Below are 222,417 nucleotides of genomic sequence, written 5' to 3'. Positions count from 1 at the left end.
ATTTCAGTGCAAATGCAAACCATTCCTGCCGCGACAATGCGTAAGAAGTAATTACGGTAAATACAAACACTTGAATTACATAAAACGGTATTCCGATTCTGAACTTGGCATGAATGGTCGATGGGGATGGGACTGTCACGTGCTTCACGTGTAAATGGAAGTGACGTCAGTGAGCAAACCACCGTTTTCGATCTGCAGGCCCTCTAGCGTCAACACTTCTCAGGCGAGGAATTTCTCATTTATTTACGCTTTGCTTGCCAGTTGCGTTCAGATGCAGAGAAGCTGGCACGGGCATGTATGTCTCCCTTCCATCCACAAAAGTGCTCATGAATGTAGGTGGGCTAATGGCCTTCTGCACTTTTGAGAATGGTAAAGGATATTCCAAGACCTAGGGAGTCCATCTAAAACACTGAAATACACTTCCAATAAATATGCTGTTCATCAAGAAATCAGACAATTAGAAGCAAAAAAATTAATAATAATAATGTTGAGAATTTAAAAAAAACAAGAGATGCACAGACAAGCTCACCATGTTAGCACTTTTTATTTAACTCACTGTGTATATGGATGTAGCCGAATTTTGTAATCAATTTTTCGCCCACTTCCCTTCGTTCTAGAGGTCTGAAATGTTCCCAGTTACTCATTTCTGGTGACAATGCAATATTAAATCATTTTCAGCAATCTGCAAGTAGTCAAAAAAATTGTTTAAATTTAATTTTGTATGAGAACATTGGCCAAATTAGGAGAGATGGGTAACTGCTGCTCTAGGACTAGAAAATTATTTTTATTTCCCCTAATTCGGCCGATAAGAAGGGAATCAAGTCACAAAGTAAAAGCCAAAACAAAATTGATAGCAAAATTGAAAAAGACTATAAAGTTTAAAATAAAAATGTATTTTAAAAAACATTAAACGCACTTTTATTTGAAATGCACTAGAAAGGTAAAATTTGATTAGGTTTCCGTGATTGCATAAAATATAAAAGATAAAATTGCATAAAATAAAAAAAGATGTGAGGGATACTCTTGGAACTAGAACACTACCTAGCCCCTCACTCTTTTATATGTAGAAAATATACCTAAGACCTAAGAAAAAATTATTTAACCCTTTTTAGTGTGTTTTAAATAAAAGTGTTATAACTTTTTAATTTTATTTTACATTATATTATGAATATAATGTCACTGTAGCATCTTATTTCAGCGTTATACTATATTGTTATGTTTTATTGTAGTGTCGCGTTACAGTGTTATATTTCAGATTTGCCTTCTTTCGAGTCTTGAAAAGAAAAACACCAGTCGCTAATTTTTTTACCCCTCAGCTACTTTTTCAATTACACGAGAAAGAAAGAAAAAAAACTGAAGACTGAAAATAGGATTTTTCAAAGTCTCTGAGCAAGCCGAAGGCTCTTGTTAAAGACTCGTTGCTTCTGGTTGTTCTGGCAAGTGGATAGAATTCTTCAGTTCCAGCTGCTTGATACGATTATTGGGTGAAGACGGTGACGCTGCTGGAAAGTGCAGACAGGTTAGTATCATCGTCACCCAAAGTTCTGGTGTGCTGCAAGTCTCATAAATCTCAATCTTGCTGCATTCGTGAAACAACAGTTCTTTGTTGGCAATCATCATCATTCATCCTCATCCTCATCCTCATCATCATCATAACAATGTTCGGGCGTTCATCGCCCACATGCCCTGTGCTCTTAGGGAGTAAATGTATAAACCCCCAAAAAATAGGGAAAAGGAAAAGATGCGTGGTGCGGTAAGTGATTGGTGGGTTTTACAGTTCAGTTGATATAAAATAAAAAGTTTGCAGAGCTCAGCATCCCACTCCTGTGTGAGCGCCCTCGCATCAATGAAACGGTTTGTACAGTGACATTATCATTATCGGTCACACAGTCACACACACACACAGAGGGCGCATCGATCTTGAGTCTCACTTCACAGAGCAAAGAGCACACAACCTGCAACATCCGGAAAGCACTTCGACCAAATCTCCGGCACGAACAACATTTACCGATCACAAAAGCTTTCTCGTCCCCTGTCGGAACCTTTTGTTCAGAGAGGGGTGAGAAGGGAGGGAAGAAGAAAATCTACAAATGGGTGCAAAGAAGTCCCGTGGTTATTGACCAACATCACCAGGGGTGGTGTCTGCTTTATGTACACGAGAACCACTAACATCAAAACCATTGACTCCCAGTGAACCCCCGATTCCCTTTGTAATCTTTAGACCAGTGGATTACTGTTCTGTATTTACGTTTACATTTATTTGTATGTCGGTCTCTCGTGTGTTGATGAAAAGTGTGAAGAAAGGGTTGTAAACAGAGAAGCAAAATGAGATTACCAACTTTTCCCCTAACTCCTCCTCACCCTTAATCCACTACTATCTTCTTCTATCTCAGATATGATTTATTTGCTAGCGTCTTCCATGAGTTTTTATATTTACAAACACCCTCCATCCGCCGTCTTTGAGGCGCCAACTGCTGCGTGGACTGCTTCAAGCGTGTAACGTACTGTGGAGCCGTTAGTTCTTGTGTCGCCAAACCTTACCTCGCCTTTTCCTCTGTGGAAGAGCTTCTGAAATAATACAATTCACATGAAAACAGAAAAAACAATTAGAAATCTTGGGAGGTACCAACAGGTGTAGTGTTACGAACAATCTTCTTTCTGCAAGCAGCAGAACCTGAAAAAGTCCATATTTTAGGAAGGATGGCATCGAGTGCCTGGGGGAATGTCTAGATTGGGTGTTTCTGACACAATACATTCAGCTCTCAAGAATGGATGCATAGCTGGTCTGAGATGAAATCAGTGTTCAGAATAAGATTTGCATCTGCCGTTCAATGAGGCCAAGGAAAACCGCTGGGGCTTTACATCTATCGGAAGGCGATGTCGCTGACTTTTCAAGTGTACACTTCACGCGTGCTTACGGCCGCGATGGCAGGAGTTGTTGAAAAAAAAGTGTTAGGCGAGAGCTGTGAGGGCTGGAATGTTCCGAATGACATTCACCAGGTTCAATGCCTTTGGAAACTTCTTGGTGTCAAAGCCAGGAAGTTCTCCTATTTAGTGTCTGATCCAGTCTTCTTAGTATGACACTAATTTGGATTCTTTGCCGTGGCTTCCTCAAGTCTTGCACACTTCTTCTTTAAGGGAGTGTAACCGAAAGAGAGATTTTGTTTGTGATAGAGAAAGGGAGAGGGCGGGTGAAGAGTGAGAAAAAAGAGAAAGAAAAATCAATGACGATTTGCTTTCTATTCAAATTATTTCTGTACTGGCATCTTCACCTCCAGTTTCTCTACTGTCGAGTATGTCAATTAATGAAGTGTTTTCTAAGTTCATTCCTGACAGTACTTCTCTTCTTGCCTCTCTATCCGACATCCTGGCTGTGGTCTAGCTGCGCACCTGCCCGAATGCGAAGCTGTTTCTGCTTTCGCGGAGCCCGGAGGGCTGGAAGTCGTTCGTTTTGATGAGGGAGTAGCACCCGGTGAGGCCATGTTTGCTGGGATATATTCAGCTGCCACGCAGCTCGAAAGCAGCCAGCGCGCGCCGGCACGTGCGCGCCGGACCGGCAGTTCTTCAATCTGTCCTCCCTGTCTTTGATCATGCCAAGTAGCCCCATCATCACCATCATCATCCGTTGAGTAGCCAGGCAGCCACCGCTTAGAGTTTAGTCGCAGTGGCCGAGAATTGGCCTTGATCAGCGGATTCTCTTGCTGGAACAATCACTACACCTGGCTGTAAAAGTTTCAGTGTTTAAGGCGCAGAGAATACATGATCGATTCGAGAGATAAAAGTTTGACCAATGTCGTCTAACTTTCACAGACTCCAAGAATTCCAGATGAAAACAACGAGGCCTCTGCTTGGTCGGCAACGCTTTGTCTTACAAATGTTTCTGTGTGGTGTGGTGTAGAATTACTCTTGCATTACAATGCAACGTGCACATTACGTCAGGTGAGTGTCACTGTACGTCGTGCACATTACATGAATTCTTTACAAACCGTAAGCTGCGCGTTACTGGCCACCCAACTTCCATGCCTGGTAACTTCAATTGACTTACTAACACACTGGGATTTATTTCTGGATTGGTTGTCTTCGCGTGAGCAGATTAAACTTCGACTGTGCGCTGGGTTTAAATACACCTTAGTGTAGGTGAGCACACGAGACAAAGTTGACCTAAGAGTTTACACAGGCGTTTTGTTCAGCTAGGACACACCTTCCGGAGCTTCTGTGGTCATGCAATGGGCACTCTGTCCAGTTCCCTCTTGTCCTGCGTGGACTCCAAGCGCTGCCGGGAGGACCAGCTGGGACGCTACTTGTCACCCGCAGAGGTGCAGATGGTGCAGCAGACCTGGAGGGTGTTGAGCAAGGACCTGGCGGGGCTGGGGGTCGCCGTCTTCATCAAGTAAGACTCGATGAAGCATATAAAGAGAGACAGAAGAAAGACAGATCGGACGTGCCTTACGGCGAATCGGCGGACTGACGAACAAACCATTCTATAAGACAGTTTGTTAAGACATCAGAGGGTAATTTGCAGACTGGTGTCGCTTGCTTATTATTTTACCATCAGTTTACCAAAGCAACAAAGCTTAACGGTAGGAGATAGGTAGGAACACAAACTGACGTATGCCTTTTTCTTTTTTGAGAACTCACACTTCAAAAGCTTCTTAGCACAACACCTTCACAGGCGTTGTGTTAAACGGGATAAGACGAACCAGTCGTCTAAAAACAACGTAAAGATTTAGCCGTTTAGCTGACTAGTTGAGAGGTGGCCACCCAAATAATGTCTGTAGCAACGTGTCGTGCATGTGACCCCCGATCTCTCGAAGTTCGGTCGCGAGTAGGAACTGCGGCGGAGGGTGTTAGCAGGTCTAAGACGGAAGGCAGGAACCTTTCCACAAAAGCCTGAGGGCAGAGTAAGTCTCCCCTACCGTTGCCGACCGATGCCCACACATATGCTCCAGGGTAAATTAAGGACAGGAATAGGATGGAGGAAGGGGGATAATCGTTAGCATGCAAGCACTTGCAAGGGAAATAAACCAAGACGTTAGCTTTAGCCTGCCTTGGAGTAGTGTGTGTAACAAAATTACAAAGAGAATGCCTCTATCGAGAATGGTTTGCATCACTTTGAGAAAATTGTGATCAAATTATTGGCTGAGAAAAGTTTTTTAAAAGTGGGGGGAGGAGGGAAGAGAAAGAGTTTGGTGGCGTTCGCTGAGGGCAATACAGGCCGTGGTAGGGAAAAGGAAAGAGAGACATAAGAACATGTGCCCAAGGTCACTTTGACAGTATGAAGAGCGTGAGTGACAGTCCTGAAGTCAGCACTGTTTCCAGGATTGACTGGCGAGAGAACGATGGAGAGGATGGTTCTAGAGAGTCGGTGAGATGTTCAGCTAACTGGTTTATTTATATCAAAGTCGTTCCAACTAGCACCACTGGAGAAAAGAATGATGAAGGAAGGGATAGACATAAACCCAGGACGAATATCACTGTCTTCGTCCATGTTTGAGCTGTTATCATTTATGTAACTTTTTTATATAAATTCAGTGTGTGACCGTGAGCGGCCATGCGACGCCCTGCTGGAAAGAGGGATGTCGAAAACGGTACAAACAGTCATGATCTACGCTGTTGTTGTTTATGTTTGTAAGTTTCAACATCGTTAGGTCACTTAGGTCATAAAAGAGTGTGTGAGTCCAGTGGTTTTGAAAGAATACTAAACGTAAGTTGATGTTTCAAATCAGTCATCCAAACAGTCGTTCTGCCAATCCAAGCAGCCTGTAGTACCAGGAGTAAAATGGGAAATCAGGAACAAACTACTTGTCTCCGCAGTTCTTAAGCGATACTCAGACACATTGCTTATGTTACTTTACCTCAGGGAATCGTTGTCACTAATGTCCCAAAGGCAAAGCATCAGGAGAGGGATACAAGAGTCGTGCCCTTGATCTTCCCTGGGTCAGGGACTTAAACCCTCGCTTTGTGAATTTGGTGCCTGGGCGATTGTCGAATGAAACTTCAGTTATTTTCATCATGTGAAGTAGTTTTGTCAACTGTGAAACATAAAATATCCCGAATTAATCGCTTGACGTAAGCAATGATTAAAGAACTACCGGCAGTACAAACTGTTTTCTAATGTTTGGAAAGATGAGAGTACAAACTATTTTATAATGGTTGGAAAGAAAATCAGTGCGAAATATTATTTTCTAAAATAAAGCCTTCCATTCTCAAGACACACGACTACAAACATCATTGAGCACAAAAAAGACAGACTGGTGAGATTTTGTATACAAAGTCCAAGCTCTTCCACTGGTTTCAGAGCATAAAAATATCTATGTACAATCCTGATGTTTGCTGTTGACTTCCTTCTAGGCATGATATTCTCCCAGACCTTGTACTGAGATTTACCGAGGGAAAAAAACTGCACCAACTAGTCCTTTAAAAGGAGGGTGGTTGTGGGGACGGGGTAACATGCGTGATAGGCACTGAATCAATAATGTCAGGTTTGGAATTTTTTTTTTTTTTTTTTTCGCTCTTTCGTGACCCTCATGTGCGCATGCATGCGTGAGGGCTCGCGTGTATATGTGTGTGCGCGCTCGCGTGCTATTTTGGGGCGTCTAATGACACATGTTGTCGGCTCCAATAATGATTCTGATATCGATCTGCAGACATTTATTTTGAAAGACATGAGACCAACAAGCAGATCGATGTTTCTCTCAGTGAGCGACTATCACTAAAACACAGGCAATTTTTCTTCCGCAGTGTACACTTCTTTAGGCGTCCTGCTCACATTTCATTTGCTAACACTTTGAAACAAGGCAAACAGAAATTTACAATGCAAAGATCGCATCTCTGTGTGCAGGAATTTTGTGCTGATCAAAAGCAAATAGCTTCTCAAGAATCGAACGAATGATTTTCTGGCCCCATTTTCCTTTCGATGCACCATTTCCTGGAGACAGAATGACGTGTTTGAAGAAATTATCTCTTCCACTTATTATTCTAACTATTACTCTGTCATATGTCTGAATTCAACCGTGCTTGTGGAAAGATCACGCGGTAACTGTCAATCAATAAAAACAAAATTTGCCACTTGCCTGTGGCTTAGTTGACCTATGCTCTCCTAATATTAACAAAAATATCTGGTCTATTGGACTACACATTTTAATACAGATTATTTTTCTTTTTTGCTTAAATTCAGTAATTGTAGGGTAATGAGATAAGTACCTCTCTCACAAAAATGCTGGCACCAAGAAAAGTGTGGTCTCTAACACCTCATCCCCAATGACCTAAAAGGTTATGAGGCCAAGACTTTTAACCAGTGATTACAGTAAGTAGGTTGCTGGCGTCGGTTTACAAATGGTAGATCAATATCACCACCGAAATAGTTACTAACCCAGTTAACAGCAGTTTATTTTTCAAACGCAATTCTTCCTCAGATCGGAAATTCTGGTTGAGTCTGTAACGCTCTACAGAATGGTCAGGCAGAGAACCCGCGCTCTACGGACAGCGGTACGTACATCCGTCATTGTGTCACGTGATGTGTGTGCCTCGCGGGAGGGAGACTTGACAGCCCTGCACGGGGACTACAGACTTAATTTCGACAGGAGTTTCAGTCCGGACTAAACGAGTGAACTCTCTCTAAAATGACCAGAAATGTAATGCTTGACAGATAGACTGTTTTTTCCCCTTTTCATATGTGGAAAAGATTTGTCCATGCAAGATAAAGCATCTTGTAATATACATGCGAGGAATTGCGTGATGGACTAAGGTTCTTTTCGTTTTCTTGTCCGTTCTGCGAGCTTTAGTTGACAACTGTAAGACATCAAAGGAACGCCTTGTCAGACTGAAATTGAATGTGTCGACTTCGTCAATAAATCATGTTTAAAAAAATAATAACTGCATGGCCTGGCAGTTCGTTGGCCTCTGTTTCTCGACGATTTATGTTTATTTATTTGTACACGAAAAATGATAAAAGGAAACAAGGATACATTTATCATAAATAAATTTTGTAGACAAGATAACACAGCGGCATGTCAACATCCTTGTGAACTGTTAGTAATTATTTTCAGAGCAAATCTACATTTTTTTCAGTAGATAGTTGGAAGATCTGATAGATGGTACACAATTCCGTATACAACTTCGATATCAACACTATATACTTTTTAACAAAAACTCAGCCATTTTAATAGATTGGACGAAACAATGCTTATGCCAATGTAAATTTAAAAACATTGACTTAATGAAAATGTCCAACAACACCCAGTTACGACAGATGTTTAATCTATATTTTCATGAAAATAAACCTAAAATATTTTATAGCGGAGGGCAATTATGCTGTCTGACTTGGTGTGACAGAATATCCGTAACCCACTTATCTGGCATCGTATTCTTGTCGCGATGGCAGAAGCCCACAGAAAGGGGAGAAATCTGTCAGACAGAGTGTAAACTCCAGACAGACGGAGTTTGTGGTATTGTGTTACTGTCACACAACACAATCGTTTGCTCTCTGTCAGCCTTCATCCTGGGGTAAGGAAACCATAGAAGTCGTGCAGAGCAGGTTCATCAGACGTCTCAGCAGGAGGAGCTTCCTGGTTAGGTCGCTAATGACAGACATGACTTAGACTTCTCACAAAGTTACGGAAGTTTGTGTAAGGAAGGCCATCGACGGCGATAAGACAAACGCATGAATACATGGCCACGTGGGTGCGCGCTGGGTGATACTTTAGGTGTTGTAAAGGGAGGACAAAATAGTTGACATCAGCGATATCTTGAGGAAAACTAGCATCCAATAATTCCACCTAAATGTCTCTAGTTTTCACAAAATGGTTTTTCCAATGCATACAAGCTTAAGTCCAGAAACACAAGATTCAGTCAATGATTTGGTCAGGGTGGCTTGATTGTAATCGATATGTATCGTAACTTGGGAAGCAAAAGCAACCTTGACGTTCTTGTACAATCATCACCCTTGAAAAAAGTCTTTTTAGTTTTTGTGTCATGTAAAAACCAACTAGGAAAAGGTGCAAAGTATCCAAACTATATCCCACGCTTAGTAGTCATCCCACGTCCTCTCTGCTCTGGTCGTCTGATAATTGGTTGGTCGTTTCACATGTCTGTGTACACGTCTCTAAATTTCTGTTTATCGCTTTATTTTTTCCTTTGCAAAACAGTTAACTTAAAGCGCTTATGTTAATATTTTGATGACAGAATTTCCAGGGGGTTTTTCTTTCTTATACAAATGCTAAACGTTAGTGTATTAAAATCAGCTTTCTAATCATAGTTAATGTTCTTTTTTTAAACCATTTAAAATCTGTTAACATTGATAAACTGACACTTTTCTAATTCAGCGAGTCTTAAAGTTAAATTAATTAAAACGCCTAGAAACTATTTGCGCAACCAAAAAGGAAAAAAAAGGCCGAAACCTAGCCATCATTGATTTAGAGGAACGGGGAAGGGGGAAGAAAGAGAGCGAGAGAGGAAAGCAAGCCCTGCGGACAAGGGAATTAATTAGGCCACGCAAACCAAGCTTCTAGCGAGCACAGATTACTTTAGCCAGGAGCAAACAGTTCTGAGCGACAGAGTCGTTCCAACGGTCGACAGTGGCCACTTCCTCCTCCAGAGGGTTTCAGTCAGAATTTGAAGAGCATTCACAGCTGCAAGTCCTTGCGCAAGCGTGGTTATGTGTGACGCACGTCAGAGGGCGACTACACCATTTAAATACACGTGACCGCAGGGCCAAACAATGTCTTTGTTCCGGCGGATGTAATTCCGACCGGCTTGTCTCCACGTGTCAGATGAGTGCTACCCTCGCGCGACTGTCTTTCTGAACGGGTCTCGTTTTTATGAGACCATTATAATCATGGCAACGACTGACTATCATAAAACTGCCAGCGTAGTCGTCTGCGTACTGTTTAGAATTTACACGGTTCACCCAAGCGACCAGTAAGTACTACTGGATGACTGCATCTTCGTGTACGCACCTGGAATGTTTATCAACACTCAGGAAGTGGGACTGCGTGTGGTCGTGTCACTTACGTGCACCTTTTTCTCTCTATCTAGATAAATTATATAAGTGCAGCTGTTAATGTCTTATTAAAGATATAATATAACTTACTAACAACTGGCCATGTTAGAATGCACTCATCACGAACAAGTCAATCCACTCTCCTTTCCTGCTTTTCTTCTGTTTACCATCCATTGTTAATGGTAAGCGGTTTCTTTCAGGAAAGTTTTACTTTATGTGTGTCTTTGTGTAGGTGTGCCTGAGAGTGCGTATGAAGTTGTGTGTGTGCCAGCATAGAGCATAGAGCATACGCACCAGCACCAGCATAGAGAAAACGATAGCATGGGGTAGAGCGCGTTGCCCAAGAAAGTGATTTAAGAAATGTCTGCATGAACTATGATATAGGACGTAACCGTCATTTGATAGAAATTTAATAAAGTCGACATCACTCGTTTATGGCACATACCCATGACACTAGGACCGGCCGCTCACTGGTGTGGTCCGCGTATTGCGAAAGATGGATATATTTATCTGTTGCTACCACCTATCGTGTGAGAAAAGAGGGAGGGGGAAATGAGTTTGACATTACTCTACCACCCACAGCTGCTTCCAACGTCCACTCCATCGCTTATTGCAACACCATGGAAGGGTGGGGGCAGACGCAATGAAAATGTGTCAATCACAGATCTCTGTGTTTGCAACTGCTGTCGCTGCTAAAGGGATGCCGCAGGGTTCAGAACCAGAAACGTGAAAGAAGCAAGAGAAGAAACGCTTTGACAGTCTCCAGGCAAGCGCAAGATGAAAACGGTCATTTTCTGGGGGACCATTCGGCATGAGAAGAGGGCCTGAGACAAGTTCGATGAAGTACGCTTAAGAGATAATGGTGTCTGTCCGGGTTTCTCATGGGGGACGGTCAAGAACTAGGAAAACCCTTTTATACGGAGTACGACAGTTTTCAAGACAGTCTGTGTAATGTGGTCCTCATGAAATAGAGAAATGTGTGTCACTCACTCTCACTCTCACTCACTCACATACACACAGATGTAAGCAAAATGTTCTCTCGTGTGTGTGTGCTTGCGGGAACCTGTTTATATGCTATGCAAGGGAAAGGTTTATACGGCGGGTACAAAGTAAATTTCTGCATTTCATCGCGTCGCCTTCTATTCATGACTTGCTATGCCTCTAACTGCCTATTCTTGCCTTCCATTGCCTTGCAGTGCTTGCCATATTGTCCTTTACCATGTAAATGTTCTATCAAGAACGTTAAAAAAAAATCAGCTTTTCTTGAACGAAGTAGAATAAGCTGAAACAGAAAGAACTACCTGGTAGAAAATTACCGGAAAGCCACCATCATCTTCTGCGCGATCTGATCATTTATGGCGATGTGTTTTGTCCAAGACGGAAGTTTTATGATGTATATAATTCCCACAACTATGCAAGAAAAACATCAGTTCAGGCGTTCACAACTGATTGCAGCAGAATCTTCCGTTTGGTTCTGTTATTGACGATTGTTATGAATGGCAGACATCGGAAAAAAGTAGTAGCTCCTGCAGCTAATAATGCGGTCTTCTTCCAGCTAGGAACGTAAGAACGAGATTATAGTTCCCGCATCCTGTCTGCGGATTGCTTACCCTTTGAAGCCGACGACGTGATCGAGACGTACACTAGGGATCGGTCAGCTAAAGCACGCATATACAAGCATGCATACGCACTCGCCCCTTTCATAGTGTGGTGTGTACAACCTAAAATGACCACAAAACAAATGTGATGACAGACTGCTGAGAGTCTGACAAAAAAAAAAATCACTGACTTTTAGGGTCAGATGTGGGATGAGCAATTAAGTTGTGATTTGCATTTTTGGATAGTCATAATAACATCTGGTGGAAAATGGAGATAACAATCCATTACAACTTTTACAAAGATCACTAAATATTGTCATTGTCATTGTCATTCTGGAAATGTGCCTAGCTCTATAATTTTCTGCACCGATAGACCGATTGAAATTCTGTTCGTACAAAATTAAAGTAATAACGCATGGCAAAAGAAGTCTTTGAGAGCGGTTTCTGCTTTCTAAGCCCCATCCCCTGCTTAAGATCTGACTGGAGCTGTAAGACCAAATCAAAGGAAATTTAAATGGATGCCCAAGGTAAAACTGACAGCCTTCCGTGGTCAAGCATCAGTCCAGGTTGTCGGAAACCGTACGTCGTCCTTCACAGACTGACAAAAGAAATATTATCGCAGAAAGAATCAATCAAACTATTACAAGCAGAAGCTTTCAGGTGCATGGGCGGTTTATTTTGTTCAGAGGGTCAGACCTATGAAGTAATTAGAAAATCAAGTGAAAAAAAACTTAGGTTGGATCTGTCTGTCTGTCTGTCTGTCTAGGTGTCTGTCTGTCTGTCTTTGATAGAACTGATACCCGGATGTGCTCGTTAAATCGTGACTTGTGGACTTCCCATTTCCTCAGCTTCAAGTCTTTGCGAAACCCATCGCCTCCACAACTGTTTTTATGGTTGTGGTAACCGTGTTGGCGACGGATGTCCGATATCTGACCTGAGAGCGTTTCGCTGGCTTATGCAGATAGTGTCCTTCACTCACGTGGCAAAAGGAAATCGTAAGAATATAACGGGGATGTGCAAAGGGAGAGTGCATGCAGCTCTTGCATTAATGACCTTGTATAGCAAATGAAACCAAAATTATCTTTTTTTTAAAGGTGTAAAACAGAACACTCACCCAGCTGGTATCGAAAGTCTTTCCTCTGATAAGAAGAATGGTCTCACGAAGCTTGATCGGGTTACATTATACTGGTAGGTTTGGTTGATCGTCTCTTTCATTTGGACAGCAAAGTGATAATTGCATGTCGATTGAATAGAGTGGACGTAAGGACAAAATAAAATAAAACAAAACAAAATAAAATAAAGAAAGTAGAAGGCCTACAAATAGATCGGTGTTTGGAAGCAAACACACTGAATCCATTTCTCCATTCACTCTCTAATAGTCGCGATGTTAGTTAAACTGGGCCATATATGTATATGTTGCTATGTACCACAGTCGGTTTAGAGAGAGAGGGGAGATAACCACTTAGATGCGATCTCTTCTGCAACATTTTAAACTTTCATAACTCAGCACTGTTACATAAATACGCATCAGCTCTGTTACAGCACTAGTTTCAAACTTGTTTTGAAAATACCTGTACTAACTAGATGAATAACTTACTGACAGAAGCACACGGAATCGTCATTCAACAATCACACCGCACTCCTCCCTTGACCAGCGAGATAAAGCACGTTTCACCATTTCTCTCCTTCTCCGCATAAAATTCTCGTCAAAGACAGTTGAAGCTAGCATGTCAACGATTCTTCTGTGTAAAATGTAGAATTCAAAGAAATATCATCAATATTCAGACAGTCACTGTACTTGTGGCGACGAACCCCTAACGATGAAAGACGCAGACGACATTCAAATGTTGATCAAGGGGCAGACAAAAGCCACGAGAGTGATGTCCCTTGTCTCTCCTCTTGTCGGCTGCTACCGGAAGCCACAAACAGCGTTAACGATGTGCATCGAATGTTTATTAGAAAGTCTTGAGAGACTGAACTTGTCGCTCTCAGCTCTGACTAGGTGATTGCTGCCTTCAGATACCAGCGTCTAGACGGAGCACCTGTTAACCTTTTGCATTCGTGACTTCATGTAGAAACGTGTTCGGTGATCCAGTCAGGGCACGAACCCGAGACATTTACGTTGAACGCTCGAGTGCGATGGGAGGACGAATGGCTGGTTAATTCTCCAGTCAATTTAAATATCACATATCTCCTCGGCAAAACGAATGTCAATGAGAGGTTATGACTTTTTCGACAGGAGTGTCCAGTTTTACATCCTGTACACGTATATATATATATTCTTTCTATCTCTCTCTTTCGCTCGCTCGCACGCACGCACGCACGCACGCACGCACACAAACACACTCGTAGAGAGAGAGTCTATCGAACGCTTTGGCATGGCGGGTGAGCAAAAGAACAAACGAATTCCTTTTTTCTAGTTATTTTATCGGCACAGCGCATCACTTTTTCCACAATGCTGATGAAACCTTATAACGGTCGAAAGAGCACTTAAAGTGTTCTCGAGCGTGTGCTAGGCAGGCCTCTCTGTTAATGGATTTTAATGTTTAGATTATTCGGATAGAATTATTTGACACTGCCATGTCAGTCCAACAATAAAACATACAGAGCTGCACGCACACTGATCTTGTTTTAATCGGATTTTTTTGTGTTCATGGGAAGGACTGTTCTGAGGCTATTCTCTTGGAACACTGCTGCATGCAGATTAAATCCGTTTTATTATATTTGTTAAATCTAGTCGGAAAATTATATCTTTGCATTTCTTTCTTTTCTTCCTTCTTTCATTCCTTTCTTTCTTTAATGCTCTTATTTTATAGCCGTCAGAGCGTTCTAATAGTTCTGTTTATTCTTGACATGGCGATGAGGCTCTATTTTCCATGTACGTGCGATTCAGTCTAAAAAATAGATTAGGCCAGATCACGTAATCACAATCGTATCTGGAACTACTTTTCGTGGTAACGTCACGCTTTGGTGCGCGGTTCAGGCGCCGGAGGTCAAAGGGTCACGAACTTTATTCGCGCAGGCCAGCATTTCCGGTTAAATTTAAGAGATGAGTAAATCATTTTTGACAAATGTGTTTTAAGCATAATATTCTTCCATTTCTTGATGACCATCTTAAAAAGGTTTGTCCTCGTGAATCTGTAACTGAAGTACTTTGAGCGCGGCTTGTGCTAGAGAAAATGCGCCTATTAAATTAAATTAATTGCAATGTCTGACGACAATTAGAAATCTTATGTGCGCACCTAACCGATTTTAATTATTTGTAAAAGTTTGGGTGAATTTTGGTTGAATGAGTACGGTGTCAAAGCTTGATATTCTTCTGGTTGCCATTCTTTCGGGGTAAGGGTTGTCTGGTGGTGCGGAAAGAAGGGATTGATTCTCGCGTGTTCAGTACATCTCTCGGTGATTTCCAGCATTTACCCACCCACACTGTTTGTCGTTCACCTGTTTTGAATTACTAATATCGTTGAACGTTAGACGAAGTCAGGAAAGCATGAAGGTCACAGGAAACTAATGGTCGTGGGGATAACTTCCGGGACATTCGAGCTTTGGTAAACTTCTAAGTCCAGACGACTTGACACAGGTTTTGCTATTTCGATTTCGCTACCTGGATGCTCAAAATACCAGGGCTTTCATTGCGTGCCACAGATGTTTCTCTGCCGCTATTTACGCTCAATGGTTCTAATTAAACTCGATCTCCACCTGCTCCTGTCCCTGCAGAGCCATCTTGCTGACACGTAGAACGATCACCTTACACAAAGCCGGGTGTGCGAGCAGGGTGGCCTGACAGCTCACTAAAGCCAGATGAAATCAGTCATGGACTGAATGTTTGGTGAAGCAGGGAAACTGTTTACAGTACAGCTCAGTGGACAAGTATTCTGCTCACTATTCTTGAGTTGCAGCATCACACAATAAAGTAGCTGTTCAGATAACAGAGAGAGAGAGAAAAGAGAGAGAAGGAGGAAGCAAGATGACACTGTTTGTTGGCTACTTGCAGGCTCCACCATGGCAAAAAGTTTTGTTTCTGGTGTCGGTGTACTGTGACAAAACATGTTTTAACATCTTGGCATAGTAAAAAGACATCGTCAGTTAAACCGTGGTGTGTGTGTGGTTTTTTTTAATCGTCATCTCATGACACTCAGCAAAGAGTTAGGATCCATGGAAATCAGAAAACCATTAATTCGCATGCGTCGAGGAAAGTGCAGAATAAAAACACTCTTGATATTATTACTCAAGGGAAGCAATCTTTACGCTGTGCATCTTATGCTTCCGACGGGTGGTGAGGTGCTGGGGCAAAAACATCTTTTTCGATCGAACATTTTGGAAATGTTTTTTCGCCTTGATTACCAGAGAGGGAAGTTCTGACATTTGGTCTTGTTTCTTTATGCCAAAGCCGAGCAGAGCATCAGGTTTTCAAATGTCCTGCTATTATTTAACTACAAGAAGAACTACTCTCCAATGGACGAAATAGTAATTATTTTGTAATAATTCTAGCGGATGTAATTTTTTTCTTTAATGACTAGGTAAAGCTAAGAGCAAGATACTATTTTAGTCGCCCACACTTTTGGTTCTCGAGATACAACCCCTAGAACATCTCAGTCCAGAAAGAGATAAAGACCGCCTGACATCAGGATTGTGTATGAAGATCTTACTCTGTGAATGAAGCCAGTGAAGGTGCAGGACCAAATGCTCATTAGGGGTATATGTAGACAGTAATTTCACGAATCCTCTTTCTGCTTATGATCATGTTTGTATGGAGGGGTGAATCACCCAGGTATTGCGAAATAACCTATTGTACTGAAATAGTATTTTTATTCCGGCATTAGAAAACGGTGAAATCTGCTGGACCTTTATTGCCGCAAATGAACACCGCAGCATCTGCAGTCCTATACTAGGGCATGCTTGGATCACGAGATTAAAATATTAGCACACGCCCGCACAAACATGCACGAATACAGCAACACGCACACACAAAAACGATTTTCGCAGGCGCACGCAGTTGAAAAACACGGAGCCGACGTAATATAAAGCCATTATTTGGATGCGTGCGCTACTTTGACCCTCTCGGGTATTATGGGTCACGTGATGACAGAGGTCGAGACGAGGAAGAGAGCAGGGCTATGCTTAGAGCGAAATGTGAACGGCTTGTGAACTCATTTTTGGTTTTTCGAATAGGCATTCTGCAAGCAACTCAATGAGAGGCAAAAAAAAATATATATATAATATAAAAAGGCTTCTACCTACTAGGTCCGTTCTATTACTGGACTTGTGTGGAAAGGAGCGGCAGCCTGGATTACAGTTTTTCTAATAAATTGGAAGAAGCTTCTAGCTACACATCTTTCCTCTCACATGGAATTGTATGGTTGTTATGTTTGTCCGTGTACGTTTATCTGTGTGTCTTTTTTCTGTAGAGCACCACGAGCCATAGGACTGGGATATGGCGCTGTTGTTGTTGTTGTTGTTGTTGTTGTTGTTGTTGTTGTTGTTGTTGTTGTTGTTGTTGTTGTTGTTTGACACCTATCCGTTGGGGGGTTTCTCGAGGTATTCCGGTTTCCTCCCACCCCACTCTCGCTTCATAGTACGAAATCGCCTTAAGGTGGAGGGAGGCACTTTCCAGTCAAAGCAAGCAAGTAACCAACCAGCTTTGACATGCAAACTGCGGCCAAGCAAACCTCTGAACACAATCAGCAGTAAAATAAAATAAAGAGAAATTATTTTTAAGGGCGGTTCAGAAGCTACGTGGCAAGGCATAAACAGTCGATAAAAACAGAGAGAGAAGCTAGAGGGGGAGGTATAAATTTAGCTCAAAATGGAGCGGATGTTTAGCCAAGGCTTAGCACTTGTGTAGGACAGTTCATGTAGAGCACTCTGGAGAGAAAAAAACGTACGCAACTTTTTTTATTTCAAGAAGAATGTTCTGACAAGGGAAACGATGATAGATGAGCGTTTGTGGAGTTCTGCGAACGTGTGTATTTTGCATATATGTATATAGTACTAAACATATTGATTTATATTGGTAGTACATGTACATGAAGGTACAGATTAGCAAACATACTAATTTTTATTACAGGTATTTTATGTTTCATTGTCTGTCGGTCCTTTCTTGCACGTGTGGCCTTGCCTTTTCTCGTGAAGCAATGCGATGTGACAAGGTTAATGACGGAAAAACACAAGGACCTCGGTGACATTTTCCTGACATTCCTAAAAGACCGGCCATTTCGCCCTCAGCTCCATCTCTCTTAAAATGTAAAAAAAAAAAAGGATCCTAACCAAAAAAATGTAGGACATTTTGTGACTACGGTTCAAGCCAGTCAACGGCTGACAAAATCTTCTGGCACTGCTTGCTGCTGATCGGGTAAGAAAAGTTGGTAGTTATGGGTGATGGGTGGGTGGAGGGGCGGGGAGGAAGTCTAAAAAGTGAGAGCAAAGGTCGTTACCAAGACAGCTGGGAGGACAGGCGTCCTGACGCTCCCGTGCTGACCTCCACCAAAATGATGCTGACGCTCGCCAGATAATGGCTGAACATCGCAGACCCTATCGCTGACGATCGATTCCCTCTGAGGATACCTCTTGAAGTCTTTGCTGTAACTTCAAAAGCAGGTGATTTAAACCTCAAAATATCCCATTTCAAAAAGCAACCTCTGAGTCTTCTGCTTTCTGCATTTCTGTTATCACCAAATACGAAAGCCAAGACTTCTGGCAGCAAGAAACGGAGGAGAAATTCTTCCGGTCCGCTGCCTCCATCCTCTTATCTGATCAGGTCTGACAAAAGCCTGGCCGAGGCTCTGGCTAGTGAAACTTGCTACACGGACCTTCTTCAGACCATCACACAAGCCTTCCTTTGTTCATCTGGGCTGGGTTTCATGTGAAGTCTTTAGTCACACTTTACATTAAGACCAAGTTTTTCTTAACTTTCAGCGTTTACTGGTGTACATGTAAAATCTTGAAACTGAACTGACAAATTAATTGTTCATACCAATATTACCGAGGGCGACATGCAGCTGAGACCGAAAACTTAAGACACTCTCAAGACCCTACCCTGCCCACATGGTACCCGAGGACTGAGCTCTACTCATCACCAGCCATACTTGCATAAAAAGGCTTCTGGTTAAAATAAACCAAATATAAATTAGTTATTTTATTTGACTTCATTTGTTCTTGATATTTTATGGCATAGACACTAGCACCAGACTTAATCAATCATCCTAAAGCTGGGTCAAGGGTCATCCTGTATGTACAAACATTGTTGTGGATGAAAAGACAGATTTTTAAGGTTACATGGAGAATGTTAAACGTATTTATTTTCTTTGAGATGAATCATTTCATATTTGCTCAGCTTGCTGGAGTGTTTCTCGGACGTATGCAAACAGAGAAGAATAAACAAGAGAATACACGTACGCATGAATAAAAACGAATAGACGATATGTGCAGTAAAAGTTTCTAAAATTATAAAATATCCTATCTTGAAAATCTGCTCTAAAAGACATGATGGGATACATCCTTATCGAAAGAATGTCTAAATAAACCCTTCTAAAATTGTTTTTTAAATAAACAAATAGAAGAAGGGAAGGGCACTCCCTGCCAGCTAGGATTTCACACTCAGTGTTTGGGAAAATGAAGATGGCAGGTTCTTTAGTTAAAATCTCGGGGGAAGGGAGTTTTCCATTTCTGTGTCGCATCAGAAACACTTTAAATCGATGAGAGGTTGAAAGCGCTGACAACTCAATCAGTTGTGGTCAGAAAAAAAATCATGTTTGTAAATTCTATTCTTTTGGCGAGAACTTTGTCCCATCGAGCTCCAACTAAAATTTCTGGTGCAAAATTTTGTTAACAATCTTATTTTTTAAACAATAGGAAATCGTGTTCTCGAAGCCCTTTTCACTCTTATTTATTATGCCCTGGGGCTGCTTTGAAGAGAGGCTGAAGTATTGACAGAGCTGTCGTGGTACTCTTGTCAAGTAACGCGCGTGAACTTGAATTGCTCCTCCTGAGAGCTGACGTCAGTATCGAGGTTACCAAGACCGTTAATGACAACACAACACACACACACGCACGCACACACACACACACACATCAGAATGAGGGAATAGGAAATATTAGCACTCACACCAAAGAGGGATAGGTATGTTAAATAACACAATAATACATCCATTTATCACCATTAATTATTATTAATGTAAAAGACGTAGATAGGTGGGTTCAGACAGAGAGCTTTTACTTTCAAATGTCGTAAAAACAGATACTGCACTTAACCAAGGCAAATATTATACCTTATAATCTTAAAAATTGTTTACATCTTCCCAATACACACCATCATCAGTCTTGGCATGGTAATGATAGCTTGTTGCCTCTTCCACAGTTTCTTTGAGACTGAGCCGGACTTGAAGATGATGTTCCCGAAGATCGTGCGGCTGAACGAGGTGTCGCAGCTGGAGTGGTACGTGGACCGCGACATGCTGCAGCGCCACGCCGTGACGGTGATGGAGGGCCTGGGCGCCGCCGTGGAGAGTCTGGAGGACTCGCAGTTCCTCAACAGCGTCCTCATGGCGCTGGGACAAACGCATGCCAAGCGGAACATGAAGCCCACGATGCTTAAGGTACAGCCATGTTGGCCAGAAATCTGATGGTATGATGTGATTGGATAAAGGTCTGGGTTCGTCCAAAGTCTGTTAGTATTTGCCTGAAGTTTTCTGGTATGAAAGAAGTCACCAGAACTCTGCTCGTATGATCAGTCGTTTAATATTGCAGATATGATAGGATTCGTTGGAAGTCTTCTGTATGATAGAATTTCCAGAAATCTGCTTGCTTATTAGTATTTGCCGAAAGTCTTTGGATGTTGTAGAATTTGCCGACAGTCTCTTGGCATAGTAAGAGTTGCCAGATATCTATTGCTATACTACGATTTTTCTGAAGTCTGTTGGTACATCTGGACGCAGAGTTAAATGAAGGAATGGACAGCCATACTGAGAGGACAGGCTTGACACTCTATTCCAGGCTAATAACTTTGCAAACATTCCGTGCTAATAACTTAATAAACATTCAGGCTATTAACTTGCGAGGAGAAAGTAATTGAGACAGCTCTTGATGCGTCTAGCTGATTGTTGACAGATTTATTGATTAAAAACAAGGATTCCCTGGCAGTGATGGCGCTAGACTGAGACGAAGCTTAAACGTCTGTCGAAAAAACATGAACCATACATTCTTTAGAAAAAAATAGCAAGAAAAGCTTCAGAATCATTGCAAGTATAGCAATATAGAATCAATGGTAAATGTTGGAGTAGAACATCATATCTATACCAGTATTGAAAAGAATATAAATGTAAAAGTTTATATATTAATATACACATGTAATAAAAAGTACAGATTCGCAGAAGGATATTAATATTTATTTATTAAATTAAAGAATAAGAGACATGACACCTTATTTCATTCATAATGATGACATTATCACAGTCACATACTATTATGTAATCCCGGCTGTCAGCACAGTATTAACAGTATTCAAATGTATTCTCTGTGACAGAGGCTGTGGCCTTCTCTAGACGTCGGCCTGAAGACGATGCTTGGGGAGCGCTACACACCGGAAGTGACCGAAGCCTGGAGGAAGTTGTACAACTACATTTGCTTGCAGATGCGCAGAGGCATGGAGAACCCTGACCTTCCGGTCAACATCAGCGACGAATGCCTGGCTTCGTGATGACCTCACTGTACTCGCACTGGGTTCCAGAATGGTCGCGCTCTTAAAGTAACGGAAATAATTTTCATTGGCCGCTTCTGTCTGAATGGGAAACATTGTTGTCTGCTGTTTGACTGTGTGTGTGTGTGATTGCTTGTCTATTATTCGGCAAGGGACGAATTAAACAGCCGAAATTCTGATGCTGCAGTCGTCACGATTCAATCTGTTCGTCGTGTGACTACCAGTCTGAAGTACTCCTGCACTACCCCGCAATGTTTCACTCAGCATTGTACTCGGTTATTTGCTTCCATTGTCTGCAGTTACCATAGAGTGCACACAGCAGACGTAGCAGCACCAATGGTGGGGACACTGTCTAGTGTTAGTAGCTAGGGGCCTTCTTAACTGGACAAATGTCTGCGAGTATTTAACCAAGTTGGGCAAAGATGTAGGTAAAAGCCATAGGAAACTAATGGTCAGAGAACAGGTTCCGGACATTGGACTGGTCTAGAAACTGAACTAATGCTTGCTAGTACATTTACCAATACAAAAGCACTTTGGGGTATTAGGAGGTCGTGTGCTTCGGCACTTTGCCCTGTTAAGAACGGCTTTTGGGGAAACGACAGGCAGTTCTGTTGTAACGATGTAGTGGGAGTCTGTCAAAGTAAGTAATTTTTTTTTCAAGAGGGGAAATTGACGTGTGAAACAAATGGTTGCCGGATCGACCCCTGTCTTAGTTTAATTTAACCATTTATTTGAGAATGGGGTGTAAATGAAGATACTAAGGGTTAGGTTACGGAATGCCCTAGAGTGAGTACTGTGTTCATCCAAAGGAGCGCGAAAATAGGAGTATTGTCAGGACTTCGAAGTTTCCATCGCCGAATCAGGAAGTTGTATTACCGGACTGCTTGCAGACGCTTTTTTTCCAGTTAACTACTAATATGAGGCTGGTGTATACAAAACTTCCGGTTTAGTCACATTCATTGTTTAAATTCTCCGAGAACTTCACAAGAAGCTAAGCTTTGGTCTCGGCAGACAGACAGCAGTCCACCATACATGACCGTGGTCGAACGAGAAGCACTCTTGAGCTGAGGACTCTGAATCGAGCCTTGTTAAATGTGTACAATGTTTTGACAATAATTATAAGAATGTATCAATGTATTTATAGGTAAAAACTTTTGATAACTTTGATGGTGCACGTACATATTTCTTATTGTGTAAATTGTTGAGTGTAACTCCCATGCTTGTTTAATTATTGTAATAAGTAAGGAATGAGGGTAGAAAAGTTTTGAACACCGGAAGAAAAATATATATTTAAAAGTTACGCACAGGTTACAGGTTTCAAACAGGAGAGAACTTGAACTGCTTTCATACGACTCCTTGAGGAGTATACTCAATGTGTTTTCACTGGTCCGAGCGTCCCACGTGTCGGGCATTGAAACTACGAAGTCTGCCCGGCCACTACGTTTGTTGCGGCTTCAACCATCAACCATCACTTGTTTCCCTGGACAATCTAGAGCTGGAGACTTTGCTTGTGGTAACCTTGTTCATTGGTCTATTGAATTTTAAAGGGATCTCGCTGTCTCGTGTTGGCTCCCGAATTATATCTACAATGGGAGTTGCTCACCATCCATAACCTTATTTACCGACTGTCAGCTGTGTAGTTGTCCTAGTTGTCCTCGCACTTCATTGTATTGAAGTCTTCTGCCTGCTGGCTCTCTACAACTATGAAGTGTGGTGTTAGAGGCTGTGCCATGTGTTCTACACCTTCGACTCTATTAGTAACCAAGGGAAGTCACAGACAGAAGTACTGTGAGTATATCTCTAACTCATTTGTTGACTTACACTCAGTCCAGGACCTGGCCCACGCATGTTCTGTATTACCTGACCAAAGACTCAAAGAAGATGTCACAAGAACTGTTTAGGAGTGACTTAATTAATGACAGGTGGTACTTTGATGCATTGGATGGTTATTAGCGGAACAGGTCTGATTGGATTCAGCTTGGTATGTGGTTTAAGGATTTTGGGTTGCTTGTGGGTAATAAATTCATTAGATTATCAGTAACCTCTGTTTTACCCTGTGAGTATAAACCACGTCAGATTTATATTTATGTTAAATGTTTATCACCCACCTATTCCACACCTGGCTGTGATCATTTTGTTGGTTCATCTACGGCATTGGCTCATAGCTAAAAGTTGTTATTTGTTGTCTCGTGAAAACCCTTTGATCAGGCCGCCAATACAAGGACCTGGGCAGCCAAAGTCAATTGTTGTTTTATTTGTTGAAAGAGTGCGCATTTGTCTCGAGTGGTTCAGTTTAGGGGAACTTTTGTCCACGACGATGATAGATGTTAAGGTAAATGAAACAAGATGGATGGTGTAGTTCTTGCATAAGTTACCGCTCACCTCTGTCTCTGTGCGCTAATGTATGTATCGCACATTTCGATATACTTGCTGCTGACGCAAAGGCTGCTTTTAGTTCTAGCCCGGGATGCATGCTGCACATTAGCATGCTTAATTTGCAATTTTTTTGTTACCTCATTCCCATGTAAATGAAGGCACAAACAGATGAATTCACTCATCTTTACAAACCGCCTTAACTTTCACGGCCTACATCTACATATCTCATGTCCTCGTCATCTTCACAGCCGTACTAAAGCATCAGCTGAAACTAGATCCGAAAAAAGCTCTAGAAGTCACATGAGATATCGAAAACCAAATGATGTTTTTATCTAGATAGGACTGCATTTTAAAAGTGTTCTGTCATGATCAACCTTATCATATTTATTTATCTTTATCTTGTAACTAGCTCTTGTTTTGTTTTTTTTTTTTATGTGAAGACATTTACCAAATATAATTTCCTACTGGGATTAATGTTGGTCATTGTCATTGTCATTGTCATCGTCAATCCCTTCAGCTGTTCTTATACCTTTCATCTTTGCTTATTTGCCTAATGGATGTCTTCTTTTCTTGCTAACCACTTCAGCTGCTCTTACACTTTGAATGGTTCATCTTTGAGCTCATTTTCCTAATATTTGCATCCTCATCCCTTCCAGTCTTCCTCCCTGGAAAGACCGCACAAGATGTGTGACTGGCTGCTCAGTTCTATGCCCAGCCATGTGTCGTGCACCGAGGACTAAGATGCTAATGAACGAGAGGTCGATGAGGCGGTGGAGGAAGGAAGGATGATGACGAGGTGCTGCCGAGGGTGAGGTCACGCAACTATGTCGCGTGTAGTGTCCTGTAACAAGAGCTTCCTTTGCTCCGATTATTCCACAACTTTAAGGCTCTTTGCATCATTCACCTGACAGCACAAGAAGATCAAAGCCCACGTTTATTAACTGACACTTATCTGTATGTTGGAATGCAAGATTAGTTCTTTGAAAATGCAGGGATCTTCTTGTCCGGATGAACAGGGACTAAGCATGAGCTATTTGACAGTAACAGGGCATAAAGAAAAAGAAATGCTTGATCAAAATTCAGTTTTCTTAACAACGACCTTTAGAAACGGAAAGGGACGGTGGTTGAGATTCATTTCTGTGGATGTGACCCATGGAAAGGTTGTAGTGTGATCAAAGTGTGCTTCTGGAGAAAACAACACATCCTGTGGGAATGAAAGATGTACTGCAAAACAAAAAATAGTTTTCTTCACCCATTTTCATTGGCCTTTCTGTCCGTTCTGTTTAGTATCACCTCCCACCGCCACAAAAAGTGCTAAGGTCTCACAATGGCTTTGGCCACCAACGTGACTACCGGAGAAACGTCTTGCCGAAGAAATTGCTGACCATGAAATATCATATATCTCACAACATGCGTTTACTTGTATACCACTGATATATTCAATTACATATCTGTATGAGCTTGCAAGAGAGAGAGTGTGGTCATCACGAGATCCGGTCGGCTGGAAGTATTTTTTCAGGAGAGATAGCAGAATTGTGAAAGAAACAGAGCTGGGAGAGGAGACAGACAAATGTCCTATGCTATTTTTCTTTAATGACACGACGCATAATCTAATTCGTAGATTTTTTTTTCTTTTTTCTCGACTTGTTTTTTTTTAAGAACCACTGCTATAAAGAGATTGTCAGTTCACAGGAACTGTGAGTTCGGCAAGGTGATTCGTAGAATTACAGACAGAACGAAAGAAAGAAAAACTAGTAAATAGACAAATGCATCCAAGAAAGAAAAAAGAGAAACGAAGGACCGAAAAATGAAATAAATAATAAAAAATGAATGAACTAACAAACAAAAAGTTAGCAGGGAGATGGAGTGAAGGCTGTGATAATAGCAGAAGGATGATGCTACCGGAAGCGTCAATTATTCTAGCTATTTACCCAACTCCCAGCACAACTCTTAATGATGCTACACTAATACGGGTACTTATTGATAATTATGGTGTCATTTTGAAAATGTCCAACAGAGTTGGTCCTGGTTCCACTAATTACTTTCAATACTTTTTAGCTCTTAATTGCCGGACCTCGAGTTACAAGGATTTTCTCTCGTAAATTGAGTGAGAGTGAGCACCTCTCAATGCTTAACAATGTCATCATTTATTTTTTCTTAAAGATATTTCTGGAGCTGAAAATCACTTGAAAAACTAGACCAAGGCGATGGTCTTAAGAGAAAGTTCTCTGGGACAGTCTGCTGACATTATCCGAATTTCCTGTCAATCCCGACAGCACTAGCGGCATGGCCAGGGGGGAATAACCTCAGGTCAGCACTGACCATCGCGAAATGTCGAGCATCTGAGCGATGAAGATATCGGAGCTACCAGAGAGGTGGTAATAGGGAGGGGTAGGGAGGGGCGGGGGAAGAAGTAATCTCCAAAGAGACGCAACTATTATGAACATCCTACGTCATCACATATTATCTCCCCTTTCAGCCGGTGGTTGACGTCCCTTAGCATCTCCATTAACCTGCGCTCTCTGCACACAATGGAGCAAGTCGATTACACCTACAGAAGAGTCTGTCGAAGCAAACTTCCGGCGCTTCTGCGCCTGTCTGAGCTGATGATAATCAACAGTCTCTCGGTGTCTGAGGTCAGTTGGTCGAAGGTCTGCCCGCTGGGGTCTAGGGTCTGTCTTCTTGCGATGAGGAAGTTACTCATATCGGGTGGCAGTTTGTCATCTTCGATGTTATATCTTTGACATGTCCTTGCTGGCATGTGCTAGCTGGTCTTGCACGTCAGCTGTTTATAGATTTCCTTAATGTTGAGGACCTACCCAAGGGCTTCCCCCTCCCCTTTAATGATTGGGTTTGCTTCATGAAACGAGACATTAATTTTCAAAATGTGATGGCCCACTTCCCTTACGATCCCAAAGTACATGCTTCAAGCATATAATACTTTTTTGCGCCTACAGCTGTGATGCCATCTAATGAACTCGCCTAAATGAAGCTATTTTGTGGCTTAATCACTGAATTCTGATGTAGCCTCGACCACAGAAACATTTCTATGCGCGGCATTTGCCTCATACTGCGGACATTTCTGTGAATAACTATATTCGAAAGTTTATATATTGAAAAACGAAAGAAAAATTTCAATTTCTTAAAAGCTTATAATTATTAGCTTATGATGAACTAAAAGCAGTCAGATTTACAGAAAGCAGTTTACACTCCTTGACCACCTCAAAGTCCAATTGCCAGTTATCATTACTTTAAGTCAGCGTTCTTCATAATTTCATATTGAGCATGAAGTTGTTTCTCTCCATTCTAAACACAACCACCGAAACAAGGCTCGTGCATACACATGCACTGAGTCGATCGCCCATCTGATGTGACTGTAAAGAGATGTTCCCATGAAATGTTTCTTCACTATGATACTGTGAACAGTATAGGTGATGATTTGTTGATACTTTCATTTCCTAGACACACTCTGGGCTGGCTACCTCGCCGTTAACTAACCTTAGTGGCTAACTCGGTATTAAAAAAAAGTCTCCCCCTTCCCTCACTTCCACTCGCCCCACTCTCTTCTCACTTTAATCGTCTGCATCTGTAAATTTATTATCATCAAGCAATAATGGCGCCTTGTTCCGGAGTTTCTATCGCAGTTTTTAAACGTGTAATTATATCAATTTTTTCTAGAAATAATAACATCTAAACTGGCAAAAATCTGCGATATCCCCTCAGCAAGTCGATCACTGCAATACCGGGTACGCACAGAGGAAAACGGGAGGTACTGCGAGGTGTAAGAAGTTGACAAAGGGAGAAAACGCTTGGCAGCATCCACACACTCTTTGTTGTGTCCCTTGGATCATAATAAATTTATCTTTTTCCCTTCGCCTTTATTGCTTCATAGTGCATCATCGATTAATTGTAAATAACTTTTGGATTAATTAGAGATTTAAGTGAATTTTGTGTTTTCTCTTTATTTTTGATTTTATTTACTGTATTTATAGCTAGGGGAATTCTCCAGAAATCATACCTGTGCAAACGACTAATAGTCTTCGCCATAACATCGCGATAATATTCCCCGAACTCCATTGCTCCAAAACATCGCAGTTTGGTACAACTCATGCCATAGTTTGTCGGTATGGGGTAAGAGTATACGGGTATGGCAAGTATGTCTTTCAAGAACAGATCGGACTGGGTGTAAAACACGATGGAAGGAATAGAAAGGGTGTGTAAACGAGACATGCTGCCGACTTCGATTCCTTGAATGTTAGCATGAACCTCGCGGACTTAACAGCCAAAGACGAAGCCACAGAAAAAGGTCAGCCTGTCCAGCCCCAAGAGGCTTCTGATCCCTGAACTCTATTAACTTTTTTTTAAATTTCAACACTAGGCACACATCTCTATTTTTGGCTTTTTTCACTTTAACGACAAAAAGCCAAAAAAATCAACGGTTGTGTCCAACTTTCTCTTAACTTTGTTCATCCCTCCATTACCAGCCGCTCCCTTTTCCCTCGCATGGGACCTATTCCTTTTCTACCCCCAAAAAAAGGTGTCCGTGTGCAAAATCCGAATAAGAATGTGTCATCATCATTCACCTTTTGATGCCAACTGACGATCGTCGGTCGTCTGCAAAAAGAGGAATGACTGCATAAACGCAGCTACTCAGACTTTCAGGTTTCAATGGTGGTGAGTACTGAATGGAGAGACCAGTCTATTTCTAAGTTTCTCAGCTTATTCTTCCTTTCGTAGGACTCCACAAGCCCTACTTTCAACAGTCAAGTGGGGTAATCTGATCTGGTTTGGTCATGTGACCAGACACAACATTCGAAAACTGTCCTCTAAGGCACCTTGGAGGGAGGCTGAAGAAGCGGTGACCAGAGGAAGAACTGAGGAGTGGACTGGTAGTCACGTGCAGGACCTGCTTACTCTCACCAAAGACAGGGCTGAATGGTGGACTCTGTCAGCTGCCCCTGCTCTCCCCACCCACCCAACGACTGGAACCAGTCAATGGACGAATGACTAACTGATGTCAGCAGCGAACCAGAAAGCTGGAAGCGATGAGCGGCGCCCAAAATAATTTCTTTTTATCATTGTTTTAGTGTGCATAAGAAGGTTAATAAAACATAATTATTAAATACTTGTGTTGTTTCAAGTGTCACACTCTCGCTCTCAATATGACTTTAACATGTTTTAATTAACAGCTCACCTTTTAATGTCTCCCATTAGCCAAGAGCATTGTAAATGATGGTGACAACGCGTTTATACTGTGTTTTTATGTGTCTTAATGTATGTTTGTGAATAAAGTTAATTATTTTGTTTGTTGAATATAAACATTTTCCTCATATTTATTTCCGATATTTATAGTTTGTTGGTGTTTTATATCTAGATGGAAAGAAATTGCAGAGTTGCACATGACAGTCAAAGTGACATGGTGGTCAAGGTTTAGAGTGTCAAACATTGCCCTATAGTCGCCATTATGCACAGTGACCAACGAATGTTTTATCAGCACTTAAAGAAGGTCACTGTCACCTCCGTTATCTGCTGCCTCTCCTCGTGCTGAGTCCCAGAGATGGACACTAATGAGATGGAAACACAAACATGCAGGCACCCAGACCTCGTGCATGTGAATGGCGCCCAGACTCACTTGGCAACAGAAAGGACCCAGTCATCAGGTCGGGTTTGAAGAGTGTCTTCGAGTGTCTTCGCTGTCTTGGAGGCGTCCGAAGAGTGACTGGTCAGCGAAGGAGTTGTCTGGCACCCGAGCAAATGAATCCGATTGTCGCTCTTGTGGAATGAAGAGAGGCAATCGGAACACCGCTAGTCGAGTATTGGAGGACAATTTCCAGCCAAACCTGAAATGATGAGCATGTGGTAATGTGTTCGCTGGTAGACCAGTGACAACACTTTCTCGTTGCCATGACGATGACTTCCAGGTGTGGCATGTGTGTGCATGTTTGTAAAAATTATGGCAATGATATTAATAATATTAATACAATGTAAATACTGCTTAAACCAGTAAATGATCAAAACAAATAATTTTTATTTTTATAAATTGGATAAGTTTTCTCTGTACACGTTTTGTGGAATAGAATGTGTTGTCAATTTGAATTACGTTATAATTTTTAAAATAATTTTTGGGATTAGTCCCTTTTCAGCCTTGAAATAATTGCAGACAGCAATATAGTAAAATTTATCTTCAATATCAATAAGTTTTACATTTAATACATTGTCTTTGGGCTCTTGGTGTATCGCAAAACCGCTTACCCTGAACTGGAAGGTTGTTCTAAACTTAAAGTAAATAACACAATCCTTTGGTATAATAAATTAGTAGATTGTTTCGTAAGAGAAAGATAAAGTATACATTTTATAACTCATATATGTATATATATATATCCCTATAATGTTGTCAAATAAATTCTTGAGTATATCTGTCACATAAACTTATTCTGACCTTATTTGTAAACCAGTTGGGAGAAACGCCAATTCCCCCGCCGATACCAGATCCATGACAGACCTAAGCTATTCAATAAATCTCTAATTACAGTAACACAATCCGAGTGGACTCCATTATTCAATTTGGGGACTAGTCGGCTTCCAACAGGTTTCTGTACACGAGAGCACATCAGTGGCGGAAGCTGACGACGGTCGATGCACGCACGTGACCTCGCGGGTCTCACAAGCTCCTCTGCCATCAGAAACCCTAAGTGGTCTGTCCGGAAAGTATTTCTGTCTCAGTAGTGACCTACTCATTGGCGGCTCCATACTGTCTGTTCTATTTATTTCATCCACTCTTTGGTATTTCCTGCACGTCTGATTATGTCTCACTGCATCGCATTTCGTCGCGATGACTCATTGGTCCGAAAACGCACGTGCACCCTGTCGTCAATCACTCACAAGTGCACGAATTTTTTTTTCTTTGAAAATACCTTTGGTTTTGAAACGAATGTTAACATTACAGCGGTCCACTGTGTGAAGCCGATGGACCTAAACAAATTCCAGCTGAATACAGACCAAAACCTCTTCCAATGGAAAACAAAATGTTAGACATGTATAAATAGGTCTTAGCTCAAACAGGGAGGTAACAAGGCTGATACCATGATACTATCGCAGGTATTTGAGACTCAATGTCTAAAAGAAAACTCCTCCGAATCTCATGGATGGAACACACAAGACAAACGACTTCTTAGGGAGCGCAGACGCCATCCTCATGGGACACGAGAAAACAAACCTTCTTGTAACAGTCATAAAATGAATGATGAAAAGAGAGTTCTACAGCTGTTCCCCCAACGTCCAATTAGATAAAAACAAATTATAACAATGTCCTTCACCGTCATGTAATTTCAGAATGGAAATGGGTTTAAAAAATTTTAGAAACCGCTCAGCAATATGTCCTCCCTCTGTAATTTACTGACCTTCTCAATACTAGAAGGGCAGTAAATGTCACTCACTTAAGATATCAATTTTTTTCGAACATTCAAATTGCTCATTTTTCTCATGTCCTTGTTTCGGAGATTTGCTCATCGGCAAATGGCGCAGGAGTGAGCCAAAAATCTTATCTTTAACTTCATTCCTCTGAGTTTTTTCTTCTTTTGATTCTTCTGTCTTTTCCACCCGTTCATTGGAAGAATGTCATTCTTCAGGCCCATTCGCCAGAAGCAATGTGGTTGCAGAAGCGAGGAGAAGGCTCACAAAACTCAAGAGCTCTTTCAGGTTTGTTCATCAGAAGAGATACAATTGCAGAAACTAAACGAAAGGTACAAGACGCAAATAAAATATTCTTCGGGCTTGTTCACCAGAAGAGATACAGTGATGAATGAGAAAAATGGTGACACAGCAGACCAGATTAAAACAAACAGAAACTAGACGAAGACACAAGCTTAAGCAATCCTTCGGACTTGTTTGCCAGAAAAGACTCAGTGGGGAATGAGAAAGCTGGAAACAGACCATGCTAGAACAAACAGAAGAAAACCAAATCAGAAAGAAAAGCGGGCTTGGAAGCTTTTTTTTTTCTTCTTCTTCCTCTACAGATTTTTTTGTTTACTTTTTTCGTCTCATTCAAAATAACAAAACTTCCTTCGTCATTTGCATGTCATATCCGTTTTAGTTCCACTTTGCCTTGTCCAACCACTCCCTTGTCACCTGCTGTTTCCTCCTCCCTTCCTGTCTCTACAGCCCTCACTACATCCCTTCCTCCGATCCCCTCACCCCCAGCTGTTCCTTTGTCTCTGTCCACACAGGCAGCATCTATTGACCAAACAGTTTCATACCGTCACTGTCAATACCTCTCACCGCTCGTTTGAACCCAAAAGGAAACTTCTGGAAATTTTCGTTTTTCTTTCTTTTATTTTCCTTCTTATTCCAGTTCAAAGACCGCGGTCGGAATGATGTGTCGAATGAAACCACGAGCGGCAGTCGATGGAGATTCCTCGATGCAGATGACTGACAGTGCAGGGTGCCTGTCACTCGGTCGTCGCTGCTGAAGAGGAATTGACGAACAGAAGCTGAGGGTAAGAGCATCACCGGTCCTTAACGACCTGCTGTCGGCGAGAGAAGAAAGGATTTATTTGGACTCACAGTGCCAATGATGTTCAAGAATAAGTTCAGAAGAAAGCTTTTCATTTAGATATTTTCTTTTTATCTTTACAACCCTGCTTGTCGTATAAAAAGTTATGCCCCTATTGCTGATTCTACACCACAGTTCAGGCCCCTGAGAAACGTACAGCGTTTTATGGAAGAGAGACTCAATGAGTTCTTCTCTTCTTTCTGCCAAACAGGAACACATTTTACTGCTCTACTTTCCTCTATTTTCCCCCAGTTATTGTGTCTGAAGACTAGGGCTGCGCTTAGATGCAAACTAGCCCTATAACCCACACCTGTCAGTCTGTAACCATGACGACACTAACAAATCCGCAGCGAGGAGTAGAATCTTTCGGTTTCCCAAATACATTTTACGAACAACATTCCGCGTGGTCCTGCTTCTCTTCTCCAAGACCACCAAGAAGGTTTTTCCCCGACTCCACCCTCCCTTGCGATAACAATTAAATAAGGGGAGACAACGCAGCAGGCGTGCAGGCGCCAGCTGTGGAAACAAGTTGTCTGCCCACTAAGACGAGTCCAGGGGTCAGGTGCACGACACGCGCTTACATTGTTGATGCTGCATTAACTGCCCCTCCTTGCGAACTACCCAACCATGACCTACGCGAGGTGTCGTTTACCTGGTCCCAGACGCTCCGTAGAAATTTCGCGAAACTAATGAGCCCATCGTTTCCTGGAAGGAAGGAAGAAATTGCAAGGAAATCCACTAGCGTATCTGTGGTCTGTCTGCGGAGTCGATTTACATCTGTTCTTCTCAGCAGCTCTGGGGAAGTGGGAGGAACACGAGTAAGTCCGCAAATTTGATTGTGCGTACGTGGCAGTAATGAGATCGCACCAACTGATCGTCCGTGGGACGCATGCGTGTATCAAGGCTCGGCAGACCCTGGCTCTGTGCCACGACTACACCACCAGGGTTCTAGAGGACGTCTGTTTGTCTGTCTGCTGTTTTTTTTCTTCAAGAATCCATAAAACCCTTTTATGTGCGGATGGTCGTTGAGAAAGCGACAGACATGAAGGACTGCAAGTGTACACAATCTGAAACTAATGACAGCCCCACAGGATCTTAAAAACATTCACGATCCTATCACGTGCGACATTCATCAAGTTTTACATTCCATTGATTCGCTTTTTATGTTTGATTATTTTTAATACTATAAAATCTTTTGCGATAAGAAATCAATGTTTAAAATTATTCACATTATTTCCGGAATGGTGGGTTTCTTTGGTGCGTTTTTAGTGTGTCTATGTTCAATTTTAGACAGAAACATATTCTGATTTTTGAAACTACCTCACACACACTTACAAATTATCGCTCACCTTTTCTACGAATTTTAGTATCCACAAAATCAGTTTTATGCGAAATGGAAAGAGAAGAGGGGACTTATTTATTAATTAAAAAATTTATTTGAAATGCACAAAAAGAAAAAAATAATTTTCACATCCGGTCTCCGGATTTTATACGTGTAACTTAAAATACAAAAGTGTGACGGGAACTGATGATAAGATTTTTAATATCCCCTGACATTTTTATAAAACAACGTAAAACAAGGATCAACTATAAGTATAGTATTTGTGTTTAATGTGAAGTTGGCGACTTCCCACATGCTATAGAAGGCTCTCCTACACCTTCCCTCTCTAACTACACTCTACAGAAACACAAACAGCTCCCTTCACAGCAGATAAGGAAAGAGTGCAAAATAATTTCAGGAAGATAACTCTGAAACAGGTAAGTATTCAGAAGCTTCGATGTATTTCTTCAATTGTAAAGGACAGAGATAGAAAAGAAAGAACAGCGAGAGACTGAGAGATTATCAGGACAGAAGGGAGCAAACAAGCAATGAAGGGGAGATAACCTTAGGTGGAGCTGTATTACGGCAAAGCTCCTGCTTGTAAATAGGAATCATATACAGAGAGGACAAAAACCAGCTTTCCCAGGCTATGAACCCAGAACAGCAAGCTCTCGTTGTATTTGATGGCAAGGGTTTAGCTGTTGCACCATGGGAAAAAGGGGAGAGAAGGAATGGAAATATTTGTTTTTGTTTGAAAAGAGATTCAAGGAATGACGAAAGTCGCATTCCAGCAATAACTGTGCAGCGTTCTGCTTGGCAAAGTCTCAGTAAACTTTGGGGCACATGTACGCAAAGAAAGTGAACAGAACATCCGGGACACTTGCCGCCTAGCCTCCCCTGACTGATGAAATTTGTTGCTTCCTCGAGAATTCGAATCGTCAGGTGGTGACTGTCGTGGCCCTCAACCACTGCAGGTCCATTAAATTGATTCTTCATTTCTTTTCTTTTCTTTTTTTTTTTTTTTTTTTTTTTTTTTTAAGAAACACACACTTTTACTAACAGCTCTTTTTTCGGAAGGAAACTCCTAAACAGAGGTTTAAAGCTTGTCGTGTGCGTGACAAAGTGTGGAATAATATACCCCAGCTCGAGATACCGGCAGGGATGGGGAGTAGCTGTAGCCTAGCTACAGCTACTGTAGCCGGCTACAAATTTTGTAGCTTGTAGCTTAGCCGGCTACAAATTAAAAAAAAGTAGCTTGTAGCCGTAGCTACATTTTAGAAAGTAGCTGTAGCTTGGCTACATGTTGGCTACTTTCACGACTGTAGCACTCTAGTAGTGTACAAAGTATAATGTCTTTGGGTTGTAGATTTGCATCTATATTCCAGAATGTTCAGCACGGCAGCAATGTAAAAGATAGAATGTCTTTGTGCGAGGGCGGAAATGATGTTCAACAATGTAGCAATGTTCAAAGTAAAAATGTCTTGTCTTTGCGCGAGGGAGGAAATGATGTTCAACAATGTAGCGATGTTAAAAATGTCTTTATTGCGACGAAATAGAATGTCTGTGCTAGAATGTTCGAGGGGAGGGAGAATAAATAGCAGGGCTGACAGTGGTGGAGATATAAAAAATCAGACATGGTACCCCCCGACTCAGTGTGAATGTGGCAATTAAATATTTAGAAAATATTTAGAAAAATGTTCATTTTATCAAAAGTAATGTTTATACCATATTCTCAAATGCATCACTTTGTAGCTTATGCATTTCTAAAAAAAAAATTGCAAAATTTTACTGCTGTAGCACAAGCCAATCTTGAGAAAATATGTTCTTATAGTTTAGGACTGGATGTCAAAACGACAAACAGAGAAATTCAAGCTTAAAGATTTAAAATAAATATATCTTGTATCAGATCATTTTTGAAAAATATATTTCAGTGTTTATATGCTACATTTGACATCCTACTATATAATTAAAGTCTATTCTAGTATGCCAGGACTATACTTTTCACCCTATCAGCTTTTGGAAACAATTAGTTTGTGTTCCTTTCTTTGTTTTCAGTGTCAGTGTTAGAAAAAAATGCCTTATGATCTGCTTGCCTAAATTAGATTAAGCAGTGTTTTACTTAAATTCCATGCAGACTCATTTATTTCAATGGTCTGTTGTTCATTTGTCACAGTATTGATAAGAGGTTGACATTTTTCATCACCACATAACCTAACTTATTGAAAATTCCACCAGGTACCTGATACTTAAGCATCTGTTTAGTTTTCATTTCTAAGTAATAGGGAACAAATAGTTATAGAAAACAAATGTTTATCGGAAAACTTATATAATTTCTTTTGTCACTAAAACAGGATGAGGAAAAATATCCAGAAATGTTTAATATAATCGTAAAATACGTGTACTTATTGTGTGAAAAAGGCCGGGGGAGGAAGGGGGCAAGGAATGAATGAAAGCATTTATGGATTCACTAAATAAAATTGTCGGTATATCGCAGTTCTCCGTTTCATTATTATAATAAAAACTTTGTAAAGCAAGTAATAGTGTTTTGTGTGTATGTTTGATGTTTGTGTATGTTGCTACAGCCAGCTGGCTACAGCTAACTTGTTATAACATCACGCTTTTAAAAGTAGCCAAAAGAAGCTGGCTACATTTTAAAAGTAGCCCAAAGTAGCTGGCTACTTTTTGGAAAATTGTAGCTGTAGTGTAGCCGGCTACATTTTGAAAAAAAGTAGCTGTAGCCTAGCCGGCTACAAATTAAAAGTAGCTTGCCCATCCCTGGATACCGGGCACAGTCGTAACCGCTGCTCTCATCTTTCAATGTCATCGCTGTATGTGTCATCCTGAGGTAGCAATAAGGCTAGCAGTCAGCCAAGATTTCTTGGTGAAATCAAGACTCCATAGTTTGTCATCACTGTAATCATTGTTGCTGCGATAGCAGTGGTAGTATTTCTTATTCTCTACAAATGAAATGTCTGCTCTAAATTACAGATGATGATGGCACTATGTGATGACTGTTTGCTTTGCTGCACGCGATGACATTTGTACCGCTCTTCACACAAAGGGTAGGAAATTGTATCAAAAACTAAATAAATATTTACTGACGGAAGTTCTGCCTCAGTCTTATTGGAATGTCTGCTGTAGTCATTCACTGGGCTCGCTGGTTTTACAAGCAGAATGTCTCCGGGCTGCATTTAGTAATGGTTTATTTGAAAAACATCTTGTGGGCGTGTTCCCTAAAGAAAAAAGTCCTTTGGGCTTAATGCCATTCAGTCTGTGTCCATAAACTCATTCAGGGTTTAGAGCTCATGCTCTTGTCATCAGAGCTTTGCTGAACAAAGACTTCAGACAAACGTTCTCAGGTATAGACTGCTCGTCCGTTTGTTCTCAGTAGCAGACAGAAATACTGAACAAAGATCATTCAACCATTCTGCCCCTTCGACGGTCCATGCCACATGATAAAAATAAATTTTTAAACTCAAGAGGTATTCTGCTTGCTGCTATCAAATATTCAAGAAGAATCTGTTGAAAAAAATTTTTTTTTTAATTACTACAAAACATGCCGGGTAGACTACCCGAACCAAACAGATGAATAGAAGAACAGAAAACGGGCCACTTGTGAGTATTACAGAATATGTTGTAATCTACTCGTAGGAAAAGAACCGAATGAACTCGCCACAACAAAGTAGGCTGTCTCCTCCACTGACCCCAAAAGGTCAGACACCATCAGATCACGTGACCTATTCCCTCCGTTTTTCCGCCCATCCCATCCATTACCAAACAGGATTTCCTTCAGAGCGCGATTCTTCTTGGAGAAAGTTTCCAGGCAGAAATGTTATCAGCTGTGAATCGAGAAGACATAATTTTACTCGGTGTGATTTATAATAAGAGAACATTAATTTTCATCATCCTGTGACAAGTTAACATCTAAAAATAGCAGCTGTGGACATGGAACAGATGACTCGTCAGGCTCCAAAGTTAAGACCCGTGGGCGTTTCATAGTTTTGTCTTTGTGTAAACAGCTTCTTTGAATCACTTTCGAGCCATTTGAAGCTGAAACTTTTTGTCTTGCGAGATTTCAACATCTTCTCCTGCTTTTGTTTGCGCATCAAAGGATTTACTCAGACAAATCGCATTTGTTGCCGGGTCTCCGGGTACACAGTTGGTTCTCTCCTCATCAGCTCGTCGCTGACGGAGCATCCAAAAGCAGAAAAGGTGTAAAGAGATGATAATGAGATGGCGTAGGAAGATTTAAAGAGGGGAACAAGAAACTGGGGGGAAGGGGAAAAGGAGAGAAAGAAAGATGGAAAGCGTGGAAGAAAAAAAAAAGGAAAGACACAAAGCCAGAAATAAACAAAAAACGAAAGTTAGCAAATAAATCACCAAGAACTTTATATCAACTTTATATCTTTATACTGTCTGAACAGTATTATGTCACTTTCTACGTAGTATCTACATCAAGATCACGGACATACAAAGGCGGCACTCAGTCTCCAACACGCGCGCACGTGCACGAACACATGGCAGGCGCGGAATGTCGCCGTCCGTCAGCTTTATGCTCTGTAAACACCCTGAGCCTGCTGCCCACGTATCCTCAGAAAGTCTTATTTATGTCATATGAAGAGCTCGACGATTTTAAACAATCGATATTCGATTTTTTCCCTCCCATCCCTGTTCTCGCTCCTCGCCTTTTGTCTCATCGTCTTTAGTTGTCAGTCGAGACATCAACGACATGTTCAAGTGCCTGTCTGGGTTAGGGTTAGGACCAACACCGTAATCAGCTTCTGTAGATGATGATGATGAGGAGGAGGAGGAGGAGGAGGAGGACGGCGGCGGTGGCGGCAGTGGTGGTGGTGGTTACGTCTAAAGCGCTTTACCCAACTACCATAGGCAGAATCAAACATAAAACTATAAATCAAACATAAATAATTACAAGATATCATTCCACGGCTATAAATAAAAACAAAAAAAATAATTCATCCCTCTCTCTTTCCTGCAATAAAATATCAAGCTCTACATCACAACACTCAGACACAAACCTGCCGACTGTTCTACAGAGCGAAAAACCAGAATCGTAATTCAGCAATATTTCACTGTCTTCACAAACTGAAAGGTTTATGACTTTATAGTTTATATCTACAGCTCACTACTTCATCCTCAAGAAAAGATATAATCTACTCAGAAGGATCTTAACCGGAGATCAGCTCGCTGGGTAACATCGCCATCATCTAGAGAGGAAAGACCACACCTCGGACGGGAGGTATACTAGGTACAGAAAAACCTTCATACCACACAGTTGCTTGTGGTAACAATGTCCTGCTATGTTTACTAGACATCGATGTCTTGTAGATAACTGAATTTTGTCCGAGCTCTCTATACATTTTTTCTTCTTTTTAACATAATAAAAGAAAGTTAAAAGGAACCTCGGTCCAATATTCTTTTGAGAGTTTGCCGAGTCGACACCTGCCTGTAATTGCAGGCTCCTGTCAAGATCAAGACAAACACGATTTCATTTTTTAAAGGTCAGCTTTACATTTATTTGGGTGACTGGAATTATCTTAATTGTTCGCCCCAACCTGCTAAACAAACTGAATCCTTTACATGTCTCGAATAACTCCATCATCTGAACATGGCTGCCGTAACCGTTTCCAGGTGCTTGACACCTTTGACTCCCAGTCGAGGGAATTCAAAAGCAACAGCAAATAAAGAACATTCCGAAGAATTAGGAGAAGCAAACAAGAGGAGCCGAAAGTGTCTTGAGCTTGAATTTATTTTGTAGAATAGCTTTTATTTTTATTTCCCCTTACATCCCTGGAAGTGGTGGAAAACAAATATCTGACATAGTACACAGTGACCGGGATCTGTCACAATGAGCATGTATCGTGTATCATGAGCATTCTCTGTATAAGTGTGCAATAAAGCGAATTTCGATCATAGGACAGAAATAATTTTCGGAAATTCTATACTGTTTTGATATTACAATGGATCAGACATGGTTTATAACATTATTAAAATTTTTTTAATCAATACAGATGATAATATAATTATAACCCGGACCTTACTCATTTGAAGGTACATTACCAGCCCAGAGCATTTCATGGTGTGGGGCCTTATAAACCAGAGGTAAAGTTAACCCCAGGGGTGGTAGCTATGTTTATAAACACGGCTCCAGAAAAATGCTGAGGAACACTTGTTATTTGGCCATCGAAGGAAGCTAAATATTTTCACAATGTGCGATAAGTCTGGCAGCGGCTCTGCACTCAGAGAAATATACAGAAAGCAACAAAAAAGAGGTCGACAGTTTGTTCGAAGGAAACACGAAACACGTGTGATTCATGGGCTTTAGTTCCTTGACGGAGAGAAGATGGGAGGAGAGCTGAGCTGAGAGGCGACTTTTTTTTTTTTTTGCCCTGATCTGGGTGAACAGCCAAACACGCTTTGCCATCTTGACAACCCTTCAGTCATTCTGATCAAAATAAAAACCTACATTCCAACTTTGACCTTAACCCTCACCTATCACTAAACCTAACCCACGCCCCAAAGCTTCTAGTGAGTGAAACATGTACACAAACTCTCTGGAACAAACAAGTGTTTGTATATATATATAGAGCAAAGAAAAAAAGCTCCATCAAATAAAGAACCTACAACATTTTTAATTGAAATGCGTTACCCGCAATGCAACAGCTGCTTCGACAAAAGAAGTCAGAGTTAAGTTATTTGGAGTACTGCCCATTGCACCATCAAAGGATAAATAAAAGATGATGTTGGCATGCCCGGCAAACCTCCTTCCAAAAACAAAAAGTCGCTGCATGAAGAGGTATGGACAATTCGCCCTCATACAGCAGCTATACCGGGTATTTACGACTAATTACAGCTAAATTACCGTGTACCTATGATGAGTTGGCAACTTGTTCCACCAAGTACCCGTATTTTGCACAAAGTTGTGGCTTTCCTCAAGAAGCTTCAATTTATTTTTATTTTTAAAGAATACAGATCTTTACCATTACCCAGCAACTTATAGCATTGCGTGTATTGTTTTTCTTTAGTTTATGGTTCCTTAAAAAAAAATATAAATGAGGATTTGCGTGGGAGGAACTTCACTGCGTGTTGTGGCTGATGAATGATCGTGTTATCTACCCACGCACGCGCTTTCTCGCAGAGAGTCGACATGGTCGGGGATGGAGGCAGAGAAAAGTGTGTGTGAGAGAGAGAGAGAGAAAGAGTGTGTGTGCAAGGGTGATCGTGTCCTACCTGTGCTCACAAACTGCTAGATATCACAGGATGTACGATTCCCTGACAACAGACAAAACAAGACGCTGACCTTCCTGTGTCTTTTGCTTCTAAGACAACAATTCTCGATGATCATTGGCTGGTCCATAGATTGGTTGATTCCTCCCCACACACACTTCGTCTTTCCACTCCATCCTCTTCTTTGCCGCTGTCATTTCCCCCCCCTCCCTCTTAAAAAAAAAACCGTTTGTTCGTTTAATCGCAGCCGTTCTCTGTTTCTCCGCATATCTTCCCATCTTCCATCCCAAATGACCAATCAGATGGAGAGAGCGATACCGTCAAACTTGCAATTCTGTTTTCTCAACTCTCATCAAACAGCGATAATGTGGAGCGGTGTCTTTGTCAATGTTTACAAAGTGTGTTTGTGTTTACGTATCCGATATTGAGAACACAGATGCCTACAAAGTCAGGGCTGAGATTGTCCTCTGGTTGGCACTCTGTTGTGTGCGTGCTTCGCTCCTGTCTTGAGGAGTTCAGCAATCTACCTTCAAGCCTTGTCACGGACGGGTGGCAGGCAGGGCGGGTGAATGAGTCAGCACGTGCTGAACGAGTGAGGATGGAAGCGATTAGCCCCTGTAGAAGATTCTAGAAGGCGATGGATGGATACATACAGTATGATCAACAGTCACCGGCCAGCGCTTCACCTTTCATCGAGACCAGGAGACCAGGAGATGCCAAGATACTAGGGCGGCAAATGGAGGCTGTGTTTTCCAATCATTTTTATATCCCGGATTCGTACAATACATTCGGAATTGTATACTATTTTTAAGTAATTCCCTTTTAAATTCCTTTTATAAATTGTTAGTAGGCACAACTGAGCCTAGGAAGATGTGCAAATCGTGAAGGCTTCCAATTGACACAGACGACACAGCTGTGGACAGAGCTGGGAGAGGTTTGTGTTGTCATTTTAAACAATGTCCTGCACAATCATTTCGACAAAGTTTGTCGAAGCAGTTAAAACGCTTTTCCCCTCATCAAAGCCATAACTTGTCTGCTACAGTGTGGTGGTTGCCATAGAAGTCGGCAGGTCACGAAGTCCCAGACTGTGCTGGTTCTATAAACATTTTGATAAAAGAAAACTTTTAATGCAAATAAACTACAGCGATGTCTACTGCAGATTATGAGAAAACTGGAAGAGAAAAGAAAGAAAACAAAACAAAGTGCTCACAAAGCACGGTACGAATTCCCTTTGTTTACAGTTTCGCAATGCAACGTGTTTCGTTAAAAAAAATTAGGCTAGAATGGTATGAGAGATCAGTCCAAGTGCAATATACAACTGCCAGAAAAGCTCTTTCCTGGAAAAGGAAAAAGGAAAAAGGAAAGTGCGATCTAATAGCGAGAGGAAACAGATGATTAGAAATGATTATGTTTGTGTTCAGAATGAAGACAACGAATCAATGAAATGTATGTGTGTGCGCGCGTGTGTGTGTGTGAGAGAGAGAAAGCGGGAGGTATGATTGCGTGCGTGCATTTGTAGTTGTGTACATAGGTGCCTGGAAGTGAGTGCACCTGCTATTCTATTGCAGTTTATAGTTAAAATAATGAATTCACTGGGCACTTGTCCTTGTGTATTGCTGTCTCTGTGTGTTTTCTTGTTTTGCTTCACACACACACACACGCGCGCACACACACTAAAAGGAAGCTTGCATATGACTAAATGCCCCTTCACATGCCAGATATTTGCATGCTGAAGAACTCAGTATATAACCACGATTATTTTTCGTCTGTGTGAGTGTAGATGCTCGACGGGGGTTGAAATTACTCAGCCTAGAGCAGAAGTTTATCTTAAAACTCCTGCAGGATATACCGCCTGTTATTCTTACCGGTGGCAAAATGCATTTTAAGTTTTTTCCAGAATTTCATTTCGCGTTTTTTAACCACATCAGTAAAACGTCTTCTTAATTTATTTTTCATCATAACTGAAGGTAGATGACTAGTTAGCAGAATTACATTTTTTAATCATTTACATATCTGAGGAAACGGTTGCCAGTAAAGTGGCGCCATTGAAACCACTCCACCTTGCGGATTATCTCCCCTCGTAAGGGTCTGGGGCGGCCTAGCAAGGAGCGTTTGATGTTATCACACTTTCAAACAGCTACTTGATTCTCAACAACCGACAACCTGCATTAACTGTTGAATTGCCTGTACCTCTAGATGTGCTGCACCCTCAACATGCTCCCTCACTTTTACAACAACGTCTCCGCCTGTTAGAATTATCGCCCCCTTGTTGCATAAACATTTAGACAGGCCTTTAGACCGCTCTCAGTGCTGTATGGGCGCCAGCAAAGCAGAGATTACAACGAAAAAAAGATTAGAGTGCAGTAAAATTATATTTTGTTTTGCTGTGCATTTTAGTTGAAAGCCTAGGACAAGGGATTGTAATAATAAAAACAGATCATGTCGATAACCGATTGGAAAGGAGGAGTCAGAGTATCATGATATCTTGTGTGTAATTTTATGTTAGGAAAGCACAAGAGATTTTATTTTTAATATGTCGAAAGACTTTCATCTCTGCAGCAGATTTATCAAAATTCCCAGGCGTTTAAGTTTTGTTTTCACATTTTTATCACTTTTCCAGTTTTCATAAAGATATAAAATGATAATTTGGGGGCTGTCGTAAAAGGGAGGCAGAAAACCTTTAGGGATATCGGAAGTTTTGTTTGATATGAGCTATCGCTGCTACGACAGCTTACGTAACCACGTGATCTGCAGAAATTAAAAACTTTTTATACTTCAAAGAGCAAAAGTATGTAGCCGAGCGCTGTAATCTTGCAGTTTACATGCGCCAACACAACAACATAAAAAATAGTGAGAAGTCTAGAGATGGTCCGTCTGAACTGAGAGGAGAACCTGACTAGTTCCATCCAGCATGGACTGCGACGATCAAAGTCTCGAGCTCAAGAGTCTGAAGTCCGTAATTTAGGATGTCATGTATACATTTATTATACAGTCCGCACCCTTTGCCCTCTAAGACCTCTGACCTATGACGTCAGCGCAGATCGCTATGTCCGCGATGTGGGAAAATGTTGCGAGCTGCTAAATTATCCGAAAGGGAACTTTACAATAACTGTAAAAAGTTTTGACAGTTCGCGGAACACTCCGCAGAGAAAGTAAGTCTGGCCTTCTGTCTTACCTCCTGGACCCGAACCCACCACCCTCCAGCCCTCCCGTCATAAGTACACGCTCTAGCGGCCGTCAGATGCCACTCGCCAGATCATATTGCTGGCGTGACCCGTCTGACCGCCGACATAAACAAATCTGATTGCCTGGCCAGTCTGTCGGTTGCTGAAGTCGAACCCGCTCAATCCCCTCCACAGAACATTTTCTGGAGATTCACATGTCGCGGGCCGTCCCTGAGCTTCTTACGTTTGTGCAGACCCTGAGGTCTTCTTGCACGAGAACGGAGAAGACAGAGGGATCAGTGAGTGATAGGTAAGTAAGAGTATCAAGTCAGCGAAGTTCCTGCGAGATGGAACCACTTCCTGGAAACACAAACCGAGCGTCCGTGAGTGCTTGCGTGCGTCTGTGTGTGTGTGTGTGCGTACGGGTGTATGCTTATTTGTACATGTGTGTTATTTGTATGTATAAGTGTTTGTGTGTGTGTGTGTGTGTGTGAAACTAACCAACATAGTTTCTAATTTTGGTTAACAATAAAAATGTAAGCAATACCATGTTAGGTATAATAACGCGGATTATTATCTACTAATATATTTATTGCCGTTACTTTACTTCAAATGCATGACAAATAAAATAGAACAAAACACAGCAAATTAAAATCACGTGTAATCTTTATATCCACACATATACACAACACATCAAAGTCAAGTATTCTTATTGCTTTATTACCTATACGGCTATGGAAACAAAAGATGTGTGTGATAGAAGCAAGCTCGCGCGTGAAAAGCCTGAAATGTTCAGCGATGGTCTTTCATTTCAATCATGTAAAGCTAATATGACATTCGCCTGACAATTAACACCAACAAAACAATTAATACCAACCGTGTGTGTCATCACTTGTCATGTCTATAAATTGTCACTGTTCACAAACACTGGTTTACATGAAGAAACTCGGGTTTTCCGTGCCCTCACTACGAATTTTGTGGAGAATGTCTTCTGTAAAAGCTGTGTTACCTGGGCAACTTGCTGTATGTCAGTTTTTTGTTTTCTTGAAAATTCTTCTTGAGTTGTGTTGTCTCATTCATGCAGTCAGCCTCGTTATTGGTATAGTTATTGATGTCAGATGAGGCAAAAGCAATAGCAGTAGTTGAAGAACATTCTGGAAAGGAAACCAGTCACATACACAGCTGATGACAAGCTTTCTTCTCTTCCCACTGTCATGTTCTCTGTGACAGTAACTTAAAATATTGTCTGGTGCCGGCTAAATGTCAAGGAAAAGTAGCTTTGGGGATTACACTGACCTCAGGGAAATGTTCTCGATGGCCTCTCATCTGTAGGAGCTAAATGTGTGTGTGAGAGTGAGTGAGAGAGAGAGTGAAAGAGAGAGACTTCTCTGACCTTTTCATCGAAAACACCTGATGATACATAAAGGTCAGCTTTGAGGACATGCCGCAAACACCTGAGGCCTCTTTGTGTCTTCTGGTTTGTCCACCCAAGCTTTCCCTGCGAGAGGTGTGGAGGATTGAACGATAGAAAGTTAGAACGACTCTAAACGTGTTTAGTTCAAACATTCCTTACTTGAGCACCGGTCCTGTAGTCAGGTGGAATGGAGGCAACAAGCGATCTTTGGTGTTAGAGACTTCCACGACACAAGGGAAGATAAATCTGCTGAGGACAACATTAGCAAGTGAGAGTGCGACTTTCATTGTATGAAAAAAACTGCATGGCATGCTTAGCAGGTGTGAAAAAGGTAACGATAAATAATCCCATAACTTAGTATCCGTTGGTGCACTGTGAGTGGCTAAAAGTCTCTAAGCACGGCCCCAGTGCTCTCTGCCGCCTTTACCTCCCTGATACATCAAGTACTCATTTCTGGTAAGTATTTACTGCATGGGCAGGCATGTTCGAGGGATGCTTCAGCCGCAGGCCTCAGCAGGTATCGAACCAGGGACCTTCGCAGTGGAGCGACACAATATCATGAAAATGTTTCAGCAACCTTCAAGTTCGTTATAAAAGCAAATGTGAGCGTCGACCTACAGGTGTGCACTAATCTGAAAGCGGAAAGAAAGAAAAAATATGGATATGAGCGGAATAAAGCGAGAAATTAACTGCCTGAGGGTTGGCTCAGGTTGTCTCAGTTGATACATTTATAGACAAAAGAGTTAACGGCATTCATACAGTCAACCAATCCAGTGTTGGCAATAGGGAAAAGTTATTGTAAGGAAAATCTTTTTCATATCTTTCTTCTTTTTCTTTTTCTTTTTTTCTCTATCTCTCCATATCTCTCACACACACACACAGAATGTAGCAGCGCAATGACGTCATCCAGACTGATGCCAGCAGACGACGGAGAGCCGCTATGACGTCATCTAACGGTCCTGTCGAGCGACATCTGAAAGTCAGAGTTGGTGGTGGAGTCCGGTGAATGTCATCCCAGGTGGTCTGGGCCGTCCTCCAGTGTCTCGATGTCCGGGTTCTCCATGCCTTTCTTCATCTGCAGGCTGATGTAGGAGTACAGGCGGCGCCACGCCTCGGCGGTGCTGGAGTCGTACCGCGCGCCCAGCATCTTGATGAAGCCGTAGTTGAGCGACGGCCACAGGCGCTGTGACGACATCAACACGACAGCACAACTTTCAGACAAATAATCGTCTTGGAAAAAATAACATTGATCTAAAGTGTGGTGATGGTGATGGTGATGGTGGTGGTGATGGTGATGGGGATGAAAATGTGCCTCGGACCTTACATTCTACAATCTAGAATAATTCTAATTCTCCTCAACCTTCCTGCGGTGATGGCGGATAAAGGTTGAAAGTAGCCTGCAGGACCAATTTATCCAAAGCTGGTTCAAAGAAGCAGATAAGAAGGTCATGTAAAAACTTACAAAAAATTTAAATGTTAATTCGGAGAGTGATTCCCCTCGCCGAACAGGCTTACTGGGGTAGCTCTCGCCGCTTTTTCTGTTTTGTCTGTCCTGGTTTTATAGTTATCAACTTGCGGATCTACATCTTCTTTTAGTTCCTCTGTGTGATGGATCGTCTTTACTTTTTGTGCATTTTCCTGTATAGAATATACAGATATGATTGAAGTTTTTGTTGACTGACGGTCTCTGTATCCTGCAGCTTTCTTCGCGGTCTGTGATCACCTCTACCTTTGTACTTTGTAAACACTTTGTTTACATGATGTAATGGTTCAGTTCTTCTTCAACCTCATTCATTAGATGTTTTAGTGAACCAACGATTGAACAACAAACGGTTGTATTTAGATTATATTTAAGTATAATGTCGTTGATTGGGTTCGTCTCCATTTTGCGAACTGGTTGAAGATGACTTTTTTCTATACCTCATTCTTCACCTGCCTTGATCTCCTTCCTGCATCCTTTGAAGAGAAACTGTCCACCGCCACATACTGTGCTGTTGTGTCACATCGCCGCTTCATCTCCGTGTTTTGTTTTTCATTGACTGTTATTGTCTCTTCCTGTGCAGTTCACTGAGTTTGTCTTTTTGGCAGTGAAGCAAGCTATGCATGAAGTCTACGCGAAACCCTATTTATATTACACCTTTCATCTTCTTGTATTTATACAATTTTGTTTCAGCAGTTTTTAGAACTTACGGATCATGTAGTATGGTCATCGACTTCCTAAGACTCCTTGGGGTTAGAAAGAATGAAGCATAACGGAACAAAAGAAAGAAAAAGACATTCAACAGCTAAAATAACCCCATGCAACCATATGGTTCTTACTCATCAACATCAAAAAGATTAAACGAAAACTTTTCTACCGTGATCAGTCACTTACTCCTTCTGCGTCTGTCTCTTCTTTTTCTTCTCCTTCTCTTCTCTCTGTTCTCACCCGCAAACATTATGGATGGTGGTCTTGTTTATTCTTCATGGTATCGGCTACTTCGCCATCCTCTATTATCTTCTCTTTCACCAAACTTTTTTTTTTCTTTAGTTTCCCAGACCCCATGATGCTGCAAACGCTAAGTAGGTTTCTTAGCAAGAAAAATGTAGTCGAAACTAATCTCTCTTTTCAACTCCTCGCTACGCAGGTCGCAAGGAAACCATTTCCTACGAACGTGACTGCCGACTGAGATGTCTTCTCCCCCATTGACGACCTCCTCGACAGCCGTTGTTGGTCCTTCACCGTCCAGAACACCGTACTTCCGGTGCTCGCAGAGGACCAAGGAGACGGAAACAAGACTGAACTTCAGTCTGCACCTTGCTGGGTGTCTCTGTGGGTGCATGCCTTGCTTTGGCATCGAACCGACAAGCCTACAACTTTTGGGAAGTTCAAAGACATTCTAGACTGTTCTATTTTCAGACGAAGAATATGACATTTTTCTGTCGACATTCAGATTATTCACAGCCGGAGTGTTCGCAGCTTTCATGATTAATCCTTCACGTCGATCGGCACAATAATTGTTTTTATGTACTTCCCAATTCCCTGGCAGAACAAAATGGGCGATTTATCTTTTCTCGTCTTTTCCAAGATCCTTCGAGTATAAACTGAATTTAGGAAATAAGTGAACGAATTTGTCTTGTGTGTCAAGCAAGTGAAAGAAGAATGAACTTAGTGAAATAGATGAATCATAGGAGTGATAAAACACACACAGTCATCCGCCTCTGAGGCTCTAACCTTTAACATTTGCGGCTTGACGCTGCGGCGCACGTGCGTCTGTCCGATGGAGATGAGGACGCTGTTGAGGAAGTCCGAGTCCTCCAGACTCTCCACGGCGGCGCCCAGGCCCTCCATCACCGTCACGGCGTGGCGCTGCAGCATGTCGCGGTCCACGTCCATCTCCAGCTGCGACACCTCGTTCAGCCGTACGATCTTCGGGAACAGGCGCTTCAGGTCCGGCTCAGTCTCAAACAGCCTGCACAAAGGGTAGGTAGGGGTCAGAGGTGAGAATGAATACCTGCTTCTTTATGCTGAAGACGCGAAATGAAGTTGTATGTTGAAATATAAAATATAGATGTGTTCTTCATCCTTAATTGTTGATGTACTATGTATATTTTCTGTAATATATTGTATAGCAATCCCTTGGAATGAGCACAATGGGCTTCAGTTGGCTTCCAAATAGGTATTTAATTCTTATAGCGCATCTACCAGTCTTTTCGTGTTTGATTGTCCATCTTGAGACTAAGTCAGTGAAGTTATTGTGAACCTCACACGGTATCTAATCTGCTGTAGTAACTGCGCTAGAATTTATTGTGGACTATTTAATTAAATGTCTCGAAAGAAAGAAAGAAAGAAAGAAACAAACAAACAAACAAACAAACAAAAAAAGAGAGTGTAGGAAGGGAGGCAGGGAAGAAGTAACAAACAACTGAATGAAAGAGTTGATGACAGAAAAGAAAAATTAAAGACGAGCAGAAGGCTAGAGATCCGGAGGAGAGATTGCTGGCCTGACACCAGTGCCACCAGACCACTCTGCGTGCCAAAGAAAAACTCCGCGTCCGACACATCGATGCAAGGGAAATTACTGCTTATGGAAAGCCACCTGAGACGCCTGGACCACCACACGGCCTAAAAGCAAATCCCGATAAATAAAGCAGCCGATAAAACCCCCAGCCTCCCACTCGCTGATTGAAACTTGAACTCACCCACCCAAGTCATTGTAATCAGAAAGCCCAGACATAACACCCAACCCTAGGAGTTCTTGCCCTTGATTTTTCGAGTGCTCTCAGCTGTACATTTACTGTGCCAACCTTGTTTGAGGGGTTTGTCTACCAATCGACACGTTCTTGAGGCCATGTTGACTTGTCATTTGTCCACCCAGCTTGAATTCGTGAAAATATTTTGGGTGGGTGGGGGAGTAGTTTTTTCGGCACCTTTAAAGCTCAGCAGACATAATATCTATCTATCTGTCTATCTACTGAATCTCGCATCAATGCAGTCTAAGTTTATCTTGCTTAGGCTTCGCAGGATAGGTCACATCCAACCCTTCCTTTCTGTTTCTGTCTTCAACAAGTTCATGGCTGCTTTTGTGTTGTCCTGGCTGGATCTTCTTGACCACCTGCTGGACAAATTCTATAGGAATGATGTAGCTAACATTATTTTTCGTCTCCCCAGCATACTTGTCGGAGATATTACCAAACGCCTAACTATCCGAGTTGGTCTTCGCTCTGCTTGTGCTGTCTCTCATTCAGACTGTCGGCTTGTTTGTAGTCTTTGAGCACTGAGCTCTCATCCACATAGGAAAATTCTTTAGAAATTCAAGTATTCTTGGTTTTTTTTATTTGTAAAACATCCGTTGATGATTAGTGGCAAGCAACATCGTGTGGCCCCTGGTTGTACAGAAAAGTCAACAAAATATTTCTTTAAAAAAGCTATTTCTTTTGTCTAGCATTTTTTTCAAACCAAATGTGGACCTCTGTCAATGTTCTTAAGAATTCCTCAAATGAGGATAATTGATCGACTGTCACCACCTCATTAAGATGTTAGCCAAAAGGATAAAAAAAAAAGTTTAATGACTTGCAGAAGCTCGGAGACTAGGTCAATACTAGACTTGCGGCGAGCAGATCCTCCATCCTCGTCCATACTTCTGACGAGCTTTCACCATGCCCGAAGATCAAACGAAGGGGGATAATTACGAAGTCTTTCACTCGGTAGTGTCCCCCACCACGGCGTACTGGAGGCTTTTAGCTATTCATACACCATACTGAGATGGGAAAAGGGAGTGTATCTGCGGAATTTGCTGAATTCTTGTCGATTCTACGAACTCCTGACAGCAAGCTGTGGGCGCGAGTTCTCTCCCTTTTTTGTAGGCCAAATTTCGCCAGGCAATGGCCTGACGGGTAGTGACCTCAACAATGCCTCAGCACGGTTAACATTTGCTGGAAAGGTTTCGCGGGATGGCAAAGAAATCGGAACTGCAGTTGCAATCAGCCAAACTGGTTCTTTTTTTTTTTTTTAATCTACCTGCAACAGCAGCTACAATTTATTTCTTTTTTTCTTCCTTCCTTCCATTCTTTCTTTCTTCACTGTCATTTTCTTCTTCGCTGGATTAGATTATGACATGCAACATCCATCATCGGATGCAGGATTGCGGTTCACAGCAGGCAACACGCATGAAAATTCTTTTATTTTATTTACAAAAGTTATTTATTTAAGTCCTCCTGAAAGTAGCAAAACTTCAGACTACCGATGGTCGATGTTGTGGTAGTGCTAGCGACCAGTTTAATCTCTGGAGGGGCTGTTACCAATCAAGATCGCCGCCCCCGATCGCTGCTGTGGAAAACCTTTGAATCTTTGACCCACTGGCCTCCCCAAAATGGCTGTAACCGGATGTTCCCCTGCGAAGGGCAAGGAAATGACAACTTTCAAGAGGCTGGAACGGGGGATGGGGGTCAAAGGTGATTGAAAAATGATCTTCTAAGGCGAAAATGATAGCGCCCTCTAACGGCAACAAACGGGAAACAGCTGGCGAAATGGGAATTGTGGACAGTCCCGGCTTCAAGTCCGCTATTTTTGGATAATGTTCTAATAAGTCTGGAGTTGCGGTGATATACTATCTGCCACAAATACCGAAATCTTGCTTATCCTCTCCTTCCTCTTGTGTTATTTCTCAGAACAGAAATACTGTTTTATTTTTGTGCTGTGTAGCTAGGTTTAGCAATCATGTTTGGTCACCACTTGACATCAGACACATTATTACTGCCTTCATCAACACTGACTGTCAAAAGAGAGATCTTGTTTTCAGTGGCAAGACGAAGTGAAGAACAGCACATGAACTATTATCTACACACAATCCAGAAACTGGGTTAAGAAAAAAGTCAGAAAGTAGTTTTTATTTGTAAACTTTTCTGAAAGAAAGTAAAAGTGCTAACATAGATGCTTCTGCCAGCTGCTAGTTGCTATCTAGTGTTTACATCGTCTTATTGAAACAAGACCGAATGCTAGAATGATGTAAGCCTTGCTTACTACTCTTTAAATCCTGCTGCTGAACAGTAATCATCGCGCGGTGAGCATTTTTCCTTGATAAGATGAGAAAGTTACCAGAAAAGAAAATGGAATTAAACGGTTAGACATTAAGTTAAAAAATGAAAACATATACACACACAAAGCGCAGAAGGAGAGAAGAGATAACTAGGATGCACGCGCACGCAAAGCTCAAAGGATTTCCGGTATGACTTCTGTGACTGAGAGCATGAAGTGCAGAAGCGTTTCAGAAAGAATGAAAAGAAGCTATCGGACTCTTCTGCCGGGACTGCACCCACAAATATTAAAAACTGCGCCCAGCCCCCAGCCTCCAGCCCCCAGCCCCCAGCCCCCAGCCTCCAGCCCCCAGCCCAGCTCCCAGCCCCTAGCCCCTAGCCCCCACGTGATATAGGGCTTTGCGGCTGGAGAGGCGACAAGTTGGTACACACTGATTTTCCACCATCCTGACTGAAACAAAGATTACACCTGTCTAATTTTGTTGCCACGGAAACGCTGGTTAGCAAGTGCACAGAGATAGATTTGCTCCCCTCCCACAACAAATCCTTTGTTATTTTTATTTTGGTTACAATTGTAAAGTCTCAACATGGGTGATTTTGAGTGCTTGTGATGGTACACACAGACAAACACGTCAGACGTATTCAACACTAACAATGTAAAGATCGTGAAATCTGAGGCACGCGGACTAATCCAAGTTAATCGCCGAGGGGAAAAAAAAGCTCATTCACATAATCTATAAGCATATCCTCACTTCTAATGTTTGTAAATAAAATAAGCAATGAGAAGTGTAATTAGCTCCTACAACATTGGGCCGGAAGCCAGAATCATTAAACAATATCGCATCGTAGAAGCCGATCCACGAACTTTATTCCGCCGCGAACTTTTAAACCAGAAACTGAGAGATGCAGCTATAAAACTTTGTTTAAATGTATTTCTGTTTGTGTGAGGTGGTCGTATTTCAAAGAATTAGCCCTCGTCTCTTGATCACGTTCCATGTCCGTCCACAAATCTTGAGAGATCAGAAACTTCCCAAAATTCTGTCTCACACCAAATCACTCGGGACAAAGAGCTTTGTGCCGGAGATGCTCTGAAGCGTTGATGGGATTTCCCCAAGATTTTGCTTCCTAGGCGAATCACATTTTCGACATTTCTTGATGTATTTCGTGCTCAACGACTCCTCCAACAGAGTCACTGAAGAGATTGGGAGGGGTGGGGTGGAAGGGAATGCAACTCTTCTTCATTGGGAAGTCACGATTCGATGATTTCCCACTTCCACCATCATTAACAATCTGCCATGCTGTATTCTCTGTGTCAAAGTATGTTCAAAAAAGTTTTTCTTTATCTCGTTATTTCTTAGTGTATAGTTTTGTAATCTTGTTTAGGATGTGAGCTTGATATAATGTTGTTGTTGCGATGGTAATGGTTGTCAATGATACTGGCATTGGTAAAGAAAGATGGTGGTGTTATTGTTGTGACAACAAGTTCACAACAAAGGTCAAGATGAGAGTTTGGAATTAACGGAACTGAGTGAATGTGGCTCTGGTTGTGCGGAAATTTCAGTCTTCTAATTTGTTTATGTATACAAATGCCAGGCACTGGGACCGATTTCCAAGTATCTGGTATTGACACAAGTGACAGTCTCAAAACGCAGACACTTCAACATGTAAACGTATTCCCGCGAGGAAATGTAGATTATATAAGCAAGGTGGCACCCAAAGACCCCGAGAGTGAAGTGGACTGCACGAGAGAACAGAGTTGGGTGTAAACCTTCCCGTCGTTGTGTCAAACCCGTTTTTTTTTCTCTTCTCTCTCTCACAAATAGAATTCAAATAAAGTGTTTTCTCTCTTTCTCTTGCTCGTTACCAAGGGGAAGGCGAGCTGAAATGTTAATGATTTATCATTTAAACTTTCTGTAAGAAACTTTCCAGGATAGTTAATATCTTATTTCTCATAAATGGATCTAATCTGAAAAGTTCAACTTGAGTATTTTTTCTCTGATAATCTTGCTGTTTCAAAGACAGAAAATATAAGCTTTGGAATCATAGCAAACAATCGGATGGAAATGATGAGCTTGCAGGAAAACATTTTAAAAACTCCGTCCGTAACTTGGAAATAGAATGTAAGGACTGAGCAGCGATGGAAGTCTCGCTCATGTCCTCGTGACTTGAAAGAATGAACTAAGGAATGTCTCGTCGACTTTCTATCTCCCTCCCCGCCTTCTCTATCACACGCTTTCTCACTTTCACTCTCTCTCTCTCTCTCTCTCACACACACTCTCAAAGATTTATATGATCGCTTGCTAAGCCTTCTGGTGAGATGGTCAGTTGACCTACAGACATGAATACAGTACTGTCCCGACTTTCAAGCTGCTTTCTCTTAGAAAGTGGTATCTGATTTTCGAAGTTCACAGAGGACAGTGATCAGAAACATATTTCTAACAAATCAACCCAATGGGTTTCCTTGGTGTTTTTTTCGCGAAAAGCAGAAAGCGGCTCTGCAATTTGAACCGAGCTATTAAATAAATCAAAGTTGATAGCAAATTTACTAAAACATAAAACGGATATCAGTTTGTTAAGTTGATAAAACTTGTCCACCATACTGAACCCATGAAGAGAGTTCATGGCTCTATTAGTGACAAAAATTCGTTGTAGAGTTTCATTTTTTTTTTTACGAAAATACAAAATGGATTGACCGTTATTCTAGTTATTGATGTTACTGAGAAGCACACAAGAGCTTGGAGCATACGATGAGCCCACGCCCACTCGGTCACTCTACTTTTTGATAACGAAAATGTCGGGCCTTTACAAAACTCAATGAGAACTGTGATGTTCAAAAGTAATGATGGCTTTCACTCAGTAGTTAGGACTACTTAAACTTACTCATCGTGGAAAAATGCTTGAACACAAAATAGTTTTTTTAGCTCTCGCATCTACCATGAGTGAATCGCATTAGCGGCAAAAACCAAGGAGTTAAAATTAGAGAAAGTTGCGTTGACAAGATTTCAGCAAAAAATTCAGCTCCAGTTTAATTTGCCTAAAATTCGTCTTTCTAAGGCAGCATAATTTGCTAAATACGAACCTCTTCGTGGTGGGCTTATGACTGGCAAGTGAAATCTCGCCACGCAAGGCCCCCCACAGGGAACAGATTACAAGGCATCTTGTGTTTAAGCTGGCTTATCAAATCTTGACAAAAAGCGACTGATTCTCATCACGTTTAGCGAATTCTTTATGACATACGTGCTGCGAATGTAATTAGTTTAAAGCATGTTTTAATACAAAGCTCAAGAAAAAGCAGATCCTGTTGTTTCTAGGATTCGGTGCCGCGATGAAAGACATGGTCAAGGAACGACAGAGTTTTTACCCGTCCTCTCCTCTTTACTAGGACAAGATGGAAGGTCTCGGTGACCAGAGGCTCTAAGAAAAACCCTCCCTGGAAATTAATTAAAACGAACGCGCAAACAACAAAGATGTAAAAGATTTCATAAAATTCCCATGACAGCAGCATTAATAACATTTGTAAGATCAAATGAGCACAGGGGAAGGAAGCAAAGTTGTTTATTTAATCTCAATTAATCACTTGCACGCTTCTCATTGGTCGTAGTTTACAGGTACAGGTGTAAGAGATGTAACGATCACGAATGACCTCTTGCTGGTGGTAGTACAAAGGGGGACAACTTAATGCAAGCCTATAAAGATTTCTGTAGTAAAAGTTTGGAGGAAAGGGAGACAATTTCTCCCACCCTTGAATACCGAAGCTAGCGTTCATTTTTCGGGACAGAAATCCAGTGACACACAAGCCAAGAGGCTGCTCACCGACTGCTATTGTATCGATGCCACAGGCGAGGACTCGCAAAGAATAACCAGCTAAATGGCAAACGGAACAACTTTTATTTTTTAGCGGCTCATCAATCGACGAAACAAAATCTTTTAACGTGTTCCTGTTTACGAGAACATCCATTTTATGAATTCAATTCGCGGATATTCGGTGAAATGTGACTCAGAGATATTTAAGCCAAACTCACAAAATCAATTCTTATCTTCTTTATTAGCTCTTGCCTACAATTATGATCTCGAAAACTGGAAGAAAAAAAAGCTGTTTATGCCGAGTTCTGGCTTATATAAAAAATAGTTTATGATGATTATATTTTTCCAGTTACAAAACTTACGAACTTCTTCACAATCAGCCGGGCTGTTGTTCGCAATAAAGATAAATGACCAACATCTACTTTGTCGTTCTAAAGAGCCAAACCTTAAGAAACTGTAAGAGAGTTCATATTAATATTGATTATAACTTTCTACACCGACACAACAAGTATAGGAGGAGGAGGAGGGGGAGGAGAAATGAATTCGCAAAGCACATTTCCCAGTGTGGATGCGAGCTGAATGCGCTGCACACGAAAGACAGTACATTATATACTATACACCAGGCTGTTCCCAAACAGTGGAGCCTGAGCAGATGAAGTGTCTGCAGTTCTCCCGTGTGATGCTGGACACAAAGAGCACAAACGGACCGACGACACCGACTCTGGTGGTAAGGCGCCAATGCCACATCCAGTTCCTGGAGCGAGATTTCAAGCCATAAACCACGAGCACTTCGCATTACACTACTGGACAGCCCTGTCTGATGTCCTGGCTGATGGGCAAACTGATAGCCAGACAAAAAAAAAAATCCAAAACCCTCACATACAATATGCAAATAGAGAAGATGCCAATCTTTAAATGGACACTGCTATCAACTTTAACAGATCTCTCGTATTTAAGATTCATGCTTCATAAATCTTCGCATGATATCCCTGCATCAACACTGATCTTCGTTTCTATAGGCCAGTTCCAGACTTTATACTTGGTAATCAAACTGCACGGCTGCCACGATGTCAGCTTAAAGAGTTATTAAGCCAGTGTTCGTTAATTTTAAGCGTGGCGCTGTCGTCACGTTGCACGTCCCCATCCCCCACATGACCCTTCATTGCCCTCTGCAGGCACAATAAGTCGTCAGCTTAGCCGAGCTGGCTGCTTCTTGTTAACCAGCCTGCTAGCACATAGCAGCTCGTCATGCAGCCGGCCCCAGGATTTCTGGCAACAGTGAGGCCTGGCGAGCTGACACGGACTTTTCTTTCGGTGACCTGAACAGCCAGTCGCCTGCAAACACGTCAGTCTGACGTCACTATTACTCATAAAGTCATGTGATGGCTCAGCTCCGAAACTAGACTTACTGGTTTATGTCTGTACCATGAATTTATTTATTTTGTTTTTTTTATACTCTGGTCACGCATGACCACTTCAAGGGTTCTTCTTTGTTCGCGATTTGCTTTAACGTCATTCGATTTGCCTGGAGGACAATGATACATGTGACCGTTAAGCCCCTACTGTCTCCTGACCTAGTTTTCTAATATCGTGGTTACTTTTGTCGATCAAACCGTCGAAATGTACTTATTACTCACGCAATTCTTTGTCGGATCGTACTATGGAATGAATCATGTAGTTAAAAAGAACATAGGTACTTAGGTCTGACTTAGGGTGAGCAAAGTAAGTCAGATAAATCGATGCACCAAACTTCAGACTTCATTAGGACCAAAGAGGATTGTCTCGCGGACCCAGAGAACAGTACCGTACCCCCGAGGCCAGCTCTGATCGTCCAGAGCATGCTAGGGCCAGGCTAATCCTCTCGGTGGAATTAAACTCGATGGGAGGTCTTATGGATGTGCAGTACCACCCAACAGTGGACGTACCACCAGAAGACTGTTGGTATAGTGAGAAATATCCTTTTCTTCGCCACCTGTCACCTCGCCAAACCTCACTACCTTTCACCTTATCTTGAAGAATTACTCTTCTGACGCCATATTTAGAGCTTTTCTCTTTCTCTCTCTCCCCCGTTACCTTTACCCCGAAAGGAAGCAGAATGAATCCAATAATTTTAACTGCTTTCCAGGCCAGTCTGACCTTTATTTCACTGACACTTCATAACTTTTAATGACCGACCTTGAGAAGTTCATTCTTTGTCAACTAGGCGAGAAGAAAATTGTCAAACGTCTGCTTGTGGGATCTGGAATATATCTGTGCTCGACAACCTGTCAGAATAAAGATAATGTCTGTGCAAAGAAACTCCTTTAAAAAGAAGGCAGTTGATCAGTCTGAAAACATTCAGGACACGTAACATGTGGCCCTGTACTCCTCGAGGAGTAACAAGGTGTAAACTAAACTAATTAACATGTCGGAACGTTGATAAACTTTATTTACGACTTTACTTCCGTTCGATGCGAATAGTCTAAACACAAATAATAATCTCAGAGTTGTTTTTAATTCTTTTCTATGACTTGCTCCAAGATGTGCCATTACCCTGTTATTTTAGCCACAACAAATAAAATGTTTAGTCTAGAATCAAACTTTCTGTTTGTTGTTAAGAAGGTGTCACAACGGAAATCTATTCGTTTTAGAAAAAATATTTTAGTGAGAAATGTGTGTGATTACCACGAAGTTGTAAAGCTACACTGGAGGTGAACATCTTTTAACCTGGCTGTTACCTACATAGTCACGTGATCATGGATCGACACAAGAAAAATACTAAATTGTTTGACCTCTTGACATCTATATATATAGATAACACATTCACGGTGTGCAGACACGCTTTTACTATGAGTATTAGTGTGAAACGAGCCTTCAGAGTACGTGCGTGCGTGTATGTAAGAGAGAGAGAAAGAAAGAAAGAAAGAGAGAGAGAGAAGTCCCATTAGGTTCAGAACTCAACATCCATGCCAAATGAGATGAGCAGTTTAAGCAAATGTGCTAATGGAAATTGTCTGTACTCAATCTCCACATTTTCTGGAAGGGGCTGACCCTTTTCAGAGACGCTAACACAGCTAGAAATTAATACATATGAAACTTGCATCAGGAAAAGTCATCAAATGGGGAAACATTCCCGCGTCACTTCTAGATTCCAGAGACATCATCAAGCTGATGACAAGCCTACAAGCAAGCTTCACTCTTGATGGAGGCATGACACAACCACAAGAACTCAAGTGTTAGTCGAGAGAATTAGATTTTCCCCTCTTCTTTCAGTTTCGTGGGAATTCTCATTTATTTCTGATGAGGTGATTATCGTGCTTCTGAGTAATAAGGCAAGTAACTGTTCTGTTACACGGCGAGGGAGGGAAAAAGGTGAAATGAACGAAAACGTTAACGAGAACAGAAAAGATATTTTGTGTGCACTTGCCTGAGGAAGACTGTGACACCCAGGGTGGGCAGGTCTTCTTTCATGATGTCCCACGTCTCCTGCACGGCGTGGATCTGCTGTGGTGTCAGGTACTTGTTCAGGTAGTCCTTGTCCCCGCGGTCAATGCAGGCAACCGTCGGTGTGTTGCCCATGCTGCACGTGACAGTGGCTGGAGACTCCTTTGTTTTTATTTGTGGGAGGTTTTTGTTTACTTACACAGTGCCCTGTGTAATCTGTTCGAGGGCGACTTATGAAGTCTTTGTCTCCGTAATTTTAGAGCGACAATGAAGAACTTAGTCCTTTCCTGGGCAACTTATACAACACCTGGCGACTGTTCTCTTGGGCAACTTATACAACACCTGGCGACTGTTCTCTTGGGCAACTTATACAACACCTGGACGACTGTTCTCTTGGGCAACTTATACAACACCTGACGAAGCCTTGCCGTTTAACGCTCCTCAAAAAGACGAATGTAAACGTAAAAGTGTTTAGGATGAAACTATGATAATATGAAAAAGTGAAAATAAACACTGTATATCAAAATACAGTAGTTGTGTTGTATTGCTGATTAACACGATATATTCTTTATTACAACAACAACAACAAAACTTTCAGGATGTCCAAATCACTCAGAAACGACGTATCTGCAAACAAGCAGACATGAAAAATTGCAATATGGTCTTTCGTAGGAAACGATAATCAAAATTTTCTCAACTGAAGAAAAAATATCCATGCATTTTTCATCCACCCAGTCTTGCACTTGACGGCAGGGGGATGCTGTCAGTGGAAAGTGGAAGTTAGCAGGTTCAAATATTGTGTGTTCACGTGTTCTTTGCTGAACCAGTTTCCTCCACATTACATCTTGGAAGAAATGCCAAGAAGTGATCCTGAGTGTTAAATGGAACCAGATATCTATTTCTCTTAGGAAGCTCGCAGGAGGGCGAAACGACTTATCTAGAGCACAGTGAACTGGTCTCTGCTCTTGTTGTTGCGTCACTTCCAGGATACGAAATAACGTTCTCTGTCGCTTGGGAATCTTTTCTACTTGTCTTTGTTGCTGTCAGGTGAGTCGCACCTCTACTCACACTTTTTGCAGGTGTGTTTTGCCTGCCTTCCCTGATGCCCGGGTAGGGGATGGTTTGTACCCGACGCGCCTCGACCAGAAAGTAAACCTTGCTTTGAAGATTCGGAAAGACAAGATAATGAGGAAAATCGTGGGAATATCATCAAAGAAGTTGATTAACACTGTCTTGATTTTACATTGAACAGATGTCAGTTGACTGGATTTGAGAACACCATTCTGTATCAGTCGTTTTGGTCTAAGTTTCTGTGATAAGAGGTTTCGAAAATTGGCTGCTGGTAATTAAAAGCTTGGGGGGAAAAATTCTCACTAAACTCTTGTGAGTTTTCACCGTTAATCGAGATATATATATATCTTATTCCCAGCTAAATCTGGTATGTGTCAAATACCAGACTGTTAAGCTTGCTTCTCATATCCTGACCTCGACATGTAAAGTTGTTGTCGTTGTGTTGTTTGTATTCTGCCTCTACACCGGTATCTCCATGGGGGATCTTGTTCCCCTGACAGTTGCCGCCACGTGCAGCAGGACAGTCACTCCGACACCACGAGCAGCAGCAGCAGCCGCTGCGCAGCACACATTCTGAGGATGAAACACTCACAGCGTCTGTCGGTTGTGGAGTTTTAGCTTAGGACTGTGACCAGAGCATACATCTGCTCCGTTTAACGCCTCCATGGCTTGCTGCATCTGAAGACATTAGTCTTGACGCGTGCCGTCTTCCACTTGAGCACGCCACTGGCGCGCGCGCTGAATGCCGAGGAGGAAGGTGGGAGGGATGTGGGGTGCGATGACAAGAACGGCCAACTTCTCGCGAGATCTCACGCGCTCGCCAACGTCAACATTTTTATAAGACGGGGGTAGACTGTGTTGGTGGGGGAGGGGAGGGGAAGGGAGGGATTGAGAGCTGTTGGTACGAATCCGCATGACGAATCACCAGAGGAGGAGAGAGAGGCGAAGGATGATCTGTCTTGAGTGAAAGCTTGACGTTTTACCGTTTTCATTTCTGGTAACTAAGATTTCACATCCGGTTGAAGGAAATACAAGTGTGTGTAATAAACTAGTTTGTATCCTCCGCTCTGTCTGTCGAAGACTTGGTTAGCAGAAAACTGGTGTTTTCACTGAAAAAAAATCTCCCAGCTTACTCAGCAAAGCCCTGATACTGTAAACAAATTCCAAATGTTAGCCGTCTTCTCTCCATCTATCGATTGTAGTAACCCCCAGATATTGCACGTGTAGCGCCCCTTACCCCTACCCTCGTGGTTCAGATATTATGAGATATAATTTTCTAAAATACATTTAGTAGTAATCGGAAACAAAGAGTCTTTAATCTATTAGACAATGAAAAAGGTGTACTGTGAGTAAAAACAAAATCGACTTCACACAGTTTTTATTCGACTGACAACTGTTTACATTATTAATTAATCAATCAGCCTATCTAGTTGTTAGGACCACAAGATTAAAACTAATTTTTATTACCTAATGGGCGATGTTGGTTGTGAATGTAGTAGTTGTACATTATAAATTATACGACCTTTAGTGAAAAAATTTGCTCTCGAATGATTGAATCAAATTTCATCCTGAAAGTTTCCGCGTTTTGAACTGTTCACAGAAAAAACACATGACTTCTCAGAATCAACTCAGAATAAGCACCATAATGCTCATCGAGTAATGCAAGTATTTCCAGCTCGGAGCAACTGCATTTATTTCATTTGCAGAAAAATCTCTGGAACCAGTTCACTGCTGGAGGGCGTTTTTAAGGTTCTTCTCTTGCAGTGCGTTTCTTTTTATTCACAAATATTCATACAGCGGAAAAAGCGAACGTCTGGTAGCAAAAGACATGGAAATATGGTCGATAAAGTATTAAAAAAAATAATTCCACTTTAACGATTTGGGCAAAGTTGTTCTTGCAGAATGCAGTCTCTTAGAAAGATAGGACTTTATCTTCAGCTTGTCGTTGTTGTGTGCGGTTTCCACTTTCCAGTGAACCGCTTTCGTTACCGTCAAACTCAATAACCATTGCATCAGGTCTGAGGGTGTTTGTAGGACACCACACGTTGACCATAACCCATGGGGTCGTTTGTGGTGTCAATGGATGCGGTTCATCTTACTCCCTCCACTACGCCGCCATTTTTGTTGTTATTTTGCAAACTCACATTTAAACACGTGACCATTGCTACCCCAAAAAGGTCGTTTTTGTTTTGTAAAAACATTTGCGAACACAGCTGCAGTCTTCAATCCGTTGGCGGAGAAAATATCCGCTGATCTAGCTTTTTCCTTCTCCCCATTGCACACGGGTGACTCTTGCAAGACTCGTCGCGAGCTTCCTCCCTCGTTCGGTGCCCTTGTTTAAACTCGTAAAGAGCCAGGAGCATAAATCCCTTTTTGTTTTTTCATTTTTACTTAGAGGGACTGAAAAAAATATGCGGATGACTTTGCATCTAAATCACTGATTAAAAAAAAACCACGAGAACGGGAATTTGTGGCGAATGTAACGGTATTTAGCATGTCAACAAATTTGTTTATATATATATACACACACACGACTTCAATTCATTTACTACGAAACTTCGAGAGATGTTTAAATGACCCAGCAATAACAAAGACTTTGTCATCCATTTGTTGTCTCTTGACACACACACACATATGCATGCACGCACGTGTAGTTCATCCATGAGTAGGCATCACATTATGGGAGTTTTCAACAATTTCACACGATGAACCAATATGCAAATTTCGCCCTGAATTTTGATCGGAAGCTCTGAACGGTCGACCAAAGCCCACAGCTATTCTATAGATACATGTCAGCTGAGCCTGCACGTGGTCTGCGTTTCAAAGACCTCATTTATCAACAGCCGCTTGAAAAGCCTTCAATAGCTTTTCGAAAAATCTCGCCAACACGTGCTGGCCTGCACTGCCAAGGATCGCAGCATCAACTCAGGCGTGAACCTCCCATGGCCGTTATACGGAAGAGTAAATTTAAAGGTTTTAACTTCAGCGGCCACGCCAGTGGCAAGACGACAAAGGTCAGCACCCTGAACGCAACTCACGCATCAACTAGGCTCAGAGAAATTAGTTGTGTGGCAGGCGAAACTGCAAACACCCAAAAGGATCTCCCTCGTCGAATGTTTGACCAAAGTTGGGGAAGTTGTGTGTGAAGACCACAAAAAAAAAAAAAACGACAAAACTGATGGTCTGGGAGCGAACGTTCGAGACATTGGAACTTATTTACACGCTGAACTAAGTTCAGACTTGTTTGTCAATACATTTGACAGCTCGATGAGACTCTGGGGTACTTCGGAAGTTTAGATGTTTCGGTACTTTGGCCATTTATGAACAGCCTTTAGTGTACATTTTGCCAGGGGATCACCTGGTAGTGAAGTGGTTAAAACATACGCTTCTCTAAATTAGTGAGGCTCTGGATTCTAGTATGACAGTACAAGCCGCTGGAAGTTTCCCCCTGTTTCTCCTTCCTCCTCTCTAAGTGCAAAAACACTTCCCGCCAAACCAACTAGTTAACCAAACCACGATAAGCCAGCCCTTGTATGCGGTTTGATTTTCGTTTTGTTTTGTTTTTTTTTTGTTTTTTTTTTTTCTTTCTTTTTGTTTTTGTTTTTTTTTTTTTTTTTTTTGAAGGCTGTTACGAAAGAAAAATTAAGTGGAGCGAAGATCGAATTTCATCTGTATTAACTGTAATTACCTGTCACATTTGTTTCATTTGACCCGAGATGAATTCGTGGAAATACCGACCTTTTCTGAACCGGTATAATTTTGTCGGACAAATAATTAGAGGTCCTTAACTATACAAAAATTGACGGACGTTTGACTAAGAAAGATTTTAGAAATCACATTGTCAACGACTTTTACACATTTGAAAATCATGGTACACTAACTGCAACTATACTTGATGATTGCAAAGAACATTTGCAAGCGATGTCAAGTACGTCGCTTCTTTTATTCAACCTTCACATAAAAGTACATCTTTGAAGACACACGAAAGAGAAAAACAGAAGACTGATTATTACTAGATGAGCTTCTCGATTGCATATGTAACTTCTACCCTGGCGTTTCGATCTGACCATGCAAAGAATTAACCGCACCCTGAGCTGGTGTCTTGCATATAATATTATACTTTCTCTCTGTGCACACACCAAGTCACTTTCCTTGTTTTCGTTTATTCTGCGAGTTGCCTTTAGACACACCAGTGGCATTCCTGCAAATTACTTGCGCTCCGCGGATTTTTGTTCATAACTATTTCGCCAAAAGGCGAAAAGGGAAAGAGCAGCTGGTGATGACTGTTCGCCACACAGTCTCATTTGCGTGTGTGATGACTTTCGTTCAATAAAATGAGAGTTTCGGATCAAGCAGAATGCTTCACATGATCAAAGAAGATTCCAATCTAATTATATTTCTATGACAATTTTGATTTAAAAAAAAAAAAAAAAAGAAACGAACAATGATAATTTTAATAACATCAATATGAAACAAGATCGAGATAATGGAATGAAGAAAGAAGGAAAGCAAACAATAATCAAGAACAATTGATTTTAAGATGCATAATTATAAATTAAGATAAAGCTGAATCGACGTGAGTGAAATAACTGTGTAAAGACATTCTCACGGTAGTCTCACGTGACCATGCACAGCGTAAACCCCTGAACCCTGTAAGCACCTATCTACGTCCGTTATCTGTTTTCCTCTGTCTTTCACTTACATTCCATTGAAAAATCACGCATGGCAAACTTCAGACTGGAGATATGTGCGGAAAGTAAATTTCCTGCAACAGTTACAACAGTGTCAGCTGCTGCCCCTTGTGACCTTCACCTGTGGGTCACGCAGAGTGCGCTCCCTTACAGCACATGTTTGCTGTATATCTGATAATTAATAGTCTTAAGATCTGTAGATCAATTAATAAGATGTCATTGTGTTGACAACAGGTTACCTAGCCCTTGACGTTCGTGAATATAACATCACCAATACAACTCAGCTTGGTACTTTTTGAGTCAATGTCTAGTTCAAAGCGAACTCGATGAAATCTGTGCATTTTCATTACGAAGTTATTCGATCACAGTTGTTTTGGTTATCGTCTGTTACTCAGAAATGTTTCGAGCGTTCGCCAGTCAGCGAATCTGTCAGTGGTGCTGTAGTTTTCATCAGCATCTAATCCGAATGCACTTCGTGAGTGTCAGTTTGTCCTCTGTAAATTAAATTTGTCAATAAAATTTAAGAGACAAATGTGTGTAATGGTGCCTCACTCTGCCACTAAATATTTTGGAGCCGCGTAGAGAACATTATGTTTATGTAGATTTTGCCATGTTACAAATAAAATATGATAATTGTATGTCTAATTAAACCACTCCTGTAATAAGAGTGCCAGTTAGTTCACTCAATCGTATATAATTTCCGGAGCTATCTGATCAAATGAATGTTATCATTGCAGACGAATGGTGTGGCTACTGAACTTCCAAGAATCACCATTCCAGTTAAAATGCAGAAACAGCTGATAAAACTGCGTGAACGGAAGCAGCACAAACAGCACCAGTCAAAGAAACCATCATTCAAGTCACCTCTTGTTATATCTTGCAAGCGCAGTAATTACAACCACCACAGAGGACAGACTTACAGTGATTTTGGGCCATCAACATTGGCATCATATGGCTGGAAAAATCGCAAAGCAGCTGGGGATTATATGACAATCATGTGTCATGACAAGGTGTGTTTAGTTTCGTAGTTACTATTTATTTTGTACACCAGTCAACTTAGTTGTCAACAGTCTATTGACTTGTCTGCCTTTTTGTCTTCCACTGCAGATTTATGGCATTCTCCGTCCTTTCTCCTTCAGTCCTTCATATGCTGTCCATGTCTCCTACTTGTGTCAAGGACTGAGAGCATGCTCCTGTGCAAGTGTGATTATATATTATAATTTATTTCAAAGCAGTTGCTGAAGTTTGCTTTGATGATAGAATTGACTGAGATAGATCAGTATTTGTTGTTTTCAGAATCCAGCACTGCTGTCAGAAGAGTCAGAAATAACATTTACTGATTTAAAACTTGATGATGACATAAAGAAGGCAGTACTTGCACTTGGCTACCAAAAACCTACCGCTATACAGGTATGCTTTAAATGTTCTAGATTACTTTTGAAAAGAAAGTTATTTGTGAATGTTATGTATGTTTTTTATATTTAGTATTACACTTTAAATCTATCTTTGCATATTTTTATTAAACTAAAGACATTCTGATTTGAGCTGTGGGCTAGATTAATAATAACAATTTTCCTTTTAAGTAATCGTTTTAAAGACATTTTCAGTGGATATTCATATTATATTATATATGATGTTTTTTAACAGATTTTTTTATGTTGCCTTTAGCAAGCTGCTTTGTCATCTATTCTGAGTGGAACACACACACTGTGTGCTGCTGAAACTGGTGAGTAGCATTGCTGCCATATTGTTTGTGTGTGTGTGTGTGTGTGGTTTTTTGTTGGTTTTTTTTTTTTTTTTTTTTTTTTTTTGGCAGAAATCATTTCACTGCAGCTTTGATAAACTTTTTCAACTTCTTTATGTCCCAGGCTCAGGAAAGACTCTGGCATACTTGCTGCCAGCCCTTGACATGCTGCTGAGACGAAAGAGATGCGACATAATGACACAGACAGAGAACTCTCCTTCAGTCATAATTTTAGCCCCATCCAGAGAACTAGCAGATCAGATTACAGTAATCTTGGCATTTTAAAGCTACTTTCCCTCCTTATTAACATCTGCACACATAGGTGGCTTAGATTATATCTCGAATATGATTTGAACTAACTGTGAACTGTAAAATGTAAGTTAAAGCTAAATCTAGACATCTAATCACTGGCATTGATTTTTTTTTATCTTCTACTTTAGTGAAACCCCTAAAGACATGTCCTTTTATACTTGCATGTGGACTTGTTTATTGTAGTGCCTTTTTCTTACAGTCCACAGAAGTAAGTTTTTTGGTTTTAATTTTTTTGCAATACTTGTGTAAAGTTTATCACGATTTACAGTTTGTTAGGATAATTCCATTAACGCTCCAAGTGAGAGATTCCTTAGAATGAATGTGAACATATCTTTGTTATTGCCTATGAAGACAATGACAGAACTATATGTTAAATACCATGGCTCATGCATGTTAAAATTTAACAAGTGTGTTTGTAAAAACCTTCTGTTCTGGATCCTTCTTTCAGGGAGTAGCAAGGAGTCTACAAGAGCATCTTGATTTTGTTCCTTACTCAGTTTGTGGAGGAAGAGGGACAAAGGTAAAAATGTCTTCTTATACTTAATACCTAACATTAATTTTAATATTTTTATAGTGCAACACATAGTCTGAACAATGGGATACTATTTCAGAATAATTGAATATTTCGGTTTTCATTTTTATATCTTACATGAACAGGGTCGATTGGCATGGCCAGTGAGGAAGCCTATGGACATTCTTATTTCTACACCTGGTGTATTACGAAAATTTCTTATTGCAGGTTTGTCTTGACTCTATTTTTTCTTCCTTTTTTGTATTTTAGCTTGTAAAATAGTTTCCCTTGTATTTGCTTTAGTCCTAAGGCTATAGCTGCATAAGGTTATAGAGTATATCTTAACCCTACATATTATTTTTAAGGACACATTAAACGGTCAGCCCTGCAGCAGATTATTCTGGATGAAGCAGACACTCTGCTTGATGACAGCTTCATTGGCACTTTGGACAGTATTCTGCAAAGACTGAGGGTAATGCCTTCCTTTTGTGTCAATTGTTATAGCATGAAGTGTGGCCTATGTTCACATCAGTTTTCCTAATGCTTGCTTATTTAACATGTATTCATTATGATTCTTCTTGAAAGGGGGTAAAATCCTTCTTTTTTTTTTTATTCCAGCTTTCACTCACCCTGGTTCCCTCTGAAAAGTTTATGCAGCTTCATTCTTATATTTTTCACTTCTTGTTTAAAACAAATCATCTTAATTCTTAACATTAAATAAAGTAGTATGCACTAATATTTTTAAAAATCGCAAATTTTGCTGACTGGAAAAATGTATGTTTAAAGCAAGCATTTTAAAAAGAATTAGTATTTTTAAAGATTTTATTAGTATATCGGTTTTAAAAAACATTCTGCCCATCCTACCAAGTTAGGTGTGATCATTGTGGGTTGTTTTATATATATAGGTGTGTTCCTCATGTTCTAGGTCCAGGCACAGACAGGAATCGACCCTGTTACAACTGACAACAAAGAGAAATCTTCTCCATTCGTGTCTGGTGTTCAGTTTGTGTTGGTCAGTGCCACAATGCCACGAGATTTGCAAAACAGCATTGGCACCTACCTACCAGTGAGTTAAAAGAAATGAAAACTGTTTAACTACAGTACTCTTTAATAATACCTTTCTCTTGGCAATTATTTCTATACCTGTTTATTCCCATTAATAACGGACTCATAAGAAAAATAATGTTGCATGCGTTTGAAATAAAGAAATAGTGTAGACAAAGGTAAATTGTTTAAAATAGGAGTGAAGATTCAGCATATTTTTTTTTTGTTGCCACATTGTTCATTTTGTTTAATTCTCCGTAAAGATAATGAGGTAGGGGAAAATATGAACCTTAGTACTTTAGACTTAATGTGAATTTGTATGAGAACCTGTTTATAGAAGAGAGATGGAGACAGTTTACTCTATGTAATGTGGTATCTCTGACAATGTACATGGGGGTGTGTGGTGTGTCTGCTTTGACTCTTGTTGTTTATTTAAGTGGTAGTTTTATTTGTGATATTGCTGTAACATATTGTGATATTGTTTTCGTATGGTATACTGTATTTTATGTGTTATGTATTGTATGAAACAAAATAAATGTATATATATTTTTAAAAAAAAAATGCAGGAAAAAAAATCTCCATAGCTTCTCCGCTGTATAAAGTTATATTTCTGTTGAACTGTCATATAGCTGGCATTCAATGTATGAAAAAACAGCAGTGCTTTAAGACCAGATGTTCACATTTCTCCTGTTAGCAAGAATACAAGACATCGAGGTGTGAATGATGGAAAAACTGCACATTTTATGTGCATGTAGACCTATTAATACGTAGTCTTTTTTTTTTTTTGAGTGAGAAAATCAGCTAATTAAAAAACTGTCTATGTAGATGATCATCATTAACCGCCAAATGACTGTGCAGGTGGACTCTATTAAGAAAGTGACCACTGCTGGTTTAAATCGACTGATGCCTCACGTTCCCCAGAAATTTTTAAGAGTGCTGCCATCACGGAAACCAGGTTTGTTACGAAAATTGCATTCAATATGAAAAGGCCATCAACAGGATTTTGAAAATTGCTTTGTAACATTAACAAATAAAGCAAAATTGTGTTCTGTTAATATTTCTCCCCACAGTTATTTCTACCTTTACCCATTCATAATGATTTAAGTTCTTTACCGTCTTTTTGTTTTTTAAATCTATATGACATTGCAGTGAGATTTTTTTTTTTTTAATTATGTTAACCATTCTAAGCCTGTTGCTTGAAACTTTATTTTATACAGAAATAATTCTAAAGCTAGCAAAGCAGCAAATTGAAAGAAGTATGCCATCCATGATATTCTGTAATGACAGCCCCACAAGTTTCTTCTTAAAGCATCTTTTGGAGGAAAATGGTATCACTTCTGCAATTATAAATGGGAAGATGCAGGAAAAGGTAAGAGAACAGGCAGTTTATGTTTAGCCTTGTAAATGATGATGTTGTACTATATATATATAAATTTTGTTTGCTTTTGTTATGTAAGGTTTTTTTTTTATGTGCTTGCAGTAAAGTTTGGACAGCTGAGAAACCTTTTCTGATTTTAAGAATGTGTGCAGATTTTGTTTGTTTTCTTTAGGATTGTTTTAATTTTCTTTAGAGTAACAGGAAGAAACCCAAATCCTATTTTACTGTCATAGATTATGAAGTTAATAGAAAGGAAATCTATAAATAAGTTTATGTTTATTCTTTTCTCATCTCAGTACCGCCGTGGTGTGTTTGACAAGTTCAAAGATGGGCATTTCAACATCATGGTAGCCACAGATGTGGCATCTCGCGGCTAGACACCCTTCATGTAAGCTTGATAGAAGAATATATACTTGCACTGTTTTTGAACATGCAAGCAGGTCATTTCAAATTGAGACTACCATGACATCAGAATAAAGCAAAGAACAGCTGTTCCTATGTTCCAGACAAACAACTTTCGGACATTTTCTAAAATTAGGGGCGACATGCTCATTCTTTTTATTCAGCAAGACTTTATAGTTGTACTCAAAATAATGTTGTAGAATGGTAAATTCATGTAATTTATTTTTGTGTGATTTGTATTTTCAGGTACAACATGTCATAAACTACGATTTTCCCTTGTTTGTGTCTGATTACATTCATCGAGCAGGCCGTGTTGGTCGTGTAGGGGCCAAGCACAATGGTCAAGTGACCAGCCTTGTATCACACAGTTGGGAGGTGGATGTTTTATGGCAGATAGAGGTGAGTGTGGTCACATACTTCATAATCAGTCTTTAAAAAGCAGAGAGCTGTCAGTGAGGTGTATAACTTATTCATCTATTCTTTGCGTAACTTGTTTGAGCTTATGTGCATGCATGCACCACTTATACCATATGCATAGCCTGGTCAGTCACAACTAAATTAAGAACATTTAGATTTGTACAGTTAGATTTTCCAAAGTAGTCTAGGCACAGTTAACAAATTTATAAAATACACTTTATTTATAAGCTTGCTTACTCTATACTTGCTCTTGTTTATAAGCATGCTATATCTACCATTCTATATGAATTCCACCGGACATACCGAGCTGCAGATCTAAGAATACCCCAGCCATGAGCAAATTTATTTTTGGTTTGGAATGTCTATGTAGGTGAGCCAAAAGTTCCATAAAATAAAACAGAAAATAAGAGAGCAAATTTGATTTTTCTGTATGGTCACAAAATTAAGTTGTGCTTATAAGCATACAAGGCAGAGGCACAGGCTTGACACTATAGATCATACACAGCATTCTTTTTTCTAGTAAATGGTTGATGAAATAGTGAAATAGCTGAGTCAGGTAAAATGAAGAAATAACATGTAAAGATATCTTTTAAATCACATTACAGATTGCTGCCAGAAAAGTATCCGAAATACACAATGTCAATGCCAACATCAAACGAAAGGTGGAGGCCGATTTTTCCAGGAGACATGGCAAACCCTCCGACATTATTTGATTTGGTGTTTTCGCGTGAAGCAATACTTTGCTGTTGTGAAAAATAGAGTAACATTCATGTGAGATGCGTAGACATGCCACAGATCACATGACCTCATGCATCTTGTGTTGGTAATCATGTGAGGTGTGGAGGCATCTGGTGATAGACAAATTGGCTTCAGCCGGGCTGCCTTTTCTGATGTTGTCTGAGGTGTTGTAGAGATCTATCCTTGTACAGTTGAAAAACATGGAAGCCTGCATCAGCCTGTGCTTGTTTGAACATTGACATTTATTCTTTAGGTGTAGTAAACTGGTTAATTCGTAGTCTGGATACTCAGGAGATTGCTTTTCATAATCAGTAAGATGCCTTTATTCAAGTGATTACAGGCTGTGTTATAATGAGTAAAAGACTAATGAAGAGTTTTTTCCTGTCCAGTAATGGTTCTGTTTTAAACATTTTTAATTGATCATATAAATGATCCTGATTTGCAGTCATGTAAAGCAACAAAGGCTTAAAATTTCCTTGTTGTTAGAATTTACATTAGATGAATGCAGTTTAACTCCTGTCGCGATAAGTTTTACTCGAGTGGAAAATACACTTACTGGAAATAAGAATACCATGATATTGTGTAATCTTTTGATGTTATGCATGTGTGCAACAAGTGGACATAGGAGCAGTGATCTGTAGCTGGTACACCATGCACACAGTACAGCCTGTTGTAATCCATAACTGACATGGCGTTAAGCATCCATAACCAACCAATCCCCATCCATAATGAGTTTGTAGTGACTATGCAACCTTCATCTTTAAAATCAAACACACCAACAAGATGACCACAAAACTTACCAAACAATATAAGATTTTGATTTTCACACTCTTCACTTAAAATCATATCTGTGCATAACTCCCAAGAATAAAGATCCAAGAAAAGCATATTTTTTACAACACTACAAAAATGTAAATTAATAAACAATTTTTGTCTTTGAAAAATTGATTTTTTTTTTCCACAGAACCTTGAAGGCATCCAGGTGCTATGTTCTTAAATGCACATTTTGCCTATAAAATATGTTTTGTATTTTATATCATATATTAAGTGGATAACCTAATTATTATATTATTTAATCATGTCATTCTTAATGTGTTCTAAATGCCCCATTAGGGTGGTGAAAGCATAAAATATCTTTACTCATGGTAAATCGACGGCATCCAAAGCCTATGGTGCACAGAGTAACACTTCCTTCTCCCCGGTTGATCCAGCGATGATCAGTAAAGAGGGTTAGAGAAGGTAAAGGGAGAGGAAATGAGCATCGCCCTTGTACAAAGCAGTTGCCTTGGTATGTGCATGAGAATTTTAACCTCACCTTCCCTACCTCCCTAAGATGGTAACTACCTTGAACTTATACTATGCCATCTCATGGCAAACATATATGGGATGGAAAACAAATCTGTGATTTGAGAAAATTAATTGTTTTTAACATTTATACACATAACTATTCGCATGCAGTTGTTTTGACACACTCTTCTCATATGGATGATGATATGGTCGACTGCATAAAAGTCGAGATTGAATCCGTGTCTGGAGTCATGCAAGAGTGGCTTTGTCTCCCTGTATGATGTAATAAATGTACATAGCACTTACAATCACCACACCAACCCCTGACATGGCATTTTATGCTTTCTAATTAGCTGTGACACAAATTAATTGAAAAATATAAATTCCGATGCCACAAAAGCCGAATGCAACTCGTTCGTGTTTTTTTGTTTTTGTTTTTTTTTTTTTTTTGTTTCGTTGGTTTTTTGGGGTTTTTTACGAGTATTTCTTGACCATTATGCTTATGACTTTTGTACATAGTCATCGTGCAAAACTGTGTCAGACTCTAGCTGTTCATAGCACGAACTTGTGTTCATATCTTTTCGCCGTATTTATTATTTCGCTCACCCCATCTCCGGGTCGCTTATTGGTGCTGTTAATAACAAAACGTATGTTTTAATCACAAACATACACTGATATGTTAATAATGAATAAAAATAAATAAGATAACCGTGTTGTCACGGCTGTGAATAACAGTTAATTCGTGGTGTTGTCTTCATTCAACATAAACTGACGTTAGTAATGAATAAACATACAGATCAGAAAGTGTGATTTTGATAGGCATGTTTACATTCTTTTTAACTACATGTACAGTTTCTTTTAAAGAGGTTTATCAAACAACATTAGTGTAAAAGCTCTTCCCTCTCGAAGTGTGAACTACAAGCTAGACCGCGATCCGAAACTCGTTGACACGGAAGTGCATGAATAACTTTTGACCCCGAAAGTTCAAAGTGTACTCTGCATATAAGCGAGTCTTGACGAACGTAATGACGAAGCAAAGTGCATCATCGATTCCATGCACATGATCTCCAACTGGTGCAAGTCCTTTAGTATATCGTGTAAGTATTTTGAATACTTATTGTAAATGAGTAAAGTTGCGCAAGGTGTATACTTACTGATAACTTTTCTAAGGTGTATATAACAGAAGCGTGTTTATGTTTACTTTATAATATATATACACGCCCATCAGCTGAGCACGTTGAACATTTCGAGCAGCAGAGAATTTATCTATTTCAAATGTATGACATGAGCAATACAACTTTCAAAAAAAAAATCAGACATCGTGTACTTAATATATATCGTACAGTTGTAAGTTGTAAGTTGAAAACTCCGGAACTTTGCATTATATTGGTGTACAGGCTGTTTACAATAAGTTATAATGCAAAAAAGTTTGCAGGTCATTCTTCAAAGACGTTTCATTAATGAACACAAATACATTAGCACTGAAACGCATTATACTTGTGATGGTTAGTCAATATTAAGGTGCATCAAATATCTATTTATGCAATTCAATTATAGTATGATGCAGCATTAAAAAAGTATATATAGATTCAGGCTGACTTAATTAATTATTGATTCAGGAAAATTTGACGCGGATTTGGTGAAACGTTAGTAGACAAATATGCACATCTCCAGATAGAGTGATTGTGTTAAGAACAGTCCTGTTTTATGGATACTCTGAAAACTAATTTAAAATGAGTAGCCAACGTGCTTATAAAAACTGTATAGCAGAAACAGTATGAAAGATTTCATAAAGATAATTCACAAAAATCACAGCTTGTTCTTTTACTTGGTGATGACTACAAAAGAAAATGACTAAATAAAAATAAAAATATAAGAGTTTTCAACAAATATTTCTTTTTTGTTTCACTTATACATTGTTAAGACATAGAGAGATCTTTGACACATCACCAAATATAGAATACAATAGCTATTATCTTCAGGCAATCGCTCCGCTGTCCTAACCTCGATTATACAGTACACACACAATATTTTGGTGAGCTGACATACTGATTCAAATGGCTTTGTTCAGAGGCTATATATTTACTTTCAAGATGAAACTGTAACTGTGCATGGTCTTTGGATTACACTATTAGCCCTAGCATGTAAAGTACTGTTTGCCTTTTTTTTGTTCTCATTCTAATAGCAAATTATATCATAGCGGCACTTCTTTGAAGAAAATGTTAGAATAAAATAATAGTATAAATCAGGTAAGGTAAAAGTGGTCCCCTAAATGTTTGGTCATTTGTAAATGAAATGTCAGAGACTACATTTTTGTTAGGGTCAATTTTTTGTGAAAGAATTGCCTATCTCCTCTCTCTCTCCTGAAGCATTACGTACTTCCTAAAGGTAGATGGTAGATGTTGAATAGTCATCAGGGTGAGTTTGTAAGTGTAGGATATCCTTTTTTGGGTACAGCCTTTATTGTATAGTTGTCAAGCAAACAGAGAAATGACTTTTGTACATTCCTGAGCAGGAAAAGGTACAATGAAACTTGCAGCTTAGATTCTGAAGTTATGTTCCTGCAGTCTGGAACTGACAAAAGTTGTCACTGCTTATTCTCTGCACATCTGTTGATATTGAAACAAGTAAAAAGACTTGTGGGAAGCAGCTTGGTGAGACAGATATTCATGTTCATATTTCACCACCCTGCCATTCTGGAAACATCTGAGATAGGTGTGACTGTCTAGCCTCCCATCACCTTTAACATAACAGCAACACAGACACACGTGTGCATTTTCTCTCACAGTACCTTTAGGCACATGTTCATGCATGTGCACACACTCTCTCTCTCACATACACTCTCTTTGTTTTCTCTTGTGTTTCTCAGACTGGCAAGATAGCCCCTTTAGAAGATGTCAACTGCTGAAACACCAAAAGAAAACAGGCCAGCCATCTTATCAGAAGAACATGAGGAGACAGATGAGGATGAACAGCTTGCTGTGGAGCTCTCAGAAATAAATAAGAAGAGGCCTCTGATCCTTATAGAGGTGGTGATTTTTCTGTATTTTTTCAGTCTAGCCATATCTTCTCCTGTCTTGCAGTTCTACCTGTATCAAAGATTCTCAAAGGAGCTTGGATGGAATGGAGGGGACAGTGAAAACTACTGCAGTAACTCAAGCCAAACAACCAACTCACTTGAGGACAAAGTACAGCTTAAAACAAATGACTTTATCATGTATTTTTACTTTATCTGTAACTTTCTGTCCTTTATTCCTGGACTTCTGTTTGGAAATTTGACTGACAGGTTTGGGAGAAAATTTGTGATCGTACTTTCTTTAATAGGCCTTTTTCTAACTCAGTTATCATTTGCATCCATTTTTTACTGGAAACTGCAACCAGAGTTGCTTTTCGTAAGCAGTATCTTTCAAGGTCTGAGTGGTTACTATGGTCTCTTTCTTGCTGCAGCGTTTGGTATGGTTGCAGACTTCACACATGATGGAAAGAACCGTTTATTGCGAGTTACAACCTGTGAGGGAAGCATAGCCATATCAGTATCTTTAGCAACAGTTCTGTCAGGAATATCGATAAAAACCTTTGGTTTCATCTGGCCAACAATCTTTTCAGCAGGAATGACAACTCTTTCCATTATTTTTGCGTGCTTTTTCTTACCCGAAACACACCATCCTTCCAGCAGTGTTCCTGTGACATGTGCACTCTTCATCAGATGCTTTCAATTTTATGTGAAAGACACCCCAACAAAACGCCGATTCAAGCTGATTGTCTGCCTCATTTGTTTTTTGACTACACAGGCAGCAGTAATTGGAGACAGTAATATCAACATCCTCTATCTGCTAAATAGCCCATTTTGTTGGGCTGAAGTTAAGATCACTATTTTTGGTGGAGTTTTTGTCCTGGCTAAATGGATTATTGTTTTGACATTGGTACATTTTGGCAAAGGCTGGATTTCAGAGACAAGCTTTGTATTGATTGGTGTTTTCTCTGCAGCAGCTGGTTATTTATGCAAAGGAATCGCATGGGGAGATCTTCTCATTTATATTGGTATGTACCTTCAGGAAATTTGAAATAAGATAGCAACAACAAAAAGAACCATTCTTAATTTAAACTAGTGAAGTGGTGAAGTTGTGCTGATGAAGCCCACAATAATTTATGGATATCTGCAATTTTAGAAAAGAGACTAATTTAAATTACCATTTTGTAATCTATTTTTAAATTTATAATTTGTCAATTTAAATTTATAATAGGCTACATATGATGCCTTCTTTGATAACTTTCACCTATTTGTGTCATCTGATTTGTTCAGTTGTCTTTTTTATGTACCAATACATTCTTTATTGACATTCTTGCCAAGCCATTTACCAGTATATTTCTGGCTGACATTCTCTTAACTGTCTATTTTAATACCTATCTGTAGATATTTATCTCTTTTGGCTTATTCTAATGTGTTGTAGGTGCTGCTGCTGGATTACTGACAGACATTGTATCACCTATGTGCAGGACTTAATGTCTAAGGCAGTGGCTCCTGATGAGCAGGGTAATTTTCTTTTTCTTTTTTAAAAATATTTCTTGATGATAAACACTGAAAATCCTTTTCCATTCTTTCTTTTCGCTTGTTTATGCCTTACACATATGCAAAATAAACAACCTATTCAAATTCCCATCTACAAGTTACAGTCAGAGTAGCTAATCTTCAAGAGCTTAATTATTTTCAACAGCTAGTGTGAACGAATGACTCCTCATTTTCAGGTGCAATATTTGCTGGAATTGGAGTGCTACAAATGATAATTTCCTCACTGGCAGGTGTTTTATTTTCATCCATCTACAAAGCAGCACTGGGTGTTTATGAGGGTCTGCCATTTATCACTATGTCTGGTTTGGCCATCACTAATACAATATTTCTTATGTAAGTATACGTAAGAAAAAAATAAGCAAAACTCACAGATAATTTTCTAAATTTGTTTAAGGAATAATCGGAGTCAAAAAGATGGTATTCATTCAAACAAAGACACTTTTCATTGTTAAAAATAAAGGTACTTAAAGGCCAGGTATCGGTACAGGAACAGTTTCAGGACATAATCGTCCATGCAAATTGTTAACATGCAGTAAAGAACAACTGTTACTGAAATGAATAATGAAAGAAAATAATAGTGTAAGTACAATACACAGCAAACTCTTTACAAATTGGAATTGTTTGCCATATTCTTCAAGTAAATGATTTTTTTCTTTACTTTTTGACTGTCCATATTTGACCAAACTGAATTAGGTGGCTTAGATTCAGAAGGGAGCTAAGCATGTTAAGAGATGACAAAGATTAGGGTGTCCAGCTTGTCACTGGGACAAAGCAAGGAAAATGTTGCTCTAGAACAGTGGTTCTCAAAGTATTTCGGACCGCGGACCACTGTACTTAAGTAAAAAATATGGCGGACCACCAAGGCCTGAAAATCACTCTGTACAGAATTCAAATTTAAATTGCCGCGTTTGATTACAATTCAAAACTAAATGTACTTCTGTGACAGTAGTAGTAAGTTGACATAAAACACCTACCCCGTTCTTTGTTATTAAAATGTTAATGCGAGGAATGAATCACTTTAAATATCACTTTGCTGCCATATGATGACTGTCAGCCGCGGACCACCTGACCTATGCCCGCGGACCACACTTTGAGAACCACTGCTCTAGAAAATATCGAAGAGTGTACAGCATGGATATTTGATAGAGGATTTGTTCTGGCCTTTCAATTTAACAACCAGGTACTAGGCATGGCCAAGGTTGGTTTTTATGTAATGAAGATGGACAAAGGAGAATGCTTTGTGATATGTCACAGAGCATTATAAAAAGAAGAGAAGATACAGTTTGTGAGCTTCATGACTTTTGAGGCTAGCTGAATTTCAGATGAAACAAAGTGTGGAGACCAGTAATATATAATCAAGTCACAGGGTTATTACCTGCTTAAACTAATGACTTTGCTGTGTGCATATGTGTGTTTATGTGTGTGAGAAAGAGAGAGTGCCTGAGTGTGTATGTATGTGTGTGTGATCATATGAAAAGGTACATGATAGCTTATATTACAAGTCTGAATAAAATGATTAGATGTGAACAAACTGAAGAGAAAATATTGCAACAAATATTCTATATAAGCTTTGAAAAAAAAAAACCACATACGTGTTATCTAAATACTCTAAATTTTTTTTATAAAATAAAGAATTATTAGTGGCTTTGTAAACAAACATTTTCCTGTTGATAAAAGCATTTGTTTGCCTTTGCAGACCTCTAATCATCAGAATACGGCGACACCCAGAACAGGGGGAGGCAGTTGGCTACACTCAAGCCATCGATACCTGACCTTCTACAGCTTTTTTTTTTTTGTTTTGTGATCTATACATGATCTATACATGGTATCTATACATGGTATCTATACATGGTTGTGCACATGGAATTGTGTGTATGTGTAATGTGGGTAAATAGGTAAGTGGAGGTATGGGCATAATAAGACAATAGTTTATGCTGATTTTTTTATCACTTCAATGCTAAATATACAATTACGTGCCTCTTAATGACAAAATACTTTTTTGTTTTGTTAAGCAATTTCATGGTTATTATAGTGTTCGTACACAGACTTTTTTATTACCATTATCAATTATCATTCCTCAGTTTGTCATCCATGCACTTGGTTCATGTGTTTTATTATGGCGTCACCTGTGTGCATGATGATGCTTTGTGTGTGGTTGGCTGTTAGTTCGTTTGTAGTCTTTCATGTGCATTGCATTGAGCTTCCACACAGGAAAATGTGCTTTACATTCATTATTTCAGTAAAACCATCCTATTAAGACTTGCTAAAATCCACCAAAATCAGGTCATAACTAGAGGGGTTGTCATAGGGAGATCAACCAGTCTGGTTTGATTCCAGGACCAATGGCTTCAGGCACCTATAAATTTAAATTCATTTATTAAAATGGTGATAATAGAGCTCTTAAAAACTATATAATCCTTTTTTTATGTTGTTGTTTTGCATTTACTTGGTCATGTTTATTCTTCCAGTGTTGAGCTTGATTAAAATTTACAGGGAAACTAAGTTTCCAAGTATATGAGCAATCAGTCAATACACATATATACTGCTGTAAACAAAGATGTTCATTTAAAGTGCACAATTTATATTTTTTAATGTGATTTCAGCAAATCGCAATAATGCACAAATAGGCAGTCATAAGAATTTTATTTCAAATATGACTTCTGCAAAAGTTCGTTTATTAACTTATGAAGCACAATTACTGATGTGTCTATAAGAAGACAACCACAGACTTCTGACTATAATTATTAAACAGGGACCGGCCATTTTGACCAAAAATCATATCGCTCCAATTTTTTTAAAAAAATTTAAGAGAAAATGTTATGCTCACTTGTATGGATTTTTTCCTCTTAATGTGTGCTGCCAGTTGCCATTTTTTAGCAAAATATTGGTTGAACTTACTTGAACAACGTAAAGTCATCGGACATCAATTTGTCTTTGCAGCATATATAGGATTGTTAAACCCCAGCAGGTGCACATAGCGTTATGGGAGATGATGTAATTATGTAAGTATATTCTTGATAAATGATCATGATAATACGAAAAATAGTTTTAGATGCTAATAAAAGTCATAACTGAAAGGAGAACAATTGAAAGAAATCAAAACCAAAATGAACAGGGATGCTTAAACCATTCCATCTATAGGCATACAAGATGCATATAGAATGCCTGGTGTAATGGTTTACCAAGGCTGAACTTTAATGAAATGTTCTTTTCTAGTCTTTCATGTACAGTTATTTAACTTTTTTACTGAGATGTTAATTATTCCTCCTGCATCGATTTTGCACCATTTGTGATACTCTTCACATACAATTTAATCTGGTTTGGGGAGAATTCCCTCATGTTTACATTTTAGCCTGTTGTATTTTTTTCTTCCATTAATCTTCCTTTTTTTCCCTCAGATATAGGACCCACTCTTTTTTTCATTTGTTTCTGGATGTGTGCTCCTATGGTCTTGGTTATGTTTGCATAATTTTTTGAAAATAGCCGTTTTATATCTGCAATCTTTGACTCTAATGGAAAAGATGCTAAAAGATAAATATCCAACCATGATAAAATATTTGATAAACAACTAATCAGACTGATTTTGTTTGATGCCTCATTGTGGTTGCAATTATCAGAAGTGAGCAAGGTGTTATCTATCAGTTTGTCTTCTTGTAATTGCAAACACTCTTTTATGCCAGAAACAAGTTCATTATTTATTATGCTTTATTAAAATGACTTATGTGTTCTCATTGTTGTTTTAAGGAGACTTGTTATTTTGTCTATTTTTATTCCTTGTTACTTGTTGAGGAACGTAGGGTCGCAACAGCACCTTGCCAGCAGATCCAGTTTTGGGCAGACCCCCTCAGTTGGGCCATATTTGGTTCTGGCATCCTTTGCCTCCCTGTCTGCTGTATTTTTCGGTCTGCTTTGGTCTTCCAATTCTCCTCTTTCCCTGAGGGTTCCAGTCAAATGCCTGCCTGGCAATGGTGTCAGCTGGTTTGCGCAGAGTTTGTCCTATCCAGCCCCATTTGCGCTCTTTGATGTCTTGGACTAGTGGCATTCTGGCTGGTTCTTTTCCACAGGCTGCTGTTGGAGCTATTTTCAGGCCATCTTATTCCCAGAATATAGCGTAGTCATCGGGTGGTAAAGGTCTGGAGCTTGTTGTTGATGTTTTTTGCCACTGTTCAGGTTTCAGAACCATACAGTAGGACTGCCTTCACATTGGTGTTGAAGATGTGGGTCTTACTGTGAAAGGATAATGCTTGGGGGTTCCAGATGGGACGTAGGCTGTTAAAAGCATGCCTGGCCTTGTTGATGCGGCTTTTGATGTCATCCTCCACTTCACCGTTCTTGTTCACAATTCTGCCCAGATATGTGAATTCATCTGTTTCCAGCATGTTCTCTCCTTGAAGTTGGATTGAGAGTTACTGCTTGTTGTTGATTCTCATCACTTTTGTCTTCTGTTGACCTTTAAGCCAGTCTTCTGTTAGCTTACTCAGTTTGGTTTGCACGTTGCTACAGATGAGATAAGAGACTAATGTCATCTGCAAAGTCAAGGTCCTCTAGCTGTTTGGTGAAGGTCCACTGGATACGGGTGTTGTCTTGCGCATAATCCAGTCTATCACCATCAGGAAGATTGTTGGTGATAGTATGCAACCTTATCTTATGCTGGTCTTTATTACAAAAGGTATTTTGTCTATTGATAATATTTTGTTGTGTGACAGATCTACAAATAACTAATGTGACTGCCACATTTTTATTTTATACCTGTACATGTTTTAGGATCCATAAACCACATTCTCTGCATAGTTCTTTACATTTTTTAAAATCAAGCTACTTCTTTTGAAAGTTTATGCAAATAAACATACTTTACTGCCATATTTATTGTTAAAAATGTTGTTCCATGGGAACTACCACTTTTAACAGCATCTCATTAGAAACATAACCATTTTAGTAATATTCTGGGTTACCTTTTGTCGTTGGATGTATTGTACTTTTCTGCTCACCTTTTTTTCTTAATTTACTTAGCATTTTTACCAGGATATCATACTCCACCACCTACATGCATGTATATACCAAAATAAATACTTTTTATCATAGTAGGTGTGTATTTTAGTATATTTGAGTGAACTGCTTATGAATATTACGTATATGTGTGATGAATTGAAGGTCTTGTTTTAATTTAAATTTATATTTTGTACATTAAGTTTTTAACATTATGCCAGCTGCACATACTCCTTGTACATTTGAGCTCAAGCTATGGGAAATCTTTTGAATAGCTGGGAAGATCAGACTTGCCTTTCAGATTTGATTGTTAGGAACTAAAACTTGAGATGATGCTTCATGCTTTTAAATGTATTTACCCTTTACTAAAAGCATTCATATATCTGCTGAATTTTTACAACTCAATGTTTGTTCTAAGAATACATCACTCTATATGTGTCTGGTCACCTCCTGAATCAAGACATATATGAGTATAATGCAGCAGACATTAAAAATGTATGTAAAATGGTGTAAAAGTCTTATCTAACGTACTGTTTACTAAGAGAATTAAAATTGACAAACTGGGGGAACTAGGATTTTTACCTTTCATCCTGAAGACAGCCAAAAGAAAAAAAATAATTCTTTTAATCAGAAACGAAGTGTGCTCACAAGCTAACTTAATTGTACGTGTTGGTAAATATCCGACCTTATTATAGCTACTTGTGTAATCGGTGGTCGATTCGTCTTTTGGGCTTGGGACAATTCGGTATTACTCGGCATAAAATTTTATTTATCCCAGAGAGCAGATATATATGAAACTAAAACAAAAATACCACAACACATTATAATCTGTTTGTCTATAGATACCCAGAATCGGAAACTCGATGGAAGTTGAAACTGTCTCGACAGGACACGCGTCGTGTCATCACATATAACAGTATAACACTTTCAGAAGAGTCTGAAGGTCACTGGGCTGTGCCAATGACTTTGAAGCAGGTGTATATAACACGATTCAAGTTGCACTTTAACAACATGGTCAAAGTGTAGTGGGACGATATTTGACTCGAGCCGCGATCGAGGCGATATATTTCGCTGTGGGGCTAAATGACCGGTAACTGCATGTATGCGCACAGGTGAAACAAAATCAAATGTAAAGATTGAAAGTGGGAGGCAGCGCAGCTGTCCCATTTACTACTATTGATAGTAGAGGAAATGGCTTCTGCTTCCTTGATAAATCAGAAAAACGTTCATGGTAGTTTCGGGGGCAGAGCTTTCTACGTCACATCACTCTAGTCACCTTGGAGTCTCGCCGTCAAAGTAGCGTCCCTTCGAAGATGGATCCCCAAATGTGATGCCATGTGCGTTTAGTTTCTTTTGCCTTGTTAGTAAATATAAAGAAATTCAATCAGTAATTACATACAATAATAGAAATATTGAAATATTTATCAAAGTGCATTTGAACTGCTTCCATATGTAAAAACCCGTGATTTAACAAAGCCACGGATAGGCTGAGATCGTCTGCTAGCGAACACGACAACAGCACAAGTATTGATCCATATACTTAAAATGAAGTTTGCAAAGATCACCAAGCCCCTTACAATAAAACTAAAAAAAGTTATTGAGCTGAAACTTTAAATGTTTCAAAAACACATCTGTCAAATAATCCCACTGATCCTACTACTACAGTGAGGTCATTGAGGACAAAATTAATGCCTGATAGTCACAAAGTGAAGATCAGCATTACAGTTGAACTTCATATATATTGAAATAATTGTTTTGAGCACTGAAATTAAGGCTTTCAAAAAGCCGAGTAATATTTTAGAGGGTTGTATTCCACACTTAGTAGTAGGAGCGAAGTAGGATGCAAGGTTACAAATATTACTCTAATATTTTGCTTCGCAGTGGTGCTATAAAGCTGCTGACTTTCCTTTTAAACATACACCGATATTTTCATCTCAGAAAATTATGTACAACCATACTTTAGTTTCCTGTTCTGTATATAATTAACTTTGGTACATTCTCTTTTCTGCTTCCAGCAGTCCTACTGTTAGCTGGATAAAGATCGAGACAGCGTTGCCATGACTGTCTCAGAATTTCTGGCGTCACTCAGCACCAATCCTTACTTCAGTGCTGGAGCAGGATTGTTTGGTGTTGGAATGGCAGCAGCAGTAGCAAAGACGAGCAAGTCAGGTGATTTAATATGGTGGAGAAGCTACAGCATTTGTGTTTCACAAATTTTATTGAAATAGTCACTTCATAATTTGTCTATTTGTCAAAAAAAGAAAATAGGAATACATTTAAAGTTTGATGAGTAGAAGAGTAAGAGATAAGTTATTACAAAAAAGATGTGTGGATTCTTGCTGCTCTGCTTTTGAGAGAGAAAAGTGGCTAGAAAGTGACTAGATTAATGATGGAAAAAATGCTGTACAACTACTCAATTAATGATCTAAAGCTTGAAAGGCAATGTATTAGGTTATTTGGTATGGGAAAAGATAAGAACTGGAGCTATTATAATAATAATAGTAAATACTATGTTGATCAACATTTCACTTATTTTACACACAATTTTTTTTTACACCATAGATAAGTTTCTTCTTCCAATGTGTAAATAATTTTATGTTCTGTATTACAATGACAGCTTGGAGCAGTACTTTTTCGACGACATTGCATGATTACTTTGGAAGTGACCAGTCAAGACAAGAGTTACCACTGGCTGCTTCAATGGATCTCACGCTATGGCACTCGCACACAGCATCTCAGTGTGCAGACAGCTTTCAGTCAAACTGACACTGGAAAGGTATGGTAATGCATTTTTTTCAAAGAAATCCCCAAGTGATTTAATTCCTATATCCATGTAGTTAGTTTTCTTTGAATAAATCAAGGGACATTATTTTGTGAAACATAAAGCTTAATATGCCGATAGTTTTCTTTCCCACTCAGAGTCTTCTTATTTTTTAAAAAAACAATGCAGCTTTTGATTCTTTGATACATGAAGTGATAAGGACAATTACTTGTACCTTATAACCACTTTAGATTTAGATGCTATAATTAAACTAATATGAATAATCCCTAATTCACTGTGATGTTCCCTCACCAGGTGAATGCACAGTTTGATTTTGTACCAAGCCCAGGTGCACACTTTTTTCGGTATCGTGGTTACTGGATCAGGGTGGAACGCAACCGAGAAAAACAGATGGTAAATTTTCAAGCAGGCCTTCCTTTTGAAACTGTTACAATGACAACTTTAGGTACAAACCGTAACATTTTCTTTGAAATATTGGAGGAGTCCAGAAAATTAGCTTTGCAAAGTCAAGAAGGAAAAACAGTAATGTACACGGCCATGGGAGCAGAGTGGCGCCCATTTGGATACCCTCGACGAAAGCGACCACTGAGTTCAGTAATCCTTGACAGAGGGCTGTCAGAAAAAATTTTAGATGATGTTCGTGAGTTCATCAACAGCCCAAGTGGTACATGGATCGAGGCATTCCTTATCGCAGGGGTTACTTATTGTATGGACCGCCAGGCTGCGGGAAAAGTAGCTACATCATGGCGCTTGCAGGTATGATTATTTGATCAGTTGAGAAACCATGATACCTGAAAAGTTGAATTCTCTCCTTTCGGCAGGTGTTTTTTTTTTTTTAATGCCTTCAGGGCTCTTATCCATGGTGTTCTTACAGGAACTTTAGACTACAACATATGTGTGATGAATCTAAGCGAAAAAGGACTGTCCGATGACCGCCTCAACCATCTGTTAACTGTAGCTCCAGAACAAAGCATCATCCTGCTGGAAGATATTGATGCTGCTTTCATCAGCCGTGACTTAAGCAAAGAAAGTAAGCCATGCTTTTGTACTAATGAGCAATGGGTTAAAAATCTGTTTCTATGTTTTTGAGTACCTGTTTGATTAATGTGCAGAGCATGCTTTCGGCTTGCATGTGGTGTACCTAATTTTTCGTACTTTTCGCTGGTTCATTAACCTTTCATCACATTGCAGAGATGTTACAAAGTTTGCATATTAATTATAGTCATCATCTGGAGCTGTTATGCATTAAAGTACACATTTTCTTTTGTTGCTGTGCTTCAAATCTTTAATCTGCGGTAAATTGTGATAGGTCTTGCATTGTTTTCTGTATGAATAATGTTTTTTATATTACGTCTTAAAGGGTTGTGGCCTTGATAGGACATTTCAAATAAGGCAAGAAATAAGACGTTAATAGAAATGAATGCATCTGAAAGAAGTTCCAGTGGGAACCCTTGAAGCAAAAAAATGGTGTTATCTGTATAAAAAAAAAACAACATAAAACACCCGTATAGATTCTGCCTCTATGTGACTGGTGACATGTTCTACCCTGGCTTGCCCGCTGATCTATCATGGTATGCCAGTGAACCTAGCCAGCTCAGATAGTCTTTTTACAGGATTTGTGCAGTTTGCACCTTTCAGAAACTTGCAACATCCAGTGGATGGACTATAACTACTGCTTTTTCTTTTTTATTCGGGGGATTTTAAGGATCCATGCATCTCACACCCAAAAAGGGAATGCCAACTGTCTGGAAGGATTTGGGATAATAGTACTGTTGGCCCTCAGGTACCTTTAATGTGCCTTTCATGTCAACAGCCTGCAGCATTCATCTTTGGGGCCTCATTAAGGTTGTGTTGTACCTTGCTGTATGCATGCATGAGTTGGTGTGTAGCTGACACGTTTGTAAGTGCACCATGACGACATAATGATTTCAGATCCCGCTATGTATCAAGGCATGGGACGTCTAACCTTCAGTGGACTGCTGAATGCTCTGGATGGTGTGGCATCAGCTGAAGCCCGCATTATATTCATGACAACAAACTATTTAGAAAGGTAATTTCCTAAGATGCTGTTGTGTTTCTAGTACAAATTATTTTTCTTTCAGAAAGCTTGCTTTAAAAACCTTTCTGAAGGTTTGCTCCATTACACATGACCATTGTTGCTTATTTATATGCTATAAAAATAAGATGTCAACTCGTTCTGAGGACTTTCTTTGTTTCTTTGCAGACTGGACCCAGCTTTGATCAGACCAGGAAGAGTAGACATGAAAGAACTCGTCAATTATGCATCTGCATTCCAGATGGCACAAATGTTCCTGCGGTTCTACCCTGACCAACCAGAATCTCGAGCAGAAGAGTTTGCTAGGATTGTTGTTGCATCAGGAAATCATTCCATTAGTGCTGCCCAGATCCAGGGATTTTTTATGATGCATAAAAATGATCCAGATACTGTCTTAAAGAAAGCTCATCGGTTCTCAGCAGTGTGACAAGGGTTTGTGGGGAATGAGCTCCATATTTTATAGGTCAAATCAGTACGTTATAGAAAACGGTGCCTAGTATAGCTGCCTGATTCCTATGTGACAGCCCCAGTTATCAAATCCATGCTGCAATAGAAACCTCAGTTTCGGAACGTATTTGAGTGAACAAAAGAGACCAGACTGGAGTATAATGTTGATTGTACATGCTTGGTGGGCCTTCACCAACAGATCTGAGGATCAAACTGTGAATCAAAAACCCCTCTCTCCCCAAGATCAGGACATTGTGTTACACAGCTTTTAAAAAGTAGAAGCCAGAATGTATGCATCGTTGACAAGACTATAAGGAGACTGCACTTCAATAAAGTTTTTTTTTTGAGAAATAATTTTGTAACTTTCTGCTGACTACTGTAGCCCTCATTGTGAAAACAAAGCACGAGGATACATGGATGATGCATTTTATGCAGATACAAATGTAATATAGTTTCTGATGTGAGTGTATCGGAGAGTGGTGTCCCTTATATAATGGGACTGCAGGTCCCAGTTCTGATGGGGTGCCTGGTAGGGTAGTGGTTAAAACACTCATTTGTCACCACCACAGTGAGCTGCTCAGGGTTCAGATCTCATCTTGGGACACTCTCTGTATGTGACACCTGTACGAAGGACTAGGGGTTGGGGGTTTTCTCCGAATCCTCCCACTAATTTACCTACTAATTTCAAGTTTTCTTCAGCAAGTCTTTAACAAGCGCCATGACAGTTGTCTTCACTGCAACAGATTTACATCAAGCCAGTCAAGTTTTAATATTTTAGTGTGTTGTCTCTCAGCTTGGTGATCATGTGGATATCAACAGTCTCCTGATGATTTTTAATCAGATTGATTCCACTTTTGACAAATGACTGCATGATCTGTGACCCATCAACATTGTGGTATAAGAACAGGATGTCATCTTCAGAACAATAACACTGGTATTCTAATAACTTACTAGGATGTCATTCTTTGTAAAACACCACGAGCTTGTGCATATGTCCGGGATATGGCGATATACAAGATAACATTAACTCTGATGCATTTCTGGTTCATTTGCAAATGACAGCAGCTCACCAGGATTATGCCACGTGTTTCTATATTTTCATCAATGTAAAATACTATATGCAAGATTAAAACAAACTTAGTTGATTTAAATAAGTATGATGAATCATTAAAAAAAAATGTAGATAATAGAAAGTGTAAAATAATAATCATGAATAATAAAAATATGAATAAATATTGACTGCCATCACAAAATTATAACTAAGTAAAAAAAAAAACAAACCAACCAACTCCAATATTTTGTTACTCACAACTGTGAAAGTTAGTTAATTACTCTTCTTCCATGTGTATGTTAAAGGTGGTAAACATCCCATTTCCAACCAGTATAACATGCTATACTGAGGCCATACAACCCTCAGAGCTGATACACTCATAAGCTGGAAAACTAACCTTCAACATATCTGTCCATTTTAATGCCACACCATGCAATATGATTCACCTAAAAGTTTAAGGATACAACATAATTTTAGATATGCTGTTTCTCACGTTCATGAAACCACATACAGTCTTACATGTAGACCCCTTTTTCTTTTCTTTTACATAAAAACCAAATAACTTTTATGGTCCAAAATTTCTTAGTCATGATGCTGGAGCTGGGCATTTTCCAGATGTAAAATATCTCTTTCTGATTTAAAGAATGATACATATTAAATGTTAATTATGAGTATACTTGCTCAGAAAATACTGATAAATCTAATAAAATAACTTTTCTACACACAAAATAACATGAATTAAACAAGTTTAAAAAAAAACTTTATTTTACAATGAGACATGAAAGTGTATGGTATCAAGCAAAAAACTAGTGGGAAAAAAAAAAGACTTATTTTACAATGCTTAAAAGCAAAGTTTGTCACTTTTCATACTTAGAATTCACCCCTTTCTCCATCACCATCCTCCTCTGCCAATGCATCTTATAGACTTCTTGAAACTGAAAGCTGCTAATCTGTAAAGTCTTATACAGCTCTATTGCTCTACAGCTTTCATACATGAACCTGTTATTTTCCACATTTTTAAAAATCCTTGCAACAGCTCCACCATCGTGCAGTTGACAGATAAAAAGAGAAAGTTAACAAATCTAGATTAATGGTAGACTCTTCTTACAACTAAAGCTCATGATTTTTTTATCACTAAAACAAATCCACAGAATATGCACGTACAAAACATCATTCATGCATAAAGGTATGTAACTTTATTCGTTCAGTCACAGTGACATACCCTTTTAATCACTGTTGAAAGCTGGAAAGTATTTAGTTTAAACAATGACTATACAGGCTTTGGCAGTTATAAAAAATATATACATATCTGTTTACACATTAGCTGTGCATGGCATTTTATTTGACAGCAGTTATATTTGGTATAGCAGTTTATTTACTGCCTGCTAGCCAAAGCCAAAGAAAACATAAAAACTGCCTGGGATCCATCTCAAGTCACGATAAACTGATCTCTTCCAAAAATCCAAGACACTTTAGCAGATTCCAGCAAATCCAGATTGCTGCCAACATGATAGATGTCATCCAGTAAGAACTCATCAGCCATCATTTGTCATCAAGGAAGGTGAAGTCTGCACTCCTGAGTCCAAAGAGTTGACATTTCCGAGTCTCTTTCGCTTCAATGTCACTCTCTTTGTAATGCTGCTGCTGGAAGCTAAAAAAACCAAACAAACCCAAAAGACCAATTAGGAAACTACTGGTGAAAGGCAGCAGTAGCAGCATAAAGCATCATAAAAAACATACCATGTTGGTTTCTACTGCCAATTATTTCCCAATTCCTACCCACCTTTCACCTTTGCTCCACCAAGTGTTTGTGTGGAACCATTCTGAGTCTTTGAAGGTGTTTTTCTGGCTCTCGGGGTAGTGACAGAAGCGGCAGGTGAGGAGAAAGTCTTTCTTAATATAGTTATTTTTAATTTTGCACCTGAAGGCCCAGAGCCTTCACTGGAAGCATTGTGCAATTTTGCAGAGGCTCTTTTGCCATTGGCCACCGGTGCTCTGCCTTTCCTGGATGACAATTTAGGAGTGGTGACATCAGCCTTAGAGTTTGTTTTGGCAACTTTTGCTTGTAATGGTTCATAAGAATCACTCTTCCTTTTGGTTCCCTTTGGAAGAAAAAAGATGCACGAAGGTATTAAAAGTGCATGTTTCAGTGCGCATCCAGCATTGTTTAGAAAGGTCAGTTACATGCTACTATGTTTAGCAGAAAAGATTGAAATTAAGAGCCCAGACCTTTTGAGGTGAAACAGTTTCCCCTGTGGGTAGAGCCAAGGACCATTCATTACCAGCACCTGGTTTGAGAAGCTGCCGTAACTGGCCGTAGTCTGGTTTCTCATCATAGGCAAGCTTACTGACTACTGCAAGGTACTTTCTCAGCCCCTCTGATTCAACAAAACCAATGTATTATAATTTACTTCTCATCCTTTTTTATTATTTGGTACATTTTGAGAGGTTAATCTACCATTAACTTTTAACAAATCTTTTCTTTGATCTGTATAAAAGTGGAAAGAAGAGAAAAGAAAATACAGGACAACGCAAATCATATGTACAAACTATTTGTATCTATAATAACTACGCTTGATGTCCAGTATATATACCTGGCTTATTTTGTGACCCAAAACAAGTTTGCATCAAATCTTGGAGATCATTCATATATCTGTAAAACAAGATTTTCATATAGATGTTACTTCTCCCTCTCATGCACATCTCTAAATTCATTACAGACACAAGGATGATATAAAACTAAACACTTTTAAATGCATAAAATTACCATACTTCTAAAAAATATTAAAAATAGAATGAGAAGGACAAAACAATGTACAAAATAAGCAGAAATCAAATGTACTGTTCCTACCTCAGTCCATGCGGCATATTAATAATAATAAAAAAAATTTCTAGGCCCCTTAATTTTGTTTTTGTTGCTGTCTGTCATCATTCTCCACCCTACAACCACCTGAGCCAAGGAAAAATGGTCCCACTGCCTTTCAGGCATTTCTAAGAAAGATAAGGGTGGGAGGGTTTCACAATGGCACCCAGACAGATGCGGATCTCATGATGATGAATAGGATCAAGAACATTAAGATATGACTCTCAAGCAGAGCCATTTTTTGGACTGGACCAGGGCACAGTACAGATAAAGTAGGACTGTGTGATCTGCTCACTCACCCCCAGTTGACATGGCCAGCTACTTAAAAAATGTCCAAGACTTTCTGACATGAGAGGCATGGAGATTTAATAAGGGGAGGAAAGAGCTTACGGTCAAAAATGACCCCAAGAAATTTTACTTCCTGAACTATTTGAGTACCATGTCATTTACAAAATAGGTGGGTCTGGAAACATGCCTCTCAGTTTACAAAAGTGAATGCATACTGACTTCATTGGGGAGAATTCGCAGGACCTGCTCACTATCGCCCAAGACAGTGATCAGTACCAATCAAGGGACTAATGACCAAGTCCTTCCTGAAGGTATACTTTATTTGTAAATCCAAAAGCACTAAATCATGACTAACATAATTTATAAAAATCTTTTACAAACAAGGTAATATAAATCATGTCATCCTTGGACAGTGTAGTACTTCAAGCAGTAGACTAAAACCAGTTACACATCCCCTGAAAATAAATGAACAGTATTTACAGTGATGGATAAAAGCTGTAATACATTTATAAGGTCCCAGGCTCTAATGTGAAATGCTCGAGCTTTGAACTGCTGGATATCAGTTTTGACATAGAAAAGGTGTTAATCGGAAATTTCAATACTTCATTGTTGCTTCCTTTATGACTTCAGTGAGATATTTGAACTTTGTATGTTTCAGCTCACATAATTATTGAGTTCTGTTCTATTTCACACATGTAACCCTTGTGTAAAATAATAGTCTGTCACACAAGTCCAGAGTGCAGCTTGAGAATGTAGCCCATATATAGCCAAAGGGGGAATGAGATTAAAAAAGAAAAGAATTCATACAAATGAAGATCACCTAAAAAAAAAAAATTATACATCAACAAACATGGCAAATAACATGTTAAAGAATTTTAATATGGAGCTGAGACAAATATCTAACATGGATCTATAAAAGTTTTCAAAACTTTACTTTATCTTGAGCTCTTTAATCTTTTCTTTGTCATTTATAAACTTTTCCCAGGGTAGATGGCCAGACAGCCACTCCAGCATGCAATAGCCAAGAATCTCAAGATCACCCCGCCGGGATGGACCTGCACACATAAGACATGTACTGACACCTAAGATGGTCTAATAATTTTAATGCTCAATTTTCAGAACAAATTTTCACTCTTCTTTCCTAAGCTTCTATCCAATCCACCATTTTGGTCACTTGCTAGATATAAGAAATCTGATGTGCACAGAGAATCCCTATTAGAAAGGTTAATTACATGCCAAACATGAAATTTTCCTAAAAAAAAAAAAATTCCATCACTCACTAAAAATGTCAAGAAACCATTATTTCAAAACGGAAAACTGCTTGTATGGCATCTTAAAAAATGTCTCAAAGTGACAGAACTCCTTAAAACATTTTGAGAATGAAAATCTAGAAACATACAGACTCCTTTGTGTGCATCTCTGCTGGCATATTCTGCTGTTCCATCATGTGCACGCTTGGGATCCTCTTTGTAAGGTTTATGAGTGCTGTCAACCATGTACCTGTAGGCCAGGCCATAGTCAACTAGATATACCTGTCAGATAACAAAAACTTTAGTGAATATGCATATTGTAACCTGGTTGTTAATGTGCTCCACATGATAGGTTTTCACCCAGGATAGCATAAATGGAAAGCTCCGTTTCCACTCAGCAGTTAAGGCTGCCTGATTTGGCAGGATGAAAAGATGAGTGGAAAGATGGACAGGTGGAGAAGATTGGACTCCACTTTACCCTTCCATGTTCTGGACATGGTAAATGACTTCCAGTTCATAGCCACTTCAGTCAACAAGCTATGGAACACTTTCCTTTCCACCTATCCCTTTTGAAAAATAAAACATCAGTGAACACACAAGATGCACTGATCTCTAAGTAAAGGTCAGTTTACACAGCAAGTTTGTGGTCTATGCACAAACACGCAACAGCCTCACACATAAACACAGTAAGACAAAAATAACACACTTTTCCATCAATTAAGCTGCAACAAAATGCATATTAGTACTGCCAGTTAAGACAAAATTAACACTCTTCCATTAAGGCACATCAAAATGCACATTGGTACTGATAATTATTAGTCAAGGATAATCTAACAATTCTACTGAAATAATGAAAAGCAATCCAACCTGATTGTAATCAATGTTCCCATTTTTGTAACCAAGCAGGATGTTGGAGGCTTTAATGTCTGCATGAGCATAGCCCTTGTCATGGATGTACTCCAGTGCATCAAGCTGAAAGGTCATCCAGCAGTTACCTATTAACGTTTGATTCATGCATGGATGTGTTCTCTTTCTTGGAAACATTTTTAGTGTTCTTTAAATGTCTTTCCCAAATTTGTAAGAACATGAATAAGACAACTTAATTAAATAATGGAAACCATAAATATGAATTTACACAAATAAAGTGAATGTTTATTTTCATAACTCTTCAGATGAGATCTACTGAACATGAACTGACAGCCATGTGCAAGACAATTTACTTTCACCAATAACAGTTAAGGTGCAGATACCATTCTGAGACCAATGCTATATGTTGTTTTCTCCAAGAATGATCTTCCAGCATTGACAAACACTTTCTGCAAGTCTGTGCTGAATCTAGGCATTACTAGATATCGATAATGTTTGCCTCCTTTGGTGTGCTGACCAGCTCCCAAAAGTGGAGGGATTCCAAGGTATCTCAGTTTTCTCAACTGTGTCCACTCTGCAACTAAAAAAAAAAATACAAACCGAACATTAGATAGACAGAAGATTAACATAATGGAAGTGACTGTATTATAATCACTACTGTGGTGGTGTACAACACACAGACACTCACTAGATCTTCACACATGACAGAATAATTGCCTAAAGCAGGGGATGGGTACCCTTTTCTGCCAAGGGTCATTTGGATATTTATAACACTATTCGCAAGCAATACAAAATTAACAACTTATAATTCAGCTTGCTATATTTGGCCAAGCTGTAGCATTGCCAGTGTGTTAAGACTTTCACATGTACACTCCCAACATGCATGGTGCTGACTGTCGTCAGAGTCACCAAAACACAGGCAGAAGAACTGCATACAGCCAAGAACACATGTCTGTCCCATAATGGAAATTCATTGCATGTCCCTTAAAATTTGTCATTATTATGATTCATTTAATATATATTTATGTTGCTACAAAAAAACTCATAGATTTATTAAATTCTGAGTCCCACCTTCAGGTACCTTGGCAAGGCCAAACCAAATAATTTTGTGGACCTTATACAACCCACAGGCAGACGTTCCCAACCCTGGCCTAAAGGCTGCCCCAATACGTGCATTATTACTAGGTCTAAAACAATAACCACCATGAATGTATTATACAAAGGTTTATGTATTATACATTGAGTTTACAGCCACCTACAAAGCACATGAACACCTTGGTTGTGGTAGAGCAACTAAGGCTATATCACAGCAAAGAAGCCAAAAAAGATGACACATGCAGAGAATAAACAGCGTGTCCGAGACGATTCTGAACCCAGAACAGCCAATCCTCATCGTTCTCTCAATCCTACTTGAATTCCCATGTTGCCACATAAACCTTGGCACATAAACCTCAGTTGTCATGTATTTCTCAAAATGAAAATGCTTGTCAAAATCTAAACTAAATAAAAAAAAATGAAAGCCAAATCTAAACACAAAAAAGGAGCTTACTGAATTCTGGTTTGGCAGCTCTCTGGTAAAAATGGAATTCACAGAAGAGAGGTCCATTATCTAAAGGTTCCTGGAAATGTTTTAAAAAATGACTAGGATATTAATAAAAAAAAATCCACCAATAAAGAAAAAAGAAGACTCAAGAAAATGAACACATATAACAACAATATCCAAGTTTTGTGAGGATGTGCAGTTTTGATCTTGCAACTTACCTTATTAAACAGTCAAAGAATAAAGGTTAAAGAATACAAAGTCCACTAAGAATCCACAGAACATGAACTATGGTAAAAGTTCTTAAAAACCAGAGACTTTATAATGGTGAGAAATATGGATGATATAGTGACTTACAATTTTGATGACATAGGGAGGATCAGAAGAGGGTTCTGAGTCTGTTACATCAGAAGCTGCAATCCAGAAAAAAGCAACTCCAGTATTTTATTAATCAAACACAATAGGATGACCTTTTGGATTAGACAGGAACTGAGTAATTATTTGAAATTTGTTTAATTACACTCAATCCTCAGAAATAAATAAGAAAAATGATACCATAACTAAGCTATCATTAACATGATCTTTGTCAAGTAAAATATTTTCAACAATTGAGACTGACATCCCTTACCTAGCTGGCTGGAAGGGGCTGTGTTCTGTAAAGCATCTTGAGCTTGCCAGACAGGCAGGGATAGGGCTCTATATCTGTCAACCTTTACTTCACTTTCATAAAAACGAGAACCCACGCTTCTCGGACTTGATGTGTGGGTTTTTATCTTGTTTTTATCTTTTGATCTGCCTCTCTCTGTTTGCAGACTGTGTCAGTGTCACTTGCATCTTGTATCTGTCTTACTTTGTGCATTAGCCTTTCTCTTGTTAACCACATTCACACTTCTGCTAACTAAAAATATGCTACATAAATACACTTTATTAAATCACCTTTATAAATGAGCCCAAATCCACCCTGACCAATAACATCACCAAGCTGCCATTTCTTCTTCTGCGGCTGAGTCTGACTCAGGATCTCACCACTTTTAAACTGCTCAGGGAGCTTGTAGGCAGCGGGTGCTTGGCTCTTCTTTTGTCCTGCACATTTTTTAAATACCCAGCATTTGAAAATTACAAAAATATTAAATGAGAACGAGAAACATTGCTCCCAAGTTTTGATAACTATTTAGTAAGATCAACTTCTAATAAGATCTGCATCTCGCTTCATACGAACAAGTTTGGACTCTCAATAGATATTTTAGCATTTATACCAAATTTTGTACATACTTGAAATATCTACAATAAAAAAATGCATACCTGCACCTTTTGCACCTGAACGTGGCATCTTAGTGTTCTGGAACAAAAATGGTAATCTTACTGGTTTTTAATTTGTCTTTGTAACAACCAAACACACATGCATATGTGTGATAAATACATCTGCAATACAAAATATATAATAAATAAAATCAAGATAATTTGAAAAGAAAACTATGATTTATGAATGACAGGCAGTATAAAACAAATGGCTAGAAATTTAGCCTTTGTGTCAAGTTGTCTTCAGATAAAAGGAATGCAATGAGAAAATATAAATCTCATCAAGTATTACACTTCAAAAAAATTTTGCTATAGTAGCATTTCCCTTTCTTGACTCATTTATACAATTTTAATGAAATTTTTAGCTCACATATTGTGAACCTGCTTTTTTTTTCAGTGTTGAGATTCCAAACGTTTCCAGAGCAGTTACTACTGTTACTACCTAGAGCTATGCATTATGTTTATCCATGTTAAATACCTAAAAACACCTGTGGCAGTAATGATTAGTACACGTTTTCATGGCTTATATATCTTGACATTTCGTGGATCAAGCCTATGTCTCACAACAAGTAAAAACAAGACTACAAACTTGTCTCCAAATATCCATTGTTATGACAGTCTTTTCATACAACTAAATTTTTTATAAATACTTGGCCTTCTGTTTATGCGACTATGGTTAAGAATTACATAGTTACAAAATGAAAAATTTCTATAGATTAGATAGCGATAAAAAAAATTAAAATGCACGGTCGCATTAATCATTGCATTTAAAACTGTTGTTTCCTACCCACCTGAGCTGCAAATTATAACTTGTTTTAGTAAACACAGTTGTTAAGTCTTTCCAGTTTATAGATCGTCTGGATTCATCCAGTTTGCGTCGACACTACAACAGCTTCACTAATAAGCTCTAACATCAAGTTTCATTTTCCCACTTGACCAATTTTTATTTCAAATTAAATCAGTTACGGCAATGAATCTAGTTACCGGTTACTCTATATGCCCACATTTAAATTCGATTTAAATATCATACAATAACTAACTTTTCTCACAAAAGGACACAATGAAATTTTTCATAGATGTGCAGCACGTCTTTTTGATGCCCAAACTCGAAATATCCGCCAAAGCAGACATAAAGAGAACCGACATTTTCTTGGTTTGCGGCAATATTGCAACCAATCATTTTTGAGGTTAGAAAATCATTCACGGAAGTTGTGTGACGCAGGCAGAGAATGGCGGCTAGTTGGCAGGGGGAGTCCTCATGAAAGAATAGGAAACATTTTATGAACAGTGTAAAGCTGGGTTTGTTTGAAAATGTTGAAGACAGCAAAAACATGATAATGTCGGAAATTGTGGGTCAGCTGTCAATGTCAAATAAGACAAGCGCCTGTTCCTCGGCTGAAAACGGGCTTTTAGAAGGACAGGAAGTAAACAAAGTGAAAGATGCAGCTGACAGCGGGGGAGGGTCGTTAACCATCGGAGCAGACAGCAGCAGCTTCAGTGACGAATATCTTAGCGAGAAACAGAAAAGTTCTCCGTTGAAGATGAAGAGTCGAAATAAAATAACATTTCCTACCGGTGATTTGGTATCTACGTACCACGACCCGCCTGATCCGTGGAAAAATGGTAACCTGCAATTGTATTCTCTAATTTTAGTGCGAGATTTAGAGGACTCCACATTATTTCACAAACCATCTTTAAAAAAAAACTTCTTTGGTCTTCATCCTAATCATTTTACTTACTACACACCATACAAACACAATTTTTCGTGTGAACTTCAGAATTTTACAGTTAAATGTACCTTGGTATATTTTTATAAGTGAGGCCAGATTTCCAAAACTGTGCACTTGCACACATTTTGTTGCAATGTAATTAATAATGAAAATAAGATAAAAACGTTTCAGTTTTCAAAATATCCGCATAATTATGAATTCTATATTTTATTAATTCATGACTCATTAATTAATATTTTCATTTATGCAATGTACAAAGCATTACATTTGTATGCAAACATAGAACACCATTAATTGATACACAGTGTTGGGTATATATGTAAAGGCATTGAAAGTATTATCTGCTAAATAGTTTTAGTAAACAGAATGAGTAAAATGGTATATATATATATATGAAATTTTATCCAAAAGTCACACACATTTCCTGTTTGTATTCTAATACCCTTTTAAATCAGCTTTTAAATTTACATTTTATTAACAGTATCTGTTCAGGTTAAGATCTTATTTTAATATAATGTAGGTAACTAAACATGAAGGAAATTTAACCTGTCTTTTAAAGTTGACTCAGATGTGATAAAATATTTTTCTCTGTCTGAATGGTTAATAAAACCTTCGTTTTTCTTATTTTTAAATGTTGAGAGTATATGATTAGCAGAAGTTTGCAAAACATGCTAATAGGATTAATTTAAAAAAAATGTAATAATGTGTCCAGTGATATTCCATTATTTGTAATGCCAAAAGTGGGATTTGGGAATGGGTTTTTTGTGTTTTCGTTGTTTTAGTTTAATATATTTACAGATGAGATATGTAAAGAATGACAGTATGTATATATTTTAAATAAAATTCATTTGAAATTAATCTGTTTATTGTTTGCTTACAATTTTATGTAAAAATAATTTTTTTCTTACATTTTGATGTCTTGGATGACTATTGGGATGATGATGTAAATTGTGGAACCAATGCACTGCTTTACCTGTATAGCTATACAGGCAGACCTTATTTCCCAAGCATTAGTAAAGTATCTGTATTTATAAACTTCTGAAAAAAAAAAAAGTTAAATTCCACCGAAAAAGAAGCTAGAGACGCCTAAACTGGCCACAATGTCTGTACTTTAATGCTTATTACTTATTTGATGCATTCAGGCCTATCCCAGTCATTAAATCTGTGAAAGTATTTTTAGAAAGCTAGCTTTTAAACTTTAAATTGTATTCCAATTCACATTATTTAGATATTTCATGTATAATTTTCCTACATAGTACTTAAGTTAAGACCAATGTGCCACCTACTTTTTAGTGGGTGTTGGGTGGAGGGTAAGTAAGGGTAGATTTGATGTGAAATTTCCATATTAATTTAAAGAATTTTTAAATGAAAATGTGCATACTCTTTGCAGTTAGAAATTACACCACCCATGAAGTTATATCAGCATACAGAAAAAGTTGTGAAAAATATAATACCAAGCCAATGTATAAAATAATTCAGCAGATTGAGGTGAGTAGACAGTACTATTATACATTTAAGCTTTTAAAATGCCATTCTAGAGTCTTAATCTAGTGATTGAATGCATTAATCTGCATATATACCTTATTCATATATAATTATGAGATTATAAATGTTTGAATTGAAAAAACAGAGAGGGAGCACAACATATCTTGTTACACACCTGGTTAAATATCTTGGCTTCTAACAGCTTTGAGTGTTCTAGCATCAGGTATGTGGCTGTTTATATAAAAGTTTGGGATATGTTTGTCACACTTTGTTGCCCATGTTCATTAGATTGATTATACATTTAGCTTCTTACCATAATTTTTTTTTTTTTACATGTGACTTAGGTAACACTGTTGTTGACTATTGTTTGTAGTATGTAAATTAGACTGTTGCTAGATTTGGTCAAACAGAAACGATAGAAATTATATTTTTATTTTAATATTTATCATTTTCTTTATAAGATTTCAGTATTGTTCAGTATTATTATATTGTGCAGTGTATGGTGTAGTTTAACTTTACTACTGTATTCTCACTAGTATGCATGAGAGTAAAATGGAGAGAATGGAGTTTTATCACTGGCCTGTATACTAGCCAAAACATTTTCACATGCATCATAACACCAAAGTTGTACCTGTCCAGACCTTTTTAAAATTGTTATTCAGGGTTTAAAAAAAATGTTTCTTGTACAATACTTTGAAGTAGAGGGTAAAAGGATTGTTTTTCCTAAGAATCTTTATGTTGCCTGTGTCAAAATTCATGTCTTACTGAACAGCCTTGGAAAATTCTTGTTTATAATTTCAGCAATGCTTATATTTCACCTTATGCAAGAGACAAAAAGAACAAAAAATGTGATTACAAGGATTATATTTTCTGTAAAGAGTAAATACATTTGTTACTGATGACTATTAAGACTAAAATATATTTTTGACAATGAGAGCATTAGGACTATAAATCACTAAGGAACCAGAAGCTGATACTAGATCAACATTTACTAAGAATAGCTGGATCTTATTGTTTTATAAGAATAAATATATCGAGTATATTTTGAATTTTCAGAAAACGAGAATCAGAAGAAAAGCAAGAAATTGCATAAAAGTTTTGGTTTAGTAAAAGGAACAAGCATTAGTTTTAATGCATAAATGCTTATCATTGTTGGAAATGAAAGTTTCATTTTTAATAATGAGTGTTTTTTTATGTCTGGTTGCAAAGAATAAAAATTTCTGTTTTAGATATCTATCTTTTTACATTATCACCAAACTCTGTATTCTAGGCATTCTCCTGCAGTGGAAAAAGGGAGGAAAAACTAGTAGTTAAAGGTAAGTGTTTGTTTCTTTTTTGATGCATCATATGCATTTGCATAATAACCATGTGTGATGTTCATTTTTACCTCGAAATTTGGCAGTGATTGCTAATTATGAGACAGTTAATCTTCAATAATTCTATTCTTTTATGTATAATGCAATGGTGTTAAACTGTTGATAGGAGACAAGATTGAACCCAGGCACTGCGAAGCACTGGAGGAGATCTTCCGCCGTGTCCAGTTCAAAACCCTTGAGTTTGAAGCAAGTCATCTGGATGATGAGGTGATTAACTGTGCATGTGGGTGTGTGAGAGAGGTTCATTGGCTCTGGTACTAGAATTCAGGAAAATATTAATATTACTTGTTGCTAATGGTAGATTAGTCTCTCAAAATCAAGAATGAAATGGCAGAAACAGTTTTTAGCCTGATTTTTTTTTTTTGATGAAGGGACAAAGTTGCTATTATTTTCTTTTGTTGTTGTAGTGTGCAGTGGCATTATTTGATATGATCGAGTACTACGACTCCACTTGTCATCTAAATATATCCTTCAATAAGAATATTGGACTCCGAGGATGGCAAGCATGTTCTCGACTTATCAGAAGGGCAAGTACCCAGCATGTTTATCATTTTTAATGTGGTTGGTTGTGATGTGATCATTTAACAGTAGCATGAATACAGTCTTAGCTTTGTCACAGCAGAAGTCACTGTTTACTGATTATTATTATTTGATCACCAGGCAGTATATATTAAAAAAAAAAACAGTGTGTACCTGCCTAATTCCTGAAACTGGTGTAAGTGTACCTGCTAACTCTTTACAATTCAGGGCTCATTGCATAGCACAGTTAGGTGGGTTTTTTTTTTATTAAACTTCACATCTTCAAGTAAACTTTAAACAAAATAAAAGAAGAAGAAAAAGCTAAGATGTGTGTGGTTTTTTGTTTTTTTTTTTACAGCTCACTTCAGCAGCAGTCATTCCTAAAGATTTCTTTAGCTAATGAAAATCATGTAATATTTTATATAAATTTTAAAAAGGATGCCTACATTGGAACTAGCTAGAAAGAAATGACATGACAGAAAGGTCTGTCCACAACACCTCATTCTGACAGCAGCTGCATGTTTTGCAGACGCCAAGCCTGACAGCCCTGGATGTAAGGAGTTGTGACCTCAATGACCGATCTATTCCCGTGTTTGGCCGTGCTTTAAAGCTAGGAAGCCATCTAACAATCTTACACATGGAGAACATGTACCTTTCTGGACGTGCTCTGATCATTCTAGGTGAGCAGTACATGTCACACTGTACAGACATAGATTGGTTGTTATGGTGCTTGTGTTGTGTTAATAGATGCAAGTGTTTTCATTGTTTGACTGGATGGTACTACAGTTGGATCACTTTAAGCATTTGTGTACATATATATATTTAATGTAGCTTTTTGTGCGTTCGTGGAATGTCCTTGGATATTTGTTAATAATGTCCGATTGCTTCTTGCTAGGATGTTCATACATGAATGTTATCCATTTTTATTTGGTTTCTATCAATCTTAAAAAAAGAACTTAACACTGTGCTTTTTTCACTCCTTTACACACACACACCCTCCATGGTTTGCAGTGGCTGCCCTCAAGATGAACGAGACATTGCAAGAACTTTTCCTGGCTGATAATCGACTGATGCCCAGTGATGGCATTCAGCTTGGAAACCTCCTAAAGTACAACCATTCACTTACTCTATTGGACCTCCGCAACAATCATTTACAGGTTGTTTTGCAATTGCTACACTACATTTTCATATACTTCCCTTACTTCTGCTATGCTATCAGTTTCATTGACAGTTTATGCCTTCAAACAAAAAGTTTGTAGAGTAACCCTGGAGTAATTATTTAGATGAGTTAAAAATAGGAATGACTGATTTACAAATAATCTTACTTTAAACCAAGGGAGTGCTGTAATTTTATACTTTATGTTCACATTTTCATCATTCATGTATGCATCATGGACTTAGCTTTTGTAAGATACTAACAATTTTGAACTAAATACTGAATGCAAAAGCATCATATCTTTTGTTTATTATACCATATCCACTGTTTCACTTGTGAATGCATGCATGCCTTGTTCTGCAGGATGTAGGGGTGGGACATGTATGTGAAGGATTATATGAACAAAACCTTGACCATGGTTTAAAGACCCTTGTACTGTGGAACAACCAAATCACGTATCAATCTATGGCTGCCATTGGCCGAGCGCTGGTAAGTTTTTGTTTTTTTTAATAAAGTCCTTATGCTATGGAACTATGTTAATAATAAGCTCATAGTTTGTTTTATTTGTTTGTTTTTTTTCTTTGTTTTTTAAAGGTTTAAACTAGGGCCAGTTGGAAGTAGAGCTTGTTTTGCATAAGTCGTGCATCCATTAAGATTAATGTGTGATTTAAAAATGATAATTAGCCCAGAATGCCAGTAAAAATCTTCTTAGATTTAATCTTTGCACAGGAGTGGCAAGGCTATAGTAACTGAATTAAATTACAGTTTCACATTTTTAATAACTGTGCTATAAGAGAGCTCACATAATATGTACTGACCAGCTTTCTTGTGAGCACAATAATATGAAAAATGATTCTGTTACTTCAGAGTTGCATCATGCTCTCTGATTCATTCTGTTACTTCAGAGTTTCATCATGCTCTCTTCATGCCTCTTCTTTCTGTGTAGGGTTCTACTAAGTGTCTAGAGACGCTCAATCTTGGCCACAACAATGTGACCAATGAGGGCATACATATTCTCAAGGAAGGCCTGCTAAAAAGCAAGTCTTTGCTACGTCTCGGTCTTCAGTCAACACGCCTGACATGTGAAGGTGCTATATCTTTACATCTAGCATTCTGGAAATTTCATTTTTTTTTGTTGTAACATATGCTTACATGCTTCAGCATTTCCTTCACATAAGACGCTGCAGGAAATTTAAATTAATGAAAAATTTTAAATTCATAATTAAATTTACTGTTCTCATTTGTAACAAAATTATTTTGCCATAGCTCTTTTGACAATTTTCTTGCCTATGAAGTTTTCATTTTATAAATGTCATTTTTTTATGTATTAAAATGAGAGGAAAGTACTTGTATAAAGATCAAGTATATAACAGCTTAACACATCCAAATTTTTGGGCTTTTTCTATATAGCTTTGCTATTTAAAATAAGACAATTTTGGAGTCTTATCTTTGGCTGTTTGTTTAGGAGCTGTTGCACTGGCTGAGTATGTTGCTGATAGTGCTCACCTCCTGCGCCTGGACCTCCGAGAAAATGACATTAAGACAGCTGGGCTAATGGCTCTATCATTATCTCTCAAGGTCAATGACAGCGTTACTCGCATAGACCTTGATAAAGAAACCAAGAAGGAACCAGTAAGTCACTGAAGGTTTCCTTCTTTCAGGTCATTTAAGTCTTGCAGTCACAAGCATATATTTGAAAGCCATCTCCCAATGGTGAATAATTCTTCATAATTATGTGCAGTACGCAATATTTCTAGTGATATCATCTTGTGTATTGTAAAAGTCTGATATAGTTTTTCCCATTCTGTCGAAACATACATAGACTTTATCTAGTAGGCTTGCACTTATGACGGAAGGGAAGTAAACATGTCCCATGCAAACATTTACATTTTATACTTGCACAAAAAGAAATAGCTATCTAAGAGTAAAGTAGAATAAAGGGAAGTAAACCCTAGGAACAGCATACAAACACGGTGCTGGATATAACTTGATGAAAGGGCTGGATTTTGCAGTTTAACAAAAACTAGGTGTGTTTGTATGGCTAAATGGCGATAATGTAAGCAGCCTACAAAAACCAAGTAATTAGCTTTGGTTGCTTATGTATACCAACACAGCACTGACATGTTAATAGCTAAATTATGCCTCTTAAAATAAGGAAATTACTAAGATTGTGAGTTAACATACATTCATAAATACACAGATAATAATATTACAAAATGAATAAATGTAAACCATTTAACAACAGGTATTCTAAATCAAGAATATATTTGTACATCTTGCATATAATTGTGCTTGACATTCAAACAAATGTGTCCCAAGAATAAATAGAGTGAAGTCAAATCTTTAAAAGTTTTTCTCTCAAATCTAATAATGCTCTGTAGATATGTGGCTAAACTGGTTGTCTGACATCAAAAGGCATAGTCGAAAATGGGAAATTACTCTGTAAAATTTTCTGGGAATGTATTCTTGTAGATCAAAATATTTGGGACAGCTAAATAAGAAATGTATTTCTCTTCTACAAAAAGGACACTTAGTGTTTCTACTGTTTTCACATATGTAGCGATTAGAAATCCCTAGCCTAAATTTTGTAAATACATCTCTTATCCCCATATGTTCTATGTGTGTAAGAAAGATAGCCTGGGATAAGGTAGATTTAAAGGATTTGTATGTTTCAAATCTGGAGAAGTCATAGAAAAGTGCTCAAAATCACATAAAGAAAATTTGGCAAATGTGTCTGAAAATGTAAGCAATTTGGCACCAGTGGTATGAAAACTTAAAAAAAAAAAAAGGTGTGAGACATTGCATTATAAGCCAAGCTTGAAAGTTGGTATGCTTTATTGCTGACTGACTTCAAACAATTTTACATGCATTTAAACATGCCACTCATAATTACAACAATTTCTTGACTCCAAAGATCAAAATCAAGGTAAGATTAATACAAGGACATTGATGTGTATTTTTTTTCTACAAGTGCTCTATAAAGGCAGCCCCAATATATTTACAAAAGGTCTAAAAACCTCCAACAATTTAAACTGAGGGTTAGAAACCCCCAACAGATTTAACTGGGGATCTGACAACCCCTTGCATTTAATGAATAAAAATCACTGGTCCCATATCCGTCATTGATAAGGGAGGTATCCATTGTGAATTAGCCTTCAACTGGTGAACTTGTGCTAAGTTAACTAGACCACACAGGCCACAAGGCAGTGGAGCCTCTCCATTGCTAGACACAACTTATAAATATATCTTTAAATGTAATACTCCACTGAACTGAAATTTAGCTTTGTCCGGATCATAATTATACCTGCAGGGCATGAAGGACTATGCTGAGCAGCAGAAGCGGCTACTGCAAGACATCCAGCTGTTGCTAGAACGCAATCAGCAGAGGGCACTGCAGCGAGAGGAGGAAGAGAGGCGTCAGCTGGAAGAGAGGGCCCACCAGGAAGTGGCAAGGATTTCTGTTGAATCTGCACTAGCTCTGGCCCAGGAAGCTGTTCAGGCTCATCCAGAGGTGAGGTTTGCCTTTGTAGAGAGCATTCTCCTTAGGAGTGTGAGTATGCGCTTTACAAATTTTCCATTTATTATTATTATTGTAGAGGAAAATAGTTTTGCTGTTAGCAATGATTAATATGATTAACAAGAGATTCTGCACAGATTATGTTCATTAGAAACTCTTAAACCATGCAAAGTCAGATACAAGCACTCCTGAGATCCCTAGACATAATAGTTTAGAATGACAGTGTATCAGTTTCTTTTGCATGATCCTTAAGGTTTAGTGCATTTCAAAAGTTCTTTGATCCTGCTGCTTTTCAGTTGCTATGTCTGACGGAGCAGAATTCAAGGCGACGACCTAGTTTATTATTTGATGCTACTCAGCTGACACCACAGGAGTCTCTGGAGTCACCCCATCCCTCAGATGTTCACCCTCTCTTCCCTGGCCAGCAAGAATCAGGCTTGGCAGGTGCGACTGTTATACCTGAAGTGTCTGTGTCAGCATCCTCACCTCCAATGACGTTGGAGCTGCAGCACCCGTTGACAGCAGTGACAGTGACACCATCACCAGGAACTGTGACAGAAGGTAGCATGATATTGCCGTTGCCTCAGAGCCTGACTGGGGCCACGGTATTGCCATCTCCTCCTGTCGAGCTCTTGCTTTCACCTCAGTACTACCCTCGCCCAACAGCCCGCAAGATTTTCTCTGTCAGTCGGGTCAAAGAACCTCTGCCTGTCATGTCCCCTACTGTGTCGCAGACTGGTGCACTGGGGACCACACCAAATGTGGTAAGCCCTACTGGAGCAAGTTCTTTGCTTCCAGGAACCCCTGCACCTACGATAGGGATCAGTCCTACTCTTCTTTGTCAAGACCTGGCTGTGGAAACTGTCAGAGAGTATATTGAGCAGATTGTTTCAGACTCTTCCTTGGTTCATCAGCCTGGCAGTGTCAAAGCCGGTGGGGATGGTAAGTTGAGCGAGGTTGATTCTTATGGAGAAGGCATCAGGGCTAGCCATAGCAGAGAGTGACAAGGAAGAGCAAAAGATGTCTGAAGAGGATTCTGAGCTGGATCCTTTAGGAGTTCTTAGGGCTGCAAGGTCTCTGCCTCGCAAGGTGGATGTTGTTGACTGTGATAGTGATGATTTGACGGACATTAGCGTAGGAACCCCAGACTCAGATTCTGTGTTTGATGACTCCTCAGCTTTTTCTTCAACCAATGATTCATTGTGCCAAGAGGGAAAGAGCCACGATGGAGAAGAAGAAGAAGAGACGAGTGTCGCTTGCGTAAATGCTGATGGTGGAGCCTTTGGTGGTGCGAAGACCAGGGACACAATGCAAAGCTCTTACATTCCACAGACTTTAAGCCCAGAAGATGATGACGATTTGTTTGTAGAATTCAGCCGTTTAGGAAAAGTAAAACCAGAGGCATCGAGCCAAAGTGTTGCTTCACATCTTCACGCTACCAGAAATTCTTTCACACAAAGTGCAGCAGAGAGTGACTGTACATCCACAATGGATGCAAGTCATTTAAGTCAAGGTGAAGACCTAGCTAGTATACACAAGAGAAGTAATGCTCGTGGAGAATCTGCTTTCTCTCAGCAGGCAGCAGACGAGAATCTTCCTAACGATCAGCAAAGCACAGCTGCTTCCCTCTCGACTCACTTGCCGTACAGAAGCTTGGATTTGTTTGACCTCAGCATGGATGATGAGGATCTCAGCATATTCACTTCAGCTCTTCATGCCCCAAGTCAGCACTCAGAAAGCCTGCATGAAGAGGGAAGTTCAGCCGAGGTAGTGCTGGAGAAAGATGAGGGAGAAGTAGGTGTGGACTTGAAGTTGGCTCCAAGTGAGACCTGGCTGGCAGTGGATGCATCCAGCATAGCAGAGCAGCAGAGTGAAGCTGATGAGGATCAGGGCAGCAAGCCAGATTTCTTCACCTCTCTAACTCTAAATGGTCTGACACAAGAGCTGGCAAGTGCACTCATCGATGAAAGCAAAGGATCTGGTGAGTTGTGCATTTCAGTGTGACTCAGCTGCAGTTGCATGCAAGTGCCTAGTTTAGATATTATCTGATGACTTCCCTTTCCGCTTCTGTTTGCGTGCTATCTGTGCGATTGTAATTGCATGGATGTGGGATGAGGCATTGTATGATGATGAGTAATAATTTATTGTTTAGGAAAAGAACAAATAGGTACTGTCATTTCAGGAATTTTGTTGTTCCATTTCTTTAAAAGAAGAAGTGCTAGAAAGAATAGAAAAATCTTTCATTAATCTTTTTTGTAAAGTAAATCATCTGCAGAAAAGGTAAGGCAGTCAGAGGGTGCAACGGTTAAGACCTGTCACCATGACAGGGAGGATTGGCAGTCCTGGGTTCAGATCTCATCTCGGGCACACTGTTCTTTATCTATGTGTAGCATCTGTTTATAGGGCTGACTTCTTTACCATGACATAGCCTTGGCTGCTTGCTCATTCAGAAAGACCAATCCCCACCCCTTCACAAAAGATCAAGGCTCGCAATCTGATGCTTCCAGATGGGTTGATCCAATAACCAGATCAACTTTTCTTGCTGCCAACACACTTTAAATCAAGCATCAACAAGTCGAAGACACCGTGACCACAATCTCTTCTTAACAAGCTTACATCACATCTAGCACAGCAAAGGATTGCTGCCATAATTTTATAAACTTTAAGAAAACTTTCCATAGAGTATAATAATAATAAAGTTGATTTGTATAGCGCTTTCCCCCACCATTAAAGGCAGGCTCAAAGTGCTTTACTAAAAAGAAAAACACACAAACATAATAATAATGGATGCTGTATGGCACAAAGGGCTGTGGCACTTGATGTGGAAATTCAACATTGAGGCTAATCTCATCCAAACCATTAAAACATTGTACAACAGCTCCAGGAGTGCAGTAATCCTAAACAACCCAGTGGGCCTTCGCCAAGGTTGCTCTGTCTCTAATCCTGTTAACAAGAATACACTCCAGAACCATCATACCTCCATGTCAGAGGGAGACTGCTCTGTAATCTACGTTTTTCAAACATCAGTCTGATTGCAGGCATTCTTTGCTATCATTTTCATTATGATTTCTCACAGCAGCATGCATGGAATGCATCTGATTTTTTTTGAAACCTGATAATGATAAACAATGATAAACACTTGAAAAAAATTATCTTAAATGTATTGTTAACCAAAATTTACCTAGGACAGTTTAGGTTGTTCTGGTTGCCAATGGCTAGTGCTTGTGATGTATGTAGTAGTAGACTTTCTTAATTATAACAGCGCAAATCACTAAAGCAGTTTTACAATAGTTATAGGACAATGAGTTGTCTGAAAGAGTGGTGTTAAGGTTATTCAAAGTTGACAACTAAGAACAAAAATGGCCTTAAAGTATAAGCTACCTGTTTTACTTGGGGGAGTAAGAAAAATTAGCATTTTGTTGTATGACTGTGGATGTTAAAATAAAATTTCCCAAATTTCGTCATATACCAAAAGAGTGCATTCTGCTAACTGACAAGAGCTTGATTTTTAATAAATTAAACAGATATCCTGCATGCCCCTGTTTGTTCTGTACCTCTGCATTGTATTTTCCAGTGTGCATATTATCCATCATTGCATAATCTGTTGATCTCTGCCACAGCACCATGCTTTGCTTTTTTGTGATATGTTTTTTCCTTTGTGATAAATATAAAATCATACGCTGGAAAGAAAAGTGTTTTTTGGGACAAGAATGTTAATCAGGAATATGTTGTTTTGCATGTCTGTGGATGTGTGTGCATGTTGAAACAGCAGTATCTAGGTATTAGTTATTGGCTAACTTTATTGAAAGAGTTAAATAGCAAGGTTCAACCATACATCTAGTTGCTTCTTTGCATGCTTACCATTTGCTTCACGTGATATTTGTGAGCACTGCTCCTCTTCAATGTCGCCCAACAGATGAATGTGATGAGTTTGAGCGTGACCTAGACGCTATGCTGGCAAGCATAAGAAGTGAACTTTCCTGGCCGCTTTGCCGTAAGTAGTATTTTGGTTCACAGAGCCAGCTGATCCAACAACCACACTTCCCCACGTGCATGCAATATGTCTTATCATAGACCATGCATGGTTGTATATTTTATATGTGCTGACAGTTATTTTTATCCTGTTTTATTTACTGTCCTATGACAATCTTGTCTTTGAATATGATCATGACTTTCAATGTCACACCACTTGTAATGTTTGATTTGAAGTTTTACATTATATCTATATTTCAGTGATATTTATTTTCAATGTGCTAAACTAGAGAATTGTCCTAAAATAAAACTTTTATAAGGTTTTCAAGGAAAGGGACTTGGAGGGGTTAATTTTGTTTTTTTGGTGTGCAGTTAGATTACATTCTGAAATTTAGTTTAATAATTGTCATTGATAGCAGTGATAATAATGAAGTAGCATATTGCTATAAAGCAGCTTGTCAAAATAAATACTGACAGCTTACAGTGCTTTTTTAAATGTGAATTGTGCTTTCAATCAATCAGAGTGACTTTTTTTAAAAGATGCAGTGAGGATTGTTTTCTTTGTCTCATTTTCATGACAAAAGGTTTGTCGTGTATTTTTATCACTCATTAGTCTGACACTTTTCCTCTCTTTATTTCTCTTTCTCTCTTTGACTGATGTGTACACAGTTACAAATGCATGTATACACACACACATGCACATATTTTGAGAGTCTGTAACAGCAGCATTAATAACAGCAGAAATTATTCTAGGAATAATAATATCTTGACATGGTGGTTTAGAGCTCCATGGCTTTTCACCCCATGCTTCAACCAAAAAGTATAAACAAAAGAGGGGATCTCTCTCTTGTTAGGATTGGCATATATGTTCCTAAGACTGTTGGTCTGTGCAAAGATATATGTCTGCACCTTTTCATCTTCTCTTTTTAAAATACAACTAACCCTAACCCTTTGATTTCTGCTTTCCCCCCGCACCCACACACACACTTACAATTTATCATTTTTGTTCATTTCCTTCATACTGAATATTCATTTTCAATTATAGCTTGTCCAACAGCATTCTCCTTTTTTGCAGAGAAAAAAATAAACACAACTTACTCCAACTGTTATGTTTAAAACTTAAATATTGTTGGTTTTAAAGTTTGTACACAATTTATAGAAAAATTCTAGAAAGATGGCAAATTAAAGTAACTGTTGACATCATTTAGTATAATACTGATAAACAATCATGGCAGCCATAAACTTATTTTTATACTTGAAAATGGTAAGTTAAATAAGATTACTACTGACACATTTGTTCATGAAGTTTTGAATATCATTACTGACAAATTTATATAGACTGACCTGTGTTTATGTATTCACATTCATTTACTGTAGTTCATCCTGCTGTTACGAAAATGTTTGTTTTCTTGGGAAAGGGTTCTAATTTGCTTTGCTTGATAATTATTTTTGATCTGTTGCAGAAGGCACAGAAGTGACAGAAGTGAACAGTGCTCAGACTAATGATACAGTGTCCAACAATCAGCACACACTGCCTCATGAATTAGCTTAAGTTATCTGTTATAGTCCTGATTTAGAAGGGCAAGGAAGGGAGGTTGGAGGATTTTTGTTTGCAGCTAAAGATAGGTAATGTTTCATTTGTAATGAGAGTTTTACAATGAAGTTCATCAGCTGCTAGGAAATATCTGTGTTGTGGTGTAGGTAACTTTGTACAAGGGTAGTTTGTACAGAGAAAAGAAGGTAAATGGGAAAATACCGCTGGCAAAGAAACCACTCATTATGTGATCCTTTCTGCTATTTGTGGTCCAAAAATCATCAGTGATCATCCAGAAATTCCTCTGCAAATCAACACAAAATTCCGTTTATTCATCTTCATTAACTAGAGAATTTCTGAGAGAGACAAGCAGGCTTTTTTTTTTCCCCCCTTTTCTCATGGTTAAAGATGGTGGCAATGTTGAACTACCTGCAGTCTTTTGCTTTTCACAATGCAATAATGTGGTTATCAGTCATATCAGTTTTGTCAAAAAGTGTGTTGGGGGAGGCTATTAAATCGGTGAACTGCTTGTCTTTGTAAATCGTTTTAGAGCAGCACCTGTTTGACTTATGGACTGAGTCACTCTGGACTATCAACAGCCACTGAAGCAACAGAAGGGAAATTTTGAGATTTCTGTCTCATGCAGGGAATAATCCCTACTTTTTCCTTCTTTAGGGAACTTTTTAAATATTCAACAAGTAGGAAATTGGAGTTGTGATATTATTGGTGGTGATGACATCAGTCATGACATCGTGTTCTTGTTCATTCATATGTGATTGAAAGGAAGAGCATATTCTTCATATCCAAACATTTACTGATGCAAATGCTTATTTCACTTTGCTCAAACTGGCAGTCTTTGAAAGTAGGAGAATGTGAAATCCTCCACAAAAATTGCTAATTGTATATTAGCTTGCTTCTGTGCTCCCCAAAATGCAGCATCAGATTTTGTTTGCTTTTATTTATGCAATGAAAACTGTTTTACCAACAAAATGAAGGTAATTACTTCAGATGTTATGAGATGCAGATTAAGTAGTGGTTCAGGCATGACCTAACATATGAGAAGGAGAAGAATGCACAAGTGATGTGACTGTCAAAGCACTTTGCAACAGATTTAGTAGGGCAATTTTACATCTCCTTTAAAGATGAAAGAAAATTTGTGTGATTAGCACATGTTGACAAAGGTAGCATAGGTTGTGATTTGCTTGGATTCTTATTAGGTCACGTAAAGCATAGAGAGATCGGATATTGCAATTTCTTTTCTCTCTCCCTCTCTCTTTTTTTTTTTTTTTGTTCGAGGCAAAATTCACTGGATCTTTACTATAACACAGTAATGTATGTATTGCACTGTTTAAACATACCTGCACATTTTGTGTTGATATATTAATTGGCTAAGCCCTATAGCCAGACTAGCACAGGTATTATGTATGTGCTTCAAACATTTTTTGTTAAAAAAATTTCTTTGGTTGTTCTGGCCTAGACTGGATGTTGAAAGGGCAGTTGTGTAGTAGTACTTTACCAAATTTATTATAGTTTTCATTCAAACTGTCTAAATTTACCACTATCGTAACTGGGTTTTTCACCACTGTGAGACTTGAATCATTTCCTGTTTTATTTATAACTTATAAGATGCATATTCCTTATAGTATTTTTTTTCTCCAGTGTTTTTAAATACATATGCTCTTTCCATTGAAAGCATCAAAATCTACTATAGCCATTACATTTATTCACAGTAAAGTGAGTGACTGAATAAAGGAAATGTTGATGTTTCACAATAGCCATGCACTTTGATAACCTCTCACACCACACTTAAATTCATTTGCAAAGTGCACTTACATTCGTGAAAACTGCTGCTAACACGACGAGCCGATTCAGACATATTAAGTTGGTTTCACCTGTTTATTGTCAGGCCAGGTAATGCTTGTAGGCTTAGCTAGTTGAAGCATTTAAAAGGCAGGCAGTCCTCACAGGCATTTATGTTTGAAAGATAGAAGTTCATGCATTTAATTTTATATAATCTTTCTACATAAAAATAAATCACAAGAGATAATTAGAAAACCATTTTCATCATCTCTTGTATGGACACCATTGTGACATAATCATGTTCTCACAGAAATCAAGTAAGAAATCTGATGAAAGTTCATGGAAGATACATTACATCATTGCTGTTTGACACCAAAAGGTTTTCTAAATCTGAAAATAGAAATGCTTTGTTTTGCAATGACACTTTGAATGTCAGAACTGTGAAAAGGAGGAATCTTGTGCATCCTACTTTTGTCAGCAGTGAAGACCCATTTTTCTTAAATTATGTTTATTCAGGGCTAATTAATGGGACTTTGTTTGTAAGATATTTATGCAGGTTTCCATCTGTTGTATTTAGTGCTTACTGCTTTTCACTCCCAACAAGCAGTTTTATATGCAGTTTCTCGAATTTCTGTATGCATGCTTTGTGTGCATGTGGGTGTGCTTAGGTGTGGCATGCATACCTGTGTCCATGCACATGCATACAACTTTGAATGTGTGTGTGAGCTGTACAATCTTGAGTTGTCTTGCTTTTTTATGTTTTGAAAAAAGGTGTGGGAGGGCTACCCTGTTCCTCTTGTCCCTGGTTTGTCTTATGCATTTAAATGTTCCAACCTTAAAAAAACTGTAGAGTTGGCAAAGTTGATCATGCAAACACCTTTAAAAGCACTGTATATATGCATGAGTTTAATTACTGTTGCTTTGAGGTTAACTGGATTGTGAGTGTGACTTAAGTTGTAAAATCTGATGTTTACAGAAACATTCTGTGATGACTGTTGGACCCCATGCATGTCTTCTGTATAGCTGAAAGCTTTGACTGGGAAGGCATGGAGATTTTGACTGCTAATGACTTTTCAGATTTTAAGCAAATTTAAGGCTGAAATTTTGTTTGGCTTGTGTTGACTGAGCTTTTGTAATGTTTTTTAGGGTGAGTGGGGCAATTAGGCTTTTGGTACAAGGGTTAATTAACATTTGGCACAGATATAGGCATGCTCTTGCTAAATACGCAATTAAATGCTTAACCAGCAGAAGATTTTCAAACCAGGTGTAGCTTTTTTTACTTTTTTTTTTTTAGGGGAGGCAAAGGAGAAAGGGTTTCTAAAATCACTACAAAAACCAAAAAGGCATGCTTTTCATTTATAAGTATTAGCTTTATGTGATATTTCTGAAGAATGTAATTATCATGCAGGCACTTGAACATTTTAGGATAATACTTTCATGATGCATTTCTAAATATCTGAAGAATACTTACCCAGGATGATGGAAGTCTCTGACTTTGGAAGTTAAGATAAAAGAAAAATGCTTCACTCTAATCCAGAAAAGTAGGACAAACATGAATGATTATGTTTTGGTTGTGCAAATAATTTTCGCGCATCACAGACATCATTTCACTGCAGTCTTGGTGATAAACTATGATGTACAAAGGAAATTAAAGTTGGAGCTGAACGCTTCTTGTGTGTGTTTTTATGTTTGTTTTTTGTTTTGTTTGATTTTCACTTTGACTTCTGGCTTCTACTCAGTGTTTATCTGAAAGCAAACTTTTTGTATGCAAAGTATTTGAAAAAATTAATCAGTGTGATAAAGTTACATTCCATCTTCGGAATTTTCATCAAAAGTAATCTGAATGTGTTTGTGTGTTGCATAATTGATACATCACAAACTTTTGACTCCTTACATGACAGAACAGCAGGCTAGAAGGTGACCGACATACAATGTTTTCCTCATACATGCCAATCTGTCCAATGTTTAATTCTAGCTGTAACTAAATGTATCTGCTTTCCACAGACACTGTCTTCTGCTAAGTTTTATGTTAAAAGTGAAGTGCTTATTTATCTGTAGAATGTGATATTAGCTGTCACCCATTTATACATCCATATGTCACAAACATGCCTTCCACTGCTTGTTGTGTTACCTGCCAGGAATTTGTAATTAGGGTTTTGCATGCATGTAAACATTTTTTGAGTACCTAAGCTTTTAAAGCAAGTATTTCTTTTTGCCCAATGCAAAAAAGTGCTTTTGAATTTAGAGATTTTTTTCATTGGGTTTCTGCATGTAGTCACTTTAGCCTTAGTACTCGAACAGGGAATAAACAATTTAGACAGGTTACTGATCTGAATAACACATTTTGTATCGGATTGCTTAAACTTTTAATTTTTGGACTATGTATGTAGGCAGAAGTGTTTTTTCCTTTTGTTTTTGTCAACTTCATAAGCACCTACCCCACCTGAGAGGTAGGAAGGTGCATCATAAATGTTCATTTTATTACATCATTTATGTCTTTATCATGTGTGATATAATAGCCTAAAAATACTCTTTGGTCTGTCAAGAACTATTTTTCTGGTTGCAAATACTCTTTGCTTTGTTAGGATAACCAGGTCAGATATGTTAGCACACATAAAAGCTTCATATACCTGCATATAGGCTTTATACATTTTTTACTTACACTTTTGTCATTTTTTTTTTCCTTTTCTTTTTGTGGAATACGATGAACTTCAGTTAAATTGTTAGATTCTTACACAAGATTGTTTAACTACTTATGGATTCTAACGCTTCCTATACAGTTTGTACCTGTGGGTGCAAACATCTTCATAGCTACAGCTTGTGTTGATTCATTTATATTGAGTTAAACATTCTTTTTAAAATCCATAACTATTCAAGTTTATTAATTCCCATATGCACAGAAGTCAATGGCAGAGCAATAACTAATTCACAATGATTTTTTTGGAGCGGGGTGGGAGTTGTAAAGTATGATTGCAAAGTGCTTTTGTACTAGGTCTGCACTGAGGTTAGTATTTTACTTGTTGAATAATCTTTGTTGTCTGGTTGTTAGTGCACTTAGTGTTGGAGCTAGTTTAATTTCCCCTTTCTACCCAACAGCTGTCTTGCAGAAATGGATACCTGATTTATCAGGGAAAGAAAAGGCAGCAGAAAGAGATGGACTTTGCCTTCCACATGCTGTGTATTAGACACAATGAACCATTTAATTATGACTCTTTACCATCTAGCTTACAGAACAGAAAATAGTTTTCGTTGTAATCAGTGATAATTGTGATGACAGAATCTGTGCAATAACCTTGGTTATGCTTTGTAAGCAGATAAACTATCAGTTATGGAGACATTTGTTATTGTTTTCTCCAGTTTGACGTCTGCAATATTCACCTTAACTAGACTTTACCATTTTTCTTCATGATCAGTGTTTTTGCTAGGCAACAAAAAACAGTCTGGACTTTCTACCTTTACACCTCCCCCCAAACTCATCAAAAACAGGAATCCCATTCTTACTTCTATTAATCTTTTGTATGATCTTTGGTAAATCCACTTTTAATATTAATATTCTGAACTGATTTTGATAATTTTCACTTCTATAAACCCTTAAACTTAAGAGACTCTAACATGATGCAAAGTGTATGTGTGCATGCATGCTTACAAGTTCTAATAACATTTGGAATGTGTAAAGTGTTTCATCTTGTACTTTCTGCTCTTAAGCACATGCTTGTATTAATGCAAATAAACAGATTTGTAGATATGTCTAAATGCTCAGCTGAAAACTTGTATAGAATGATTATATGTGCAGTAGCCTTCGGAGACATTAAGGGCAAGCAATGCAACTTTGATGCCTACTGTCAGTTTGATGAGCAGTCTCTGCAATATAATCAGTAACAAAAGCAGATATGTTACTAGCAGAGGAATGTGGTTAGGTTAAGAGTGCATACAGGCATGCTCTGTGTTTGGCATTCACAAATGCACATTGAAGGATACCAGCAGTCTGATTTTCTTTATCAGTTTAGATTTAATTTTTGTAAGTACAGAAGATTCAAGGGTTGTGTACTAAACAGGAATAAAGACCGCTATTGCTGGGTTCAGTGAGCTGTGTCAGTTCTTTTTCCATACTCAAAAATGTTTGTTTTTGGAAACAGTAGTACATTATATGTATGCAAAACAGCCAACACCTTATCACATTTAGAGTGGCTACATAAAGTAACTAACAGAACTGGGGACTACGGTTGTGAGTTAAATGCTTTTTTTTTTTTTTTCATTTCTTGGGTGGCATCTGTGTTTTTGGTTATAAAAAAGATTTCTAAGTGCTGAAGAGTTTACGTAGCGATCAGTACATGACCTACCATCAGCACTGCCCAACATGCCACTGCTTTAAGCAGTGTCTCCCCATCATTTGTTTAGACCTTTCATCTCAGTTGGCTTTCATGTGAAAGTTGTGGGTTGAACATATCAGTTTAGATGTTTCATCTTCTTAATCATACTATCAACAAACATTGTGTGGTGGTCTCTTAGAGATTAAGCATATTCTTTATTTACCAATTTGAGTCTCAGATGTTCTCCTTGTTGCTGCAGGATTCAGTGGCTGAGAAGTCTTAAAGCAGTAGTGTTTTGATGAGCATTTTTCTTTAAAAAAGAGAGAGAAATTGGCCTTATCTGTCCAGAATTTTTTTCTTTTGTAAACAATGTCCTATTGCTGGGTACTGTTTGTGCACCTTTTGTATTGCTAATGATGTAGAAAATGGACAGCCTTATTCATGCATTTATTGAAATTAAAAACAAAAGCAAGGGTGTTACAGTGACAAAAGGTTCAATCTGTGATGTGGCCTGGGATGTTTTCTCGAGTTGCCACAGTTGTCACTACACAGTAAATGTTGCACATCAACATTTAGAAAGCATGTTAGCAGTGACCAAATGTAAAGATGTATGACAGAATTTTTGTGCATGATGTTTATAGTGTTACTATTCATGTAAATCAAGTACAATTTGGGGCAGTTCTTCAAATTGTGCATCTTCTTAATCTCGTTCAGCAAACTTGCTGGTAAAAACGTACTTACTGAGGAGTGAAAAAATACCTACATTTCTTAGTGCTTTCTCTTTTTGGGGGGTGGGTGGGTGTTGGATCAGAGGTCATGTAAAGTGAATCGGGCACGAACACCAAAAAAATGTTCTAGCTTACACCATGCTGACACAACATATGATTATCCAAATCATGTAAACACTTTTCTGCTTTTACTTGTAGAGGACACACTAACATTTTGCCTTGTAATGCATGAAAACGCACAAAAAGAGGTCTTGCGTTGAGACTGGACATTTTGGCTTAAAAAATTCCCCAGCATGACTGCACACACAAATTACCATGTTTCACTCAAGATATGGAACTGGGTGAAGTCATGCCCTTCATAAAAGAATGATGGTTCGGGTTTTTAAAAATATATGAATAGAAAGCTCTTGTTCAGTTTATCAAGCCTATATATATATTATGAACATTGTTACAATGTGGTGGTCAGTTTGATGCCTTGTTATTTATATATGCATGCCTGTATCTTGATGTTGCAGTGGTAGATGCAATTCTATGTGCTCAACATGTCTGAACTTACATCCTGACTAGACACATACTTGTACAGTAGTTTATACTGCAGATGCATTTTACACAGCCTGTAGTTACGGATGATTTTATTCTGTGTATGCATCACACATGCCAGTTTATGTGTGGGAGCGCCCACTGTACATGTCCAGAATAAATCAGTTACACTGGTGTTTGTCACCATGGTTTTTTTGTGGCATACAGGACTGAATCTACAACCCAATTTTTTAGCAAAATGGAGACACTTGACGTTGTGAACATCACAGACTTTTAGACCCGGTGAAGGTTAGAGCTTTTCTTGTGTTTTTTTTATGTGTCTGTGGAATAAGACATTTCTCTGATGTTGATTGCTGGCTGCTCCTTTTCTTAATGAGTGAACTATTTGATCCTTTCTCTCTCTTTTTTTTTTTGAACGTTTGTACATTTTTGTGTTGCAGCAAGGGGCTATAAAATGACAGATAAGTCCATCTTTATTCCCTTTTTGAAGTCTCTCGTTTGTGCACCTAAGTGTCTCAAGACGTGTGACACCAACTTTACAGGAGCACAAAGGTGTTCACATGTGTGTATACATTGACATGTGCACTGATAAATGTAAACACAATGTTGATAACAGATTTCCACTAGAATCAATCTTGACCATCTACAAGAAAAAATTTTGCTCTCTGTGACTAAAACCAATCCTGATTGCCAACACGCTTTGGTGGCTGTCCATCACCACTTAGTCTGGAGAAGACCTGAACTTGGCTTTTAAAATGGTCAATGTTGACATAGCAACCCTGAAAAAACAATATGTGATCAGACTAAGTAAAATTTTAAGAAACTGCACATCAAGATTAAAAGAAATATGCAAATGCATCAACTTCAGAGAAAAGTACATGACTCATTGAAATTGCAATTTGTAATAGATAATGTAAATCTAAATAAACAAATGTAATAAATATCTCGGCAAATATTTACAAGTTTTTCAGGTTTGCTTAACGTGGGGGTGGGGGGATAGGTGTTTGAAATGCAGTAATTATTTCAAAAGGGTGAACTAAGGGCAATGTATTCATCTAAAAGGATTAGGATTGAGAATTGTCTACCGTTCAAAAAATGTTCTTTATGTTTGTAGCACATGCTGCCATAACCCTAACCTTTAAATGTCGCATTCCCCCATTCAGTTCAAAGCCATTCCGAGCATGCAGAATACGCCGATTGTTAAAACTAATTAGGTCACCTGGTTGCAATCGGTATTCCAGCTGCAAAGGAAAAAGTTTCTTTTAATTTTATGTCTTGCTTAATATTATTTTAACCACAAGTATTTAGCCTAACATATATGTATGTATAACTTTCTCCAAGTTTGTCCTGTGATTATAGTCTTCTACAAAGCACGTTTATGATGTTTTGAATCAGAAAGGAGAAAAGGCATCAGAAATGAGAAAGTATAACTGAACTCTGAAAGTAGACCCTGGATACATACGATGTTTGTTGAATTCTTGATGGCTTTTGCAAATGCTTCATAGGCAGCATAGAAAGGTTCCACATTCTCCTGAAATAATAATAAACTTTTCAGTCCAAATTTCTCTATCATCATTGTGGTTTCCTTTAGATAAACATGAAAGGTACTGTCATTCAACAGTGCTCATGATGTCATTTGTATGCAAAGACAGACTATATGTGTTTTGCTCACACTATTGTTAACAATGCATTGCAATGACTTAAAAAAATACCAGTAGCAATAAGAAAAATCTTTTCTTGATATAAAATTAAAAAATATACTTCTTCAGTAGCTAGGGGGCCTTCAAATGATGGACTCCAGTTAACTCCAACAATCTGAAATAGATTTAGAAACAAATATAGAATTACACTAGTCTTCTGAAAGACCAGGTTGAATAACACAAATGCTAAATGATACCTGTTATCTATATGTCGAACAATCTGTGCTGGGACTTCCCAAGTAACACTGGGAACCTGTGGTAGGTTGCTGTAAATTGCAAAATAAACTGCATCAAAACTTGTGATCAACCTCCAAGCATAAAATGAGGCATGCCACATTACAGGACAATTAAGGTTAATGGAAAAATGTCTCACTTCTTTGTATTGGTTGAGAATAATTATAGGCCTCTGATATTTCATTTCCACTGGGAAATTTCTGAAACAAAGTAAACCAAAGAATCTGCTTCCATCTTTTATTTTCTGCAAAGGCGATTAAGGAATAAAACTTTGCTTGGAGGAAATATTGCAGCTTCTCCGACTTTATAAAACATAGTTCCTGCCCTAAAGCAATGAAGCATTAGCAAAAAATGTGCAGAGAAATGTACATCTTTCCTTTAAGATTTGTCGAGTAATGTGTGCAGAAAATAAACTGAGCTCCTGTTTTTGTTAACCTCTGACTCAGACTGGCTACTTATTGCTCTCTGTTTAAACTAAAGATAAAATCTTGTGAACTGTGAAAGGGCAGCTATATAAAATAAGACAGCCTATTATGTCCTATTATGACAGCCTATTATATACACAGGGAGGGCTGGGACTGGGGGACACTTGTAATTTCTGACATTTGTGCTCTAAGTGCTGTGCATGGTGGGTTGGTTTGAAAGGTTTCCCTTGAGGTCATTTTGCACAATGAGGGGAGGGGAATGATGGAGGCAGCAGGAAGCTTGGGTACCCAGAGAAAATGTCCACTACAAACAGGTGTCCCAAAACAAGATTTGAACCCAGGCACTTTTAGTTCTGAGCCTCTTACTGCAGTAGTGGCAACAACCACACTGCCAGGTGCCCTGTTCTCAGCACTAAGGAAGAGAACTTGTACATACCTGGAATAGTGTATTTTCTGGAAAGTTGCTGGTATTCTGGTTAAAATTTCAAAATGTTTAGAGCTGTTCCGCCGAAATCGTTCTGCTGTGTGAAACAAATCCTGGAAACGGCTTTCTCCTCCAGCTACACAGTCATCAAATCTGAGAAATCCATCCATACCTTCATGTTACATGACGTAATAAAGCAAATGCAGAAGTAGGTAGTTTTATTTGAAGGAGAAAATATTTGGTTTCATCTTAAAATACTTCTTACAACTCGGGCAAGTTGGGTCATCTTTAATGTGATTCTGAACACCTTAATGGAGGTTTAAAAAAAGCATTTTGCACAGGTACAATCTATAGCATGTATGTGCTTGGGCACACACACACACATATACACTGCTCATTTTGGTCTCAAAACTATGCATTTAAGGAAGACAAATTGACAACCATTTCATATGGGCTTCTACTAATTTTTAAGATGTTGAAAAGATCTCTTTTCTGAAGTCGGAACTTCAATACAAAAGAAAAATTATGATGTAGTTGTATAAAAAGAAAGGCACAAAACTTCTTTTACATTCGATAGAACTGGTTGTAAGGAACAGTTAACCAACTGAAAATGTTTTATGATTCTGTTTGATATAAACCTTTTATATCTTCTTTAGATAAGGTTTAAATATATTTCCTTAAGTTTTATAAAATCTTTACGGTCATGAGCTTAATTTTGCCATGATCTAAATGAAAGCAAGAATAATTATAAAACATTTCCTGGAAAGCACAGTATCAAATCGATAAGGTTAATGCGTCTACCTAAGACAGTGCAAAAATTGTATTCCAGGTGGTGACTCGTAGTAGATCAGATCCATGTGGAAGTCCAGAGCCACACTTGAGTATGCTACATTGATTGGTTTTGGTGTGCTGACTACATCAAATGTCTGGCATATAACAAAAAAATAAAAAATGTCATTTGCAACAAAAAGTTGGTTGACTATATTAAGGCAAAGATCAAGTCTTTTTTAATAAGTGCTATCTTAGTAATTTTTATTTAATGAAATATTCTGATTTGCTTCAATATATTTAATGAAATATTCTGATTTGCTTCAATATATTTGCAGCAAAGGAGGTAATGATAGGACTTGATTAGATTACAAACAATTATGGAAAATATTTATATTAGTGTACATTATTTTTTTCATAGACATGATGACATTAATTAATTCATAGATAGTAATTTTGTTGTTTCACATAGGTTCATAAATAATTTCTGTCTACCCACCTTGCCATATATTGTACTGCTGATAGGGCCAATGTGTTCAGCTACCTGAAATGATATAAAAAGTATATTATGATATTTTAGATATCTAATCCTAACATTTATTAAAAATAGTTCACAACAAATCTTACAAGAACAAGTTAAATTAACATACATTTAAATTATCATTTAAGTATTTCCGACATTAATAATTAAGAAAAAATGTTGATGAATAAAAATTGCATTCTCCTCATCTGTAAACAACACAAAACATTGTCCCAGCATTATATATGCATGTTAAACTCAATAAATACATCACAGACACAAGTGACTGGACATACAAAAGCTGTGTCAGATAAGAGGGAATTTTTTGGCAAAGAAGATGGAGTGTATGCTAAAATCTATTAGTCTTATGTAAATTCCTCACTTTTAAAAATTAAACAAACAATCCAAAATAAATAAAATCAAAAATCATAAAAAGGACAAAATCATACTTTGTGCACCATATCATCCTCTGCTGGCACTCCAGTCATCAGGCAAATACCTGATTCATTTACCTGTTTCAGCCATCTGTGTAAACAGAGTTTTCTTATTTCCAATTTGTATTATTCTAAAGTGCATACACAGCATACTAGTAGTCATGTGGAATCAAATGCATAATCAAGTATAGATTCTTTTAAAATTTTAAATGTTAAAATTTTGTGCTATAAAGGTTGCAGTTTTCTTAACTATAAGATGTAATCATACTATCAAGCATGAATTTTTCATAAATTTACCTGTAGACTCCATAACTCGAGTTCTTGAAGTCATCATACTGAATTTCTGGCAATTCCTGTTTTCACAAAATTTAACTGTAAAAAAATAATTCACGTGTATAAAAGAAATATTAAACAAGTTACTGCAAAAGCTATATTGAGCTCTAAGAAATCGCATTTACACTATGATAAATATGAATTTTATACATCACAGAATCACACTCATATAGAAGCATGACTCAGCATTGAACCGAAAATAGTAACTTTATAAATTCTTGACTAGAGATTGAGGCAAGATCAGAGAGTGAGGCAAGAACAGGAGGCATTCGGCAGGGTAAATCATGCACAGACCATATCACTACAGTACGAAACAATCCATCGAATGGCAGTCGGCACTATACATGTCATTTGTGAACTTGAGGATCTTGCCTTTGTGGATGACATCAGCCTGTTGTCCCACAAGCAGAAATAAGCACAGACAAAGCTCACTTGGCTCTCAGAAGAAGCAGTGATGACTGGCCTGACCATCAACGTCAAGAAGACGGAGGTAATGTGGGTGAACAACAAGCAAGAAGCCTCATTCCAACTACATGGGGAATGTATTACAGAGTCTACCTTCCTTGGCAGCATAATCAGCAAAGATGGAGGTGCAGATGAAGATGTAAGTGCAGATGAAGATGTAAGAAGCCGAATAAATAAAGCCAGGTTCACATTCCACACCCTGTCTGGCAAGGCTTTATCTCTACACACTAAGATCCGCATCTTCAACGCAAATGTACAGTCAGTCCTTCTATATGGATCAGAGACATGGCGTGTGACAAACACCATCACCAACAATTAAGATTCAGACATTTGTCAACAGATTTCTGAGCCACATCCTCAACATCAGATGGCCTGAGAAAATCTCCATTACAGAACTGTTGGAGAGAACCAACGAAAAACCTGCCAGCCAAGACATCAATTAGAGGAAGTGGGGCTGGATCGGTCACACCTTGAGCAAGCCGGTCAACAATTTAAAAAGACAAGCTCTGGGCTGAAACCCACAGGGGAGGCGCAGGGTTGGGAGACACAGATACACATGGAGATTGGTCCACAGCGAGGCAGAGGCAGCTGGCTTGACATGCTCCCAACTGGAAAGGGACGCCCAGAACCGAGTTCGATGGCGTGGTGTAGCTGCGGCCCTATGCTCCACTGGAGATGATTAGGAACAAGAAGAAATTCTTGACTGAAAGGTGAAGATGCTGAGATCTTTCTCTGTGCTATTCACATACTTCCAGTTTCTCAAATACAGGGTGGGTGGGAACTGGTGTTTTATACCAAGCTAGCAAATTAAAGCTATCTCATGTTGAAGCAACCAGCCCTGTGCACAGATGACATATGCAGAGAAAAAATAACCGCATGACCGAGATGAAATCTGAACCCATGGCAGCCAATCCTCATGATGTTGACAGGCACTAACCATCGCATCATTGGACTGCCTTCTCAAATATGAAATAAATCATCAGACTACTTGATAGAAAAAGTTATGTTCATAGAAAGAGAATCCTTGACTCTGTATACTTCTTGCATTGCAAAGCATACCTGTACATGAGAATCCAGCTTAACAGCTTCCCGCCTCGCTCTCAGGAATCAGCTGAGTAGCAATTAGCGAGGAGATATGAGAGTGCAATGCTGCCGTTATGTGAGCTTTCTTCTCCATTCCATTTAATTTCCAACTGGTCATCTGGAAAAGTTTGGGACATGATTTCTTCAAACTGAATTTGATTAAAATCATTTACTTTGTCATGCATGATAGAAGTAAATGATATGGGCATGAAAGGGGGAATCCTACCTCGCAGATGGACTTCCTCTATGCAGATGGTATGAGGAACAGTGGCTGGGTCAATCAGCTTCTGGCCACTATGTTCTTGCCGGCAATGATTGCAATGACAGTTGTGCCTCAGCCATACACTGTGAAACCTAAGAATGCAAACCTGTAACATGTTAACTTTCACATACGCACACACACAGATCAAGAGGCAGAAACTTCAGCATGCTTTGGATGCATATATGTCATTGGACCACTAAACAAAAGAAAGTGAAAATATTTCTGGCTGTAAAAACTCATTTGGAAAACGGGTACAGAACTTTGCCTGGGATCCATCATTATAGGTGACTGTAATTGTTTTACCATGATGATCTAGATCAACCACACGAACAGACCTTCCTCTAGATAACTGCAAGATAAAATTAAAACAAAAATTGGTGGAAACTAAGGAAAGTGTAAGCATTGACTTGTTGCAATATTTAATAATAGTACACATGATATTTATAATATCAGGATTCAAAATATTTATATAACATGTTTGTAACATTATTATCAGTATAAGCCTCTTAAGATTTTGAATAGTTTATACTGAAGATAAAAAATTACTGGTACTACATTTTCTTATCAGTAGTGTTGAAATGTTGGGCAAGTATTCTTGTCTTGTTAATGAAACAAGGACAAAAGTTGAGTCACCATGTAAGGTGACCAGACGTCCCGCTTTAGGCCTCTTGTCCCGCCTGCTCATCGGGCGGTAAGCCCAATGTCCCGCTTTCTGGCTTTCTGGCAAGTCCATCAAATGTCCCGGTTGTCTTTAAAAATCACTTTTTTCCGCGTTTTTTTGATGGTGACGACACCATCATCGGCACATGTCCCACTTTCGCCCCCGAAACGTCTGGTCACCTTACACCATGTCTTTACTGTACTTTATTTTGCACCTGAATAATTAATATGTATCAATTATAATGCTTCCTAATATTTAATTGAATCACAGCCAGGAAGTGAGCAGATGATGTAATCTTTCGAGATTTAATTGATGCTCTGGACTTCAACGAAATGTAATCTACAGTTTTATCATTTACCATAATCACATATGTATATATATGCCATAAGTTGAATTTTTACTGGCAGTATAAAAATTTTTTTTTTTCAAAGGGAGACAATTTTAAAGGATTTGTTTTAAAAAGCTTTTCAGAAGAGCTTTTGCGTAACTATAAGCACAATCACTTATTATTGCTATCCATCTAGTTTAATTAATATTAAATTCATTAAAAACACTGTTTCAATATAAATTTGAAAACAGATCCCCTATATCAATTAAATATCACTGCTATAGTATAATCACTGAAAAATCGATTCACCACTTCTTTAATTTTAAGTAATCCCTATTTATGAGACAAAATACTAAATTTTACATCACTGCCGTGCATGTAGGTGAATTCTCTTTTCCAGAACAAAGTTTTCTGCAAAACATGACTATGTGTGGCTTTTCCAAGCGCTCTCTGTAGATGGATGATTGTTTGTCTCAATGCCATGGCAAACTGTAACATTTACAAATAAACGCTGCACAGAAAAAGAAAAATTGTTTAATCTCTTCTTCCCATAAAAGCTATAACAATTATTCTTTGAGATCTTTGTATGCACTTATCTTAAATATATTGATTTTGTTATGTTTCATGCTACAGATGCTTTTGAGTATGTTGAAAAAGCACCTGCATGGTGATTGAAGTCATCGGCCATTTCTTTGCTTTACAGGAGCAATGGATTTTAGCTCACGTCAAATAAAAAATAAAGCTCTTAAAACTTATACTCTGCAAGTCATCTGGATCTATAATTAACCACATCACTAGTGTCAAGTATGTATAACACCATATGCTTGAAAATAGTTTTTGAACTTAGCACTTTATGATAAACATGTTTACCTTGCTCGTCAAAAGCTAAAATACATATTTATCAGGACTGATAATGCCTGGTCAGAGGTCATCTATATTTGGTGATCTGTATATCAGGAACTTGTATTACTGGACTGCTGGCACATGATCTTCTAGTTAACGAGTAAAGCGAGGTGTGTACAATGCTTTCGGTTTAGTTTTCGTTGTTTAGGCACGCCGAGACTAACAACGGAAAACTTCGCAAGAGGATAAGCGTTGCTCTCGGCAGACAGAAAGCAGTCCACCACGAACTTGTGCTGCCGGCCGATTTTTTTTTTTTTTTTTTCCTGTTAACTACTAAAACGAGGCATGGTACTATGAAGCTTTCGGTTTATTCACATTTCAGATTAAGTTCTAAAACGAGGCATGCTACTACAAAGCTTCCGGTTTAGTCACATTCTTTGTTTAGGCTCTACGCGACTAACAGCGGAGAACTTCTTAAGAGGCTAAGCGTTGGTTCTTGGCAGACAGCAATTAATCCACCTATACACAACCTTGTGTATATAGTTTGTACTCATCCGATTACATATTTCTTACCACGTAGAAAAGCACTCGATCGTTTCGAAAAAATTCTCACATTTTAAACTTTTATAATGTATGATATAGGGAAACGGCCAAACAAATAATATGAATATGGAAATATAATATTGTCAGTAAAAATTTATTAGTTTTTATATATAACCAATTTTATAGGACAGTGTATACGTCGTCTCTGACCAATCAGAAATCAGGCGAGCTCACGCAATCCCCTCGGAATGCACATATAGCAGAGCAGTTGATCATCTCCTTTCAAGCTTTTCAGTTATAATGAAACTAAAAGCTTGCATACATTTTTTATATACCCATGGAAATAATAATGGTGATATTGACACTCCTACTTGATATTAACGTTAATAAGTTATTTTGACGCTCCTAGACGTGATTAGAGCGGTCATGACGTATACGTGGTGCAATGGTTAGCTGTCCTGTGAAGATTAATTGACTGTCCTGGGTTCAGCTCTCGTCTCGGGCACGCAGTCCTTCTGCTTCTGCATGCGGCATCTGTTTAAAGGTCTGGCTTAATTCTTTGTCGTGATCCTTATAGTTGCTGGATCGGCGTAAAACACCACGTACACAGACACACTCCTTGACGTAATTATAATAGCAATAGATGAGAAGTAAATGCACACTCATCGATCACTGGAAAGTATATATAGGAGAGAGATAGTCAAAGAAGACACAAAGGGGCCCTCGGTAGAGTAAGTGGTTAAAACACTTGCATGTCACCACTGCAGTGGGCGGCTCGATCAGGATCTCGTCTCGGATGCTCTCTGTATGTGACATCTGTTCGCAGGGGTTCTGGGCGTCAGGGGTTTCCTCCGGTTTCCTCCCCACAGTGCGAAATCGCCGCAAGATGGTAGTACTTTCCTACTAAACCAACCTAAATGAGGACTCGGTATTTTTTAAACATTTTTCCTGATTTTCGTACCACGCGCGCGCGTGCACACACACATACCGAGTGACAAAATATGGTTTTGTACAAAAACAGGAAAATTATCTTCGTCATTAATTCCGGTGACCTGAAAGAGAGCATCGGCTATCAATCAGGATACACATTACTTATGAAAGCATGCGATATCAGCACTGCTCAGTGCCGCCAAGCTTAAGATGTAGAAATGCCCGTAAATTTGTTTCCACGGCAAGCGCACAATGATACTCGCACAAGTCCCATCTTCTTTATTATTATGTTAGTAGGTTATATGTGGATTTAGAGGCGACTAATCTGTGGACTACAACTTCGCTTACTAGCTGTTATTCCTATCAAGTGCACGTACCCTTTCCCCTCCCCCACTACGTTTCTGCCAACTAGTAAGCCCGTTTAAGACGCGATGGGCCTTTAAGTCAATGTACAATAGAAATATAATTTACAAATCGATTTGGCATGAACCTTGTTTTAGGAGTAGAGACAGATAGCTTGAGTGCCACACAATCTCACGCCCTCGATGTGCCACATTAAAATGGATAGCTGAAGTGAGCGTTACATTTTCAACACCAATGTTAAGGTATAAAATAAAAGGTAATGGCCATCCCCTACCGGCCTACCCTTTTCAGGTTGTTAGGGGTAGGGGTATTATAGACCTCACTTTTCTCAGGGATAGCTTTAGATGAGAGCAGTGCCCATCTCCTTTTCCTTGCTGCCTTATCTTCCCCTACCTTCTGTGGAGTCAGGTACCCATGCATTCCCGCAAGCTAGGTCGATTGGGGGAAGTTTGCTGTGTTAAACAGGTATCAAACTAGCGCTTTCAGTTCGAACGCCAGCGCTCTAACCGCTTGAGCTCCATACTCATGAACACTCTTACTAAAACAAATCTTCACCAGACAAATATTAATGTCACATTTTATTGGCAAATTGGTATCTTGTTCACTTGAAAATGAGATCTGAAAACAGTAGGCTGTTTCAATTAAATCTACTTTTACATACTGCTAGCAACATATTCTCTTTGTCTACTTCGTTTTTCATGCTCATGTAGGAATAGTCTTCCACATCATATGATAAATGCTTGAGGTGTTTATGGATGTGTGTGTAAGATTGAACAATAAGATAGAAAAGAAATATAATCACTTCAGAATATAGGGAAAGAGCTCCCTCTTTTTTATCAGCACTCATTTTGCAGCTAGGAGAGGAAAAAAGTCTCATGTTTCAGGAAATGCACATTTCTATATCATTAATGTCAACAATATCCTTTAATCCATTAGGTATAGGAAAAACTCTGGGAGATTATTCTATTATAATACTTAGAAAAGGTTAGAAAGTAGAAAGGTTAGGCAGGAATGTAAAGTGTAAAAGCACACACTGAAAATACAAAACTCATTTGCATGATCAACATTGACTTAATCAAGATGCGGTGTTAGTAGTTGTCACTGCTTCCACACGAATTCCATCAAAGCCATGACTTGTACCAATGTACTTTTGACATAACTTCTCATTGAGACGCTGGTAACAGTGATAACATCCAAGACTTCATCCTGAAATATGTTTTTTGAAACAAAACATAAGTGACAGAAAAGCCAGTAAGATGGCACAATACAGAATGTATTCATTTGCTCTGCTGCTTTATTCTGATATTTTTATAAAGGTATTTACTTGAAAAACATAACTTGATATCACCAATCAATCTTAAGGTAAAAAGACTGGAAAATATAATGAAAAAAAAAGTTCATGAGTACCCACACTTGCAGTTTATAAATGGCAAGTATCTTTAAAGTGTTAATTACTGTTTTGCACACCTATCAAGCCAGCAATGACCCATACAAATGAGGTGGTTTAGGCTGCAGATTTCATTGCCTCCTCTATGCCTTTGACAATTTTGAGGTATTTGGCTTCAGAGTCCACATAGCCATCGCCATTCTATATATTAAAAAAAAAAATCACAAAAGTTACCTCTCAGTTTCAGTTCAAGATACAAACTTGCTGTTTAAATAAGAAAATAAAATATTACAAAATTAAATCATACCAAATGATATGAATAAATTTATGACATACCCTGATGCTTGTAAGCCCATTTCATGCAACACATGTGAAGCAGGCATGTCTTTTTCATTGGAATAAGTTCTGGTTTAAGATGAAAAACACTTAAAAGGATCATAAAGTAATCACAAAGTAATGATAAACAAGTACCTTCTTTGAGTGAAGAAGCTTGCCACCAACGATCTGGACCTCCAAATAACCGGTGGAGTTTGGGGTGGGCTCACCCGTCTGTTTAATGGAAAGCAAAAACATGATAACTCTCATTCGCTGTTGCTTGTTTAAGCCATTTTTAAGGTAACAGTTACAGTCATGTTGAAATTATACTGGAGGTGATGGTGGTGATGGGAGGACAGGGGCTGGGAAATCAGTTTTATGCCGAGCCAGCATCTAAAGATATATCATGGCAAAGAAGCCCACCACATGCAGAGAAAGAACAGTGTGCCAGAGACGAAATCTGAACCCAGAACAACCAATCCTCACTCTATGGTGACACATGCTAACCTGTGTGCCACTGGACCACTCTAAGTTATACTTAAACCTAGGATGAGTTTTTAATGGTTTAAGAACGTAATCCTAATTCAGTCAACATAATATTTTAAGAACAATGACTGAAATGATATTTTCAAGATATTCACCAATGAGAATTCATGGTGGCAAGATAGTCAAAACAAAACATGGCCAATAACATGAGGACTCAAAAAGCAACAAGCGATGCCCAATTAAGTGTGCAGTTAAAAAGAAATATTTTGTTTCATATTTTTTTTTGCTTATTATTATATTTTCATTTTTTTTTTTGCTTATTATTATATTTTCATATTTCTTTTGTCTATAAAAAATGCATTAATCCCTGAGCGCCCACTTATAAGATCATATACTTTGAGATAGTTCACTTACTATTTCCAGTCCATCTTTAAACTGCTTGAGAAGCCTTTCCCGTAACTGGCGGTACTGTAAATAAAGGATAAGCAGTGTAATAAAATGAGCAATATACTATACAAATGATGCAAAACAATTTCCTAACAAAGATATTTTGCATTGTATTATATTGATTATTTCAATAATCTTTTTCCTTTTCAAAATTAAGTCAGATCTAAAAGGAACATATGTTGAATGTTTGTTTCTTTATTTTCTGACAGTTTGCCATGAATGTTACTTTTTCGTAAACTAAACAAGAATGTTTCCACTGAAATAGTGCTATTCCCTTTCAGTGAAATTTCACAACTGATACATTCATTTTATAAACCTATTTGCCTCTAAAACGCTATACTAAGAATTAATGTGTAAATTAATGTACATATGCTCAGTTTGGCAGAACATACCTTGGGCTCATATCCTCATGCACCACTGTAACAGAATAAACGCCAGTGTCTTTTTACATTATTTTACTACATCCAATGATGTTGCTTTCATAAACATTAAATATATTTGGCCACTTTGTTAAGTTAAATCTAACATGATACCGCTATAATAAGATCGTACATATCTCTAACAACTTGAGACAGTAAAATTTAAAATAAAATAATGACTATAAAAACGCTCAATTCTCGAGTTTTCACTGCAGTTTCCACTAGAATCCTCGGGAGTCACCTATGATGACAGCATCAAATATTGGTACTCGTTTGAAAGGCGTGCTGGTGAACTTCGTCATTAAAGTCATTAGGGAAATAATTCGAGCAGTCCGCATTGAGTCTAAATAACAGCAAATCAAACCATGTACATTTACTAAAGTTCTGGGGCCGGAATAAAGAAAGTGTTGTCATGAAAAAAAATACAACCAAATAAATGAATAATTCAGCGCTTTCTGTATAAACACTAACAACACAGACAGTGACACACACTGTTACTAAGTTACCGCTAGCGTAAATAAATACATATTCTATCAGTGACTTCTGACAATATTATACTCAATGTAAAGCGCCCTGTCATCGTTATTATATGACGCATTTCTAAATGCAGTGCTAAATACATTCTTTCCATTCGAAATTATCCTTTCAATTAATAATAACTTACCAATAAATGATGTGTATTTTAACAACCATGACTGAGTTTGAGTGCTTTTCAAGGAAATTATAAGAGCTTCTTCCGATCTGCAAGTCACTCCGCATAACCTTGTAGCCGGGTTGTCTAGTAATTATAGTCTCTTTCAAGATATGTGTCTGAACCAACCCTGCGTACCGCAACACGGGCGCACACGTGCGCGCGCGGGTTGCCTATGACGATAATCAATATAAATTTTCAGTTGCGAAATCTACTGGACATGATTTTGATTTTTCAGTGGAATTAACTTGAAGTAAATTAAAAACACTTTTGCATAATTTAAAAGTTTTCTTGTCGTGAAATAATATTTACTGAGGGAGTTAACTCCACTGCCTCCGGGTTACTTTTGTTTGGCGGCAAAAGAAGCGCGCCACATTTGCTTTGGTGTTTTCGCGGAAAGTAGGGTAGCGTCCAGAAAATGGAGAATCTGGACATCTTTGCGGTCCTTGTGTTACTTCGCCTCCACGTAAACTTGAATGGTAATTTTATTTTCAGAAATACAGGTTTTTGTGCGTATTTTAATGTTTATATATGTATATATTACTCCTAATTACAGTCTTTCCCATAATGCTAGTCCTTTTTGACACCCTTTTTCAATATCATGCTAATCTCAGCTCTTGTTCTTGTTATTTGGTTCCTCTTTATGTTTTCTGTATTTGATTTACGGTTGTTTATTCTTTTATAGTTCATATGTTATTTAAATTGTTTTCATGTCAATCGTGTACATGCTGTCTATGTTTCGTTCTTGTTCTTATAAGCGCTATAAGAGCATACTCCTGAGTGTGAGTATGCGCTTTACAAATTTTGCATTTATTATTTGTTATATAAAACAATCACTATTGATACTGAGATGAATAACCAGTGGATAATTAATCAGAGTGTCGCCTATCTTAACTTGTAGAAATTACAATGTACTTTGATTTGCACTCACAAAAAGTGACACACAAACGTAATTTTTTTCCATGCATAACTTAAAAATGTATTTTTTTGTTGGTTTTTCAGGAACGAGAGTAAGCGCACTTTCTCGTGCAGTGTCTGTCAACCTCTGCCGCCACAGCTGCTACTGTTTGTCCAAGGGTCATGGCCTCAGGCAGAAACTAATCAATGCACTATGGATGTTATTTTGTCTTCAGAAAAACTTGGAACAATCACCTCTGAATCAAGGTCTTAATTTTATTCATGAATTTTAAAAAAAGTTGATCTTGATACATCTTAACTATTTTATGGGATTTCACACTGCCTGAAGTATAAGGCTATAGAAAGGGAAGAAGAACATTACAAACACATTGATTGAGAAAGTCAACCAGAAGTTGTTTTTTTAGCTTAACATCCAGGAAATGATCCAAAACGTTTATTAGCTAAAATGATAATTGTTACCACAACAAAGTCTACTTTTACCAGTGTGTTAAGCTTAAGTTTTTAAAGGACAAAACAGTTGACTAAAAATTGGTGCATCAAAAAGTAATACAATGATCCCTTGTTTCTCACATGAGATACGTTCCAGAACCACCCTCAATAATCAAAAACAGAAACGTATATTTATTTACGTATTTATACACTATATTAAGGCTTTATAAACCCTTCCCATTTCCTTAACCATTCCCACACTGTTTACAGTTGTGAGAAGGCTCGTAGTGTCTCAGGCAAGCAATGCTGGTTCTTGTTTCAGAGTAAATACATGCACTAGTTACTTTAATTCATATTAATTTTATTATTATAATATTTATTTTTTGTTAGGATTAATATTAGTAATATATTTTTATACACTTTGCGCAGAAAATCTGCAAAAAGCATATACCTACGAATCATTTTTCCCTTTAATTATAAAAACCCGTGAAACCGTGAAGCCACAAAAGGTGAAGCGCGAAGTGGTGAGGGACTACTGTACACCTAATCTTCATTTTGTACATTCAATACAAATGCAACTTTATTTTACCTTTGATGCCCATGATATAAATGGGACATCACACAACTATTCAGGGTTGGGGTGATTGTTGTTGAGACTTTTTGAAGAGATTGTGCAACAAATGAAGCATATGAGGTGACATAAGACAGTTCGCATGACTTCACCCCTGCTCTGTTGTTTTTGTCATAAGAGGTAATGGTGAGAATATCATGCATTTGTTCCATTTTTTTTTTTTTTTGCAATGCAGATGTTTTTCTTGGGACACACAAAGCTCAGAGCTGGATACCAGTGACACTGTGACATTGGAAGTGAGAGTGATCGGTCTCAAGGAGGACATAGGCCCTCAGAGCAAGAAACTCAGGGTCAGTGCTAAAAAGGCCAAAAGAACTGCATCACCTAAGAGTGAACATGAAGATAATGCATTGAAAGCAACATTCAAAATGAACAAGAGAACCAAAGTACCTCAACAGACACCAGAAACAGAAGAGAATCCTTCAAAGATGATGGTCACTGCCAACAAAAGTAGGATAACTATTACAGAAAAGAAGACAAAACAGACCCAGTTTAATTTTGCAGGGAAACAAATATCTCCTTACAATTTGGAGAAGGAGGCAAGATTAGAACAAGGCAGGAAATTCTCCCTCAGGAAGAACGATTCAAAGAGGGGACATAAGAAAATGGAAGTAGAAAACATATCAGAGGCTGTGACCAAATTGTCTGATGACAAAGTGAAAAAAAGGTCTAAATGTCTTGATATGCAAACATTGAACGAAACAACTCCTCAAGTAAGATATCTTAATAATCTTGCAATTAAGGGTTTCCTGCAATAATGCTTGAAGCAATTATTAATTTTTTAGGCCTTTGGTCATGGATAGGTTGCACATGAAAGCAAATTTCTGGCAAATAATGTTTTAACAATTTATGCTGTCGATAATTAAAAGAAAACATATTGTGGAAACAGATGAATTAGTGACATTGCAGGGCTTTGGCAGTCTGATTTTGTTATCAGTCATGTGATGCTTTTTTTTCCCCCCCACATGCAGTTGTCAGACATGCCATCTCCAATACCAAGAAAACCTGCTAAGAAAAGGAATGAGAAGGGAAATCAAAGTGCAGATGGACCAACACCTCGCAAACGTGGAGCAAACACGCGAATGCGGGCACTGACCAGTGAAACTACTTCACCCAAACCTATTCGTAGCACCAAATTAGTTCTCAACAACAGCTCTTTTGGGGACTATCTTAATGCAACAGGTGATGCTGGTTGGGTCTCTGAACCAGAAAGGAAAATGGCTTGCTGCACTGAGTTACTTGGGAGAGGTAAGTTACAAGAGTTTTAGCTTGGCAAATACATCTTTATTTGTGAAGTCTGAGAAGTACCGGTGTTGATGGGTAAACTATAGATTGACTTGTTTTGTCCTATCAACACTACTAAGCCATCATGAAGACAATTTACTTGAGATTTTTAAACAGTCATTTTTTTATTATTATTTTTAGATTTGGGTGAGTTTACATGCTGAAACATATAGTCTCCTTACTCAAGCACAGTTGTCGCCATTCTTTTATTTTGAATTAAAGATTGCTGCACTCAGCTGTTGTGCAATCTTAGCCTTGCTAAAATCTACCTAAGCTTATGATGCTTTACCCCAAGTATGGTGGTTATTTATTCTCCTTTTTATGTCCCAGCATTTGGAATGCCGTGCCATTCACTGCAAGCTTTACAGTGTGGACCGATAACTTTTCTCTTACAAAAATACTTTCTGTAATTTCATGAATCATTTGATTATTCCTGTTTAGCTCACTCTTACCTCTGCATTCCTATGTAATGGTTAGCAAGCTGTGTATGCGCAAATGTACATTTGCTTAAGTTTTGATGTCTGTCTTTGTGATTATTTTGATGTTAAAGCATTGCAACCCATTCATGTAGGCTTGCTTGTTTTGTAATGTCTTTTTTTTTGTTGTTGTTTTTTTAATTTTATCTTGACTAGTCAAGCTTGCCACAGTCCAAGAAAATATGCTGTATAAATCATCGTTATTACTCTGTTTCACAGCACCTAGTCCTAGTGCTCGGTGGGGTCATACAATGGTGCTAACTAATCCTAAATGTGCTGTTCTTATTGGTGGACAAGGAGAAAAGCACCAATTAAGTAAAGATTCTGTCTGGACACTTCACACAGGTATGAGATATTCCTTTCTGTATGTCACATGCAAGAGGTGTCTGCATACTGCAGCACATTTCGTGATTTAAAGGGGTTGTTGGGGAAGACTGCTAGTTACTGCTAATCCTCAGTGATTTAAAAAAAATGTTTGCAGACACAAGACGTTGGAGTTGTCAGGAAATTCGGTCAGAGGCTCATAAACCAGAGAATAGAATGGGCCATACAGCAACTTATGATCCCATCATGCGTTGCATCTACATTTTTGGGGGTTCCAAAAACTGCAAATGGTTCCATGACGTCCACATGTATGATCTAGATGAAAACAAATGGACACTTGTCAAGGTAAAACTGTTGTTTGTCTATGTTTTTATGAATTATACCAAATTTTTCATCTGTCGCAAGGATTCGGGAAAATGTTATGATGATATTTTTTTGTGTTGTAAGCAGTCTGCTAAACACTGTTCACACTTATTGCCTCTGAAAGGTCAATAGCAAAGCACCAGCAAGAGCATACCACACAGCAACACTGTATAGACATGAACTGTGGATTTTTGGTGGTGTTTATCCTCGTCCTGATCCAAACCCAGATGGCTGCAGCAATGAGATTCACATCTTCAGCCCAGTCATGCAGAACTGGTACTCTCCTCTGGTGACTGGAGATAAACCTTTGCCACGTTCAGGGTAAGGGTTTTTTTTTTTTTTTTTAAAAAAGAGGCAGGAGAAACAGATACATAGTAAAAGTAGATTATTTTTTTAAATTGTCATTAATTTTGAGAGAATAATTCTTTATATTTGGGAGACACAAGCCTCCATTTACCAGTTTTATCACCTTCGCACAGAACACACTTGGATTTGCTCACATCTGTTCCAATGACTGTGCTTAAATAGGTTTAACTGTTTATAAATTATGGGATTTTTTTAAGGGATAAACCTAATTGATATTGATTATGACAAATGTATTTTTAAACAGTCACTCAGCCACACTTATCAATGATCAGATGGTGATGTTTGGAGGCTGGGATGCTCCATTCTGCTACAATGATCTCTTCATTCTTGACATGAGTGGGTAAAATTTATATAGTGTTATAAATCTGATCTCTGCTTCTTTTCAAATATGCAGAAAATTTACGCATGCTGTATTTTTTATCTGACTATATACTAGTATTATACTGTGAGAAGGTATTGGTTGAAAGAAAAACTGGTTATATGTCTGGGAAAAAACATGTTAACTCATTGCTATTAATATTTTATCACACTAGTGATACCATGTAAAAGATAAGAGCATTTGTTTCCCACAAGGAACAAGGATTTTGTCTTAGTATGACATAAGCATGCACACATATGCTTACCCACATTAGCAAAGTAATAAAATATACCTCATGCACAGACTGGAATTGGTGTTGGGCCACATTCCATGGTTAAGGGACAGAATTGCTTAATAAGCAAGATCACTTGATCAATATTTTACTCTAAAAAATATTAAAAACAAACAAAATAAGTTGGATCAGAAATGGCAGTACTATAAAGCCCTTTGACAATCACTTAATCATTGCAGCCACTGTTGACTGGTGTAAACCTGACATAAAAGGCACTCCTCCAGAACCTAGAAGGTGAGCTGTATTCAGATTCATACTCAGACTTGTTAAAGCTATGAAAGGATAAATGCCCATGTTGTGAAAGAGATTTTTTTTTTAAAAACTAGCATGTGAAACATGGGTTTAGGAAATACTATGAACCGTTTTAACTCCTCAGTTAATCCAAATCTATATCCATACTCCTCATTGCTACTCATCACGGTGTTATCTTGTATGGTTGACTGTCCCTCTATAGTCTTTTGTTCACAGTGCATTGCACTCACCTTCATGCGGGGAGATCTGCTCTACAAATTCAATTAGTTTTACTAATGATCTGTTCTACCCATCCATTGTTGTAAATTTAACTGCTTGGTTTTAAGTTTGTTCTCTGTATATCCTTTACCCTTTCTTACCCTTCAAGTAGCCAACCCATCTGGCTGGCTCACATCTAGGAGTATAATTTTAATTTTTTCTCTTGTAGACTGCATCTGAAGGCATTTAAGCTGCCTTTAGTATCCTTGTAACGTAAATCATTAATAGCAAATTGCCACATCAAGTCAAAATACATAAGGAGCATGTTTTCTTTCTGTAGCTGGCATGCCTCCTGCGGTTTGAGTGGAAAGCGGATCTTGATCCATGGTGGTTATGATGGCAATAATGCTCTTGAAGACACACACATCTTGGATTTAGGTAAGTGCGTGGGGAAAAAAAAACCTTTTTAGAACATATAATAGTCGTACTCCTTGGTCAAAATTAATTTTGACTTGACAGCACGTTAAAAATGTGCTACTGTATTACATGTATTCGTCTTCTTGTTCCAGTGTAGTATTAGTATTACATGTATTAGTAGAGAAAAAAAATGAGATCAACATTCTTTAACTATTCTTTAATTTGTGCAAAGGAAACTCTTCTTGGAGTAGTCTTCTTGTCTCAAATCAACCCAGTCCTCGAGCAGGCCATGCAGCTGTAAGCCTTCCATACAACCATGAAAATCAGGAAGAGGATGAAGTGCTAATTTTTGGAGGAGGTGATAATGATGGGAGTTATTTCCAAGATCTGTTAACCTTTGCCATTCCGTTCAATCCTGTGTTACAAACTGTTTAATTCAGCTAAAGCTAAAACTGAAATAATCTTTACATGTTCTGGTTAATAAAAGAGCTGACTTGCTTCATCTGATTTATTATGTCTTTATTAATGTACCTGGTTACATGTAACTATGATCAGTATTTATTTGTAAGATTTACTTTTGTCCTGTTAGAGATTTTAAAGTGGTATTTTTATTATTAAACGTGGTACCTTACCAGATGCAAAGTACAGATTTAGCAAATCTTTTAGTGTTAATGGCAATTCTTTGCAATTTTACCAAAAACGTTTCGTAAGAAACTGCAGATTTGTTTTCCACCAGTTTGTGTGTTTTAAATATTTGTAGAAAATTGTTTTGTCAAACGACGAGCCTGTACAAAATGCTAGTTTTACATTAATGCATTTTAATAATACATTAATAATGTGCCTTATACAATAAAATTATCAAAAACCAAACTCTGTGTGCTTAATGTTTCAGAAGGATGTCATTTTTTTATGTTTAGCATGATCTGCTTCAATGTATATTTTAGACTTTGTTGTGTACATGGCAGTTAAAAGTAAGAACTTTTATAATAGATAAAATAAAAAGTCCAAACCCTCTTTAACTGTTACATATTCAACAGCATGGACTGAACAAAACATCTGAATGTTACATTACCCTTGATCTATTTTATTTCGACTTGCGGCAAAAGGGCATTCTTGTATGTGTTTTTATTGACAAGGCATGTAGATAGCGAAAAAAGTTCTAAAAGGCTGCTATTATGCCAACATTTTTTTTATATCATACATGTCTCTGCTCTAAACAATTAGCTTAATTATTCAAGTTTTTTTCTCCTAATATTCGTTGTTACAATCAGATGGAGGTTGATGGTACTGTTATATAGTTTTTTCCCTGTAAAGAAATATCTGCAAATACTTTACAAAGTCTTCACATTACGGCACTAGAGGCTGCAAAGATGTGCTTTATGTGTCATCAACTCAGGCATTAGGGGATAAATCCTTGCTTTTTCCTCCAGTTTTTAAACAGACCACAATTTTTTCCTGGGCTACTTGTCACCACTTGCATGTTCTTCACTGTTTCTTCTCTTTATTCTTTGAGCTGATAAACCCAGTAGTAACATTCTTGATATCCGTCATAGGATAATGCATGTTCAACAGCAAGCGTACAGCCATCTCCTCATTTGATGATATTCCTATTACATTTGTTAAAGTACCCATATCTACGGAAGGAAACAAGATATGTAATCGAGTTACTGCAAAAACATAGTCACTCTGAATGTTTCCTTGTTGGATTTTTTGCACAAGTTCTTGACAAAGTTTGTTAGCTGCTTCTAACTCTTTCTCACATTTCTGTTTTTCTTCCTGTGCATTTATTAGGAGTGTGTTCAACTGGATCAGTGTGAAAGTGTTGGTATGTGGTGAGTAACGTTGCTTTGTCAGCAAAAACAGAAGAAAAAGTATAAGCAGTATGGTGAAGCAAATCAACACCTGTTTCCAGTACCTAGATAACCATGCCCCAGAAAAGTAATCTGCCAACACTGCTGCTGAAAAGCCACCAAAATTGCAAGCATAGTCTACATTGCATGTTCCCTTGCCATTGCCACAACCTTCTCCTGGCTTGAGAAAAAGAGTTTGATTTTCAGGACTCAAAATGTTAAAATAATGAGCAGGAAGACATTCCGAGGAATTCATTTGTTTTACAACACATCTTGCACAGATTCTTTTCTTGTGCTTGGCACTGGCAGTTCATCAAACCTCGGCTTTCACACAAACTGACATGGCAGACTCCATTGTTGCACAGCTTGGTTCCATTTGCGCATGGTGTTCCATTTGATTTCATGATTGATACTGGGCATTCACTTCCTGATTCTCCACAATATGCTGCAAAATAGCACTCTGTTTCAGCACGACACACCTTTCTTTGTTCAATTGGAACAGGCATGCAGTCATTGGTGCAACAAGGGATGAAACTGGTGAACATTGAGCACCACGTGAGTTGCTGGGCATGCAAGGTGTGCTGGTGTCTGATATATTTTTGCCAGCAGGTGTGCAACATCTGTCAATAAACTCACAGATGTCTGGTGAACCACAGTCACATCCTTCACCTTCTTCAACAAGAGTATTTCCACACACAGGCCCTAACCTGACTGCCAGGCACTGGGCTTGTTTTTCCAGCACTAGTTTCATCTGTTGCACGCTGCAAGAAGAGAATCTGAAGTTGCTGATGTCACTGCCTTTGATGTTGTTGCTGTGCATTAAAAACTGCCTCCCAGTATAGCTAGCACTGCAGTCTGTATCATCATCATGGCCACTTCCAAAACTGTGCCCTAGTTCATGAGCCAATGCAATATGTACTTTTTCTCGTGATTTTATATTAAAATAGGATACAACTACTGTATTTAGGCTCCGCTGATCATGATCAAAATTTGCTTTCTGAAACCCACTACAGACTCCACTTTCTACATCATTCGAATTTATTTTTGCTCTATATGAAATACCAACTACACCACTAAAATCAATATAAGTAAATACTATGGCTAGGCAGTAATCCTCAAAATTATTCTTTGAAACGCTGTTCAAATATTCTCGGGCGTTTTGGGCAAAAGGAAAGTATTCCAGTTTTGATGATTCTATTTCCTGAATGACAGTTATGTTGGCAACAATGAAGCCTATGTTGTCTCCAGATCTATCGCCATCAAAATCGGTACTACGGAATACATTATCCGCGAAACTGATTGCAGATAACATTTCACGAACCGACCGCTCGATATTGGAGTGACCAAAGTGGGAAAAAAATAAATGATCGGCTATCAGATGAACTTTGCAGTTGCGTGAACTAGCTCTTTTGTTTCTTTTATGCCTTTCAAACCATATCTCTCTGATGAAAGAAGAATCACATCTTTGTCGAACTCGCGGCAGTATGTCTTGCTTGTTGCCTACATCTTGAGGAGCGGTTGTAGTAGATAGTGTGGAGTTGCAGGTAATATCCTCTACATGCAGAAAATGTTGCGTTAAATGCAGATGTGTATAATCCGCTGAGGCACCGACAGCACGGAGGAGAACTCGCTTTTCCGATGGACATTCTATAAGCAGTTCATCTTTGCAAAACTGGACCCTCCTTTTCTTAGCGGAATTCCTCAGTAGAGAAGTTAAAACAAACATGCGCTGAACATAGCCGTAGGTAACATTGCACAGCAGACTAGACTTACTATTCTTCGGTTGTGACGGCTCGCATCCAATATAAATATTATTTTTGCAAAAAAATTCAAATCTCTGTTTGTTCTTGTTCTTTGAAATCAAGCACGGAAAACATCCTCTGTCTGATTTGCCGTCTTTAGCTGCCATTTGGAGGACCATGTCGTCTGCTTCAACGGTAAATGGTTTACACCGTGCTCCCCGAAGAAATATAATTAAAACCACCAACAATAAAACATCTGTTTAGATGCTTTCATGGTTCCACCATTTAACACTTTCAGGTTGGTTATTTATGTTCGTTTTAGGCATATATTGCTTCTTCCAGGGAAGTGTGATCTTACTTCGAGGTATGACATGGTAACGCAGTTACCTCCCATGGTGGATAAGTGGATTTTCAGCACGATTGTCATGGAAATAATGTTTTTAATTTTGTAAAATTTAGTAGCTAAATTTATATTTAACAGCTATTACACTAAAATGTAACACAATAGCAAGTATCATTTTATTACTTATGCGTGAAACATGTGCTAGACCTAAAAGAATGTTCTTTATCTTAAGGAGTATCATGGACTCAAAAACGCCCAATCATATTTATGATGTTCATCAAACATTTATCACAGAATTTTTCATGTATTTTTTTTTTCTCGATGATAATAAATAAAAGAGCAATTAGCCACAAGGATTTACAGACACATTCATCAGCTACATCACTGGTGAGACAATGTGTTTAAAGTGTACAAATGCCAAGATTTTTACAATTTCCATGCATAAGAAAATTCTTCTCACTGATATTTAACTTTCACAAAACACCAACAACTTTAAGAATCTTCTAGAGAGGTTTCCAAAATACGCATTTTTTTATGAATATGATTTAATACATGAAAGTCCTCTGGCATGCACATTACAGTGAAAAGATGAAAGGAGGGAACCTTTAGCAGGCCATGAAAAAGGCCTAGGCTGAGGTTACTACTACAACAGTATAGATCTGTGTAAGTTTATTGATCAACAGTTTCAATGAATCTTGTTTTCTCTATTAACACATACAGAGGTAGTAAACTTTTGAAAACGATTTTTAAAAGGGCATATTCTTCTGACTTTATAGTTGTAAGTTGTTATTTTTTTAAAAATCCTACAAATCATTTAATGCTTTACTCAGTATATTGTATATGAAAAACTCTTAACAGTTTGCTTTATATCTATTAAATATCTACCTTTTCACATCTAATACATAAAAATTTCTATTCAACTATTTAAAGAATTTGGTTATACTTTCTTTCACACTTTCCTCAATATTTCTTCATATTTATCATCTCTATTTGTAGGTAGGGATAAATTTGTATGCACCCTGAATCGGTTGTCTTTACGTGTGCCCTTCTCAGCTATGTGAAATGCCAGAAGTGCTCATCAAGAACATGAAAAATATAAATGGTAGAAATTGTTCAACAAATAATTAAAAATAATCACGATCTACAGATGATATGAAGCCATAGCCAGACTGAAACTATAGGTTTTTGTCCTGATACTAGGAATGGGAAGGAGGTAAGTTTCTGCAGAAGTATGGAGATATACTTGTCTTTTTAATTAAAGCATGTACCACTTGGCATGGTAATCAGTGAATTCTCAGCTATCCTGATAACACTGCAAATGTCAACTGCTCCTACTATGCTTACTATAGTGTGGTTTTTTACCACACAGCGGGAATCAAAAGATACTAAGTGCTGAATCAGAATGCTAAACCTTTTTTTTTTAATTTCAAATGTATAAAGACATATTGGACCCCATCAGACAAAAATAAACAAACCTTTTAACACTTTTCAAGCACTTTTATTAACAAGAATGCTCTCATGAGCAAGTCTATGGCTGGGTTTACAAAACTGCCAGTCAGGATGTAACAGCACAGATTATTTGATAGCGAAATAAAACAAGAAAAAGCATGTTCAAAATTGTTGCTGACAATGAACCATTATTAAGATATACACTAACATGTACCCATTTGAAAACTCTCTCACACACATGCATGCATGCACCACAAATTATTCCTGTTGTGTTTGCTGCTGCTGTGAAGGCATAGGTGGCAGCTGTGGTTTTTCTAATAGCTTCATGGCTTGCTCATGTAAAAGATCATGAATCTCTTTTGCAAAGTTGATCTGTGTACGAACAGTAGTTAGGTACTGAGCATATGATTGTCCTTCTTGTGGATTAGCGGTAGATTCTGATTTTTGCACTGGCAGCACAATTGACAGTGGTGTGTTTCTCAAGCTGTCTTCTGTCTGATGGTAAAGTTCCAAAGCCAGTCTCTGTACCATGAAAATACAAAACAATTACACATCCATCAATTTGATAATTGTGACCCTATGCTCCTTAAGAGTAACAAGGACTAAACTAAATGAAACAATTTGATAATGTTGACATTGCACTTTTTATGAAATAGTTATAAAAATTGCAGAAGTGATATTGGAAGAACATGATACTGAAATAATATTATCAGACTTAACCTGTGAGAATGTTTTGTTCACTTTCATGGTAAAATAATGTGAATGATACATTTTTGCAAAGCTGAAGGATGCTTGGTCAAAAATAATGAATTATTTAGTTTATATTATTTTATTAAGTACAGTGATTTGTACAAAATATAATTATGTACACTGAAATTAAGTGTCAATTTTGTACAAATTGAAAAATTCTACATTTTTCTGGGTAAGGACAGACATGCACACATGGACATATAAAAATACATGTCACAGGAGTGGCAAATCACAAATCATAGAGATAGTACATACCAAGTTTACTTCAATCTGGTCACAGATGCCACAAAAATCCTCCAAGCTCTTTTCAAACCTCTCAGATCTATGCTGCTGGATCTCTGATTGGCTGATTGACAACAATAATTAAGTTTTATGAAGGTAAATGATTCTGTTGTGTGTGTGTGTGCGCGTGCCCGTGCAAGAGAGAGGGGCAGGATAGAAAGAGAAACACAAATGGAAGGAGACAGATGAAAAAAAGAAAAGAAAAAAAAAAATACCAGGAGAAGGGAGCCCTCTCACATTCTCACCATGAGAAGGCATATAGAGAAAGAGGCTTTAATTCTTCTTATACAGTCTGCACCTGTGAATGCGAACATTTTCATAGCTATAGCTCAATTGTATCAATACAGCTATATTGAAGTTAAGTCTTTATTACCATGAATTGAAAATCATATTTTATGAATGCACCACATCCTTCCATTTATGCGCCATTAAGGGTTCCTTCATCTTATGCTAAAAAGAATTTTAAAAGGCAAAAAAAAAAATACCTAACTAAAAACATTCTTGAAATTTAATGTGAACTGTGATACTCGTACTAGCAAAAAATGAAAAATAAGTATTTTACATAAAAATTTTACATTTGAACTAATACATTCTTACCCTCCACTGTCTTGTGCTGCGTTCACTTTAAACATCTGACCAGCAACTCTGCATAAAGCCTGAAATGTATATAAAGTAAATGTAAAGCTACCTTTATGGATGTCTAATTTCACATAATTACATTTGGATTTTTGTTTGTTTTATGCACTCATGTAAGACCTACTGCTATTTCTTGTAACTTTCCTAATCTCTACATAAAGCTTATGAATTGTCTTATGCTGTGGGGTGAAGTGACCGATCACTTAGGTAATAATAATAAACCTGTGTCTTAAGAATAGTCTAGATAAAAGACTGCGGTTTATTTGTTTTACCCACAACCTTATCTTTATTTTGTAACCAGCCGTTTTTGTATTTGAGCACACCTCCCGAGTGTAACTGCTCACTGGTCAATCATCTTTAATTGGTGGGTGATCAAACAGCAGGCATATGATCAACAGTTAAACACAAACAGCGGCACACTCTGATTTATTTGTAAGATTTTAATAATTACCATTTACGTATTCTTACAACTAAAACTTGTATTAAATAGTAATACAACAACACAAGTACACAGCCCCAGTCTTTCTAGATGAAGAAAGAAAAGGCACATTTAGCTTAACATATTTTTGAGAATGGTTAATTTTTACTCACAATTAGTGAATCCTTAAGGCGTGGAAGGAGTAGCTTAAACTTGGTTATAGGGTCTATATCACTTTGTTGCACAGATTGTGGTGGTTGTTGGCCAGTTTGTTGCTGAGCAACTGACGGTACTTGCGATTGCATGGGCGCAGCCATTTTCCAATGGATACTAGTGCACTAAACTAATATAGACATATATAAATAAGATCCTTTTCTGTCCTACATATAGCATTATAAGCTTTATTTTTTATATTTTATTTTTTTAAGCGAGGCGTATAGTAAAAGTTAATCTATATTTATGATAGTGATTACTATAAATCATTTTCTCTTTTTTTAACGTTCTTACGCCAGTTACACGACTTCCGGCTCAACTCAATTGGATGAGAGTTACGAAAACAGTGCCGAGTTTTTTTGTTCGATGAAGAAAACAACTCATTTGAATTAATATGCCTCCAACAATTCAGTCGGGCAGAAGAGATGACAGAGAAAAACGACAACGACCTGGCGAGAAAAGGTGTCTAACCGGATCAAATGTAGCCCTAATAATCATCTTATGTTCATGGTCGTATTCCTCTGACTAGCGATATGTATTCAGACAGATCTTCACTGACTGAGGCGAAAAGTGCGATTGTGTAGTAGTTTCTTGTACATCGTAAACAAACCCAGTCACTTTTTGAAGGATAATAATGGAGTATTTCGTGATTTACTGAACTTTTTAAGGTGTCGTTGCAACGTGCAGTCATCAGCATTATTATTTGATGCAGGTCAGACCTCGTGTGCAGAGTGAAATACAACAACACATTACCAGACATCCCGTTTGACCCAAAGTTTATCACCTACCCCTTTGAATCCAACAGGTTGGTAAACTTATAAGAAATATTAACAAATTCACACACACACATCAACGAAAAAAGTAGAACGGCAAGCAGCAGACACGAAGTCTGTTGCCAAAGGAGGGAGAAAGAGATTGATAGAGCATGTGTGTGAACGGCATTCTAAGTAGAGAGATGGGCAGCAATTTTAAAGGCTAGACAAGAGAAACTACCATTAATTTACTTCCATCCACTGTTATTTTGCAAGCACAAAACTATATTTTGAGCAAAGTACAAGAACTGCAATTTTCAATTAAGTATCTCACCATTTAATGAAAATAACTTTACAGTGTTTCTTTTCTGCAGATTTTATCAGTATAAACCAACATCTTTAGAAAGGACATTCAAATATGATCTCCTTACAGAACATGACTTGGATGTCACAATTGATCTTATCAATCCAGAGACATACAAAATTGATCCCAATGGTAAGTGTGCTATGGGCATAATGGTATAGATTCATGCATTAATGCACAGTTTGATGCATATCTAAAATGGGAGAATGTGGAGCTGCAGTCATAGCAGCAGAAGAATATAATTATTGCAGATCACATACCTGTTATGCCTACCTGTCATGCACTCTTGACAAATTGATACTAGATATCATGTTTGCAATTTGTCTCTTTCCAGTATCAACATTTTTAGTCTTTTTTGAAAGTCATTCTAGCATGATAGTATAACTTGTTGTACAGTGTAGTGAATAATGCAGCAGATAAGTATTACATAACTGTTTTAGACACATCGTTTTAAAGTCTTAGTATAGTCCTCAAGTATATTTATTTTGCAAAATGACAATTCTTCAAGAATTATGATGTTCATATAATATTTGAACATTCTCCTGTGCAATTCTTCCTAAAAATAATACTTTTTGTAACTATTGAAAAATAAACCTATATTGTTTGTGCATGTATGTTCTGAAATATTTTTGATCCACAAATTTATACAAGAGCTTTATCCAGTAAAAGCTTCCCAGGCAAGATGTTTAGGCTTGTGTTTGCAAAAGAATTATGATTTTTTTTTGTCTACTTGCAAATTAGAAACTCATTGCAACAGACAAAAGTTCTACTTTCTTCATATACAGTAATTCTTAGGTAATTTTAGAATAGACTAGTTGACTAGAGATTTAATATTTTGCAGTTCATTGTACATTTAATTGAAATTTAATCCCTACCTTTTTTTCCTGCCATTACTTCTTTCTTTTTTTTTTTTTTTGGTCTATTGACTACGTCCCTACTTGCTTTCTCTCTGCATTTTCTATATTTGTCTGTTATTAGTCATCAGTACTGTTGTTTATCATTCCATCATTCGTATGCTGTCTCGTTCTTGCCTCACGTGCTGAGCACACTTCTTACAAGCTTAAGTATGCATCATGTAAATTTTGTGTTTATTATTATTATTAAATATTGTTTATGTTAGTTTGTCAACAGGTTTTTTTCCCATCTTTGTTTAAAAAGGTCTTAGTGAGGACACTTTTTAAGAAATCCACGCTTGATGTCAGTGTGTTAAACAACTACCGCTCAGTTTCAAACTAGCCTTTCCTGTCTATGATAAATAGAATTTTAGTTACTGTGCAGCGAAACTGGAATTCCTCTCCCCTTCCATATCTGCCACCTACCCACTTTTGAATCCTTTAATTGTTCACTAAAAATATCTCTTACATGAGTATTTATTACTCCTAACAGCAATCCACACAATGCTAGTTTGTCTTCCAACCCTTTCTTTCACCTTGTAGTCTGTTGACTAGTCCTTATCCTCTTCAGATTCACGAATCTCTCAACCCTTACTGTTCATATGCTATGTAAATTGTGTGTTGTTTTTTTTTAAATTATTACAGCTTATCCAGATCCAGAGGATGAAAAGTTGTTGGAGGAAGAGATTAACACCCCTCAAGATTCTAAAAGGTAATACTGACATTTTGTAAAATGTATTTTAAAATTTATATTAACCTGTATTAGGTATACAGTATAGACATTGTACTTTTTAATTTTTATAGCATATTATTTTGAAGATAATTTCTATTTTAAAACAACATTTTATATGTGGCTCGTTTCTGAAACTTATTAAAATATTGTTTTTGATGTGCTACACAAACTGGAAACTTCCAATTTCAAAATTAAGACAAGTTTACTGATTTACCAAATGTTTGAACATTTTATGTTTTAATGAAGTATTTGTTATATTTTCTGTCTAAAACATAAGCAAGTCACTTGTTTACTTACATTAAACCTTTGCTGACATTTTGTTGTTTTTAGATCCCGTCATCACAACATGAATGTTTCATGGTTGAGAAAGACAGAATACATATCTACAGAATATAACCGTTTTATGCAAAAGTCAGACAAAAGTGAGAGCAAGTGAGTCTAGGGTTTGTTTCATTAACACTGTTATTATGAAGAATCATAAATTTTAGGGCTTACATTTTTTTAAAGTGATTTCTCTCTTCAGTAAGTAAAACTAATTTCTTGTTGCAGCATACCTATCTAAGCTACCTTGCATCTTACCATGCAAATCTGTTTTTCCATCTTGAGAAGTTCAGCAGATGCTTCTTTTTCCTTCTTAAGCCCTCCTGTTTTGGAATTCTCTTCCCCTTTCCCTTCACACTATGTTAACATGTGAGGCCTTCAAATCTGGCCTCAAAACCCATCTCTTAAACAAAAAATAAATAATAGTACAGATTCACCCTCTCCTCTATTCTTCGTCCATCCCCTTTTTTTTCTCCCTCCTCCCTCCACCTGTTTGCAGACAAGTGTTTATTATATTTGATTCTAGGTTGGTTTGTAGTTTGTTTGTTTTTTTTTTGTACATTGCATTGAGCTCATTTACATATGGGAAAATGTGCTTTACAAATCCAATAATTATTACCATTATTAGATATTTATCACTAATTAAAGTCACTACTAATTTAAAGTCACCACTTTTCAGATGACTGGTGAGTTACTAGTCGCAAAACAAAAAATTATAAGGCGAATTTTTGTGGGTAATGCTTTTTTCACTTTGCAGGGTTGGTTTTAAAATAAAGCAGCAAATGAAAGAAGAGGATCTCTATAAGGATCGAGATAGCCAGATTGCTGCCATTCAGGCTACATTTGAACGTGCCAAGCAGCCAGTATGCTTTGTTCCATTGCATTCTTTATGTGGGATGTTTTTTAGAAATAAGAATACTGATAGCGCTCTTTTATTGTATGTGGAATTAGTTTATTATGTTTATCATTTACTCTTTTACAAAAAACATTTTCCACATAAAAAAGTGAAATCCCTACTCCCTTTTTCTGAATAAAAATAGTGAGTAGAGATTTTCTGAATAAAAATAACTTAAACATATGTGGCTTTTAGGTGTATTTCATGGGGTTTTGCTTTTTCAATTTTGCCTATATATTCAAAGATATATTCTTGAGGATCTTAAACTGCTGTATGCATTTTTTTTTCCTGTAAGAGAGTGGGTTTAGTTAATCAGAAATCCTAATTATTAAATGCAAGTTATTATTTCATCTGTTTTTATGATGAAGACCTTTAAACATTGGCATAAGCAGAAAGAGTAAGCATGACATATTAGAATATAGATATGATTGCATTGTCAAGGCTACAGTGAATAGGATGAAATGCAGTGATGTTAGGCATATTGGTGTGTAAACGGAACATAATATTCACTGATTTGACTTCTATCTTGGACAGCTGAGAAAGTTTAATTTAATTTTGTTTCAATCATGTTTATTGAAGATGATAGTTATCCACTATTTTTGGAATAAACTAAAGATAATAGCTACAATCATTTAAATTCACTTGGGTGAACCTTAAGACTGTAAAGTGTGTGTCTGGACCCATTTATGTAAGTTAATTTATATTAACTCACTAATAGGCTGCACACGTTGCACAATGCACTTAGAAAGCCATGGCCAGCCCGTGAGTTGAATGCTACTCTTGTTGATAAAGAGTATCACATGCTGAGCGTGTCTTTGGCAGAGGTACAACAGTATATACATTGTTGTTGTTTTTTATTAATGTAGGAGAGGAATTAGGAATGAAGTTTATGGTGTCTTTCCATGCCTACTTATAATTTTTTCCAGATCTCAAAGCACTACAGCAAGCCAGGTGTTACTCCAGTGGAGATACTTCCTGTGTTTCCAGATTTCAGGGTAAATTGTGGCGAAATCATATACTTATAACTTAGATTTAGTTTGGCATAAAAAAAAGTTGATCAGGCAGTCTTATGTTTTCAGGTGGTTTTTTTTTTTTTTTTTTTTTTTTTCTTGTTTTCAATAACTGCGCAGGTTTAAATATGTGGGCAACTGATCACAAGGACAGAAGTGTTTGGGCAGAATAATGCTTTTGTATTTTTATAAATTTGATGAGCTTTCTCATCAAAGGGAAGTATTTGTGTACAAATATTTAAACATTGTTGAAATTTCTTGCACAGGAGATTCATGTCTGTTGCAGCTCTGGAAATATCCATTTGCCCAGGTTTTGTTTGATTCTGATCCAGCTCCTAGAGAAATGTCTGATATCCCTATGAAAATGGAGGAAATGTCACAAGCTATGATTAGGTATTTTTTTTTTTTCATAGAGAAAAAAATGTTTGTTTTTTTAATCGCAGATACTCTTAGTAAAACTGTTTGGGGTAAGCTCTGTTTATTTTATTCTAACTTTACACTCTGCTATGGATTGAAATAGTCTAGGTACCATAATTTATTGTCTGTTACAAAATTCACATTGTCTCACCATATAAGGATTGAGTAAGAGATAGGCTGCAACGAGGTAATGAATGACCTAAGAACTTCTACTCACATATAATGTTGATTTATAAGGTGCATATTTGCAGAGGTGCTGTAGATGAAAGCGGAGAACAATTTGTGGCCTACTTCTTGCCAACAGAGGAAACCATGGACAAGCGTAAGCGTGACTCAGATGACAATGTGGACTATGCTCCTGAGGAAGAGTAAGATTCATTTTTATCGCATTTGATTCCAGTTTAAGGCTTTTAAACAAAGTGTCTTTATAGAATCTTTGGCTTCAGAGTTGCTCTTTAAAAGAAGAAATTTTTTTTTAAACACATTTTTAATAAGAAATTCCTTACAAATTTACTAGGTACAGAAAGTCAGTTTGTGTTAAAGTTCTAGTGGATTGCTATTTGTTTTTAATATCTGGGTAAAGGCTCAGTCCAAGATATTTTCTCCAGTTCTGGGTGAATACTCTGCTTTAGATCGTTATATAAACATCACCATGCAAATAGAGGTCATATTCAGGGAACTCACCTTGTCCACAAATATGCCAAAATGATATGTTATCCCTTTTCCATTGGATATACTTTTTGGTAGTTTTTTAAACATAAATAACTCTTCGGTAATAAGGTCAGTTATTTCGGGTTTGTCTAATATTTTTGTTTTCCAGTTATGAGTACCTTCTGGCTCGTGAGTATAACTGGAATGTGAAAAACAAACTCACTAAAGGTTATGAAGAAACCTACTTTTTTGTTTTCCGTGAAGATGGGGTGTACTACAATGAGCTTGAAACAAGGTCAGTAATACCTTTTTTTTCCTTTTAAAAAGGAAGTATCTTTAGTTTTAGGAAAGAATTTACTTGACTAGGGTATCATTTCTTTTTATGGGCAGGGGAAGATAAATATTTGTACATAAGCTCAAAGAGAGAGAAATGACTGATGTCTAGGTATATTCTTAACTGTAATACTTATCTAATTGAATGCTATTTTATTTTGTGATGATAGGGAAGGCGTTACTAATATTCCTGTCACATTCTTTTTTCTAGAGTGCGTCTGAGTAAAAGACGCAAGTTGGGTCACCAGCGCATGGCCAAATCATGGCTTGTAGTGAAGCATCGTCCTTTGAATGAAAAGGAGGAGTCTGCTCAGGTTCGTATTTGGTGCCATTACTTGCTAATGTTATCACATAACATGGAAGTTTTATATAGCTTGGCATTCAGCTTAAAGTTAAGAGTTTTCAGCCATTCTGGGAGGAGTGCTTTATTCAAATCTTAGTTGAAGTAAATTAAGGCATCACTGCCTTATGCAAAATCTTTACCACCCTTTGTGTTACCCTTTCAGGAGGTCCGCCTTAGCATGCTTGAGCCACCTCAAGAAGAGGAGGAAGAAGAGATTAGAATTGAGGAAGGATCTGGTGAGTTGTAGTTTTTTTTATTTTTTAAATGAGTTAAGGAGACAGCAGCTAAAGATTATACCCACAAATTTGGTCAGTCATTATAATTTTCACTTTACTTTGTCTGCAAGGAATTTGCATTAAGATCTCATCTATGACATTTCTTTTCATACAATTTTCATTTTTTCTCAGATGCAGAGAACAAGAGTGGAAGTGAAAAAGGCAGTGACAATGAAGATAACAGGAGTGAAGCTGGAAGTATCAAGTCGAGTAGCAGTGCTCGCAGTCGAAGCAGAAGTGGGTCTCGCAACCGCAGCCAATCCAGTAGCCGCAGCAGAAGTCGTAGTGGTAGTAGAAGCCGAAGTCCAAGTGGCAGCGAGAAGGGCAGTGACAGTGAGAGTGATGCAGAGAATGAGAAAGGCAAAGAAGATGAAAGAGCTATCTTTGGACCTGATTCTAGCAGTTCTGATGAAAGTGACTGAGTCTACATCAAATTTTTATGAGGGAAAAATTGTGTTACAGAAATATTTTAAAAGCTGTTTTGTCCAGCATTGAGGACCATAAAAAACGTCAGTAGATAGTTGCTTGAGCAAACTTTTTATATAACTCTGTTTTGAATGGGAGATCTCAGAATATAGATAAATATTCCTTTAACCTCAAGTGGGACTGCCAGTTTAGAAGATCTGTACAGGTGTTACAAACAGCTCTAGCTGAAGCTGGGTACGTATCATTTCGCAATTCGGTCCCTTTTCCCCCCCTCCATGTCCAAAAGAAGTAAATTTTAAAATATTAAAAAATTACTCCTAAACTGTAATATGTGTAGCACAAGCATTAAGGAACAATTCAGCTGATAAAATTCTAGCTTAAATTTTATCTTTAAACAGTATTTGTAAAACAATTTTCGTTAAAGGTTTTGAAGTATACTATGTTTCTATATAACTAATCATCGAAATAAATTTAAAGCCTAAAAGTGTTTAAAATTAGAAATGTGTTGTGTAACTGGCTGATAAAATGAAATTTTTTCATAATGCATGGCTGCTGACGGTCCAAAGTAGCTATACCACAGCTGCTACTGGCACAAAAATTAATGAGGGCTAAACAATGAATAGACTATAATACCTCCAGTAATCAAGATATTCTAATAAAAAAAAAAAACACCTGCACATCATCTATCTTTATTATATAAACATAATGGCAACATCATCTATGTACAATAGTCAACATGAAATGATGTAATACTTAATTCAAGCAAGAGGGTATGAAGGAGAATGGTTTAAAAAAAAAAGGATGACAAGAATCAGTAACAAATCATGTGCTGTTTGACATAAATTGAAATAATACAACACCTCATCATCCCACGACCTCACACATTCACACTATCAGCACATACACACAGGCACAAGTCCTATTTCTCTGAAATACCAGATGACATGGCCACCTGGGAAGTCTCAAAGGAGGAGGGAAAAAAAAAATATGTACAGGCTTATGGGCAGACATCTTGGGTCTTTCCAGCACACATGAATAATCTCAATAGCTCTGTAAACTTGTTTACTTTAAAAAGCCCATTTCAACTGTCATTTGATGGTAAAGTTCATTCTGCAGCTGCACGATGCAACAATCCATACAATCCTTTAACTGTGTTGGAAACTGATGCAAGCGTCAAAAATTCCGTTTTTATTCAGGGTATCAATGCGGATGCTGTAGTGAAGATTCAATGCTCAACATAAGCCATTGTCCCAAACATTAGCATGTCTTTATATGTCAACACTGAAAAGTGTTTACTCCATAGCAAACGATGTGCATAATGGATTTCAAAACTGTTGGTTTCATTTGTAGCAATGAAATGGCAGATTGCAACAAATCACATAGCAAGCTGTCTTGGGAAGAGAGGGGAAGGAGGGTATTCAGGCTGTGGTGAAATTTTGTAATATATATATGTAAAAAAAGAAAAACAGCTCTAATTATCCAAATAGGCTCAACTTTCACTCAAACTGCAAAATAATGGCCACTCCCTAACCATTTAGCTACTGTTTCTCAGTTGCTACAGATTTACAAATTACCATCTTAGTCATAATGAAAGCTTAGTTTTATTGAAAACAAAATGCTTTGGTCAGCACATCTAAATACTTTTGTAAGAAAATTATGTGCATGTCTTACTACTCAAATCATCCCCACCACCCCTAGTCAGAAAACTGCCTACCTAACAGGATTTAAAAAATGCTGTCAATAATTTTTCTTAATATCATGCCAACTTCGAACAGTTTCCCCCAAATCCTGAGGTGGAATGTGGTGAAAGAATCTGCCTGAGGCAATAGCTCCATGTAAGAACCTTTACACTTGAAAAACTTGGTTCGGACCCTCTTAAACCCCTCTCATACTGCCTTTAGGCTATCTGTACAATTTATAATGATGAATTAAAAAAAAAAGTGAACTGTGGAAAAGTGTAAGATAAAGGCAACTAATATACAGACACAAAAGATAATCAGCGCATGGGTTATGTTTTTACTAACCCACTGGTTGCATGCAAGTTCCAACAGCAATACACAGACACGGACAAAGAAAAAGTAAATCTTTTGTCCTTATGCTTTGTGGGATAAACACTGGCAGTATCCAATTTGAATATTTCTTGATGCCTGCGACCAATGCTGAGATGTCTTGCCACCAATTCTTCAGAATATATTGGAGACTCCATCACAGAAATGATCTTGCATTCATGGAACAGTACCCAGACATGCTGTCGCTGAGTGTGTAGTTTTAGCATCAAATATTCGCAAAGAACCAGAAGCAGTCCAACATTCCCTCTCTAGGTCAAAGCAGGTGCACTTAATTTTGTCAAAAAGTTTCAACTCAGCACTGGGCAATATTTGATGCTTAGTCAAGGAAACTCCATTGTTCACATAGTTACCTCCCCATCCCATGTAAGATGTTCCACTTGGCCCCTGAAAAGATTAGGAAAGGTTTTACATGGTTAGATAAAATTCTCAAGCAAAAAAGACCTATAAATCTTCTTTCCTCAACTTTGGTTCATGAAGAAAATAGAAGATCAGCAGAAAGCAAACAATGAAATTATCTATGACTGCAAGAACTTCCATACTTGGTTGTGCACACAGAAACTAGATGCGAATTAAGGTGAAATTTTGTGTACTACTGACATATCAGTCATCAAAAACTAGGACAGTAACAACATAATTTTGTTTATGGTTTGAAAGTAATGTTTGTTCAAGTATCACACCAAGAAAATTGTATTTGAAAAAGCCAAATTGAAAATTTTATGACTGTACACAGCTTAAACAAAATCTGTTCTTACTTATAAAAGAACACAAAGCAAAACACACAATATTTATGGCTATTATGTAATAAAGGCTGTAGATATATGCCTGAAGAGTCAATGGAAGATATCAAAGCAAGAAAACTTCCAATGACCCAGATATTGCTTGAAATAAACTTTCTAGCTCTGCTCAATCTTCTAAGGCATGCAGCACTATTACATATTATGCAAGAATTATTTACTTAAGAAAGCCCAACACCAACCACATTACAGGTATAAGCAGGTTAAACAGAAAAGCCAGGTGAAATGTCAGGGTTGGTGGAGATCACAAGGACTTTAAGGGATAAAGTAAGATACATTTTAATCAAAGAAGAGGTTGGGGGAGGGGGTGGATGGATGTAAAAACAAAAAAACAAAGTATGAGTGAATATGTGTATAGGTTTGAGCCCAGTATTTGTTAATATTAGCCCCCAAACAAAATTTTTAACTGATCAAAGGGATCGTTAAAAACCAAGAAAAGCAAGTGACAATTTTAGTTTTGTGTTAGTCATCAATCTTTCTGACAAGATGAAAACATTACAGGTCAGAAACCAGAGAAGAAGAATGAGGATGGCAGGTGAAATAGGGATGCCTCTCTGTCTGACACAGTGGGGTGATCGCTGCTGCAGAAACCTGTCTTTGTGCCTGCCTCTACCAGTTCTGCGATGCTCATCCTCTTGTTTTAATAATGCCAAACTAAATCTATTTTTTTTCCAAATGTACAAAGCATGCATTTCAAAAAGAGCTGAAATGACATTTTACAAACAATGGGACTCAGAAAAAGAACACTGAAAAAGAGGAGACTTTTAAATGTCTCATGACACTAAATGTCAACATCAGTTGCCCTTGGAATGATATTGGTACTCTGTAATGACTCTCTGCTCTGATCTTGTCACTGATTATCTAACCCTTTCAGCATGATCATATGCAAGGTTGATCCTACATGTTGCAAGCAAACATACCTTTAAATGGTTCAGAAGTCATGATAATGGATCCCAGCCACTTATTTCCTAGAAATATCTTTTTCCATGTCGTTTAACATTTACTTTACAGAACTTTTCCACACAAACGTTAATAACTAAAGAAAGAAGCAATGATCCTCTGGTATTTTCACGCTGACTGACAAGTTCCAATAATATGAAAGACATTTTTTCTCACGGATTATGCAGCAACAATATGCTGAAAGGGTAACTGTAGACTGGCTGTCTATGAAATATCTCTGATACTCGGGAAACCAAGTCTAAGGAAATTCTTCTGAGTCCCACGCTACAACATGAACCGATTAAACTGAAGCACAATGGACAGGGCCATATCTCACCCCCAGCCCGGAGACTCCGGTGGAACAGTCACATAGGTCAAACCCTGCGCTCTGGAAACACAAATGATCACCCCACTGTAAGTTCTGGGTGTAAACCACTGCATTAGCGACAAGAACTCAACACATCATGTGACATTTTCATGTAACATTACAGGCATCATGTCCTCCATCAAAGAAATGAAGAAAAAAATAAAACACTTTCACATATTGAAATCAATAAAAAATAAAAATGTACATATAAAACAATATAAACAAATTCATTTAGTCAGCTAGAGAAAAGAAGGAAACAATTTCCAAACATTTTGAAATAAAATCAGCTCTCAAATTGATGCTTCAGAACTGCTGGGATATTGAAATGCCAACACCCCTTGATTTCTGAGCTATTGTCTCTTTGCAATGGTTTGAAGCATGTTTGAAGCACAGATGGCTAAGGCTTGGCACAATCTGCCAGACATTGTGCCACGCATCCCAGATGGCAGAAACATTAAATGTGATGAAGTCAAGTAAACAGCAAAGCCTTTTTTTTCAAAAAACTGGAAGAAGCAACAAAGACATAAAAAAAAAAAACCATGAAATGATTCAAGATGTTCAGGTATTGTTGCTATTTCAATGGTATGGTATGACCTTCAGCAGAGAGAAACAGCTTTGTTAAATATTAAAAAGTATCAACTTGTATACAAAGCACCAGACCCCATTTTTGATGTAATCTAAACAGTCTCTTCCTGAAAAGATGTTATTGGACAAAAAATGTTTTTTCATGTACACTCTTCCATATCAACCACACAGTAGCTAGCATTTTGCAATGGATGAAAACAAATGCTTCATGACCAAACATAGTGATAAGCTAAATATCAACAAGGGAAACACCAAGACCATGCATTCCTTAATGACTTAAAAGTAAAGCAGAAAAACCAGTGCTTTCCATTTTAAGCACTTCAATTAATGCAGTACTTTGCAAAGGTATGGCCATCCTGTTAAGAATGCCCATTACCGTGTGACATGCATTTATTAAGCTTGCTTAGATATGCATGTCCAATAACTTAACAGTAGTATCTCTGCAGGATACACCCACATGCTGACACTGGCAACCCTTCTGCAGGATATTTTTCATGCAACCTTTTGATAATTTTTCCTCAGGATATTTGCAAAACAAATTCTTTCAGGTTGAAACAATGGTATTTTCTGTTGTTTTTTTTCTTTAAATTTCTAACCACTAAAGTACACTTTAGATTATTTCTGGATATGGTATGGGCACATGTAATCCAATCAATTCTCCACTCCCTTTCATGCTGAAGAGAAATACAGGATAGTTCTGCAAAGCCAAAATATGTGCAAAGCATATCAACCCAACACCCATTATCTGAAATGAATAGAGATCTTCAAAAGTACTCACTGAGTGCCTGCAATTGTGTAGGCTGACTGACCCCTGAAAAAAAAGGACAATTTAGAACATTTACTATGTGAAGTAAAAAGAAACCGGTATCACCCATTTCCAGACTTTAAATCATCCTGTAAATCTTCTAGGATATAATTGTAGGTTTTGTGAATAAATGGTTTTTATCATTTAAGTGTTGTTTTGATGAACCCTATCTATGTAAACCTTAGGGGTGTACATGCCCTATACATACATAACCACCATTTCAATATGACTACCAAATAATTGCTAACTTAAGAATCATTCTGTGGTGGCAGGTCACATATACTTTTTTCTCTTTTTCCTACAGTACTGATCTAACAGTTAACTATTTAAACAAGAATGGTTAAAAAAAAAAAAAAAAAAGAAGCAAATGAACATTTATCTGATGCTCAGCATTCTACTCACCACTGATCACCATCACATGACCCTTGATCCGAAAACACAAGCATGGTTTTTGAAGAACGATCGACCCTGTAAGAAATTTGTATATAACAAATCTATGAAGTAAAATTGTTTTTAAATGTCAGCCATTATTAATAATGATTAAGAATTGCTGCAATTTTAAAAATCAATAGATCATATCAAATGATTGGCATTTCCCCAACTTTCCTCCATGGTTGTTATTACTGAAAGTGTGCCCCTAACTAAAGCTCAAGAAAATAAAACAAGTCTAAACTTTTGTAGGCACCCATCTCATTTAATTTCTTTTTTTTTTTTAAAGTGAAACACGCAAGATCAACTAGGCTATTATAATACTTGTACTGCTTATTTTATTAAGCTAAATTTTTGTTCTGTTCTTCCTTACTTGGATTTTGCATGAGTTAATATGTGAGACTTGAGGTTGGTAGACTGGGCAAACTTCTTGTTGCAACCATCAAAGGGACAGACATATGGCCTGTCACCCGTGTGAATTCGAACATGTGTTCTCAAGTTAAAATCAAGTGAAAATCTCTTGCCGCACCCTTCAAAAGTGCACTGTTGATAAAAAAAAAAAAAATTAAAAGATCAATTAAATTATAATACAACAAATGATAATAAAAATTGGCAAAGAAGAATGATTTCAGATAACTACTAATGAAGAATTAACAATTAAGTAATGATGAGGTAGATGTGCTTTATAACAGACTTATCAATGGCACAAGAAACTCATGTCACCTGTACAGAGCATTATCATAACACTGAGTAACACATACCTGGAATGGTTTTTCTCCTGTGTGAACTAGTTGGTGTCGCTTTAACTTTGAACTCTCAACAAAAGCCTTCCCACACTCTGCACAGACATGAACCCGAGGGCCATGGGTATGCAAATGTTTTCGCATTGCAGAATTGTCCCGAAACATTTTATTGCAGCCCTGGTATGTGCAGAAGGAAAGAAAAATTTAAAATAGCAAATACTGTGCATCTATATCATGATTTTTTTAAAGTACATATGTAGAAATCTTTTCTAGCATTTTAAGGGGAAAAAAAATCTTCTGCACACTATAAAAAGTTCACTAGAACTCACTTTGTGAGGGCATGGAACAGTACGAGGCACATCATCAGCTGCTTTTCTTGGCTTAATCCTGAAAATATATTTATTATACCTTTATTGTTTACATAAGATTAATATGTGAATATGAAGATCAAAGCAAAATATTGGTTTTGTGAATATTACTGGTTTTAATATGAACGAATCATTCTATAGCATGCCTGTAAGTGCACTACTATAACAATATTTTTTTTATAATTTTATGCAAGATTTGGGTAATCATATGCAGCACATATATTCTACTTATATTAATCCCTCCCGTAAAGTGTCTTCAACATTAGAGTTCAGCTGTTTGCACCATATTTAAAACATAACAAACGTATAAGCCTTTACATTTCTCTCCTCGAAGAAGTTTTCATTTCGACCCTCACATGCACATGTGCATGTCAGTACTAGAGATTATATTGCTATTATTCAGTGTCAGTAATATAAACTATTATTTGTTGCAACATCATTTCAGAATTTGTCCATAGTACTGTATGTGACTGTAGTCTAAAAAAGGAGAGAGCCTTGAACGCTTGCCATATCACCCTTTAACTCAAAATTCTGCACCACATTAACAGTATATTTTCTAAGTTACAAAATTAACTCAATGTTTCTTCTTTCTAGCATACACACAAAAATATTTAAATAAGCAAACTACATTCAAACGCATCCATTCTAAACCATGAATTTTTCCACACCTAGGTCCACACCTGGCAAATTCTGCAAGCTGTTTTGGATCACTGAGATCAAGGCCAGGTATGCCGCCAGGAGGTAATTTTTTGCCAGTCATATATTCAGTGAAATCAGCGTCGGAATCTCCGGCAACAGATTCATCATCCAGTTTGTTGTCATCTGTACCTGACACAAGTTTAAAGTGTTATGTGCTTTTATCTGCATGGCAATTCATATAGTATATAAAGTCTTTAGGTTACTGACCAGCACTGCTGGGTACACTAGGAGTAGTCCTTACTCTTGACCAAAAACAGACTTTGCTTGCATTTTTCTGATTCTAAATTCACCCGTGTTCAAGATCAAAACAACAAACAAAAGAACAGATACGAGTTATGGGTGACAGAAGTGGAAGGCCCATTCAACCTAAATCATACTTGACACAATGGCAGAGTTATGGAAATTGTAGGGTGTCATCTGCTTCACCCAACCTGACGCCACTAATGTTTTTATTAATAATGCCACCAACTAACTTCCAGCAGGCTTTAAAGCCAGCATTTTCACAGGCCCCACCACTGGTGGTGTTGGTATGGCAAATTAAAAAGTTTAAATGTTACTCAAGTTATCTCCCTTATTGCCTTCTGCCAACATGTACATGTAGCAATTTAATCCACTTTAGTAAGTTTTGTAAACTTCCCTCATGCCATTTAAACCTTCAATGACAATAAACTGACTAGATCCCAACAATGTTTAAATCAGGAATAACGAATGTGAGTGCTTGACTACTCCTTCACATCTTCCTCCACATATGCCACAACTTCAAAGATTATTTTAATTACAAGAAAAAAATGATTTTGACAATTCACAAGAAAATAAGAATTTTTAAACTATTTCACAAAATAAACCCAAATATATATTACATGATACTAATATCTTTTCTGAACACTAACATAATTGTAAATTGTTTAAATAACTTGAAAGAAATGTTAGTTTTTTTTTAAAGGATTTTATAATTGTTAACTGCAAATACTTATTTGACTTCAACCAGCCTCTGTAAATATTTCTCTAAACCAATCTCACTTCATCAGCGCATGCATTCCTTTATTTTAAAGAAAAAAAGTTGAACTCATTCATTGGTTGTTTATTAGTAATTCTGGTCCAATTATACTGGATATCTCCTCAGGTCTAAAACTGAAGCTAATGGGATCGATTTCCTGTACATAGTTTTGCTGCACTTAATGAGTAATCAACAACGTCTGATTATAATTGTTCATTGTTGCTTTATTTCCAGGTTTGTACTCGCAAGTTGTATATAAAGTATTGCAAACGTACAGCCTGAAAATAATTTATTGACATCAACCTCCAGTTTCTCAACGAATTATATATTTATATACGTATTTCGTCTGGTTAGGGCACCTTGTGTGCATGCAATACACGGCTATGAACCACACGCTTTTAAATCGTTCTCTGGCGTAAGCCAGCGTACGTCAAGTTCCTGTAGTGACGAGGCGGATCCTCCTCAAGGTTGTCCCCAAGGTCAAACGCGAAAAAATCTATTTATTTCGCATTTAGAAAATTTACGAATAAAAAAATATTAAGTGACAACGGTTAATGATGCGCCACGATAGTCTGGAATACTTTAAGACTATGGGTCAAGTTCTTTACTTAGCCCTCCGTTGCATCAAGGAGAGCAGGCGTATCTGGGTCTTCTCAAATATGGCGGACAGACGCCATGTTACTGTATGTTCCGCCATGTTCCGATATGGCGGCGCCCATGCGATTCATGATGGCCGACTATGCTTCAAAACAAACTTCCAAACAATGATTTAATCACAGAATTTTAAAGAAAAACTGGAAGATTAAAGATAGCATAAAGAAACATCCACAGGCGCGTTATGTCCAAGCACGTTGTCTGACGTCACAAGTCTACGGTGACCTTTTTACTCGCTTTTTTGTATATTTTCTTAATTTCTGCACTACTATCTGACTACACACAAGAAAATTAACCAAAGACCAACAAAAACCATATTAAACTGTAAAACAAACATTTCTTCATCACTCTAAAATTGTACAATGCTCACCTGATGCCCACATTGTGACAGAAAATTCGCCTTCTAGTGTCTTGATCTGAACCTGTTTCTGCTCCCATTTTTTCGATGACGCCGAATCTAATCCCAAATCTCCGATACCACTAATTCCAGATGTGCTGACGAGATTTCGTGATTTTCCACCTTTACGCCTTCCTCCTTTTCCTTTTCTTGCAGGAATCGTTTCCTCTGTTGAAATTTCAATTTCGGGAGCAGGCACAGGAATGCTGTCCGCATACACAAGGGTTGGATCACCAACAACTTCTTCGCGAGTTTGTAACACAATTTCTTCTCCAGCTGGCTCCGGTAGTGGTTGTAATGCTATCATAGGCTGCACAGACACTTCATCTGTTGTTTCAACAGTCTCTATAGGCATTTCTACAGGAATTGCTTCCACTTCTACTTCTGCTATTTCCACCTCAGAACCGATTACCGACGCCATCTTGCCTTGAGCTCCACAATAGCTGCCAATGGCGGGGAGGCTTCCAAGGGCAGCGAAGTTGCGCACTACGTCATCGCACAGGCGCCTCATGAATATTGATGTCCGGGGCGAGTAGTCGACCCACGACCACCAACACTCACACTTGCCGCACATCTCGTGAGTGAGTGGATGTGGAGTATCGTAATGGGTGCTCATGTTTCTCGTACCGATTTTGAGTGGGTTTATACAGAAGAGCCACATGCTACAAGAAGGAAGGAGATTCTGGGTGAGTCAGAAAACAATCGTTGTTTCATACGTAGCATCTGTAACGGCAATAGCGCTAAATTGAATTTTTGTTGGCTGAATCGCCCCGGTATCATTTATGCACTGCTCTCATTAGGAACATTCTTCATCCTCATCTCGCACGTTTCACGTTTTTTTGTGTGTGTTAGATAAACTCCTAATTTGTATTATTACGGTACATGAAAATAATTCCCTGTTTAGAGAACAGTTGGAACGTTAGAAGTTTTTCTTCAGTGTCTGGTATTCAGCACGAGACGATCAAGCATTCCCATTTGAGCCAACGCGGCATCTACACTCCACTATAGCACAAGAGGAGTAGTCGTTATTGTACATTTGTCGTAGGAGTTTTGGCATATTCCCGTGATCGCTGGCTAAATAAAGTGAGAATCTTCTTTCGTTTAATACTGAGATGTAGGACTTGTTTAAGTCACATGAAAGTGTGAAGAGATCTTGGAGCATAAGGGAGCAGAGTGGGAGAATCGAGACAACGGAGATCCGTTTTGTCTGTTTCAGTGATGGAGGGCCAGACTTTGTCGACTCTAGTATCATTAGTCCTTCGCGTTTCGACCAACAGATTCTTCCAGAACTGATATTAAATAAAATCGAACTGAACTTTTGAAAATGATTACAAAAGGAAGTCCGCTGATGGGATGCGAACGCACGGGTACCGAGATTTTAGCAGTTCACGAAAAGTGCTAAAGAATAGGATAAAATAAATTATAACACGTCGTTAAGAACACTATATATAATGTAACTGCTATCAAATTTAGTGACTTAATTTGAATGTATTTTTAAACAGTTATTCCTGCATCATGATTAAAGATGAGAATGGGGTATATAATAGGAATAAGTGGTTTTAGAGGATTTTTATTATTTGAATGATATTGAAAGAAAACCAGTTAATGTCTGATTTCAGTGTAATTTATATTTTATATCTGTCCAACAAAAATGTGTACCAGAGGTGGCAATATAAAGGGATATAATTCCCTTTGTCTCAGTTCTTCCATTCTTCTCCCAATAGGATCAGCATTGGGGGAACTGAATTATTTATTTGATGGGTTGATGGCCCTTTCAAAGCAGGGCGTGATATACATTTCGTCATTGGCCATAGAACAGCCAGAAGATGTAAATTACATGAAGTACATAAATATCGTTTCAACCACTCATTACCTAGCACTTACACTCATGCTAAATATTTGGTGCTTAGTTACATTATGATGAATGATCTTTTTATTGATTATTTTTTTAATTGAAATAACCTTTTGCTTTTAATGCTTAAATAGTGCTTTCTTGAAAACTTTTGCCTTTCACCTATCTACTGAATGGTAGAATAGCATTTGGTAAGCAGTTATGTAATCGTTTTTCCAAATTTTGTTTTTGTTCTCAACAGAGAAACACCCAGAGGTGAAGAAGTTGTATGGACCAGACCCAAAGCTGAAAGTGATCGTAACACTCATGGTGTTAATACAGGTTCTGTCTGCCTACATGATTAAGGATTCTTCATGGTTCATAGTCATCTTCCTTGCCTACTGCTGGGGTGGTACTATTAACCACTCACTGTCATTAGCTATTCATGAAATCTCTCACAACCTGGCCTTTCGGTCACACCAACCCGCTTCTCAACCGAGTATTTGGATTTTTTGCCAATCTTCCTTTGGGTGTTCCTATGTCCATTTCCTTCAAAAAGTACCACATTGAACATCACCGCTACCAGGGAGATTCAGAGAAGACATGGACATCCCTTCACAGTTTGAGGGCAAGTTCTTCTGCCACACCTTGTCAAAGCTGGTGTGGCTGTTTTTGCAGCCTTGGTTCTACAGCCTGCGCCCACTCATTGTACGCCCAAATCTGTGACTAGCTTGGAGATAATAAATTTTATCATCCAGGCTTCCTTTGACATTGCAATTTGGTACTACTTTGGCACCAAGGCCTTAGTATATTTTTGCAGTGGTACCTTTCTGGCTATGGGCGTCCATCCTTTGGCTGGTCACTTCATCTCTGAGCACTACATGTTTGTTAAGGGATATGAAACATACTCATACTATGGACCACTTAATCTTCTCACCTGGAATGTGGGCTACCACAATGAACATCATGATTTTCCCTACATTGCTGGATCACGCCTACCTGAGGTGAGTCTGGGACTTTGACATAGTTAATTTTTAAAACGTTTTTTAATTGGGTCTAGCATGAAGCAAAGGGCAGTGCTTAAAGTAATAAGAAATGTCATTGAAAGTTGACAGGTCCTTCATATTCAAAATGAAAAAAAGAATTGTTGTATAAGTGTAGTGGCTTGGGCAAATAAGGTTGTTTAAAATAAAACTGAGATTTTTAAAAATTTGTGATTTTGTTCATTTAAAGATTACATTTGATCGTGATGATTATATGGTGTATGCTGAGTTGTAAATCAGATCAACTCATTAAAGATTGTATGCTAGGAGTGTCATTTTTTGAGGTTTTTCCTTTTTGAAGATGATGAATTGGATAAATTAATGTGGCATCTATTAATAAAGTAATTATATTTTTCTATACATTAACCATAAATTAATATTAATTTATTAATTCTTGATTTATAACATTGTTTCTTTGTGCTATTTCAGGTGCGTAAAATTGCACCTGAGTACTATGAAAATCTCCCATACCACACTTCTTGGGTCAAGGTTCTTTGGGATTTTGTTTTGAACCCAGACATTGGACCCTATGCTCGTATACGTCGTCATCCCAAGCTTGAGACAGAAAGTGTTGAAGTTGGTGCCAGTTAAATCTTCTGATCTGAAAATAATTTTTTTTTTTTTTTGTGGCCAGTAGTTTTTAAATCTGTCAACAGGCAGTCATTTCTTTTATGCCTAAAGAAATGGTAAGTCTCTACTTTTCTTAAAGGTGTTTGCTGTACTATGAAAGAACTTTCATTGTCTGCGTGAGGTTTCTTTCTTTTTTTTTTGACTTAATTGGGGCATATCTGTTGATGGGGTCATATGGATGCATGTATATCTTAGTTGGCATTGGGTTTTTTCCAACACACTTCTAGAGACCACATCTAAACTGGAATAAGCAAAAAAAAATAATGTAGCAGGTCAAAAAGCACTCCACAGGAAATGGGGCTTTGCGCAAATGGATTATGGGAAGCCTTTGTAATCTGTTTTCAATTATGGTAGTTCTTTACAGGTGTTCATTGAGTAGCGAACATTTTTTGTATCACATAAAAATATTTTTAAGCATACCACCATAGTACTTCATAGTATCTGTTCTGTGATCAGTATATTAAAAGAACTAACCTGTTGCAGTCATTTGTTTCTCAATGATTGCCGGAAATGCTTGGTTGCCTATGATAATTTTAAAGAAATGGGAAAAGGCTTTTTGTTTGGTTTTTTGTCTTCTGTTTTTAATTGAATTGCTGATCATACATATTTTGTTTCCTACTTTTTTATTTTGTTTTCCATTTTTATCAAATAATTGATAAAGGTATAATGGATTGTGGCTCTTCTTCAGCTTTTAGTCTCATTTATGTAAAGTTTTTTCCTCCTGACTACTACTTTTGGGTTTGTTTTGTTTTTTATTTCTGACAGTTATGAGCTTTTCATTTTTCAAATGTTTTTTTTTAAAAGCTCCGTAGCTTTTTGCATTTGTAGGAAGTGAAAAAAAAAAACAAACCAATGGCCCATTATATAGATCACATTTCTCAGAAAATCTTGTAAAGCTGTACCTTTCACTGCTGATCACTCTAGCATGTCATAATGAGGAATCTGTTTTGTTTATGCAGTTGTAACACATGACAGTTATACATGTTGGAATTTACGTAATTCAGATTCTTTCTTCATGGCATTTGTGTCATTCTGTGCGACTGCACAACTGGCCTCTTTATGTGTTCGACATATTTGTAATGAAAAGCTTCGGACAGCTTTGCACTTTTAAGTGTAAGTTTTCTCTAGTCAGGTAAAATGCTGGCGTCATATGTGATAATGCAGGATGTCTATTTATTTTAAGAATGGAAATGAGAAATGTGACACATTTCTTCTAGGATGGGTGACTGAGTTGTAGCTGAGTGTTAGTTTTTTTTTGTGTTAGTCAGTATTCTGCTGTGCTGCTTTTAAAAAACCTTTTGCTGATGCTAGGTCACCAGTCCTAACTGTCATTGTTGTTTCATTTTGAGGTATCCATAAAGCTGCCATTGGAGGTTTAATAAATTAAAAAAATTGTTTGCTACTAAGATAAATGCAAAGGATCCTCATGAAGTGGGGGTAAGGTGAAAAAATTTGAAGTTGCACCTGATTTTGAAGTGGCGACATTCTCCGTAAAACTGACATCTGACACAACAGTAAATATTACAGCTAAATGGAGAATTTGGCTTTATTGTTGTAGCAAAATACAAAAAAGCCGTCGCTTTTGCCTGTGCATTATGGTTGCTAGATTCAAGAAAGTTGAGACCTCTCTCTTGAGAAGACATTACTAAGCATGTCACTTCAAGGGACGGGAAAAGGATCATAACACCCCCACCCTCACAAAAAACAACACAAAATACCAAAACAATCGTGCTGCATTGTCAAAAATACTAGAGTATGAACAATACAGTTTAAACATTGGTTCCTTTTCTTAAGGAGTAGATAACTGCTGTTCATTTTTGTCTTTATTTTGCCATTTGATATACTACTGAGTGTTTGTCATATAAATATATTGAAAGCATTTTGATCACTGCATAACTTAGCATTTTGGCAGTATTATTTATTTGCTGATAAATGTTTCAAACCACTGTGTATGGTATTATTTCACTAAAAGCTTGCCTTCCCAGTCCTTTGTCAGTCATCCCTGTCGTTGGAGGGATCGCATCACCAAAGAAGACTGTTGAAAGTAGAGGTTCCTAGTGTCCTACGAGTGTGGCAATCTTGTTTTGTACAAAGTCATTGGTTCTATGTTCTTAGTTTGAGATCCAGAGCAGCCTCCTCAGGCACTTGTTTTTGAATGCCTGTATTCTTCTTTCTATTTCTGCAAGTCCACGTGTCACATCCGTAGAGCATGATCAGCACTACCAGGGATTTATACTGCTTGTACTTGCTAGTGAACCTTATCTTATGGCTATGCCAGATCCTATCCAGTCTAGCCATTGCTGCTGTTGCTGTTGTGATCCTAAAACAGATATCTGGCGTGTAGCTGCCATCATTGGAGAGGGTGGCTCCCAAGTACTTGAAGCTGCTTTACCTGTTCCAGCTGTACCCTGTTTCCCAGTCCTGCCTTTTAGCTGAGTCCATGTGTGATGACTTATCATTTCAGTTGAACATGAAGTCTTCAGTCTAATTTTTATGATAATCACGTACAGTTTTTCAGAGATGAATGAGTAGGTTTAAATGTAATCTGGATTCTTCTAGAGCTGAGCTTCGTTTACTGATTAGGAGTTATTTATCATAAATTCAAGAGCACCATCTATTTTTGTGTGTGTGTGCATACACACAGATATTTATGTGCAATTAAGTTGGTCATCACATTTATTATTCAAAGATAAAATTTGCTAAAATTACTTACACTTACAGAGAAGTGGATAGTTGAGGGGTTAGAAACACTGGCATCTGAACCCAAATGTTCACTGGTTTGATACCTGTGTAGTACAGCAAACTTCCTCCCCTTCATGACCCAGCTGTCGGGAATGAGTACCTTACTGCATTAAGAAAGTGGGGTAACACCTCCTTCCTCAAAAATGTAAAGTGTCTGGCCATTACTTCTTTTTAACAGATTTATAAGGGTGTCAAGGTTTTCACATTAGTTAACAGGTATGACATTTATTTGGAGATGAAAGAATGGAGGAATGAAAAAAAGGGTGCTCTTTCCTATATGGTGACCAAAATCGCTGGTCACCTTGATTATAAGTGGTTTTAATTAAAACCATATACTTTCTTCCATACATTACTTTGTATTTTTGGCTTTTAAGATGCATGTAAATTTGTACTATTTGTAAATGCATTAAAAATGTATGTATTGCTTCAATCATTGTACAAAAATTCAGTATTACGTTTCTGAGATTTTTTTCCTAACATTTACAGTGTTTGAAGATCTTTCATAAAGTCGTATTATAAGTCTTTCATCATTGAAACCTGAAAAACATGGGGGAAAAAAAACTCATTATTAGTCAAAGGGTGATAAAATGAAACAGAAGTTTAGATGAACATTGGGTAACAGAGCTTTGAAGTGAGATCATTTCCTTGAGGGTTGAAACTGATTTTTTTTAAACTCCCATATTCTAGTAGCATGCTGTTTGGTAGTTTTGCTCTTCCACATGTTCAGAAATACTCAAACATATGTGATATGGCATTGTTGAAGTAGCACTCAAAACACCATGAATGCGATGCATCCACATGAATTATTAAAAAGCTTCCACTTTTTATTGATATGAAACATCCACACAGCTTAAGGAGCTGCCCCTGAATGGTTATGATGACAACGATAACTGATCATTTTGGTACCTTTGCGCTAAATGTTTATAAAACATAATGCTAAGCAGTTTGCAACATAAAGAACACTAGTCAGATTTTAAAAAGTTTTCAGCATTTATGCAAAATCTGTGTATTGTTTATGTGTGTATAACAACATGAACTTTCTGAGCTTTTGGTCCAGTATTTTAAAAACTGTATGAAGACCGGTACTTAGGAGAAATAGTTATTTGCAGTGTTCTTAGGAAATCTATCGGAAAATTGTTTTACAGAATGGTTGCAACTAGTCAACAATCTGATTCTTGAGAATCCTTGGTATATTGTACAAATAAAGCTTTTTTTTTTTTGTACAGCAGTTTGAATGGAGAATGAGTATATTATGTATGGGCATCCTTTTCATTTTTAAATCTGAAATTTTTTGTCGCATGGATCATGATTTTTGGTTTTGGAGCAAGATGATATTTACATTTTCGTTATAAGTAAAATTCTGCTTAAGTTGTTAGCAGCGAATAATTACAACGTCAGGTGACCTCCATTTTGCTTTTGAGGTCTTTCCATTAATTTTCATTCTGAACTGAGTTTTTATTTTCTCGAAGGAAGACTGTAAAACTGTCTTGCACAAACATAAGATGATTTTATTGTTATTTAAGCATAGAAGAGTAATTAAAAACAATTGATTTCTATACTCATAACACATCATCATAATTTTATTTTGGGGCATGGGATAAAGGTTTCTACAAAGAATAAGTTCATATACAATTAACTTTGATCCACAGACATAGGCTTTTTATTTTCGGGTGTGATTGTTGTCAACAAAAGTATAAAACAAGTATTGCTATAAATGTAATTGACTTCACTGTTGCTGGTTTTTGTTTTTTTTTTTTGTGGGCAAAAAGTTTTTCAGGCAGTCTGGTACAGAAGTTTTAAGGAATGAGGGACAAAATAAGATTTTTATTTGCAGATTTATCTTTTCCTTTTTGTATGCTTTTTATTCATCCTGTCTTGTCTTTACTAGTTCAACTCATGTTTGCTGTAAGAAAATTTTTGATTCATCACTTTTTCACTGTCCATTTCTCTCTTTTACCCCTTATCAGCAACAGGTTTTATTTTGTCACAAAAACAAAACAAGGTACATGACTTGTTTTCATATGTATGATTTCACCATCTGTAAATGAAGGCTTAATGGAGAGAGCGAAAAAAGTGTCTTCCAAGCTACGGAACAATCATTAGTACATTTATTTGAATTCATTACAATCTACTGGTGAGTGTTTTGTTATTTATTTGTTTATTTATTCTGCTGATAAAATGAGGTTGCCTGTTAAGCCTAATCAAAAAGAATTATGAATTTTTCCTTTGTATATCCTTGGGTTTGCCTTTTCGTTGCCTGATAATAAATTATAACTTATGTAAGATAATGGGGACTGAACATGTAGGCTGCTGCATGCTCCTCAGTGTAAATATTCTAATTTCTAGAAACCAGTCGGTAAAAACAACTAACAAAGAAATCATTAGTCTAAAATGCTCTGCTATCATCTTTTAACTTGATGCCCTAGAGGATGCAACAATAGGTGGTAATCTGCTCAGGATAAACTGTAGGTGATGCAGATTCTCATTGGGAGCATATGTTGTGGATTCCTATTGTCAGCCTTTCTGGTTGTTGGTGAGACAAAGTTTGCAGTTAAAATGATGAATGCCATTTTCACTTTTTTCACTGCACAATCAAAAATTACATTTCTTTGTTATTTTTTCTTATACTGATATTTAATGTTGAAATTTCGTGCTTTTACTTGAACAATAAAGATAGTCAAATGTCAAGAATTTTCTTTATGCAACAAATGAGAAGCAAAAAAATGAACAGAACTGATTGATGTTGTGAAAGTGTTTGGGAGGTTAAACTGTTGCCAGTTTTAACTTCACTATGTGTAAGATGTCAGGGGTTAGGAAACTGGGAATCAAAATAAGCATGTCAGTTTATTGGGGCACCAGAATTATCATGTTTTTAGTCATTGCTGTCAGGGCTTTAAAATGGTGTTCAATAAAGTGACTTTTCAGTATTTACCTGACTTGAAACTCTGATAAATTCATTCACCGTTAAGCCATTGCTATCTTGTGATTGTGCTTCCTGTTTCAACTTATGGTTTATGAAAAAGAAACCACTTTCCCTTAACCTGCTTATTTCTCTCTTTTTTTTAAAAATATACCTTTATCCATTCTTTTATCAGACTTGTGTTCTTTTTTCTAAACATAGTAGTAAAGATAGTCTCAGAAACAGAAGCGCCTTAAAACAGTGACATACTTCCTAATGAATAATCTCCAAAAAAATTAATTTTGAACAAGAATTCTGTCATTTTAAAAGGAATGGTTTTAACGTGCAAGATGTCTCTTTATGTATTGACATCAGTATGATATCAGAAATCTGATATTGTATGTATATTGTGAAATAAAGATTGCTTCAATTGAATTTTTACTGGAATTATTTTGACATTGACCTAATACAGCCAGAATGAGGTGTATGTGTTTATTGATGACCATCTAGAGAACTATGTGCACTGGGCCAGAAAAAAGGCAAAGCAATTTAGCAACATCAATAACCTGTTAAGTGACTGTGAAACTAACAACCCTGGGAAAAAAGCTTTAATATGTGGCATTGCTCTACACGTGGTCCAGGGATGCATTGTACACTATGGACTAGTGATAACAAAAACACTGCTTAGGATTTTGAAAGTAATCAAGTGTGCAAGTGCCTTCTATAAAATGACATTTAGATATGTCATATCTAGATATGTTGGGACTTCAGTAAACAGATTTTCTAGATGATATAAGTGTACGTCATAACTGGCCTTATTAGACTGCTGTCATTTGGATATCAGTAGCGTTACATTTACCTAGGGTAGGGGCAGTGAACTTTTAAGAGGTTAACAGCAACCAGCTGTGGGTGACTTGGTCAGGTTTTTTGAACCAGTGACGTCACCGTTTTCCTGAAAACTTTTCTAATGTCAGTGGTCCAAATTCCCACAGGAACATCTTCTCTTACAACTCTCGGTCTAAACTGATTGGTACGAAATCGATTTCTTGCTTTTGAACATGTTTGTGTCTACATGCATACATTTTTTTCTTAGTTAATAAATATTTTATTACGAAGCATTGCACGTTTTGAACATTTCACAGAAGCTGGATAATGGCGGACTCGGATTGATTGCGCGAACCTGTCTTAGGAAAGGACCCTCACTAACGGTGTCTTTAAATAGCTTAAAGTTCGTGCACTTTGGGGTCAGCCTGTACGATTTTCCTTTCGGAGACGATTGTGGGGGTTAACGCCAAGGGGAATCGACCTTGGGAAGACAATGGCCCATCAGAGTGTGAACATGCTTGACATTTGCTTGTCCTCTGACAACTGCCGGCCAGACGGTAAGTGGAGAAAGGAAAGAGATTGTTACACTCGGTAGTGTTCTGTTTTGGCTGAAGGTAGGTGGAGAAAGGAAAGAGATTGTAGCTGTTCAGTAGTGTTCTTGGCTAAAGGTACAAGATCCAGATAGTGAATAATTCAATAAACCTTGTAGTCACCTCAGCTTCATGCTTGTGAATAAAAATGGAGCAAAACGACGATCACTTCCATTGTTTAATTTAACCATGAAAATATCACGGTTTTGTTGTGTGTGTGTGTTTTAACCTGAAGTGTTTTCAGATATTCACACAAACCACGAGCAAACGAAATGATAAACTTCACAAGTGCACGTGCATGTTGAAAGAAATAGCCTGGACCCGACTGTTGTTTCACACTTTTCAAACGTACGCTGATGCCAATAACAAACTCGTTGGCAAGTTAACCGGACTGTCGGTAATGACATATATTCACGTCGGCACTTCAAGTCCCACGGTCGATTCTACTTTCTTTCCTATTCTGAGGTGTGAAGACATTGAAATGACATCAAAAAGACCACTGAGATTGTGAGAAGAAAGAAACACTTCTCAGAGGCCAATGATGACCTATCAGCCTATAAAGTGTTGGAGGGATGATGGGTATTAATTCGATAGGTAATCAGCCCTGAAAGAATATCTGACTAAAAGAGCGATCGTGGTCTGGGAAGGAGAAGTTGTAGAAAGTGTCAGTGTGAGTACAATGGGTAGTAATGACATTACGATTCTTAGGTTTTGAAGCCCTAGACTCCAGCTGAAAGACCTAGACTACACTCTGTTCATGGTCGGAGTTTCCACCTGAATGTTTCGGTCCATTCGCTAAAGATGAGCTAGTCCTTGTTTCAGGTCGTATGGTCTGTGTATAATCATAATGAGGTGTACCCTTTAAATCAAGGAATGTAGATAGCGGCGGTCGTTTTTGAAAATATCAACGTGTGAGAGAGAGGTGGGAGGAAGAGTACTGGGGGAGGACGAGGAAGAAGAAATTCTCAGAAAGCTCTTAGCGTGTGTCAGAGGTAAATGACCTATTCGATTACATCCTGCATGCACGACAAAGATATCCGCCATCAGACTTGAAAAAAAGTGTTCGCATTTTTCATTCACCTTGATATTCACACCGGATGGAGCTCAAGGACTTTCAGGTCAACAACTCGTTTTTAAAAAAGCAGTTACAGAGAGATGATGTGAATAATACCGTAATAACGTCTCGGATTATAAGACTTCAAAACAAAAAATTTGCCAGCGTAGGTTGCAAGATACGTTTTAATGACACTTCTCTGTTTGTCTCCGTCTAAAGTAGTGAGAGGATTCTTTTCGGAAAAAACATTAATATGGCTCAGTTTCAGACATGAATCCGAGTGCCTTTCAAAAATTGGAGCAAGAGCCGCATGCGCAGTTCATAAGTTCCTTTTTTCCAGAAGGAAGATACTGAAACGAAAAGGCATTTCTTACAATATCATTTTAGACCAGGTAAATTATGCTTGATGACTGAAAGTTACAAATGAGTTTGAAGATGAGAATTGTAGTTTAAGGGATTGATATTTTATTTATAGTGTACACAGGAAACGTCACATATTTTGATGTTTGTGTTTGCGAGAGTACAGCTACCTGCAGAATTATGTCTTTTTCAATAGCACCTACCTGTACTGAGTAGAAGGTAAGGGTCTGTCTCTATCAGGGAAGGGATAACTATTTGATCAGACGATGTTTTTTTGAAAAAGAGAAGTGGCGCCGGGCATTAATTAACAAGTCTAATACACGGTTTTTTTTCATATCTAGTGGGTCAATCAGTCCTCCTCCTTCCCTTCCTCCCCTCCCACAGAAACACAACTGTCAGACCCGTTGATGACACGTCACATGCCTTTCTCTACCCTGGTCTTTTAGACTTTGAGTTCCCAGAAAAAACTGCAGACTCGTATAGTAAATGTCGGTAATCAATTTTTCAGGGAGAAGACATAAAAGTTGCTCTCATGACAGCAAGAGACTGGCACATGGCAGTAAAACGACACCGGTAAGTCATTTCTGGGTCATGCAGACTCCAGGTCAAAGCTTGCAGCATGACATAATATTCATTCCGGCATGTTGCATACCCTGTAGACACAGTCTTTCATTAATATTTAATTCGTGCCTGTGGATGAGAAAACTACCAAATAAATAAACCATTTAAAGGATTCAACGAATAATTTTGCTCAAATCTGCAAGCCTCCTTTTTTAGTTGACAATCTATCTACATAATATACATAATACAACATATACATACATTTTATAAATGTGCATACACACGCAGTTTACAAAATCAAATTAATTTCTTATGGCCGCTAGAAAATGGAATTGCCCTCTGCACGTAACCACTCAAAAAACGGAAGTCCTGCCGCTGGAAAATTTACAATTTAAGTTTGAATTTAAACTATAAAAAAGTCTGGTAGGTCGTGCAAGAGGCTCTTTGTCTGCTCTCAACCACACGCTTCTTTTACACACACCTTTAATGACTTGACCTTCCTGAGAGTTTGATGAGTACAAATTACCTGCAGCACGCGCTCCCAACCTGAAGGATAGTGATGAATCACCTTCGAGGCGAGAGTCACGTACCCCAGACTAGACCTCGCTTGTCGCGTGCGCGGGGTAGTTGGCGACACGAAGAGACCTTCCTGCTTTCACTGGTTTATTGATAGTCGTTTCGTGATCAGAACGTGCTCAATTCAGTTTCAGTTTCCTCGTGTCGAGTTTATTTTCAGTATCCTATCTTATTCCGCCATACTGTAGCTGGCGACTTGCATGTACGTAAGCGCGCGCGTGCGAGCACGTGTGGTTGTGTATGTAGAAGGGTGTGGGTGTGCATGTTTGTGGATGGGAGATCTTGCGTGACAGAAGGGAGGATGCTGTACAAGGATCTCGACTAATGCTGCTTTGAACAAGGCAGGTTGTTTGCTGGTCGCACTGCAATAAATTAGGGCGAGAAGGTCGCCACAATATGTCATCTGCTTAATCGATTGATGCCCCGCCCAGTAACAGCAACAACATATAAAAGGAATAGAAGAATACAGAATGACTGATTGAAGCTCAATAGAAGATACAATTTCCCCAAAATCTATCATACCCCTCCTTATTCTCGAGGAACACGCCTAGAAACGTCGCTATGTACAGAAAAAAGGCCAAAGTCGTGACGTTGCGTTTGTACATATAACATAGACACACCTAATTACCATAAGGTCCCAACTTTCCCCACTGGCTAAGGTCTTTGCAACGTAGACTTATTGAAGTACAATCCTGACGTCAGTGTTGTTGACCTCTTTCTTTGCATGGTGATGTTTGTAGTCGTGTATCTTCTGAAGGTGTGTATTCATCCAGGGAATGGTATTTTTGTATCCCACAACTTGTCCCTGTTTTAGATCCCCCTCCCGTTTTTTTTTTTTTTTTTTTTTTTGTCGTCTTCATGCTTTCTCCTCCTGCCTATCCTCCATGTGCGTCTCGGCAACTTGTCTGCCCTGTCTGCCTTCTCTAAGGTCAAAGGCAAATTTTATTGACGCTGTACATAGCGTCACTACTTACCTACGCTGTGACAATCCTTGCGTCTTTAAACACTGGCCTCAGCTGTCCCATCCCCCAACATGACTAAGTTCACTTGTGGCTCTAGTGTCTGGTCTTCCCGAGGCCTGGTGTGTTTCTTGACGATCACATTCACTCTACAGAAGTTTAAAAAAATCTTATAGAATAACAAGGAAAATTGAACACAATGTTAGCAGAATGGACAAGGAAAAATTCTTTGTCGTTCTAATCTTATGCATAGCAATTTAATGCCAAAATATGTTTTTAACACACACACACACCATCCCCTACCTTTCGATGTGCCTAAATCCTGTTTTCTTATCTTGTACCCACCGGGCCTTACTGACCTACAGGGGGTCTCCTCCTTAGCTTACTTCAGCAAATTATTTTGATTAACTATTTTACACCACCACCACCACCACCACCACCACCACCACCACCACCACCACCACCACCACCACCACCACCACCACCAACAACAACAACGTTGTATAGCGCTTTACTCATAACATAAAGGCAAGCTCAAAGCGCTTCACAAAAATAAATAAATTAATTTTTATAGCATGGTCTACCAAAAACTTCTTGATATCCCGATTTTCAGCCCTGTGGACAGTCTCCTTGCATAATCGATGTCTTGCCTGGTTTGTAATCTGTATACCTAATTAATGTCTAAACATTTTTAAGTGTTGACATGTTTATTAAATCAGGGGTGGGATATGGAAGACAACGTATAGCAGATGTACATGAAAATATTATGCGTGTTCAGCCTTTGAAACATAATGTCATTATCTTTGATTTGGGGAGGGTGGAAGTTATATGTTGATGGACACTGTTACGCATACCAGTTAATAAGCAAACATTCGGATGTTGTTTGTGCTGAGATTTGGCTTGTAACCGCAGATGTTCCCTAGAGTATGGCTTGTAATTATAGATAGAAGAGACTGTAAACCAGGAATTATTCTGGCCACGGCCACAGAAAGCAGGAAGATTACGAGAGATTGTTGTGTGGTGGCCAAGCTCTTGATCCTTATTTTTATTTTATGTTGGGTTCGCTGTTCGCACGGTTTGTTTAAAAAAGCGGGGAGGGGGACTCTCGCGTGGCTAAGCGGGATATGGACCTTGGACAGTGCAAAACTGCTTGATAACTGGGGCAACAGAATCTATCTTCAGCCCGTTTGACAAGCGGACAAATTTATCTTGGGTTTTCTTGATCTGGTTTATCACATTATATAGTGGCCTTTTCCGGCACCAGCCAGACTCGAAGCGCTTTGCACACAGGCGCGAGTATACAATCGCGTGTGTGTGTGTGAGTGAGCCTGCAGTTTATCTTGATGTTTGAAGGGAGCGTTAACGTTGGTGATTCTTATTATCCTGTCTGTATTTTTTGCATGATCTGTTAACATGAGACTTAATTTATGCCATGAATTAACTTTAAAGTTTAGACAACGAAACTTCTTTTTTCCATGCTTGATTTTTTATTGCTAATTTATTTCGAGAAGACTTGGTTACTTGTAGCAATACATATTATGTTTTGTGATTTATGACATTCATTTTACACAAAGGGCGGTACGGTTGCGCAACGTTTATCGTCTGTCACCAAGACAGAGAAGGTTGGCTGTCCTGGGTTCAGCTCTCATCTCTGGCACGGCGTAAAAACACCATCCCTCCTCCTCCCCCTCCCGCCTCATTTTACACATATTGTACTTGCTTAATAACTTGTTAATACACTTCTTCATTATTTTATTAATAGTAAGAGCACTAATTATTGTTTCACAATTCTGAACCGAAAGTACATCAAGGGTACTGGTGCGCTAGCGGACATGAGCACACAGAGTAAAAGATAATAAACCAGGTGCAAGATGCGATTCACAGAGAAACAAAAGGTCACCAAATGACACACTAAGGAGACGGTTAACGCGAAAAGAATGTCCGACGTGTTCAAGGGACAGGACGTAGGACAGTTGGAAGTATGTGACCGCGCACATTTTGGAATGTTAGAGTGATATCCCCTTCGCCTTATCTGTTTTGCGAGGACCGGCTTAGGGGATTTTCTGGATCTTGATATTTTATCTGATTTCATTTTGATTTCGTCCATGTTTTGTTTGTTATGAATGGACTTTTTAAAAAAAATAACCTTTACATTTTGTTTTATTTATACTGCTCCAGCTCTTGTCGATTATCGGTCTTGTCTCTGAAGACGCCATTTTGATCTGAAAGTAAAGTTTGTAGATTTGCTCACATCGACAGCGATAGAGACCTGGCACAGTGCGGCAAAGCTGGGTGATAACTGGGGCAGCAGATACTGTCTACAACCGGTTTGACATGCAGATTTATTTTGGGGTTGTTTTTTTTTATCTGCTTTATCTCACGACCTCCCCGCTGACGTACTAAGTTGAAGATCTAAAATAGTGTTGTTGCGGCCCTATGCTCCTAGAGGAGTAACAAGGAATAAACTAAACTAAAATATATTGTAAATCGTGGACGGGAAAATGTAAAGCCAGGGTGCACGTCCAAAATATGGGCCTCCATATCTTGTTTGCATGCAGGATTTTTGTCATAATGTACCATGAACTTTAAAATTTGTGCGTTTATTTCGACTTGTTGGATAATGGAGTACTGTGTGTTTCCCCGTTTCACGCATTTATTTATCCCTTTTCTTGTTGTTGTGGTTGATTTATCCCTATGATTATTATTATTATAGCACCCCGAGCTTGCCCACAGGCTGGGATATCACGCTATGTAAGTGAACTTTGTTATTGTCACAGACCTGTTTACCACCAGGAAGTCAGGGCCAGTAACTGTCGAGTTCAGGCAAGTCGTGGATTGTAGACCTTGAGCTTATATTAGTCATGTTGAATAGATTACATATATTAGATTTCCTTTACAAACCACAGAAATTCCCCATGAAAATAACGGGTTTGAAAGGTTGTATCCTGTCCTACTTGTTTGTATTTCGTTCTGGTGTAACGTGAAGTGGGTAATGTACATATCGTTATCACAGGTGCGTTTGGCTACACAAGGTGTTACCTTCCTTGACTGGTCAGTCGGGAGGGAAATCATTGACCCACAATACCATAACATCGGGGAAGTGAATAAAAAAACAAAACAAAACAGGGGAAACTTGCGGCTCACTCCTTTTTTACTCTTTTATTTCGGTAGAGACAGAAATGTATCGACGATAGTCACACGTAGTGTAGGGTGTCACCACTGCACTGAGAGACTCTTGGTTCAAATCTAGTTTCTGGACACTCTGTGACACTGACTGTCGCGTGTCGCATGCTGACTCAGCCTGAGTCTTGGCCCTGGGGTTATTTTGTTGCGTCAATAAAGTTATTATTTTGTTTTCATTAAATATGTATTTGTAGCGTCGTTTCGTGTGCGTTTTGGTTTTTTTCGGCGCTGGGAGCGGCTGGATTCGTCGCTACACGCGACACCTGCTCGAAGGGCTGTGCGTCGGGGTTTTCCTCCGGTAACTCTGGTTACCCGCACACTTCCTCCTCCCCCATTAGTGCAAAATCGTCTCAAGGTAGAAACACTTTGCTACTAAACCAGTCAACGTTGGGGAGAGCTGAGAGGTGAGCTGGAGGGACGATGTCAAGCTCTTAAAGATATTTAGATAGTCGAAGCAGGTATTTAGGTTTAGGTAGCGGACGTTTGAGTTTGATTGTTTGTAGTAGAATAAAGTAATCTTGCAGGTTATGAGTTATTGTCTTGTGCTGTTTATCCACTGCTATGTTCTCGCCCTTAACTATCCGCTCTCAGCCCTATGTATATAAGGCACGAGGCTCCAAGTCTCGGATAAGAGAAGCAGCTGTTTATGTCGGAAGCGAGGTGCCCAGCTATACTCGTTTCTCTGTTTTCATTGTCTTTTTTTGTTTTTTTCCTTATTGTATGATGGAGGCGAGTCTTGCGATACGACAGGTAGAGTTGTTCCCAGCTATTTTGAGTGGTGGATGTCTTGAAAACCAGTTCCTGGCGGAGCTCCCCTTTATAGCTAATGGAGATGGCGACTTCCCTCCTCTCGGTTCTACTTTGTTTTACTTTCCCATTTCTCCTTTGCTTCTTCTTTCCACTCTTTTTTTTTTTATATCTTTATTATCAATTTTTTTAGATGTAGGTCGCTGTTTCCTTGTTAGGATACTTGTAATTTTTTCCAGTTGTGCTTCTTTTGGTACTGTAGTTAAACTTTTATGCATTAGTATTGAAACATCTTTGTCCTCCTTCGTTGCTGGTGTACACTCAAGCCCACCCTGATCAAATTACAGACTATACAGGGAACACATTGTCCGGTAGCGCTTGGAACAGAGATGACACAACGAAACACCGGCTGGCGCCGCGACTGGTTATGCAATATTCAGTGGTCACACATGGTTAGTCCTCTTACAGTTTATGAATGTGTCGCGCTGATGAATGTTAAAGGTAGAGTAAAGGCTGTGAAGCGGTGATAGGATTGTGACGACGGCAGCGCGCAAGAGCAATACAAGAGAAATAAATGATTCTTTTCTCACTCTGTTACAACTTACTAGCACCACCCCTCGACTGCCGATGTTTGTTTTTTTTTAAATAGAAAAATTCCAGTGAAATCGATCGTTGTCGCCTTCCGCCGAGTAAACGTGATATCTTCCCAGGACGGTTGGCAGAAAAACTTGTGTGTGACGTCAGCGAGGGACAGGAAGTGTTGGTCATTGTTCGGACTTGAACTCAAGTGATCAGTGGTGTGTCGTTAGTTGGATTAGTGCGATATATTAGTGATAACAATCAAGATGGCTATGACCAATGTCCAGCCATATCATTGCATCAGCTCACACTGGGATCAAGCTGACGTCATCGGAGGACGAAAGAGACGAAAGAGTCCCGTGTAATTTCTCTTGTTAACACATCCTATAAACATTCAACTTTTCCCACATGAACAGACACGAAAATAGACGAGATTCAAACTGATCCTACCCTTTACTAGATTCTAAGTAGTTTTATTTTGCCTTTACAATCCCTTTAACGCAGGGTAGGTATTATGAGCCCTTTATGAGAGAGAAAAAAGGCCGCGAGTTTGCCGTGAAATATCAATAATATGTATTATGAAGGATAAGGCCAGGCAGAGGCAAAGTGTGCGCTGTTGATGTGAAAGAGGCATTGTGAAGGAGGATGTCACGGAGGTAAACTTGCGCGTCGTTAAACTGAAGAGGTATTGTGAAGAACAGTGCCATTGAATTATTGAGGACTAGGCATTGTGAGAGACCATGTCACAGCGGTAGATGCGCACGATGTTGCTGGAAAAAGGAATCGGAATGAGAATACAGGAAAGAGTGCATGCTGTTGATGTGAAGAACGGTGTTAGGGAGACGATGCCGCACAGGTAAACAAGCTATTGATGAGGACTAGGCAGTGGCAAGGACAACGCTGGACCAAAGTTTGAACACGGAATTGTTCAAGTCGGTGCCAGAGTGTAGAATCGATGTACAGTAGGTGAACGTGGTTATTGATTGTGCGAATGATGTATGAAAGTAAACTATAATGTAGGTGGTGGTCTGTTTTACTGGTGTCCTTGTAGAGGTGCTGATTGGAAGATGTGGGCATTGGATAACTAACGGCTCTTACGAGCAGTTCATTTGATAGGGCTCGAATAAAAATTGTTTTTTTTTCATGGAAATTTTGCTTACATGCTTTTCTTTTTGATTTATTTCACAAGATTGGACGGAAATGTAATGTTGTCATCATTTTCCTTTCCGCGTTTCTCAGTAGAACCTGATGTGTCACAATATGCGCTGGTTATATAATGAGGATTTATTCTTACACCTTAAAATATTAACTGTTTGACATGTTGTTCTAGGGGCGTGTAGGTTCATAGCGAGTAGAAGAACACATACGTGTGGTTTACTGGGTTCTTTCTCTCCCGCCGTCTGGGTTTGTCTTATTTCTTTTCCCTGAGTAGACTTACACATTAGTTGCTCGACTCGCCAGTTGTGTGAAGGCAAGATGTCGTGGGACCCTCCGGCATTGTGTTGTACTTCACCTGTAGGTGTGGTAGTAATGTTTCCGAGGTATGTAAGAGCATTTTGTCCATTATGCAGCGCATGCGTAGTTCACACATGTCGGTGGCTAAACGGGAAGATGGGGTCAGTTTGTTGTCCACTGTTACCTTTACCGAGACATACGAACGTAGAGAGATAGGATGGAAAACACCACTGTTGTGTTGTAAACTGTATCAACGATAAATAATAATAATAGTATTAATAAAAACGGCAGAGAGAGCTTCGTGCTGACAGCAAACTCACTGGTATGCGGTTGACATTTCGTATCAAGATTTCAGATAAATGACCTGTGTTTAATCAGCTAGATCTTAATATTATATGATAGGTATGAAAGTCGGCGAAGACATATGAGCGTCACCGTGACGAACGTAACGACTGCTGACAGTGGAAACTCGGACATCTTGGCCAGCCTCGGTGACAAGTATACAAACTGCATTCTGCAGCATCAGACATCGATTCCGAAATGTTGTCAGAACGACCCTTCTAAGTGTGAAACTAAGCACAAGTTAATAAATATCCAAACAGCTGTCGCAAATTATTTTTTTATTGCAGAAATGAACCCTTGCAGAGACAGAAAAATGTTCAGAGGGATATTATGGGTACTTTCTTTAAAATTCGCCGTGACCTGATTGACAACTCGTCAAAAACAAGTAAAGCAAGAAATGAAAATAAAATTTTTATTACATCTTTCACGACCAGCGGAGGACAAAGGACGGTCACGATTATGTTAAGGGGTTCAAGGTGACACAAGTGCAAGTGTGCTGAGTGAGCATTGTGAGTGCAGTGTGTTGTGGATGAGGATGCTGTACATCAGGTACGACAGGTGGTGCGGACGTGCGGTCCCCAGACACTGTGTCAATGATATCTCGCAAACCAATCCCAGCGCCTGACGAAGCGCACTGTTGTAATACAATGCAATCAAAATAAAAGTCCTACTCCCATGCTGTGTATCTCCTTGCTGCTGTTCCTTCACCAGACATGACAATATTTTAGTATTTTGTGGATTTTAGTAGTCTGCGTTGATATTTATATTGTCTGCTAAAACAATCTTCAATAAAAATAATTGCCATGTTATTTACACACAATGCATTCGAATTTTTTGTTTTCTTTGGTTTTCTTTTAATATTTGCAGTTTTTTTAACCCTGCATAATTCGTGAAATTGAATCACACACGAAAGCTTCGAACCTTACAGTTTTTTCTTCGATTATAAGAGTAAGAGTGTGTGTGAGATGAGATGAAGTGTGAAAAGGTGTGTGTACTGTTTCTTTTAGTCAAGTAAATTGTTTACATACAGCTGTAAGTAGTTTCTTATGAGGAAGGATATGTTCTGGAGTACGATGACGATGACCCTCCCCCATCTGTGTATATACACGTGTCCCAAAGCTGCTGGTGTTCCTCCCCTCCCTCTGTGTATTTACTGAATTTCCACAAGGTTGCTTGGTTCCTGACGGAGTGGGATCTGCGAGTGTGTGGCATATAGCTGACACGTGGTATCCTGTGTGAACTACTCGTTGGCAAAGTCAGTGTCATGGTAGGTCTCATTTTCCACCTCGTTTTGCCAGTCATTGTGTATTTCTTGGAACTGTGGACCTTTATCACGTAAACGTCAACTGGAAACCAGAGCGAGGCTACCGAGACGTGAACACTGATCTTTGTTTCAAACATCCCATAATACTGAATTTCACTCCACGTTCCAACTACAACTACCCAAGAATGACCAAACTGTAGAATTTGTTTTGCTTTTTTGTCTGTTACACAATGTAGCAGCTTAGGAACTGGGGGGGAGGCAAGTAGTGTATCCTCCCCTCAAAAAAAAAACAAAAACAAAAAAAAAAAAAACCACTGAGAAGGCAAAAATGTGAATGTCGTTCACTGTTAATATGAAGTCCGCCCAGTTGTACACATCTCTTGCATCTGTATGTCATTAACCTGTATTATTTGTTTTCACACTGTCGCATAAACTCCATTTGAAAAAATAATTGTAAAGCCTTTTTATTTATTCTTTAGTTTGGAAGTTTGTATTCAATGTAAATGTAGATGTTTGGTGACAGTCAGAGAGGTGTTGGTGCTCGGGCACTCATTCAGCCTGGACCTGGGTCGATGCGACCTTTTGTGGGATGATAATTATGGTCTGGCAGGGTAATTCCACTCGGGTGGAAGGTAAATATATTGCTGGGCAGACATGGTATTAAGTCGAAACGACCGGTCCTTGTTTACTGTCGTCTCTTTGTTTACCATTGCTCATCAGTTGATTGCGGCCCATCATCGACTTTGCAGAAGTCACATGTTTATAATAATAATAAATGAAGATTTATATACAGTAGCGCATATTCACACTCCTACGGAACATGCTCTCAGGAATAGGAATGAGACATGGACAGCTTAGGAGGGATGAAAGAATAAACAACATAACTGACAACTAATAGAAGACAAGAATAGAAAACACACAAAGGCAGCGAGTAACAAGAACTGAGAAAATCGTGATTCTGTTTGTGAAAATAAGATTCTTGTGACCGAATGTTTGTGCTCTGTTGTGATCTTTAAAAAAATACATACATCGTGAAAGTGTTTGTCTACCACGGTACCCGTGTATTGATCGATTATTCTTACCTGGAGCTCAGTCAGTTCCCCTATAAATCTTTAATCAATCACAGCAATAGCGAGTAAGTAAAATCGAGTGAAAAAGAAAACGAGAAGTGCACTGGGGGATCTATCACGTGACACGTTAAAGGCGGACATACTTGCGACAGTAATAAACTTTAAAAAAAAAAGCAAGCGGTGGCGTGAGGGAGTTGCGAACCTAGGCGTAGAAGCGCACATACAGCTGCAGTTTTCTAAAATTTTTAGGATGTATACTCTAAACTCGTACCTTTTGCGATATTATAACAAAGACTTGAACGGTGCTGGCTGAAAGAAGCAAATTTGAGATTTTTGCCGGTGTGTGCGTGTGTTTGGAGAGGGAGACAATTGTTGTTTTACATCGAGCCAGCAACTAAGGTGATATCACGGCAAGGCAGTCAGCCCTATACACAGATGTCACATACAGAGAAAAATAGCGTGCCCGAGACAAGAGCAGAACCGCTGAGCCCCGGACCGCCCAGATTTTTGCCAGGATTTTGAAGACACTGGACTGTCAGCCAAGGATGCAGGGAAGTCAAAGAGGTGTTCATCGGTGTTCGCTCTTTTGTGTCTTTGTCCGTAGTGTGGCTGGAAGGACATAAAGCCGGCCATTGTTCGTCAACTCTGTGACTTCATAAACTTGGCCACAAACACAAGCAGGACCTACTTGCAACCTGCTATACCCACGTCCGGGTCCATCGTGACAAACCCTACAAACAGTTGAAAAAAAAAGTTATAATGATTTGCATAGCTATCTAAATGCACTGCTTTTAAATGCTTCTTTTCACTACTATTTTTTAAATGTAAGCTCACGATCTGTTTTTAGTGTTTCACACACGAACTTTTTGCGCACTCTTAAAGTTAGTCATAGTTGTGAACAGCACTTGACCCATTGAAAAGGGAGCCACTGATAAACACGGAGAAATTGAGAAGTGAGATGATGTGACAGCTTATCTCATAGCTTAAAATATGAAGGAGATGTGAGGATCGTTCTTAACTATATAAAATTGGACGAACCTTTGTCAGAATGTGCCAAAGTTTTTGTATGATAATTATATAAAAACTTGGGTCTAACGTTCGTCCAAGGTTAAATCGGCCTTTTAGAGGCCACACTTTTCTATTTGTGAGGACGGTGACCATTTTATGTTATATTCCTCTTCCTTTCTGTCCCCTTACCTTCAGGGAGTCAGTCCTAACAGACTGAGCGTATCGTCAGCAGCACTGCCACAACATCCAAGGATGGATTGCTGACGTAGACAGTTTGCACTTGCTTTCACGTGTGACAGTCCATACAACACCTAGAGGACGTGCACACCTTCAACCCTAATTTTTACCTTTTTTCTCCGAGATGCCCGTGACCTCTTGCCAAATGTAACACTCGCAAAAAAAAAAAAAAAATAAAAAAAGCATGACCTTTGCTTTAGCACACTTTCCTTGGAACACTTGCTTGACAGACGTGTGTGTGCACGCGTGTACGTGTGTGTGTCTTGTTGAAGGACGCTCGTTTGCAGGTCTGGTGTTCTTATTCACGATATGTAGGTCGCACATTGTTTCCTGAGGTGACTAGTCGGTGGCGATGCTGACAGTTACGACAGTTTACGCCCCTACGCCAGCAAACCCTTACACTCTTTGTATTTTGCAGCGCCACGTGAGAGATGGTCGTCACGTGACAAAACTCCTCGCGTGACTCTCACCCCACAAAACCCTTTGTACTCGCCGCGCCTCTTGACGGAGGATCGTCACGTGACAAAAATCCTTGAGTGACTCTCCCCTGCCCTGTATATCTCGGTATCATCTCGCGAACATTATCGTGGTCAGTGCCACCGAACCTTTGACCTCAGAAGTCAACAGTCAACAGCTTTAGGCGCTCGCGTCTCGTTGCTTGGCAACGTTAATATGGTTAGGAGCCCAGAAGACGGAATTATTACTCGTTGATCGAGTTCAACCATGGTCGTAAAGCTGCAGACCCTGTACCTTCTTGGAGAGACTGGCTTACGTTTTGTCACTGTGTCTGGTGAAAAGTATGAGGAGTGCAGCGGAAAAACACCAATGAAATCAATATCGTAAAGGTGATCGGTTCACATCTTGTCTCGGGACGCGTTTTTTTTTCTGGCGTTTTTATCCATGTACTTCCCATTCCTTATTCCTTTCTCTGGTGGCTCGGTAGGCGGCTATGCACGGCGTTTGACAATAAATTAGAGCGTGGACAGCTGTACAGAAAAGGTCGTGTAGATTGTGTGTGTGTGGAATAAGGAAGTGGGAGATATGGGCAGTACAACTTCAACCAACCAGCCTGTCACCTTCTCTCTTAACTCCAATGTTAAGAGCGCATAATGCCAGACTTACAGACTACAGAGTGTGACAACATGCTCTCGAACATTCTCATGCCCCCTCGCCCCCCAGGCAGGAAGGCTGAGAGTAAAATATACCCTAAACAAAGCACTTGATGCACCTGCTGCGCACGGACCTGTTCAAAGAGAGATTTATGACTGGTGTGTGTTTGTACTTGCATTGCTCACAGCGGCAAAGGAAGCAATCTTTGCTGACTTTTCAATTTAAAAAAAGCAAAACAAACGCGAAAGACCTGAGACGCCAACGGATGAACCAGAGCTGGATACACACAAGTCCTTTGTTGGTGTTAAAACACATGCTTTTGACAAGAAAATCTCTCACCAGCAAACAATTACAGTTAAAGAGAATATGACATCTTAAAAAATTTGAAAACCTTATTGTGGTCTCAAAATAAAACTTGCTTCCTACTGCCTACCTGAAACAAAGCAACATTCTACCCAGGGATCAAAGAGAATTAAATATCTACCTTGGTTGTTTTCTTAACAAAAATAGTTTTGCGCTAAACAGTATTTCTTATCGCAGTCAAGAGCTTAAAGAAAAAGCAGTGAGATATCAGGTACCCGTACCATGCCTTAACTTTTGTGTTGTGTGTGAAAGTTATGGGTCTTTTGTGTCATGTAAGTGTGAACTAATCGACCTAGCTTTTGAAAAGCAAAAGAAGGCTTTCGAGAGAATTAGTGGTTAGATTAACGTAAGTATTTCCTTATGCTCCAAACACTCACATTTCCAGGCAACCATATCTCTCCGTCTTTCTGTCATTCCCCCATGTCCCCCTTTCCCTCTCCCCCTTTTGCCTTTCGATCTGCCATAAAATGTGAGTCAGAGAAAGGATACGCCAACCTGGCTTTTGTCTGCATTCATTATTCCAGGGGCCGGAAGTGATTTCTGACGGTTACAAAGTAGAGTCATTAATCTTTGCACGTGGCCGTGAAGCCGGTGACACCCGGATGAGTGGTTTGTTTGGAACTGGTTGACCCGACCGCCTGGGGTGAGGAACCTGTCATCACGTAGTCACGTAGTTAGATGCCTGCGTTTGAGACTGAAGGTGACCAGCAGTTCCGCACATCTGTTAATAACGGTGTCGATAGTTGTCGTCATCGGAGACTTCAGGTGGACGCGATTGACCTCATTTTCTGGACGATCATATAGGACACTAGACGAGGAGAAAAGCAGATCCACGCCAGTGGGAGCCATGGTTACAGAAAAACCACTTTCTCACTCGCAAACATTTGGGGCATTGTTGTCTGGCGGTTTCTCAGTTTCTGTTGTCTTTCAAAGGTTAGCTTCACCTTTGAGATTCTACTTACGATTTCCCCGGAAGAATATCAACCAAAGACGTTATATTATATATGTACGATGATCTCAACTACGGTGATAGAGAAAAGTGTAGACATTAGTAAATAGAAAATTGCATGTAGACACTTTACGGGACTGCAAAGGTAGTGTGCGCGAGTAAACATCTTTATGTGAAATTTATGCGTATTTATTTAAACATAAAACTGTCTGTGTATCGGTTAGAAAACTGCAGTGTATGTGGTTAATATACTGCCGAGGTGTGCAGGTGTAAATAAAAGTGCAATAAGTTTATGTGATTTTCCGATCATTCAGTCATTCAAATTAAAGGCCTATGGTGGTTTAAAATGTCGTTAGAGTACAGAACACGATTTATTGAAACCAGACTTGTCTGATTTACAATTTTTTTTCTTATCTCGTTATCTCACGCCATCAAGATAAGCAAGATTTTCAAATGAAGTTAATAAATATTTCACACAAAGACGCGAGTAGCTGCAGCTAAAGCTAGTCCCGAGTTACTGGCCACCGTCTGTCGCGCGACATTTATTAGCCGCATAAAGCAGAGAGAGGAGAGAGTGAAGGGAGGGAAGAAGAAACTCGGTCAAAGGGAGAGAAATCCAATTTTATTTGCAGCAGTTCACCAAGAGTTACTTCTCATTGTCGACACAAAACCTTGGCCTTAACAGGAGGAAATATTTTGCGTTATTAAGTGCAGTCCTGGGTTGCCTAGCAAGCAGCAAGGTAGTAGCTATCAATCTGTTGAAACTGTCAAGTTCCCCTTGTCAATGACTCTCCCCTACCTTTTTGACAGTTGAAATTAATGAGCATTAAAAGTATTTCAGATTTGCTGTTTGTAGTCCTGGTTATAATCTGCTAATAATTATTGTTTCGTGTAAAATGAATAAAATAAAGAACTCGGTTTATAATTGTAGAGTTTGTTGCGGAAATAATCTGTAGAAGAACAAGTTTTAATCTTTACATTCAGTTCATACTGAATCTTAAGGTCTTGTTAGATAAATGGTAGAAAGGCTAAGAAGCGCCAAAATTATTCGGGGATTTTTAGAATAAGATGTCCTAACCAGGCTTTGGTCGTTTAAATATAAGTGAACATGTGTGTGTGTGTGAAGTAAAATAATGCTTAGATATTTTTTTGTATTTGTGTTATAAGCTCGAAAGAATGCTATAGTTAAATCTTATGATTTTGTGGATAGCATTTGAAAAAATGCCAGAACCATAACAATCAGCTGAAAATTAAGTGCTCGAAAATGTACATCAGGAGGAGGAGTTGATAGTCCATTATTTTGCTGCGTGAACCCAACCAGTAAAGGTGTAGAAAGCGGTAATCAAGGGAGCTAACCATATTTCAAGGGAAATTTTCATGCCATGCGGATATTGGATTGTTTCCCCTAGTATGCATTCCTCGGTCCTTCGGGTTTTAGAATCGACGATGATGGTAGAGTTTATTGAACTACGTGATTGGGTTTTCGTCCCCACATTTTTTTTTTACATAAACTAGTTATGTGTATATTGCCGTATGTGCGTGTGTTCTTCGTGTATTATTATTTCTTCGTTACTGTAAATTCAGAACAAGCAACTTTTTTTAATCTACTGCAATTTTTTTTTCGCTGTTGTTGCCTTGTAAGTCCTCGCTCAGTTTGGTTTCCACGGAGACCCTTCACGTGGCCTCACATGGAGATCAGTCGAAAATGCGGCCACCTGCCTGATGTACACCAGTCTATTAGCACGCGTGCACACCTTGAGAGCCTGTGGCCATTAACTGCGGTGTCATCCCTCAAAGGCGTCGTCCGGGTGGCTGAGAGAAAAAGCCCGGTGGCCTACCATCAGCGTGTGCCCAACGGCTATTGGACGAGCGACAGATGCTGGGAGCCATCGGAACAGTGTCTGCTTCCTGTCCTCCACACTTGGTCGGTCACAGAGACCGCGAGCCGGAGCTTCAGGCCCCATCCACAAGGCGCTGGTGCGGATCTGCGGTAGGGGCTAGCCTTTCAATCAGGGAGATGGGGAAGAGGGGTAGCTCTGGAAGGAGTCAAGCACATTGCCGTTTACCGAAGCGAAAAAAACTTCTGGACCCGTCCTGTCACCCCCACCCTCCCCACCGCATTTACACCCTGTGGAGTTAAAGAAAACACCAGAGGTAACTTTTCTCCCCCTCCTTTCTCCCCCCACCGCGCACTGGACTGGACGCGACTAGGTGTTTTAAGTGCAGGACGGTAGCTGCATTATTATTATTAACTTGGTAACCTCCTGGCAAGACTGACCACCTGCCCTTCTCATACTGCCGCACCTCCCTTCCCCGTCATTCTCCCACCCACCCATCCCACAAAACACGCGCGCCCTCTCCGGGTGTACTCCGCACACCAACCGCTCTGGCAGCGGCGGGGAGCGAACCAATGGCGAGGCGGCTTTTGTAGTTGATGCCGTGGCAGTTTGACGCCGTCTTAATGCTTGCCTTTTCGATTCCTGGGGGCAGCACACCACTTAGGGACGCACCCAGCCGTGAGAGGCCGTTTGATGAACTTGATGGGTCTGGAAGAGGGGACGATCAAGTTTTGCGCTTGGCCAGAGAGGAAAACAAAAGATATTATTCTGTGAGAAGTCCTTGAAAGACTGAAGACACACACTCCACCCCCCGAGCACGCGCCGTGCAGTTGCTGAAAACCTTGTCGCCAGTGACGTCACTCCCAAGGCGATAACCCGTCATCCTTCGCGTGGAGCTGAAAGGTCATAAAGATAAACACGATGTCGCGGTCGATGAAGTAACATTAATGAACAAATATGATGAAGATGGAGAGAATGGGAGAGAGGAAAGGTCAGACGAGGCAAAAGTAAATTGTCTTACTATGTAAAATATATACTTGAAGCTGGGATCTCATTTCTCTAATTCTAATTAATAAGATATTTAACAGACTTTCAAAATCATTGTTTTAAGCTCGCTACAGCAAGGGTGCATGCCTGATATAGTGTCTTTCTAGCAAATGAAAGGTCATCATCTAGACAGGGTTAGTTACACATGTTTCCTAAACCTTTCTAAAAAAGCAAATTCAGAAATTTTTTTTTTCGAAAAATTTAGATGCGTTGCAAAAATATATAAGAAAATGTGCTGACGAGAAGAAAAATCAGGCTTTTATAGGCTTCTATTTTAATCTAAAAATGTTTTAAATTGTGTTGTGCGGTAATGACAAAATTATATTTACGTTATAGTCGAACTTTGAAAAGTACTTTATGGTATTTTCAGTCTTCTTTGTTTGTAATATTTTGTACAGGTAATAATATCTGGAGACTGGGTATACACAGCACCTTTTGTTCTACAGAACTGCACGTCACCTGTGTGTGTGTGTGTGTGACGTGCACATGGAGTTTAAGTCCGCATACCTTAATAATAAACTCAAAGCTTTTCATTTGTTGTATTTTAGACAAAAGATAAATCATACTGTAGTGTATTAGCCTCAGTCGTAACAGGTTGTGAGATCACTCATCTACTGTGTGTGTGTGTGAGGAGATGAAGTATGGGAGGGTGTGGAGTATTCCGTGACTCCGATTAGTCCTCCTATAACTCCTTAGTGGTGTGAGCCCTTGCGTGTTTGCGAGAGCCTGACCCCGGCCGACCTCAAATGAAAATAACAGGCTTTGCATTCACCGAATATAAAACTTTACTGGGGCCGACTAGCATAAAAAAAGACACACCACACGCAACTTTCGTAAGCAGATTAGAGAAATGAGAGTTGATTCCATGAAACTGCATAGTAAAACTTTTCTGTCAGTGTGTGTGATGAAGAGAGAGTGTGTGAAGGAGAGAGAGTGTGTGAAGGAGAGAGAGTGTGTGTGTGAAGGAGAGAGAGAGAGTGAGAGAGAGAAGGAGGGAGAGCCTGTGGGCCCCAAGGTTTGATCACTCCAACACCAGGAGGCGACTTGCACAGCATCTTTGTTCTAGGCGGCCGTCACGGTTGAGTGATCGCAGAAGCCGTGGCCAAGCGTGACGGGGGCTGATGACTCTTGCACGTGCAGCTCCCGTGCAGTCCGGACCAGTCGCCGGCTAATTTGCTTAATACTCATTTGGTGGGACCGCCGCGGCCTCCTTGTCTTTGTGATGGTGGGGCGTGATGGAGTTTCTTGTCCTCTCTCTCTGTCCGTAGCGCACTCTATCTCTTACTTCACATCCTTCATTGTACGCCTGTTCCTGTCGATGTTTGTGTGTACGCAATAACAGATATAATAGCATTTTAGTCAATTAGACATTAATTGTATCCAGTCACCCATTGAGAGGAATGGAGAAGTTGACATTATACACAAAAAGCAGTTCACCCATACAATCTCAGATACAGAGATTGATTAAATGTACAAAGTGCTTGAATAAAGTAAATATAAACAGTGTTGTACAAATAAAAAAATGCGCACGTTTGCATGCACAAACAGAGAAAAAAACTAAATAATAATAACAAACAGAATATAGGTACAGTTCCCCAAGGAATCATACAAAAAGGACAACAATGCCCAGTTTCTCATACTCTTCAAATTAGGTAGATCGTACACACACTCTGTTTTATTTTCTCTCTCTGTTAATAAATAAAAGGTAATGGTGCTGTTGAGGGTAGGTGTAATACATTTGATTTATTTCCCTTTCCCCGCCCATCCACTAACCCACCAGAGAGGCACAGTTCTGTCAGGAATCCTAGAAATAGGACGATGAAGCTCAAATTCTCATGTTCTTCTGCTTATTCAGATCGTATATACACACACATTTTTCTCTTCCCTTCTCCCTCGCTCTGTCAACAAATAAAATGTAATCGTGGTGTTGAGGGTATGTGGGTGGTGGTGTCACGTTTAAATTTGACTTACTTCCCTTTCTTCACACGTCCACCCACCAAACTAACCCACCAGCCTCGCCCTCCACCCCCACCATACTCACCTCCACACGTCCTTCTCCTGCCAGCGTCTGTCCTGTCGTCAGACAAGGTCTCCTGTCGGTGCACTGATGGAGCCAGACGTTTAATAGCTCGGTGCCGAAGACGTCCTGGGGCGAGGCAAGATGGCGCCCAGTCGCCCCGTCTCGCTCTGCTCGCCCATTGTTTCTGCGCCTGCGAGTTGCGAGCCTTGTCGTGCGAAAGACGCTTCTTTGGGCTAGCTTCTAAACAGACCCCAGCTGAGCACGGCATCCAATTTCATGAAAAGGACACGAACTTTTCTCCTCTCTAGCCTCCCTTTCCTTTTTTATTTATTATTATTTTTTATTGCATCGCGCATGCGTGGTCAAACTTTCCGACTTCCATTGTTCTCGACGTGACAGTTATTACTTGAGAAAAAAAATTGTTGGACGAAGTTTGTTTCTAATTTATTGTTCAGCTGTTCCGAAGGTTCTCTCAATGGAACATCTGAGAAGGGTGCAAACGAACCGTTCAGAAAGACAAAGGTCAGGATGAGTCTGCATACAAGAAATCTCAGAACTCGCAGGAGACGCACCTACCAAAGGACACTACTGGGAGGATTAGAGAATGACCTGTGAGCGTTTAAACATAAGCAAAAGTTGACAAGAGCTGACCCGAGGAGGAAGGGGTCAGATATGTTGGCACTTGGCACTTTTTATCGGCCAGCGAAAACAAGGTGCTTACTTTTTTTTAACAGAACATGACACTCATGGGTAAGTCATTATTAGCACATATCCTTCCATGAGGTCATCCAGTCCAAGGGTTTAACGAACAAGCTACTGAGGCGTTGCCATGGCAGCGGCAATATTTGTGACGTTGTTGGAAAAGTCTTGACCCCGTGTCCTAGTTTCCCGGGCCGCGTAAGTAGAACTCACTTCTGTAGACTCTAGAAGAAAGGACGCCCAGGCCCAACCCTTGCTCTTTGCTACGCACGTTTGCATATTAATAATGACAACTATCATCTGCATATTACCAACGACAATAATCAGCTGTAAGGACAGAACCTCAGGCTCGTCCCGGACCCTTGTTCTCACAATATTGCAGTGATCATCAAGCAATAACGAGAGCAGTGTCTAAGTCTTGCTTGCGTCTAAAATATAGAATTTGCTAGAATGTTCGATTGAAGAACTTTTTTAAAGTTGAAAATAATCTTTTGAATTGAATTTCCCCACGAAGTGTTTTGTGTGTTTTCAAATGTGTTTTGTGAGTTCAATACAAAGGTAACAATGGTGTGTTCCATGCTGTCCTGTCCAAAGTCCATCATCAGGTAACTAATATATCACAACCTGGACACAAAAAGACTATAATAGTGTTGTGTGTGTGTTCCGGGTAAGTCAGTAACACCTGTCTGCGACAGGGTACAACGTAGTTTTCTTGTCACTTCATCCGGAGACCAGAAGTCCGATGTCCACTTGCTGAATGGGAAAAGAGGGGGGTAGAGGAGATGGAGGGGAAGATGAGGCCGTGAACGGAAGCAGACGACCTGCTGGTTCGGTTGATTACTCAGCGGACAATTCCAAGCTCCTTTTCACGCATGCGTGTCTGACGCTGAAGACAGGGAGGACTGGGGACAGGGACCAAGGGTCTGCAGGTCCACATCCAAGCTTTTCTTCCCGCCAACCCTAGCGTGTCTTCCTCAATGGCGTCTTCCCCATAATCCGGGCAAATCCGCGAGCTGAGCCGCCTCCTTTCCCTCACCTCCCTTCCCTGTGACTGGGGGCGAGGCGAGGTAAGCCAAGCGTGTCCAGGCGGCAGACGTCGCAGGCCGCGACCATGTGACGGTCCACTGACGGCTGCGTCACGCTTCGCTGAGCAGCGCGTGTCGGGCGCATGGCCTCGGCCAGGCGTTTCCTGGAGCTGGAGACAGCTCCGCTGGTCTTAATGTCCGTCTTTAAACAAACTTTTTTCTTTCTTTTTTTTTCTTTTTTTGAGCGGCGGACATGTTCCATATCCGCTTCCTCAAGGAGACGTAATCTTAACCGCAAAAAAAGCCCTCAAACATAAGTTCCTTGACCCCATCCTTTTGACCCCTGGAAATTATTGCCTGTTTACATTGCCATAGCAAAGCATTAAAAAAAAAGCACCTTGAAACCAAGGTTATTGGCAATGGATCGAAAGATAGGGTTTGATAATTGAGAGGAATAAAACAGTCTCGGGATTTATAACAGGACGATATGCCAGATGAACAAAGTTTTCTCATTCCAATTTTTTTGGAAAACAGAACTGCAAAGTGAATGCGTTGGTAAGTGACTAACACAATTATGCATGAAAGACAGAAGAATAGTCACGTGACTGTTTTACATTCTTTTCTTGTTTCTTGACCTTTAGGGCATTAGCAAGAATGGCGCTTTCCCACCAGAGGAACAGAGGAGCTGGAGTCCAAATGCTTTGGGAAGTCAACTGACATCGAGGAGTGAGGGTTGGAATGAATGAGGTGGGGATAAGGGGAGAAAGAGGCTGAAGCGTGCAGTTCACAAAGTAGTGCGATTCAAACTGCAAGCACATTTCAAGAGAGCCTTGGAGGGCGGAAGTCACGAGGAACAGAGGTCATGCGGATCCGACGACCCTTGTTTGGCGGACGTCCAGGAGGACTCCCTCTCTTTCAGGCTCGCTCGCTCGTGGAAGGCCCACAGAAAATGGAGAACACGGTCGAAAGTGGAGAATTACAGATGGCAAAGATAACCAGACGTTCTCTCCCACTTCCAAACCCGTCTCCGCCTGGTTGTCTTTCTTTTTCCCTCTGTTGGGTGGGACTGCCTTGTTCTGTGTCTCCCAGTCCCTGTCCTTCTGTCCTCAAGGGCCCTTTGTAGCAAGCACTAACAACGGACTTGAAAGGGATTTACACCGAAACAACTCGACACCGAATGAAAAGGAAACCCTAAAGGGACTGCAGGGTTAAAAAAAGTTGCAGTTTCTCACTATCTCGATCTACATCCTCCACAAAGCCAGTCGGTGTAAGAGGGGCGAGGGAGGATAGAATGGAGGATACCTGAACAAGTTACTGGTGTTGTTAGACCTGACTGCAAATAACCTGGACACGCTCTGAGTATCCAACGATTACAGACAAAAAGAAGGAGAAATAGGAGTTTATGGGTGGGGATGGTGGGTGGGGACATAACCGTTCGATGGACTCTGCACTTACATGGACATTTTAGAGCGATGACAACTCAAGAAGAAAAAAAAGAGGAAGGTAGGATCTTGATCAGCACAAACCTCTATAACAGACATGCATGATCAGTACACACTCACCGACACGCAAACATCCTGATGTGTAGAACACTGTAGTAGCATCAAACTCAAAATACAACAAACAAATCTCACAAAGTTAGGAAACCCTTGTTTCCCGACAAATAATCAAAGAGTCGGAAATAAAAAGAAATAAAGGGTGTGTAGCTGCAGCCATCTTGCTGAAACCGAAAACAAAGACAACATACTTGTGGCTCAGCCCAAAACATAAAATAATAATAATACTAGCCAAGAACAATAACCGGCGATGTAAGACGATCGTTGGAAGGACCAGGAATCCATGGATGGCGTGACGGACGGCCGTCTGTTGCCACCGGCGCAACATGTGTTGACTCCAGTCTCATCCTGTCCACCTTCAGGTCTCTGTAGAACGAAACAGTTTTGTTTGTTCTTCTTTTTGCTTTGGAGGAGGAGACGAATGGAAGGTGATTGAAAGACGCGCGGCGATGATCGATAATGACGATAAGAGCGATGCGAGTGGCAGGCGGGCAGATGCTGCCGCCATCTTTGCTGTGGTGGGTGGGCGAAGGGTGACTACACGCAATTAACTGCGCATGAGCTACCCTGATGATGAGTGTTTGATGGCAAGTCACCCACTCGGGCGGATTATTCGGTGTCGGGCGGACTACATCGCCTGCGAGCGTCAGAATTATTCCTGCGCGCGAACGAATAAAACAATAAATAAGAACGGATGGGTGGGTAGGTGGGTGGATTGGGGTAGGGTGGGGCTTGTCAGCGTTTTTTGTGTTGACACAGACAGACTGTGCATAAATATTTCTATAAAAAGTATTTTACATATTATACTCATTATATTTACAATCTTAAATGCGTTTCTGTTTCATCTTGGATTAAAAACGTTCAGCAAATAGAAGGTATAATTTATTCATAATTTCTTCTTCTTTTCATATGGAAGGAGATTTAAGATTTGTCATGTTCAGTAGTTGATAATTACACAAAAGAATTATCTGTGGCTTTTATTATTACTGTAATTAAAACCCAGGCGTTTGTTCTGCAAATGTTCCTGGCACTGTGAGAAGACTGAAACAATATTATCTTCCTTCCCTCGTAGCTCTGGGATGTTTGTGAACTTGATGCGGGGTGTGATCTGGGTAGGGAAGAGCGAGTAGGGCTGGGTGGGTACTTTGTCCAGACACACATCACTGAACCGAGAAATACGGGCTCAGCATTTGTTCTTTTCTTCCCTTCCCGACCGAGAGTTCATCCACTCCCCCAACCTCCCCATCTCGCCGACCGTTTGCCTTTGAAATGGCATTGTGGAGTCGCTCCTGTAATGACACGCACTTTGCAGCCTCCTGGCAACACCTTGTAGGTAACTACATGAAGGGGAATAAAAATTATGAAGGCAGAAGAAGGGCGAAGGCGTCTGGAGGGGCTGGCAGGGGCTGGCAGGGGCTGGCACTAATTGCAGCTTCGTCTTGTTCTTGCGTCGAAACAAAGCAGCTGCCGTGCAGCAAAGTGGATGCATGTGGCGCGCGAGTATACTTCTTTTGTTTTTTGTTTCTGCCCCCCTGAGTTTGAACTGCCTGCAGTCCAACTGTGCGACATCTTGTCTGACAAACGAAGGAACACACTCCTCCACCCACCCGACTCCTGTGCCACGTGCGCGCACATCTTGTAGGTGTCTCTCCTCCTCCTCCGACACAGGTGTTAAGGTGACAAACGATGGTCCGTGTCTTGCATCGTCTGTTGGTGGCTAGGACACAGATGGGAATTCCAAGTCGCGAAGTTTTTATTTGGCCAAGATCAAGGACTCACTCCACTGTAGCCACGCCATCATCGCAGTGAGCAACGAACTCTTCCACCTTCCTCGTAGTCGTTACCGTGAAATTCATTTCAACGATTTTATGTAGTAAAGATTTGTCATACGTTAGTCAGAAAGTATTTGTCATACTTTCAAAAAAAGCCAAAAAAAAAAATAAACAAACAAACAAAAAAACCCCCAACAACAACAACAACAACAACAACAACAACAACAACAACAAAACAAAAAAAAAACCAAAAAAAAAACCCCAAAAAAAACAAAAAAAAAGCAAAAAAACTTTACTTGCTTCGACCAGCAGAACCTTGTTTAGCGAGAGTTCGACTCTCAATGGGTGTCTAATGGTGTTTTGCCTCTTCATGGCGAACCCTGTCTCTTGCCCTCATATGCAAAGTTGATTCTGGCTGCAGAAGGTGTCGCCCCCTTGTGGATGTAAAAGTAAGTAAGGAGGATGACATGAGGCTTTTGCTCAGCAGATGTCACCATGGCCTCGTGGCGAATGGTAATCGTGCTGCGGACATTTTGTGAAGAGCGCCGCCGACCTGAGTCAAGCGAGCAGCTTGTTGCCAGGGTGCATGCGGGCGGTTCGATTCCTATGTCAGAAAAGTTTTTTTTTTTTCATGGTTGAACCCTTACAGGCAAACACAAAGTTTCTGGTTACCAGGGAGACCTCCAGACTTTGGCTACACCTGTCGACACTTGAACACAGAGATGTTGAACTGCGGTTAGCTATTGTCAGCTATTTTGTACCTGGTTTCTAGAGTAAACATCGCGAGTTTCGTTTCTCCATTTTATTTGCCACTAGCTCAAGGACATTATTCCAAAATGTTGCTTTTTTTTTCTTTATAAAGCACTACAGGTTAGAGAGAGGGATTCCACAATTTGCAAATGTTTGTCTTTTTTTTCTGTTAATAACAAACTTTACTTTGGCAGTTTCGATGTAATTTTAATTAACTTGTGGTATTAGGCTGTTTTTTTTTTCCTGTGCCATTTTATCTTGAACCAATAATGGATTTACCCTTCTCCTCCCCCAATATCAATCATCTTTATCAACAAAAGAAACATTTCTGTCTTTGACTTCCTCGAACAGACGATAAAGTTTGATTTCATTTGCTTTTCATCTAATGTAAGTAAATAATATAAAATATGAGATATAATAATTAATTCCTCGTGATATATAATGAAACAATTATATAACAAGAAAACAACCTCATGTACAGAGTGAACTGCTGATACCACACTGCAGCAACGGTCTTGAACTGCCGTGCTCGCACTTTATGTACATCATGTCTTACATCATGAGCACACACAGAACGAACACACACTTCCCGAGGTGAAAATCCGTGTTTGAAAGAAGAATCACATTTTTTTTATATCTACTCAAATACTAAACACCAGATTTACTGCTTTTACACAAGATAAACCTACGTTTATCAACTTTACACAGACGAAATTCATGTTTACTTACAGGGGAAAGTACATGATCAATTTTACGGCAAGAACAAAAATGTTTAGTAAACGAAAAAATGTGTTGATCGCTTTTTCTCTAAAATGAAAATAAATGTTCGTCAAATTTGTCAAAAGGAGAAACAAATGTTTGTCAAGTGGGACTTGCCGCTGGTGGCGCTGCGTGAGGTGTGTTCACAGTCAGCTCACTGGACGGTCGCACACATCAGCAGGTAGGAGCGGCGAGAACACAAAGGTTGAAATATTGTTCAGTCAGCTGTCACCGCATAGATAAAGAGAAACAAACCGTTTCGACTCAAACAAGAGAGAGAGAGTGGCGAAGTCAAACATCAGCGCAGGAATCCCAACCCGCCGACAGCGCCGTCATACGGGAAGAGCGACAGTTGCAGGGGAGACAATACGCAGCAGATATACATTGAGCACACAAGGTAGACTTTGTACACCAGCTGAATAACCAGAATCGCGAAAAAAGTGGAGAAAGAAAGAAAGATAAACAACAAAAAAATAAAATAATAAAAAATCATGAGTTAAAAAAAAGAAACAACAGAAACAACAGAAACAACAAGAAACAAAAGCCAGAAACTGCAAATTGCACGGCAGGCAATTAAGAAAACGGTTTTCTCTTTGTTTTGCGCCTCCCCCAGCCTCCCCCAGCCACAAACAAATGCGGGCGAACGTGGAAAAGAACAACAAAACATTTTTCATCGGTAACGGCGACAGGTGGGCACATCGTCAGGGAATCTTTGTCTGTGGGCATTGTCTCCCCTTTGTGGGCCTGCCCACACACAAGACCGCTCTGGGCTTAATTTTGCGATCAGGGTGAAGATCAGGACAGCGATCATGACTCAAACACCCATTTCCACCCGTCCGCGCGCCGGCTTCTTCGTGCCACCCACCCAATCGATGTGGCTTTCAAAAGAACATTACCATTCTTGATGCGATAACTGTCTCAGGTTACTCTTGCTTTTTTCTCACTTTCGCCTCCAAACGAACAATCGGTCGTCGCGAGGCTGGGTGCGAGGCGTCCATGTTGCCGCCTCCTCAACGCGGTCAACGAAGTTCAAGAGAGAGAGAAACAAAGTGAGTCAGTGAGAGATAGGCAGACAGGAAAAAAAAAAGAAAAACAGAGAGAGGGAGAGACAGAAACAAAGCGAGTTAGTGAGAGATAGACAGACAAAAATGAGTCAGAATATAATTGTATTCAATAGGTCATCGACAGAAGAATACAATAGACAAGAGTTTGTACGTATGTAACCACGCCTTCTACAATATCTACCCACGATTTATTTATAACAAGTATACACTTATATTGGTTTCGAACCTGTTAGACATCTGCTTGATGGCATTCCTCGCTTGTTGTGACGAGGGCATCAGTAATTATCATGGCTGCTATACTCGGGACAAGAGGTTGAGGGATTGAGGACGATGTCCACCCGTGTCTCCAGGATTCTCAGTAAAGAGCTCAGTGCCATCTGCACTGAGGACAGAAGAACGAGACATGGACAACAGCGATGCCAAAAAGTCAACAACATTAGTGACGACGAATTGAAGACAAATATAGAAAAGCAAAGGGGAAGCAAGTAACAAGACTGAGAATATTGTGATTGTGAGGAGACGAGAAAGAAAGTAGCAATGAGCGGACTTTGTGTGTGTGTGTGACTTTCATCAGGAAATCAAAAGAAGCTGTTTTTTCTTTTGTTTTCTTTTTATTTTTTGACAGTTTTTATTACCTTCTTATCCGAAGTCGTCATCATGACGACTTAAGTATCTACTTTCTAAACATGAAGCTATCCCCCACTATCCCATCAGCACGTGTCCTCTGTACCCATTGCACTCTGGGTAGTGCTGCTGACTGGAGACTGAACAACCAACATCGCTGCCAGACACGAACATGTCCATCAAAACACGCCCTTCACATTCCAAATATCTATCACACGATATTGGAAAGTGGTTCAGCAAACCTACATAAAAATAAAACTGTAAGTAGATATCTATCAAAGCCACAATCACATTTTGTCAGACATGTCAGCACGATGCATTCTTAATCTCCCAAACCCAATACCTTTTATCCACCCCAAATCGCAAAAGCTTTGCAGATCCGTCCGTCCGTCCGTCCGTCCGTCCGTGTGTGTGTCCGACAGTGTTATGGCGAGTAGGAAGGGAGAAGGGTTGAGAAAGATGAAGAATATGACGAGAAGAGAAGGGTTGACCCGAAAAAAATATATAAATCTTTGGAGGACCTGGCTGTCCTCCGTGTGCAAGTAACGACAATAGTTAATTCTCTGAAAGGGTTTCGCGGTGCAAAGATTGTGAAGGAGGGTGGAAAGAGGGAAGAACTGGGGAGTAGGGGGGGACCCGTGCATTTCCCGTGCGGGCGGCTCTGAAACGCAAACGATTGGCTTCCCGTCGGCGGGCGATAGTCGTCTGTTCCGGCGACGCCATCTTGACTTGCATCGCCGCGCCGTCTTGCAAATTTCACTTTGTTTGAAAGCCGAGGCCTAAGACACGAAATCTTGATAATTGACCAAAAAATCGCGCAAAAAGCCGTTGGAAATCCCCCGGGTGTTTCTCCTCCCTTCCCATCGGTGCCGCGAGGTCTGTGCCGAGGGTTGCGCGCGCACCGCGAGTGATGACGCGTCTTTATCGGCCTGCTAGCGCCACCAGGCAAGACAAGAGGTGGGGGAGACAACAAACGAGGGCGGTTTATCGCTACCGAAGATCGTCAGGCGTTGGGGGAGGATTAATTGGGTTATTACCACTCTCGCTATCGCCGGGGCCGCCAGATAAAGCAGGACCGCCAACTTCTGAAGGCGCGGCCACGGATTCCTTTGAAAGCTCTCATTTCTGCTAATTGTCGCGCCGAGCCCTTCCTCCGACGATGAAAAGAAGACTTCAGATCGAGAGGTCAGGCAGCGCAGAGGACGTCGAGTTGTCACCCCGGCGATGCGCGTGCCGTTAGGAGAGTGCGCGTCATCACCAAAACTTTCTTCTGCTCTTGTTTCCTTGTTTTTTTTCTAAAGAAAAAACACTTTTCACCTACAAGTTATTATTTCTCGTATTTTTAAAAGTTTCCGCTTTTGCAGTCTACATACATTATTGGTGCGAGAGGGGAGAGAATGATTGCTACAAACCTCATTTTATTCGTCAACTGATGTTATCCCGTTATCATCTACTTGTATAAGACGTTCATCAGCAAAGTCAGGACTAATGAAGAAGAGCAAAGAAGAGAAGAAGAATCGAAACAAGTGGGACCACTGAGAACCTGGTGGTCTCGTTTAGACACTCACACATTCTTTGTAAACCAGTGAACCAGACGAAAACAGCGCTTGGGTAGCAAGGTGTAGGTAAAACTTGCAGACATGTTAACGGAGGGTTCCTTCGTTCCATAACTGTTCCTTCAAAAAAAAAAAAAAAAAAACCAGCTATAAATCGTTGTGCAAGATCAGGACCATTTACTTCAAGAAGTACGTGTATAGAAAAGGTCGCGTTTAACAAAGCATGGGTGTGTGTTCGAAACCCTTCAAACCTGTACCTTGTTTTGTTTTTTTTTGAGACTTTTTACCGTAGACACTATCTAGACTTCGCTTATCATTCTTCTGTCATTCTCTATCTCTCTACCGCTCAAATTTCTTCGTTCTATGCCACGGCACGTGACTGAGGTGAGAGTGCACGGTGACGTCACAAGCAGCTCCTGGCGACGATCTTTAATGGAAACGTTGCTCTCGGCGCAGGACCGACCTCGCGCTTGCAAGATGTGTCATCGCCTCCTGAAATGTTTCCCCGAACGATGGTAGAGACGCTCGTCGAAAACCCCAAAGTCATGTTTGTTTGGCCAAACGGCCGCCAACGGCGAGATCAAACGTCACCGCCACGCTCGATTAAACACGACGTATTGCGATTTAAGTGCGGTCGGGTCAGCTCCTTCGTGGCTCCCTCCTCCCCGCCTGCTTCCCGAGCTGCACGTGCAAAGAAAAGGAAGATGCTGGACAAACATCTTTCACAGACGCGAGGCGGCAGCGACCTTAATGGAGGCCGAGTGCAAATGACGAGCGAAAGTTATTTTGATGTTAATTTTCTAAATCTCGGTTGTGGCTTCGTAAATGAAGTTTCTTTAGCCAGGCGCTGATAACGATGGCGTGTCGGGCTTTGTTTGAAAGAAAGAAAGAAAATTTTAAAGCACATGGGAGCCTGGGGCCAACAACACGCAGATGGAAAAAATGTTTTTGTGTTAAAACTGTTTTACACGTTTACACTCCGTTAGTGATCCATTGTAAATACCCGGTGCTTTTTATTTTTCTTCTTGTCATCGGTTTGGGTGTTCTCACTGTTAAAATTGTTGTCGTTTAAAATTTGTTTTCTCTGCACTTCGCCATTCCAGAGTAAGCTAGAAAATAGCGGTTGTTAAAATCTGAGGACGTTGACGTCAGCCGCTAAGTTTAGCTCATGCACTGTATTCAGTCTTGGAGAACTTAAGGACTGATTGTCTTGTTTCCAGAAATATAAGGGGATGTCCAGATCCCGTGGATGTTGTTTTATCTGTAGAAGTGTAGTTATAAAGCGTTAACAGGTGCCCTGTGTAAACAAATATAAAGTAGTGCCATCGGAGTCTAGACACAATTTTATAATTTCGGAAACAAAACGCTTTTCCTTGCGATCCCTCTTTTGCTTTGGTGAAACTTTGTGCTCTCGCTTCATAACTACGGCCTAGATGTTAGTTTTGAAAGAATTTATAGAAATTATAGGAGCAAATTTTTCATTTTATCTCTGTCTGTGGAAATGGTTATTTGCTGAATAATTTTGGTAAATTTTGTATTAAATAATTCAGGCAAAGTCCATTTGTCATTTTGAAATAAAATATTAGTCTCTATCTTCTTTCTTTTAGGGTACAAAAGCCTGATTTGCTTTTTCGTAGTTTTTAATAACTAGTTCCCTTTACACCTCCAGTAATGATTCTAATGACTTCAAGGTGAGATTTTTGTAGGACTGGTGATTGTAAGTCAGTTCAGCCATCTCAGATGACATGAACAAATCATAAAATTAGTAAAACGACAGACGTGTTCATGGTTTCTAGTTTACAGGATTTCTTGTGACAAACAACTGATATTGTGACTTCTGGCAACTCTTCTACAATTATTTCCTTAGGAGTGTGAGCATGCGCTTTACAAATTTTGCATTTATTATTATTATTTCGAAGTTAAACACCCAGGGCCATTGTGGGAGGCGAATTAACAAACACAATAATTGCAAAGTGCAGATCATGATAGTCTTGGAGAGCTGATTAAAGTTCGGTAATTTAGTTTTTCTTTCGTTAAACTTTCAATAGTTCGGCCTACCTGTCTATTTTTCTAAGGTCAGATTATGTTTAAGATTATGATTCCACATGACTAGAAAAAAAGTAGTACAGTCAGCAAATACTTTGTTTGGCTGATGTCGGTGACAATACCATTAATATAAACAACAATAAAAGAGAGTCTAAATACAAACATGGGAAACACCTGCAAGCACTCTTAAATATGTCCATTTCTCATCCTTCATTAGCAAGGCTTGGTAACGGTCAGAGAAGTAGCTACACACCTTCTGTCTTTCTTTACTTAGCGAGGGTAAGAGAGAGGATGAGAGGGTGTGTGTTTAGGTATACGGATTTTCGTTAAATCGTCTTCAATCAGCACCTGGACCAGGAAAGACCAATATTGATAATTCATGATCCTCCTCCTCCTCCTCCTCATCATCATCATCATCAAGCTGCCGTCCAAAGACCATTGTCTCCGTTCCTAAAGCGAGTGTAAAATGATAACCTGTAAAATGCTATAAATTTCTGATGTACACTTCAGGGAAGAAAGTACCCTGGACTCTAATACACCCGTGGGTTGTCTACCTTGTGACCTCCTACCCTAATCTCTTCCGTCGTTAAAAAAAATAAGTAAGGTAAGAGGTCGAGTAGTCTTCCGGGGAGAATTCTCCGCATTCATCTAATGAGTCGGGTGCAGGGATGGATGGGTGGTTTGATTGGGGTGTAAGGGGGGATGAGAAAAAGAATCGCCATTGTTGTAATTGTTTCCTTTGGCGAGTCATCTCTCCTTGCTGTCAGCAGCTACCGCTAGAGGGCGAACGCTGCCAATATGTGAGGCCGCGACCTGAGGTGTTGGTGTTTGAAAAGGTATTGCCACCTGAGCAGGCATTCATTTTGCTGGCAGCGCACCACCCGCCTGCCCACCATGGGATCGGGTGGAGGGTGGCGGAGAATAAGGAAGTGGGTGGGTGGAGAAAGGTTTGGTGGTGGTGGTGGGGGGGTGGCTGCTGCTGCTGCACCGCGGAGGAAACGTGCGAGCGGGTGACGCTATGACGGACGGTGAGCGCGGTGCGCTCCCTTCATCCTCATCTCCCTCCCACCCCGTGTACCCCCCGGTACTCTCCGGTTGCCAGATGTCGCGGGGCTGACGCCGGCTCCTACCTGCCGACTGGCGCACGCGGTCTGGCGCGTGTGGCTTGCGCGTGCAGCTCCCCCGTCCACTCGCGCACCGTGAGCGGGACATCCATCCGGGTCTTTTGTTTCTGCGCAGCAGGCGTGAACGTCACCTTTATTGCCAAGGTGAGGAATGGAGGAGCGAGGGGTGGAGGACGAGTTGAAGGGAAGGGGGATGTCAGGGAGGCGCAGGAGATGGAGAGCAATGGGAAACTAAGGAACAGTGCGACCTGTCTCCTGCATCTTCGCTAACACCTGTATTCACTGATCGTGACAGTTATCTTATCCCTCCCCCAACAAACAAAATATATACATGCAAGGTAAAACCCTGTATGACACAATCCGCTGTTGTTTTCTAGCAATAATATTTATTATTTATTTACACTACTCAATCATTGTAGCTTTTGTGCTTTGTATGTGCGGTGTGAATAGAATGGTGGAGGGGGAAGCAAGTAAAATAAATTTAGTCTTTAAATATTTTAACTTCTGCCATTGTTTACATCGCATCGTAAATTCGAAGATAACAATGTTACAGAAAAAAGGTTTAGTAATGAACATGATCCCCTTACTCGTATTTATTGCTAATGAGGAATGCGTTAAAGAGAGGCTCTGTCATTGGATGGTTTCACTTCTGCCAAGTAAATATTGACCAATCGACGCTAGCTTCTCGGCGTTGCTATTATTATTATTATTATTATTATTATTATTCTTATTATTATTATTATTATTATTATTTTGATCGTCATGAAAACAATAAAAACATTGTACAAGTCGGGTGGTAAGTGAACTGTTATGAAAACTCTTTTCAACAACGGCCTGTCTTCCTCTTCCCACAAACTAAACACATCCTTCGTAGAATAACAAACTTTTACCTACCCACCCCAGCCCACGAAATATTCCTTTAAAAAAACTACTTTCTCTTTCTCTGAAGACTAACCAAGCTCCTCTCAGACATCACCCAAACTGCTACCCCTCCGACACACCAGCCCACAAAGTAACAAACCCTCCAAACATTTCTGGGATACGAACCCCAATCCTTACCCTATCACCTTTCTAGATTCCAACACATCGATCTATTGTCGTCTGTAGACTGCAATGTTACCGTTGCCGGGTGGCAGGCCCCCACAAGCCACCCACCACAGGTAGCCCTGTCCCCACTCTGACGGCCGGAACGGTGGCGAGATGAAAGCCTGACGTAATTTCCTGTGGTGTCTTCCCGGCCTCCGCACGTGCCTGGCGACCACGATTAATCAGAGGAGGGACACTTTCATGCATCCTCCTGCCCCCGCCCCCCTCAGCCTCCTGGCCGTTCCTGTGGGCGAGATGGCGGCGACATCCATCATAGGTATGGCTCCCGATTGGCAGCGTCATCAATCGTCACCACGTCCTCGCGTTTTATGTCACACGCGCCTGCACTTCAAGGGAACTCACTCTCTTTATTGGGGCCCAGGCCCCACCACTCCCCTCCCCTCTCTGAGTAGTGCACCTTAGTAAATGATTCCGAGTTTGGTTTTATTTTTGTCTTTTGGTTAGGATGAGGTAGCCAGGCGCTTGATCGTCAACAATGCTTTCCATGCATCTACGATTTATCGGAACTGAACACTACAAACATTTTTTTTAATAAAAGGCAAAACTGCAAAATAAAACAAAGCAGCGGATTTAGTCAAGCTTTGTTCTGAGACTTATTTTTTTTTGGACAGTAGAAGCGTTAAATGACGGAAAACAAAATAAAGAAACAGACGCACAATTAGTGAAAAACCCACAGCAGTGGAGTGAGTAACACAATGAGACAAGTATAATGAAATACAGTATAATAAACAGAATCAATAAAATAAAAAATAAAAATAAAAAAATACTAAATTTGATTGTGGACAAAGAGATCTTGTTATCACAGTCTCACAATGTAACACCCAAACCCAACAACGACTGCAACAACAGTCCACTGAAGCCACCTGAAGACAGAATGCAAAAACAACCTGAATAAAGCATCAAACACAGCGAGACGATTAAACAAACTGCACTGAAGCATATACAACAATAGATTGCAACAACAAAAACAACAAAATAAATAAATAAAACACATTAAAGGTTCACAGCACTGCTCGCTGGCACGGCGATAAGTGAGATCGATGAAGGTAAAGAGAAGATGGCACGTTGATAATTTGTTTACCGCCAGGTGAGGTGACATTAGGCAGACAATCCGCACGACAACAGGTGCAAAAAAAAAAACAAAAAAAGGTATAAAGCAGGGCCACCTGCCCTCGCGTGCTCTGACGTCAGTGCGGCCTTCGGGAGGAGAGGAAGGTCAATTAAAGGCCGATGTCTGTGTTTTGCTTCGATGGTTTGTCTTTAAGGGAGCCACCACAAGGGAGGATGAACTTCGTTAGACAAGAATAACAGTCCGTTAGGTTTAGCAGCGTGTACGACACTGAGGTCGAGCAATCTTTCGCAGGTTACTTACCTCCGTCAATATGTTTCGTTGACCTTTGACCCGCTCTTGTTATTACTTTTCATTCTGGTTTACTCATCCACCGTTACTGAGAACGCACGTGACTCAATCGTCGGTATTTCTGTACTCAGTCACCAGTATAGAGGGTTTCAGCTGAGAGGTATGAAACGACGATGTCCCAGTCAGTGATGATCGGTAACTTAATTAAATAATCACTTTGATGGCGATTTCACGTTTCAGTTCATTTCTGAAAGTCCTCACCTTGACTTTCTAACTTCTGTTGGTATTCTGAAATCATCATTTCTAGCGCAGCAACCGTGTACGACAACATGTTTACAAAGATCTGTCAAATGGAGATTTCCCGACAACCCCGAGTTTGATGAACCTTTCAAAATAAAACATGATGAAACCGCTCGTTTGAAGTTTACTCATTCTCCAGTATTCAGGACACATTTGTTTTTGTGTGTGTGCGAGGAAACCGATAGACACTATTTTTTTTGGTTTTGTTCTGATCCTTTGAGCTGTCCTAGGTGCCGTAGGAAGTGCGAGCAATAATACTTATCTGAACTATTCAAGTGTATGTTTATAAATATCTGTCAAAGTTCACATTGTTGTCTTGAGGTCGTTGGCGAGTGAAGGTGACCAAGTTGTTGGGGGGCTAGCTACCTGTGAGGCCAGGGTTCATTTTCTCTCCATCTCAATGATTTTATCTTTCCCCAACCCAAGGTCCCCATTCCCGACAGCTGGGTCAACTGAGGAAAAGTTCACTGCGCGACACGGATATCGAACTGGAGCTCATCCGGGTTTTGTTGCCTGTACTCCTACCTCTCGTATTTCAGCTTCCCGGGTACACACACACACACAACCTGTGTAAGTGTGTGTGTGTGTGGATATGTGTGTGTGTGGATGTGTGTGTTCGTGAGAGAGGCAGAGAGGAGGCTTACTGGCAACCGATGGTAGGTGGCAGCTGGAGCCACAAGTCACGTGACGATGACATATTGAGAAAGTCCTGCCACCTTGTCTTGTGTTATCTCCCATCATCGCAGTCACCATCATGTCGGTGTTGGTGCCTGTAGTCCCCCACAGCTGACGGCCGCTACTCCTCCATTTGTCGGTCTGATGGCCGGAGCAGCATCCTCAGCCCTGCACACCACCAGAAAAATAAACTTTCTTGTCTTGTGTGCATCATTGCCTGTCTTCCTCAGTCTGTACGCATGTTCGTCCGTCCATCTGTCATTGTCTTTATTTTTTTTTTTTTTCCCCTTCCGTACATCGACTGGGTAGAACACACCTCAATCACGCACAGAAGAATCCATTCAATCTCAACATGATATTTCGATAAATAAAAATTGTTTGGAAATGTTAACTTTGTTTCAAAAAGCAGGACAAAAAACTTTTTTTTTAATCAGAGCTTTAAAATGTAATGTTGCTAATATCGCCGAAAGCTGTTTAGAAATGGCGAAAGGATGTCCCCAACGGTCGGGCTGTCCAGGAAAAAATGTGGACTGATGAAGGAAGAAGTGACTGCAAACACTTCCACCCGGTGACCCTGCAGGTGACTGTGCACTGTAATGTTAAGAAAATATTGTTTTCCCTTTTTTTCCTGGAATTTCAAGGCAAAAGGCGAAACATTCTACATACTTCTCCTTTTCTTCAACGATTTATTCTTATAACAAAGCAATAGTAATTGTGGAGAGCTTCATAGATATTTATTAATGTATATTTTACAATAGTGCTTGTCTTCACAGTTGTAAGGTTCCCTGAGAGTTACTGTGTGTGTGTGGGTAGAATACTTGAACGCTGTCAGGTAATATTTCTAGTGGCAAAGATGAGAGGTGGAGGAGGAGGTGGAGGTGGAGGAGGAGGAGGACATACGTGTGCATGCTTTGCGTGAGACACGAAGATCGTTTCGACGCGTCGAGCGAAGAATAACAAATGGCAGAAATCAAAACTGAAGTCGTCAGGCCTCGTAGCCTAGTTAACACCCTCCATAACAACTGCCGCTAAACAGATCGAAGCCCACTGCAGCCTCCTCCACAGGTCCTCCACAGCCACTCGCACCCGCGCCCCCAGGCCAAAGGCCTCGCCGAGGGTCGGACGACGACATCACTTGCGGCCTTTCAGCACCCGGGGTAGCGAAGGCAACTCGCTGCACGGACGACCTGTCTCATGTTTTGATCAAACACTGGATACGGGGCGGAGGAGCTCAGGCTGCCAGGTTCGTGCCGTTCAGGTGCGAGGCCGGGTGGGAGGGCGATGGGAGGGAGGGGAGGGAAAAACAACATGGAAGAACTGCTCGTCTTACAAGCATGACACTGGTCTTCCAGAAGGGTCTTTGTGTGCAGGAAGAAGGGGCTCCCCGCGGTTGCTTAACGGCTGTCGTCTTCGATCTGATGTCGTTGGGGGTCGTTGGTTGGTTGAGGCTGACGTGACTGCGCACCTGCTTGTATCTGAGGGGGTGACTGACTTTTGTAGAGGTGCATGACGTCACAAGCTAGTAAAAGGTCGGTAGGAACTACTTTCTTGGCGCAGAAATGAGGATCAAGCTTTTTATATATTAATGTGTATATATATAAAGGAAAAACGACTGAAGTGAACTATTTTCGGTTATAGAGATCGCACACGATATTTAGATGAACGATGATTCCGCTTCGTTTTCGACAGCGACTGTTATCTTTCCTTTGCCCATCCACCCTGCCTAGCCTCCATTTTTATTATTTTTTTTTTTTTTGCAGAAATGTGATATAACTTAACATGCAGTAAGATGCTGTGAAAGGTCAAGGTGATGATCTAGTCATTTAAGAGGTCTCTTGCGCCATCGTTATGTCCCTTGCTGGATCTCCTAACCCGAGTGCACGAGAAAAAAAAAAGTTTCTGGCGGTAACTCTTGACCAAAATTAAAATTATTTTGGAGAAATACGTGGACCAGAAATATATGTAAATCTCTGAGGTCAGCAGATAACCTTTATATCAAGCTGAAACTAAAAAAACAACCTCGGAGGCAACGTTCGTCCCATCGCTACTGCTCGAGTTCAGTCCTCACACAGCCGAGGTGTACTACAAAACCCAACACATGTCCCTCTCGGCTTCTGAGTAGAGCAGGGCTGGGAAGAGGGAGGTAATTCTGAGGAGAAACCTTGATTGTGTTTGTCACTCTCCTTTCAATAGTCCATGTATCGGTCCATCTTTGTTTCCAGGGCTCTTGATTCAATAAGCGGTGTGCCCCGCCCTCGCCAGGCCCTGCACGCCACGACCGTTTAATGAATATCATTAGGCCATTGTCAGCCCCGCTGTCGCAGGCTCGGGCCGTCAGTTTGTAATCTTAAGATGCCAATCGCACTGTGAATAAGGCTGGCCTTGTTGGCAGTGGTGCTGACAGCTATATTCCCCGGTGGGATGGACTGTTGCTCGAGAACAGGTGAGAGAGGGAGGGAGAGAGAAAAAACTGGTCATAAATAATATTTATTTTATCTGAGTTTTCTTGTTGCGTTTTGTCATCGTAGGTCAGGAAATGTTTCTGTAAATATTATTAGGATGAGTGGACTAAGTGGTAAAAGACTGAATGCAATTTAGTGACCACAACCCGTTAATACACTCCGGCAACCTTTTGGTTATGAGGTGTGTAAAGTTTAGACTGGTGTCCTATGGCAACATCCAATCAGCTTAGGAGTTGGAGTTTAGGTAGTGCCGTGTGCATACCGGAAAGCGTGGGTCTGTGCGTAGTTTAGTTGATAACAGTTTTAAACTGTCAACGTTTCTACGAGGTAAGCTATTTCAGGGTGATTGACAAGGGTTAGGAGTGATTTGAATCATGAGGAGTTCTGAGTGCACAAAGTCGTTTTCACGGTTGCCTGCGCTTCCCGCAGTCAGCAAAACAAGAAACAGAAACAAAGAAAAACAATAAAACAAAGCATGACATCCTGGTTAACGTCTGACAGAGTTTGGCACAGTCTGCCTGGTCTGGCTCTTCCACCTGGCGGACAGAACATGTTTCAGGTGTTACTATGAACACCTTCTTGCCGAGTGAGGGTAACCAGGTAGAGGTGTGTGTGTGGGTGGATGAGTGAGGGGTGAAGGGTGAGAGAATCAAGCATAAATAAAAAAGCATTCCTTACATCTCAAGAATGTTTAGTACTTCCCTTACCTGTCAGACTTCAGTGAGTGAGATGTCAAAGGCCGCACTTACCCCGGGGTTAGTTTGTTACGAGGGTTGTTTCATCTATTCCCTCGTTGCCTTTCATTCACTTGCCGTTAAGAAGGTCCAATACACATTCAACGGAGGATTGACCATGAAAATGATTGAGTAAACCCTCAGGTTTGGTATTCAGCAATATTGTCTGAGTTGTCTGCGCATGCGCATAAGAGGCTAGTCGCAAGATTTGGTTAGAATAATAAAGCCGTTGCCCGGGACCAGTAGGACTCGTACAGTTCATATTTCTTTTGTCTCGTGCCATACCCTCGGGATGAGGCCGAGAAACTGCAGTTTAAATCTGACTCCCCTCCTCCCCAGCCTGCCTCCACACACGTAATCAGTCACGTGACCGTCGCATCGTTGACACGCGCGTGCGTTGGGATGAAAGGTAACGGTTGGCTAGTCCAGACTCCCAACTACCAAGCCACTCCCGCTAGAAAAACTAACAAAAGAGAAGTATAGGATAACAGCTCTCTCTGGATGTGTTTGTTTACTTGTTTGCTCTTACTTTCTTCGCTTGAGCGCATGCGCGCGAAATGAGCGATACATCATCACACAGAAGATTTATATTGTCGGAACGGTTTTGCACAAAAGCACAGTAATGCAAATTAAGAAGTAGAAAATTAACAAACAAACAAACAAACAAACAAACGGCTTTCGCATACTTCAAGACAAATATTTTATCTAGCAAAGTTAATTTTTCTTTCTTTCTTCCAAAAGGGTTTGATGGATGCGGCAAATGAACAAGAGATGAAATGATTATTAGCAGTTTGAAAAAAGTCTTGCAAGTGTTTGCAGGAATGAGGTCAGAAAGTGTAGGAGGTAGAAAGGTGAGGGAGGAGCCGACAAAGACCCCGGGGTCACGCGCGGTGTATTGTACTCTCGGGTTTCTGTGCATTAGAGGCCTTATCTGATGACTAACAAACCAAGACACTAATTAAACGATTATATCTCGTGCTGTTGCTCATCAGTATCAGTTTTTTTAATGAGGCGAAGAGATGGGGGCGATGGGGGACAAGTGAGGTATAATTGTAACAGTTAATGCGATACAATCTACAGAGTTCATTACTGTAATGTGTTACGGACCTGTAAGACAATCGACGTGTGGCTTCCTTTCACTTTACCTTTGACCTTTCCCTCACTGAGCCACTCACACTTTCTCTCTCTCATTCACTACGTGAGATCGTCTCTTTTCTCGCTAAAAAATTTCTACCAGCATTTTTCTCTCAGCAAGAGAAACAAGATGAGCAATCGATGTCAGGACACTTCTTAAAAAAAATGAAGAGTAATTAAAAAAAAAAAGACTGATGACAGAACTCCAGCTGAAGAGAAACGGGTGGAGTCTTGGTGAGTACATGCTCACGACCTTGGTATCCTCCACAGTTGTACTTTTGTAGTTTTTGCAGTTTCCCTTTAAAATGAGTTAAATGCTAATATAACCATCCTCAGACTACCCACTGAAGTTCTTTTCGCGTTCGAAAATGTGTATGTAAAAAAAAAATAGAGAGAAGATATATAAATATCGAGACAGAGAGAGAGAGACTATTGAGCATGTGAGAACAGTCTGAAAGTTACATAAAAAATACAAACAAGTCTTTATTTATCTTTTCAATGCCCACCCGACAGTTAAGTTTCATCTGCATGTGAATGCTCTTAGTTCAAACACGTCGATGCCAAATCCCAACCAGTTGTCGTCGCTGTTCACAAAACAAGAATCCATCTCCTCCAGACCCGAGAAAAACGACTCACTTACGCCGCCATCTCCCCCTCCCCATCCTCCTCATCCTCATCCTCCTCCCTCCCCCAGTCGTGTTTGTCGTTCGTGGTTTTGCCCGTCTTCCCAGCTCTTTGTGCCCCTTGCAGCCCCGGCGCTGGACGTCCGGCGACAAACTTGCTGCACGCGTAATCTGTGGTGAGTGGCTCACCGGGTACAAATCGTTTGATATATTTGTTTCACAGGTAAATGACTGCCTTAGCTCCTCGCCATCCCCCTTCCAACACCCCTCAGCCGCTGCCATGTCTGTAGGGAAGAAAGGTGAGTGAGAGAGAGAGAGAAGGGTGGGTGGCCGGGTGGGATGGGGGTATGTGGGGGCTGCTCGTCGTCTTTCCATTAATTTCGCGGCGGCAAATCCCAAGTCAAATAGACAGACCGTGGCAGGAAATGAAAAGCTCATATGGCGTCGGCGCTCCGTGCTAATGCATCTTTGGAGCCGGAGAACTGCTGTCGTCGGCCTCTTTTATCGGCCGTCGACAAAATAACACCCCGATGTTATCGGGCAGTTTGGCCGTTTCACCGAAGACATGTTTTACGTATTGCCTTCGGGATTAAGGCGGCTTGTCGCGCAGTTCCGGCAGCGAGGGGAGAGAAGCGCGCACAGCCAGGGGCACTGGGGCACAGAGTTGCAGGCTCTTGGACGGCAGGTAGGCTTCCTCGCCTAGTGCCCAACGGGATGCGTGGAGCTGCCGCATTCATCATCATCATCATCATCATCATCATCATCATCATCATCATCAGCAGCAGTTTGGGTTTCTTCGTATATTTACATTATGTCACATTTACATTAAAATGTTTTTCACTACAGTGTGCGTGTGTGTGAAAGACAGATAGTCATAACAAAGTGAAAGAACAGAAAATGTTCACGAGAAAGTTTGGGAACAGCGTCCACATCTCCTCCAGCTCAAATAACAGCAAATGAGAGAAGACTTTTTAAATTATAAAAAAGCAGTTTTCTGCTGGATTACTATGAGGCCATTAACGCCAGCTTCTGGAGGGGAACGACACACCCCCTGTCCCCTTCTTTCTCCGCCATACCAGGTGCTCTTTACATCCACTGCTTTTTGGTCAGGTATACAAACAGGTGACAGGATCTCACTTCTTGAGCACCACGCCCCCAGCCTCCCTTCCCCACACACTCACCCTAAATAAACTTCTCCACACCTCGCACAGACAAAGGGGTGTAAACAAACAAAGCACAGCTTGAAGACAGCAGCGAGCGACGAGGTGCGACTTCAGTTGCATTGTGGTCCGAGAGGAGGAGGAGGAGGAGGAGGAGGAGGAGGAGAGGTGACCAGACCAGTCATCACATGCACCGAGGTGCAGGACAAGGACTCACTGGTCTCAGCAGCCTCCCCCACACACGGGGGGATGTGGAGGGCCAGGATGGTTGCTGGGAGACGTGGGAAGCAGCTTGGAGCAGCTCTTGACTCCTGGAGGTCAGTGAAGAAAACAAAAGAGAGGTTAACGAGGCGAGACCATGGAGTGGCGCAGGCAGGTGCTTCTCGCTGAGCTCGAGCAGGTCATTCATGCGCAGTCAGTCACGCCACTCATCACTCTCGGCAGTTATTGTTCTTATTTGTCTTCTTTTTGCCTTGTATGTGTTCATTTATTATTTATTATTTTTGTTTCTTGTTTTTTTTTTCTTGCTTTTGTTTTTATTCTTATTTATTTGTCATTTTCTTATCGTTTTTTTTTTTAATTTAAGCCTGTTCATTTATGAGTGCTGATTTTTGTTTTTTTCTTATTGTTGTTCATTTATTATTGTTGTTGCTTTGTTTTATTCTTGTTCAGTTATTATTTTTGTTTATTGTTCTTTCTTTTCTTATTTTTGCTACTGTTATTATTTACGTTTATTTGCTTGTCTTGTTTTATAATTTGTGTTAGCTTATGATGTTATTTTTGGTTGATTTATTACTGTTACTACTTTATTTTTCTTGTTTCTTAATTTAAAAATTGTTTTTATTATTTTTTATTTTTATTACTATTATTGTTACTCATTAATTTTTTGTTTCTAACGCTTTTTAAAAATATTTCTTTTTGTTCTCGTTCATTTATAAATTTCACTATTTTGTTTATTTTTTTCTTCTTTCTTCGACCGATTGGCGCGTGTAAGTGTTCCTGCTCATGCTCTTGTCTTTGTTCGTGTTCTTGTCTCCCTTGACGTGACGTACAGGAAGATCACGTGATGACATGTTGGCATGCCAAGATGTGGAGAGAGGACCTGTAGGGTAAGAGAGGGAGTAGTAGGTAAAGTACCCGACAGTAGAACTATATTCTGCGGTGACGTAACATCTTTGCTGGTCCAGGTTAGAGGTCAGAGGTCGTCTACAAGCTGTGCGCCATTATTCTTAAAAAAAAAACCCAATCTGTCATGCTTTCAAATATGCTTAAATATATAGATATAAAAAATAAATTTAAAAAATAAAATAGAGATCAATAGGCAGTGATCGTAGTGCAATTTGGTATCGGGTCTGTTTTGAAGGTGATGCTGGTGTGTGCGTGTGTGTGTGTGTGTGTGTGTGTGTGTGTGTGCTTGTGCGTGTGCGTGTGCGTGTGTGTGCGTGTGTGCGTGTGTGTGTGCAGTCCTTGGAATATTTTTGCTCGTGTATCATGGCTGATGGCGGTGTTTGCCTGATCGTTGAGAGCAGATTTACTGTGACGAATGCTTTGAGTTTACTGTGCTCGTTGTGCCGCAGTCGCTCCGCTGACTACGACCGCAGGCTGACTGCTATCGTCTTAGCTGGATGCTACTAGCAAGCTGCTCAACTGCATCCGGTCTCGGATGACTGACGACTGGCACTACTGTCACGGTGCGTAGTGTGCATGCACGCGCGCGTTTGCTATCTGTTTCATGCTTTTGTTTCTGTCTCTGTGTCTGAGCAGTTTTAAACCTTCCTGTCTAACCTCTGACCTCTCGTCACCGCAGCTGATCGCCGCTGGGAGGTCGGCAGGTGCAGAAGTGATCGAAATCATTTGGTGATGTGTGTGTGTGTGCGCGCACGCGAATGACAAACTGTCTTCTGTCGCCAATCTCCGTATTCATGCTGAATTTTTAAAATGGTGTGGAGGAACGCCATCGAGTTTGGTATTTCATCTGAGGACGGGAGCAATGTTGGTTGATACTTTGTCTGTATCTTTAAAAAGAACAGGAAATAGGAAGCTAGGAATGAGCGCTCTCTCTCTCTCTCTCACACACACACAGAAATATAAACAGATGTGGGGGAGGAGGAGACTAAAATTTGTTGACCATGGTGGTGGCAACGAATTCAATGGCGGTGAGTTGATTTTGCATGACCTAAGTCAGGAGAAATAAACAAATGAAACGAGGATTTCTTCTGGCTAGCAGGGTACATCATTACATATCCAAACAATTGTTAACCCTTTCCTTCAAGACCCTGTTAGAATCCACCCAGATAATTTGGCAACAACAATGCAAAATGTTTGAACTGAGACTACATGTTGCAGTAGTCGTCGAACTGTACATACGACTGAAAGCAGTGCTGCAGGGTGTCGCACCCGTGTTTCATGGGGATACTGGAGGGCTGCTGGAGAGGTGCACTTGACAGGGCGAAAGAAGAAAAAAGAAAAAAAAAAAGAAGAAAAAGGAAGAAGGGAAAACTGAACGACCAGCAACTCGTTAGTCGTTTTCGCCTCATTAGGGCCAGAAACCAGCGACTAATTTTGCGGACAGCACCTGGCTGGACTTGGTCATCTTTGCGTCAACATCCTTGAACCTGACCTTCTCGGAAGGGTCAGGGGGCGTTAGGGTCATCAGTGGCCACCGCACAATGCACAAATATAATGAAAAAAAAAAACCCACAACGATGGTGGAGGATGGAAGGCGGAAAATACAGCAGCTGAAGGCTTTGAATGCTTCCAAGAGGAGAGGAGGAGGAGGACCACCGCAGCTGACAGGCCGAGGCATAAGATTGCCGGGCGTTGGGCAGACAACAATGGCGGCTAAGATGCGACTTGTGGCCGGTCATTGTCCCAAGACTGGCCTCGGACTTTCGACCACCGGGTGGAAGCGTAGGACCGGGTGCCTGAAGGCTGGCATTGTGCCGCCCAGAATAAAGATCCGGCGGCGGCTGCTGGACCGCCACATGGCGGCTGAGTGGCCTTGACACGACTTCGCCTTTGACCTCAGTGCTGTAACCCGACACTTACTTTATGCTGTCTTTTTGTTTTCTCTCCTTGTCCAAGAAGTTTTGTACAGACGGTAGAGATACACATATCTTTTAAACATGGAAAACATTTATGAAATTTAAAAACTTTGGTGCCGCTTTATCCATTTCTAAAACATGAACAGTTAGGGGAGTTCGAAAGGAGAGAGAAATGGCAATGAAAATAACAGATACGTATTTCTCTAAGAAAGACTTCATCTGCTTCTATTTTTTTAAAATCTGATTTCTCATCCAGCTGGTGATACACGACAAGCCCTTTATCATGCGCATATTCATAGACAGGTGAACAAGGAGCTGTACACTTAGTTCATTGACCTACACATTGAAACCTTTTTTTTTCTTGGGGTAATGCTAAACATTCTTTTAAAGATAGAAAGAGAGATATAAGAGCTCCCGAAAGTTACACCGAGAACGAATGACAAGTTAAATTCGTTCATGTATTTATTTTTTTTTCTCAAACTTCGCAGTTTCTGACCTTCTTACCATCTTGGCAGCGATTAAGGTCGTTTTTGACTTTATTTTTCTGACCCATCACACACATTTAGTTATAAATAAAATAACTCATGATAATAATAAATTTTGAGCTTTTATAAACTGCCGCCACTGTTGTAGCAACATCAACTTTGAAGACATTTTGTGACGAGCGCTCTCAGCTGACATGTTGATCGTGTTGGGTGTGGTGCACTGTGTCAACACTTCGATGAGTGATCCCTTGCATCGATCACTTCTATTGTTTTACTCTATTGATCACTTCATGAAGGACAATAAATCAGCTGAAAAAATCGTCCTTCGATCGCACAGTTAACTGATGGCCACCCTCCTGGTTGTCGGGTACCGCTCATGGCGGACTCGGAATTAC

At 39.2% G+C, this 222,417-nt stretch overlaps 13 protein-coding genes and 1 long non-coding RNA gene across 27 annotated transcripts; 7 read left to right on the top strand and 7 right to left on the bottom strand.

Annotated features, from left to right (window-relative positions):
• Nucleotides 1-2,582: 2,582 nt before the first annotated feature.
• LOC112571256 (neuroglobin-like) lies at nt 2,583-23,524 on the top strand. The gene is made up of 3 exons (XM_025250130.1): nt 2,583-4,390; nt 19,958-20,195; nt 21,122-23,524. Exons 1-3 carry the CDS (start codon nt 4,227-4,229, stop codon nt 21,293-21,295), a joined length of 576 nt encoding a protein of 191 aa, XP_025105915.1. The 5' UTR covers nt 2,583-4,226; the 3' UTR covers nt 21,296-23,524.
• Nucleotides 23,525-44,580: 21,056 nt separating this feature from the next.
• Nucleotides 44,581-60,927, bottom strand: LOC112571065 (neuroglobin-like). 3 transcript variants are annotated; one of them, XM_025249862.1, is made up of 4 exons: nt 59,523-60,927; nt 59,093-59,486; nt 48,581-48,818; nt 44,581-46,549 (listed from the first exon to the last, which is right to left on the bottom strand). In XM_025249862.1, the coding sequence occupies exons 2-4, from the start codon at nt 59,242-59,244 to the stop codon at nt 46,376-46,378; spliced, it is 564 nt and encodes a 187-aa protein (XP_025105647.1). In that variant the 5' UTR covers nt 59,245-59,486; nt 59,523-60,927; the 3' UTR covers nt 44,581-46,375. The 3 variants fall into 3 exon arrangements, with proteins under 3 accessions (XP_025105647.1, XP_025105648.1, XP_025105646.1); XM_025249863.1 differs by having other exon boundaries at nt 59,093-59,451; XM_025249861.1 differs by having other exon boundaries at nt 59,093-60,927.
• A 4,068-nt stretch (nt 60,928-64,995) lies between these two features.
• On the top strand, nt 64,996-71,987 carry LOC112570799 (probable ATP-dependent RNA helicase DDX28). The gene is given in 15 exon segments (XM_025249422.1): nt 64,996-65,346; nt 65,609-65,881; nt 66,168-66,281; nt 66,540-66,597; nt 66,740-66,882; nt 67,376-67,447; nt 67,585-67,666; nt 67,804-67,910; nt 68,364-68,504; nt 69,341-69,437; nt 69,700-69,851; nt 70,157-70,232; nt 70,235-70,248; nt 70,509-70,661; nt 71,285-71,987. Coding segments are annotated over 15 exon segments (1,668 nt in total). The 5' UTR covers nt 64,996-65,268; the 3' UTR covers nt 71,393-71,987.
• Nucleotides 71,988-72,129: 142 nt separating this feature from the next.
• LOC112570802 (solute carrier family 46 member 3-like) lies at nt 72,130-81,316 on the top strand. Its single transcript, XM_025249429.1, has 5 exons — nt 72,130-73,801; nt 75,574-76,745; nt 77,156-77,238; nt 77,451-77,607; nt 78,971-81,316. Exons 2-3 carry the CDS (start codon nt 75,599-75,601, stop codon nt 77,206-77,208), a joined length of 1,200 nt encoding a protein of 399 aa, XP_025105214.1. The 5' UTR covers nt 72,130-73,801; nt 75,574-75,598; the 3' UTR covers nt 77,209-77,238; nt 77,451-77,607; nt 78,971-81,316.
• LOC112570803 (mitochondrial chaperone BCS1-like) lies at nt 75,611-88,825 on the top strand. The gene is given in 8 exon segments (XM_025249430.1): nt 75,611-75,733; nt 84,276-84,429; nt 84,878-85,036; nt 85,337-85,694; nt 85,697-85,798; nt 85,917-86,072; nt 86,975-87,092; nt 87,267-88,825. Coding segments are annotated over 6 exon segments (1,122 nt in total). The 5' UTR covers nt 75,611-75,733; nt 84,276-84,429; nt 84,878-84,907; the 3' UTR covers nt 87,526-88,825.
• Nucleotides 88,826-89,334: 509 nt separating this feature from the next.
• Nucleotides 89,335-97,880, bottom strand: LOC112570801 (serine/threonine-protein kinase VRK1-like). 4 transcript variants are annotated; one of them, XM_025249427.1, is made up of 13 exons: nt 97,744-97,880; nt 96,713-96,743; nt 96,341-96,487; nt 95,762-95,817; nt 95,414-95,483; nt 94,248-94,444; nt 93,865-93,969; nt 93,147-93,279; nt 92,682-92,802; nt 91,191-91,249; nt 90,826-90,974; nt 90,380-90,698; nt 89,335-90,247 (listed from the first exon to the last, which is right to left on the bottom strand). In XM_025249427.1, the coding sequence occupies exons 2-13, from the start codon at nt 96,732-96,734 to the stop codon at nt 90,132-90,134; spliced, it is 1,494 nt and encodes a 497-aa protein (XP_025105212.1). In that variant the 5' UTR covers nt 96,735-96,743; nt 97,744-97,880; the 3' UTR covers nt 89,335-90,131. The 4 variants fall into 4 exon arrangements, with proteins under 4 accessions (XP_025105212.1, XP_025105210.1, XP_025105211.1 ...); XM_025249425.1 differs by having other exon boundaries at nt 96,707-96,743; nt 97,744-97,861; XM_025249426.1 differs by lacking the exon at nt 97,744-97,880 and adding an exon at nt 97,495-97,712 and having other exon boundaries at nt 96,707-96,743.
• On the top strand, nt 97,863-117,874 carry LOC112570806 (protein phosphatase 1 regulatory subunit 37-like). The gene is given in 15 exon segments (XM_025249436.1): nt 97,863-98,326; nt 99,824-99,921; nt 101,189-101,234; nt 101,401-101,501; nt 101,702-101,821; nt 102,343-102,493; nt 102,825-102,970; nt 103,333-103,458; nt 103,916-104,057; nt 104,435-104,601; nt 106,280-106,480; nt 106,783-107,465; nt 107,467-108,467; nt 110,403-110,480; nt 111,922-117,874. Coding segments are annotated over 15 exon segments (3,435 nt in total). The 5' UTR covers nt 97,863-98,040; the 3' UTR covers nt 112,011-117,874.
• A 1,898-nt stretch (nt 117,875-119,772) lies between these two features.
• LOC112570804 (gamma-butyrobetaine dioxygenase-like) lies at nt 119,773-128,183 on the bottom strand. Of its 5 annotated transcripts, XM_025249433.1 has the most exons (15): nt 127,878-128,182; nt 127,371-127,518; nt 126,279-126,367; nt 125,983-126,110; nt 125,733-125,874; nt 124,173-124,247; nt 123,891-123,966; nt 123,421-123,465; nt 122,955-123,079; nt 122,166-122,306; nt 121,444-121,504; nt 121,132-121,185; nt 120,833-120,901; nt 120,507-120,611; nt 119,773-120,149 (listed from the first exon to the last, which is right to left on the bottom strand). In XM_025249433.1, the coding sequence occupies exons 7-15, from the start codon at nt 123,927-123,929 to the stop codon at nt 120,042-120,044; spliced, it is 747 nt and encodes a 248-aa protein (XP_025105218.1). In that variant the 5' UTR covers nt 123,930-123,966; nt 124,173-124,247; nt 125,733-125,874; nt 125,983-126,110; nt 126,279-126,367; nt 127,371-127,518; nt 127,878-128,182; the 3' UTR covers nt 119,773-120,041. The 5 variants fall into 5 exon arrangements, with proteins under 5 accessions (XP_025105218.1, XP_025105216.1, XP_025105220.1 ...); XM_025249431.1 differs by having other exon boundaries at nt 124,173-124,228; nt 125,983-126,367; nt 127,878-128,183; XM_025249435.1 differs by having other exon boundaries at nt 125,983-126,367; nt 127,371-127,496.
• Nucleotides 128,184-130,249: 2,066 nt separating this feature from the next.
• Nucleotides 130,250-133,543, bottom strand: LOC112570807. The gene is made up of 6 exons (XR_003100706.1): nt 133,405-133,543; nt 132,714-132,738; nt 132,289-132,342; nt 131,545-131,622; nt 131,154-131,274; nt 130,250-130,892 (listed from the first exon to the last, which is right to left on the bottom strand). It is a non-coding gene; the product is annotated as an uncharacterized LOC112570807 (long non-coding RNA).
• A 149-nt stretch (nt 133,544-133,692) lies between these two features.
• Nucleotides 133,693-140,609, top strand: LOC112570798 (ras guanine nucleotide exchange factor F-like). Its single transcript, XM_025249421.1, has 11 exons — nt 133,693-133,910; nt 134,434-134,595; nt 135,585-136,122; nt 136,381-136,657; nt 137,389-137,514; nt 137,651-137,838; nt 137,981-138,177; nt 138,467-138,558; nt 139,052-139,106; nt 139,663-139,760; nt 139,972-140,609. Exons 2-11 carry the CDS (start codon nt 134,543-134,545, stop codon nt 140,172-140,174), a joined length of 1,827 nt encoding a protein of 608 aa, XP_025105206.1. The 5' UTR covers nt 133,693-133,910; nt 134,434-134,542; the 3' UTR covers nt 140,175-140,609.
• Nucleotides 140,610-140,802: 193 nt separating this feature from the next.
• LOC112570800 (disintegrin and metalloproteinase domain-containing protein 10-like) lies at nt 140,803-143,715 on the bottom strand. Its single transcript, XM_025249424.1, has one exon. It carries the CDS (start codon nt 143,508-143,510, stop codon nt 141,990-141,992), a length of 1,521 nt encoding a protein of 506 aa, XP_025105209.1. The 5' UTR covers nt 143,511-143,715; the 3' UTR covers nt 140,803-141,989.
• Nucleotides 143,716-145,150: 1,435 nt separating this feature from the next.
• Nucleotides 145,151-147,687, bottom strand: LOC112569786 (mediator of RNA polymerase II transcription subunit 29-like). The gene is made up of 4 exons (XM_025247692.1): nt 147,383-147,687; nt 146,753-146,811; nt 146,129-146,219; nt 145,151-145,645 (listed from the first exon to the last, which is right to left on the bottom strand). Exons 1-4 carry the CDS (start codon nt 147,524-147,526, stop codon nt 145,382-145,384), a joined length of 558 nt encoding a protein of 185 aa, XP_025103477.1. The 5' UTR covers nt 147,527-147,687; the 3' UTR covers nt 145,151-145,381.
• A 34-nt stretch (nt 147,688-147,721) lies between these two features.
• LOC112569784 (RNA polymerase II-associated factor 1 homolog) lies at nt 147,722-155,322 on the top strand. The gene is made up of 13 exons (XM_025247686.1): nt 147,722-147,884; nt 148,135-148,227; nt 148,549-148,670; nt 150,077-150,143; nt 150,495-150,596; nt 151,243-151,348; nt 152,307-152,375; nt 152,677-152,783; nt 153,059-153,175; nt 153,628-153,753; nt 154,003-154,105; nt 154,298-154,370; nt 154,542-155,322. Exons 1-13 carry the CDS (start codon nt 147,817-147,819, stop codon nt 154,829-154,831), a joined length of 1,443 nt encoding a protein of 480 aa, XP_025103471.1. The 5' UTR covers nt 147,722-147,816; the 3' UTR covers nt 154,832-155,322.
• A 188-nt stretch (nt 155,323-155,510) lies between these two features.
• LOC112569785 (transcriptional repressor protein YY1-like) lies at nt 155,511-165,367 on the bottom strand. Of its 5 annotated transcripts, none has more exons than XM_025247687.1 (9): nt 164,655-165,367; nt 162,603-162,762; nt 161,896-161,953; nt 161,585-161,743; nt 161,197-161,366; nt 160,797-160,862; nt 160,368-160,400; nt 158,975-159,025; nt 155,511-157,288 (listed from the first exon to the last, which is right to left on the bottom strand). In XM_025247687.1, the coding sequence occupies exons 1-9, from the start codon at nt 165,340-165,342 to the stop codon at nt 157,243-157,245; spliced, it is 1,431 nt and encodes a 476-aa protein (XP_025103472.1). In that variant the 5' UTR covers nt 165,343-165,367; the 3' UTR covers nt 155,511-157,242. The 5 variants fall into 5 exon arrangements, with proteins under 5 accessions (XP_025103472.1, XP_025103474.1, XP_025103473.1 ...); XM_025247689.1 differs by having other exon boundaries at nt 162,615-162,762; XM_025247688.1 differs by having other exon boundaries at nt 162,603-162,756.
• Between the last annotated feature and the right edge of the window lie 57,050 nt (nt 165,368-222,417).

The sequence above is a fragment of the Pomacea canaliculata genome, linkage group LG8 (assembly GCF_003073045.1).
Source record: "Pomacea canaliculata isolate SZHN2017 linkage group LG8, ASM307304v1, whole genome shotgun sequence".
Taxonomy (NCBI): Eukaryota; Metazoa; Mollusca; class Gastropoda; order Architaenioglossa; family Ampullariidae; genus Pomacea; species Pomacea canaliculata.
This window is presented reverse-complemented; position numbering and strand designations above follow the sequence as displayed.

Excerpts from the sequence above, each read along its gene's own strand:
- LOC112571256 (XM_025250130.1), top strand. The coding sequence starts at position 4,227 with ATGGGCACTCTGTCCAGTTCCCTCTTGTCCTGCGTGGACTCCAAGCGC. Across the intron at positions 4,391-19,957 it reads GGGGTCGCCGTCTTCATCAA|TTTCTTTGAGACTGAGCCGG; the intron begins GTAAGACTCGAT and ends CCTCTTCCACAG. Across the intron at positions 20,196-21,121 it reads TGAAGCCCACGATGCTTAAG|AGGCTGTGGCCTTCTCTAGA; the intron begins GTACAGCCATGT and ends TCTCTGTGACAG.
- LOC112571065 (XM_025249861.1), bottom strand. The coding sequence starts at position 59,244 with ATGGGCAACACACCGACGGTTGCCTGCATTGACCGCGGGGACAAGGAC. Across the intron at positions 48,819-59,092 it reads GGTGTCACAGTCTTCCTCAG|GCTGTTTGAGACTGAGCCGG; the intron begins GCAAGTGCACAC and ends CCCTTTGTGCAG. Across the intron at positions 46,550-48,580 it reads TCAAGCCGCAAATGTTAAAG|CGCCTGTGGCCGTCGCTCAA; the intron begins GTTAGAGCCTCA and ends ATGTCGTCACAG.
- LOC112570802 (XM_025249429.1), top strand. The coding sequence starts at position 75,599 with ATGTCAACTGCTGAAACACCAAAAGAAAACAGGCCAGCCATCTTATCA. Across the intron at positions 76,746-77,155 it reads AGATCTTCTCATTTATATTG|GTGCTGCTGCTGGATTACTG; the intron begins GTATGTACCTTC and ends AATGTGTTGTAG.
- LOC112570801 (XM_025249425.1), bottom strand. The coding sequence starts at position 96,734 with ATGCCACGTTCAGGTGCAAAAGGTGCAG. Across the intron at positions 96,488-96,706 it reads TTCAGGTGCAAAAGGTGCAG|GACAAAAGAAGAGCCAAGCA; the intron begins GTATGCATTTTT and ends AAAAATGTGCAG. Across the intron at positions 93,970-94,247 it reads ATAGCATTGGTCTCAGAATG|CTTGATGCACTGGAGTACAT; the intron begins GTATCTGCACCT and ends ATGACCTTTCAG.
- LOC112570804 (XM_025249431.1), bottom strand. The coding sequence starts at position 123,929 with ATGACTGGAGTGCCAGCAGAGGATGATATGGTGCACAAA. Across the intron at positions 121,505-122,165 it reads CAGAAAATACACTATTCCAG|AAATTTCCCAGTGGAAATGA; the intron begins GTATGTACAAGT and ends ACTTTGTTTCAG. Across the intron at positions 120,150-120,506 it reads GGGGAATGCGACATTTAAAG|GGTTGCTATGTCAACATTGA; the intron begins GTTAGGGTTATG and ends TTGTTTTTTCAG.
- LOC112570798 (XM_025249421.1), top strand. The coding sequence starts at position 134,543 with ATGGATGTTATTTTGTCTTCAGAAAAACTTGGAACAATCACCTCTGAA. Across the intron at positions 137,515-137,650 it reads TGTCTGGACACTTCACACAG|ACACAAGACGTTGGAGTTGT; the intron begins GTATGAGATATT and ends AAATGTTTGCAG. Across the intron at positions 139,761-139,971 it reads CACACACATCTTGGATTTAG|GAAACTCTTCTTGGAGTAGT; the intron begins GTAAGTGCGTGG and ends ATTTGTGCAAAG.
- LOC112570800 (XM_025249424.1), bottom strand. The coding sequence starts at position 143,510 with ATGGTCCTCCAAATGGCAGCTAAAGACGGCAAATCAGACAGAGGATGT.
- LOC112569786 (XM_025247692.1), bottom strand. The coding sequence starts at position 147,526 with ATGGCTGCGCCCATGCAATCGCAAGTACCGTCAGTTGCTCAGCAACAA. Across the intron at positions 146,220-146,752 it reads GCAGCACAAGACAGTGGAGG|CCAATCAGAGATCCAGCAGC; the intron begins GTAAGAATGTAT and ends GTTGTCAATCAG. Across the intron at positions 145,646-146,128 it reads ACCAGATTGAAGTAAACTTG|AGACTGGCTTTGGAACTTTA; the intron begins GTATGTACTATC and ends TTCATGGTACAG.
- LOC112569784 (XM_025247686.1), top strand. The coding sequence starts at position 147,817 with ATGCCTCCAACAATTCAGTCGGGCAGAAGAGATGACAGAGAAAAACGA. Across the intron at positions 154,106-154,297 it reads AAAAGGAGGAGTCTGCTCAG|GAGGTCCGCCTTAGCATGCT; the intron begins GTTCGTATTTGG and ends TTACCCTTTCAG. Across the intron at positions 154,371-154,541 it reads TAGAATTGAGGAAGGATCTG|ATGCAGAGAACAAGAGTGGA; the intron begins GTGAGTTGTAGT and ends ATTTTTTCTCAG.
- LOC112569785 (XM_025247687.1), bottom strand. The coding sequence starts at position 165,342 with ATGTGGCTCTTCTGTATAAACCCACTCAAAATCGGTACGAGAAACATG. Across the intron at positions 161,744-161,895 it reads CTGTTCCATGCCCTCACAAA|GGCTGCAATAAAATGTTTCG; the intron begins GTGAGTTCTAGT and ends TGCACATACCAG. Across the intron at positions 160,863-161,196 it reads TTAACTCATGCAAAATCCAA|GGTCGATCGTTCTTCAAAAA; the intron begins GTAAGGAAGAAC and ends AATTTCTTACAG.